Genomic DNA, 288358 nt, shown 5'->3' with positions numbered 1-288358 from the left:
CAGATAATTTAATAACTGAATGATGCAAAGATATAATAATGCATTAAATAATACTATTTAACAATCTAAATGCTTTATTTTGCAGCAGCATTAGCAGCCCTGCAGCAATATCTGAAATATCTGCATTCATAACATGAAAGTTAATTGTGCATTGTTTAAATGTGCAAGAAATCTAGCGAATGCAATGAGACGATTAGCTTATATAGCATATGCATATCAAATATTAAGTAGTATCCAACATTTTAGTGCACATAATGTGCATGTTAGAGGTTAATTTATGCACAAACATGCATGAAAGAAGCGCACTATGTGAACGCACAAAAAGGTGCATGGAAGTTTGTGTCGAGTTAATGCAATAACAACATTAGCTGCGTCAGCTGCAGCAGACTTAACAAAGGGCTCCCATTGAGTATACTATCACTCTGAAAACACTCAATGGGAACAGCATCACACACACACACACACCCATTCAATGCAGAGTCTCTGTGGTGTGCCAACTCACATGCCTATTACATAACAGGGCTCCTACTCCCAGGCCTAACGCCCCTGACAAATCCATGCACGCTTTGCTGCACATGAGCTATTTATACACTGCACCCAAGACAGGGCTGCTCAAAAATACCACTCCAGTCAATTATTCATTGAGAAACATTCCAAAACAGAGCGGGGAGCGGGTTCAGCTGCACCAGAATAGACCATGGGGCTAACAATAAATAAAGTCTGTTAGCATTGCTGCAGCCTGTTTGTCCTCAGAGCTTCAGGATCTGCAGCAGCAGGGCGGGAAATGTGCAGCAGCAGATTTGCCCTCTCATGTGTTGTGCTTGTATTTATAGGAGTCTGTGCATACACTTCAGCTCCTCTGCAACCATCTTGTTCCTTTACAGGATTCTAAAAATAGCAGCAAGCTCGGTGCCTGTGCCATTTTTAGTTCCTGCAATTTAGAGGGAAAAAAACGCAGCAGGGGAAAAAAAAAAGTGCTGTTTCGCAGGATACTATGTGGAAGCACTTTTTTTTTTTGGGATGTGAATGGACACGCTGTTCCATCTTTGTTCCAAGACGCTCCAGGCTCTATCTGCAACACCACGGCCAAATATATACGACTTTAAACAAACTCTTCATCCTACATTTTTATTCAAAGCAAAGTAAATTAATGTGTGGGAATATTCCAGAGTATAAAATCCTCAACAATCATAAATTTTGTTTTTCATCTAAAATCAAGCAGAGCAGCAAAACTCTGAGGTGTGTAAATCTTACTTGTGTTTTGTTCTTTGTGCGTAACTTTTTGCATACCTGCAGATAAAATCTTGTCACTGCACCAAAGGGAGTCAATGCAGTGACAGAATTCAACATTTTTTTAAACTGACTTCTTCGCAAAAGGTGAAATATTCATTTAATCATAAACAGTTGTGCCATGATCTTGACCCTTTTAAAAATCTGTTGAGAGTTGAAGCAGATTTTTTAGGAAGTGTTTTTAACACAAGTTAATTTCTTCAGCTTCCAGAAGTTAAAATCTGATCATGCTGGGGAGGTTTTGATGAGTAATCCTTAAAAACCTTTAATAATTAGTAATAAACTATTCATTAGAGAAGCTGCCTTTAAGAGATGTTCTGATTTACCTTTAAGCTGTTGCTGCAGTTTGCTGTCATGTGTGTCTGCAGTAAAGAAATGTGTGTATTTAGAATAAAAAGAGTAGTACGTTTTAATTTTGGTGTATGGTGGCCAGTGGGTGTCAAGACGATTTGCAAGAGCCACAACACGAATGCAATCGCCACAACTCACACAGAAGTTCAAAGAGGTTAGTTATCCTAACGGACACAACGAAAGATGTAAAAGTAAGGAAATAATTTTCTTTTTGAACTTCACCTATGATAAATAAAGCCTCGTAGGGGTCTCACATTGTAATATCTTTCATAGTACTTATATTTATTTGTTCACCTGGGAAATACATCATCTTATATTTAGCTTTATGAAACAATAACGTTAGCATTAAAGCTATAGTTATCATAAATGACGATAAAAAGAAAACAATCATTTACTGACTTTCACAACTTCTCTATGTTCATTAGGAAAACAGTCCTCTTAAGCATCGTGTTTTGGCTAGGGATGGTTACAGAATTAGGTACTTTTAGGTACCGACCAAATTCTGTCGAAAGTACCGGGTACAGATTCATGTAAAACGAAAAGGTACCATGTTTAGGTACCTAAATGCATCCTTGTGACTGTGAGGGAGTGGAAGAGTAGGTGGAAGGTTAAATATAAGTTGAAAAAATGTATTTTATTAATAAACAAATAGATTTTTTATCACATAAACACAAAAAAGTACAGAAAACTGTTAGTGTTGAGTACTAGTACCAATTGCCATATCGTTTCAAATGTGAAAGGTTCCCATCTCTAGTTTTGGCTGTACTCCCGTTGTGTTGTGCCTTTTGCATTCATGATTTTGCTTTTGCATTTGCATTTGGTTGTAACTTGTGCATTTCAGCTGACACCTACCGGCCACCGTAGCAGTTACTTTTAATTTTTTTTTCTTTCTCAAGTTTTTTTTTTGGGCTTTTATGCCTTTAATGGGATAGTTTAGGGGACAGTGGATACAGCAGGAAACAGGGCAAGAGTGGGGAGTGATGTGCAGGAAAGAGGCCACAGGCTGGACTCGAACCCAGGCAAACCATATGAAGAGCGACCTAACACACTGGGCCATCTGCGCTCTGTAGCAGTGAAATTTAAGGCTGACAGCATCTGTGTCTGCATCTAATAGCGTCATATATGTGTGAATGCAAAGATGTGTAACTGGGGGAAGCATAAACAATAATTTTATATCGTTAATTATCAATTAATATTATTAAATACTAGATCGTATGAATAATATACTATCTAGTGTTTCTGTGTTGAAAATGGACATGGAGGTGTATTTTACGTGAAACAAGAGCAGGTGTAATTAACCCAACATACCACTGATAAAAATGTTTACCTTATTGAATCTTCATTCATTTTGTTGCTTTATAATCTTAGATATAGATATGTTATGTTTTATTGGCATGTGTAAAATCTCTCTATTAGATCGATCATCCACTCTCCAATGATGAGTTGCTCTTAAAAACAGATGAAGCTGAATTTTTGTGCACGTTATGCATTCTTTAAAGATCTGCTTTTCCAAATATTGTGTTTGCTAATGTATAAAATGTTTGTAGCATCAAGAAGTATAAGAGTTGATAAACAGTGATCCAGTAAAACAGGTTGGACAGTGCCACCTTCAGGCCACTTTGAGAATGTTTCCACAAATCTGCAGTTTTGTTTCATGGGGTCAGTTTTTCAGGATTCACAAACAAACAAAAAACATATTGTTTATCGTGCATTGCGATCTCCAGTGTACTTTATGCCAAGCACATCATTTATGTTTCCAAAAGAGACGACAAAGTGACGCAGAGGAAAGAAGTGATGAAATCCACACACTGCCTTTAATACTGTACATTTAATACAGATTTCACTTTGAGTTTGTCGTATAGAAAGCAATGGCAATTCCTTTTTCCTGCCTTAAGTTTTCCATAACTTCCGAAGCAAATGTGATAGCTTATTTCAATTTCTCTCTTTTGTGTTTAAATTACCTTGGAGCAGAATCAAAAAAGTTTGTAGGTCCCATATAAATAGGAATGATACAGAAATAAAAAAAAGTGCAAAAACTTGAGAATTCACATTCATTTGATGAAGCGGAGAAAGTGAGATGTAGATTTTTCAATCACGGCTCGTTTGCCTCCTGAGTTTGGAGGCGAGTATTCGGCCAACTTCAACAAATTGATGTAAAATTTCTTTCCATTCTGAAATTTCCAGTTAAGTCAGGTTAAAACATGGCGCCACCTTCAGGCTCTGATGTGTTATTCTCAACCTCCTTTATCAAAACCTCTCAAAAAAAAATGCTAAAAAACTTTCAAAAATGACAGAAATTTGAGCTTTTCTTCCAATTTGAAAAAAATAATCAGATTTTCAATATATTAGCAATATTTAATTTAAACCCCCCTTCTATTAATTGCAAGTTGAGCAAAAATGAGGCTGAGCTTGGCTGTCATTACTTCTTGATTGTTAAATAACAAGAGGCCCTGCTTTGGAAAGATGAGATTGTGGGTAAAATTATCTACAGTTGTTTTAAAAATCTAAATCTTTGGGGAGCTGACTCTCAAAAACAATAAGCATCCAGACTCTCCTGGATATGAATCTGAAGATCTCATCTTTGCCACGTTTAAGATTCTCGCATTGATTTTTTTAAGCAAGACATCTGTGGTCTCCAGATGAGTGTGTATGTGTGTGTGTGTGTTCTTTTCCTGTGTGTATGCATGGTTGTGGAGTACTTCCAGGATCAAATCAGGGCTGACGGCGTTCCCTCTTGGTGAGCAGGTAACACTGAATGGTTCGTAGACGGTCTTTGGCGGGGGCGAACTCTGGCTGCAGCGTCAAAGTGGACTCGTACCAGCGCATGGCTTTCTCAAACTCCTCCTGAAGTCGAGAAACAGAAAGCACGTCAACAGATGATGATGCTTTAATCAGTCGAGCGGTTATTTATGCAGCGGTTATCACACTGCCACTGAGTCAGAATGATGGCAGGAAATTTGACCTCACCATTGCGATATAGACGTTAGCGAGAGTGAAGTGGTTCACGACAAAGTGTGGGGCGATTTCCACCGCCATCCGGGCGACAGTGAGAGCGTCCTCCCATAGCCGGGCGTTTTGGAAGATGTTGGCCAGGCTGATCAGAGGAACGTCCTGCGCCACAGTTCAGAGATTAAATAAGATCAATGATTTGAGTTGTCGTAACTGCGAACCACACGTCTGACTCACCTTCATCTGATGAGGGGCGTAGTTCAGGGCCTGTCGCAGGCAGTCGATTGCTCTCTTTCCTTGACCTTTGACCCTCCAGTACAGAGCAGCCATGCTGGATAAAACCCAGGACGTCTGGTTCTGTTGGATACACATTAAACATCCTATTAAGTGTAACATCATAGTGTTACAATAGCTGGGTGTTACTACTGATAAATTATGTACAGAGATGGCACTTTTCTCTGTTCATCTCTTTCCTCCAGTGAAACAATGAAGAACAGTAGAAAAAGGCCTCTTTACACACCTTAACCATGTGATATTCTGAAATAGTGACATCTACACTTTAAAACATAACATCGACTTAAAAATAAAAATAAGAGAACCCAACTCATTTTTTATCAAAATGTTATCAACACTCATTTTAAACAAGTAATAGAAATTTGAGACTAAAAAAGTTGAAAAACTTTGTTTTTGAGTTGGGTCAGATAAATTAAGTTATCAGCATCAATTATTCCCTGACTGCTTGGCCGTCTGCACACCATCAACACGTTTTTATTAGATCACGTCACACATGTGCAAATAAGCCCTGATCTGTGGTGATTTATTCATTTCTGGAGTGTTTGTGGGCAAAGTTTCTCTGTAATTAAACTTCACAAAAGTGCTCCTTTACATTTTAGGAAAATGTTTTTTGCAAAGTTATCTTTCTTGTGATGGTGTTTTGTAACCGTGAGTGAGGGTATGAGACCCTGCTGTACATTGAGATGACGTGCGGGGGGCATAGGCTGTCTATGCTCCCCACTCACAGTTACAAAATGCTGTCACAGCAAAAGATAAATCGATCACTAGGTACAAATATAAGAAAATCAAAAGTAGGGTCAACTTATGTTTTACAGTGTAAACAGAAAGCATTCACAAAGTGAAGCTGATTCGCTGGGTCAACAGAGGTTTCATCATTTTGCTAAAAACAAGTGTCTATTCAAATTAATCTGATTTTACATTTGTATGAGTTTGATATGACTTTTCATGATGCACACCAACCTAAATGATCAAATATTCAACCGTCAGTGTTTGGAGTTCTTGCTCTTGTGCCTTCAGGTGTTGATGTTAGTTGAAGCATTCAGAGCCCTTACCTTCTCAAGAACTTTAGCGATGCGTGTCCCAACCTGCTCGAAAGACTGAGGGGAAAACTTATCTTTACCAAGATTCTGCAGGACCTGAGGGTTAGGACAAAAAGAACGAGTGAGACAGTGCAGGAAAAGGCTGAACTGTTATTGTTATTTGGTAAAAGCCATTTATCGTGAATATATCACCATGACTTTTCCCCTCGAGAGCCAACGTGCAGCGAGACTGTAACGCCAATATGTAATAACTCACTTCATTATGTAATAGCATGGCATTTTGTAATAAAATTCTTCCATGCAATATGTTATACACTTTACTGCATTTTGTAATAAGTTCTTGCATACCATGTAACAAACCAAATATGAAACAAATATGAAAGAGCTCAAATTACAGACAAAAATGTCAAAAATGTTGTAACTGTCCCTGGTCCCCCCTACAGCACAAAAAAGGTAAACCTTTTACATTTTCTGTTCATATTCGTTTTCATGTTTTGTCTGATTTCTATCATGTAGAATATATGCACAATATAATCCAGATTCTATGGAGGACCAAAACTGCCAAAATCAAAAATAAATCAAAGTGAAAATAAAAACAAAAAATAAAAAAATATATACATAATTAAATAAATAAATAAAAGTGAAAATAAAAACAAAAAATAAAAAATATATACATGATTAAATAAATAAATAAATAAAAGTAAAAACTAAAATAAATGTGGAAATAAATTTAAATATCAATAAATTAGTAAATAAAACTGGTCTGCTCTAATATTCATTTTATGGGCAGACACTGCCAGCAAGAAATACAGCAGTAAATAATATTAAATAAGGGGGCGGTCCTAAGTGTACCTATTGGTTGGTCCACATGTGAGTGTGAGTGAATTCAGTAACATTTTGATTTAGATTTGACCGATCAAACATGCTAATAGTTCTTAAAATAAATGTGGATTTATGATTCATGCTGGTATGCTTAAAGTCAATGGCGTTCTGACGGTATGTTGTGTTTTTTTTCTTATTAAGACATCCATTTAGGTTGTTCATTACATAACACACCAAGTTTTTACATTTTGTTGATGGAAAGGTGCAACAATTTGTACAACAAATTTTTGTATTAAGTGACGCAATATGCGAGAAACCAACTACATCTTGTGTTAAAGAATTTAATTACAAAATGCGGCATTATTACACAAGGGAAAACATATTACATTATTAAATATTGAGGCATTACATAATGTGGCATTTAATTTTATGTTTATCTTATTTGGCTTTCCTGTCTTTTTAGACTTTTTATTATCTTTTATCTCCTACAAAGTTTAAGTCTGTCCTCTTTTATTCACTTTTTCTGTGTCATCTTTTCATATTTGCTTTCCTGTTTTTTGTTTTTAACTGCCTTTTATTACCTTCTTTCCTTTTTTTTTTTACTGAATGTATGTTTTTAGCTTTTATTTCAGCCTTTATAGTCTCAATACATGTTGCATGGTTCTTGTATTATTTGGTTCCTATGACATTTGCTCTTGCTTTGGTCTTTGTGCCTTGTGTCCTGCTTTCATTTCCCTGTGCTTTGTTGTCTGCATGTTCTTTTGTTGTCAAAGCACTTTAACTTCTGTTTTTAAAGGTGCCCCATAAATAAAGTTATTATCATTTTTATTACATGGACCAACCAGTCTGAGCTTATAAATGCATTACCCCACAGGTCAACCCTCATTCTGTATCTGTTTCTATTCTCCCGAAATGTTAGTCAGCTTCATAAATTTCACACAAGGTTTACAGTAGTGCATTAATTTAAGAAATGACCATTTAAGGCTTAACCTCAGCTTTCAGTGTTTTCTTACAGCCCTGATCAATATTCAGACTGACATTTTTCCTCTTTTTTACACTCCTTCTTTTAATTTAGAGTCTGGTTGTTACGTCAGCGTACCTCTCGCAGCTGGCTCTCCCCGGTGTAGTGGATGGCAGCTCGATTGGCCACCCCAGACAGGTGATCCAAGGTGTGCATACTGGCAGCCAAGTTTGCGTTGCATAAAGGTTCAGCTGCCGGCTCCTGGAGCGGGGTGGCAAAGTCTATGTGCTCTGTAATGCTGGAGGAAAACATGGAGGAAAATATTACAAAAGATTTTTCAAATGATGAAATGATGTGAAACAAAATGTCAACAGGGCAGTGATCTTTTTTTCTTTTTGGTGTTTACTTTTACTCAACATTCAACTGTTAGAAAATAAAAACACACTGTCTGTCTTTAAAGTTTGTGCATCAACTTCCAACTTATTACAGATGATAAAACAAAGAATCCTTACAGCACAAGGATAGTGATTCAGCGATAAATAAATCCTCAACAATGGAGAAATCTCTTTTATGAACTCAAGTCTGTCCCTCTTTGGGATTTCACCTGAACTAACATCTGACCCTGGTCTTGACAGAGACCGTCTTACTCAATGTTCTTGGCAGAAACAGCCAGCCAGGTGCTCGCTACAGTGGTGAGGTCGACTCTTCTTGTCCGCTGGCACTCCTCTGGTCCAGGCCAGCCAAGACTTGTGTAATCCCTCCAGCGACCTGTCCCAAAAACAAAACCATTTCCCGGTGGTTTTTCATGTCATAAAGTATCTCTGTGCGTATTTCCTGTGTTTATGCTGCAGGAAGTAAATAAAACGCAGGCGTTTGTCGTACCTGAGGGGCCAGGTGACGGGATAGTTGGCCCACTTATCTCTAAGACTGAGTGTCCTCCAGGTAGTGAATCCACAATCTGACTGTCGTCAGTACCAGCAAAGCTCTCTGTTTCATCAACCTTTGCTTTCCTGACCCGTTTTACCTGGAAGGTGATCTGACAAACAACAGACACTTTTAGATTCATAAACATCAGACCCACACAGATTCCACAATGTGAGGATCATGACACGGTAGCCTTACCCACTCGGCTCCCTCGTCATCCTCACAGTTCCCAAAGCAAGGCCCACCACCTGCCCGAGCGCCCATGACGCGATCGTTCTTCAGCACCCGGATACCTCTGAGGTCCCCTCGTTTTCCCCCGACGTCCAACGCTCCCTCAAAAGCTCCCATCAGGTCCTCCTTCAGTTGCCACTCCTCCTCGCCTTCCACTCCTCCACTTCCAAAGGGGGAGGCCATTTTAGCCGATCCTGAGGGAGGGGGAGGAGACTGCTGCTGTCCAGCTGCTTCACCTGAACCGTTACTGTCCAGGATCACCTCTGGAGGGCGGCAGACGGGGAAAGAAAAACAGAGAAGAAACGAGGGAGAGGTACATCAGAGGAATGTTGAAATAAATTAGATTTATAAAACAAAACTGTTTGAATTATTCCTTTTTCATATCGTCAAAACTAAAATGGTCTCTTTTAAAGAGGCTGTGAGGAGTTTGACAGTGATCCTGAAAAAGTCTCCCTTCCAGATATCTGCCTGATCATAATCCACACTTTAAAATGAGATTATCAGCACCAATATTACAAGTTACAGGTTATTTGAAATGATAATTCTTAGCCTCTTGATCGTCTCTATGACAACCATAAACTGTAAAAAAAAATGGACGTCCGCTTGCTCGGCTTGAGGTGAGGTCTCCACAAACTGCTCCCCCTGGTGGCTGGCTGCAGTATAGGTTTAAAAATCCATCTCCCCAGTCATTCCAGATGGGCTGTGGTCAAACTTTAAAAAATTAATACACCTGGTAGAAATGTTTCTCACGTCCGATTGTTGTGGTGATTTGAAGATATTATTTGGCTGTCTTGTATTCAAGTCCTCTTTTTTCTGAAAAGTTTCATTTTTATTAGTTATTTGAGGTTAAAAACAAGGTTTTATGTAACGTTTAACGATTATTGACAGCTGCCGTTCTCGTGTATTTTTTTTCGGGGATTGTAAAATATGTCTGGAGGTAGAGTCATGAAGTGATTAGACTCTCGAAAGAAAAAAAAAATCATTATTTTTGTCACCCAGCTCCACTCAGATTCTCCCAGAATACCTCACAGTCTCTACAGCGCAGACTCTGGCTCCAAACTGCTACAATGGTGGCGCCTGAGACGGCGGTATTTTGGCTTCAAAACCGTAAAATGATAAATGGCGGAGCCACGCTGTCCACTCTACATACAGTCTATGATGACAACAGAACGCTAGCTGATGAAGTTTAGTAGTGAGAAGAGAGATCTGTGTTTTTCTCTGCTGAAAATGATTTCTGAGATTAATTTTGTAGTGATGGTGGACACTGGAGCCTAACTGTCAGACAGAAAAAGGACAGAAGAGCAGAAGAAAGAGAAACAGGAGAGAGATAGAGCATAAGCTAAAGGCTAAAAGGGCTAAACTGTTTGTGCTAATGTTGACTCCAACCCACAATCAGCAGTTATTCTGCAGTGGTCTGTTCAAACTTGAGAGTCTATCAATAAAATGAAGAGTGAGGTTATGTTAGCTCTGATTGGTAGATGATAGGGCAGAACGATTTCGGAAAATAATCTAATTGTGATATACCATGCAATTTTATTTATTTTTTTCATTTTTAATTTTTATTTAATATAATTTTTTTTTTTTTGGGGGGGGGGGTAATTTTTGCATTATTTACTAACGCAATTAATGAAATCATTCTATATCATTCTATAGTATGAAGGTCAGGCCTACATGTTTTGATGATGAAATGAAATAGACTGAAGGTTTGTGTACATGAAACTTTTTAAAATTCTATTTTCATATATTGCAGACTCTGCAATTTGTAAATATCACACTGTTACGTTGCAATGTCAGGTGAAATGTGATAAATCGTTCAGCCCTAATAGATGACTGGGAGGACATAAGCAGGACTTACTAACGTTACACACTACAAACACGTCTCACAGGACTGGGCTGTTTGAAGAGCTACTGAACTAACTGACGGTTTGCTTGTTGTCAAGTAACCCCCAATTCACACATGAAGCGTGAGCGCCGTGCAATGCGCCACACACTGCGCCGTAATCAGAAACCACTCTAGTCAATTATTGCATCCACACAACACTTGCTGCGAGTCTATTTTGGCCAGAGTGGAAACAGGAAATCAGACACAAAAACGATAAGAGCATCCAGTCATTTCAAAATAAAGCTCCATGCTCTGGCTCCCGATCTTTACTTTATTAGTCTATACAACACAACACATTTCTATAAGGACAACAACAGAAAGGAGGAGGAAGACATGGACTGAAGGTGCTGAAGTTTTTGGAGGGCCAGGTGAGTTGTACATGTTAATAAATCACCATGCAAGTACGTTGTCATGGGTGGGAACATGGGGCTCTCTTGTGATCTCAGGTATCCAGCTACTTTGGGCGCTACCCTGCGCTGCACGATGCTCCAGAGACACATACAGTGTGAATTGGCATGTGCCCCAAAACCACGGCGCTGCGCTCACGCTTTATGTATGAACTGGGGCCTAGCCTACGGATATGTCGAAAATTTGTTCTAATACAAACACAAATGGTTAAAAGTTACATCTTTACGACAGTGTGCATGAGACTCCAGGCAGTCACATTAAAACAGATCTTCCTCGCAGCATCTTTAAATGTATGTGGTTTGTGTGTCTTCTTACTCTCAAACAGCAGCGAGTCCTCCATGGCTGATATAGCTGGAGCTTCCTGCTTCTCTTCGCTGCCTTCCCACTCCTCCAGCTGTATACCAAGGTCCTCCTCAGTCACGCAGAGGTCACCATCTGGATCAAAGAGCAGGGACTTAATGGGTAACAAATATACTCCTGACAAGACAGATGTATTTCTACGTTCAAAACACAAAACCAATCAGTTATAGATTTGAATAAACTTATTCTGCAAAGATGTGAACAGGTATTCTGCTCTGATGTGGTAGATTTTGATATGAGACTTTAAAAGCAGAGGTTACCCTGGGTATTACTTGAAATGACGGCACTAATCTGAACATTTTTTTGTGAACAGAGCTTCTATCATTACTTTTTCTCCTCAACAGGAGGTGATGCTTTTCAAATTTTCAGCGAAAAACTTTTTTCTATGTGAATAAAAGGAATCAGTGTTTTGGGATAATGTTTCAGAGCACTCCGCTGAATCTTTCTGCAATCTCAGTTCACCTCAAGCTCAGATTTTTCAGCTTGTAAACCCTCACAACCACTGAGCAAAGAGGTGTACGAACAGAAAGGAGATGCAATTTGTTTTATGCTAAATTTAGATAAAAGGGATTAGGTTAAGGTAAGATTTGACACAGAATCAGGAATGCCTTTTCTGTTGCTGCCATGCATGAAACTTTTCCAAATATTTTCTTCCTGATAACAGAAGTTGAAGTTTTGAAGCTTTGAAGATTTTAGCTACTTACAAAGATTCTGAATGAACAAATTTAAGACGTTTTACAGCATTAAAAAGACAAAACAATAAAGTTTCAGTCGTTTTAACTCCACGTAGGATTTGAAATGTGGGAGGAAATGTAACTACCAAAAATATTAACAATGTTTTGTTTTCATATTTCAACCTAAGTGACCTGCCTGAGAGTGGGTGTGTGTTTTAAAAGTGCCTTTTTGACTCCATGTACTCTGTGTGCTTTATGGGAGCAATATTTAGCCTCACAGAGCAAAATATAGACCCTTCTAAATTTGGCTTCGGCTATTTTCTGCTGCCTAAATTATTTAGTGGCCAAATTTCTCCACTTCAAAGCACTTTTCTCTTCACTCCCACTGATATGAATAAAAAGGAAGGCGCTGTTTCTATTCATGCCAGAAGCACGACATACTACCTGTTCCTCACAGGTACTCCTGCGACTTCAAGGGACAATGTGAGCGGTTTTTCAAGGTTTAAGATTAAAAAGGGTGGAAAGAAAACCTGTCTGTGCTCCACACTGAGTGTATTTTAATCCCATGACTAATTTCCAGTGCAACACAGCAAGCGGGTAGAACATTAGCAAAGCCCAAAAAAGAGTTGTGACAAGGGTTTTTCAAATTATTTTCTCCGTACTAAAAACAAAAATAAAACTGGATTCCTTTAATCCATTTTGGAAAATATGAAATAAAAGTTTTGGTTTTTTAATGCTGCATTATACTTACAATACTTATTTTAAAAAGTGAAATAACAACCTCAGACAGTCAAATAACTTCAGAAAGTCATGTCACATCTGCTCTGTCCTGCTTGTTGATTCAGATTCTTTCTTTCTTTCTGTCTCTCTGGGGTGTTGATTCAATATAAGTTCCGATTCTTCAATATTTCTGATTTTTGAGATTTTTAGTTTGCTTTTTTAACACCAGACTATGGGAAAAAGTCGAATGATGATGAGTAAGTGCTTAGCCAGTAAGTGCTTTGAGGGTCTGGTGAAAGCACAAATATGTTCCTTGCAGTTTGCTTATTGCACCAATAGAAGCACAGAGGACGCCATACACCACGTCCTCTACACTGCACTTCCCACCTGGAGGGCCGAAACACTTATGCGAGGATGCTATTTGTTGATTACAGCAGCGCGTTCAACACTATAGTTCCATCTAGGCTCATCAGGAAGCTCCAGGACCTGGGCCTGCCCACAGCCCTGTGTGATCTGATCCTGGACTTCCTGACGGGCCGCCCCCAGGTGGTGAAAGTGGGCAACTGTATGTCCACCTCACTGAGCCTGAGTACCGGAGCACCACCGGGCTGTGTTCTCAGTCCGCTCCTGTACTCTCTGTACACCTATGGCTGTGTGGCCTCTTATCCATCCACCACCATCGTGAAATTTGCAGATGACATGGTGGTGGTGGGGCTGATCACCGGGGATGACCAGATGGCATACAGAGAGGCAGTGGTCAACCTGGGGAAACGCTGTGAGGAGGACTGCCTCCTGATGAACGTCTTGAGTCTTTAACTGTTTTAATTAGTTTTTTAACATACCCGCTTTTATCCCTTATTTTATTATTATGTATTGTGTTTTAAACCACAGAGCAAAGAACCCAACACGTTTTTCACAGTGTATGTACTCGTACATTATCTTGTGACAATTAAGCATCTTGAATCTTGAATATCTACAGACTATATCAGGAGACAGCATTTTCCCCCATAAAGCACATCAGGTGAGTCAGAGAGAAAAAATTCACCCTCTGCTGGAGAAAAGTGTTAACAAAAGATTTATTGACAAAGAACCCCTGATTTGAATATTGTGTAACAAAAAATCCCGATAGATATGTGAATCAATTTTTTCTCCCACCTCTGAAAACACAACATGCCAACTGCTGTGAGTCGTTTTGCAAAAGCCTTTTTAATTTAACTCCAGACATGATGCTTAAGTTTGAAGTCTTTATCTCATTTGTAGTTTCTTTCCATAACTAAATCAAAGTGTACCAAGATAAAGAGTGATATTGAACCTAGAAGGTGTGTCTTGTTCCTTACTTACCTGGGCAGGGTGGTCTGTGTGAGAGGTTATAAAGGAAGGGGTAGAACTGCAGACAGCGCAGCAGAGGCAGGCTGGTGCGACACTGTTCACAGCCAGCGAGGGATGAAAAGGAAGAGGGGGAGGAGAGGGCTGTAACCAGGATGTTCCTGAAAGAGGCCAGGGCACCTGTCACGTTACCCTGGGCCAACTGCACGCTCACCAGGCTGAGCTGGATGCAGGGCTGAGGGAGGGGGAAACCAAACAGGGCCATGTTAGCTCGTACATTACAGGTTTTGTTCAAGGTGTGTCATAAAATCTGTACAATGAACTGAGTGTTTTCAACTCAGTTTGTGTTTTTGTGCCTCTACCTCTGATGCGTTGAGCCCCAGCGCCTGCTCCAGGAGTGCTTCTGCATTGTCTGTTAAGCCGTGGTGTAGCAGCAGGTTGGCAGCGTTGGTGAGGGACAAGTGGCGGTGGGAGGGCGGAGCTGAGCTCAACACTTGGCGCAGACACTGCAGGGCAAGGCTGCCGTTGCCTTTGGCCCGCCAGAATAAAGCTGCTTCATTGTGGAGCAGCCAGCGAGGTACAGTAGCCTGTACACACAGACATGGTTCTTTCAGCTCCGGGACACACAACTGGAAATAAATAATAGCGCTAAAAGGAATAATTTTTCATTTTTCAATCTGAATTGTAGGTACTATGTAGAGATGGGTATCGAATTAGGTACCAACAGAATTCTGTCAAAAGTACTGAGTATCTATTCACTTTAAGTCAAAAGGTACCATGTTCAGGTACCTAAATGTATCCTTGTGACTGGGAGGGAGTGGGAGAGAAGGAGATTTCCCATACTGGACATGAACACAGCATTACAGGGTTTTATACTGAAGAATAAATATATTAAATTAAAAAACATACATTTTATTATTAAACAAATTTATATTTTTTTCCCACATAAACACAAAAAAGTACAGAAAATTGGTACTGTTAAGTACCAATACCTATTGCTAACTTATTGAATTAGTACAAAAACTGGAAATTAAAACACAATATCTTCTATAACACTGCAAAAAACTGAAATCTCATCAAGTGTTTTTGTCTTATTTCCATTAGAAATTGCCTTTTAGACTTGAAAGGAGCCACGTCCAACAGACCAGTCCAGAAAAGTGTCTTATTACAAGTTATTTAAAGACAAAAATGAGGTCTGAATTTCTTGAAACAGGTGTAAAAAATTGCCAATGGAACAAAAGCAAAGTTACTCGTTTTAAGAAATTAATCTAGTTTCAAGCATTGTTTTCTTATTCCATTGGCAGATTTTTTTTACTTGTTTGAAGCAATTCAGACCTCTTTTTTGTCTTTGAATAACTTGAAATAAGACATTTTTCTGGACTAGTCAGGTGAATGTGGCTCATATCAAGTGTAAGAAGACAATTTTTACTTAAAATAAGACAAAAACACTTCATAAGATTTCAGTTTTTTGCAGTCAAATCAATGAAATAAAGTTATGGCTGAATAATTACATCAAGTTTTTAATAGTAAGGAATGTCAGAAAACAAGATAGTTTATCTGAGAACTCAAGCTGTAGCCCTAAAAAGTCTTGATCAAGTTATTGCCAACAAAGTTAATTTGAATTTCATAAAGAAAAAAACATCACTTTTGCCAGATTTGTGTATTTCAAGAACCTGAAAAGTCAGTGTAAGCATTTTTTTCTAATAGAAACAGAGGATAAAGCAGCATTCCTACTTGTTTCATAGCTTGAGCTATTCTGGAGCCAATCTGCTCCAGTGTCCATCCTCCGCTGCGTGACTGCAGAGTCTGTAACACAGAATAAAATCAAAGATTTTAATTCCTCACAGATTCATACATTAAAACAAAGACATGTAAAGTAGTTCTTTTAAATCACACCCACATTTATAATAATAAACAGGCCGGCGTACCTGGGAGGCAAAGGGATCCGGCAGTTCCTTTTCTTCCAGAGGCCAGTCGAGTGAGGCAGGCAGGAGGGCTGGATATGGTTGGGCTACGGGATCACAGTTTGGCACAGCTACTGTCTGAGGAGGACTGCTGCTCTCATAGAGGACAGCTGCTACAGGGCTGCTTTCAAACAACCAGAAAGATTTGATTTAGAAAACTGTACATGTATAAATCTGAAGATAAAGATTCAAATCAAAGTGCTTTGTTGTGAAATGTTTCTCCTCTGTGATCTTGGACTGACCTGAGGCCCTGAGATTCAGGTGTAAGGTAGTAGGTGGGCAGCAGGTGGGACTGGGGAACGTTTGGGTACTCATGGACACAGTCACTCCTCTGAGGCCACAACATGCGCTGTATGTCCTGGAGGCAAACACACACACAGAGACACTAAAGTTACAGCTCATTAAGACCATCATTTTAAGGAAAAAAAAGAAAAATCTGGCATCAAAAATAACTTCAAAGAAAACAGGAAAACTGTTACAGTAATGCCAACATGCCATTTTGCTCAGTTTTATATTCGTCCATCTATTACCAAGAGAAAACAGGTGAGCCAAATTGCTGATGGAGCCTTTTAATCTATTCCGAGAAGAATCTAGTGAATTTGGACTGTAATGAGTAACAGTCTAAATATGTTCATGTGTGAGGGATTTTTTTCTTAAAGTACTTTTGGCTCCCCTACGATTTAAACAAGACATGAAAGCAAAACTTTAGGAAGACGCATAACTTTGTTTGACAGCTGGTGTCAGCTTTGCAGATGAATCATTTCTCTCTTTCAGTTTTTGTTTTGATGGTGTGCTGAACAATGGAGCTTGATTGTAGAAACTGGACTCGTAGTGCTAAGTCTTGCCTGTGTGTAATCCTGCTGACTGCCCCACAGAGCTGCAGCAGGGTCCTGGTCTCCGGACACGGAGGGATGGAGCTGGGGGTTGTTTGCGGTTTGGTTGGCATTGCGCTCTGAAACTAGAGCCACACTGGAAGCAACTGACACCTCCTCGCCAAACTGTGATCAAAGACACAACAAGAAAGAACAGAAACAGAAACTGTTTGTGTGCTTGGATTGATAAATAATCCACTGAAATCTGCACAAGAGAAGCTGAATTTAATGATCCTAAAACTTTCTGACTCTCTTTATTCTTTAGGTTGTAGGAAAACTCATGAATCATTCAGTTTTATATCTCTAGACTTACCTGGACATAGTGGACATGTTCAAAGAGATCACCACGGTGATAGCGCACAGGCAGGTCAAAGGGGCAATAAAGACTGCGCTGCTGCTGACCCAGGCGACACATCTGATGGTTCCCTATAATAAATAATACACACCCAAAAACACACACGCAACCATTCAATTTGAGCTTTTTGTTTTCATACTGATTAAACTCTAGAAGCATCTGAGCAAAGCGTCATACCGAGCTGGGCTTCCTTGGCCATCTGGGTCTCATGGATAATGTTGCGGAGGATCTGCTCTTCCTGCAGTAGCTTGTGTTTGTCCAGGGCCTCCTGCTGGCGAAGGTAGTGGTCGTGCTGCTTCTGGTACTCCTTTAGCTCATTCAGGGTTCGCTGCAGGGATCTGGAAAAACACAGAAGGGTGAGGAACTCAGATACAGGACATTTACAGCCTTGGTATCCACAAACCAATTAGCATCGAATAAAATTCAAAACTGAATGACACTCAATTTTTATCATTTCCACTGAAGGTTAAACTAAATCCCAGAATAACGAGTCTTGATTTGACGGTTGATTTAATATCAATCAGAACATTTGTGAGAAAACTAATATCAACAGACATCTTGAGCTTTTTCCATTAAACCCAGTCCAGCTAGTATCCATGTATGTATGTTCTGTTATGTATGTAAATCCAAGGGTAATCTGAACACAACTCTACAAATAAACTTAAACATTGGACAAGACTGCCTCATGGTACTTTCCCCACTTTTCACTCCATTTTTTTTCACCTTGCCAAAACATCAATCAGTCAATAAAAAAAAAATGCTTGGATTGGCTTGGGGCTGAACAATTAATCAAATTTAAACAGACATTGCAATGTAACAGAGTGCAATTTTCAAACAGAGTCTGCAGTAAAAAAAAAAAAAATTTAAAAGAAGTTTCATGTACACAGACATGGAGGGGACACAGTAACTTGTGCTCCTTCTTCCTTAAAACAAGCAAAAGTCAAAATGCTGTTTTTTCTGGCAAAAATATTACACATCTACAAGGCTTGAAGTTAAATCAATCTGTCAATATTCTTCTGTGACTGTGATAGTTAAATGAAGATATATTATTCGTATCAATTTATGCTTCAATCTATTTCATGTCATCATAACATGTAGGCCTGGCCTTCATACTATAGAATGATATAGAATGGTTTATTAATTGTTTTTAGAAAATAATGCAAAAGATACCCCCCCCAATAAATAAATAAATAAATAAATAAATAATAAAATAAAATAAAATAAAATAAAACATAAAATAAAAAAAAAATAAAAAAATTGCATCCTAAATCACAATCGCAGTATTGGCCCAAATAAATCGCAATTAGATTATTTTCCAAAAACATTCACCCCTAGATTGACTCAAATTGCACTGATAGGTGTGTTTCCATTACACCTAGAACTGAGCAAAACCGAAATATTGCAATAAAAACATAGTAATCGAAACACAAACAATTCGAAAAACTCTAAAATTTTGATAAAAAGTTTTTATGCTCTCATGAGGTGGTTTTTCAGAAGTTTTGATATTGAAGTTTATCACAAAAGTGCAATGGAAATATGTTGTCGTGGCAACGCACCTCCCTCTCCTACTTGTACGTGTCCACTGCAAAACATATGTTAATACTGCAAAATCTCTGCTGTTGGTTGTGTTCAGTGCAGAGGTTTGTGCTCTTAGCCGTCAATAGTGAAGGCATCAGGGCGGCTGTGAGCTGGTCAGAGTCAGAGTGCAGCAGGAGGGAGAGGCGGAGGTGTGCGTGAGGTAGGCCAGGGACGATACTCAATAAATCAATCGTTTAATAATGAGTTTACATGGACACAGAGTGTAATTTGCTTCATCACAAAAGAAATTCTGCACGTTAACTCAGTTTTTTATTCAAGTGCAATTTTTGACTGAGAGCCCAAATTATTCTATTGTTTTTTTTTTTATATTTGAAAGTTATTGATATTCCAATAACATTAGTAATAAATACTAATGAGAAACAAAAGTTTGTTGCATTTGAAAGGGTGTATTGCATTATTATGATAAATATTTTTTTATATTAGTGGTTAACTTAGTTTAAAAATAATATTGTCAATAACATCGTTAATCGTCAAAAAATGTGGGACAATATATCTTCTAGCAAAATTTGTTATTGACCCAGGCCTAGTGTGATGATTTTCATTCATTAATGTTTGTATCCTCCTTACAGTTTGACCAGTGAATAAAAACACTAATGTTCACCAATCGGCATCATCATCAGTGCAGAGTCCGAAGAGATGTAATGTATTATTTAATTCCAGTTGTGCGCAATTGTAGTCGTAACACTGACCAGGCGCAATTGTTTTTATTGAAACTTCAGAAATATTGCTTTGATTTGGAGAAATGTGCAAAGGAAACGAAGCTACAGAGATCCAGATCAGGATAACTCTTATGTAGTAGTGTACTAAATCATGTTTCACAACATTGTGATGCCATGCTTAATGCCTATAATATCATGATTTTGTTTGCAGTAGTAATCCTGTTGAAACAGCCTTTAGGGTCTGCGTGTGTGTGCGCTATCCTACCTGTGCTGGGCTTCCAGGCGCTGCTCCAGCTTCTGCTGACAGAGCACAGCATGTTTCCTCCTCAGGGCCTGTTCGAAGCCTGGCTGGGCTTGCAGCGCCTGCTCGTAGCACAGCACTGAGTGGTTGTATTCCCCAAGCATCTGGTGAGACGGTGACAAAAGAGGAAAAAGACGAAACATTGATACAGTACACTGATTTGTTTCATGGAGAAATCTGTCTGCAACCAAAAAGAGCTCAACAAATTAGTAGAAGTGTTGTGTATAAATGATTTTATTATTATTATTAACAAGATATACTGAAGCCCTTGACAAATCCTGTTAATAATTGGTTGAACACGGCAACACGCTGTACCTTTAAACCATTAATCTTTGAGATAAAACAGTTGCTGACAGCTGAAATCTTGCCTGTTTGTGTTATGGGTAATATGAAGCCTAACTGCAGTGAGATAGTAAGACGCCTTATCAGGACTTCTGCTATCACCTTAGGTACACACGACACTCCCATGAGACACTGCAGCATTAGTAGCACATAAATAATAGCAACAAAAACTCATTCTTGTTCTGAGATACTATTCTTTTTCCTTTCCATCCCAGCCTTGAAAAGCCCTGAGTAAGTGTGTGTGACTGTGTAAATAGTGCAGTGTAACAGTTTCTGTTTGGCTTACGGCGTAAATGTTGCCCAAAGTGTAGTGGCTGGTAAACAGATCTGAGGTAAGGTCCAGGGCAGCGTGGGCAAGAATAGCAGCATCGGCTGAGAAGTGGGCCCGGTGCAGGATGTTGGCCATGTTGACCAGGGCGACATCTTTGTGCTGCCTGCAAATCAAACACACACACAGGCAGAGTATGAGAATGTCCACACCTGTGAGCAGCATTTCAGTAATAAAATAGTCAAGTATTGCCTCCTGATAAGCCTCACGGTACCTTGGGGAGAAATGCAGAGCACGCACCACACAGTCCACCGCCCTCTGAGGCTCATTCTTCATGCGCCAGTAAAATGCTGCCATGTTGTACAGCACCCAGGATGAGGAGTTCTGGAGCACAGAGTTATAAAGGAAGGGAAAGCTGTTAGGTGTTGTTTCCCCAGCATAGTTTGCCTGAATCCTTCCCTCATCAGTCTCGCTCATACCCTGAATATAACTGAGCTGATACTGACAATACAACCCATCACACAACCACCATGATTTTGTAACGCAGACAGAAAGGAAGCCAGATAATTACACATCCACAAAATCCCAACAATGCCCTGCTCCACATGAGAAGATATGCATTTCCCATTTCTACACAGAAGGCTGAATGAAATCTTTTTCTCTCTTCACACATTCAATGCTCGACTTTCATATCAGCAACGAGGGACATGACAGTGTTTCATATTTATACAGCTTATGGTGCAAACTTGTACGAGCAGACCTCACCCTCTGTAACCCCTGATGGATGCGATGGCCCACTTCATCAACGCTACGGCCCAGTTTATGAGACAATGAACCAAAAATGGGATCCTCCTTAGAAAGCAGTGGAGAGGTCAGATTGGCTCTCTCCTGCACACCCTGGAACAGACAGAAGGGATGAGTCACTCAGAAGATATTTACGCTGTCAAACACAAACGGCTACATTTCTGTTGTTTGCATAGTAAGCAGTGAGCTCACTCGGGTTACAAGTGTACAGAGTAAAAAACATGCCGGCCCTCAGAGCGCACAGTGTAAATATTATGTGTCTGTTATCCCTCAGTCTAATCAAAACAAGGAAACCCAATAATCAAAACACAGAAGGAAACATGCCAGGGATGAAACGCTCTGAGTTATTGCTCTGCTGTTTGTCTACATAGCTTTTAAGACATTAAAAGATAACTGCACTGGATGTTTTGAAACATTTCTGAGAATACAGCTTAAGAATAATCAGCTAGTACTGATCAATTTGCTTGACTGATGTGAAGAAATAACATTTTTTATGAGGTTTATGAAACAGAACCAGAATCAAGATTTAAAACAAAGGCCCTGAGATGTCAACAAGATGAAGAAGTGGGAGTTTATACGTTTCAACTTCTTCTTAATCCTTTTTGAACATGCAACTGACAATTTTGTTTGGCTCCTTGGTGTTTTTGTCTGTTTACTTTTGTTTATGCATAAATTTTGTTCTGTTTAAATATTTGCTCATGTTCAAAATAAAAATAAAAAAAGAAAGATCTACACCACTGAAACTGTGAGACTCTTCTGAACGTAATTAGCAACAGAAATTCTGAGTCCTTGGCAGGTTTACTTGAATTATATTGAAACCAGGCATGCACTCAGAGAACCATGGCCCCAATGGGATGTTGTTTATCAAAATGGAGCTGTGGACTCTTCTCCCTATTAAGACTGCATTTTCCATTGAGTACGAGTAAGGATCATGAGTAAGGGTAATTACAATTTTCACCACTACATTTTATCTGCTGCGATACACAAGGCTTCCCTGTCTCCAGCGGAAAACCTGCAGCATCCCTGTCAGAAAACGTTTTTATCTACATATGGCTAAACACATAATAGGATGCACTGAGAACGTTAAAATTTGTTATAAGCTATAGCAGTTTGTTTTTTTCTTTTAAACAGAAAAGATTCTGATGATGAAGTTCCTTTTCATCTCTTCAAAAAAGACTCCTTACTTCTTGTCATTTATAAAAAAAAAATGAAATAAAATCAAGTCACCCTTTACTCACCCTGAGATGCTGGAAAGCATGTATACTATAAGGAAGTTCAAACACTTTTGCACACTCTGGCTTTTCAAGATCTGGAGGCAGAGATGAGCGTGAATCCACATAGTCTTCAGGGCTATGAGGGTAAAAAACAAAACGACATTTTTAGCTGACAATATCATTATTTTCATGAAGAGCTGTGTAGTTTCAGGAGGATGTTTGTTACAGTATGCCTCTTTAGTTTGACCATGCCTGTTTTGCATGCTGCCCTCGACAACAAACACAAACACAGAGGAGGTGAAGTAAGAATTTGCAATGGTAATGATACCGAGGAGGGCGTACCTGATATCTTTGCTTTCCAAGGAAATATAAGTTCCATCATACAAATCCAGGTCTCCCAGGGGTACCTTAGCCATAACACAGTCTGCATCCTCCTTGTAGTGTCTCTGCTCCAGCCCCGTGTCTCTGTCCTCATTTTCCTCTATGTGAATCTTCTGTGCCACTAGCTGCTTCTACTCAAACATAATCAAAGAAGAAGAAGAATTAGTTATAAAATTGACAAGGACAAAGGTTTTTCTCCTAAGCAAAGATGGCTGTAACTGTTTTATAGAAAATTCATCCAGACAGAGAAAATGTACTATTTGCATGTTAAATAGAATGATACCAACAACAACAGATTTTGAGAACACTGATCAGACATAACGTAATGGAATGACAAGCCAAGTGATTAGCATTTGAGAAAAGGATCATGGGATATCCAAAACTGTAGCTCTTAAAGTGATACTCTGGGATGGAACATGTTGGGTCCTATCACAGGGTTTAGGGCAGAAATTACCCCTACAGCAGTGTTTTTGTGCAGCAGAAGCCCAGAGCGCTCGCACCAAACACCCCCTCCCTGCTATCAGCTGGTTTCCTCTGCACTCAGACGGGGCCATATTTTACTTGACCAAAAACACAAATAAACGGACTCCCACTGAAAAAATCTGATATCGGTCTGCACAATTAAAAGGTACCATGTTTAGGTACCTAGATGCATCTTTGAGACTGTGAGGGCATGGATGAAAAGGCAATTTTCCATGGTGGACATGAACACAGCATTTTAAGGTTATATACTGAAGAATAAGTATGTTAAGTTGATTTTTTAAAATATTTTATTATTAAACAAATTGATATTTTTGTACCAATACCGATTTCCAGGTACCGGGCACTGATACCGCATCGTTTCAAATGTGAAAGGTACCCATCCTTAGGCGAGTTTGGATACTCTAATGTTACAGAACTATTCATCTGCTCGTTGAGGGCAGAGAAATCCTCCACGCTCACAGCAGTCTCTCCCAGCTTGCGCATCATGTGTGTCTCTTTCGGGTTGCTTTGCCCAAGCCCAGAAAAGGAGGAGGGTTGGATATTTTGATTTTATTATAAAAACAAAATGTCACAATGTTATTCCTGTCTCCTTTAGTGCCTGTGACAACTGCATGTACATGATTGACTATGCAATTTAGCTGATGGCATCATTTAGCCAGTTTTAACTTCTGGGACAGCCAAAAGTGACGTTCTTTTCCGAGGGCTTGGCATTACTGGCTGCAGACCTTCATCCACAGCTTTGTGGCAGTGTAAAACCAATAGGAACTACTTTGCTAAATGGATGATGGAGAACCATCTTTGATAATGACGTGATGTTTTCATTGATCTGCGTGTGTCACACGTCTGTAAAACTGCTGTTCTGATCAAATGTCGTGGCACATGTAAACACAAGACATAAATAGATCACGTCGTAAATTAACAGTTGACCTGAGATCTTCAATCAGAATGAAAAAAGTCTGCATGTAAACCTGGTAAATGAAAGGTGTCTGAACACAGTGAAAAACAGTTTCTTGTATGTGGAGTGGGGTAGACACACCGCCACATTAGTCTGATTAAAGTAAGTTCACAGTGTTAATCAAAATGATATGCACATACCTCAAGTTTCTTGAGGTAGTTAACACGAGTCTCTTGTCTCATGAATATGACAACATCATGTGGATGCTTCAGATTCAATGGTGAGTCAACCTGAAACAACAGCGTGATATAAATAAACAGCAACATCGAAACATCAATTTTAAGTCTCAGTTAGGTCGAACAGCTCTGATCAGTGAGTGAATACAATGTTTACAGAAGTGCAGTCCTTCAAATTCCTTTATCAGATGTGCAAACTCAGCTGAATCGATTACCACAGCCTGACTCTTTCTCATAAACAGTTTTTTCTCCTCCAAATGTAAGACGCAGATTGGTGGCAGTCGAAACTAGGCAACACATATAATTCTTCTGACACATTAATGAACAATTTCACGAGTGGACTTTTTACATCGGCCTGAAATACTTTGGTCATCTTGACCTCAAACACCTAACAATCACGTCAGTATAAAGGTAGCTAGTGCAGGCTAACAGACTTAGCCAAACAAAACGAATTTTAACGGGAACTTCCCGTGGATTGTAAGATAACTAAAGCTGACAAATGGGTTATGTTTGCTTTAAATAAACAATTAAAAATCATGTACACAAATAGCGATTTAAATGTAACCGTTAGAGCTGAACAATATCCGAAGAGGCTAGCATTAGCAGGTCAATGAGCTAACGTTAACTGTCATACTTGTTGTTGAATCTTTCCATCCTCTGTGACAACCCAATGAGTCGTTGCTCCTCCGGAATCCACAATAAGAAAACAAAGAAGGATAAAAAGCTTCCCCTGAAGTGACGCTTTCCGCGAATAGTTGACACGACAGGGCTCAAACTCAGGACAGATTTTCCTGAGGTCCGCCATTTTTTCTATCTCAGTTTTTTTTTTCCTCTGTGGCGACCGTTACCAGCCTCCGGCCACGAGGCGGCGCTCACATGTGTGCACGAGGCAAATCTCAGCAGGTCACGTTCGGTGACGTTTGAAAAGTAAAACAGGAAATTCTTTGGAAACGAAAAGTTTCAGACGTTTACAAAGCGAAGGTAAGTATAAAACACACATTATCCGCTTTCTCAGTTATTCTGCGGATTTAACACATTCGTTGAGGACTAAGCCGCGCATTCTCTACCTGTTGTTCTGGTCTGTATGTTTCGTTTTATCCTTTTTTAAGCACAGTCAGGTTGCAAAGTTGCAGTTCCGCATAAAGGGGCATGACTTCTTCATCAAGTGACAACAATTAGCAGCTTTATTTACTTTATCAGGGGCGTTACAACTAAGTACTATAAAAATTAACATATTTTCGAGTATTAGTTCAGCAAAGCAGTGATGTTAGGATATTGTTGAGTCATGCTAATTCTTCGAACGAATGACTTGGACGTTAATGCTTTGATACCTTAATTCAGTAACAGTTTTAACTCCGCTTTTTTGATAAAAGCTCGAATTATAAATTTAGTTATCTTTGCAAAAGAAAAGCAATTAAAGCTAAATTATGGCTGCATTTTTATTTTCTATTGTTTGTTACTGTTGCTAGTTTTGTAGTTCCCTTGTAAGTCAGGATATGTACATAATGATTTTACTGAGCCTATTCTATAAATTTTATTGTTTGCCATTTATTTAGTTAATTTAATTTATTTTAATGTTTTTTTAAATCTTATTTAATTATATATATATATATATATATATATATATATATATATATATATATATATATATATATATATATATATATATATATAAAAGTGGCTGTTTCTTTGTTAGAAATCGAAAATGATAATGTAGAAATTGATCACATTGGTGGGGTCTCATTTCTGGGGACATTAGTGTTAATTTTAATCTGTTTTTACCATGGATTAAAACCTCCTTGTGGGAACATTTAGTTTTTTTTTTTTTTCTACGGAGGATTTACCATAACAAAAACAACTACATAGATCTCACAGCAGCATTAACAAAACAGAAAAGAAAAAAAAAGAAGTTAGAAACCCACACAAGTGTGTTTCATTTACCCTACTGATAATACAAAAATGATACAAACATCAAAAGTACCTTAATTCTTAAGACTTGCATTACTTACAAAAATATACAAATAAGTAAAATAAATAGAACTTTATTGATTGGAAACTAATTATGTGAGACAATCCAAAGGTAAAAGAAAATATTTCTTCATTTTTCTTTATTTTATTCAAGAGCAACCTAGACTAGTTTTTATCTGGGGTTGTTGGTCGGACAGCAGTTTGATTACTCTAGCTGTGTTCATTGCCTTTTACGGGTGTTTTAAGGGTTAATGGGTTAATGAGTCAAGGTTAGGTGCCTCTACACCACATTTCAGTTGTAGTTGCTTCCCTTCAGGTTTTTCAGAAGATAACAGGAAGTTAAAATCATTGCTAGTCATAGAGAGGAAGCTTAAGAGTTCAGAGAGCTTGCTGCATGACATGAGTCCTTTAGGTTCCTGTCATTTCCTATGAAAATATATTCCAGTTGAGGATTTTGATGTATTTTGCAAGACTTTGTTTATCCTTTACTTTGAGCTTAGGCGCTGTCAAAACCAGCTGAAATTGTAGAATGCAGATGTGTTTTCCAGTGTGATATCATTACCTCATACCATTTCAAAATGTTGGAAATTCTCATCTTCCTTGACTGGAACTTCCTTTGGTGGTAAACTCCCACTTCCAAAGAGGAAACAATTTAGTCATTAGATTTTATTGAACCATAACCAGCGATATCTCATGTTGTCCTGCTCTTTACAGATGGCGTGCTACGACAGCTGTAAGAGGAGCTTGGAGGAGGACAGCTATGAAGGAGCTGTTGGTGGGGAGCTGTCCAGCTGTGCCCTGGCGATGATGGAGAAGGAACGGGAGTCCCTCCTTAGCCCTTCAGAAAGCCCCGGCACATTCATCAGCAGCAACTCCAGCAGTCTGCAAACTCCTGCTCCACTCCAGGGCTACGATGTGGAATTCGACCCGCCACTAGAGAGTAAATATGAGTGCCCTATCTGCCTCATGGGTTTGAGGAATGCCATTCAAACACCGTGTGGCCATCGTTTCTGCAAGAGCTGCATTGAGAAATCTATTCGGTGAGCTACGGTGGATTCCAACAGATATAACATTGTATTAGACTAGGCCTGCCACGATAACAAATTTTGCTAGACAATAATTTTCCAAAATATTATTGCCTATAAACAATATTATTGTCGATATTATTTTGATTTTTTTCCATTTTTTCATTGATGTAATTATGATAAATGTGATAATAAAGTAAGTACACCATATCAAAAGCAAGAAACTTAAATTTCTTAAGAGTATTTAACTGTAATTAAAAGGTCAGGATCTTTTAAATAAAATAAATTAAACAAAAATATAATAAATTTAACACAAGAAAGAGAAAAAAAAATACAACACAAATGAAATGGACTCTCTTTTAGAAAAAAATACATGTCAATGAAAATATTTAATACTAATCAAAGGCAATAAAACATAGACCTTAGATAAAAGGGAGTTTATACAGTTCCTGAATTGTTTGTAACATGTACTTTTCCCCCGTCAATCCGTACTGTCTGTCAAACATTTTTAACATTTCTGGCTTTCAACTGTATTGAAGGGCTGCATTTCTTTGGCAATGTATCTGTCTTTGAGCGCCACCATTTGGCGCTTTTATTTCTATTTACTTTGCAGACCAAAAGCCTCAGTAAGAGCGGGTTGTCAAAGAACAAGGCTCCCCTGCACCTCCCCTTCTTCTTCCTAGTCGCCACTATTTTCAAACGAATGCGACATATAAGCTCGTTGGTGTTCATGAGCTCACACTTTGTTCATTCTGATAAAAAACAAAATGTTCCCACACTGGGACTGTGGCAGGCGGCTTAAGAACCGTATCTTTGGTGCCATCACTCATATTAGCGTGTGTTTCCTCCTCACCCCTCAGGACGCTCGCTTCAGCTGTCTCCGTGTGTACGCGCGAGCAGCCCCGTCTTCACCCCAAAGATCACATTTTTGACAGATGCTCACTCCGCTTTGAATCCGCTAAATCCGCCATAGAACCTATGCACCCTGATGTTAGGAAAGATAGACGTAGTGAGCCATCTTCTCATTCAGCCTCTTTGGTCGAAAGAGAGGAGGAAAACAAACATGCAGCACGTGTCAGTTTATCGAGGCTGGCAAACTTACCGAGGACGTTTTTATTTATCGTTCGGTTAATCGATTTATTGATTATATTGACAGGCCTATATTGGACACTTAGAAATAAAATAAATAAAGATCACCATCTGTGTCTTTGCTAGAAACATTTTAATGTTTTAGAAATTAAGCTCTGACTTGATCACTGTTAAAAATTCCTCTTCTTCATGCTCCACAGGGACACAGGACAGAGGTGCCCTGTTGACAACGAAATGCTCTCAGAAGACCAGCTGTTTCCTGATAACTTCGCCAAACGGGAGATTCTTTCGCTAACTGTTCGCTGTCCAAATTCTGGCTGTGTGGAGAAAATGGAACTCAGACATTTAGAGGTACGAATTTTAGCGCTAATACAGGGAAATAAAAACATCAGGTTTAAATTTCTGAAATCAGAATTATCTGGAGTTGCATTGGTTTTAAATTATTGGAGTTATTTATTGGATATTTTGCAGGACTATGAGCATCCTAAGAACAACCAACTTAAAAAAAATGAGGAAGAAGTGTTGACATAAATAGAAATTGAGACTTTTGATAATCATGCCTGTCTTGTGACTCTTGTTCATGTTTTGAAGATATTAAATTTGTACATCAGGTATTGATTTAGTTGCTGTTATTGTGTATGATTTGGAGATGAAACCATCTTTTCCTACCACAGAATAAAACAAACCACATTCCCTCTTTGTACCATCTCCCTCCAGAATCATTTGGCAAAGTGTGAGTTTGCCACTGAGTCGTGTCCACAGTGCAAACAGCTGGTGAGAAAGAGCCACCTAGAGGAGCACATGACTACTGAGTGCCAAAGAAGATCCGTGTCCTGTCCAGACTGTGTTGCAAGCTTTCATTATGAGGATAGAGAGGTAATGATGGCTCATTTGTGTAATTGCTTTTTCCACATTAGAAATTGTTGATGGGAAATCTCTGCGGCTGTTAACTTGTTTTGTTTGCTCCTTCAGCTTCATGAACTGCAGTGTCCCTTTGCCAGTGTGAAGTGCGAGTACTGTGAGATGGACTTGATCAGAGACCAGGTGAGTGAAGTAATGAAAAACCATAGATACCTCTTTTTTTAACTGGTTACCTCTTAAATATGGGAAAAGGAATGTCGTGAGTTAGCTTGGTTTCCGTTTCGAGGACCTAAGGAACAGAAATTCGTCTGGTAGCTGAAGATGTGCTGATTCACTTCCTGGTCACCATCAACGTGGAAGTGAACTCATCCCTGCTGCTCACGGCATTTATCTATGTGCATCCCCCTCTTACCCTGACATCTCTTCATTAGTTCATGTCCATAGGCTCCTTGTTGTGTGCATGAATGTTTATTTCTGGCCTGTGTGTGTATATATATATATATATATATATATATATATATATATATATATATATATATATATATATATATATATATATATACAGAAAAAGGGATGTCCCCCTCAAGAATTAATTAAACACGTCTTCCTCTTCTGCTTCCTCTTAACACAGTTGGAAAAGCCGCTTCATGCAACATAGGCTGTACGTGTTTACCTGTTTAAATTTGTAATGTGCGGTCAATCCCCTTTCTATTTATAGATATATACTCACTGGACACTTTATGAGGCACACCTGTCCAACTGCTCGTTAATACAAATTTCTAATCAGCCAATCACATGGTCAAGATGAACAGCTGCAGTTCAAACTGAGCATCAGAATGGGGAAGAAAGGTGATTTAAGGGACTCTGAACATGGCATGGTTGTTGGTCTGAGTGTTTCAGAAACTGCTGATCTACTGGGATTTTAACCCACAACCATCTCTAGGGTTTACAGAGAATGGTCCCAAAAAGAGAAAATATCCAGTGAGCAGCAGTTCTGTGGGACTAAATGCCTTGTTGATGCCAGAGGTCAGAGGAGAATGGACAGACTGGTTGGAGCTGATAGAAAGGCAACAGGAACTCAAATAACCACTGGTTACAACCGAGGTCTGCAGAAGAGCATCTCTGAACACACAACACGTCCAACCTTGAGGCAGATGGGCTACAGCAGCAGAAGACCACACCGGGTGACCCTCCTGTCAGCTAAGAACAGGAAACTGAGGCTACAATTCACACAGCAACACCAAAACTGGACAATAGAAGATTGGAAAAACGTTGCCTGGTCTGATGAGTCTGGATTTCTGCTCCACATTCAGATGGTAGGGTCAGAATTTGGCCTCAACAACATGAAAGCATGGATCCATCCTGCCTTGTATCAACGGTTCAGGCTGCTGCTGCTGGTGTAATGGTGTGGGGGATATTTTCTTGGCTCACTTTGGGCCCCTTAGTACCAACTGAGCATGGTTTAAAGTCCACAGCCTACCTGAGTATTGTTGCTGACCATGTCCATCCCTTTATGAGCACAGTGTACCCATCTTCTGATGGCTACTTCCAGCAGGATAACGCTCCATGTCATAAAGCTGGAATCATCTCAGACTGCTTTCTTCAACATGACAATGAGTTCCCTGTACTCAAATGTCCTCCACAGTCCCCAGATCTCAATCCAATAGAGCACCTTTGGGATGTGGTGGAACGGGAGATTCTCATCATGGATGTTCAGACCACAAATCTGCAGCATTGTGCGTTTTCATACAAAAGTCCACATATTGATCAGCTCTTTTTTATATTTTAACCTAAAAACTAAAGAGCTTCCTTAACCATTTTTTCTTTCTTTTCTTTCCTTTTGTTATTTGAAGCAAGTAAGGGGTCATGAAGTTTTGGACGTACCAGGCAGAAGCATCAATATCTTGTTGAAACACTGTTTTTAAATAATTCAAATCAGTAACTGTGAATGAAGTTGACCCTATGTGTATTTTTGTTTCAGATGGACTCTCATTGTGACACAGATTGCCCAAAAGCACCCATTGCCTGCACCTTCAGCATCTTTGGATGTAAAGAAAGGGTGGGTAGTCATAACCCCAGATTTCTTGTTTCACTCTTGCAGACCTGATGTCACTCAGAGATGTCTTTAATCTTTACAGATGCAGCGCCACAACCTGGCTCAACACATGCAGGAGTTCACACAGATGCACATGCATTGCATGGCAGACTTCCTTCGTGGCCTGACCCTAAACGGTGCCTCGACTAAATCTCTGTGGTCATTGGGACCCTCTGTTTCCCCTGACGATCAAGGAGCGGCTGCATCATCAGTAGTGGCCTGCAGCGGTCCGAGAGTAGGGCCAAGCTGCAGCAGCAATAGCTCCCCAGGTCAGCCCAGCGAGGAGATGCAAAGGATCAGGGACATGGACGGACGGTTGGTGAAGCAGGACCACCAGCTGCGCGAGCTTATCATCTTGAAAGAAACACAGGTGGGTTTTGTCTGAGAGACTTTTTTCAATGATGTGTTCCTGTTGATGAAGTTATGTAAGTAAACGGACCCATCTTTCTCCCAGGCTGGTCAGCTAGCAGAGCTCAGACGACGGGTGGCACAGCTGGAAGATACAGTAAAGGATCTGGAGGCCCAACAGTGTCACGGCATCTTCATCTGGCGCCTGAAAGGTTTCTCCGCCCACCTTCGCTGCCAAGAGGCCGGCCAGGCGGTGGTTGAGCACAGCCCTGGCTTCTACACGGGCCGACCTGGCTACAAGCTGTGCCTGCGCTTACACCTGCAGACCCCCAACACGCCGCGCTGCTCCAACTACATTTCACTGTTTGTCCACACCATGCAAGGAGTTTACGACGGGCAGCTGTCCTGGCCGTTTCAGGGCACCATCCGTCTCGCCATTTTAGACCAGAGCCCCGAGGGTCAGCACCACACAGAGGTGATGGAAACAAAACCAGACCTGCAAGCCTTTCAGAAGCCGACAAGTCATCGCAACCCCAAAGGGTTTGGATACGTCACCTTCATGCACCTCCATCAGCTGAGAGATCATCAGAGAGCCTTCGTTAAAGACGACACTGTACTCATCCGCTGTGAGGTGACGCCGCGGTTCGACAACATGCACCGCGAGGGGGCGGCAGTTCAACCTCGAGGACCTGAGGCCTCGGTGTGAGCGCTCAAGTCAAACTCCTCGACACTGACTTTGCATCAGGACATCAGAACATGAGATCTCACTGCGGTCATTCCCATCAGGAGGAGAAATCACTCATCAGATCCATTTACAAGCTTTCATCTATTTATTTGCAACTTTTAAATGTCGAAAAGATTTCTTTGTGCAGATTATCTATAGAGAAAAATATTAATTTTGAGACAAATATAATCAGCTAAATGGTACTAACTAGCCTTTAAAGTTCAAATTGTTTGAGTTTCGATATTTAATCAGCTTAACGTGATGTTTCAGATACCCACATGCTGCTTGTAGACGGCATATCACTTCGAGTATTGCTGGAGATCGATAAAGAGGACAATCACAGCCACCAGGGCAAAGAGAAAAGTCAAGTCATGTCGTTCAATCCAAGCAAGAGCTGCTTGTTCATCCCGATTTCCGCATAACGCGCTCGATATTTGATGATACGAACATTGAAAGCTATTTCAGAAAATCCAGGAAATACAAAAAAACAACTTGTCAGAGAATTTCTTTATTTGGAAACAAAGCAAATGTTAAAAAATCTCCCTGAGGCCACATCTGAAAAAGGTCAGAAGTTGTAAAGTTTTGTTAACCACCTTCTTCAACATCAAGTTGTGCCTGGAACGTTACAGCTGTGTAGATTTGTCACTAAGCGGCTTCGTTTGCTCTCCACAGAATTAATCACACCTTCACACAAAGTTCCTACTTAATGTGAACTCAACACTTGTTCTAAGAAGCACATGAGGTGTAAATAAACTGTGTTCTGTGTCAGTTCTGTCTCTGTTGCTAACATTGCATCACTGTAAAATCCCTGGCTGTGTTTGTGGTTTCTAACGTGATATATATCAAGGAAGAAACATAAATAACCTTTTTGGGGAAATTACAAAGATTTAGAGCCATATGTCTACTTGCCTAAAGTTATTTATTTATTTTTTTTGTAGAAAATGCGAGAGGTTAAAGGGGACATATCGTGCTTGTTTCTCCTTTTCACTACGCCAGACTAGGATGCCTGTAAAGCATTTCTGCCCTCAGTACAAGTCATTTAGTTCCTTCATTTCCCCACAATAGCGTTCTCAATATCCTCATTTTAGGCCATTCTGAAGATCTCGTTGAAACGCTCAGTTTCGAGAATGACCTCCAGTAACCTCGCAACGTCACAGCCCTTTGTGCTCTGATTGGTCGGTTCTATCAGAGGGGCGGAGGGGGTAGAGCCAGGGGGCGGTTTTTGCAGCATGGCAGTATTTACAAAATCGCCATATTGGATGGAGCAGACCGAGCGAGTTTGCTGTTTGCCAAAACTTCACCGTAAGGCATTGATAGCACTAATAAAATGGCAGAGTGTAGGATACGTCCTTTTGTATTGGACCCCGAGTCAGACCCGGACGGTTCTGCAACTCAGGAGGAAGAAAATCCACCTGGACACAGATCATCTCAGGACGCTTCAGTGTGGTGAGTCAAACAGATACTGTAACATGTATAGTTTATACGTTTATACTCGGCTCTTGGTGGGTGTATCTCTCGGTGGCGGTTGTGTGACTAACTGACATCACAGAGGAGGAGCTGCTTTATCAGATTACTCCAATTAAAAGAAAGGATCCTTGTGTCGTCAAAATCTCGCGGCCAACTGGCAATGACCTATTTTCAGAGGCATTAAATCTCGCTCTAGGATATCAGAAAAAACACAATATCTAATTTTTTGGAAAATTCAGGGGGTGTAAGGTCTTGTTTTCAAATTTATTATATTGTATGTAAGTATTAAACCAGGGATCAGCATGATATGTCCCCTTTACGAGCAGTATTTATAGACGCTATGAGGAGGAACGGTTTTGATGTGACTGCAGCGCCACCTTCGGACCCGGAGTCTCTCACTGGGTTCCTGCAGATCCTTAAAAAGTCTTTAAAAACAAGGTCTTAGATGGCTTTAAAATGTCTTAAAATAATCTTTTAAAGTCTTCAAAATGTCAACACAGGCTAGTATGATTGTAAATATTCCCAAATCTCCAAATAAGTGCAAACATTTATTTTTTTTAAGGTAATTTACCAAGTGACTCTCGTGGTAAGATCACGCAATTACGATAGTTGATGTGTTTTTTTCCCCATTTGTGTTAATTATGAAGTTGGTCTTAAATTTAATTTCAAATGGCATTAAACATGTTGAATTTACAAAATGAACTATGATCTATGGTCTGAGAGGCAGAAATGTAGTGTTGCTATATTTGGGCGCTGGGTCTTAAGAGGGGGAAAAAGGCCATTAAACAAAAAGTAATATGATAATATCATATAATAATCCAAATTTAAAACAAACTGAATCCCTTTTCTACCAATTTTCCCATTAAACTCCCCCAAAATACTCCAGATATCTCCCATATTGTGTCGTATTTAGCTTGTTTCTGTTCCCCCTCTATTCATCGATGTAAGGAAATTTCTTGTTCGCTCCAAATCCCGGATGACCTGATCTGACTTCTCCTTCTTGTTTGGGCTCTTTCTCCTGTGGACTCTGAGGCACGTCGCAGCTGCTGCTCGCTGTGTAGCCTGTGAGAGACACTGACATGTCATGCATTATTAACACCACATCGGATCAAAAACCTGGCAGCATTTAGGGAGTATGAGTGCACTGCAGTGTTAGATATTAATGGGAATCAATAGGAAATCAGTTTTTGTCTTACCTGGAGCTTTTGGAGCATCCCTCCCACACTTTAGCGTGCTTTGAGAGAAACACTCTGCCATCCAGGACAACACGTCTGCACAATATCTGACCTGCAGAGGAAAACACAACAAACCGTCACGCTTCATGGAAGCTAAAGTTTCCTTTTTGACTCATTTACGTCTCTTTCTGTGTTTACCTGACCCTCCACAGATACCAGACGTTTCTCCTGGTCCTTGAACCCACCAACAACCCTCAGCAAGCTCTGCACCCTGTGTAAACAATATGATGCTTTACCGTTTTCCACCACAAGGAGGCAGAAGAGGTCTACACAACAGGTTACAGTAAAACCCTGGAAAGGCAGTGCTCGGTTGTTTCACAGAGCGATGGTTCCCTCTTGTTATAATCAAACTATAAAACACAGAATCAAATATCACAGGACTCCAGAGGACAACATTTACTTGGAGGAGGTGCTCTTCAGTCTCTCCTCACTGCTCTCCCAAAGCTGCCGCTCCAGTTTTGCCAGATAGTTCTCTTTCTGGACCGTCTCCCATGTGATCAGCCTCTGGTCAAGCCCTGCCGGCAGCTCCCTCTCTGACAAAACACACACACACACACACACACACACACACACACACACACAGACACAGAGCACACGCAGGGAGAAGGAAGCAGTCCAATTACCAATTAACCAGCAGGCAATTTCATGGAGCGAGCAGGTGAAGGACAGAGATAAGCTCACAGAGTGTTTTCCAGTATTTCATTCTGTTTTAATTCGGCCACATTCGCTACAGAAACTTTTTTAATATCTGCTTGAAGTAAGGAAGAAGAGCTTAATTGCTTTTTGATGAAAATATGCATTGAATTCTTACCGAGATGCTCTTGCTTGGACTCGGGCCTTTTGATCAGGCTGAGGAGGACCTGGCAGAGGTGGCTGATGATGATGAACGGCGGGGCCAGGGCCGGACGGCTGTGGTACTCCACTATGAGGTTGTATCTCTGAAACTTCCAGAAGATGTCTGTGTTTCCCTGAACCACCTGGAATGTGTAGCTGAAAACAAAAGAAAAGGCTGTAGAGTCAGTCACTTCCTTCACTCACTTTCTCAGACGAGAAAACGTGGAAATCTGAATTTCATGCCTCTCACCTGAACATGGCGATGAGCAGGTTGAGCAGCAGCACGTTGGTGACGAGAAGGTAGATAACCAGCAACAGGATAACCAGCCAGTTGGCGTAGATGTTAGGACATGGCGGCCGGAGGCCCAGGATGATCTCGTCTGAGTCGTTGGTGCAGTTCATGACGGGCATTCGAGCAGCTGTGCTCCGTTTGATGAAAGAACATGAGTTTAGAAAACAACACGTTACATCCAGGCTAACAGGGAGGTCAACGTGGTTAAAATACAAATTTATTCAGCTGATTTGTCTCCATGTGTCAAGGAAAAATATATTAGACCACCTTTGTTTTCATCAATTTCTTGTTAATTTTAATGTCTGGTACCACTAAAGGTATATTACCAGAAGACAACAATCAACCTGACAAAAATTGCAGCTGATTACAGAATATTTGATGTCCTATTTGACCTGCTTTAGCAACAAAACAAAAGAAGTATGTGAAGCCACAAAGCAACCATCTTGGCACTGCTGGAAACTGGCCTGAGCCCAAAAACTAAAGATCTCCAAGACAGCCGTTACCACCAAACTGCTCGGTGGTCGAGGCAGGAAACGTCTTTCTACCCCTTGAGATGACTGTGCACTCATCGTTCCTGTGTCAGAAATCGTGGTCAGACCTCCAGGGACCTTAAAAATGAGTGGGAACTTTTGAGAACTGTGACTTGTTCAGCAAGGACGACTTGAAACCAACTTCTTGAAGCTGGTCTGAAGACACACAGGGCACGGAAGAAGCCCTTCATCAACGAGAGGCAGAAGAAGGCTGGGGTACTCTTTGGCCGCGTTTCCACCAAGCAAAACAGTTCAGTCCGTCTTGGTACGGCGCGTATTTTGTGGCGTTTCCACAGACTTATCCCATGACGGATCCCCAAATAACCAAGACGAGCCGTCCCACTTTTTGGGACCCTTTCGTATGGGTGCCAGACTGAACCGATCCGCTCTCGGAAGGTGAAGCAACACATTGCAGACCGTTGATTGGTCAAAAGAATCGTCACTTAACCCCGACAGCGGCTGCGTTTCTCCTGGTGGCTCACAGACTTCTCTGAAACAAAGCTTGATTGTTTTTTGTATCAAAGAGCTACATGCCAATCACAGAGAGGACGAAATGCAACATGTCTTTATCGTTGCTCTTTGTTTCCTGTGTCGCATTTTCTTCTTTGTTGGATTTATTAGCGTGGTTGCACTGCTATGGCGTCACGCTATCGTTTAACAGCTGTGGCTTTCGGCATCCGGCTTACACCCCGCCTACCATGAGGGGGCACAGTTTTGCTGTGGAAACGCAAACGGGATCAGGCTTAACTGTACCAAACTGTGCCAAACCGTACTGAACCAAACCTGATTGCTTGATGGAAACGCGGTAGGGATCACAAGGATTGGACTGTTGGTGGTTGGGTGAAGGTTCTCTTGAGAGATGGATCCATTTTGGAGTTGATGTCCACTCCAGCCAACTTCCTGGTTAGGAGGAGGCCTGGAGAAGCCTACAAACCAGACTGTCTGACCCCTACAGTAAAACATGGAGGTGGATCGGTGATGATCTGGGGTTGATTTCCAAAATTGCAGAAGCAACAGATCTGTTTGAATTTTTGGGCTGTGACAACAAGAAAACCCTTGAAAATGTCGAAGTATCAGCCCTTAAATTTAACTCTTGGGAGCTTTATCATTGTATTTGTCCAAGCAAAAGCGCCTCAAGTTGTACCAGGCATTAAAATGAACAAGAAATTGAAGGATACAAAGGTGGTATAACAACATTTTTCCCATACAGTTGTAGAAAGTGAAGTACCGTCTATTTCCTCCAGGGGGATCTGGCCAAAAATGTGAAGGTAGGGACGGTACAGAGCTCTGCGAAACACCCAGTCGATCCTGGGGTCATTGGGGTGGAGGAGAGCCTGGGTGGCGACTCCGTAAGCAATGAGCCAAACACTCAGGAAGAAGAGGAAGAAGAAAACATCCTTCATCTGCACAAAAAGGCAAAGATACTTCATGAGTTTCCCTGAAAATCACTTTGGTGATAACCTCAAGGTGTTAGTCTTTTTGTTTCCAATCACCATTCTTTCCACGATGATGATCTTGGGGCCCAGCTGCTTGTTGATGGCGAAGATGTGGATCAGACGCAGAGTGAAAACCATGAAGTCTATCGCCAGGACGGTCCTTCCTGCTTCATAGGTGTCATCCACCATCCTGGATCACAGAGAGACACAAGATGAACTAATGTTGAACTTTATTTAACTCAACAGACAATCAGGCTGCACAGAAAATTTGAGGCCTTGGAATAAAAATACTTCAAATTTAATGGGAAAAAAAAGTTGAATGAAAATAAAAATAAAAAATAAAACTATAATTTTACAATAAAGACACTAAGGTCAGTTAGGGACTTGAAAACTTCATCTCATGGGTGTAAAATTTACCCATCAATGTCACAAGATTTGTTATAAAGCATACTGGTTTGTTATTATATTAGTTTTTGAAATAATATCTGATGGAGTGTCCAGTTTTCTCATAGATTCATTTTTCCATGTCCTTCAAAAATGTTGACGATAAAGGGCAAAAACAGAACAAATTTATATTGTTTCTGGCTCTTCTCCACAAAAAGTGCTTTTTTCATCCACTTCTGCAATTTTGGAAATCAATTTGTGACAAGGTTAAATATTAAATAGAATTTGAAAATGAACCTTTTTTAATTTTATTTTAACTGAAGAATTTAAAGGGACCCAACCATGCTTTGTGCCAATTTATTCCAACCAACTGTTAATCCAAAACAAATGTTGCTCTGGGCAAAATATTATGATTTCTACGGAGGAGGTTTAGGGACACTGAAGAAAAAAATTCATTTTCATTTTTTTTGTTTTAAATTTTTTTTTCTGAAGGAAAAAAAATCAGAATTCTGTGATTAGAGTCAAAATTATTATTATTTATTTTTATTTTATTTATTTATTTTTTTTAATAAATACTTGAGATTAAACTCTGAATTCTGAGAATAAAATAAGTCTGACTGTTTTTCTTAAGAAAATAGTAATTAAACAAAAATGGACTTATAAATATGTTTTTTTTAATTTGCTGTTTTCCTCTACCTTAGATTTTCCTGTTATATTTTCCTTACATGTTTATTCATACATTTTCCAAATACTATATTGATCCCATAGATCTTCAGAGAAAGAAAAAAAGTGTCCAATTTTTTCTAATATTACTCTTTTTCTAAGATTTAAGTCAGAATTTTGAGATTAAATACTGAAAAAAAAGCGACAAAATATTATATACCACTCTAATTCTATTTAAACTGCAGAATGAAAAGGGACACAACCAGGCTTTGTGCATATTTATTCCTACGATGGGGAACCCCCCAAAAATGTTGCTCTGGGCGAAATTTTATGATTTCTATGGAAGAGGTTTAGAGACACTGACGAAGAAAACATCCAACTTGTTTTTTTGATGATTTTTTTATGTGGGGAAAATTCTGAATTCTGAGATTAAATTCTGAATTCTGAGAAAAAATAAGCCAGAGGTCTGACTTTTATTCTTGGAAAAATAGTTATAAAACAAAAATGGACATATGAATATGTTTTTTTAGTGGCTCTAATCCTTCCCTAGATTCCCCAGTTAAATTTCCTTACATGTTATTTGTACATTTTTTATCTATATCAATCCCATTGATTTCCAGAGAAGGAAAAAAAAACAACAAAGTTTTTCTAATATTATTCTTGTTCTGAGATTTAAGACAGAAATCTGAGATTAAATTCTGAAAAAATAGCGACAAAAAATTTTGAACCTCTTTAATTTTATTTGAACTGCAGAATTAAAAGGGGCACAACCAGGCTTTGTGCAAATTTATTCCCACCGATTGTAACACCCCCCCCCCCCCCCCCAAAAAAAAATAAAAAAATAAAATAAAATAAAATAAAAATAAATTAAATAAATAAATAAATAAATAAATAAATAAATAAATAAATAAATAAATAATTAAAAAAAAAGATCCTCTGGGATAAATGAATTCTACTGAAGAGGTTCAGGGACACTGAAGAAAAAAAAATGCCAAAATTGTTTTCTTTTTTGTTTTTTTTTTTTGGTGGAAAATTTTTTTAGAATTCTGAGATTAGAGTAAAAATTCTGAGACTCTGAATTCTGAATCCTGAGAAAAAATAAAAAAAATAAAATAAAAATTATGTTAAATAAATAAATAAAAGTCAATATTTTTTGATTACTATTTTTTTCTTTGAAAAAAGTCAGAATTCTGATTTTCTTTCTTTAAAACAGTAATTTAAAAAAAAATGACATATTTATATAGTCATTTTAGTGTCCCTTATTCTCTTCCATAGATTTCCCTGTGAAGTTTTCCTTACATGTTTGTTTGTACATTTTTCATCCATCATATCAATCTGTACAGCTTCAGAGAAGGTGTATGAGTATTTAAATTGTGATTACTTCAAAGTCATTTTATTAACTCAATCATACCATTGGGGACAGCCTTTATGGTTGAAGCAATTTTGTATTTCACTGGAAATGTTTAAACTTTTTTTCGTTGATGTTTGTCTTGATTCGTCACTGCTGTGTGAGTTACCTGCATGAAACTCCAATAACAAAGAGCGAAATAGCAACCATGTCACACTTGTTCCAGTTGTCCTCAACGTACAGCTTGAACTTCTTCAAGATGCTGATCTCTTCATCTGTGAAGAAGCTCTGTGGATACAACCAAACGCATGCCTCATGAGATTTTAACACTTGTTTCCAGTTTTTGCTGTCGTTTCTTATCCCAACATTCAGTGTGTGCTCAGATCCTCTGTGTTCTCTGGCACCATTCGTCTGTTGGAGGATACGAGACGAGCTACTGCTTCATTTTCCACTCTCAGAATTAAATAAGTCACATTCCTGCTTCATCTTCTTGGAAACACACTTCAACGGAGTAGACTCAAAGACTGAGCGTCTTATATTATTTACTCTCTGAGCATAAAACATCTCTCTAAATATAGAAAGTGTGCCACAACAAATTTGCGGTTTCATGTGTAAATGTTTTCACTCTGAGTGCTTCTAAAAATTAATTCGATATGCTTGAACTGTGTTTCTTTGTTTCCTCTGTGAGCGCTGAGTAATTCTCATACTGGAGCTCCATTTCGGCACACCTGCAGGGCCAGGAGGGAGTGTGTGGTTGGCACACAGCCTTTTCAGAAGCAGCTGCACTGTCCCAAATTCTCAATCCTGTAAAATGTCTGTCACACTCGGTGTATGAGGTTGAGCTGTCTCCTGTGGGTTGAACACAGAACCTGTAAATGCATTGAGAGCCAAGGCCCGGTCCCTGGATGGCATAATTGGTTAGAGAACAACCTGAGGGCAGTGTGCTGCTTTCAGAAAGTGATAGACTGGAGCGTAAGCTTCAACTGTCATGCCACAAAGGTCAACATTACAACCACTTACTTTCAGCTCTAAATCTGGAGCCGACTAAGAGCCCAGAGATTGGTCGACTGCGGGGAAACAGAATCACAGTCGGCAACCTCATTTTGGGGTCACAAACTCCTTCTGCGAGACCGTCTTTCTCAGCGTTTTCTACTTTAAACGGAACATGTTACTCTACGCTGGATGTTCTTTCTTTCCCAGATCGACTTAATTTAATCTAATTTCTCTAATTCAATATTTCTTCTTACCCAGTTTCACTTTTCCAAAGCTAATCTTTTAAGATATTAAAACTTGTTGGAGTGATTTTAGGTCTCGGTAACCTTTGATCTGAACAAAACTAAATTTTGATAAAGTTAATAAAAATTTGATTAAAACCAAAAGTACAAACTGAGAAACCTCTTTCCTAAACCTCTTCACATCTCTTCACTAATTCAAACACACCGTGCCTTGCAGGAACTCATAGTTTACAACAGTCTAACACCAAATCGCACGTTTTTTTTAAATTCAGATTTGCAGTGTTAGCGTGGAAAAAAAAGATAGACAGAAGTGCTTTTATTTTGCTGTTTCTGTGAAGCATTGGTGATGGTGTTTGGCTATGAAATGGTAAAACTGATTCATAAATAAAGCAAGACGTGTCTGGAAACATCAAAAAGTTTAAATTCTTTATAAATCTATTTGAAACATCAATACATTTTTAAATTGTCAGCAGAATGGCAGCTAGATTAAAACACTTCTATACAGAGCAGTGGTCTACCTGTACAGGTGTTTCAGTGGCGGATGCTGATAATTAAAGAGGAGCTGCTGTTTGAAAGTGTGTCCATAAATTCTCGTCTCAGAGTTTTTATTTTTATAGCATTTGTGTATTTTAGGTTTCCTGACAAAAAAAGGTAGGGGAGAATGGGGTTAGTTGTCACACAACTCCCCCCCCCCCCCCCCCCCCCCCAGAGGGCGCTGTCTCTTAAATTGTGGTTTTGAAATTTACAGAATTGGGATCAGAGCTTACCTACATGGTCTCCTCTGGAGTGAGACAGATGATCTGAATACTTGTAAGGACTTTTTCTGTTTGTTTTTTTTTTCTTTTTCTTTTTTTTCTTTGTTAATGTTAGAGTGTAAATATTTAGCCCCACAATATTTTTTTCTGGGCTTTTACACAAGTTTATATATATATATAGGAAAACAACAGTTACCCTTAAAAAGTGCATGGGGACAGCTATTGCTTAGATAGTTGTTAGCAAGCTAACTACTTGCTTGGGGTTGTTAGCTTTGATGCTAGCAAGAAACTTAAGTTGGGGTTGGTTGCCACATTTTTTGGGGGGGTACTTGACATATGAATTGTTATTATATTATATTATATTATATTATATTATATTATATTATATTACATTATATTATATTATATTATATTATATTATATTATATTATATTATATTATATTATATTATATTATATTATATCATATTATATTATATTATATTATATTATATTATATTATATTATATTATATTATATTACATTACATTACATTACATTACATTACATTATATTATATTATATTTTATTTTATTTTATTATATTATATTATATTATATTATATTATATTATATTATATTATATTATATTATATTATATTATATTATATTATATTTCAAAATCAAAGATGTTCATGTTCTTTGCTTGTTTCAGTTTATAAAAAGTGTGAGAACTAACCCTGTTCTCCCCTACTGTTAAATGAATTACTGCTCCTCAAGAAAAGACGCAATGTGTGTCGTAGTTTATTGAAACAAAGTCAGATACTCAGACTCTGCAGAACTACAGGGTTATGGTAAAGATATCAATGAGGCTAAGCTATATGAAACATAACAAGAAATACTGAAGAACCGTCTTGATGTGCTCCAAGCAACTAAAGGCGCCCATTTGGAAGTGTATTAAACTAGTTTTAAAAAATTTGAATATCTCCTCCTCGTCTTGTAACCACACGTACCCATCTGTTCATGTGCCTATGTAATGCATTTTTTTGATTTTATTTATAGACACTCTGTATTGTTGTTTCTCTGCATGTAATAAAAACAAGAATAAACAACAACATAATATTTAACGCTCATAAGAATAACATGTATTTGGCCATCTTTACAGCTTGTGACACGTTGTAAATGAATTTGAATTAATTTGTAAAGTAATGCCAGTTAGGTGGCCTAACTATGGTGGCGTATTCACCAAAAAAAGAAAAAAAAAAGAAAGAAAATTCTCTTGTCAATGCAACATAACCATCTCATAAAAAAAAAGTATTTTTTAAATTTTCCTATTTTTATGAGATACTATCTCACGAAACAGGATTTTTTTTTTTTTTTTTGAATTTCCTTTCTTATGAGATACTTTCTCTCTAAAAGAGGATCTTTATTTTTTTCAAATTTATTTTTTGGATATTACACAGAAAATATATATTTTTGATGTTCCTGTTTTTATGAGAACAGCAATCTGAAAAAGTAAAGGAATTCTTGAAAATTTTTTAACCGCCATCTCGATGAAGAAACATAAAACATGTTACTATTAGCTAAAACACCTTAAAAATAGGCCCTACCTGTACTGACTCTGCACCTCTAATTAGCAACGAAAACATGCAGCAACAATCATGCAGCAAAGCATCATGGGAATTCTTCTTTTTATGAGATCGAATCTCATACAAACAGGAAATTAAAAAAAAAATCATGTGTTTTGAGACAGTTATTTTGTAAAAACAGGAAGTTCGTTTTTTTTTCTGAGTAAATGCAATATGCCACCAGACCACTCAGGCAACTGATTATTAGTTTGTTGCCCAACCGTATGATCCCCCGAACTCTTTGGCTCCTGACTGTCCTTCCTCCTGAATTAAGGCATTAATAGCCCCACTTTAAAAAAATCAAAACTCAAAGGGTGAAACTGCAGTTTCTTGAATTATTAAAACTTAATTATGATGTAAATCACTAAAAATATTCACCCTGTGTAAAGAAGAAGTCACACCTCAGGTTGGTTATGCTGTGAGAGGTTATATGTACATTATGTTCTCATGTTCCTGAGTCTCAGCAGCTCATGTCGCAGCCCGCTGCCTGTAAAATGTATTTGTTGATCGAGCTGCCTCAACACACCTCACATCAGATCATCTATCAGATTAAAAAAGCTGCAAACCCACGGTTTCTAACCTTGTTCTGTGACAAGTGTGCTAAGAACAGGGCCCCCTGCGGCGCCGTCTTCCTTCAGGGCCAGGCATGCAACCCCAGGCTGGGGAACATGCCAGGGCCGCCTGTGGCACAGAGGCTCTTTTTTTAGAAACCTGTGCCATGACTCTGCTCAGCTCGGGGTCTTTCTGAGACAAACATTGAAAGAACAAGCAGAAGGAGCAGCAGCGAAGGCCTGTCTCATCTGGGGCTTTTGTGCCCGAGGGAGGAAGGCTCAGCGGGATCAGTGCAATAAGGGATCATGCTCATCTGACCGGGCTCAGTGGGAGGGAGTCAGGCAGAGAGGTGAAAAGCTCATGAATCCTTAAAACCTCAGGGAGATTGAGCTCGTTGAAGCGATTCACATCACCTCCTACTCAGAGATGTGAGGCTGGACTCTGTCACGCAAACATATTTCATGGAAATGGTAGACTCTCAGAAGAAGAGGTTGAAACCACTCGGCGTGCACGTTTTAAAACAAAAACTGTGATTGGCTACCTGCCGGAGCTCCTCCAGCACCAGGGTGAAGACCCAGAAGTAGAGCATTATTTCAGCAGGTCCAGGTCCGTACGGAGGGGGTCGACGGAAGTCCAGCAGGAGCACGTAGGTGAAGAGGCAGAGGAAGGCGAAGTACATGATGACGTTACCCAGGAAGACGGTGACAGGAGCGCTCCAGAAGCGGCGCCAGCGGCGGAGCAAGAAACGCCACCAGACGGAAGCACAGCTCTGAGCTGCCGGGTCGCCGGGGGTGGAATCTCTGCAAGAAAAGAGCGGAAAGACCCTCGAGTTCTTCCTGGCCTATTTCTCTCTACAGTAATAGAGTTATATATATTTACAGAATATCTAAAGCTTTACAGTACAAATAGGCTATTTCCTTTAGCAAGTTGCCTCGGCACTCAGTCATTTTAAACTAATGCAAAAGTTTTGTTTTCTGGGTCTTCAGGACAATTTTGGTCTCAGCGACAAAAAGAAAAAGAAAAAAAAAAGAAAAAACATTTTATTGATTCATTTTCTAAAACTGCCACAATTAATTTTCTTAAATGTGCTGTGTAATATTACTTCATTTGGTATTTAATGTCTGGACTGTAAAGGGATTCAACTATTGTTCAAATGTTGAGGTTTTGGATATTATGGTTTGGCAAAAATCAAAGATGGCGGCCAATTTTCATCGCTATTTTTAATTGATTTTATTGTTCGCTACAGTGCAGCAGCTATGCTAAGAAAGAAACTGTTTCTTTTTAATCCCTATCTTAGCATAGTGAGTAAGGGAAGGTGTTCGTTGTATTTTATTTACAATATTTTTGTTTAATGCACGTAAAGAAAATTCTGTAATTTTACAAAAACTTCATGCCCTTTAGAATTTTTTTTTTCTATTTCTTTCTAGGTAAATTTTGATAACAAATATATATTTTTTTAAAGGACAACAAAGCATCTCAGCCCCCATAAAGTCCCCCCTGTTAATGGTGGACCAACCACTAACCACATTAATAAAGATTATTAGAAAAATAAATAAAAATAAATAAAGGAAAAAAAAATAAAAAATATATATATAAAAAATAAAAGTATAAAATAAATAAAAATATATGTATATATTTAAAAAATTGAAATAAAATAGAAATAAAAAAATTTAATAAAATAAAATAAATTTAATTTAAACAAAAAAACACCTTTTTAACAAGTTTTACAGACCTATGATTATTTTTTTTTAAATATCTAAAGTTGTGCTCTGATACTGAATACAACATGGCTAACATCGCAGAACAACGCAAAAATTATCAGTTGCTCTTTCTGATCCTAAATCTATACATGCTCATTATGTCTGGATTAGATAATCTGATCAACTGTCAAAACAGTTTCCATATTCCTTAAGGCTGGCGGTGGGTTGTTGGTGTCAACGCCCCCTAGAGGGTGATTTTTGGATCAAATAAAAATGAGAAATAAGCCATACATGGAACCCCACTATTTAAGTGGAAACAGGAATGTTTCCACATATTGTCTTGAAATAAGATGATAAAATGTTGATGATAGACGTATGCTCCTTATATCAAACATACAGGCATGTTTTTATTCATTCCAGGTACATTCAACGTGTTTTTATTATGTTTTGGTTTCAGACTGAAAGCTTCCTCTATGTATTGGCTGCAAGACAAATTCTAGTGAGCTGAAATTAAAATGTAAATCAGTGCAGTTCATCTGGTTTTTATGCTCAAGCTGAATTAGATCTGGATAAAAAGCAGCTGAACTGTCAATGAAGTGTAGAGCGATGGTTTTCTGCATGTGTACGACTGAAATAATGAGGATAGGAAGACAAAGTTAGCCGTTAAGAACTCTAAAATAAAGCCTACAGCTGTGACTTTAAGTCTTGTTTACTGAACTGTTATTTCACAGACTGTTTTCAGACTCACAGAGCGTTGTCGTCATCAGTTAGCAGTAAAGCCTTTTCTGTGTCCAAACTGTCCAGCTCTGCAAACTGCTCACGGCTGCTTCGACCTTCGAGCTCTTCTTCACTGAGAAACACACAGAAGAGAGTGATGCACACACAAAAATAACACACACACATACACATACACAGTTCTGCTTCAAGGCTGACATGAGTGATGGGTGTCAACACACACAAACACACAGCTGATCACCTGAACTTGATGAGGTTGGTCCAGATGAGCGGGGGGCAGAAGAAAGACACCACAAGTTTGGAGATGGCCGTGTCTGTCGTCATGGCGCCCCACCAGATCTTTGTGAGCAGAGCCTGACAGATCAGAGATTTATTTAGATTAATATCAGACAGGACAGGGACAAAGTGATCTGGCTTTTCAATCAGGTTCACCACAAGAGGGCACAACAGGTCTTGGAATATTTTTGCCCTTCAGTTTTGGGATTTTATCCATGAGAGCAGGCGTCTGCAACCTGCGGCTCTGGAGCCTCCTCGTAGTGGCTCCCTCTGACATAAAACACCCCATCAAGATAAATAAAAATATTTTTTTAATCTAATTCATATTTATTTATTATTTATTTTGTTGCACATTTTTACTTTATTATGCAACATCGCTGCATTTTGTGATAAACTTTGCTGAAACTCATTACATATCCTGTTCAAACATTTTATTACAAAATGCAGCGTTATTACATGTTGAAGTGAAAATATATAACATTATTACATATGATACTATTATAAGGTAATGTGGCATTACACCTTTTTACTGTCAAATTTTAAAAAAGTTTTAATAACCTGTAACTAAAATATCAGACTCAGAATCACCTTTATTCACCAAATATCTCAGGAATACAAGAATCTGACTCTGGTTTAACCACATTTTCTCTGTACCATTATTGTAAATACTAAATATTACAAAAAGAAAAATAAATAGAGCTTAAGTAGTAATAAAAAAATAAAATAAAATGATAATAATGATAATAATAATAATAATGAATCACAAAATTAAAAATAATGTTAATTATAATAACAATAAATAACAAAAATAAAAATTATAATTATAACTTTGTACAGAGAATAAAAATAAATTCACAATTATGTTGAAATAAAATAAAAATAAAGATATCCATAATATAAATATTTGTACGATAAAAATATTACAGAAATATTTGATGTGTGGCGAGAAATTAGCAAACAACAAAAAATGTTGAAATTTTGAAAAACCTTTTCATCACAAGCACAAAGCATTTGTTAAAAAGAACCACATTAAAGAGGTAGACCTCTTAGTAGTAGACCTTCATATGTACACTACTATGGAGCTCCTAAAGGGACATGGACAGAAAAAGTCAAAACATTTGTTACTTGTGCGCATGAGAAAGTTTCTCGTGTATTATCAGAGGACTCTGTGTGTCTTAAAATATGTTCAATGATTTGCCCTGGATGTTTTACTTTATACATTACAATCACAGTCGATTCATGTGGGATTAAACACATACGTCCGTGTAATATCAATATTTTATCAGGTCCCAGGAAGACTTATCCTGTGCAAATCCTGTGCATTGGCTATCTGATATCTCATGTGCACGCAGAACAAAACTTTTAATTTTCTCTGCCTATATACCTTTAAGGGGCTCCCTACCCCATATTTTTTTTGTTTGTTTGTTTGTTTGTTAATTTTCAGTAGAAAGTGTCTTTTTAGACTTAATATGAGCCACATTCACCTGACCAGTCCAGAAAAAAATGTTTTATTTCAAGTTATTTAAAGAGGATCTGAATTGTTTTAACTAGGGCTGTCATTTTAACGCGTTAATTAGATTAACCAATTACACCGCAAATTAACTCGTTTTAAAAATTAACGCAGATTAATCTGGATCCCAAACCCGCGGGGCGTTCAAAGACGCACTTATTATCAAATGTCTGGTATTTACAAACCGTTTGTCCTACTTGGAAAAAGTGGTGTTCTCGTCAGATTTTCAAATTTCCGACGGTCCCTGAATGTATCACACCTGACGTCAGCAACATGCTTTAAGGGGGGAAGCGAGAGTGATACAGTCCACGTCTCGTTTATTCACACGTCCTTTTTGAAAATCTGCAGAAAATCAACCGTTTGCTCAATTCTGTAAAAAACAGATAATTCTACACTCTTTACTGCATCAAACAAGCTCTGAATGATCGATATTTGTCCTGTATTTAAATCTAAAGAATTCTTTGAAAATTTGCTTCCATCTTCCTGGTGTCATGTTTCAGCTTGGGGCTGCTCTGCACCAATCAGCAACAGTTTGTGAGTTCAGAGCATTTTAAACTGAAAATACTTCACTTTTCTTTGATCCAAGACTTGAATTAAGTGTTTTGTACATAGTTCCTCACAGTTTTTAGCCTTTAGCCCTGGTTCTCCTGACCTCATAGAAGTATAGAAGCTCATATTGCAGTGAAAATTTAGTCCACATTGAGTAAAAATGTGACAGAAGCAAAAACTGTCCTTAAAATCAAATCAGCTTATCTTAAGTGTAGGACTGTGTAGATTTTGTTAAGGTAGGTTCATGTGTTCCTTATGCCTCAGGGTACCTAAAAATGTGTTGTATATATTCCCACCCTATTTTTTAAAGTCTTTTAATGTCTTTAAATGTAATTTTAATGTCCTGGAATTCAAATTCTTTGTTTTGGGACTTTAAGCAGATATGAGATTAAAATGAGATTAATTAGATTAATTAATTACAAATCCTGTAATTAATTCGATTTTTTTTTTTTAATCGTCTGACAGCACTTGTAACAAGTAAAAAAAAAAATCTGCCAAGGAAACAAGAGAAAATTTTATTGTACTAAGACATTATTCTAGTTTTAAGCAAATTTTTCTTGCTCAATTGGTAGAATTTTTTTACGTCATCATAGGTGTCGCCTGGCCTGGGCATCCGGGGCTTCAGCCTGGGACGTTTTTTATTCAGTGCCGAATAATTCAACTTCAGAACGAACGATGAGCCACTAAAGAAGTTGAAGTTTCCATTTTCATGAACGCAGCACAGGATGACGTCTTTTTGATGCCAAGACCAATCAGAGAGGAGGTGCGTGAAGCATCCATTTTTTATTGGCTAATGTTAACGGCGTGCTGGATTCAGCAAGACATTAATAAAAACTGCACTTGACAGCAACGTGAAAAATCGACATATGGCGTTTTTTTTTGTGAGACGTAGTGTTACTCATTTCAAAGTTTAGCTAACCAGCGGGGCTAGTCTGACTTCTAAGACAATTTTTACTTAAAATAAGACAAAAACACTTGATAAGATTTAAGTTTTTGCAGTGTCCGACTCACCTCACACCAAAAAAATCTTATTTTCCTTCCTCATTAGGACTTTCATATGACACCTTTAACCCTTCCTGCCTCACTCTCCACTCACAGACGTCTTAAGACACCTGATGCTCCGTTAAGGACCCAGTCGTGGTTTTCCAGAAGGAACAGGCCTGTAGTTTCCCTACTCTCCTAACACAGCACACACTCTGAATTTCAATTAACAGGCTCCCATTAAAAGCGGATATATTACTCCAGCCGTGCTTTAAATAAAATATCACCTCACTGTGGAGTTTTCTGCGTGCAAACTTTCCTGCTGACATTGAATACCAATTAACTTTCAATGATGACTTTGTGATGACAAGGACGTCTGCTAGATGTTTAGGCAAAACTGTGCACTGAATTGAATCCAGTGAAGTGACTTTGAAAGAAGTAATGGCTGAAGCATTAAATGGCTGCGGGGTAAATCAGTATTCTCTCACAGACGGCAGCGAAATAAATGTCCCGCTCTCTTAATCAAATTCATAAACTCTGACACTGTTGGGGGAGAGTCGTCGTATTTTACAAAAGCTGCTGGAAAAGGAGAATTGGAGCTAAAGGAGCTTATGAATGTGTCTCCTCGTTACCTGAACTCCATCGTGGGCGAAGAAGGATTTAGCGTCTGCCTCCGTCGCCAGGTTGAGGACGGTGGACTTGCTCCAGCAGTGTGTTCGTCTCACTAACAGCGCGTAAGCTCTGTCCTCGCTGTTGGAGTAGCATTCTCCGAAGACGTCTGTCACAGAGGGAAGAGAAGGTGCACACACTGTCAGAAAACTCTGAGGAACCTGCACATCCAGATCCACATTTCACTCCCTTCCTGTGCCATTTGTTTTGTCTCTTGTCAGAGTCCCTGACTGCACCTCATGCAATGTTTGACCTTTATTTCTCCTGATTGCGCTGTCAGCTTTTGTCGTGGAGCAGCTCCTGTACTCACCAAGGGCAAACTGCTCATACTTGGCCTCCTTCATACTCCTCGCAGACTCAGCCTCAGATTCCAGTCGTGCCATCTCTTTCAGAATCTTACAGCCCGCCAGCGCTGCCGCAACCGCCTCAGGGCCCTGAAGGATTAAAAGAAAGCTGGATCCAAGAAAGAAAGAAAAAGGTCTGACGGAGGGATCTGAGCTTTATTTTGCCTTTTAACAAGAGAAACTGAGATCATCAGGCTACGATTATCCCCACCTGAGAGTCCAACAGCTGTCTCCACAGGCCTGCTTTGTTATTTTTTACCAAGTAAATAACAGTTTTATTTGCATGTGATGAATTATTCAACACCTAGATGTTGTAGTTGTTGAAATGCCTCAAAAAATTGCCAGCAATTAGTTGGAGTGTGATAGGAGGTCCCGGCAATGTGTTATCTATTTCGCATTTTGCCTGCACACTTTATTTGCTGCTCAAAATTTTCCAAAAAGTCGTTTCCTCACCCGCTTCCTTTCAAGAGAAGATTTCACTTCTTTTTCAGAGCACTTTGAAAAATCAACTCTTCTCCTGCTGCGTCGAGATGATTCACAAAGAGCGTCAAGTCTTGGTTTGCTTCACTCTGACTTAACATGACATGATTGAAAGTGTGGATTGATCTAAAAATACGCAGCAGCGATTCTGCTTGTTGATTCCAATTTACCCCAGATTCGCTTGATTAAAGACACGGATTGTCTGTGCTTGTATAATTAACCCCACGCTGAAACACGCAGACTTTTGAGGAAATTATCAAACATGTTCAACCACTCTTTTATCTGCAAATGCAAAATCATACAGGAGCCAGTCGGTGGTTAGCGTAGCTTTGCATAATAACAGGGAACAGGAGAGCAGCTGGTTCAGTAATCTGCAGCAGGGCTGGTGTTAAGCCCCATCCCTTGACCAAAACACTCTTCACTCACGGTCAAAACATTTAAGACCCCACAGGTCAGTCCGGTCCGCAGCAGAAGAGATTCTTGTGTTGATTCGAAGCAAACACTTATGTTTATGCAAAGTTCAATGACTCTTGTGCTGGTGTTCCTGACACAAGTGTCCTCTGCTGGGCTAATCTGGTGGAGAACGCTGCAGGAGCCCACGTTCGTCTCTGTCGAGGCTTTTCCAGGAGTTTGGTGTCAGATTAACGTGCTGAACAAACTGCTTTTCTTCATTTTTCACAGCAAACGTTTGTCATAAGTGAAAGGTTGTTTTTGTCAGAAAACTGGGAGGGGTTAATACTCCAACAACATATCCTCCTGACTACCAGGAAAAAAAAATATTGTCCAATCACAAAGTTTTTAAGATTCCCCAATCTTTGTGAGGTCATTAGAATACTAAATATTTTTTTTTTGAAACAAAAGTTTGTATTTTTCAGATACCATGTGTCTACTACAGAGGACATTGGAACGCCAAAAATGTGAAACTGAACCTTGATGGCAATCAGAAAACAGCAAAAAGAGGATATAAGAACGAGTTTAACTGTCCATTTCCTTTTTGTTTTGCTTGTTTGTGCTTATTTGGTTTAATACTTCAAAACACAGTTCCCCTTCTTGGAAAAACAAAGGAAAACTTTGCACTTTGTGAACATTAAATATGTTTTGCCCTTGCAGCCGGATCTGCGGCATCTTGCTGCATATGTTTTTGTCTCCATTTCTGGGAGATGGATGGCATGTTGGTGTTGTACTCAGCAATCGAAAGGGGCCTTGACACCTGGACAAACCTTCTGCTTTTCTTGGACCTTTCTTACAAAACAAACTGAAGGTGTACTTTGGATTTTTGCTCCACAGTTGGAGCCGACTGGACTTAGATGTGGACTGTTCTACTTCATCTGACATCTGCTTGCCCTGCCTGAGTTTCATCCTCAGAGCTCTCTGAATCATCTTCCTCTGCCTCTGCATCTTGATCTTCATCAGACAACTCAATATCTGAGTTTCTATCAACAACTGCAGTAAAATAATCTCTGCTTCTGAGAATGAGTCCCTTTCTTTCCATTTGAAAAAAACAGAAAAAAATGAAGTAAATAACTACTAATGTACTACAGAGGACAATTTTTTAACACTTAATTACAATGCTAAAATACATTAAAATTATTCAGAGAATGTTTAAATGTGTTGTTAAGAGTCCCATATAAAATATGCCACCAAAATTTCAAGCCAAAATCTGCACATTCAAAAGTTTTAAACACTTACTTTTCCTCTTCCCATAAAATGCACTACCACTGATGGATGCCATTTTCCTTAATGGAAAAGAGAAAGGTACCAAAGCCCCGCCTTTTAACATATGGTATCATTGAAAAGCCCCAAATGTCCTCTGTAGATGGCATGAAGAGTTTATTCAGTAGTGTGAAGTAATTCAAAGATATTCAGGTTAAGAAATGTCCTCCACAGAGGACAAATTTGAACTACTGGTAGTCAGGAGGATATCATCTGTGAGGTAAAACAAACCTGTTTCAGGACAGTCTAGTCAAAGTTTTCATTCCTGATTAGCAGGTAAATTCTGATAAAAGAGTCGACATCGAAGGATCGTTGCTATAAACACTGAGCAGCAAAAATCCTGTTCCCTTATTCCTGTAGTAACTTTTCTGACATCTCTTTTTTAGGGATTGGTGCCTTTCACATTCAAAACAATCGGTATTACCACTCAATGGTACCACATTTCTGTACTTTTGTTTGTGTTTATGTGGTAGATAATAATAACTCAAAAACTAACCAATGGATCTTGATGAAATTTTGAGGAAATGTTCAAAATGGGATAAGGAAGAAGTGATTACATTTTGAAGATGATCCAGATCACCATCTGGATCCAGAACTTTTTTTTAAAGGATTCTTTATCATTATGAGATAGATAACTTATCCATAAGTGGTTGCATTGCTTTGCAAAACAATACAAGACAAGGTCACCATAATTTCTGACAGATGTAAAAGTATGATCCAGATCCTGCCAATATTCTGGATACTAAGATCTGGAATGTGAAACATGTACTGGGTCATCATCATTTTCAACACTGTCAGGAAACAAATTATCGTACAAACCTGCAACTAACACCAAACTGTAGCAGACAGTCTGCTGAAAGGGAGTATAACATTAAAGTAGGACTAATGCAATGCTGTGTTTATGTCCTGCGTGGAATATCCCCTACTCTTCCACTCCCTCTTAGTCACAGGGATGTGTTCAGGAACTTAAACATGATACCATTTGATTTTACATGAATTGGTACTCTGTGCTACAGACAGAATTTAATCAATACCTATAAAAGTACCTGATTTAATACCCATCCCGACTCCTAACAGCTTAAAACCCAAACATCCAGAGGGATCTTGAGAGAGGATACTCACTGATCCAACTTTTTTAAGTCCAGATACCTTCAGCGATACCTTGGCTTTGGCATCTTCCTACATTGATGCAATCATATTCCAGTATCAGCTTTAAAATCTCCTATTATCCATTATATGAGGATAGACAAAGATTCATGACTGGGAAACCTCTCAACTTTACTTTTTTTGACGTCAAATGAACAGATGAGCTATCGATAAATCTGCCAAATGTGCCAATCAGCAACAATATCTAGTTGAGCTTTCTGAGTCTGTATACTAGGATAACTGAATCCCTTATTGTGAGAACTTAATTTTGTAATCTTTTGCCTCTCTGCTCCAGAAAATACTACTTTTACATTTAAGATGAGCAAAGGGATAACGCTATCATTTTTTCCACAGGGGGCGCCAAAAATGATGCAAACTGAAAGTTACTGACTGGAGCTTTAACTCTACAACCTGACAAACCTGACAAATTAAAACTCAACTACTCTGAAAAATAAACACTTGTGCATAAATTAACATGAAGACTATGGAGCGCCACCTGGCGGCCTGAGCCTGGCGGCCTGAGCTCAGGGCAAACTAACCCCCCCAGATGGATTCTATCTATCTATCTATCTATCTATCTATCTATCTATCTATCTATCTATCTATCTATCTATCTATCTATCTATCTATCTATCTATCTATCTATCTATCTATCTATCTATCTATCTGTGTATTTTCAGGTCTTGTAGATAAACACTTTGACGTACGACTAGATATGTATTTGCAAACCAGTCTACACATGTGTGAAAATGCACATATTTGTGGATTTGCATACATGTGGAAAAATAATTTAAAAAAAACAAGAAAAAAACAGGTGAAGCTCCGTAGATGTAAGATTTTTAGACTGATGTATTGGATCGCATTAGGCAGTAAACAGGTGGCTATAATGTAATGGCTGATCATTATGAATCTCTTTGTATTACCACATTGCATCCAGATGCTCAGGTGCAACCAAGAAAAAGAAAGTCCTGCAGTCTGGGAATCAGCTGGAGGCTCACTGTGTGAGAGGACGCCGTCAGCCGACCCAGATTTTTAAGACATGACCGAGACAAGCAGCTGATCGGCCCTCATTCCCCGCAGCACACTGCACAGCAAACGATTCGTGATCAAGATGAATTCAGCCCGACTTTAAAATCAGCCATGTGCCTCAAAAACTGGGTCAGAATCCGCTTCAATTGGCATAGTGTATGTGCAGCCCAAACTGAACATAAGTGGGAGCAGAGCTGTGAGCAGAGGGGCAGAAATGTAGACTGTCCATCATTTTCCCAACACACATCTCAGGCAGGCGCTGGTTAGTTATTCTCATGATGATAATGGTGTTAAAGGGCACATGGTTTAATCTGTATCAACCTGCAGCTCTTTGACTCCTTTGCAGTGGCTCCTTAAAGCTTTAAAAAATATTACTGAAATAAAGAATTTCTATTTTTCTTAGAGAGGGTACTGATGATTAAAGACACTGACACTAAATAAAATCCTGTGTTAACATTTAGTTGAACTAAATCTTCATCCCATCTGTCAATAAAGCCTGCCACCGCTCTACTTCACCTCCTACAACATCAACAGCCCACCAACTTTCCATGCACCTGTGGCTAACCTCAAGTTTTACAGCCCTGGGAAGATAACTACATCTACAAAAAGACTTATCTGGAAGAAAATACTGATTTTAATTCTGTATGGATGGATTCATTTAACTGACAATGTACTGGATTAATATACATGCTTGAAATTGCAAGACATTAGAAAACAACAAAAAGTTACGAGTTCAGCAATATTATCAACATATGTTATCAAATCCAACTATTAATTAAAATTTTTGGAAATTTTAGAATTTTTTAAAATAAATTTTAAAATTGTTTTAAGGGTTTGCGAGTTTTGAAATTTGAAGAATTAAGATTTTTTGTAAAATTTTAAAATGCAAATATACTAAATCTTTGCTAATTTTTAAAATTTCCATTTTTTTATTAGTCCAAATTTTGAAATTTCCCCCCAAAATTAATTTATCAATATTTTTTTGAAATTTTAAAAATTAAGGGTTCTTTTTGGCAAAATTTTAAAATGCAAAAAAAATAAAAATCTTTGCAAATTTTTAAAATTAACAATTTTTCTTTTTTAATTTGTCAACATTTTTGAAATTTCAAAAAGTTAAGGAATTTTTTTTTGTAGAATTTTAAAATGCAAAAAAAAAAAAAATCTGTGCAAATTATTGAAATTTCCAAATTTTCTTAAAAATTTGTCAAATTTTTTGAAATTTTGAAACCCTCACAATTTTTTGAATTTCATTTTTTTTATTTTGAATTAAAAAAAATCTGATTTTTCTTCAGTATTGGCAAATCCATCAAAAAAATATATATATATAAAAATAACAGACGTGAAAAAAAAAAGATTTTTAAAAAGGTATTGTTTAGATAATTGTTCCTTTGTTTAGCATGTTATAAACCTTTTTGTCTTTATTGTGAAGACAGAGTAGATTTTGTGGCTCCTGAATGACTTTAATCCAGGTGAGCTGAGGCTTAATGACTCCTATGAAAGTAAAGGTTGCAGACCCCTGGTCTATATTTAAATGTAACCTAAAAAAAAAAAGCTTCCTTTCACTGCAGAGAACAATAATAATGTGACTTACATGGAGCTTCACTCTAATTCCCAGGACTCTCCTTTGAGTCTCATTGTTTTGGACTCGACGCCTCTTCATTCAAATAAGAAGTGAAATTTTTACATCCCTCTGTACATCATTATTCCTCTGTTCATATGTATGCACATATCACATCGCAGCTTCCTGAGCTTCTGAGAGCCTGCGAGGATAATTATGATGAGGCCTTCATCGTGAATGATGCTTCAAACAATCAAATTACGAACACAGATCTAGCGGCCAGTGTCTGAGTGGTGAAAATGATTTGCAGAGGAGGATGCACGCACGCTGAATGCAATTAGCATAATTTTAGATAACGTTTGGGATAAGACGCTGCGGTGACACATCCGGGTGACTGCCTGTGAGATTACAGTAATTGGTTCTCTTAGTTTGGGAAAGAGCAATAAAGAAATTAAAACATGTTGAAAACAACGAGTAATTACCGTCGACTGGTGTCATTCAGATTGTTCATAGAGAGTCATTACAGGATATATTTCATACATTAACTTCATCTTGAATTTCAAAACGCACATTATCCTACTTCTGGTTGACTTCGATGCCCCATGAGACGCCATTACTGTCATTTGAATAACGCTCTGGTAGATAAGATGGCTTTTCACTTCACCCCAGCTCTTCATTAACAGGCTGTTTGCATTTTCTTTATCTGGAGCAACATTTCCACACAGCAGGACCGACCTGCACCTGCTCTGTGCTGTAACAGCCGCCTCACACACTGCGCTCCCAGACTCCAAACCCTCACAGGATAATTGAAGCTCACTTCAGTTTGCTTTGACCAGCTCCTCCAGCTTCCAGGCACATTTAGACTGCTATTGATCGAACCACAGAGAGCGGGGCTTGTAGGAGCAGGAAGTGAACAGACAAAAGAAGCTGATAAGACTGACCATCGCCCAGAAGTAGTTAGCCATCTGCTGACGGTTCTGCAGGACGGCCCAGAGGAAGAGGTCCCTCCATGGATGTTCGCAGCGCTCCTCCGGCTCAGCCAGGTTCTTCTGTGTGTGGAAGAGCCGGCCTTTGGCGGGCTTCTCCTAAAGCACAGAGACACAGTGTGTGCTATCAACACCCTTATCAATCTGATTCTTTATTGATTCTCTTATCAATTCCTCCTGTGAAAATCTCTGAACAAGAAGTAGCTTTACAGGTTTCCTGGGTCACAACACTAAATTAAGTTTATGAGCAAATGAAAATGGAATTAGTCACTGGATCTGGATATCACTGGGTGTAAATGCACAGAAATAAGTAAAAAACACACATCATGTGACATAAACTGATTTGTAATATGTTATTGACTAAAGTAGGCCATCTAGTGTCACAAAGTGGTTATGGCAGTATTCTAAGTTGTTTGGAACCTTGCCTTAGTTATGAAGCTAGCCATGAGCCTGCACTTCACTTTTCTTTAAAAGTTTAAATTCTATTCTGAAGCCGAAGTTGTACTGATGTTTGCTAACTGCTAGCATATTAATGCAGTTTTCCGTACATGTTAGCATCAAGCTAGCAGTATTTTGTTGATATTGTGTTTGGTAAATAAAGAGATGAACATTTCTTTGTGAGTTCAGTTCTTCAGTAAACTTCGAGCTGAAAATCCTGAATCAGAGTTTTCTTGGGAAACGTTAGCTATCTGTTAAGCTAAGATAGCTGTAGCAGACTAGTCAACGTAAGGTCTGGCAGCTCCGGAATAGTGTAAAGAATTATTAAGGGAATCTTTAAGCAGAAAGGCTAACGATATCGATGGATTAAAATATTTCTTATTGATTCTCAACAGGAACCGGTTTTTGATTCTCATCCCCAGGTAAGACGGCAGAGGTAATTTGTCCTCAGACCAGGAGATACAAACACAGGAAGCTCAAATCAAACAGCCACCAGGGTGCCTCGGATATTGTAGGGAAATAATAAAAGTGTCAGGGCAAGTATGACATTTCTTTATGTTTCTTTTAGCATTTTGTCAAGAAATCAATAAACAGTGGTGGCTGCATTTTTCCTGACTGGAACAAAGTCTGACCTCTTCCCTGGACCTTCCGACCTTCTCAAAGGACATTACTTTAATAAGGATTTTTGTGTCAGGTCTGCAATCACAAAATTGTTCTACAATTTTGGACCTCGATCAGCTCTGAATTCATCACTTTTCTCATCAATTTTTTAACAGTTTTAATTGAGTTTTCAATTACAGCCATCAGTGGTAATGAGGTAATTACTTTAAGATCTTTACTATTTTCAGGATTCTTTTCAGGTCTTAACATTGTTCATGATTTTTTCATCAGTTTTTCACAGTTATCGCTTTTTCTGTGCATTTTTCTAAGGTCATCTCAAATTTTTTTCAGGATTTTGTTTTTCCACATTTGGAGTCTTCAAATTTCCATGATTTTTGGTGATACCATTTTTTTAATAAAGACTTTACAGGTCTGTATTTTATAATTCTGCATGATTTATTTTATTTTATTTTATTTTATTTTTTTTCCTACAGTTCCATCACTTTTGAGTATTTTTTAGGTGATCACTCAGAATTTTCTGTCACGTTATTACAATTTTTTATGTTTATTATTATTATTTTTTATTTTATTTTAATTTCTTTGGTGACACAATTGTTTTTAGAAAGACTTTTACCACAGGTCTTCAATCTACAATTCTGCTTTTTATTTTTTAAATTTTATTATTATTTTGCTTCTGTTTCATCACTTTTGAGGAGATTGCTCTGCTTAGGATTTTAGTGTCAGGTTATTATAATTTTTCATGTTTTTATTTTCAGGTTTGTTGTAATATTTTTTTTTCATGAATTAGGGCTGCAGCTCTGCAGTCATCTTTTTTTTTTTTTTTTGTCCTGTCATCCAGTGTCTTTTTTTTTTTTTTTTTTCGCTCAATCTGCAGATGGTACCTTTCACAATAAAAGCACCATATGTTGTCCGCACTTACATTGGAAGGAAACAATAGTAGTAGAGTAAAAGAAGTAAAATCAGCTTCTTTTGTTCATATCACAGAGAGAAATCTCCAAATAACTGTTTATTGACTCCTAATATTATTGACGGCGTATAACCAGATGGGAGAGACTGTGATGCTGTTAGTGGTGAGATCAAAGTTTTCATTAAAAATGACCTGAGCCTGACCTCAGACCTGTTTGTCTGACAAATAAAGAGTGAAATGTGAAGAATTTACCTTTCATCTCCATCATCTACTTTTGGTATTTCACGAGAAATGTGTTAAACCTTTCCTGATAAAATGATGATTTTCTAAAAACCAAGAAGCCTCATACGACTGCCTCTGACATCCTTTTACATTCAGTTTAATTTCACACCTACACTCCTTCTAAAACCAGCACCTCTCAAAGAAACGATCAAAGGCCACGCTGAGATCATCAAAGAGGTCACATTAGGCCCACGGCCTCTCATTTCAACAGGTATGAACTATCTAATTGCATCTGTCAGGTCTCCAAGATTTTCAAATGACAGTCTGAGATTTTTAGAAATACAAATTACTCTCAGGTCAGAACTAATATTCAAATTTCTGACGGGGAGTCGTGGATAGACGTTTCTAAATTTTAAAGTGTCACAAGTCAAAGAAGGAATTAATGAGAAAGGACAAGTCTGAGTTTGAATTAAACGATCTGAGCTCTGCAGACAAACTTTATTACTCACAGTTGGTATCTTCTGGTAAAAGCCTTTACAGGAGTCGTGCAGGAAGTCTTTCAGCACTTTGGCGACCTCAAACAGGGTGAAGCGAGGTTTTCGCTCCCCCGGTTCAGGCGGGTGGTAAACGGGCAGCCCCGGCGTCCTGGCGGCTCCGAGCAGGAGCTGCTTCTCCTCGTACTTTTTGAGGAGCAGGTTGTGAAGGAGGCTTTTCTCAGACACTGACCAGTACAGCTCCTGAAGGCGTCCGTAGGTGAGGAACTCCCCCAGGTTCACGCCGATGTCCACGAAGAGACGCACAAAGTCGGGTTTGTCGTTAATCAGAGCATCCATCATCACCTCCTCCAGGTCACATGCCTGGAATAAACACGTGTTGGTGTTAAAATGGATCAAATGAGGCTCAGATTTAGCTCAGGTGTTTCAGCAGACTCACTGAGTCAGTCCTGACATATTGGGTGCACATCATTTCCATTCCTCTCCTCACATTACCTGTCTCTTTCACAACCTACTGTCTTTTACTACATCTCAGGGTGATGTAACCGAGCCGGATCCTCTTATAAAACCTGGGATTTTGAGATGAGGCTTCTCTGTCTTCAAAGCTTCACATCCAGAGACTTGAAAAGAAGTTAAAGTTGTGGCTGAGCTTCACTTTCAGAAATAAGTCACTCATTCAGACCAAGTCACTGAAATTTTCTTATTCTTAATTTACTTTTTCACTCTTATTTGTTCAGTTTAGCTCTTTTTTGAAAAGTGTTTTTTGTTTGGAACTTTGCTGGAACATGCTTTAATATCGCTTTTAATTAGGAATGATTTCTGTTCAGCCCTGGATTATTACATTATGATCCCTGTTAATGTCCCCTAAAGGCAACTTGGTTTACAATAGAAGGTTAAATGTACATTCACACCACCCTGACTAAACACAGTAAATGCAGTTAAACCGATACAGCCCACAAGGCCTGAACCAACATATTCACATAGCTCTCCTTTACCTTTGCCTGCCCACTCAGAAGACTCAGAAACAGGAAACCGTCGTAAAACCCTCTAAATATACACTGAAAGACAAAAGCAACTGTTGCCCAAGCTGTTGCTCGAAGAAAGACGGCCAATCTCCATCTGGCACAGAAAGGATACACAACATCAGGGTACAGTGGGGAAAGTAAGTATTGAACATGTCAACTTTTTTCTCATTTATTTCCAATGCTGCAGTTTAAACAAAATTTCTACCAGACATTGATATTAAATCAAATAATCCGCTTTCCATTCTGTTGCTCAGCATCAGAATGGAACTGGTTACAGACTTATATCAAAGCACCTGAATATTCCAGTCAGCACCGTTGGGGCCATTATTCACAAGTGGAAGAAGCACCACCTTACCATCAACAGGCCACGCACAGGAGCTCCTTGAAGATTTCTGACCAGGGAGTCAGAAAGATAGTCAGAAGAGGACTCAACCAGCCAAGGACCACCCTGAAAGTGCTCCAGAAAGACTTGGAGGCAGCAGGTACGATTGTTACAGAGAAAACAATAGGTAATGCACTCCACCGCCATGGCCTCTATGGACGCTCAGCCCACAAGACTCCATTCCTCAAGAAAAGGCATGTTGAAGCTGGTTTAAAGTTTGCTAAACAGCATCTTGACAAGCCTGTAGAATACTGGGAGAATGTTGTCTGGTCAGATGAGACCAAAACTGAACTTTTGGGCTGTCATACTACAGACCATGTTTGGAGGAGAAATGGCTCTGCACATCAGCCAAAAAACACTACACCAACAGTGAAGTTTGGAGGTGGAAGCATCATGGCATGGGGTTGTTTCTCATCTCATGGTGTTGGCAAACTTCATATAACTGACGGAGCAATGAATGGAGCCATGTATGGGGAAATTCTTGATCTGAATCTGCTGCCATCCACCAGGATGATGAAGATGAGACGTGGCTGGACCTTCCAGCAGGACAACCATCCAAAGCACACGGCAAAGTTGACTCTCAAATGGTTTCAGAAAAAGAAAATCAATCTGTTTGAATGGCCTAGTCAATCACCTGACTTCAATCCAACTGAACATTTGATGAAAAAACTAAAGAAGCATCTGGAAGCTGTCATTGCAAACAAAGGCTTCTCCACTAAGTATTAGATGAGTCTCAGTTAGCGTGTTCAATACTTTTTTCCTGTGTTATCGTACTTAATTCACCATAATCATTATTTATGGATCTGAAACATTGGAAATAAATGTGATGAGAAAAAGTTGACACGTTCAATACTTATTTTCCCCACTGTATATAAGAAGCTGCCTCACGCTTGCTTAGTAGTTGATTCCCTGCAGACCTGTCAGCTCACTTTGTTCAAATTTGCTTGCTTTGAATAAAGTTCTTTGACTCAAGCTGTCTGAACTCTCCTCCCTTTTTGGACTCCATTTCTCCTTCTGCTCCATCGAGATAAGCATCAGGGCTTTAGGCAACTAAGTTAGAAAACAGTTAGGAAGGAGGGGAACGCAGGGTCCATCCAGACCGCACCTGCAAGGGACGTCGGGCCCAGAAGCCACCTTGAAGAGAAAGTTACCACAATTCATTGGCGAGCCAGCCGGGAGGCCCAAAGCACCAGAAAAAGTTACTATATGTGACAAACACGTACTCTGTGAAAGATGCAGAGCAGCACAGAGGTGTTGGGATTTTGAATCAAGTGTTAAACAACTTCAAATCCACTAATAGACTCTCATGTCTTTGCATCCCCTTCATATTTCCCCTCCGATGAACCCTGACGTGTTCGTATATCAACGTTTGTAGTGTGACAAACCTCTTATCGAGCCGCTCTGTAATTAGCCTCACCTTCCACTCCACGTCTCCGTTAAATATGTCACTCTTAGCGATGTCCACTCTGTTCCAGGCCACAGCCAGTTTCAATTCATCCATGAAGTCTTGAGCCTCTTGACTTTGGCTCTTACATGCTGATTAATCCACAAAAACGCCCACACACACACACACACAAATAGGAAATGTCAAAAAGGTTCACAAGCCGTAAAGTGTTTAAAATGTCAAGGCTCTGTCTCCCTTTGTGCAGCTGTCAAGCTTCAAACCTGTAATTGTACAGCCTGAGAAAATTGTAAGTGTCTTGATAACATACTTCTCACAAGATACTTTACCCTTGACTAGAGCTTTGAGGATGACCGTATCCAGCTCGGAGCTCTCCTGCTCCGGGTCGTGGACTGTGAGGAGATGCCCGTGATCCAGAATCCTCTGAATCTGATTGGCAGGTTGACAGACAGTTATTTAAAGCTCCTTTCAGAGCAGTAATGAGCTTCTTCTCTGCATCGCTAATGCTTTGTTTACTAAAATTACAATCCCTTAACTGTGAATGTCAGCTTGAAAGTACATCTGACATTAATGGTATCTTTTCTTCCTCCTTCATATTCCTAATTAGGTCAAACACAAATATGAAGATAAGGATGAAATCCCACATTAGCTCCCCTCTCCAGCTTCCCCTGCATGCCCCATTTTTCTGGCAACATCCGAGTCTTGTGACGTGTGTTTATCTGTGTGTGCCTGACGCCACGCTGTGCACATCGCACTCACCAGCTTGACCCAGTTACTGATGTCTGTGCTGTGGTGGGCATTTGGAAAGGTGTCCAGCAGCAGCTCATGAACACTGTCCGTATCCCAGCAGCCTCTATTCATCAGCGTGACGAGGATGTCAGCCACGCCTCCTGAGCCTGCCAGGATCAGCCATGGTGTCGAATTGCCAATGCCTTTGTACATCCTCTGCAGAGAGGGGACGTGGTGTTCAGACTGGCAGGAAAACTCACACACAGTGCATCCTCATTTTCACCAAACAGCTCCTCAGCTGAACACAAACAGAGATTTATAACGATCAGAGCGAGCTGTACTCTATGATCACGGTTACGGCTCTATTTATGTAAACCAATTGGTTTCTGGTTCCCTAGCCAAGCAGATTTGATTTATGAGGAAAGCAAGAATTTGTCTCTCCGTCTGGTTTTGGCCCAAAACTTCAGGAGGTAGCACAACCAAAATTTGTTTCGGAGCATAATTCCCAAACCTGAGCTGCAGCTCGGCGTCAGTTTTTGCACATTCATGTCGCAGGTTTGGAAAGGTCTCTTCGCGGTCACGTCTCTGGAGTTCCTGAGTAACTAACACATCACAGCAGAGTGAAACTTACCTTCAGGATCCTTGGTTCCCCATGGACCAGAAGACACAGAACGGGGATCTCAAAACTGCCTGTGCCTGCGAGCAGCAGAAGGTAAATTTATATGAAAATCTTTGTATCTCAGATTGCCTGAGATCAATACCTCTCTATGGTTTTATCTTACAGCGTTGCATGACGGATGAGTACAACTCTCCCATCAGGTTTTTATACATTACTGAAAATCATCTTCATCACAGGATAAATTTTCCTCTGGGTTAAGATCAAAGTAAAGAGATTTACACATCGCTGATTATTCACAATGTTTTGGAGGCCCTTAGTGAAACTATCCTACGGTTTTACAATTTAACATGTGAATTTGAATTACAGGGACGAAAAAACTAAACCTTTACGCCTAGGGCTCTGAATATTTTCTTTATTTTGCCACCCTATAGAAAGTGTTAGCCCCATGATTCCAAACACAGGCTGTGAGATGTGGACACATGCTCTTTTACAGAATGGAGTCAAAGGAGCTAACTGTAAGACAGAAATAGGACAGAAGAGCAAAAAACAGGAAAAAGATAGAGCACAAGCTTAAGGCTAAAACACGAGCTAAAAGCTAAGACAAGGGCTAGGGGCTAAAACATAAGCTATAGGTTAAATACAAGCCAAAGGCTAAAACATATGCTGAAGTACAAAGCACAAGCTAAAGGCAAAAAAAAAGGCTAAAAGCCAAAACCCACAGAAGAGGATAAAAGCAAGCTAAAGGTAAAAGCACCAACTAAAGGGCTGAAACAAGGCTGAGAGCAAAGAAAATGATAAAGGCTAAAACGGTAGCTAAAGACTAAAAGACGGGCTACAGGATAAAGCAAAAGCTAAAGGCCAAAGCACAAGCTAAAGCTTTAAAAAACAAGCTAAAGGCTCATACACAAGCTAAAAGCTAAGATGAGGGCCAAGGGCTAAAACATAAGCTGAAGGCTCAAACACGAGCTAAAGACTAAAACATATGTTTGAGTACAAAGCACAAGCTAAAGGCAAAAAAACAGGCAAGAGGCCAAAACTGGCGCTAAAGGATAAAACAAAGCTAAGGGAAAAAGCACAAACTACTGGATAAAAAACAGGCTAAAGGCTAATAAGCAAGCTAAAGCATGAACTAAAGGTTAAAACAAGGGCTGAGAGCAAAAGCAAACAATAAAGGCTAAAACGGTAGCTAGAGGCTAAAACACAGGCTACAGGACCAAACAAAAGCTAAAGGCCAAACACAAACTAAAGCTTAAAAAAACAAGCAAAAGGCTCATACACAAGCTAGAAGGTAAGACAAGTGACAAAGGGTTAAAACACGAACTATAAGCTTAAACAAAAGCTAAAGGCTAAAAAACATGAGCCAATGGATGAAACGGCCAAAAGCCAAAACACGAGCTAAAGGCTAAAACATAGGTTATAAGCTGAAAGACAAGTTAAAGGCTAATAGACAAGCTTGAGGCTTACAAAACAAGCCAACGGCAAAAGCACAAGCTAAAGGCAAAATCACAGACTAAAGACTACAAGACAAGCTAAAGGCTAATATCAAGCTAAAGGCTTAAAAAAAAAGCAAAAGGCTAAAACAAAAGCTAAAGGCCAAAACACAGTTGAAGTCTAAAACACAAGCTACAGGCTAAAACACCAACTAAAGGCTAAAACACAGGCTAAGGGCTCAACCAGAGCTACAGGGTTTAACACTGGCTTAAGGCCAAGCACAAGCTAAAGGCTAAAAAACACTCGCCGGGCTGTGAGTAGCGCTAGTCCCAGAGGAGACACTGTATAAACTCTTGCTAGTGTTGTACGTTGCTTTGGACAAAAGCATCTTGTAGAGTTGTGGACTAAATATATCTGGCTACTTAAATTTATACTGTGATTCTCTGCTCACTTATATGACCTTTTTCTGTAATACACGTGAGATGAGAGCTGAAAATCCCAGTCAACATGTGTCTGAATGTGTGATGAGGAGTGGTAAACACTGCAGCTGCTGGATTATGGAAACCAGTCAGTGTGGGAACCAGAGGGGTGGTGATAAAGTCTGGCGGGCGGACTTTAATACATCAAATGCAGAAGGTCTATAGGGACCAAACACCCCTACAGACTCTTGAAGTGCCAGGATGTAGGATCCTGTTTGTGCATTCCTCGGCTGTGTGTTTGTTGTGTGTTCAATAACAGAGTGTAAAAATAGAAATCCTCCTCTGGGACTAATAAAGTACGTCTCCTTCTCCTTCTTTAGGAAGCATCTGCCTGTGATTGACAGGTCTCTATCTGTGTCACATCAACATGGAGAGTTATGTAAAATTGTAGCCACCATGATTTCAGAGTATGGACACTTCTGAGCCAAACTGACAGATTCAAGTCTCCAAAGTGGGATTCACACTCCAGTGGGTGACTTCTTAGCGGCTCTGTCCACATTAATTATACAGTCTGCTTTGAAAACATACACTTTAATAGATGCATGCTATGCATCAGGGTTGCACATTTAGATATAATGATGTTTGTCCAAGTTTTGGTGGATATACACCTCCACTGTTCTCTTTCTACAGTGGAAGGAAACATATTTACTCATGTACTTATGTACAGTTCTGTATGAGGCGCAAATTGTAAATTAGCACAGACTATAAACAACCACAATGTTTCTCCATATTTAGCTGGAAAACAGTATTTTTAATGCAGATTTAGAGAAATACTGGTGAAATAAATTTGTCAAATAATATATATGAATGTTGAAGGTTTTTGCTCAAGATTTAGAAATCTGAACTGAAAATTTAGGAATCTTAAAGCAAATATTTAGAAATCTTTGCTCCGGCTTCCTCCCACAGTCCAAAAACATGCTCACCAGGTTAATTGGTCACTCTAACTTGTCCGTAGGTGTGAGTGTGTGAGTAAATGGTTGTCTGTCTCTATGTGTCAGCCCTGTGATTGGCTGGCGACCAGTCCAGGGTGTACCCCTCCTCTCGCCCAATGACAGCTGGGATAGTCTCCAGCCACCCGTGAGTCTGACCAGGCTAAGTGGTTCAGAAAATGAATAAATGAATGAATGAATGCTTCAAGGTTTAGAATTCTCCACTCAAAACTTAGACATCTTAGTAGAGATTAAGATATTTAGCAAATTTTCAGAAAACTTTGCTCAAGATTTAGACACCTTGACTCAATATTTAAATATCTTAGCTTTAAGGTTAAGAAATCTTAACTTTACTCTTAGAAATCTTAGCAAAGATTAAGAAATTAGGCAAAAATTTAGAATTATTTGCTTAAAGATTAATACATCTTTGCCAAAGATCTAGAAATTTTGGCTAAATATTTGAAAATCTTAGCAAGTATTTATAAATCTTTGCTTTAAGATCTAAAAATCTGAGCAAAGATTTAGAAATCTTGGGGGAAAAAAAATCTTTGCAAATATTTAGAATCTTTGCTTTAAGGTTCAGAAATCTTTACTAAATAAGTATAAACCTTGGCAAAGATTTAGAAATTTAGCAAATGTTTAAAAACTTTGCTCAAGATTTAGAAATCTGAACTGAAAATTAAGGAATCGTGGAAAATGTTTGCTTTGTGTTAAGAAAAATTAATAAAACACTGAGAAATCTTAGCAAAGATTTAGAAAATTTTCTAATATTTAAAATATTTGCTCAAGATTTAGAAATCTTGACTAAGTATTTAAATACCTTAGCAAATATTTAGAAATCTTTGCTAAAGGTTTAGAAATCTTAACTTTTTTTTTTTTTTAATATAAGCTTTTATTTAGAAAGCTTTGCTTTAAGGTTTAAAAATCTTGACTTTATACTAAGAAATCTTAGCAAAGACTAAGAAATTAGGCAAAAATTAGAATTATTTGCTTAAAGATAAATACATCTTTGCCAAAGATCTAGAAATTTTGACTAAATATTTGAAAATCTTAGCAAGTATTTATAAATCTTTGCTTTAAGATCTAAAAATCTGAGCAAAGATTTAGAAATCTTGGGGAAAAAAAATCTTTGCAAATATTTAGAATCTGTGTTTTAAGGTTTAGAAATCTTTACTAAATACTTAGAAACCTTAGCAATGATTTAGAAATTTAGCAAATGTTTAAAAACCTTTGCTCAAGAATTAAAAATCTGAACTAATAAAAACCTTAGAAATGTTTTGCTTTGCATTTAGAAAAATTAATAAAATACTGAGAAATCTTAGCAAAGATTTAGAAAATTTGCTAATATTTAAAATATCTGCTCAAGATTTAGAAATCTTGACTAAATATTTAAGTACCTTAGCAAATATTTAGAAATCTTTGCTAAAGGTTTAGAAATCTTAACTTGTTTTTTTTTTTTTTTTTCAAAAAAATATGAGCTTATATTTAGAAAGCCCTGCTTTGAGGTTTTAAAATCTTGACTTAACACTAAGAAATCTTGGCAAAGATAAAAAAAATGCAAATATTTAAAATTTTTGCTCAAGATTTAGAAATCTTGATTAAATATTTTAATATCTTTGCAAATATTTAGAAATCTTTACTTTAGGATCCAAATATGTAGGCAATTATTCGGAAAACTGCTTAAGATTTAGAAAATCTTAACTGAATATTTAGAAATCTTAGCAAAATTTTAGAAAACGTTTCTTAAAGATTACTGTATTTAAAAAATCTTAGCTTATATATTGAACTCTTTGCTTAAGATCAAATTATCTTTGCAAATATCTGGAAAACTTTGCTTTAGATTTATACATCTGACTTAATATGTAAATATCCCAGCAAATATTTAGAAAACGACTAAATATTTAGAATAAAACTAAATGTTTAGAAACACAGCTAAATAATTAGAAACAGGACATTTATATATGAAATTTAAAACTCTGATAAAACATTTAACATTCATGTATAATATATGACAAATATATTTCTCTAAATATGCATTAAAATGATGTTTTAGAGCTTAATATGGAGAAATGTTGTTATTTGTTGTGTTTGCTACTTAACAATCTGCGCCTTATAGTTTTGAGGCTTTGATTCATCCGTTGGTGATTTAACAGATCATGAAATATGAAGCAGCCCTCTGTGCCTCAAACAGCGCCATGAGGAAAAAAGGCTTTAATAATTCAGCACGGTAACATGATCATTTATAGGATGAGTCTGAATATTTAAATACATGTCACTGTTTATGCTCATGTTCATTATGAAGAAGGAAAAGTGAGTTTATGGCTCCCAAAGGCGAGCTGAAGGGTTTTACCTCCATAACCGGTGCGCTGCAGAGAGATGTGTTTGAGCAGCTTCACCCTCATCTCGCTGGTGGCTCCTGGTCTCTTAGGATCCTCCTCCACCAGCACAAAGTGGGAGTGATTGCTGTCCAGAGAGTAGACCGACCCATGAGGCAGGTCCTGGGGCTGGTACACTGCGGGCTCCTCCAGCTGCAGAGGAGCCAGAGGACGGCAGGAGGAGTACATTACAGCCATGCTCCTCTGCTGTTTTATTAGCTCTATACTCTGCGTTTATGGACACAAACCTTGGCAGACAGGAGCGCCTCTCGGTTGTGGATCATGTTCCAGGGTGCGACGCCAATGGCCACGACACGAACTTTAGACGAGGTGCTGGCCAAGGAGTGATCTCTCACGGCCTGGCCCAGGTGCTTGGTGATGCCAAAACGAAAGCCATTAGTCAAAATCCAGGCCCCTGGGGGACAGAGAGACAGATTCATGTGTGTGTGAGAGTGTGTGTGTGTGTGTGTGTTGCACTTGGTATCTGGAACTAGGGCAACCAGGGAAGTGTCTCAGTGGTATCTATCAAACAGGACCGTTTCACTCTGGATCCCATATAAACAGCCGGCCTGTTGCTTATCCTAAGTAGGTTATTGCCTCGTATAAAGCATTTAGCGTTAGTCATCCGTTGACATTAAAATTCATGAAAATATTTTACTTCTCATGCAATTAAAACATACATAGAAGGAAGTATGAATAATTCATGCCAGTTATTTGGATTCCTTTCATCCAAAGTGAAAAAAATAAAAGAAGCCTTCCTCTTCCCGCCAGCTGGGGGCAGCAGTATCAAAAAGCAGCTTTGCGTTGTAACCTGTGCTCTGTGCAGCCTTCACCAGCCCTTTCCTCAGAGTGTCCCTCAGCCATGGCTTCATCTGCGCCAGCTCGTCTCCTCCCACCAGCGCCACCACCAGGTGTGGCGGAGCCAGGCCCCACTCCTCTGTCAGCATCTGGTAGATCTGCACGGGGTCCGTGTTGCTTTTCACTCTCAGGAACTGCACATGAAGAGAGAAGTTGACATCAGGTGGATTATTATTTCTGTAATGATTGGTGCTCCTTTTTTTGTGGTGTGCCCCAAGGCTCCATACTGGGCCCTTTATTGTTTTCACTTTACATGTTGCCTCTGGGATCTATCACAGCCAGGCATCACCTTTCCATGCTGATCTGCAAATTTATCTTCTTGTGCCCCCGAACAAAAGTGAGGCTCTTCAAACTCTGACTGCACATAAATAGCTTGTCGTTTGAACTATTTATCTCAAGGCGTCAGCTGTTCAAAGGTAATCCAATTGAGTTTTGTTATCGGATTGGATTATATTCTGAAAATGAGTTGTTCAAAAAGGGAAAGAGTTTCAAAATCAGATTAGATCACGAAATACAACCCTAGTCTAATCCCGATCAAGCCTTCAGTTTGTGTTGTTCAGAACTTTTTGGTATGTGGTAAAACTTAAAAGGGCCATTTACACTACAATGGTTTTAGGGTGAAACACAAAAGTATTGTTGCATTTCGGACCCAAGACGCAAACTTCTAAAAACGTCCTGAAGAGTGGAATTTTTTTGAAACGCTGCTGACACCTTTGCCGTGTAAACAGTAAGCCGAGTGGAAACGCTGACGTCACACACTATTTTACAAATACTTGACGTCGCAAACATGCCACCCCTTCACTGGCTTCCTGTTTCTTTTAGAATTGATTATAAATTATTAAATTCTGTTTTTAAAGTCCTTAATGGCTGTGCCCCTCCCTGTCTGTCTGAACTAGTGCGTGTTCTGAACCTCACTGGGGCCTAGGGATGGGAATTGAGAACCAGTTCCAAATGGTTCAATCCACCCACATCGTTGACATTTAATCTAAACGATTCCCTTAATGATTCCTTCCTCTCAGGTGCTTTGAAAAACAATCTCACGAGAGCCAGTCTAGAACAGAGACTTTAGCCCCGTTTCCACCAAGTTTGGTTCGTCTCGGCACAGCACGCATTTTATGGTGTTTCCACTGATTAATCACGGGACAGATCCCCACTTTTTGGGACCCTTCCGTATGGGTGCCAGACTAAACTGATCTGATCCCAGAAGGTGGAGCTACAACACTGTAGTCCATTGAGTGGTTGAAAGAATTGTCAGTTCCGGGACGTGACATGATGTCCGACAACGGCTGTATTTCTCCTGGCGGCACACAGCCTTCTCTGAAACAAAGCTTGATTGTTCTTTGTAGAGACGGACTGATATGAATTTTTGCGGGCCGATACCAAATCCCTTCAAGCTTGAGTTTATTAAACGGCTCCCAGGCTCAGCAGCATGTTTTAAAAAGTTAAATGAAAACTTAAAAAAATAACTAGCTAAAGTTTTCTACAGTAAATAAAGTTTTACAAAATTTCAATGTAACTGCAGTAACTGTAATAACTGCACTGCTGATTGGCTGTTTCCCAAGCCACGGCTCTGCTTGTAACCAATCAGATGGTACTGTGGGTGAGACAGTGCTGGGGACTGAGTAGTGACTGCAGACAGCAGAGCGGCTGCTTCAGAGCCACAACAACGCAGTTTTAAATTTGTTATTGACCGTTGGATTAAAAAAAAGGCTGATGCCGATATGCTTCAAAATGCCAAATATCAGCCGGCCCGGCCGATAATTGGTCTATCTCTAGTTCTTCATAACAAAGAGCCACATGCCAATCATGAAGAAGACACATTTCTGGATGTCTTCCACATTTGCTCTCCGTTAACTGTGTCCTGCTGCTGTGTTATTTAACCGATAAGGCTATCACATCCGGCTTACACGCCGTCTACCAAGAGTGGGCACGGTTTGCTGTGGATTCGCAAACAGGACCTAGCTTAACCAAGCCAACTCGTACCAAACCGTACTGATCGAAACTGGACTGCTTGGTGGAAACAGGGCTTTTGAGGAAAAAAACATGGTGGGCGATACAAAATTTCGGCAAAAATGACCTGAAGCGTGGCTTCATTTTTCTAAGAAAGACACTAGCAACATGCTCAAACATTTGTCACAAGGCACGGCATCAAACATATGGAGTTGTATGTATTCAATGCTCTCTGCCAGTTGTCAGCTGCTGCACGGCCTTCTCAGCACGGCATGGAAGGTACGTATGTCGTACGGAAAATCAATAATGGCATCAATATAGATAAAATCTTATGAATTCCCATCACTAGTAGGGCCTTACGGTCCTCAAACCAGCTCTTGCTGGAAGCCCCCAGAGCAAAGACTAAACACTGGGGTGATTGGGGCCTTCTCGGTTGCTGGGCCCAGACTCTGGAATAAGCTGCCCCTGAAATACACGCCACCACTGACATTGAGCTTTTTAAATCCAGGTTTAAAATCTACTTATTCAGACTGGCTTTTAGTCATTGTGAGATATTTTTGCCGTTATAATTGTATTGTACTGTTATTCAACAAACTTTCTGTTGTTGATTTTAATGGAAAGCACTTTGGTCACCCTGTGTGTTGCAAAGGGCTTGACAAATAAAAAAAAAGATTGATTAATATGTCTTTGAAAGCCTCCAGTTTTTATTAACCTAAAATCACCTTTCCCCTGGTTTTGGTGGGACCAAGGAAGTCGATGTCGCCCACTCTTCCTGCCGCCCAGTGACTCTTCTTCTTCATCCTGCTGGCGAGGCCCCTGGCTACGTTCTCCAGCGTCTCATCCACCGTGGAGCAGCAGGAGCAGCCCAGCAGGACGCTGACGGAGACATGAAGTGAATGGAGATGTGCGTTGCATCAAACAGTTCCTTCCTCTCACACTGGCTCCAGAATAAATGAATAAAAATGAGGGTCCATGCAAAGTGTTAAGGACATCTGTCAAAGATAGCGCAATACCCAAAGATAACGCTGTGAATCTTTGAGGGATTATATATCAGGAGATCTCTTTAAAGGAACACGGCTGGGCTCTGAAAATATCAAATCTGTGGAGGAATATCAGGGAAATGACGTGATTTCATATCTTTACACCTCTTATTGCATGTAGGTGCCCGGAAATTTAGTGATGCTCTCTGCTGGAAGTGTGACCTTTGTGATATTACAATCTGCTGTTGAAGGGGACACTTCTTAGTCATCACCGTCCCTGGGAGATCAGATCAACCATCTTCTCCTGAAATGTTATGAAAGATCCTCGAACTCGAACATCATTTGGTTTTTCTGATTGTTGCAAAAAACATCCTGTCGTTCTGTCCAACTCTTCTCCTGTCGCGCTAAATCTGCTAAACTCTCTAAACATATGAGTGTAAACTCCAAAAACGTAGACATAATCTTACCTAAAAGCATCAACTTAGTGTTTTTTTTTAACCTGCTGCATAAATATAGTTTTTCTCTGTGTTTACTGCCAACAAGTTCACCGTGTTTGTTTTATTTCAGTCGTCATTTTGGTTCCCAAGCTTCTTAAAATGTTCAGATTAACTTTTCAGGAAAGTTGGGGATTTGTGACAGCGACAAACTGAGTTCTGCCAACACACGGCCGTGAATACATCATATAAATAAATAAAATGAAAGTGGCAGTGTTTAAAAAATGCAAAGCTGATTTCCGTCAAAAGCTGATTTACATCTCAACCTTTTGAACTCAAATGTGATCCATGATTATCGTCTGAACTAACCCAGACACTGTGATGTCTCATAATCTGCTGCATCAGGAATCATCTGTGTGATATTTAAAGGAGTATTTAAAGATGCTGTGAGGAGGATCTGTTTTAATTAGACTGCAGCGCCACCTCCTGGCCCGGAGTCTCACACACACTGTCGTAAAATGTGACTTTTAACCAAGCATGTGTTTGTTTAGGGGCAAGTTTTCTTTGTTCAAGTCAACTTTTTACCAGCCACAGCATGACAAGGTAAGGTATTTATCGTTGTATCTGTAGGCTAATGTGACAACAAGCTAACTTTGTCAGTTTGTACCGTAGTTTAGTAGTCGTCCATATGTAGCTCTGCTGACATCCCGATCCTGTGAGACGTGTCTGTAATGTGTAACGTTAGTGAATCCTGGTTATGTCCTACCAGTCATCTACCAATCAGAGCTAACGTAACCTCACTCTTCATTTTATTGATAGACTCTCAAGTTTGAACAGACCACTGCAGAATAACTGCTGACTGTGGGTTGGAGTCAACATTAGCACAAACAGATTAGCCCTTTTAGCCTTTAGCCCTTGTTTGAGTCATTAGCCTGTGTTTAGCCTTTAGCTTGTGTCTTAATCTTGTATTTTAGCTTTAAGCCCTTGTTTTAGCATTTAGCCCTTGTTTTAGTCTTTAGCTCATGTTTGAGCCTTTAGCCTGTATTTAAGTGTTTAGCTGGGGTTTTGGCCTTAAGCCCTTTTTTTAAAGCCTTCTGCTTGTGTCTTTTAGCCTTTAGCTCGTGTTTTAGTCATTCGCCTTTGTTTAAGCCTTACGCCCTGTAAAGCATTTAGCTTGTTTTTTTAGTCTTAAGCTTATATTTTAGCCTTTAGCCCTTGTTTTATTATTTAGCTAGTGTTTAAGCCTATAGCTCTTGTTTTAGTCTTAAGCCTATCTTTGAGCCTTTAGCCTGTATTTTTGTGTTTAGCCGGGGTTTTGGCCCTTAGCCGTTTTTTAGCCTTTTGGTTGTTTTCTTTAGCTCATGATTTACTCATTAGCCTGTATTTTGGCCTTTAGCTTATGTTTAAGTCTTCAGCTTGTGTTTTAGTCTTTTGCTTGTGTCTTTTAGCCTTTAGTTAGTGTTTTAGTCAGTACCATTTATTTTAGCCTTAAGCTTTTGTTTTAGTCTGTAGCTAGTGTTTTAGCCTTTAGCTTATGTTAAAGCCTTTAGCCCTGTTAAGCCTTTAGCTTGAAATTTGGTCTTAAGCATTTGTTTTGGCCTTTAGCCCTTGTTTTATTAATTAGCCAGTGTTTTGGCCTATAGCTCTTGTTTTAGCCCAAGCTGTGTTAAGCCTTTAGCTTGTGTTTCAGTCTTAATCCAGCATTTTAGCCTTTAGCCCTTGTTTAAGCATTTAGCCCTTGTTTTAGTTTTAAGCTCATGTTTGAGCCTTTAGCCTGTATTTTAGTGTTTAGCTGGGGTTTTGGCCTTTAGCCTTTTTTTTAGCCTTTTGGTTGTGTCCTTTAGCTCATGTTTTAGCCATTAGCATTTGTTTTAGGCTGTAGCCTTTGTTTAAGCCTTTAACCTGTGATTTAGCCTTTAGCCTGTGTTTTAGCCTTAAGCCTGTGTTTTAGTCTTCAGCTTGTGTTTTAGCCTTTAGCTTGTGTTTCAGTTGTTAATCTTTGTTTTAGCCTTTAGCGTATATTTCAGCCTTTAGCCCTTGTTTCACTTTCAACTGGTGTTTTAGCCTTTAGAATGTGTTATTATGGTCTTTAGCTTGTGTTTTAGCCTTTAGCTTGTGTTCTAGCAGTTTCCTCCTGTTTTTGCTTTTAGCTTATGGTTTAGCTTTTTGCCTGTGTTTCAGCCTTTAGCTTGTCACAGAGATCATTTTCAGCAGATAAAAAACACAGATCTCTCTTCTCTCTAATAAACTTCATCAGCTGGTGCGGTGTTGTCATGGAGACTTAGACGTGCTGTAAATCAATCTAGTCTTTCTTGACCTGATTGGGACGCTACTAAGTATGAGCTATGACGAATTTCTTCATAACCTATATTTGTGCTGATCATCTCATTTTAAAGTGTGGATAAAGATCGGGCAGATATCTAGAAGGGAGAATTTTTCAGGTTTACTCTGAAACTCCTCACAGCGTCTTTAATGATAGCTCGCGGTCTTTTCTTCCCAGTATTTAGTTTCTGAAAAGAGTTTTTATTTCTCCAGCAGCAAAGAAGTCCTGAACAGCCTTCATGAATAATTCAAACAGAAAGCTATACTTGGAAGTATTTAAGGCTTGTTAGTCCAGTACAAATGTTTGCTTCCTGTAGCACCTCTTCCACTCACCGCCCGCTAATCTCTGCGCTCATCTGACTGCTTGAAAAATGTCTATTTCTGCTGAATCTCACGGAGGCTTCTTAATCTCAAAACCTGAACGGCACTGCAATTTGTCACGGATGAGAGCTTCTGCCAGTCGCTATGATTGTGCTGCATTTATAATTCAATGTGAGGGGACCGGGCCTGTCTGTTTCTATTGTCTCTGACCTCTAAACACACACATACACACACAGATATAAACACACACACACCTGTGCTCCTCTGACCACTCCAGAACGTCCCCACATCGCAGGCATCGAGTCTGCGGCTGCAGTGTGGCCTGTAAACAAACCAACACAGAGATATTAAACCCATTCTCCTCTAAATCTATTATGACGGGCTCACCGCTCTTTCCACTGAGAGGGAAGGTTCTTAGAAATATCTGTGGTCAATGCAAAGTCGGCAGAATTTTCATCCTCGCTTCATATGCAAAGCGCTTCCTGAATGGCGTTTAAAGATGAAAACACAAAAAAGGTTGTCAGTCATATTCAGGAAACCAAGAAAAGTGGGCCACAGAGCTGTGGGAAGCTTTTCAAACGTTAAACGCCTCTGATATCAGGTCACATGACAAATAAAGAGACTCCTGTACTGTAAGCTGTCTCATGAGCTGGTTTGTATGTCATCATTTGAAGAGGAAACATCCACAGTCTGTTTATCTGTGAATAAAATAAATGACAGTGTGCAGAAACAGAGCTTATCCATAATTGATAAGATCGTCCGTTTGCCTGAGTAAACACTGGCTCTCATCACGCCGCCTGATTTGCGTGGGCACTTGAGCTGCCGGTAAAGATGATGGTAACACAGATGCAGCAGGAGTGCAGACTTTATTGGACATTAGAAAGCAGCCTCCCTCAGTGCCCTGACTCAGGGAGGTGTATTAATAGATGTGTGGTGCAATAATTAACGTGCAGACTCTGAGTCGGTGTGTGTTCAGCCGTCTGCTTTAATGTAAGGGAGCAGCTTGTTGTGGCAGCCTGTATTTGACTGCAGGTCTGGGTCTGGGAGGAAAGGACTATTGAGCATGCAAACAAGACACTTTGCATGCAAAGGTAGAGGACAGGACACAAGCTGGGTGTGTGTGTGTGAGTCTTGCACGCACACACACACTCTTCATCCTTCTTGACGTTTGGACAATAAGAGCTGGGATTTCTGGAGCAGAGGAGCTAATGATGTTGAAGTTTTGGATGTGTCAGTAAATGAGTTTGTGTAAACTGGCTCCAGGGACTTTGTTCATCACTTGTTGTGACCTCTGTTTGTATCTTAAGCACGGTTGTTGGAGGAAATAGAAACATTTTGAACGTAACTCTCACAGACTACAAACTCTAATTTAGAAAACAGTGTCAGGAGGACGTGTTTTAAGTTTTCTTTCTTGTGATGCTTTTTCACTCTTTCACTTCCAAACTTACAGGCTGCTCTGCATCATGTGATGAAGGAATGAATGAATATGCATCAAAATTTGAATCACATATGAAATATACAGATGACTTCATTTTTTTTTTACAGCTAAGAAGAGAAACTGACTTAGTTTCTGCTTTATCTTTCAGGGTGACTGTTCTTACAGATGAAGCTATGGCTGTAATAATATCAAGTGTTTTGTCTTTTTTTCAGCAGAAAATGAGAAAAGTTTCTTGTATTAAGTCATTAGTCGAGTTTCAAGCACATTTTCAATCTAATTTCTCTTGTTCCAAGCAATTCAGACCTCGTTTTTGACTTTAAACGACTTGAAACAAAACATGTTTCTGGACTGACCAGTTGAATGTGGCTCATATCAAGTATAATAAGACAGTTTTTACTTAAAATAAGACAAAAACACTTGATAAGATTTCAGTTTTCTGCAGTGCAGCAATAGTGACACTGGATGACTGTACTATATGGCACAATGATGTAAAAATAAGAAAAAAGTAAAACAAAAATAATGAAAAACAATAATCAAATAATTAAAAACAGCAATGATGAAAGTAAATGAAAACAAAATATAATGAAAAAGCAGCAGCAACTTAAAGGACACAAATTACAACTTTCTCATCCTTTAAAAATTCCAAAAAAAGTTTCCAAACTTTAACCAACTGTTTTCTTTTCAGTCTAACAATAAATGTAAGTCTGTTAAATGCTAGATATGTTGCAATGTCCTTCAACCTTAGCTTAACGCCACAAAAAAACTGAAATCTTATCAAGTGTTTTTGTCTTTATTTTCAGTAGAAAATGTCTTTTTGGACTTAATTTGATCAGTCAAGAAAAATGTCTTATTTTAAGTTATTTAAAGACAAAAATGAGGTCTGAATTACTTAAAACAAGTTAACGAAAAATCTACCAATGGGACAAGAGGAAAGTAGCTTGTATCAAGACATTATTCTAGTTTCACGCAATTCAGAGCTTAATTTTGTCTTAGATAACTTAAAACAAGACATTTTTCTGGACTGTCCAGTTTAATGTGGCTTATATTAAGTCTTAAAAAGACATTTTGTACTCAAAATAAGACAAAAACACTTTAGGATTGCTAGTTTTTGCAGTGCAGCCATAGTAACAATGTATTTTTACCATACAACAAAATAATATAATAATGAGGAGAAAGAATAATAGAAAAACAACAATATTATTAATAAAAATAAAAACAGTGATGGGGAATGTAAAGTAAAACAAAATATCACTGAAAAAGTAGCAGCAACTTTAAGGCCTCAAATTACAACTTTCTAATCCTTAAACAATTCAAAAAAGGTTTCCAAACTTTAACCAACTGTTTTCTTGGGTAGACACTGTGTAACTCTTATGTAAGTCTTTCTAAAGCTGAATATTTTGCAATCTCCTTCAACCTTAGCTTCAACACTGCAAAAAAAATGAAATCTTATCAAATGTTTTTGTCTTATTTCAAGTAGAAAATGTCTTTTTAGACTTAATAAGAGCCACATTCACCTGACCAGTCCAGAAAAATGTCTTATTTCAAGTTATTTAAAGACAAAATGAGGTCTGAAATGCTTAAGACAAGCTAAAAAATCTGCCAAACATTGGACATCAGAGAGACGTGCTGATCATGTCAGTACTGGGTTGGTCAGTCGATGACCATATCTAGACGACAGAGCAACGTAGACAATGGGTACAAATTCTGACCTCTAAATCTGACCTTTTTTGGACATTATGACGTTCAGCATTTATATGTCATTTACAGAACAAATCTGGACGTTCAATGAGACGTTCAAAATGGGTCCAAACATTCAGACGTCGTTAGTAGACTTTTTTTAGATATTAATCTGACCTCCATACGACGTCTGAAAAAGACGCAATAAAAACTTTCATTCTGCAACTTCAGGAGTCTTGATTTGGACGTCAAAAATTACATTAAATATATGTTATTTCAACGTCACATTGCGCAGTGGGCAGAGGGCAATTGAGTGTTTTTCCAGAAAAGAGCAAACAGCAATCAATCAATACTGATTGTTTAAAAATGACAACAACATTTTTTGGTATATACACCCAGGATATGAAGTTGAAAAAGTAGAATAATATCGCATATTTTTTGTAAAACACACATTTAAGCATCTTTTCAAATCTAGAAATCAAGTTGTTAAAGAGACGCACTGCGAAAAAATGAAATCTTATCAAGCGTTTTTGTCTTATTTTAAGTAGAAATTGTCTAAATATACTTGATTTGAGCCACATCAACAGGTCAGTCAAGAAAAATGTCTTATTTCAAGTTATTAAGGACAAAAATGAGGTCTGAAATGCCTGAAACAAGTATACAAAACTTGCCAATGGAACGAGAAAAATTGCCCAAAATTTTATTTGAAACTAGAATAATGTCTTCGTACAAGTAACTTTTCTCTTTTCGGGTGAATGTGGCTCAGATTAAGTCTAAAAAGATGATTTCTACTGAAAATAAGACAAAAACACGTAATAAGATTCAGTTTTTGCTGGTGAACAAAGTGTGAACCTTTTTTGTACAAACTCACCAGAGGTGTATCTTGCTTCTCCTGCATGGCTGCATGAACTCTCCTCTCCTCTCCACACCTGTGAGCGCTCACGGATCTCCCTCCACCTGCTCCACCTGCTCCACCAGGAAGTGGCAGGCGAGGTGGGGCTCTCCCAGGTGCTGCTGCTGCTGCACACCTCCACTTTGCATGTTGGTCGGCGGCTGCACTCCTCTCCCATCAGCGCTTTACGACACACTTATTCAAAACAGCTCGACTCATTTTTCCACAAGCAGCTAAAGACTCAAACTTAGCACAAAGTTTATTTCAGCACACAGGAAGACGGATATTCATGAAAGTGTAATTCTTCCTCCGAGCTCCAGCATCGGCTCCTTTAATGTGACAGCTTTTCACTCTTTACTACAAGGTGAAAAGAGGCAGATGTGCCATAAATATCCAAATCATTGCCCGTTGAATTACAGATTATTATTGTGCCTGCTCATAAAGTGTTGGTTTAAGTGTGTCCTTGTAATAGTTATGCTTGGGTTTTCTACTCAGCCGTCTTTATTGCATCAAGAAAATACAGATTATGAGGGCTGTAGCTAGGGGGAGACGTTAAAAACAAAGGAATAAAGAAGGGACTGCAAACAGAGTCATGCTGCATTAATGAGGAAGACGTTTTAAACCTTTCAGTAGCGTGTAGAGACGTGTGCACGGCGCTGCATCACGCTTCCTCCTCTGGAAGGGCACCCAAGATGGTGCTTCATCACAATTTGCTGTCACCAGAGAGCACTTCATCATGTTTTATCTGCCATGAGGAAAGATCCAAATGGGGATGGATACTTTCAGCTGAATTCTCACCTTTTTTTGCATTTCTCACATAAAAGCCCCGTGGAGATGTGAATCCAGTGGAGAGGAGCGAAGGGGGCTTGAAGGTCAGTGAATTGATCTGGTGATGAAAGCAAACGACCACAAAGGCGCCATCACACAAAGGCCCATAACCTCCCGACTCGTCCTGTGGAGCTGCTCAGTGATCAGCAAATCACACACAGTCAAATCCTTTTTTTTCTTCCAATGAAAGTCTTTGACTGACTGAGAGAAATGTACGTCTCATTTGTTGGTCATGGACATCAAACTTTTTGTGTCTTCAGTGATATTTTTACTACTTTTTCTCCTGTGTTTGTCTGGAGATCCTACATGTAACCATGGCTGCATTGTTTACATGTGAAATCAGCTGTTAGCAGCCTGTAGCATGTCAATGCTAACTGGTGCTAGGCCAGATGTTTCCCACAAGGTGAGGAGAAGGAGGTGAGAACGACGTGCTGGTTCTCAGGTGCGAGCTAAGAAGTGACGACATGGACCTGTCCTTCCATCCATCGTTATTGGGAACGTAAGATCTATCTCCAATAAGATGGACAAGCTAGCTGTGCTAACCCAGCAACAGAGGGAATACCAGAAGACAGAGTAGCACCATGCTATTCACAGACATGGCTAACAGAGCTAACAGCAGACACCAAGGCCACATGTGAAGAGCTTCACCTGCTGTGAGCAGACAGGATCCAGGAGACAGAGACTGGACAGACTGCTGAAGAAGCTCAGTCCTGGACCCTGTGGAGGTGGAGGCTGGCTGACTGGACAATGATGGACAAGATGTCAGCATCTATTTTCTTATGGAGCTTTTGGCACTGTCTATACACTTTCTTACTTTTGTTTTCTTGATTGCTGCTGTGACTTCAATTTCAATGTACTTGTTACGATGACAATAAAGTTCTATTTTATTCTAGCACATTTCCAATTTAGTTAGCAACAAGCTAGCGTCAAGTGCTCTATAGCTTTTTGGTAGATGAAGAGCTATATAACATGATGAATGCATGAAAAAGGAATCTCTTGAAAGCAGTGGCGGCTGCTGGTCAGTCAAGGAGGGGAAGCTCATTTTTTTCTGGCCTACATCATAAATTTGTTTATTTATTTAAAGGTAAATTCTACCCTCCGTGTCAGCTTGTTAGCAGCTGGAGCTGCTACATGAGACTACGACAGGCTGTAAGAGTGAGTGACAGGGGGAGAAGCTCCACAGCTGGAGCTGTAGCTGCTTATTGGTGAAAAGAGAGAGAATCTTTAAACACAACGCTCGTCATTTTTAAGAAAAGAAAACTCACTGGGGATCGATGAAGCCTCCAGATCAGTCCAGAACAACTCAGACGATGCTCTGGTGGAGGGTGATACTTCAAGATCGCTGACTGGCTCATTTCACTGTCAATCAAAAAGGGATTCGGCCTCAGACAGATCATCCAATCATCATGCAGAAGCCCAGCGTCCAGGCCAGCCCACTGCCTCATAGACCCCCAGAGACGCTGAGCGTCCGATGGGCGGGACAAAGCCCAGCGTTTATCCAATGACCAGTTTCCACAGTGGAACAACCCACTCTAGGCTTCCCCACTGAAGTCAGAAGACGCTCAGCGTCCGACTTTGTTAAAGCGCTGAGACGCTGTTGGGATGAATGAGAAGGAGGTGGAGCCAGTTACCTGTGATAGGAGCTGATTCTGAACTAAAGATGAAGGAATTCTAGCTCAGATTTTATCAATGAAATGTTCACACATCAGTACATATCAACACTTTTTCTGTATATTATTGTCAGACACTTTAGGTAACTCCAGCAAACACTGTATTTTATTTAATCTCTGCCAACATAACACCATCTACTCTTACTTCTACTTCTTCTTTCAGTAACAGGTAATGCCGAAGCCACCTCAGGGTAATGTGGAGCAATCTGTCCATGTACTGTAATACAATTTTAAATAAATCAAAAACACGCACTTTCAACTTCATTTCCCAAAACAACTGACGGAAAGAGAACCATAATAGAAGGAGGTGACTGTAAATCCCTGGCAACAACAAGCTTTGTTTTCTTAATTTGCTTTTCTTTCGTCTTTTTGCATGTGCTTTCTGAAGTTGCAGCGCCGTGAGCTTTCAGGGCCACCGTACACTTCTCATGTGCAGTTCATCAAATTGGTTTAATTAAACAAAAGTAATAAAACAATTTACATATAGCAGATGAATTAATTCAGGAGTTTAAAAAAAACGGCACATTTCTACAACCCTAACCTTCAGGGAAAACTCTGGAAATAAAGCAATTAAAAGTATGACAGCACTTTTTAATTACTGCAGTCTTGACCTATATGTAACTTAAACTTAATGACAGATCCTCATTTGAACTACTTCTCATTTTGGAGCCTACACTTTCTTTCAATCAGCTTCTTGGCAGGGAGATGCTGGTCTCGAGGGCCTGCAGGCAGAGACGCTTGTAGTTGCAGCAAAAACACAAATCCCTGGAGGCAAACCAAAAAAAAAAAAAAGAGTCAACAGAGATGTAGTGACAGCAGCGCGGTGAGTTTGAGTTTATCTTCTGCTCACAGTTTGCAAATATGTAAATAGACAACATGCATGGATAAAGCGTGGGATGAGCTCGCGCTGCGTGGTCTGGTCTCTGTAGTTCGTTGGCCTGAAAATCAAACCGGCTCCACGCAGACAGCAGCTTTATTAAGACTCTTTTTAAGAGATGATTATGACACAATGGGAGGGGAAAGATGCTATTAAGTTAAGTGCTGCGACCCTCTGTAATTATTAAGTGCAATAATTATTTTTCTTTAACAGTGCAATTATGACTTCACTTCATCTCAGCCCTTAACGCCCAGCACTCCTCACCCACTTTATTACTTCTGGTTTCTTGACTGTTTTATTGGTTCAGTGTTTATTTTTCAGAGGATACACTCAGTGTTGTTTTACTTTATATATTCTCAGCGGTGTGTTTTTGACGTCTGGGAAAAACAAAGGATTATTTTACAATGCTTAACAACTTTATTAGACCACATGTCATAAAGATATAAACACAATCCAGCATCACAAAGTGCTTAAGCTAGGACTCAGTCTTTCTCAGTGAGCTCCATAAGCTTCATTTTGAACAGTTGTGAGGAGTGCTTAAATTTGAGGCTGTACGCTGGAAGCCAGAAATTAATCTTAATCAATCATAAGTGTCTCCCTCCTAGATCGTAATCCTCCCTTTAAATTGAGATTATTAGCACCAATATAGGTTATTCCTAAATGCTACTTCTTAGCTTCCCGATCAAGTTGAGCAGGACCAGACTGATGTACAGCACGTCAAAGTCTCTGTGACAACACCACGCCAGCTGATGAAGTTTAGTAGAGAGAAGAGAGATCTGTGTTTTTCTCCGCTGAAAATGATTTCTGTGATTGATTTTGTAGTGATGGTGGACACTGGAGCCTAACTGTCAGACAGAAAAAAGGACAGAAGAGCTGAAGAAAGAGAAACAGGAGAGAGATAGAGCACAAGCTAAAGGCTAAGACACACGTTAGAGGCTAAAACACAAGTTTAAGGCTAAATCACAGGCTAAAGGCCAAAACAAGGGCTAAAATCCACTGGATGATCTCTAGTCTCCAACAGGAGCTAAAGGCTAACATACAAGCTTAAGACTAAAAAAATGTGCTAAAGGCAAAAACAAGTGCAAGCCAAATACAGAAAGAACAAGGACTGAAGGCCAAAGACTCAAATGAAGGTTTGAGGTTAAAACATGAGCTAAAGGCTAAAACAAGGGCTAAAGGCTATAGCACAAGCATAAGGCTAAAACACAACCTAAGGAATAAAACCAGGGCTAAAGCTACAGACTTAAAAAAAGGGCTAAGGGCTTAAACACACAAGCTAAAGGCTTAAACAGGGGCTAGAGGCTAATTTTCAGGCTTAAGGCTAAAACACAGCTAAAGACAACAAAATGAGCTAAAGCGTAAAACACACAAGCCAAATGCTACAACTTGAGTCTGAGGCTAAAACATATGAGCTAAAGGCTACAACATGAGCTAAAGGCTAAAACACATAAGCTAAAAACTACAAAATTAGCTAAGGTCTAAAACACACAAGCTAAATGCTACAACTTGAGTCTGAGGCTAAAACATGAGCCAAAGACCTAAACACAAGATAAAAGCTAAAACACAACAGCTAAAGGCTAAAACCAGGGCTAAATGCTGCATCATGAGCTTGAGACTAAAAATAAACTACAGACTAAAACAAGGGCTAAGGGCTTGAACACACAGCCAAAAGGCTCAAACAAGGGCTAGTGGCCAATTCACGGGCTTAAACATGAGCTAATTCACAGGCTTAGGGCTAAAACACATGAGCTAAAGGCTAAAACACAAGCTTAAGACCTAAACACTAGCTGAGGCTAAAACACGAGCTAAAGGCCACAACACGAGCTACAGGCTAAAACAGGGGCTGAAGGCTATAACACTAGCTAAAAGCTAAAACACAAGCAAAAGGATAAAACTAGGGCTATAGGCTACAACATGAGCTTAAGGCTAAAACATGAGCTACAGACTAAAACAAGGGTTAAAGGCTCAAACACACAAGTGCCTAAGGCTAAAACAAGGGCTAGAGGCTAATTCCCAGGCTTTTGGCTAAAACAAGGGCTTCAGACTACAAAATAAGCTAAAGTCTAAAACACACAAGCTAAAGGCTACAACCTAAGCCTGAGGCTAACACACATTAGCTTAAGGCTAAAACACAAGCTATAGGCCCAAAAACGAGCTTAAGGCTAAAACACACCAGCTAAAGGCTACATCATGAGGTTGAGGCTATAACATGAGCTAAAGACAAAAACAGGGGCTTAAGTCTAAAATACACAAGTCAAAGGCTAAACCATGAGCTCAAGGCTAATTCACAGGCTTCAGGCTAAAACAAAGCTTAAGACTACAAAATGAGCTTAATTCTAAAAGACACAAGCTTAAGGCTACAACTTTAGCTGGAGGCTTAAACACACGAGCTAAAAGCTAAAACACAAGCTTAAGGTTAAAACACACCAGCTAAAGGCTAAAACAAGGGCTAATGGCTATAACACAAGCTAAAAGATAAAACACAAGCAAAAGGATAAAACCCGGGCTAAAGTCTACAACATGAGCATGAGGCTAAAACATGAGCTAAAGACTAAAACACATGAGCTAAAGACTAGAACGCATGAGCAAAAGGCTAAAACCGTTAGCTAAAGGCTAAAACACAAGTTAAAATAAGAGCTAAAATAAGTGCTAAAGGCTTAAACACACAAGATAAAGGCTAAAACAAGGGCTAATGGCTAATTCAAAGGCTTAAGGCTAAAACAACTGGTAGCACACAAGGTAAAGGCTACAACCTGAGCTAAAGGCTAAAAGGGCTAAACTGTTTGTGCTAATGTTGACTCCAACCCACAGTCAGCAGTTATTCTGCAGTGGTCTGTTCAAACTTGAGAGTCTATCAATAAAATGAAGAGTGAGGTTACATTAGCTCTGATTGGTGAGGTTGGAGTTGGTAGATGAGCTCTGGTAGGACAGAACCAGGGAGCTGAATATAGCTGGCTACTAAACTATGGTCAACCTGACAAAGTTTGCTTATTGTCACTATTCAAACCATATTTCCTTCTAACTGATAATAAAGTCCCTTACAGACTCCTTTCTGCAGCCCGAGCTCTGATCCAGACTCAGGCCCTTCACTGTGTGTCATCTCCCTCCTCTCTTAATCCTCCATCTCTTCACATTTCTCACTTTGCTCTCAGAGAAAATCAGACAAGAGAAAAAAAACGATTAAGCTGAAAAGCAGGAAGAAATCTGAAGAGCAACACCTTCAAAAGTGCGATGTAAATGCGGAAGCAGATTGCTCTCAGACAACCAAAGTCTCCATAGAAACTAGACAGCAGAGGATGTTTTTCCAACAGTGTCTGGACACCGTGTCACTGTGTCTCTGCAGCTAGAAGCCCACGCATTTCTTTCTTTCTGACCTTTTTTTACAATAATGTTTGAGCAAGAAAGAAACTGCATGGTGAAAGTGGGAGCAAACAGCATCCATTTGGAGTTAATGGTGTTTTGAGGTCGAATAATGACCCCAGGAGGAGGGAGGATCCACATTTGCGTAAAGGCACGTTCTGTGTCAAAAAACTCGGGCCGTGAACGCATCAGTTTTTTTTTTGTTGTTGTTGTTTGACAAAGAGCTCAAACACAATGTGTCCCCAAAGGAACCAGAGTCTTTCATCCTCAGCAGTCTTCAAGGCACAATGACTGCATTTAGTGCATTACGCCCCCTCCTGAGCGCCTCCAATTCACAGATCTGCAGCCAATCAGCAGCCGCTCCTCATTGTGTACAAACAGAGCAGCGTGCGCGCTGCAGCCTTTAAAAATCCCCCTGAAGCTTCCTGCAGACCAGAGCCCACACTACAGGGAGAGAGCAAAGACTTCCCTCTCCAAAACTCCACAACTTTCTCCAAGATGAATCCCATCCAGCGCAGAGAGTCCGTCTGCAGGAACCTGTTTGGCTCAGTGGACCACGAGCAGCTGCGCAGGGACTTAACGCAGAGACTGAGGGAGATCACGGAGCAGGACAGCCGCCGCTGGAACTTCAACTTCCAGACTGACACGCCGATGTGTGGCAGGTTTCAGTGGGAGGAAATCCCCTCAGACTGCGCCGCGGCTGTCTACCAGGAGCCTGCACAGCTGAAGGAGAAAGCTGCCTGCTCCCTGAACGCAGAGGAGGATGACAGGTTGAGCGAGGGGAGCGCAGAGACGGATCAGGAGAACTGCTCCAGCATCTCCAACATGCGCAAGCGTCCCGCAGAGGTGACGCCGGTGCGGAGGAAGAGGACGCACGCAAAGTCGGCGGTGAAACCCAGAAACAACACAAAAATCACAGGTAAAGAAGAACTCCAGCAGCTCAGACTGTGTCTGTTTGCTTCTTTAATGAGTTATCACACACAAACAGTGAGCTAACCTCTGCGCTCTTCTTGCTTTTTGCAGATTTCTTCTCCAAAAGAAGGAGGTCCACAGAAACAAAGAGCGTCCTGACTCCTTTCCTCACAACTTCCAGTGAAGCAGCTGTGTGCAAAACAATCAGATGAGCCAGCTCAGGAAAAACGGACTATTAATGTTTCTGCACACTTTGAAGGGACTGAGCCAAAGACTTCTACCTGCACCAAAGATTTTATTTCATTTTATCCTATTTTATTTTATTTTGTTGCCATTTTAAAAACCACTCAGCGATATTTATTTTATTTAAGACGTTTTATTTAATTTTTCTGCAGTTGTTTGTGCATTTTTTCCTTTTATGTTGTCAGTGTTTTTATTTTTGTTTCTATCTTTTTTGTATTTCTTATGGAGCTTCTTCTGAAAAGCACTATGTTATGTTTACAAGATGCAGACCCAGCAGCTTGTGGATGTACTAAAATGAGCCAATAAACCTATTTTTGTTTGCTAACTGTGGTGCCTGTTGAGTTTTTTATTTCATTTTCCGCAAAAAATAAATAAATAAATAAATAAATAAATAAATAAATAAATTAATTAATTAATTAATTAATAAATTAAAAAATAAAATAAAATAAATAAATGAAGAAATAAATAAATTGATTAATAAATTAATTAATAAATTAATAAAAAATAAAATAAAAAAATAAATAAAAAAGGAAAAATAATCAAAATTAATTTCCTGATATGGAGATAAATTTGGACTAATCAGATTAATTTTCCTTTAGCATTCCCAGAATCTTCACTTGTGTTTCCTGCTTTAATCAAAAACCATAAATCGCTCAGAAAACTTTCATCTCTTCTCCATCTGCCGCCTCACAAACTCAAACTTGGCCCTGCAGCTGACTGGATCAGCAGGCTTTTCTGGATGCAAACACTGAGACACAAACAAATTCTGTTTATGTACAACGACGCGTCACTCCTGCAGTTTGCCTGCAGCAAAAAACCCGTGCAGTCAACACAGACTGAAAGACTCTAATCCCACTCTGGCAGCCTCGGCTGAACCCTGTGACAGTTACTTCTAAAAATGTTGGTTTTACATTCTGCATTCTCGCTGCGGTTTGAAGAATTACAAGAAACAAAGCTCCAACCTTCATTTCACGAAGGACGAAACCGACTGGCGTAAAAACAGACCCTGAGTGGTATGATTGTGGACATGTTCTGAGCAGGATATCAAATAGTACTGTTCCAGTTTTACTGCAGCTTTGTGGGAAAACTAATCTTTCCTTTTATGCCGACTTTGTGCTGGTCACAGACAAGTAAACTAATTAAAAATGTTCCCTCATAAGAAGCAGAAAAATGATTCGTAACTGGCAAACAGAAAAGATAAATGTTTCAGTGTAATTGCATTTTCTGTGTTGCTTTATAAGATGTTGGGTAATCATAAGCGCGGCACTCTCAGGCTTAAAATTACTCTCCTTATTATGAACTGCCAAATTAGCCCATTAGAGAGGCCAAATCCCTCTGAAAGCGTGTTCACCCCCGCCGAGCAGAGTGTGAGCTCCAAAGGATTTCTCCTGACCATCTGGACGCAGAGCAGGACAATGGCCACGACGCAGAGTGTGCCATTTACTTCACCTGCAAATCAGGCTTTTGGAGATCCACGACCCCCCAGGTCCTTCCTCGACTCCTCTCCTTTCACTGCATCTCTTTCAGAGTCAAAGGAAGCTTTTATAACTGACATGTGCCCAGCTAATCCAACCAGTGTTTATTCTCCCTTTGGCCAGAGCGTTCAAACACGGAGAGAAAAAGCTCACGTTGTATTTACATTTTTAAACATCTCATTATTTCCAAGGACGACAAATGTTAAGTGTGTTATTCTCACATGAGGAACAGATGATGTTCTATTGTGCTCTAATGGGTTTTTGTCTGAATTAACAGTCAAACAATCAATAATCAAACAATCCCTCAGGTCCAGGCGGTCCCACGAGTCCCCAATTAACACACCCCCAAGCAAATGAAGCAACTTTCATGATGTGCAGTACAAGCTGATCAGAACATCATCAGGAGGAGAACGCTGCCGCAGCACTGCTGTGTCTGAAAGTGAAGCTACTGATGCTTTGTGAGCCAATAATGTACGTTTACGCTCTCAGAGGAGCACAGGCTTTGAGTTAATGAGGTGAATTTATAAATCGTAAGGTCAAATAGGGTCTAAACGTACTCAGCGTAACTCAAACTTTGTTATAGAGAAGGTTTAAAACAATTGAAGTTGACCAAAGTGCTGTACAGATTAAAAGCAGCACGAATAACAAGTTACAAAACAGAAACCAGAGCAAATAGAAAAGTTTTTCACCCAAAATGCAAAAACGCTGGGGGACTGTAAGTGCTGTAGTAAACATGCCAGGCCTGTAGACGGCGCTATAACTGTCTTGTGTCACCAAGCGGCTTTTGGTAGTTGGGCCATAGACTGTATAAAACAAGGACGTAGTCTCCCCGACGTCACCCGTCTGTTTCTGAAACAGATTTTGAAGCAGATTGGCTACCGAGGCCATATTGGAAGAGGCAAGGGTTTTCGAGGACAGCTGAAGGGTAATTGGTCGAGCTTGCGATCTCAATATCTTCTGAACGGCCGAGTCAGAAAATAATTCACCCCCAGTGTGTGGAGATAGTAAAATTAGCAACTCAGACAGGAGATGTATCTTTTTTAATTTCTGCTCTGAAAACAGCTTTTTTTTGGCTTGGTGTGTCTGTGACTTCCGGTACTTCTGGAGTCAGCCTCAAGTGAACACTGGAGAAACAGCAGATTTTAGCACTTCAGCATTGTCTTATATTCTAACCCCCATTTCCCACATAAAGCGCTGACATCGTGCCTTGCAGAGCCACACACAACGCCATACTTAGAAACCACTCTAGTCAATCATTGCATTAGCATGCGCCGCGATCACCAACGGCTGAGCGTGGCTGTTTCGCTGTGAGTCTATTTTGGTCGGAGTGCGCTGCAGAAAAGTATCAATCTCTGCAAAGCAGATCGTTCCAAACAGGAAATCAGACACAAAAACGATTAGAGTATCCGATCGTTTCAAAATAAAGCTCCATATTCTGGCTCCAGATCGTAAATCTCATCCTTGTTTACTAAAACTTCGTCACTGACACATGGCCAGAAGTCATCAGCACGTCAGATACAGAGGAAAACCGAGCTTTTGGGCAAGGAGAGTTAATCTCTGGGGTGAAAAATGTCATCATTTTAGACGACACAACACATTCTTCATTCCTATAAGGACACCAACAGAAAGGAGAAGGCATGGACTGAAGGAGCTGAAGTTTTGGGAGGACCTGATGAGCTTAACAAGCTTATTACTTACCATGAAAGTTCGTTGTCATGGGTGGATTCCTGCAGAAACATATGGTCCTCCTGTGATCTTGGGGATCCAGCTGTTTTGGGCGCTCCACACCGCAAAAACTGAAATCTTATCAAGTGTTTTTGTCTTATTTTCAGAAGAAAATTCCTTTTTAGACTCAATATGAGCCAAAATCACATGACCAATCCAGAAAAATGTCTTGTTTTTAGTTATTTAAGGACAAAAATGAGGTTTGAATTGCTCGTAACCAGTAAAAACAATCTGCCAATGAAACAAGAGAAAAGTTACTTGTATTGAGACATTGTTCTAGTCTCTTTTTTCTTGTTCCATTGGCAGATTTTTTTACTGGTTACAAGCGATTCAAACCTCATTTTTGTACTCGGATAACTTGAAACAAGACCTTTTTCTGGATTGATAAGTTGAATGTGGCTCATATCGAGTATGATAAGACAATTTCTACTTAAAAAAAGACAAAAACACTTGATAAGATTTCATTTTTTTGCAGTGCAGAGACTCATCCAGTGTGAATTGGCGCGTCCGAAAACCGCAGTACGGCGCTCACGCTTTATGTGTGAACTGAAGGTTAGACTGAAGGTTGCCGCCTGTGCAGAAGTGCAGCAACAAATGCACACTTTGCTGAAAGACAGTCAGCAGATTCAAAAGTTTGTGTTTTAGGTCAGTTTTCATGTAAACAAGCAGCCGAAATGCAACAATACTTTTGCGTTTCACCCCAAAACCACTGTGTTAATGACCTTTTAGCTTTGTACATGGTTTTTGGGGGTGATCAGAAGCAGCTGACCGGTCGATCTCAGTGTCCTGGCAGGGATATGGGGACAAAACTTTATATAACATGATGGCACAGCAAATCGTCTGTCAGCTGTGTGTGAATCAGGGGGAAGACACAGTCTGGTCTTTAAAATCCTCTTCGTCAAACAGCTGCTGGGTCCACCAATCCAAAAACTCAAAGGTCTCGTAGGGGGGCGGCAGAAGCTGTTCAGCTTGCAGGGACCCAGCTCGAGAGCAGAAGAGCTGCTGGTTCAAGTGCAGCACACACTTAAGTGCAGCAGTTGGAAGTGTTTCCTTCCTGGGCTCTGCTCCGGCATGGAGGAGCTGCACCAAACTGCTCCGGGCACCTGAATGTGTACAGGGAGTTTCTCACCTGTGGTGCGTTTTCATGGGATCTGGTCTTTCTGGCCTACTTGTTCTGAGGCAGAGTGAATAAATTATATATACCCTCGAGGGCTGATAAAGTACAGTTTCTCCTTCAGCGCAGGAAAAGGGTAAAACATGTGACTCAGTTTTCCCAGATCACAACGTGACATCATGTCGTACTCATGTGTTTTTTTTTTTTGTCTGTAACCCAAATATATAATATATACACAGTGTGAGCGGCCGTCGGCAGTTCTGATGCTTTTCCTGCCAATAAATGAAACTGTTTGTATATCTATTTTTCTGTGTGTATAAACTGATGATTTTTTGTATGTTTTTAGTTTCACGGTGTAAAATAAAGAAAATTTAGCGCCAGTCGAACTCTGGCGCTGTGTCACTGATGCCGAGGTCAGCTACACATGGTTTACCTTTTACATAGAGCTGTAAAGAAACAAAGGAGTTTTGACCAAAGTAGAATACAAAAAAAAATCCCCAAAAAGAGAAAAAAATTAAAGACTATGGAATAAAAAAAATCCCCAAAAAGAGAAAAAAAATAAAGACTATAGAATCAAAAAAAGAAAAAAAAGAGAAAAAAATTATGGACTATAGAAAAAAAAATCCCCAAAAAGAGAAAAAATTTAAAGACTATTGAAAAAAAAAATCCCCAAAAAGAGAAAAAATTTAAAGACTATTGAAAAAAAAAAATCCCCCAAAAAGAGAAAAAAAATTAAGACTATAGAATTAAAAAAAAATCCCCCAAAAGATAAAAAAAATTTAAGACTATAGAATTTTAAAAAAATTCCCCCCAAAAAGAAAAAAAAATAAAAACTACAGAATAAAAAAAATCCCCAAAAAGAGAAAAATTAAGGACTAAAGAAAAAAAAATCAAAAAGAAGAAAAAAAAAAGAAAAATAAAAAAAACCTGCCGGTTCACATGTGCACATTTCTCCCTGATTATACCCAATGTTTTTTAAAAGCTAATTAAAGTTTGATTTTCATTTTAATTAACAAAGTTAAGCTGAAAAATAAAACCTGATCCAATTAGATTAATCAGACATCTAAACACACATTATTTAAAAAAAATCACTAAAAATTAAAATGAGTAATCACACTGTGGATTTGTTTTGTTTGTCTTCTTTCTGTAAGAAAAGTAATAATGAAAAGTTCAAAGGCTGGCCACCTTTTTTTTGTATTATGCTTATTTAATTTTTTGGGAGAGAAGGAGCAGATATAATAAGATGTTTTCTTTTTTCTGCTTTGATGCATTTGTTTGAGATTTTTTTTTATTACAATTTTTTCCATTTAATGTATATTTTAATGAAAGTATGAATCAAAATTAAGACAAACTAAATCCCATTATCATAATCACAGCAGTTCAACAGCTGCCTGGTGTAAACTGGCTTCTATTGGAATCAGACTTTTAAGAAAGAAACATTTAGAGTTGTACATTCTCTGTTCAGAACAAAAAAATAAAAAAATATCAGAAAAAAAAAAAATATAAAAGAGGAGGGAAAAACTGAATGACTTGTTGTGGATGGGGGAAGGGGTCATGAGGAAAAGCCTGATCAGACGTCAACAAACACCTGCCACGCCCCCTGACTTTGGCTGCGTATAAACTTTCTATCACAGCACCTGACACACAAAGCCAATTAGCTTTCTCTTATTTTATACAACTTGTTTTACTGTATCACTGGACTCTTTATGACTGTTATTCTCATTACTGCCTTCCTCTCCAATACCCAAACAACCACTACCTAAACCTGCACCACCCCCTGTAATGACCCCCTTCCTCCACCCGCCCCCTGCCAGCACAAAGGCCATTCGCCCTCAGCACACTTTAAGAGGGTGGGGCTCTTTGTTGTGGAAACCAGAGGCAGATGGTCACTTGGGCCTTTCTCCACAGGAGCACTTGTGTGAAGGAATGCCTGGACAGCCCATTGATGGCCAGCAGGAGAAAGGTCACCATCTGCTCCTCAAAGGTCACACAGTGTTTAGCCGCGCTTGTGGCTATTTCCATAAGTCAGTGGTGACATGGCACACCCCCCATCCAAAGAGTTATTTAGGAAACAATCCTTTGATGGATCTGTAAAACCTGAAAGGGATTCAATCATTTGCTTGATAGTGGAAAGAAAAACTGAAAAAAAAAAAAAAAATTAAGAGTACAAATAAAACTTTTTGCTCATTTTTAAACTTCGCCGGCAAACACTCAGCTCACAACTTCCCCCTCAGGCTCCAGACACAATTCACAGATACTTAGAAACAATTACCAAAAACTTTTATTACTGGAAAAATCTTCTAAACATTAACAAAAAAGTGAAATCGAGTAAAAACAGTGAACATATTATTTGATTCAACTTTTCAAGTGAAGTATGGAAATGCTTGTCCTTTCACAGTTTTCAATCAGGGGCAAATGACTTAACATTGATGGTGTAAGATTTCAAGTACGTTACTCAAAAGGCACTTACCGTGATGAAACTCGTGAGGTTATAATATCAGAGCAGAAACATCAGTGAATGTGTTTCAAATGAAATGAAATGAAATGAATACTTGTGATGAATGCTGTGGAGCTGGTGAAGCATTCAGCATTGATCTAGCTGTATTAGTAATACTACATAAGGCAACTTAGAGTGAAATCTCAACACTGGCTCTACAACACTCCATGGTGAGATATTTCAAATCATATCCCAGGACACATTAATCTAATGTTTAAAGACACTTTCTACCAACAGACTTTGTTTTTTTGCTCGTTTAAACCTCATTAAAAAAAAAAGTGTTGTAAATGCGCTGAGTCTGTGGCTCTCAGCGCTGCAACTAAAGAAAAAACATGCAAAAGGACACTTAAGGAGGACACTTTAAAGTGATGCACATGTCCGGACACGCTTGTTTTTGACCCAGATTTTCAGTCACAGCTCTTTTATGGTTCTCTTTCCATCAGGTGTGTTGGAAAAAGAGATAAAACATGTGTTTTTGATTTATTTAACATTGTTAGAGCACGGGTTTGCAACCTTTGCTTTCATATGAGCCTTTAAACCTCAGCTCACCTGAATTAAAGTTTATCAGGAGTCTACTTAATTGTCATATTAAAGGCAAAAAAAGTGTGGAAAACTGTAAACATAGAAAAAAAAATCTAGTGAATAATTATTTAAAAATATGTTTTTGTGTTTATAAATTTGTACATGTGATTTCTTAGTTTAAAAAAATACTAAAAAAAATTGTAATAAATTTCATGAATTTGCAAAATTAAAGACATTTTAAAAAAGTTTAAAATTAAAAAAAAAAACTTCCAAATTTGCAAAATTAAAAAGGGAAATTTAAAGAATATGCAAAAATATAGATAAAATTCTAAAATTTGCCAAATTTATAAATTTGCAAAATTGTTGCTTCAACAGTTTTGCTACATCTGAAAAAATTCAAAAATTTGCACCATTTTTTTCCAAAAAGGAATTATTTTTTCTAATTTACAAAAAATGTCAAAAAATTGAAATTTAAAATAATTAAAGAATGCTAAATTGCAAGATGTGATAAATATTTAGTTCAACAAAATTTTTACCTGTGATTCTTTTTAGTGTCAATGTAATTACTGAACACACTGATTAAGAAAAAAAAATTATGTTATATTTAATTTTAATATATGAGGAATCACTGCAACAAAGTCAAAGAGCTGCATGAGGCTCCAGAGCCGCAGGTTGAAGACCCTTCTATTATAGTGTATGAAATAGAGCGTGTTGTCAAAATGATGAAGCTGTTTTCTTAATTTGCTTGTGTTTTGTCTTTTTGCATGTGTTTTCTTAAGTTGCAATGCTGTGAAATTCCCCTGGAGTCAAAGCTTAGGAAGAAACTAAGCATCAGGGATAGACCGCTTATCGGCATTTTGAGGCATGTCAGTGTAGCCTTTTTTAAAATCCGACAGCTGATAAAAAAAATCAATTCGAAACTTGGTTATTTTGTCTCTGATGCAGCCACGCCTCTCTGTCTCCAGCGTTGTCCCACCCACAGCACCACCTGAATGGTTACTAACAGAGCCATGGCTCGGATAACAACCAATCAGCAGTGAAAGCTGTGCATGCACAGTCCCAGTTTTTTTAAACTTTCATTAAACTTAACATAACACATTCCTGAGCCTGGGAGCTGAATGAACATAAGCTTAAAGGCATTTTAACAAAGTTACATGTTGGACTTTGTATTATTCAAAATCTTCACTTCAACTACACCCTAAAAAAAATGTGTATCTCTACTCAGCATTGTCAAAACTTGATTAAGTCACTGTATCAGATTTGTTTAAAGTGTAACAGTAATACATCAGTCATTTAAAAGTATCTCATTTAACATAAAAATGGCACAAAAAGGTTTAAAATACAAACAAGTTAATAAGCTCTTGGATCTTGTGGTGGCTAGTTTTAGCCACAAAGATACAAGTATGTTAGCTTCTAATGTTTAAGGTATAAATGTAGTTAGAACTCAGCAATGATCAGGAAAGTTGGGAGATATTGTAGCATCTTTAACCTGCTGTTGTGTGTGGGAATATAGTATTTAACTGACTGTATGCTGCTGTCAGGGTCAGCTCTTATGAAACAGATCTGAATCTTAATGAGGTTTTTTACCTGGTTGAATAATTGATTCCACATAAGTTCTTTTTATCCTTGAAGCAGTGCAAAAATAGATGATAGTTAAAGCTTGGAGATTAGTAAAAGAGTTTAAATGTTCTTATAATGGGCTGAATCTCTTGTTAGTATTTATCTTGTTAGATGAATAAGAATATACCTCAAAAGGAACAATTATCAAGATGTTTAAAAACTCATGGACTCATGTAGATTATATTTGATTAAAGGATATGTGATGTTTGGATTTACACAGTGTTAATAGGTCATCTAATTGCCAAAATTGGATACGACCTTAGACAAAAACACCATGACCTGAGTCTAACTTTAGATCCAGGTAGGCTACGTTGAGCATTGCACCACTAAGCTAAGTTTTCCTGGACAAGCTCAGATTAGCCTTTTATAAAAATTGTTCTTGATTTAATTTCTTAGTTAGCTCAGAAATAATGGATAAGTTGTGGCTTTTACAGCCCTGTTTACTCGACAACGTTTCACCTGAAAACAACAAAAATCTGTGTTGAACCAGAAACGCTGAGGGACTGAAAATGTAGTTTACATTCCAGGCCTGTAGTTGGCGATATAACTGTAGAGACACATCGCTCCACAGACCAGAGGAAGTTTAGCCAGCAGCTAATAAACAAAACAGGATAAGTGCAGAAGTGGTGTTTTTTAAAAGTTTCTGTTTCAGGTTGGCTGAAATGTTGTTTCTGTAAAAACTAGAGGCCAAAACACAACAATAGTTTTACATTTCAGGGACGTAAACAGGGCTTTATGGCTGAAATACACCAGATACGTCTGCAGTGCGTCTCTGCTTCACCATGGCAACGGATCAGGTTAACAGTTGGGTTTTCACCAAGCAGTCCGGTTCAGTTCAGAACGGTTTGGTATGGTTAAGCCTGATCCCATTTCCACAACAAACTGTGCCCCCTTGTGGTAGGCATTATGTAAGCTGGATGCTAAAAGCTGCATCTGTTAAAAAATAACATGACGCCGTAGCAGCACGACACAGTTTACCCCGCAAATAAATCCAACGAAGAAGAAAAACGCAACACGGTGAACAAAGAGCAACGATGGAAGACATGCAGCAATTTGTCTTCTTTGTGATCAGTGTGGCTGTTTGATACCAAGTGCAATACTGTTACTGTTGAACTTGCACGGTAAGTGATGATTCTTTAAACCAATCAACGGTCTGCAGTGTTGTAGCTCCAACTTCCGAGATCGGCTCAGTTTAGTGGGACGGCTCGTCTTGGTTATTTGGGGATCTGTCCCAGGATCAGTCAGTGGAAACCCCGTTAAATGCGTGCCCTGCCGAGATGAACCGAATTGAACCACACGGTGGAAACGGGGCTAATGTGTCAGCTCACACTGGATCCGTTCTGTTGCAGTCCATCTGTGTGGCTAGTCTGCTGTGTAGCAGGTAATACACAGCCATCCTGTGTGCCGTAAAATCAGCGTAGGGAAGATTCAACAGGACAGGAAGTCATGACCAGAAACTACCTAAAAACATCCAGAGACTTTCAAAATAAAACAAACGAGATTCATGTCAGAATCAGTTTGTATTTATCTTGACTTTGACCAGAAAGGGACATATTGAGCGGAGCCAGCCCAGCAGTCAACAAGTTTGAGGTTTTACAGCCCAACATGAATGAAGAGAGACTCATCAATGAAGTGGGAAAAGCAGGAACTCCTTGGTCGATGTGAGTTGACAAATGCAGTCAAGACGCAACAAAGCTGAGTTGGACTGCAGACGTATCTGGTGTATTTGAGGCGTAAAGCAGAGATGATTTAGTTCAATCAATAGACCAAACTCAAGGTGTGATGTCACATCTTATCATTGGCTATCGTTAAAATGATGTAATAACGGGCAGTAACACACAGTATATGAGTGTCAGAACCATAGACCGTAAAAAAAAGGACGTCATCTCACTCGGCTCAGAGTGAGGTCACCACAAAAACTGCTCCCCCTGGTGGCTGGCTGCAGTATAGGTCAAAAAATCCATCTCCCCAGTCATTCCAGATGGGCTGTGGTCAAACTTTAAAAAATGTATACTCCTCATAGAAATGTTTCTCACGTCTGATTGTTGTGGTGATTTGGAGATATCATTTGGCTGTCTTGTATTCAAGTCCTCTTTTTTTCTGGAAAGTTTTGTTTTCATTAGTTATACGAGGTTAAAAATGAGGTTTTACGTCATGTTTAACAATGATTGACAGCTGACGTTCTCGTGTATTTTTTGGGGGGATTGTAAAATATGTCGGGAGGTAGAGTCAAGAAGTGATTAGACTCTCCAAAGAAAAAAAATTATTATTTATGTCGCCTGGCTCCACTCAGATTCTCCCAGAATCCCTCACAATCTCTACTGCGCAGACTATGGCTTCAAAACTCTACAATGGTAAATGGTGGAGCCACGCTGTGAATGTTCTTGTTTACCGGTCAAACTGTCGGTTAATGAGGAGGTGAGGGAGGTGTGTTGTTATGACAATGTGACATGGTTTTGCAAAAAAGGTGTTTCTATCTCACTTTTGTTTTAAACTTCAATATTAAAACTTCTGAAATTTGAGAGGTTTTTCAAAATGTTGGTGTTTCTATCACTATTTTTTTGTCACAATATTTTGGTTGTTCTGGATGAAATATAAACGCAGCTTATGACTTACTCTCTGGAACGCAGCAGTAAGACATGATGAAGGTTTCTGAGCTGGTAACAAGATGAAATATGATCTATTGACAAAGTTTCAGACCATGAACCGTTCTGCTGTGAGGTGATGTTACTTGTTGGTTTCAACAGTCCGTATCCTGACTTTCTCTGGCGTTGATGCTGAAGTGAGGACACCGAGCCAGCCTCTGAGGAGGAGGAGGGTGAAGGTTTATGGAGAAAGCTGGTCGTAGCTTGGCAGACTGTCCTGACTCGGGAGAACATCCCCAGCCGGTCTCGGTTGTGGTCTTTGTCTGCCTCCAGTTTCTGCCTCTCTCTGGTCCAACAGGATGGAGAGGGACTCCAGGACGCGGCTCATGGTCTGGTCCAAACAGGCCATCTATTTAAGGTGAAACAGAAAATACTGAAGAAAACCCAAACAGCTACTCTGGTTTTTAATTAGATTCAACACATGAGCATTTATTATCATTCACACTGAATACCGTGGATGGAGAGGCTGCAAAGAGGCGGCTGTTAAAGTGACATCCGTAATGCACCTGTAATCTAATTCACTTGTGTTCGTCAAAGGCATTATGATAATAATAATAATTAACCTGTGCCACATTATTTTCTGCTGCGTTGAGCAGAAAACACAATTTAATTTCAGGGACATAACTGCGATTAACAAGCTTTAAGGAAAGAAAAAATGACTGGCCTTTGAGGTCACATCTGAAAAAACATTTCTGTTTTTTATTCAAACCAGAAAAATGAAAATCTCATAACGATGTGGAGATTAAATCAGACTGATGGTGGGGTACAGTGTGTTCACAGAAGTTTCAGCATCTTTTGTTTTCCTTGTTATGTCTAAGGGATCTGATCCTGGCATCAGGGAGATGGTGAAGAAACCATAAAATTATTTGTTCATTACAACGATGGAGGAAATTAATCAACAAAATGTGCAAAATATACAGCCAAGGGAAAAAAAAATTGGACCACCTTTGCCTTTAAGTTTATTGTTGATTTTAATGCCTGGTATCACTAAAGATATATTACCTGAAGAATTTAATGAACATAACAAAAAATGAATCTGATCACATCATGTTTTTTGCTGGTCTGAAGTCACACAGGGTGAAGAAAGAAGCCCTTCATCAACGAGAGACAGAAGAAGACCCGGGTACTCTTTGCTAGGGATCACAGGATTGGACTGTTGGTGGTTGGGTGAAGTTTCTCTTCAGGGATGGATCCAGTTTGGAGTTGATGTCCACTCCAGCCAACTTCCTGGTTAGGAGGAGACCTGGAGAAGCCTAAAAACCAGACTGTCTGATCTACAGTGAAACATGGACGTGGATTGGTGATGATCTGGGGTTGTTTCAGTCTTGCGAATGAACCAGGTCACGTACAGGTCTACTCTTGAAACCAGTCTTCTTTCTACAGTTGGAAATTCTTTCTTGACTCACATGACTGGATTTCCCAACAAGACACTGTTCCTTACCACATGTCAAGCTCAGTTAAAGCCTGGATGTAGAACTTGAACATTGGGACCATGTCTTGGCTAGATCAATCACCAGATCTTAATCCAATTAAAAACCTAAGGAACATCATCAAACTCTAAATGAAGAACCACAAGCCCAAAAACAAAGAAGACCTGACAAAGCTGGTGGAGAACACACCAAGACGCACAGCTGCAGTCATCAAAACAATGGTTATGCAATCAAGTACTGACTCCTGTGTGGTTTTCAAAGTGGGGGCCACCAGGAGGCACCGAGGGCCATGGATGATTAGAAGGAAGGGAAAAAATAGAGTCTAAGGGGCCGTCTACGCGACAACAGTTTGAGGGTGAAATGCAAAAGTTTTCTTCTGTTTCGGCCTCGTGTTTACAGAGAAACCGCATTTTTGCCAACCTAACTGCAAACTTTTGAAAACGGCCTCAAAAGTAGAATCTCTCTGAAACGCTGCTGACACTGTTGCCGTGTAAACAATAAGCTGACATTTCCAGTGGAAAAGCTGACGTCACACTCTGAACAAGCCCATCCAACAGTCCAACAGTATCGTTGTTACAATTGTGATCTACTGTGTTGAGCTTGTGCTGCTCAATCTGCTGAATCTGTGACTGTCTTTAACAAAATGAGCATCTGTTGCTCCACTTCTGCTCTTAGCATTCACCAACACACCAGATGATCGGCTCAACTCTACTTCAGTGGAGATCTAACAAAAGCTGCTTCTGGACAAGACAGTTATAGTGCCACCTACAGGCCTGGCATGCTTACTACAGCATTTCTGTGTAAATACAGATTTTTTTCTCTGCATTTTAGCGTTTCCAGATGAAACGTTGTCGTGTAAACGTGGCCACATATTTTTCCTGAATATACAAGTAAAGTGCCATAATTGTTGGATTCTCCAGTTTCTGATTTTACCTGACCGCACTTTGTGTGACAGCTGCAATTTCAACTTGATGATGTCATGATCTGTGTCGACCTGGTGGGTTGAACCTCTTTTCAAGTTATTTAAAAAACTAAACCAAACTTTGAGGCTCTCCTCCTGTCTAACCGCTGGCTACTAAGAAAAAGGAGTTTCCCACCTTGGCTGACAGGGCCCTGAAATCCCTTCTCCCTTTACAACAGTCTACTTCTCTGAGTCTGGAGCTTGTTTTTTCATACAGACAGTCCTTGAGTTATGAATGAATTCCATTCTTACGACGCGTTGCAACTCGAAATTCCGCATAAGACGGATTTTTACCCTAAATCTCTAAATAACTTTCCAGATACATGTATTATACTTTTTATTCATGTGAAATGATGTGAAAAAGGTGAGGATACTGAGAAAATTATGGAGCACAAACACAACCGACACTATGACACGACTCGAGACAAAGTGGACGATGCTGATGACCACGTAGCTGTGTATTCATACGGGTCAAAAACTAGTACTTGCCGTGAGCAGCGTAACTTTTAAACCTTCTCTATTTTCCTACGTATGAACATTTATTGGAAAATGTAAGTCGAGGACCACATTCCTGTTCTGAACAAATTCAACAAGTATTGAAAAGTGAATAAAAGTTAGAAAAAACATTCTTAAAGTTGACATTTCTTTACATATTTTGAAGCACAGTCTGTTGGTTTCCAAATGCTGTTTAGGGGACTTGGCATAGTGACGTTTGGGGACCCTGTTTTTTCTGTGGCTTAAACAAAGAGCAAACAAACATAGAAAGCCTAAAAGCTATTAATATAAGAACTTTAGTGATTTGGGTTAGTATCAAGAAAACCACAGAAAGTGTCGAGGTATCAGCCCTTAAATTAAACTCTTATGAGCGTTTTTATAGTTGTTAACTTTATATTTGTCCAAACAAATGTACCAAAAGTTGTACCAGGCAATAAAATGAACAAGGAACTCTCACCTTGTCTTCTATCCGGTGGAGTCTGGATCCGATGGAGTTGTTGCCTTTGTCTCTGCTCCGCTCTTCAGTGGGAGGGAGCAGTGGAGCAATAAAGGAGTAAAAAAAGAAGATTTAAGGTGGTTTAATGCATAGATACTGTAATCCACTGTGAGGGAGCAGGGGAGGAGATGGATTACCTGAGCTCGTCTGGAACAAACTTATCTTTCCCAGAGACTGGTCCAGTCTGAGAGAAACAACAGAGAGCTGGAGTCAGACAAATCAAACCTCCGAGCGTCTCCTTACTCCTCACTCCTCCTGGTAATGAAGCGCTGTGCTGTTATTCACTTTACCTCCGCTGCAGCTCCTTGATTCGCACCATGAGGCTGAGGTGACCCTGGGAGTATTGCTCGATCACGTCTCGCACGTCGTACGGCTTGCGAGCTTGCTGGATGTGGAGGAAGATAAGTGAGTGTGTACAGTTTGTAAGACATCAAACCTTTTACTCATCCTTACGTGTTTGAGCTTTGCTTAGCAGAAACGTTTCTCACAGAGCACAATAATTCTCCTGAGAGGCTTTTTGTTTTTTGGTTTCATAGCTTCCAATTATCTCTGCTGCTGAGCTTGGTGTGGGTTGACACTGAATATTTATTATGTGTAAACACTGCCTGCTATTTATTTAATTCCATAACAATTTTATGTCAGCAGACAAGTGGAAATGAAAAAACAGAGAAGAAAAGGTTTAAGAGGACTAGTTAGGGTAAGATAATAAATCAGAGGTGACTGGTGCTGATGCTGAGATGCTCAGCAGGAAACTGCTGCAGCTCTCCACTGGATCATTTAATCATAACACTTTATTCAGATGTAATCCCAGGGACAGTGAATACCTCTATTGATTTATTGTTTTACTGAAGAGTCACTGAAGAGGACGTATTAATCCCAAAGATGGGGCCATCGTATTAGATATGATGACTCTACCTCTCTGCAGGATGACTGCTTCTTTAACACCGTACTGAACGACTCACTGTGAGTATCTGCTGAGAAAAACTGATCAAAGAGTTTTTTTTTTAAATCATAGTGCTCCTCACCACCTTGTCTGACACAGAGCCAGAAACAGTCATGACGTCTGTTAGACATAACTGTATGAAAACAGGCTTGTTGAAAAAGAGGTTTGCTTTTTTAGGTCATGTTAGAGTAAAGGTCTTTGCACACTGAGTCTTTATTTTACGTCTGAAATTGATGCACATTTAAAAAGAAATGTTATGAACACATTTACCTCTTCACTTTTGTCTGTCATTATTATTTTGGGAACAGGTTCACTGCAAAAAACAAAAATCTTATCAAGTGTTTTCGTCTTAATTTCAGTAAAACTGTCTTATTATACTCAATATGAGCCACATTCACCTGACCAGTTCAGAAAAATGTCTTATTTCAAGTTATTTAAAGACAAAAATGAGGTCTGATTTGCTTGTACCATAGACTGTAAAAAAGAAAAAAAAGAACGTCATCTTGCTCTGCTGCTCCCCCTGGTGGCTGGCTGCAGTATACGCCAAAAAATCCATCTCCCCAGTCATTCCAGATGGGCTGTGGTCAAACTTTAAAAAATTAATACTCCTGGTAGAAATGTTTCTCACGTCTGATTGTTGTGGTGATTTGAAGATATAATTTGGCTGTCTTGTGTTCAGGTCCTCTTTTTTCTGAAAAGTTTCATTTTCATTAGTTATAAGAGGTTAAAAACAAGGTTTTACGTCATGTTTAATGATGATTGACAGCTGACGTTCCACTGTATTTTTCTCAGGGATTGTAAAATATGTCAGGCGGTAGCGTCAGGAAGAGATTAGACTCTCGAAAGAAAAAAAAAAAAATCATTTTGTCACCCAGCTCCACCCAGATTTTCCCAGAATCCGATCAGAAAGTGCTTGTTACAAGTAAAAAAAAACCTGCCAATGGAAGAAGAGAAATTAGCTTAAAACTAGAATAATGTCTTAATACAAGTAAATTTTCTCTTCTTCCACTGGCAGATTTTTTTTTTAATGTCTTAAAGACCTCATTTTTGTCTTTGAATAACTTAAAAAAAGACATTTTTCTGGACTGATCAGGTGAATGAGGCTTATATTAAGTCTAAAAAGACATTTTCTACTGAAAATAAGACAAAAACACTTGATAAGATTTTTTTTTTTTCCAGTGTTTGAATTTATTTTTGCATCTTTTCGCATCTGCCTAGCTTGTTTCTAAGGTAGTTTGACCACTCAGAGACACTGTAGGCTACTTGCAACATCACATTTTCCCATTTTTAGACACATTTTCTGTTAATATGTGCCTGTGTCTGTGTGTTGATGTGTGTGTGTGCATACGCATACCTCAAACATACCAATAGCTGCTGCTCAGGATCAATTGCTCAATCTCTTTATGATGCTTCCAGTTTTCTCGTAATGTGAATTTTCACAATTAATAGAAGAAAAAATTGGATTGGATTCAGTGTGCATGATGTCTCATTTTTGGGATCTCGGATCTAACAAAATCCAAAAATAAAGGACTCAGAGTGCAAAGGCTTAAAGCCACTTAAAATCCATTAAAGAGGAGGTTAGGTGCTCTTTCTAAAGTCTTTATTCTGTCCCTATGGTTCCTCCATAGTAGCTTTATATGTTTTAGAGGGTAAATGTCCCTATTTACTCACACTAGTGTTTCAGAAAACCCTTATATCAGTCTCTGTTTGACAGATTTTATTTCAGCCGCTGTATTTTTAAGACTCCCTGCTCCACAAACCCCCTTCTCTCTGATTGGTCAGTCCTCTGGAGGCCTGTGATGTTCGTTTAAAACAGGTTTAAGGGATTTTTACTATGTTGGAAATCTGCACATGCTTAATACCAACATCCAGGATATCTGTGATTAAAATATCGGCAAGTATGATACCCCCTCTTTAAAGTTATACCCCCTCTTTAAATCTTTAAAGTAGAGAGAAAAAGAGACATCCATGAAATGTGCCAAACTCACCTGAAATTTCGTCTTTGCCACAAAGTACCGCATTTTCTGTATGACGCGGATTGCTTTCCGGTGTGACTCAGTCAGTCTGTGTGAGAGAAGTTTATAAGATTTTATTTAAGGGAGAAACATCGACATCAGATGAAGCAAAGAGTTAAAATACTGAAACATCTGGATGAACCTTTGGAGCTTGACTCGTGTTTTGTTTTTCATTTGTGAATCAGGTTTTTCACAGACGAAAAAAAAACTATGAGAAACAAAAGGACGGCTGTCACGGCCTTCACAGCTGAGCGCTATCAGTTTGGTGGAGACTGCTCAGCGCCGCACACTTTCAGGATTATTTTTCAGTCGACATCAAAAGCCTCTCCCTCCTGACTTCTCCCCCTTTGAATGTGATCAAGGTGAGCTGCTCTGAGAACAAAGGATGGATGATTTCAGGGCCTGTGTGTGTGTGTGTTTTTCTCTCCAAATCATCAATAAAAAACCAGGAGTAATCGCGGTGCATTTAGCCTCCATTATTATGTTGCAGGAAATATTAAGGAGCTATTACTCATCAGGGGTCATTAGCATAGAGAGGCGGCGAATGAGTCGGCGTGGGGGAGAGTGGCGAGCTTTTTGTCCAACCAGAACAAGGTCAGCGTGTGTCCTATTATGGCGGAGGTCCAGTTATCACATCGAGCTTTCATAACTCGGTGTTAAATTAGCGCTTTATTAAGAAATGTAAATACTCTATCAGCTATTACCAAAACCCATTTACAGACACTAATGGTGAGGACGGAGCAGAGGAGCATTAAGAGGTAAGAGGAGGACACAGCTCTAGTCAACCTTAATGACAAAATGACAGATTATATCTTAAAGTTTAATAAAGAGGAGGCTTGAACGCTGATATAAAAAATATTGACTTATATGAACAGATATCTGCACGTAAACCTGTAATCTGCTTTGTTTTTGAGTCATAATATCCTCTTTACCTCAACCTGAGCTTCATAATAACTTTCTCAAAATATGAAACACTTATTAAGACATTTTGACGTAGAATAACACAAAAGTACGCCGGGTAAGATCATATTTTTTGCAGCATATGAGGAAAAGTTCATAGTCTGAGTGGAATTGAGCAATCCCTTTGAGTGGTCTTTGGTTGGAGCAGGAAAACCATAAATCTTGGGAGGAAAAACAGGCTGAAAGTATCGACCCGGCTGCAGCAGAGGAAGAAAACAGCTCCTTTTTGGATGATTTATATTTTCATACGCGTTCAGAAGTGGAATAAAGTATTCACATACAATTTCTGTTGAGAGATATAAACTGTAGACAACCTCTCCAAGATCAAACTCTATTATTTGGAGACACAAGTCAGACTTTAAAGCAAGGCTGGTGAAAGATGGGAATAATTTGCCGGGAAACTAATTTTAGAGAAAGCTAGAAGAGGATGGATGACACTGTTACTCATCAAACCTACCTTTAAGAGTGTTTGAATCATTTTTGATCCATTACTTTGAAATCACTGCTTTTAAATTTCACAAAACTGGGAAAAATGTTCAAACACTGCATTTACACCAGCTTAAAACTTCTACCAACTCTCTAAAGCAGAGCTCTTCAACAGGGGGTCCATGGAGTGACATTTTTTGTTAATGAGGAAAATTTTCATTTTTTCAAACTTTCTGAGAAGGTCAAAAATGTTGTCTTTCAGTCAGAAATTCAGGCATTCAGCAACACAGCAGCTCTTAATCTCACATCTGCTTTAGGTCCCCAAATAAAGAGTTTGAATCCTAGGACATTACAAATTTGTAGTGCATGACGAATCAAATGAATACGTGAAGAAGAAAAGATTTGTAAATCCACATTTATTTCAAAATGTCTGTGTTCGCTGCCTTGGACGTCTTTAGACGTCAGTTCAATTGCAACTGTTTATTGCGTCTACAGAAAGTAAGTTGTGCTTTTTTCAGTGTGGGGAGGTGGGGTCTGGTGGAGCTTGTCAATCAAAATCCTGCTCGTAAACTACTGTGGGTGAGAGCGGTGTGCTCTTTGGATGAGAGCTCAGCATGGATATGAGGAGAAGATGTGAGATGACAGAGGCAAAGCGAGACGCTGACAGTCAGAAAAGTTCAGGCAGCTCACGTTCCAACGGAGGATGTGTCGCCGTAGTTCAGAGAGAAAGAGCGGCGCCATCGTGAGAAAAGACGACGGAGATCATGGAGAGGATCAAAGGATGTAGCGCCTGAGACAAACACGATCAAAAAAGAGTTTGTTTTGTCTGTTTTTGGATCAAAAACAGGGAGAGAGGCATGAAAGAAGAGAGTCCACTCTTTTTAAGTAGTTTTGGTGTTTACATAGTCAGAGAAAACAAGATTATTTGGAAGAGGCTTGGAGTAGAGCTGCTGCTCCTCCACATTGAGAGGAGCCAGATGAGGTGGTTTGGGCATCTGGCGAGGATGCCTCCTGGACGCCTTCCTGGGTGGTGTTTTGGGCATGTCCAACTGGGAGGAGACCCTGGGGCAGACCCAGGACACGGTGGAGAGATTCTATCTCTCAACTGGCCTGGGAATGCCTCGGTATCCCCCCAGAAGAGCTGGTGAAAGTGGCCGGGGACAGGAGCAACTAATTTTTGTGATAGTACTGCTGCCCCCGCGACCCTGACCCAGATAATTCTTCTGGCTTACAAAACATTGTCAAGAACGGCTCTTGCCTACCTGGGGTCCCTCATCGGGGTCTACACTCCTTCTGGTCCTCTACGCTCTGCTTGTGAAAGACGCCTGGTGCTCCCAGCCCAGCGCGGCTCCAAATCTCTAGCCAGACTCTTCTCCTCTGTTGATCCCAAATGGTGAATGAGTTACCTAACTCTATACGATCCACAGAGTCCCTTTCTACTTTAAGAGATGTCTGAAGACTCATCTGTTCAGGGAACACTTAGGCCCTTAATCTGAGCCTTCTCCTCTTTGTCCTCAGGGGGAGAATGAGTCAGGAGGTCTCAGACTCAGTCCTTAGTCAATATTAAGCTCTGATCATTGTATTTTGTTGAAGATTGAACAATATGGTTGCAGTGGCTAATTGTGGTTAGTTATTGCTACATTAGTCAATATGGGAAAAAAATATTGCACTTAATGGCAGCACCTGTTGCCAAATAACTTTAGCACTTTGTCGTACACTTAGGTCTAAATTCTTGCTTGTGTTGTACGTCACTTTGCACAAAAGCGTCTTCTAAATGAAACTGTCCAACTGTAGAAATTTTCTGACTTTGAGAAGCCCCCTGTGAAACTTGCATGAAAGCCGCTGTGAGGATATTTGAAAAACTTTCTTGCAGCGTAAACGTTTCTGTCTTTCTTCTCTTGTTGAAACTGAGATGTCAGAGTCTGTTGAGTGTAATTAACACGCTCTTTACCAAAGCTATCATTGAGAGAACCACACCTTTAAATAACATGATGTGACATGAATTATCATCTCTGCGAGTTTTAACAACTGAACCGAGCTCCTAATGATCAGACAAACTCAGAAAGGGTGAGAAACCGTGCTGTTGGAGCTGTTGGAGGTGTTGGAGGTGTTGGGTGATAATTAACCATGTTGTTACGCCACACATCTGCTGCATGTTTCTTAGCATGAGCGCATTTATCACAAGGTATCCCGCTTTTGCCACTAAGACTTTGTTTCACTCTTCATGAAGCGTCTCATTCCTTAAGTTGAAAAACAAGGGTCTGACACTTTCAGCTCGATCTGTGAACTGAGGAAAAACCACTTCCTTCATTTTAAACACAATTGTTCTTCAATCTAAAAAAAAACTGTCACAGTTTATGACTCATTGTTGGCCTTTGTTCAAAGAATCCATCTTTCTCTGCTTTCTTCTTCCCTCGATTGCCGCGACTGTTTCATGAGATGAAAACAAAGAGTTCAAACGAAAACCTGCTTCAAGACGGCTGAAAAACTTTCACCCCCCACCCTCCTAAACTGCTGCAATCCCAGCCCTTTAAGTTCCCCTCTAACAGCCGTGTCTCCTCAGCTTCTAAATGTGTCATTTTGTTTGTTTGTGACAAACATTTGGCAGTTTTGTAAACACTCTCAATTATCTTCAATTTTCCAAAAACTGTGATGTCAATACCGCGGCAGATGGTGGAATATAAAATCTGTGAGTCCATGCCGCAACGATCACCTCGCTGAGCCTTTCTCTCCTGCTCCAGGAAATGTGTAAATGAAAATTCAATCAATTTAACTCAAAAGCAAAAAAATCCTGAGAATTTCATCAACCTTTCAGAAGAACGTTGAAGCTTTTAAACCGTGTGTTCAGCCATCGTGGGTAAAATAAGTGATACTTTCTCCTAATGGTTCAATTTAGCGTGGGATTTGATGTGGCATTTCTGGACGAGAACAGCTGGTGACGTATTTTGGAGTCAGCAGAGCACAGAGTGATCTTTGCCAACAATGCTGCAGCATGCGATTCCCACTCTGCATCATTACCTCAGCGTTTAGAAAGCCAGTCCCACGGGTCACAACTGTCGCTCCATTTGTTTCACTTACTGCACACTTACATTAAACTGCAGTTACTTAACACTCATTTCCTCATATCAGTCTCAGTCTCATGCTGTGCAAGTGTCAGGACGCACAGCCTCTCCCGCCTAACGCAGAGTCATCGCACAGCAGAGTCAGAAAGAGCTCTGAGGTATAAATTGTGCAAAGGTTAATTATAACAAGTGAAGAAAACAGATGCAAATGCTCTCATTAAAAGCAGCGACACCAAACGCAGCCTCATCATGACGGAGGGGGACTCACTGTGACACCGAGGCAGCAGGAGCCAGCTGATTGTACCGCTCTGGTTCCAGCTCCAGGTCGTCGGGGAAGCTGCCGTTCCTCTGGAGGGGGCCCGGAGAGGGGACGTCTAGGAGGCCGTGGGTTTTTCTCGCTGCAGATTCACACAAAATACACACATTACACCTCATCTGATGGAGCACCGCGGGCGTTACGTGATCCTTCTGGAGGAGTTTTCACTGCTTCTGTTCGGAGTCTGGTTGAACAGCTTTGGACTCAGATCAGGTTCAGCTCAGAGGTTTTCTGTTTTACTGTAATAACTCCACAGCTACCTACAGCTGACTTAGCCAAAACTCTCTCTGTGATTCCAGCAGGATTAAAGATGATTAATTACAACTATTGGAAAAACACCAACTGCTTTAATATAGACAGCTTTGGCAGACATCACTCTGTTATATGTGCTGATATATTATAGCTTTAAACCAAGGGTCTTCACCCTGTGGCTCTTTTAATCTTTTACAGTAACTACTTGTAGCTTTACAAAATATATGACTAAAAAAAGGAATTTTGATTTTCTTTGAGATGTTATTGATGAAAACAGAGACACTAAATAAGATCATGTGTTAACATTTTGTCAAACTCAATTTGTATTACATCTTACATTGAAGCCACTACTGCTCAGGTTTTCTTATTAACTTCTTTCAATTTTTTTTCAGATAAATAAAAAAAAAATTTTTTCATTTTTTGTTTTACTTTTGTAACTGTTGATTTTTTTTCATAATTTTACCTTTTTTTATGATCTTTTTCAAAAATTTTTTGTAAATTTTGTAAATTTCATTTTTTATTTTTATTTTTTGCAAATTAATTGATAATAGAAATACTACATCACATGCAATTGTGTTTAAATTCATGATATAAAAAAATTATAATATAATTGAAATAAAGAATATTAATTTTCTTTCAAAAGTTAGTGATGAAGACAGAGACACTAAATTAAATCATGTGTTAACATTTTGTCAAACTCAATATTTTTTAATTTTTTTAAATCAGTAAATGTTTATATTTTTCTAGGTAATTTTTCTTTGTAATTTGTCTTTATCATTTTTCTTTAATTTAAGTTCATTTTTATGATCTTTTTCACATATTTTTGTAATTTTTACAAATTTGGGAAATTAAGTTTTTTTTTTTTAATTTTTGCAAATTTATTAAAAACAAAAATACTAAGATGTCACTTGCAATTTTGTTTGAAGTTATATGAAATTATATGATTGAAATAAAGAATTTAATTTTTCTTTCAGGGGTTATTGATGAAGACAGACACTAAATTAAATCATGGGTTAACGATTTGTCGAAATCAATTTGCATTATATCTTGCAATGAAGCTACTACTGGATAGGTTTTCTTTAAAAAAAAATCATATTTTTGCAAGTCAATAAAAAAAAAATTGTAATGTTTGCAATTTTTTTGCCATTTCTTTTTTTTTTTTTCAAAATTTTCGCAAATGTTTTTTCTTTTATTTATTTTGATAATTTTTCTTTAATTTTTTTTTAAAATCAATTTTATGATCTTTTCCACATTTTTGGTAATTCTTGCAAATTTCTCTTTTTTTTCAAAATTTTTGCAATTTTTAAAAATAAAAATACTAGGACATCACATGACAATTTTGTTAAAATTTTACTGGACATATCAATTCCATTTGAATATTTCCTGTTTTTTTTGTGGAGTCATCACCGACTTTAGCTCTATCTTTGTTCCTGTTGCTCATGCAGTTGCCCAGCAACCCCACAATATTTAGGAGCCGTTTACCTGACAGCAGTTTTAGGATGAAACCCAAAACTAGTGTTGTGTTTTGGCCTCTTCTTACATGGTGTTTTAGCTGACCTCAACTTCTGAAAACAGCCTCCAGAGTGGAAATTTTCTGAAACACCTCAGCCATCATTGCCGCGTACACAGTTGTAGTTTTTAGTAGAAATGCTGATTTCACGCTCCATCCAACAGTTCACGTTAGCGTTTACGAGAGGCCTTAAGCTCTCACCAAAACTTTTGTTCGACATTATTTTTCCCAGAACAAGTTTGATTCTTTTTGCGTATTTTTGCACCCAGCTGGATCATCAGAGACACCATAGGCTACTTGCAACATCACAGTCTCACTTTTTTGGACACATTTTCTGTATTTTTGGGTGAAGTTTACATGATGAATGTGTAGCCATGTGTCTGTGCATCATTACCTCGAACACACTGAAAGCTGCTGCACAGGATCAATTGGTCGATGATTCAAGTTTTTTGTACTGAAAATTTTTTGTAATCAATAGATAATAAATGCATCAGATTAAGTGCGCCTTAAGGGTGTCTTTGCATGTTGTTTTTTCCAGATTACAGATCAAAAAAAGTGTTCAAATAAGACAGACCCAGTATGCAAAGACCTTAACTGTTGCTGTTACTAACGCAGTTGCAGCATCCCTGCTACATTCACACTCCCTGCTTAGCTGTTAGCGCTGAGGCTAACTGATGGAGATGCTCAAACTATTCATTTTCTTATTTATTGTGTATTAGAACAGCTGTAATAACAGCTTTTCCCCTTTGATTATGAGTGTTTCTTGTTCTGATGAGCAGGGACACTCATCAACATATTGCAGCTGTAATGAAGGACTAAATCAATACCAATCATTACAATCCAATGAAGGAAACTGCTCTCTTTTAATCTTAATGGTGTGTATCCACTAATACCCAGAAAGAAATTAGAGCGATTAAGCCTACATCTCACATTAGGGGAGCTGAGCTCGATACTCAGATGGAGGAAGTGGTTGACATTAGAGCATCCTAACCCAGCTCCTGTGGATCCTGCTCGTTTTGGGGGACGATTTTTCACCTCCAGAGTATCATGACCTCATTTGATAATTGAAGAAATCTGTGATTGTTCTGTTTGGGATCAGAGAACGGCTCTTTTCATAAAGAAGACCTGAGTTCACACACATTCATCTGAAGAAAGCTGGAAATGTCACCTATCAGTAGTCACACAAAAACATCTGAAACCAGAGAAAAGGTTTGACGGCTTTGAGAATTCTGGGGTTATTCAGGGTTTTTGACTTTTAATTAAACACATCATAGTTTTGTCGGCAGCATATATTGAAAACGAGGATCTATAAAAGCAAAGAAGAGCTGCATAACTAATAAGATTATCATTTTGTAAGAATCCCCTTCCATCTTCCCACACTACCCCATCCCGCCCAGAGCGACTCGTGTCTTCACTGCCGCGCTGCTTGTCTCACTCAGACGAGATCCGTGTTCAACACAGAGACGACCAAAACAACATCGTCCTCGTGAGAAACCTCACTGCAGGGTCAGATGACGCCTGTCAGTGTGTGAGGGAAACGCAAAAACCCCTAAAAACAGGAGGAGGGTTTTAATATCAGTCACCGAGAATGACGCAGAATCACTCGGGTACGGGTGTCAGTCTGATTCAGAATAAGACGAGGAAGTCATGAATGGAGCAGCAGATCTGGGACACGGAGAGCTTCCCTGTTTCCAGGAGTAGAGCTGTCGCGCAGCGTGGAAACCTGTTAACTACCTGGATCCACTAATTGTAATGTTTTGAAACTGCAGCCGCCAGAGGAGTGTGATGCAACCGATCCGAGCGTTGATTTGTGAAGTGTGAAAGTAGAAGAAAAACGGTGTGAAGTGCTCTTTATGGACTTTGAATGAAAATGGATGTAATTGGTGCTGTCAATCCCAACAGATGTGATGTAACCAGTCTGGAGACGCTGACACATACATCCTTAAAAACAGAGACTCGTTGTCCTCTGAGTGTGTTTGCATAACGCTCCACACACAAGGATTAATGAATGATGTGTTTAAAAACATCTATATTTCAGGTACACATCAGATTCACAGACTGCATAATGATTTCATCTATTATCTCTGGGTTTACCTGCACGGCTGTCAGTCAATCACGAAGCTGACACATAAAGTCGAACAACTCTGAACCCACAGACGGTTGAAAACATCCTGTTCCCAGTGATGCCTCCTGTTGTTTTCAGAATACTTGATGTAGCTGGCCCCCGGCCACTCAAACAAGCAGACGAATTCGACAGGTGCAGTTTCCTTTATTTATTGGCACCGTGAAACTGGATAAATACAAGAGACGTTCATTACAACCTTAAAATCGCTCGTTTACAAAATATAAATACTTTGTTACACAATTCATTTACTTGAAACACACACACACACACCGTCTGTTAGAAATACAGACACAGTTAAAATGCACTTTGCATTACTCGCATCACAACATTATCGACCGTATTACAATACAAAACAAAACAACCCACGTACCTCACTCTGCCGACCAGGGGGGCTAATAACTCTGAGGCAACCTGGATTTCTCTGGTGGGAGCGTAAACATGCTACCAAAGGAAAACAAATAATAAACAACCCGCCAAACTTCAAAGAACGAACGAACGAACGAACGAATGAATGAATGAATGAAAGCAAACGAAAGACACTGTGACATACCATGCTGTGCTGTTCCAAGGAAGAAGCTCAAACGACAACACAGGAGTGCGTCGCTTAAGTACTTCCCCGACAGCACAGCTTCCGGTCGGAAACAAAAAAAAAGAACTCCATGACGGAAAACACAATCAAAAATAATATACTAACGACGTTACAAAAAAGGGCAGCCAGTTACACTCCCACCAAAGTATGTGACAATGAGCAAACCTTTGCGAATCAAACATAATTTCTAGGCCATCAATAACCTCTGACCTTTCACATTTTTCCAGTAATCCACACCAATAAAACCTGTCTGATGCAAGCAGCAATCAATTCTTTTCAAGGAGAAGCACTAGTTTCTGAACTGGCCGTTCAACAATTGAGGGTTTTGAGCCACAGTCTTTTCTCTTTAACTTCCGCTCACCCACTTGAACCTTGACACGTCTCACTAGACCATCAGTCCCTTTCACAGTCTCGACCACTCGCCCCAGGCGCCACTCATTCCTTGGAAGTGTGTCCTCCTTGAGGATAACTACATCATCCACCTGCAAATTGCGACGTGGTACATGCCACTTCTGTCTCACTGCAGCATTCAGGAGGTACTCTTTCTTCCATCGGCTCCAGAATTGCTCGACCAGGTATTGTACCCGTCGCCACCGTTTTGCAGAGTACACATCTTCCCTCACAAACTTCCCAGGTGGTGGTAGGGCCGTCTTAGACTTCATGAGAATGAGGTGATTGGGAGTCAAAGGCTCCAGTGACTTGGGATCGTTGATACTATCCACACACAGTGGTCGGCTATTCACGATAGCCATGGCTTCATAAAACAGGGTCCTAAGTGAGGAATCATCCAATCGACCTGCGCTCTGAGCAATTGTGACATTCAATACGCTGCGAACAGTTCGAATTTGTCTCTCCCAGATGCCGCCAGCATGACTTGCAGAAGGAGCGTTAAAAATGAATTCACATTGCTTATCTGCCAGGAAGGTCTCTATCATGTCAACATCACACTGCCTCAGAGCTTCTTTAAATTCATTTTTAGCTCCCATGAAGTTGGTGCCCTGATCACAATAGAGCTGACATACTGTTCCCCTGAGACTGATGAGGCACCTTAGAGCATTAATGAATGCATCCGTAGTCATGTCTTCCAGCATTTCGATATGGATTGCTCGGGAGGACAGGCAGGTGAAGATGAGTCCATATCTTTTATACTCTTTACGACCTCTTTTGACCACAAAGGGGCCGAAGCAGTCCATGCCACAAAATGTGAAAGGGGCTGAAGCTTCACAGCGCTCTGGAGGAAGTGCTGACATTCTCTGCTCCTCGACCGGTCGTCTAAGTCTCCGACATTGCACACATTTGTGTATCAACTTGGCGACCGCCTTGCTCCCACCAATAACCCAAAATCCATTGGCTCGGACTTCCATTAAGGTTTGACCCCGTCCCTGGTGACAGATTTGGGCATGGTAATGAGACAATATTAAGTTGGTTACATGACTGTCTTTGGGGAGAATAATGGGGTGCTTCAGTTCTGGACTGAGAGTTGACGCATTCAGCCTTCCACCAATGCGGATAAGACCTTCCATCCAAGTGGCATCGAGACAATACAGAGGGCTTGAGCTAGAGAGACTACCTCCTTGAACACTCTCTTGCAGTACTTTTAACTCTTGGGGGAAAGCTTGCTGCTGGACAAGTTTACAGATCACCTCAGCAGCTCTTTTACGCTCTTCCACAGTCACCAGATTCCCTCTTTTCTTTGTCTTTAACCTCAAAATCCTTGCCACAGTCTTGACGAGCCTTGTCCAGGTGGAAAATCGATTCAAACGACTCAAGACCTCCTGCTGCTCATTACTTTGGATCGCATATACTTGAGCTGACTTTATCTCAGGATCGCCTACAAACAACTCACTAGGGGGAGGCAGTACTGTAATAACCTCTCGCTCCCATAGAAATTGAGGCCCTGAGAACCAGTTGGATGAGGTGATGTCCGAGATAGAAAGCCCTCTAGAGGCATGGTCTGCAGGGTTTTGGGCTGAATCAACAAAGTGCCACTGACTTGGATCTGTACTCTCCCTTATCAGCTGAACACGATTGGCCACAAACACGTGAAACCGGCGTGCTTCATTGTTGATATAAGCCAACACCACCTGTGAGTCTGTCCAAAAGAATTCCTCATTGATTTTCATCTCCAGCTCTGATCTTAACATGACACTCATCCTAGCAGCAGTGACAGCAGCTGCAAGTTCCAACCTTGGAATACTGGTGATCTTTGTAGGTGCCACCCTCGCCTTAGCCATCACCAAACAGCAATGAATCTCATTCTTGTCATTCACGTATCTGATGTAGGAACATGAGCCATAACCAATGTTACTAGCATCCGAAAAGTGGTGCAGTTCAACTCTGACAATGACGCCAAAATTGCAAGGGTGGTAGCATCGAGGAATGGTGATTTCCTTCAGCCGCTCGAGGCCATCCTTCCACTCCTCCCACTGAGCGTGCAAAAACTCAGGAACTGGGTCGTCCCATCCTGTGCTCCTTCGACACATTTCCTGCAGGATGCACTTCCCACTTAAGGTGAACGGAGCCACAAACCCAAGGGGGTCATAAAGGGAGGCGACAACTGAGAGTAGCCCACGACGAGTTGGAGGGTGATCTTTTGTGCTGATGCTGAAGCCAAAGGTATCATTAGCCACGGACCACTGAATACCCAGAATGTGCCCTTCTGTTGTTGCATTGGGGTTAAAGCCGAGGGCATCGGCATTGACTGCTCTTTCAGTGGGTGCTAAACTGGAGACAACCTCCTCCTGGTTCGATTTGAATTTATGCAGATGAAGACCTGCGCTTGCACAGAGCTCCTGAGCTTCAACAATCAGTTGTTTTGCTTCTTTGATTGTCGGGACGCTTGTCAGCCCATCATCCACATAAAAGTTCCTCTCGATGAAGGCGGCTGCGGTAGGAAAGTGTGTCTTCTGCTGTTGAGCTAGATACTTGAGGCCAAAATTAGCACACCCAGGGGAGGAGCTAGCCCCAAAAAGGTGGACAGTCATCCTGTACTCCCTTGGTTCTGTTTCCAGCTGTCCACCCTCCCACCAGAGAAATCTTAGGTAATTGCGAGCTTCAGGTGTTACATGAAATTGGTGGAACATTTTTTCCAGGTCGCAAACAACTGCCACGGACTCCTTCCTGAACCGGCACAGTACTCCCACCAATGGGTTGATCAGGTCTGGGCCTGTCAGTAGCGTGTCATTTAATGAGACTCCTCGGAACTTTGCAGAACAATCGAATACCACTCGCAATTTTTCCGGCTTCCTGGGGTGATACACGCCGTGATGTGGGATGTACCACACAGTCTCATTATCAGCTGGTGGGGCTGGCTCAGCATCACCTCTTTGAAATATCTCCTCCATAAAGGCCAAGTAGTGTTCATAATACTGCCTATTCGCCTTTAACTTTCTTTTCAAATGTTGTAGGCGCGCAGTGGCCAACCTCTTGTTATTTGGCAAACATGGTGGTTTGCTGCCTTTAAAGGGGAGGGGCATTACATAATGCCCGTCTTCATTCTGCTTAATGGTGTTACTCAGCAGGTGTATAAAATGAACATCATCTTGGGAAACCAACTTGTCTCCATGGTTCCTCTCATTAAAGTCAGACTCCAAAATTTTTAACACATCAGCGGCAGGTGGTAGCGGCACTTCCTTCACCGAAACTCGATGAACATGGCTTTGGTTTCCTTGTCTGTCAAGATGAGGGTTTGCAGAGCCAATAATGCTCCAGCCTAGCACTGTTCTCTGAGCGAAAGGTTCACTCTCTCCCCCTGTTATGACTTCCAAAGGAGCCAGAGCTGAGGGACAATCATAACCAATCAATAAGCCCACCTCACAATCCTGGAGGGGTGGTAATTCATGTTTTAGATGTTTCAGATGTGGCCAGTGAAGTGCTGTACTCCTAGTGGGAATATGAGATTTGTCCACTGGGATAAAATCTCGTGTATAGGCATTCTGTATGCAGACTTCACGGTTGGAGCTGAATCCCCTTACTTGTAGACCTCGGACTGACTTACTTGTAATCATGGTGTTGACGGCCGTCATTGTACTCAGTTTGAGCTGTACTGACTGAGTGCTGATGTCTAACGCTGCAGCTAACTCTTCCAAAATAAACGTTGTGTCACTCTGTGTATCCAATAAGGCATAGGTGAGAATCTCACGATGGGGTTCTGCTGTTGATGACACAAACACAGGGACGATGCTTGAAGTAGCACAGGTATGTTGCGTTAATGCATGGGCCATTACTTTATGAATTTCCGTGTCTTTGGATTCTGACGTAGCAGTGAGCTTGTCATTCGCTCCCCTTGAATGTTCGTCCTTAGCGATGTGTAAACAGGTTGGATGGCGTCTGCTACATATATTACAGGTGTGTCGCCACTTGCAGTCTTTAGTGATATGCCCCTTTCTCAAACATCCAAAACAAAGATGGTTTTCATGAATGAAGGCCCTCTTCTCTTCCATAGTCTTATCGTTGAAGAATGGACATTTAACAACACCATGTGTCTCATTTTTACAAACCAGACAAGGTGGTTTGGGTCGCATATTGTCTGCAGTAATGGAAGGTTTCTTTGGTTGAACACTGGTTTTAAATGACTTTGCTTTCTTTGGTGGCTTTTCTTCTGTAGCCTTAAGATTGATCAGAAGGGGTGATGCAATAGGATTACAGGCTATGCGGGCCTCCTTTTGCATAAACTCCGCAAAATGAACAAAACTTGGGTAATCTCCAGACTTATCCAGTTCTTCCACCACCCTGCGGTTCCAACTACGCACCAGCCATTCAGGTAATTTCTTAAGGAGTTTATGGTTTTCTTCGCAATCATTTAAAATTGCTAGCCCTTTAACATGAGGCATAGCCTCTACACATCCTTGAAGAAAATCAGCAAAGTCTCTTAATGCTATGGGGTCGCTGGCGGCTATCCTGGGCCATTTTGCGAGCCTGTCTCTGAAAGCCCTTTGTACCACAAACGGACTTCCATAGCGATCCTGAAGTGTTGCCCAAGCCCCATTATATGCGTCCTCTGTGTTCCGATAAAAGAAACCTTCAACAGCTTTGCGTGCCTCCCCAGCGAGGTAACTCTTGAGATAAAACATCTTTTCACTGATCGGGAGGGGCTTTTCTCCAATAAGGGCCATGAAGGAGATCTTCCAATCAATAAACTTCAACGGCTCACCAGTAAATATTGTTGGCTCTGGGACTGGAAGCCGGCTGGAGGTGAGCGAACTCGTAATTGCTTGTACAAGACTGGCTTCCTCTTGAACTTTCAGTGGGTCAGACAATACAAGACCAGGCCGAAAAGGTGTGGCTTGGGGATTGAGAACACATTTATACTCTGTGTTTTGACTGTTATGCAGAAACTTAGATTCAGATTCCTCTTCGCATCCCTCAAGTAGATCATAGCTGTTATAAACCTTTACCCGAGCTTCTGCTATTTTGACTTCATTATCCATTTGCAACTGTTGCAGTTTTGTTTCTTCCTCTTCCATTTTCAACTTTGCCTCAGCCTCCTTCTGTTTGAACTCTACCAACATTTGTGTTTCTCTTAGTTTCCATTCACTCTTCAGTTTATCAAGTTTGACTTGTTGAGCATGTAATACTTGCAGGGACTTTGCTTGCTGTAGCTTAGCAGCGAGATCTGCCTCGGCGTCTGCACGTTTGCTTGAGGATCTGGAAGTGGTGCTCAAAACCTCACCCAATTCTTGTGGTGACTCTGACATTACAGTTTCAGTTTTTGTTCTGCCAAAGATGGAACCATACTCCTCCTTGTTTAACACCATCCTCACTCTTTCCTTTTCCAGTCGATCGTTGAATGTTGTGTCCGTGCTCTCCTGTCGCTTGTTGATGAGCTCCAGTACATCTTTGGTTATAGTAATGCATGCATCCATCTTCTTTGTAATCTCTGGAGATTTAATGAGGTTGCGCAAAAACCACTCATAACATTCAGAGACTGCGGAGTGAGTGGACTGTATGACACGTTTGGTTTCTTCCAGATCCTCAGATGAGCAGCACGTCTTTAGCTTGGATCTTACTTCCTTTGCTGCTGTTTTCCATAATTCATAAGCCTTGTTGAAAGCCTTTTCATTTTTCTTGGCTTGATTTCCCTGCAACTCTTTGCCCTTTTCTGTCAGGGTTCGCTCACGTGAACTGGACCTAGTGGGTCTTGTCTCTGGAGATTTTGTCGCTTCATTTACAACTGATGGCATTGTGTTAAAGGTGTATCTGTTTTACTTTCAAATCTTGGAGTGTTTGTGTCAGATCTCAAAATTGAGAAGGATGGCTATTTTAATCCTAATTTATAGGCTGCGTTACCACCCACATCAGACATCAATACTTAAAAGGCACACCAAGTTAATAAACAGAACAGCCCCATAAACACAAATATCAACAACTTGAAACCAGGACAACAGTTTCACCCTTAGAGTTGCCCTAAATTCAGCCTTTGTGTTTGCATTGATTTTTTTTTTTTTTTTTTTTTAAATTGCACACTTCACACTGTTTAACACATATTTAAGGCTATACATATGTTTAAAGGATGATTCAAAGTCCACATAAAATCCATGTACCAAAAAACGCACAGCCTCAAGGCAATTAAAGTCCGTATTGCCAAACTTTATTTATAAGTGCATGTGTGTTTGTGCTGAACCTCTGCTTCCGAACGTCTCCCACTGCTGCCTGCGTCGCTGAATCTTACGCCGTCAGTGGCCGCGAGAACGCGCGGGCACCAGCGTCGTGGTCTGAAGAGGGAGCGGTGAGTTTCACTGTAGCTGGCCCCCGGCCACTCAAACAAGCAGACGAATTCGACAGGTGCAGTTTCCTTTATTTATTGGCACCGTGAAACTGGATAAATACAAGAGACGTTCATTACAACCTTAAAATCGCTCGTTTACAAAATATAAATACTTTGTTACACAATTCATTTACTTGAAACACACACACACACACCGTCTGTTAGAAATACAGACACAGTTAAAATGCACTTTGCATTACTCGCATCACAACATTATCGACCGTATTACAATACAAAACAAAACAACCCACGTACCTCACTCTGCCGACCAGGGGGGCTAATAACTCTGAGGCAACCTGGATTTCTCTGGTGGGAGCGTAAACATGCTACCAAAGGAAAACAAATAATAAACAACCCGCCAAACTTCAAAGAACGAACGAACGAACGAACGAATGAATGAATGAATGAAAGCAAACGAAAGACACTGTGACATACCATGCTGTGCTGTTCCAAGGAAGAAGCTCAAACGACAACACAGGAGTGCGTCGCTTAAGTACTTCCCCGACAGCACAGCTTCCGGTCGGAAACAAAAAAAAAGAACTCCATGACGGAAAACACAATCAAAAATAATATACTAACGACGTTACAAAAAAGGGCAGCCAGTTACACTTGATGTAAAGCCCAAAGATTAAGGCTGGCATTTTGGAGAAACTGACTGTGGAGACCTTTTTATGAACGTAGAAACATAAACAGGCCTTACTGCAATCTATCCCCTGTCAATCAAAGCCTCTAATTATGCCAAATGTTACACAACTCCTTGATGAATCCCAAGTGAATTGTTAAAAGTTATTGCTTTCAAGAGGGAAATGTCTAAACTTCCTTGATAAGGCTGGGAATCGATTTGATTAAAATTGTGATTCTTGGATATTTCCAATTTGTGCATTTTACAACCAGAAGAGACAAGATTTACTGGTATTTCTGTCTTATCACTTCACTTCTATCTCACAGACTGTATAACGTGAGTGTTGTTGTATTGTAGTTGTAATGCCAACACATTCGACTAGATGGTGGCCACCCACGTTGACAAACAGCATCAGCGCCATGCATTGTGGGAAACAGTATGTCAGGTAGGCTGGTCTGTTGCAGATTGAGAAATTTTCTTGGATCAGTAGGACATCCAGGGATTTGTGTAGTAGGCGGTTTGGAAAACAACCATGCAAATTTTGCAGATCTTTTGTTGTTCACTGAAATAGTGCATTACAATCAGCATTACAGGGTGTTATCGCCCTCTACTGTTAAGGAGTGAGGCTAGATGACATGAAGCCTCCACAACATCACCCGTCTGTTACTGAAACAGTGAAATAAAGCCAATCTGTGGATGCAGCCACATTAGCTATGACACCGGCAGTCATGTGACCTGAGCTGTGCCTCTGATTGAACAATCAAACGATCCTAATAACTTCTAAACCGCTGAGTTAGAAAAAAGTTCTCTCACCGTACAGTGTGGGCTGATAGTGAAACCAGCATCTCAGTCCCAAGCTGTTTTATGAACCAGGCTGTAAATGTGCTTTTTAATGCTGTTAAAATCCATTTTTTAAAGCTGGGTGTGTACTATGTAACTGGTCTTTCTGCAGCCAGGCTCAAGCAGATTCTCAATGAACAGCGACTTTTGGCACTTCCACATAGGCATCATTTTTCTAACTGGATGTTGCCCCTTTGCACTTAGGCCACACAAAATCCCTTTCAAAATAAAAGTAAAGGACTTTTTCCTCTTAATTCATTTTTAGCCCAGGCAAAGGCCCATGACTCACTGAAGACAGGTCTGCCACCCTTTTAGGGTCAATGTTCACAAGTTGAGAATTACAGCTTTATAAAACCGCACAGATCTAGATCTGGAAATGTTTTTGAAAAGCATCTTAAAGTAATGTTTGCTTTATAAGGATTGATGTATTGATTGATGACTTTGGCTCAGATGTTGGGGCTGAAGAATTCAAGTTATGAGACACAAACCACTTTTAATTTCAGACTTAAAACAGAATTAGTCTTTTAAAGCTGCTGTAAGGAACTTTGTGTCGTGTTTGGCGCCCCCTCTGGCAAAATGTGTTTTCCTTCTTTCTTGTGATTATTGCATTCTATTTTTTTTTAAATCTTTCTTTTACAAATATATCCCTCAATCATAATCTTTGTCTTGATGACAAATGTGTTAAACCTCTGGTACTGGATTTCTTTGTCCGAGTAGTTTCAGATATCAACAGCCGTGACAGAAAAATTAACTCTGTTGCTGACTGACTTGTTTTTATCAGTTCGTCATCAGGAGGCATGGGTATCAACTCTGGTCTGTTTTTAAACAGCCAGCAAGAGATTCATCACAGGAGAGTTTTCACTTCCTCATGAGCTTCATTTCTCACCTCTAGAGGTCACTGCTTATATTAACCGCTGCACCACTACATGTCCAAACTCAGCTTAACTCTTCCCTTGACCCATGTGATGTACTTTCTGTAGCAGCAAAGCAAATCAACGACACGCAAATGATCACATAATTTACCTGCAGGCTGTAAGTTCAGCTGCTGGGATGACAAAGACGACCAGGACTGTTGGAGCTCTGAAAAAGGGAAGAGAAAAGACACATTATGACAACCACCAGGAAAAAGTAGGACAACAACAACAACAATGTTAGTCAAAAACCACGGTGCAGTTTCAGAACTTGTCATTCGTGTTGTTAGAGAAACCAGACTGTTAAAATGGACAGTCAGTGATGTGGACAAGTGCAGGACGTGGACACTAACAGCAGCTCACCACATCCTCCCAGAGTCCGGGCTCCGGCTAACGCTGGGACACAAACAAACCACGGACAGAAAGGGAAACAGACAAGAAACGGAAAAGAGAGGCTGTTAAGACACAACAAGGAAACAAAGAAGTTTGAAAGTGATATTTCCAAAGATTCACAACACGAGAGACAAAGATTCTGCTTCCCCCAGGCGTGTTTTCTGTATCATCAGTTTCCAGCCTTCTGAGGAGAGTTAGACTTCGGGAGTAAAGATATTTCCATGCGTGATTCAGACACCCATGAATAAAGGAGGCCTCATCAGTTTCAGTGCCTGTTAATGCAAAGTCTGTGACCAAACTTCTCCTGCCTGAGCTGCACAAGCTGTTGAAGCCGTTCCACGCCATCGGCTGAAAGCCTCTCTGTGGTCAATGATGATACAGGAGCTGGGGACTCTGACATTTAGCTTTAAATTGTGTTGCAGACCTTTTCCTGAGTTTCCTTATAGAGCCAGGCTCAACTGCATTATATACATGCTGCTCTGTGGTGGTTTATTTTTCTATTTTGATAAATTTCTTTAGAGTCTTCACGTCATTATTTACGACTCCTACCTTAAAATTAATTGTAATAATTTTGTATCTCAATCAGTGTAATGCCTTCCTTATATAATATAGTTTTGGATCATTTTCTTCACGTTTCCACATATTTATAAGTTGCTGTACAGAAACTCCACATACTAATGCATCTTTTAAGGTACAGTCTGCAGGATTTTCCCAAAAAACAAAATGTCAACTTTTACAGTTTGATCCTGCACAATCGTCTCCTATGAGCCTCTGTACATGTGTGTCAGTGCCAACCGGCTACCTCCAGTCTAAGAATATGAGACAATGCTGAAGTGCTAAAATCTGCTGTTTCTCCAGTGTCCACTTGAGGCTGGCTCCAGAAATACAGCGTGTCACATACACACCAAGCCAAAAAAAGCTGTTTTAAAAGCAGAAATTAACCTATTTACAGCCTGGTTCAAAAAACGTCTCCTGTCTGTGTCACTAAGTTTATTATTGGCACACACTGTATGGAGGTGAATTTTTTTCTAACTCGGCCATTCAGAGGATATTAGCATCACAAGCTCGCCCAATCAGAGGCACAGCTGAGGGTCACATGACAGGCGCCCTACGGCTGTACACGTAGCCCTTGCCACTACCAATATAGTCGATGTGCTACATTGTTCTTTTCAGAAACAGACGGGTGACGTCGGGGAGACTATGTCCATGTTTTTTACAGTCTATGGTCAGTGTCTGTGTCTGCCTCAACCCTCTCCTCGGCCTGGACTTTGATGTTTTGGTTGTTTAAGGACGTTTCTGGGCGGAGAGTGAGTATTGTGTAACAGTTCTATTGTCAGTACTTTTGTGCAGGTACTTTTTTCTAAAAATCTTATTGTTTTATTGCATCTTTTTAATTTTACTCTGCTTTTTAATTGAATTTTGATTGTTTTCTTTTAACTTGTTCTGTCTGTAAAGCCCTTTGAATTGCCTTGCTGAAATGTGCTTTATAAATAAACTTGCCTTGCCTTGCTGTACCAAGGCAGTGTCGAGTGCTACTGCTAGGTGGTGCTGTGACAAACACATATGTTTAGAGTAGGGGTGCACCAATCTCAATTTTCTCGCCAATCACTAGGGTTGCCAACTTTGAGGCATAGAAATACGGGACACTCTCTCATAGGCTGAACCTGTGGCTGCCTACCTGTCAAGTGAGTGGTCCTACTGCCCGTAGTGTACAGCTGGCCATGCAGGCAAGCAGCCAGACACACAATGCATGGCACACAGAGAGAAAAAATATATGCATCTTACCTTTACCTATGCGGCCGGGACAAACAACGTCCCGGACGGGATGCGCCTCTTTTGGCCCAAATACGGGACGTCCCGCCTAATACGGGACAGTTGGTAACCCTACCCATCACCGATCACTGATCTTTAAAAAGCCTGACCAGCCAATTCCAAATCGGGGCCGATACTGCTTGTTATTTTTTTAATTTTTTTTTATACCTGACAGCATATACCTTCAATGTTCCAATCTTATTTTATTGAAAATCATTGAATAATACCTGTGAAACAATAAAATCTTTAACTTAAACAACCAATAAAGTGTCCTGAGTTTTAGGTCTCAGAGCAAAAAGCAACAATGGCTGGCTGTCACACCTTCCTGGAGGTATATAAGATCAGTTTCATATGCAAGGATGGGCCGATCACTGATCCCCCAAAATTAAGGCAATCAGCACTGAGGGATTGGTGCATGTCTAGTTCAGAGACTGCGGTCCTGACCAACCAGGTGGAGCGCTTCCAGCACTGACCTGTGGTGAAGGTGTTGACATCTGTATAACTTTTCATGTAAGAAGAGTGAATTTAGTGCCGTGGAGACCTGGCGACATGGTCTAAGTTTAGATTTTGCAATAAAAATCGTCGTATGGAAAGTCACTCTTGGGCCTTTTTCTGTTTTACGTTGAGCAGCTATGCTGGAATTAGCCTCTAGCTCCATGCACCAGCACCAACAACGTTGCAGTGAGACGTTGCAGTGGTTACCTCAGTCACTCTGTGAATGGCTTTACTGTTGACAATAACAAGTGGGTGAAGCTATCCTGAGCAGCTACGATAGCGGATGTAGCATGGAGAAGGAAAAGCACAACCAAACTGAAAGGAATCGCAGATAAAACTTTTTCCTAAATGAGGGTGAAGCTTGGCTCGACTCTCAGAAACTTGGAGAGCAGCACAGGAGTTAGCTTTCTGCTAACTGGGTATGTGTCAGATACCTGTGATTAGCTTGCGCTAACATGCCAAGTCAGGTGCATGGCTCTTGAGTCTCTTCTTAATAAAAACGCGACACTACAGGTGGTTGCTGGGCTATTGAGTGTGTTCAAGTAGCTTTGGTTGGAGGCTGTGGGTGTGTGCTGCTGCTGGCACTGAGCCAAGGGGGAGGAGCCCAGTTTGAATGTTGTGTTTATAAACAAGAAATAGAAATTCCTGCAGACTCTACCTTGTGTTGTGTTAAGTTTATTTCTTTCTTAAACACTTTTTGATTCATGTTGTGTGTGGTTTCCTCTCCTTAGTCCAGGCTGCTGACTGTATTTTAATCATTTCTTTCTCAGTACGACCTGAAAAGGCTCTGTCACTGCCGTCTGTGAATCCATTCAGCACAGTAACTTCAGTTGACATCTTCATAAGCAGCCTAGCTCCAAACCCACCAGCACAGTGTTTTCAGTCATCGCAATTACACAGCAGATGGCAATGTGGCAGTCAAATTAAACGATTCACACTTTAAAGTAGCACAGAATAAATGTAACATGTGCGGTACGACCTGTAGAGTTTATTTCGCCGAAAACTCAGAGACACTGAGTCTCATCGAACATGAAGCAAACAGACGTCCATAAATCTTTAAAACTGGGCAAATTAAATTCTGCTGTTCCTCTGAAAACTGAGAGCGGAGCAGAACCACTTCCAGTTACATGTGGGGGGCAGCGCTGCAGTCACGCATCCAGGCAGCTCTTCAGTTAGCCAGCTGGTGTTAAAGAAAAAGGTTATATAACTGAGCACAACAAAGGGAACGATCCAATTAGTGGTTCACATAATATGGACACGCTAAAAGTATCCATATTTATCTTTTTGGAGAGGACTGTAAACAGACTGCACCCACTTTCTCACTGTTTTGTTCATCTACGTGCATCCATTAATGCCCTCCACGCAGCAGTGATGATAAAAAATAATGACTCATAAATCTTTTCAAAAGCTCGGGTTCACAGATAAATGTTAAATGCTAAAAAAGAGGAAAAAATAGAGAGGCGCAATCAAGGGTAAAATGAATAAACATGAAATATGAAATGAAATAAATAAATTCAGCATCTCAAAGATAGAATTGAATAAATAGAGCTCTCAACTCTGGAAAGTTTTCTTTTTAATGAAAACAGCTCTATCATTTTATTCAAAACGGGGAAAAAAGCAGGAAGTGAAAAATAAGAGCCTGTTGGTGCTGCCACAAAAAACCCATCTCTTTATTGTCCCACTGTCCTCTCGCTAACATCTCTGACTGACAAACGCATCTCCTGCCATTTCCAAAAAATAACTTTGTTTGAGTGTTTTTGTTGAATTAACTGGCAGTATTGAATGGTGTTGATGTTTGAGGCTGTGCTTTGCTGTGCTAATGCTAACAATACTGCGTTGACACTCCCAGGCTTATGATGCTAGCAAGCAAAAGTTCAACAAAAGATGTGAAATTCAAGAGAAGTTTAATGAGAGAGATGTGTTATTCCATCATCCAGGTAAAGGGAGCAACATGCTACATAAGCTAATTAGCATCTAATTAGCATGATTTTTTTTTCATGATTTCCTAAATGTAACCATGGATGCATTTATACATGTTGGATCAGCTGTTTGCAGCCTGCAGCATGTCAATGCTAACTGGTGCTAGGCCAGATGTTTCCCACAAGGTTAGGAGAAGGAGGTGAGGACGACGTGCTGGTTCTCAGGTGTGAGCGAAGAAGTGACGACATGGACCTGTCCTTCCATCCATCGTTTTTGGAAACGTAACATCTATCTCCAGTAAGATGGACGAGCTAGCTGTGCTAACCCAGCAACAGAGGGAATACCAGAAGGCAGAGTAGCATCATGCTATTCACAGACATGGCTAACAGAGCTAACACCAGACACCAAGGCCACATTGGAAGAGCTTCACCTGCTATGAGCAGACAGGATCCAGGAGACAGAGACTGAACAGACTGCTGAAGAAGCTCAGTCCTGGACCCTGTGGAGGTGGAGGCTGGCTGACTGGACAATGATGGACAAGCTGTCAGCATCTATTTTCTTATGGACCTTTTTGCACTTTCTTTTGTTTTCTTGATTGCTTCTGTGACTCCTAAATTTCTTTCTTTTTTGCCTTTTCTATCTCTGACGTTGAAGTGGTGTCTGTCAACTCCATCCTGAAAACGCCAATTTGAACCTCACAGACCGCTCGACACTCGTTCATATTAAATCTGCAGCTCCTGTCCTGTGTCTGGCTGAGTGATCAAGGTCAGATAGACCTGCCAACTCTCCCGATTTAGGAGGGATTCTCCTGCTTTTTAAACTTGTCTCTTGCTCCATTCCCGACTTGTAATTTCTCCAGATTAACCCCTTATTTTAAAATCTGGTCCAGTCATCTCTGATAATTTTTCAAGTCAAAAGTCAGCTACCTGTGTCTTACATTCAAACCAGGAAAAGCATCCTCCCCTCTCCCTGGAGTTGGTTTGATCCAAAGACGCTGCATGAGATCCTCTCTGACTTCAGGTTACACAGACACACACAGGTAGCTGTGTGAGATTTGTTGCTGTTAATTTAATAATCCTGGGACAATAACAGAAGTTTAGAAAGATTCACTACTTGTTACTACATTGCAGAGCCAACAGCAGCCAGATCAGCTTCTGCTCCATCACAGCGCAGCGTCTGACAGGTCTCTATTCAAGTCACGTGTTCACTCTCTCTGACTTTGCTCTGCTGCGTCTGAGCTGATGATCCCTCAGGTTTTCCTCTTGAGGTAAAATATAAGACTAAAGCGGTGAGTTGGAGCCAATGTGCAGGAAAAAAAAACTTTGTCTACATCAAGACTTGTGGTTTCAATCTCTGCGAGCACCTAACCAAACGACACACATCGACTAAACTCTCTGCCAGGAGCCTGTTTATGATGGAGCCACTCCATCCACACAGCCGAGGCCCAGGGCTTGATTTTAAATCACTGCCAGCTCTACAATCTGTAAAGACGCTCTGAACAGACTGATTGTAAAGAATACTGTTGAGGACATGCTGCCAATATCAACCAGTGAGTGCTGCTTTCAGAGAACTAATCAGGAAGACACTGATGAGGAGAGAGACAGGGTGCATTAGTCAGAGTGCTGAGGCAGAAAGAAGTGATGATGACTTTCTTTACCCAGTATTTAGCCAACACTGATCTCTGAAGTCAACAGGATGCATCCTGGGACTATGAGCGCATATTTTGATTCATTAGATCAGGGGTCTACAACCTGTACTTTCAGAGGAGCCGTTTTCTTTTTCAGCTCACCTGGATTAAAGTCATTCAGGAGCCACAAAATGTACTTTATCCACTATGGACTGTAAAGTGTATTAAATCAATACATTTTTAATATAAAGCAAATAATTATAGAGGTTTTTGAACTTATGCAATAGTAAACATGATGTCTCTCCATTTATTTTCAAAATATTTGCAGAAATAAAAAAAAATACAAACTGCAAAAAAAAAAATTGAATCTTGAAAAAAATGAAAAGATTGCAAAAATTTATGAAAAATTATAAAAATTGACAAAATATAAAAATAAAGAAAACATTTGCATTTAAAAAATATATATATATATATATATATTTTTTATCAAACTTGCAAACATTCAAAAAAATGTATTCATTTACAAAAATTTCAAACTATTTTTTACAGAAAATCTGAGCCATGGCAGGTTTTATTGCAAGATGTCATGCAAATTGAGTATGACAAATATGCACGATTTATGCAAAAATAAAATATCGAGATTTGAATAAAAATTGCAAAAAACATTTTAAAAATTGAAATCTTAAAAAATATGCACAAATTCCGAAATTTACAAAAACACTTATGGCAAAATATTTTAAAAATGAGATTTCAACAAATTGGGAAAAATTCCAGATTTTTGCAAGGTAAGAAATTTAAAAAAATCTTTGAAATCTGAAAAAACTCATAATATTCTTTTTTTTTTAAGGTTTCCAAAAAAAATTAAAATATTCCAAAAATCTTTGCAATTTTAGAAAATTTGCAAAGATGTTTTCAAAATTGAAATCTTAGAAAAAAATTGTAAAAATTCTTAAATTTACAACAACTTTGCAAAAAGGTTTTTTTAAATAATAATATTTCAACAAATTGCAAAAATTTCAAGATTTTTGCTACCTCAAAAATTTGCAAAATATTAACTTATCATTGAAATCTTAAAAGACATGCACAAATTCTGAAATTTCAACAATTATGCAAAGCTTTTTGTTAAAAAATAGGATTTCGAAAAATTGCAAAAATTCCAAAAGATTTTTGCAATGTTTAAAAAAATGCAAAATAAAAAAAAAAAGCAAAATATTTGAAATAATACTTGAAATTGGTGACATACATTGACAACACCAGTCATCTCATTATTTTTATTGTCTGGTTAATTCTCACCACATACTAACCATAGATATGAAGCTGGTTTGTTGTCAGTTAAATGAATCCATTCACACAGAATTAGAATCTGTATTTTCTTCCAGGTAAGTGTTATTGTAGATTTAGATATCTTCCCAGGGCTGTAAAACTTGAGGTCAGCCACAGGTGCAAAAAATAAAAATTCTTTATTTTTTAATAATATTTTTTAAAGCTACAAGGAGCCACTGCAAAGAAGTCAAAGAGTCACATGAGGCTCCAGAGCCACAGGTTGAATACCCTTGCATTACATGTAGAGATGTTGAGCTGAATAAAGAGGGAGAAATACGTCAGAGCTTCTCCAAACTCAGATAATCCCCTGGGAACCATGACCCATTTCATGAATTAGCCTGTTTCTTACACCCACTTTAACGACCTCATTTGTGTTTTCCCAGTCACCTCACGCTCTCATTTGCCTCACACCTGTCCACCAATCTCTCATTAGCTGCTCTGCATCTTTTCCAGCCTCTCCTCCTCAGATTTTTGCCAGATCCTTTTCTCAATCCTTCGCCCAGACTGCAGACGTTTCCACATTTCTGAAAGCCCACAGAGTCTGGCAGAGGAAACTTCCACAGAAATGTGAACTTCATGTTTAAACTTTTATTACTAAGGATTGTGGGGGGGAACAGTGGTATGCTGGAACAGTAGCCTCAACACTGTCTGCTCCTCGCAGCCTTCTCATTTCTGACACAGCTTGGGAAGTACGTGTGTGATTACCCGGATATTAAATCCTAAGTAGGAAACACTTTTCAATGATCTGGGCGTCCCCGACGACTCCATTAGCAGTTCAAGGATCTTTAAACCCCTCAGATTACAAGGTATCCTGGGCCAAACAAACCCTGGCCAAGATCCTGGATCAGATTCCTGCTCTCATTGTCAGAGGGGGTGAATCAGGGACACGCTGGCTGACGAACGCTTGTCGTCTGAGCTGAGCTTTACTTGTTCAGCATTCGTTTATTTTCCCTTTCTTCCCGTTCCTGATCACACGCTGCTTCTGCCTGCTTTGCCCTTGCCTGCTTTGTTGCTGACTGATAGCCTTTTGCCAAACTCTGCCTTGAACTTTTAACCATGTAAATGACTGATTGCTTTCAACCGGCTGGGAGTCCTGCTTTTGAGCCCGCTTCTCTGTGTGCAGAACCGTGACAGCATTGAAGGCAGAGACATTTGCAAAATGAAAGTCGAGCGAGATTCTGTGGAGGAAAAAATCCAAAATGAATTGATGGAGAAATGTGGAATTGCACAACTGTCAGGCTGCCTTAAATGAAAGTGGAAGGATACAAAGGATAGGGTCTGAATTGCCTCTGTGTATATCACTCTCAGCCCTCCTGTATTGATTCGGCAGCAGCGAATGTTGTGTGGAGTTTTCTGAGTTCAGTGCACCACTGGAGTCTATGCTCATCAATGCAACCTCACGTTTTATCTCTGCGATGTGCTCATCCATCTTTAATGGTCCATCTTTAATGTTTGGACTTTGTCCTTTCCGCCTCATGTGGTCCAAAGCCCTAAACGGATGCTTAAATCAAACATTTTCTTTCTACCGTATCATTGCTCGATGTGTGGTTTGCAGCCACAGCAGCGTCAGACATTATCGTTTCAAACTTACAGTGTGTGAATCTTGAGTGACAATTACAGCATTTATTGTTACAGCTTCTTTAATGAAGCCATTTGATTGCCTCAGGAGCTAGCAGGTTTAGCTTGATGAAAAGACTCGTTCGGTTTTGGAAACACTTAATAAACATGCCATACAATGAGTTTTGTTTTTACCTATACCTGTGTTGTACACATCCGAGCTCAGCTCCCTCCCTCCATCGATCCCAGACTCGTACGTGATGCTGGGAACACCGGGAGAATTCAGAAAATCGTTGTCCTTGTCAGTGCCCTTCAGGATTCTTTTGATCTTCACCTGTCCAGGAAATGCAGAAACATCTCAGCTTAAAAAATTCTTCTGTTGAGACAGTTTTGTATTTATTAAACGTCTTAGTAAAGTGTAGATTTAAGGAGTTTGGCGACAGACTTCAGACCAAAAAGCCTCAGATGATAAAAAAACAACACATAAATGGTCTCTGCACGTCTTCCTAGATGAGTATTTTTTTCTAAATAAATGAGTATTTTATTTCTGTGAAATTCTCCAATACAGAATATGAATTATGTGCGATCACTTAACAAAAAAAAAAGAAATAAAATAAAATTATTAACAAAATAGAATAAAATAAAAGTGTATATGCATGCTTGCATGGGACAATTTTTCCACAAAAAACAAAACAAAACAACAACTCTATTCTTATGTGCAATCACTTGAGAAAAACAAATAAAATTATAAAATAAAATAAAATTAAACCAAATTAAATTAAATTAAATCAAATAGATAAAATGAAAGTGTAAATGCATGCTTACATGGGACATTTTCCCACAAAAAATTAATAAATCAAAAGATAACAAACTCTAAAAATTTGTGCAATCACTTTACAAAAAAAAAAAAAAAAAAAAAAGAATATAAAAAATAAAATAAAATAGAATAAAATGAAATAAAAATGTGTATGCATGCTTGCAGGGGACATTTTATAATAATAAAATAAAATCAAAAAATAACAAACTCTAAAATTATGTGTGATCACTTTACAAAAAAATAAATAAATATAAAATAAAAAAAATAAAAAAAATAAAATTAAATAAAATTAAAATGTATATGCATGTTTGCACGGGACACCCCCCCCCAAAAAAAAAAAAAAAAAAGAAAGAAAATAGAATAAATAAATAAATAATTAAATCAAAAATAAATCAAAAAATAATTAACTCTTTAATTATGCGCAATTACTTTACAAATAAGATAAAATTAAATTAAATTAAATAAAATGAAATTGTATATGCATTCTTACATGGGACTTTTTCCCACAAAAAACATAAAAAACAAACAAAAAAAAAAAAATCTGTAACCAAAAAATAAAATTACCCAGAATATCAGTGACACAAAAAAGGAAAAAATAAAAAACCACAACAAAATGTACTCTTTATTGTTCTTTTTATTTTACATTTAGTTTTTTCATTGTAACCCTTTATCATTTTACTTTTCAATGTTGTTTTGAAACTTTAAACCATCAAGTGATTTAAACCATCATCACTAAGCCTGTTTCATAATTGAACTCCAAAAAAATGAAACACCGCTGTATTTAACATTAGCTCCCATTTTAACTATTTCAAAGAGCACATGAATACCACAGTGTGTTCGGGTCATAAAATGAAAATATTCTGAGATTAAAGTCAAAAGTTGTCTTTAATCAGTGGGAAAGTAACAAAAAAGGCTTGAAATCAAAATTCAGCTTTAGAATTATCAAAGCAACATGTTAGATATTTGTTTAAATGTGTATTTTGCTTTTCTGTTCTGTTTCTGTGTCTTAGTATTTTATATGACATTAAAGAATAAGTCCCATTAAACTGTCAAATGGTGTAACCACGAAAACATGACAGGTATTAAACAATTCACCTTCCTTGATTTTATGTAAGTGAACTGATGAAATAAGATATGTGTTACGAAATATTTCAAAGTATATTTAGAATATTTAATTTCTAAACTTGGTAATATAGTTTTTGTTGTAGTGAGTTACACAAACGTCACCAAACCCGTTACATCCCTGGTGTAAAGCCACTTACTCAACCAAATCCTCTCTGACTTCTGCTGCCGAGCCGTTATTATCTCAGAGTATTTCTCTTCTCCTCTGACTCACTTTTCTAATGTCCCTAACACGCTGCACTATTTATGTGTTCCTTATTGAATAGGACATGGAGGCCCAGATATGTTGATTTCTGGGGACTGTTTGAATGAGGCTGTTGGGTCTGAAGTCGGACACATGATGGAGGTTTTCCAGAGACCTGAAGCTTTTATCATCTTCACTGCAAAAAACTGGAATCTTATTAAGTGTTTTTTTCTTGTTTTTAGTAAAAAAAAATGTCTTTTTAGACTTGATATGGGCCACATTCACCTGACCAGTCCAGAAAAATGTAGTTTTTTTAAAGTAATTTAAAGACAAAAATGAGGTCTGAATTGCTGTAACAAGGAAAAAAAATCTGCCAATGGGGAAACAGAAATGTGCTCGGCACAATTAGAATAATATCTTAATACAAGCACATTTCTGACGGCTTTGTTCACTTGTAAACTTGTAGAGGATCCTTTTATTTATCCTCCCTTCATAAGCATGGTAAATATTTCTGAACCACTGCAGATAAGTTGGATTTTATTATGAAAAAAAAGTCATTTCCATGTCTTTTTGTTGTCAGTTGCATCTCCGAGCAATGAGCAATGGTTCGACTGAACGTCTCGCTGCAGGACTGGATGAAACTGTGGCAGTCAAACTTATATAATGATTTGTTTTTTCATACTTCCTGTGGCTTTAAAGTCTTAAAGTTTTCCGAGGAGGCGCTGAAAGTCTTTGGGGAACCCTCCTGGCGTGTAAACATTATGTACTTTATTACTCAGGGCACTGCAATGAACTTAAGTAGCAGAAATACTGAATAATCAATATTAATATCATCCTGCTGCTGACGGGCGTCTGGGCTGCATCTCTTTACTTTCCTACATTTCCATCAGGATCCACGGATGGATTATTAAGACATTTTTAATTAAAGAAACATAAGGAGGCAATAAAGTTCCTTTTCTTTTGTCAGCAGCAGATTTTATTTATGAGCCGGAAACAAACTGACCTCTGCAGAGGTTTAACTGAAGGACAAGCTTAAATCCAGCCGACTGTTTTTAAAGTCTCCATGAAGTTAAATCAATACTTTCTTTAAATAAGAATAAGGAGCATTACAATCTTCATGAGGGTTCGTGGTGTTGCAGTCCTGTTGCTTCACACAAACAGCATTTCTTTCACCCTGGTTTCCACGATAATGCATCAACTGAACACAAGTCTTTTGAGTGATTACTAACCGATTTCTTGGGCTTGGGTGTGGACAGAGAGGAGGAGGGGGTGTTGGATTTCTTCTTCAAAAACATCTTGAATGTTGCAGAATCAGAGTTCTCCACAGCAAAACACCTCCACGCCGTCTGGAGGGGCATGAAGAAAGCAATATATTGGTCGGACAGGACAAATTTCACGCTGCCTCGTCTGCCATGCAAGTCAGAAAGTAAGTGTTACATGAAAGGATGGTCTCAGTAATAAGGCCGGGGCTGGCAGACAGTTCAGTCCCCCGGCTGCGTTGGGGGGCTGTGTTTGTGTATTTTTATGGACGGATACCTGAATGAGACAGGCAGCTGCAGGGATCTGTCGATTGAAGTGTTTTTGTCTCTGCTTCTGCTGCACCTTCAGGGCGAAGCCGGAGCCCAGGATTCCCTGTGAGGAGCGGCACGGCAGAGTTACTGCTCATTAATTCAGTTTTAACGACACACTCAGAGGCAGCGCAGACAGAAATAAACACAAAGTCAAGAAAAAATGATGGAATAATCTGCTGTTTAATGCTCAGACATTAAGCTCTATTACTCAGCTTGTTAATTAACTCACATTAATACCTTCAACAGAACAACGCCAGTCTTTTCTCAGGTTTTATTCAGATAAGTTTAATGTGAGGGGATTCTTGTTTTTCACTCTGTTCCCTTTAAACTAAAACTGAATGATTGACAGCGGTTTATTCATGCCACTGCTGTTTTAAATTAAATGTTATTCAGTAATTATAAAGTAAAATTTAGGATGTCTAAAAGCAACAATGTCAAATACAGAATCAGGTACGGTGGCCCAGAGAGCTCACAGCGCTGCAAGTTTAGAAAAACAACACATGAGAAAAACATGCTGCAAATATACTGCAACACAACAGAAGTGTTTCCAGAGGACGCTTAAAAGTGATGCACATGTCTCGACATGCTTGTTGCTGATGCAGATTTTCAGTCACAGCTCTATTGTGTTGGAAAATGAGGTTAAAAGTGTTTTTGATTGAAAATCTGCACATGCTAGGACATGTGCACCACTTTTAAGTGTCCTCTGGAAACACTTCCTGTTGTGTCGTGTTGTGGTCTTTGCAGCGTGTTTTCTCAATGCAGTGCCCGTGCTGTCAAATTGATGAAGATGCTTACTTAATTTGCTTGTGCTGTGTCTTTTTGCAAGTGTTTCCTGAAGCTGCAGCGCTGTGACCTCTCAGGGCCACCGTCATCAGACATCACAGATTGTGAAGTACGCAAGTCTAACCCAGGTTACATTTTGCTATTTCCTTGCAAAGATGAATGCACAGTAAGGTTTAGTTATTATAAATTGCCAGTGGTTTATTTGATTTCTCTATGTTTCAGAGTAGTAGCATCAACCAATCACATCCCTGGATTCCGTGTCAACCAGGAAATGTGTGTATAAGACGTTGCATTTCATAACCCAAGGCACTCAACTCCAGACCAAGAAGTCTGAGTAGCTAGAAAGCATGTCTGTTGCTTTGTGAGTTAAAGTTAACATATTGATTGGTAAGCTAATGCTAACAAAAATGTTTCAAATGGTACTGATGTTTTATTTAATCTAACTGTTACTTATTTCAATCATTCATTAACTTGTTTTATTTACTTGTTAATTTATTTTCCTTATGAGTATTTGCGTTTCGGCCTCATCTCTCTGCAGGCCTGTGTTTTTGGGTTTCCTTTCCTTCTGGTGTGAAGAGATGGCGAGCTGAAAAGACGAACTGAAATAGGAGTTTACCTCTATATAAACAACTACACACAAACAAGACTCTATTCTGAAAAGAGACTTCATTTTCTGGCCTTTGGGAAAGCAAAATACTGAAATTTTATCAAGTGTTTTTGTCTTATTTTAAGTAAAAATTGACTTGTTATACTCGATATGAGTCACATTCAACCCATCAGTCCAGAAAAGCGTCTTGTTTTGAGTTAAAAACAAAACTGAGGTCTGAAAAATGTGCTTAAAACCAGAATAATGTCTTAAAACAAGTAACTTTTCTCTTGTTCCATGGGCACATTTTTTTGTACCTGTTAAAGCAATTCAGACCTCATTTTTATCTTTAAATAACTTGAAATAAGGTCTTTTTTGAACTGGTCAGGTGAATGTGGCTCATATAGAGTCTAAAAAGACATTTTCCACTGAAAATAAGACAAAAACACTTGAAAAGACTTCAGTTTTGTCCAGTGTGGACTATCATATCTCCGAAGGAGAAAACGAAACGTGTCTTTGAATGTAATGGACTTTGAATTCTGTGGACAATTATAATTATAGATTACGTGAGAGAACTGATTTTGATTTTTTTGTTAATTACTGGTTTTGATTTGCAGATACATTTCTGTTTTTATTTTCTATTATTATTTTTTCTTTATTATTTATTATTATTTATTTATTATTATTATTATTATTATTATTATTATTATTATTATTATTTATTAATTTTTCCTTTTTTAAAAACCTTAGTAACTGTCTGTTGTGCCTCATCAAGTATTGCCACCTACTTCATTTCTCTCTTTTGAGTCTCCTGATTAGGGATGGGTACTGACAGAATTGTATCAAAGTACCGGGTATCATGTAAAATCAAAAGGTACCATGTTTAGGTACCTAAACGTATCCTTGTGACTGTGAGGGAGTGGAAGAGTAGGCTATTTTCCATGCTGGACATGAACACAGCATTTCAAGGTTATATATTGAAGTATTTATCTGTTAAATTGTAAAAAATATATATTTTATTATTGAACAAATTGATATTTTTTACCACAGAAACACAAAAAAAGTACAAAAAATTGGTACTGTTGAGTACCGGTACCGATTGCCAGGTACCGGGCATCGGTACCGTATCGTTTCAAATGTGAAAGGTTCCCATCCCTACTTCTGATTTCCTTAGCCTTCTCTTCTTATGTTATCCTTATATTTATGCTAAGAGTAAACCTTGAAAGTAAATATTTATGTGACATGAAGAAACTGTTCTCACTTGGCAAATAAAGCTAAGATACAGACAGGAAATAAGCACCCAGATCCCTTTTTTTTATCACAAACCTGGAAACAGATCTGTGGTGTAACGATAGGATTTCATATCTATTGCCAAGCACGGCTCTCAATGCACAAGATTATGAAAGAACATAAAAACTCTCAGAGCACTTTCTTTTCTGATCTACAACTCTTTGAATCTTTGCTGTGACGGCGTAATCAAGCCAGAGCCAACTCTGATATTTATATTTGTGGATCAAACATGAATCATAGATACACTTCAGCTGAAATCAGCCACTCTATGTTTTATTTGAAAGCACTTAAAGACCTCCCTAATTAAGAATTCATATCAGCTGGAGTTTATCTGAAAGAAGCAGGGCCAGGTTTAAACCACTTCTCCACAAAGAGGTTTTTAAATTTGTCCTTTTAGCAGCAAACAATGGGAAACATTCAGTTTTAAACACAGTTAGCATCAGTGTGAGCACATCAGCCTTAAAGACGTCCTGGTTCACACATTTTTCTCCACTTACTGCAGGCAGAGCAAAGAAGGAAATGGCAAAGATGGAGAAACAGGATGCGATGGTCTTTCCGATCCAGGTTACTGGAATTATGTCTCCGTATCCAATCGTAGTCACTGTCACCTTTTTGAAATAATGACAAGAAGACAAATACATTTTTCTCCACTTACTGCAGGCAGAGCAAAGAAGGAAATGGCAAAGATGGAGAAACAGGATGCGATGGTCTTTCCGAGCCAGGTTATTGGAACTAGGTCTCCATATCCTATCGTGGTCACTGTCACCTTTTTAAAATAATGACAAGAAGAGAAACACATCTGTCAGACAAACAAGCTCAGTTAGAGTTTAAACCTAACACTGCTGTTGGTAGTCGTCAGACATATGTTGTTCATTTTTGATTGAGACTCATTGCTGCAGGAGGAAATATTAACTGCACAAAATATTTATTTCCATTAGTCACACAGTTGTGGATGTGAGATTTGATTTGATCTGAAACTATCTGGAACACTCCAGCCTGCTGGCAGCTGTCTGTGTGCACAGCTGTGCTTCCAGTGAATGCTAACCTTAGCATGCTAACAAACTCACAACGACAAGACCAGTGTAACACATGGTATGTTCACAACATGTCAGAATTAACCTGAAAATAGTAGACTGGATGTAGATCTGTTGATCTATGTGGGTCCAAATGGCTCATCATGTTGTGTGTCCGAACTGTAATGCAACAATCCACCTCTAGCTGGTGCTGTAGCTTAACTGTGACTGCCATAATGCTCCATTACTTACTTACTTATTTATACTACCAATCACTAGTTTCCTTACTTTTATGCTTGGTTTAGTTGTATGTAGGCAGTATGTAACAGATTGATGTATAAAGCGAAGTCATGCGGATTGTCATCTGAAAGGAAACCAATAGTTGGTGCTGCTAGCTCTGCTAACGTTAGCCACACCAACAAACCAGTTTAGCCCCTTTTCCACCAAGCCATCCAGTTTAGATCAGTTCGGTTTGGTACTGGTCGCATCAGTAAAGCCTGCTCCTGTTTGTTTCCACAGCCAACCATGCCCCCTTGTGGTAGGCAGCGTGTAAGCTGGATGCCGATAGCAGCGCCAGTTAGAACGAAGAAGAAAAACGCAACATGTTAAACAAAAGCCCTGTTTCCACCAAGCGGTCAGTTCGGTTCGTCATGCATTTTGAGGCGTTTCCACTGACTAACCCCGGGACAGATCCTCAAATAACCAGGATGAGATGTCCCACTTTTTGGGACCCTTCCGTTGGGGTGCCAGACTGAACTAATCTGATCCCAGAAGGTGGAGCTACAACACTGCAGTCTGTTGATTGGTGGAAAGAATCGTCACTTCCTGTTTGACAGCGGCTGCTGAAACAAAGCTTGATTGTTCTTTGTATCAAAGAGCCACATGACAATCACAAAGAAGATGAGTCCCTGGATGTCTCCCATAGTTGATGTTTGTTTACTGTGTCACGTTTTTCTTCATTGGATTAATTAGCGGGGTACACTGTGTCGCTCTGCTATGGTTTCATGCTATTATTGAACTCAGTGGTCCCCAGCCTTTTTTGCGCCATGGACTGGTTGAATGTCAGACAATAATTTTACACACTGGCTATTCTTCTGTCTCCTCACTGGCTCTTTTGCCCTTCCTAAAAACAAATTCCAAAGACCTTTGTTTTTTGCTCATTTTGCTAGCTTGGGGTTTTGGGGTCAAGAATGAGTCACAGAGAGATATGCATCTACTGATGCAGCTATCAGCAGCCGGCTTACACGCCACCTACCACAAGGGGGCAGAGTTGGCTGCGGAAATGGAAACAGGACCAGGCTTACCTGAGCCAACCCGTACCAAATCGTACCGATCTAAACCAGACTTCTTGGGGGAAACTAAAAAGCAGCGATGGAAGACATCCAGCATTTTTTTTTTTTGTGATCTGCATCAGTTCAATCAGTGGTCCCCAAGCACTGTCCCGTGGGTCAAGTGGTGAATAAAAAATACTCAACTTACATTATTTCAGTTTGATTTATTATCTGATTCTAAACAATGTTTTATTTGAAAAAAGACCAGATTCTCTTGATAAAAACCCGTCTATGACTCATTCTTGACTCCAAAACCCCAAGCTAGCAAAATGAGCAAAAAACAAAGATCTTTGGAAATATTCTTTTAGGAAGGGCAAAAAAGCCAGTGAGGAGACAGAATAATAGCCAGTGTGTAAAATTATTGTCTGACATTCAACTGAGGACCACTGAGTTCAATAATAGCATAAAACCATAGCTGAGCGACACGGTGTACCCAGCTAATTAATCCAAAGAAAAACGTGACACAGTAAACAAAAATCAACTATAAGAGACATCCAGCGACTCATCTTCTTTGTGTTTGTCATGTGGCTCTTTAATACAAAGAACACTCAATCTTTGTTTCAGAGAAGGCTGTGTGCCACCAGGAGAAATGCAGCCACTGCCCCACAGGAAGTGGCGATTCCTTTAGACCAATCCACAGACTGCAGTGTTGTAGCTCCACCTTTGGGGATAGGGTCGGTTCAGTTTCGCACCCCAACAGAAGGGTCCCAAAAAGTGGGACAGTACAGGTTAGTTATTTGGGGATCTGTCCCTGGATTAGTCAGTGGAAATGCCAAAAAATGGTTTTAGACATCATGATCCTGTTTTGTCATGTTATTGTACTCAAATTTCTAAGTTTTTTTCTTCTTGTAGATTAGTTGGTTGGTTAAAATTTAAATTTTTCTTCAGGACATTTCACTCAAACCCAAAAGATTGGACATCATGGTGTCATAGGAGGACAAGTCAGCAGACCACCAAAGTACATCAGCTGGGCTTCATCATAAACGTCATGTAGAAATGTAACAGTAATCCATCCAGCTGTTATTCCAGCCGAGAGCAAATGATGGATTGACTGACCAGCTCTGCGCGCCCTGGAGGGCTAACGGGCAGAGTGAAAAGACTTCAGAAAAACAGATTTAAATGGAAGTGTTAAGAAGAAACAGCTGGTGTGTTATGGGCTAGTGCAAGGCGCCAATCTCATGTTCCTCTTAGATCACATTTCCCAGAAGCAGACCTAACGCCTGAGCACCTCTCCTCCGGTCAAAGCACCAGCAGCACCAGTTTATTCAGAGGGACCCCAGAGGGCACCTCAGAGAGCTGCTGATCGATTCCTGCTCCTGAACTTCAGCGAGTGTCATCACACACTGCTGTGCTTTCTTCTTCTGTGGTTGCTTCAGAAAGTTAAAGCATCTTCCAGCTGACAAACCTGAGAGGAATTCACCCTGGACAAACAGGCCGTTGACATCAGGGCAGACTTCGACTCCCCCAGGAACTAAACCCCAGCTGGATCCCACTCAGCTCCTGGAGTCCAGGAGTCGAAGTGTCCTTGGGCGACACTCTGAAACCCAAGTTGTTCCCTGAAGGCACAACCATCGGTGTGTGAATGAGATTAAATTAGTTCCTGACGGGCGGTCTGGCACTAAGGATAGCTGACTCTGCCATCAGTGTGTGAGTGTGTGAGTGTGTGTGAGAGGGTGAATGTAGGAGTGTTAACAGAGATCTGGATGGTTGGAAGACAGACCATTTCCACATATTATTTACTGTTTAATCTCTTCATTGGTGTTAATCAGACTTCCCTCTCACGCTTACAGTTAATCAAAACCGCAGCTGCTCATCTTTTAACAGGAGCACGAAAACAGGAACACATCACCCTGATTTTGGCGTCCCTCCCTAGGCTCTCTCTTCATTTTAAAATTTATTTTTTGCTTTTAAATCTTTAAATGGATCAATAAACACTCTTTTGCTTTTAATTCAGCATTACAGTTACGTGTTCTCTGTTCTTTTATGTCTTTTATGGTCTTATCCTCTTTGTTTTTATGGCTCTTATTTGTTTCTATGTGTTGTTTTATTTTATTTGTTTTATTGATGTTCTTATTTGATTTTTTTTACTGTGCAGCACTTTAGTAAAGTTGACTTTTTTAAATTTAAATAAAGAGGATTGGATTGGATTTTTAAGAAATGAAAGTTATTTATTTATTTGTTTATTTATTTATTTATTTATTTTATTTATTTATTTATTTTTTCATTTATTACATGTATTACTTTTATAATAATAATAATAATTATTATTATTTATAATAATAATAATAATAAAATAATAACAACAACAATAATAATAATAATAATAATAATAATAATAATAATAATAATAATAATAATGATAATTTTAATAATAATAATAATAATAATAATAATAAAAATAATAATAATAAAAATTATTATTATTATTATTATTATAATTTATTAGTTTATTGTCAGGGACCATGCAAAACAAAGAAAACTGTTAGCCAGATTTAGCTATAGAGCTAATTTTCATCAAGATGTAAAAACCATAAAGAGTAAATAATGAAACATGTCTACTAGCATTAAAAATAATACAAATTCAACAACAATTCATCACTAAAAACAAGACATTTAAACTGACATTTCATTATTTTCAGTTGATGCATTTGTAGGATTAAATCAGCGATCACATGATTGTTTTTCCTTGAGCCATAATTTCAGCTACTTTAAAGATGCTGTGAGGAGCATCTGTTTTGATTGCACTCCATCGCCACCTTGTGGTCTGAAGTCTCCGCACACTGTCGTGAATTACTTTTAGCGAGTCGTATGTTTTTTTTTAAAACTAAATGGAGATCAGATAGAAACAAATTTTCTTTGTTCAAGTCAACATTTTACTGGATACAACGCGCTGAGGTAAGGTTTAAATCAGTACAGTTATGTAGTGATATGGTTTGAAACATTACACCAAGCAAACGTTGTAGTAGCCGGCTTTATGTTAGCCTAGTGCTCCAGCCTATCTGTAGGCTAACGTGACAACAGGCTAACACTTTCAGTTTGTAAGTAGGTTACTAGTCGTCTATATTTATCACAGCTGACAGCCCGGTGCTCTGAGACGTGTATGTAATGTGTAACGTTAGTGAATCCTGGTTATGTCCTGCCAGTTATCTACCAATCAGAGCTAACGTAACCTCACTCTTCATTTTATTGATAGACTCTCAAGTTTGAACAGACCACTGCAGAATAACATTAGCACAAAGAATTTTAGCCCTTTTAGCCTTTAGCTCGTGCTCTATCTTTCCCCTCTTCCCATCTTTCTCCTGCTCGTCTGTCCTTTTTCTGTCTGACAGTTAGGCTCCAGTGTCCACCATCACTACAAAATTAATCACAGAAATTGTTTTCAGCAGAGAAAAACACAGATCTCTCTTCTCTCTTTGAAACTTTGTCAGCAGACATCTCCTGCTAGAAAAAGTCATTGAGTGCATGTTTGGTTTAGCAGCGCCCAAAGGTAACTGATGCCAGACATGTCTGAAATGTAAAAGAGAAGTGACACTATAAATACGTTCTCCCTGTAAGTGTGTGTTCTGTCAAACATATATAATATATACCTTTTTAAACATTTACATATGATCTAAACAGCAGAGACAGCTGTCAGATCAGCTTCTGTTGAGCCAGCCAAGCGTTGCCTCTTTACTGTAGCACATGAATCTGTCTTCAATCCCTGACTCTGACTTTTGTTTTTATATGCAGAAAATTTCTCAAACCCCAAGTGTTGAAGAGTAGACCCTGACCCCCTTAAAACTCAGGGTAAATAATGTGTAAATATTGTAGGTAAGCACACATATATATGAGGGGAGTTGTAATAACTGCTGTGTGTGTGTGTGTCTGTGTGTGTATTGTTTTTAATATCAGTCCCAGAAGTTCCCCAGAAGCAGTGTGGGTGGTGACTTATTGTCTGAAAATAAAATTCCATCCCGTACTCTCCACACTACATGCTTTTTTTCTGTTTGTATTAGCGGCCCACTGGATGTGCCCAAGGGTTTTCACACTACTCCTACAGTAACAACAGTAGTACAGATAAAACAGCGTTTATATTTGACCTTTCACTTTAAAAAAAAACAGCTTGTAAAGAGTCCGTGTTTGCTGCAAAATCAGACTTAAGGCACGACAGAGTAGTCAGTAGAAACAATATTTAGAAGGTGAGTCATTACATTTCCTATCATAGTGGTAACATGAAAGCTCTGTGTCTGATCGAATGGAGACATTAAGTGATTAACATATATCATATCTCTCTTGAATCCGACATGATCATGACTGATTTGATTCCAACATCATTATGAGGTAGGGCTGGGGGATTTATCGAAAAATATTCAAAACAAACATTTAGAGTTTCTTACCTACTTAAAACTGCAGAGGTTGGTTATTTTGCCTCAATTCTCTCTCTGCTAATACACCATCCATACGTTTACATGCAGCCTAAGAAATTGGACTATGAGCTACAACATTGGGCTGTTAACATGCATGTAAACAGGTTAATCAGACTGAGAACGGACTGAGCAAAGTAACACATGTAGATAATGTGATTGTTGACAGCAGTCGGATTCAGCAGGACTCTGGAGGTCTCTGACCAGGAGCGTCATGGAGGAAAACTCAAACACCCAGCTGACTTGGGCCCAAAAGGAATGCCATGTCAGATATTTGGACCATAGACTGTATATAGAGTGGACAGCATGACTCCACTGTTCACACACAGGGATGTGAGAAAGATTTCTACCAGGTGTATTAATTTTTTAAAGTTTGACCACAGCCCATCTGGAATGACTGGGGAGACAGATTTGACCTATACTACAGCCAGTCATTAGAGGGGGCAGTTTTTGTGGAGACCTCACATCGAACTAAGCAAAATGACAGGCCTGATTACCCGATTACAGTCTTGAGAGATATATATATATATATATATATATATATATATAAATATATCTCAGTGGCAAATGCTGGTCAGTCAAGGAGGGGCCTACATCATAAATTTCATTATTTATTTAAACATAAATTCTACCCTCCATTCCTTGTCAAGAAAATGATCTGTGACCCTGTCGTACCAACCAGGTGTGTTTCTCAAGGGATTTTACCAGTGTTCTCTCAAAGGCCAGCAGAGCTAGACTGCTTAAACGGCCCTGGCCCATTGTGTTGCTGGTGTAAGACTTGAGCTGCTTTGAACAGGAGAAGCTCCTCTCTACAGAGGATGCTCCGGTGGAGGGTTATACTTCAAGATCTCTGACTGGCTCATTTTACTATCAATCAAAAAGGGATTGGGCCTTAGACAGATCATCCAATCATCATGCAGAAGCCCAGCGTCCAGGCCAGCCCACTGCCTCATAGACCCCCAGAGACGCTGGGGGCATCCGTTGGGTGGGACAAAGCCCGGCGTTTATCCAATGACCGTCCAGTTTCCACAGTGGAACAACCCACTCTACGCTTCCCCGCTGAAGTCAGAAGACGCTCAGCGTCCGACTGTGTTAAAGCGCTGAGACGCTGCGGCGGGGATGAATGAGAAGGAGGTGGAGCCAGTTACCTGTGATAGGAGCTGATTCTGAACCAAAGATGAAGGAATTCTAGCTCAGATTTAGTCAATGAAATGTAAACACAGCAGAACATATCACTTATATCACTTTTTGGGGATATTTTAGGGGAAGCTGAGCTTCCCTTGCAGTCTTAGAGCAATTGCCATATATATATATATATATATATATATATATATATATATATATATATATATATATATATATATATATATATATATATATATATATATATATATATATATATATTCATTATTTTCTATTACAACTATGATATTCCAAACAAATAGGAAAAATAACAGCTCAGTATTTTTGTTATGTGGTGGTAAAGACTCAGACTGCCCCAACAACTGGGAGTGCGATGTATCCGAGTAGAAGTACCAGATCAGGACTCGGTATTGACAGATACTTAAGATTAAAGGACTTGGAATCAGGGGCAAAAAAACAGTTTAAAAAACTAATATTTTCTACAGTCTATGGTTTGGACACACTTTGGCTACGATAACGATGGCGTGGATCAAAAAGTAGTGAAGTACTTTTTTCACAAGGTGAAAAGTATTTCATATATTGACACTGCAGGGTTAAAATGATTTATTTTCCTACTCTATTGTTTCAACAACAAAAAAATGAATTTTTCATCTGTGCATTCTCATTCAAGTTGTTAGTTTTAAAACCAGAGAAACATTTACTGAATAAACTGAGCTGAAGGTGGGATAATCGTGCGTTCACTGAAAATCGAGGTAGAAGGTCTAATAACTGGAATTTGATTGTTACCACAACCGCCCAGCCCTAACATGAGACACACACACAGACGTAGAAAGACTTAGACTCTCTTTAAACCACTTACCACTCCCCACCACAGGGAATCAGCATAATTACTAAACATGGAATGTTCTTCCTCTCGCTCCACCAGGTAGACGAAGTACGAGGCGAAGATCAGACTCAGAAATCCGATGTATAAGGTCGTGATCAGCTCCTGAAATACACACAAACAAGAGCAAGACTTATTTCTAAAGCAGTAACATCAAGGAGGTTATTTCGGTGTATAACCAGAACGTAATGAGGGGGGTTACAGAATATCTGTGAGTCTGTCTCTGCTCTGTCTTATGTAAGAGCGCAATCTCTATTCATAGTCACATGAGTGAACTGCTGCGTGGCCCGTAATGTGACATATGGATGTGAATATTCATGCAAAATATGCTGTGAGTGTGATGACAGAAATTTCTTGGTGTTTTGCCGTCTCTGCAAGAATTTAAGCTAAAACCAGATTCACACTTGCTTGTATCACTTCCGAAACAATTATCATATTAAAGGGTGAGGCTTCATTTATTCCATTTTTCATAAGTTTCTGGAAACTTCCTGTTGAGACTAAAGTGAGAACTTTTAATCTGTCCGGAGACTTTCTGACTCCTCAGGCCTGTGCTCACTCTCAGAGGAAAATCTTTCATCATGGATCACACATGAAATAAGAATTCTGCAAAACTGATGTCACAAATACTTCCTGCTCTTTAATCTGTCTTCACAAATATTAACTTTGCCTTATTTAGTCATGGTCACACATCTATGCTCTTGAATTGGTGAATGAAACACACGCCTCCGATGGATAAACTCAGTCACATTTCCACTTTGCACCAAGTTCAACTTGTTTTCCACTATTACAAGTAGAGTCACGTCTTTAACCACTGAGAGTGTGTGGTTGACCTCGCTTGGCACCGTTCACATTCAGGAAAACAAGGTACAAATTTAGCCCCAGCGGGTGCCGGTCTACCCCCTGTATCTGCTGATGTGTTATTGTGTCCTCACTCTCATATGGGCAGCACTCTCAGGTTTTCTACTCCACAATCCCACCACCTCTACACTGCCAGATTCACTTTTGGCATTTTGTGAAGAATTTCTTCCTCTGAATTTTTCCAGGAAACTTTTCACCTTGGTTAAAAATCTGGCTGGATTTTTGGCCTTGATGCTTTCTGATGTCTGTTTTTCATAAGATTAGAAGGCTTGCTCTGTGCTGATACTGTTAGCATGTATGACAGAAGTTGAACTATGCAGTTTTTGATTGGATATTGAGTTAAGGTTGTTATAAATGACAGCATATGTGCATCTCAAAACAGCACTGTGAAAACTGAAATCAAAGTAAGTGATTTTGTCTTAGTGTCCTCACACTTAGGGAAAGGAAACTATTGCATTTAATACGTCTCTTTCTTATTATTCTGTCTGCGCTTTGAACCCTAATTTGACCCCCTAAACTTGCTAAAAAATCACCAAATCAGCACACACCTCAGATTTGCCCAAAAAGTTGATATCTAATATAAAAATTGACCAAAATGTGCTCTCTAGCGCCACCTAGGCCCACTAAAACAGCTCTCAATGGCTGTAGGAATGTGGTAGAAAGATCTAACTAATTTCAAAATGTTTGTCTCATTGAGATGCACAAATTATATGCAGACACCCCTGACTTATCTCAAACAGGAAGCTGGCAATTTGCCTTTCAAATTAAGATTTGGCCATATTCTTGGGCCTCAAACAAAATGGATCTTCTCCCAGGCCATAAATGGTATCAGCTTGAAATTTGCTCAGATGACAGAGTGGGCCCTGCTTTACAAAAGCTCTGTAGGAGTTTGTAGTTTCTTAAACGGTTTTCGAATGACGAGCCCTCAAAGTTGGTAAAACTCAAAGAAGCCCTTCCAGTAACCTCATTTAGAATGAATGGGTGAGGAGGATCCAGCTCTGCAGCAGTTAGGCCTCTACAAAAAAAAAGTAAAAGTGGTACAGCTCTTGAAAATGACATAAATGGAATCCTGACAAAATTTACTACAAAAATATCTGATTTTTACAGAGATTTGGCCAAAAAGTTGATATCTAATATAAAAATTGACCAAAATGTGCTCTCTAGCGCCAACTAGGCCCACTCAAACTGCTCTCAATGACAGTAGGAATGTGTTAGAAAGATCTAACTAATGTCAAAATGTTCGTCTCATTGAGATGCACAAATTATATGCAGACACCCCTGACTTATCTCAAACAGGAAGCTGGCAATTTGCCTTTCATATTAAAATTTGGCCATATTCTTGGGCCTCAAACAAAATGGATCTTCTCCCAGGCCATAAATGGTATCAGCTTGAAATTTGCTCAGATGACAGAGTGGGCCCTGCTTTACAAAAGCTCTGTAGGAGTTTGTAGTTTCTTAAACGGTTTTCGAATGACGAGCTCTCAAAGTTGGTAAAACTCAAAGAAGCCCTTTTAGCAACCCCCATTAAAATGAATGGGAGAGGAGGATCCAGCTCCACACAAGCTGCGGCAGTTAGGCGTCTACACAAAAAGTAAAAGTGGTACAGCTTTAAAACTGACATAGATGGATTCCTGACAAAATTTACTACAAAAGTATTTTGTTTTTTACAGAGATTTGATCAAAATTGTGGCATCTATGAGGAGACGTTTTAAAACTTCAGTCAGTGTCACTCCTGAGAGGGCAGCAGTTGGTGATGATGTCACAAGGATTGAGAGTTCCGTGCAGCTGGTCATGTGACTCACTGAAGGCGGGAAAATGGAATGAGTAATACACACATTATGAAAGAATGAAACCTTGACAGTGGAGGTGAAACTGGTAACTTATGCTGCTTACAGCTTTAATTTTGGTAGAAATTGTTTAATTAAAGTTAATGGAAGCTGCATTCACCTGGAAAGTCCTGAAAACCGTTTTATAAGAATATATTAAAAAATAAAAATGATGCCTGAAATGTGAAGAAGAGGTAATACCTGTCTTGTTTACTAAACTAAGAATAATGTCTGAACACCAGATTCCTCTTTGCAGATATTTTTAATGCCTTTCCAAGCAAGTCACATGTCTTTATTTTAACATGTAGACATACAACTTTTTCTGGACTTGTCAGGTGAATTCTGCTCAAAATATAAGACATGAACACATATTTTGACTTCATTTTCCACTGAATGGCAAACATCCTGCAGACGAGGTATTGGTAGAAAGCATGAAGCCTGGTTGGTTGAATTCCATCACCCCTGGCTTAGAAAAAAATATTTCATAATTAGGATTCTGCTAAACTGCAAAAATATTCTCGTTCAGATCCTAGTGACCTCTGCGGAATAAATTTATTTTTCTGACTCTCATTTCAGAGAGTTTGAAACGGGGCAAAATGACTTCTCATGTCTGGTTATGACGAACAAAAGCACAGAGGGCAATCACAGACATGACTTGTTTACATATTAATATTAATGCCACAGGGTGGGTGTCAGTGAAGACAATTTGCAAATTATCAAAAAGCACTTCTTTCTTCAATTTTACATGGAGAAGGTTCTCAGTGTGTCAGTATTTAACAGTGAAAAGACACATGATGAGTTTCTTTGTGAAAAATAACATTTTACTGTGAAATTACAGTAAATTCTTGGTGAAACTGCTGCAAGTTATTTACGGTAAATTCAAACTATCCTAAGTTAATTTAACTGAATTTACTGCAAATTGCATACATTTAAAAACACAGTATATTGGTAGCAGCAGTTTCACTACCCTTACAAAAGAAAAACATATTGCAGCATATTGGAAAATATCATGTCGTATATTAGGTAATATATTCCCATATATGAGATTTAGTATTTATATTTTCCATTATATATTGCAATATATGGAAAGCGGCAATCATTTGGATATTTTGCAATATATTGCAATATATTTCATGAATATATAATATATTGTTTATGTGCCCTCAATATATGATTCCATGTATATCAAATATGTAATATATTGGAAAAATAATATATTACAATATATTACAATACATTTAAAAAAATAAATTGGTACACATATTTTTCTTTCGTAAGGGTAGTTTCTTCACTGTATTGAAAAGATACAGAAACGTATTGTTGTATTGTCAAAATGTGTGATGTAACGTTATCAGTGTATTACTAGTAAAATTCAAACCAATTAACTTCCATGTAAAAATTTTCGAAACATATAATAAAAAATAAAACTATATAAAAAAACAACAACAACAACAGAAGGACTCGGGCGTATTACACCAAACACTCTTTTTTTACATACTCTATAACTGTAGGAATCAAAGAAATGATAACATCACATTAGACCCTGGATTATTCAAATAAAATCTCCTAATTAAACTTAATTCACCATTAATCAAATGTGTTGATTAACTTGTTAAAATAACACAGCTAAAATACATTAAGTCACAGGGGATCAGGGGAAATATTGAGCATTGAACTTGTTTTTCTTCCATTTGGTGATTTTTTATGCTCCAATTTGTCTAAAACTGTCTCCACTTTTCCTCAGGGGAAACTTGTTTCATCAAAATAATCCATCTTTCTTCATGGATTATTAATCACACAGATTCAAACATGACAGGGGGATTCATTTTCTGTGCTTTATTGTAACTAAAACACAAAAACAAAAGTTTCATTTTCAGACGCATTAGTTAAGTCCTCACCTTTGGGTGTTAACTCAGAAACTCATTGGTCTTTAAAAGGTAGTTTCTGCAGGATTATACTAAAGAAACGCCAATTTTTACAGGAATAATCCTGCTCAGTCGTCTCCTATGGGCTGATGTACATGTGTGTCAGTGTCCGTGTCTGCCTCAACCCCCTCCTCTGCCTGGATGCTGGTGTTCTGTTTTTTTTTCAGGACTTTCTGGGTGGAGAGTGAGGGTGGTTACATCAGCCAATCACAGCACGCCCAGTAAACAAATGGCTTTGTGTGTTGATGATAGCAAGTGGAAGCTAATCAGAGAAGCTACTGTAACAGTTGAGAATATGAAATGTCCCTTAAACAAGGTGTATGTTGTGTCGCCTATAGGGGATACCATAACAGGTGTAATGTGGTCATACTTCTGCACCCTCATCAGGATCCTAGCGGCGCTGTTTTTGGATATATTGAAGTTTTTGTAGGCTCTTGTTAGGAGTCCTGATGAGGAGTGCGTTGCAGTATTCGAGACTTAAGGAGACAAAGGCATGGACACATTTTTCAGCAGCGACAAAGTAAAGGACGGAGTTTTGCAATGTGTCTTATGTTGCGTACCCACCGAAAGCGTTGAGAGCGAATGTATTTGAGGATCAAGTGAAATCGCGTCGTGCTAGATGCTCAAGTTTTGACGCTGGTACGTTGCACGAAAAGTCCGCCATCATCATTTCATCGTCGAACATGGCTCCAATCACCACCATCGCTGCTCTGTACCAAGGTTAAAATAGTTCTGGATTATAGTTTAGTTTTAGTTAGTTTTGACATTTTTTTCCATTGCAGTTTAGTTTCAATTAGTTTTGGAGCGGGCATTCTAGTTTTTATATAGTTTTAATTTTTGCAACAAGGCTTAGTTTTAGTTTAGTTTTAGTTTAGTTTTAGTTTAGTTTAAATTTTGTCATACCTAATTAACCAGGCGCAGGATTCAAAAAGGTCAAAAGTATTTTGTAATACTGTTTATTTTCCAGTCCAACATAGTGCTCACTGCTCAGTCAATGCTGATATTGAACTGTTGGCTGCTGCCTTAAACATAAGAAATAATATAAACTTAGTATAAAAAATATAAACATAAATCATATAAAATAATGTTAACATGAATTAAATAAAAATAATAAAATCATAAATTATGTAAAACAATAAAATATGAGCTTTAATAATTAGAAACTTGGACTCTGTAACAATAAAGTCAGACTCACATAAAATTAAACTATTTCAGATGCTCTGATTCATTTCTCCACTATGTTTTGTCATAGCACAGCGCACAGCCAGTCAGTGCAGTAAACAAGCTCGTCCCAGTCCGTCGCTATGATGCTGCTGTCCGGCACTGACAACTGCCGAAAACTGTCGTAAAATTGGTTGGGAAAACGTGTCGGATTAATTTAAATCCTAAAGGCTGTTAATATTGTCAGAAACTATAACAAAGGACATTTTGTCTTTTATTTTAGGTAGTTTCAGTTAGTTGTGTGATCACAAGATACAGTTTTAGTTTACTTATCGTTTTTATTTTATTTTCTAGTTTCTATTAGTTTGAGTTAACTGCATTGTATTTTAAATTTTAGTTTTCCTTTTTAGATTCGTTTTAGTTAACTACTATAACCTTGCTCTGTACCTGCTGTAAAGAAGTCAGCTGTGGGCTAGGCACCGACATCGCTACTGGATGCATGCTACCCTATGGAGACAGTGTGAGCTCAGTGAGTTCCACCGTCTCTTGCAGGAGCTGCGTCTGGACGACGGCCGGTTCCAGCGGTACTTCAGGCTGACTGAAGTAGTGACTTTCTAGTGCTGTCAGGCGATTAAAAGAGTAATCTAATTAATTACAGGATTTGTAATTAATTAATCTAATTAATCACATTTTAATCTCATATCTGCTTAAGGTCCCAAAATAAAGAATTGGAATTCCAGGACATTAAAATTACATTAAAAGACATTAAAAAGCATTTAAAAATAAGGTGGATATATATACAACACATTTTTAGGTACCCTGAGGCATAAGAAACACATGAAAAAAGTTTTATGGTTCTATCTTTACAAAATCTACACAGTCCTGCACCTAAGATAAGCTGATTTGATTTTTAGGACGGTTTTTGCTTCTGTCACAATTTTTACTCGATGTGGACCCAATTTTCACTGCAATATGAACTTCTATACTTCTATGAGGTCAGGAGAACCAGGGCTAAAGGCTAAAAACTGTGAGGAACTATGTACAAAACACTTTTTTCAAGTTTTGGATCAAAGAAAAGTGAAGTATTCTCAGTTTAACATGCTCTGAACACACAAACTGTTGCTCATTGGTGCAGAGCAGCCCCAAGCTGAAACATGACACCAGGAAGATGGAAGCCAATTTTCAAAGAATTCTTTAGATTTAAATACTAGACATTTATCGATCATTCAGGGCTTGTTTGATGAAGTAAAAAGTGGAGAATTATCTGTTTTTTTACAGAATTGAGCAAACGGTTGATTTTCTGTAGATTTTCAAAAAGGACGTGTGAATGAACGAGATGTGGACAGCAGTCCCCTTAACAGCGCTCTCTCTTCCCCCTGGTTCAAAGCATGTGTCTGACGTCAGGTGTGATACATTCAGGGACCGTCGGAAATTTGAAAATCTGACGAGAATACCTCTTTTTCCATGTAGGACAAACGGTTTGTAAACGCCAGACATTTGAAAATAAGTGCGTCTTTGAACGCCCCGCGGGTTTGGGATCCAGATTAATCTGCGTTAATTTTCATAACGCGTTAAAATGACAGCCCTACTAACAAGTAATGAAAATTCCTGTAGACCCTAACTTTAATACTATGTTGAAATATTCTACTTCTACATTCCTGCATTCGACTGGGACCCAAATTTCTTCAACGCTGTGAATTAAACACAGCTCGAAGCACTGTGTTCAAAAATACCCACTCAGCTCTTAAAAATTGAAGAATGAAATAACTGTCTCCCTGTTGAACTGTTCCTGTTCTTGTTGTTTTAACTGTCTCTATAATTGTTTTTAAAGACCATATGCTAAACTCATCGGGGAGCAGCCTTTGTTGAATTGTGCTGAAAGCAAACAAGAACATTATTCATGTTGGGATGTGTTGTTTTCAGTAAACATCATCAGAACAAACACCCACTCTGTAACGTCGCATCATTAATCCTACAAACTGACACTTTCACTATCACTTCCTTTAGCCTTAAATAAATCAAGTCTCATTTGGAGACAATGTGATGATACTCCTGTTTGTCCTTGGCTAAAATTAGACTGGATGTTTACAGACTCTCTGATGATGATTTGGTGTCAGAAACGTTGAGTGAGTACATCAATTAAAACCAGACTTTCCTTTATTTACAGGGTTTGAGTTTTATTATCGAAACATTTATTCCTTCGCTGACAGCTGATGTAAATGACTCCAATATTAGCTCGATGCTTTATGCAGCTACAAAAAGAAGCATAAGTGCATCTGAGTTTAAAATATTCGCAGAAATGAGCTCTGATCACTGGGGGGACATGGATTGAATTCGGATGAATGCTAATCATTATAAATCCGTTTGAAAGCTCGACAGCTGATCTCTCCTGGTGTGTATCAAATATTTATGGAGCATCTTACTGCAGATTGAATGAGGAACTGTCTGCGGTTTGCTTTGCTCAGGAGGTCTAATTGGGCTGGGCTGTAATCCTGTTGGAGTGTGGTTGGAAGACTTCTCAGCAGTGGATCTCTCCCACTGAATGTCTTCTCTTCTCTTACCTAATTGTGTGATTTAGACTGTGTTTAGCCACTCAGAGTGTCAGAGCACCCACTGCACTGGTGTGGACTGAATTCCTAATGAGTGAAACTCTCATTCCTGTCTTGGCCCAAAACTGTCACTCTCAAATTTTTAGAGCAGAAGCAGAAGATAAATGCAAAAAGGAAAGAAATCAATCTGGGGAAAGTTCACCTCTCCTGACGTATCTCAAACCTGTTACACCCCGCACTGATGCTCAGTTTCTGATTGGTGGAACTTCTCCTACTGCGACTCTACACCTTCATCTGGACATCATCTCATCACCACTTTGTCTATGATGACTCGGAGCTCATCCGTTCCTTCTGGTCTACCTGTCACCGCTCTCATAATCACCATCTATCTGCTCAGACTGCTGACTGCAGCGTGCTAGCTTACCAGGCTAAGTTGGCTAGCCACAAACCTGCTAACTTGGATTTTTAACACCCGCTGCTCGCTGTTCACTGATTGTAAGTTTGATTTCTTGTGTTTAACTGAGACGTGGCAGCAACCTAATGACTTTTCTCAATTCAACCAAATCGTCCTGCAAGGGTTTGTTTACTTACAACAAGAAACAGAAAGTATCATCTGTTACCGTACCTCCCTGCATCTCGTTTGGATCCATCTCCCAACAAATTAATGGGACCACTCCCACAGTTTGTACCACCATCTATTGGCCTCTCAAGGCCAACTCTGACTTCCTCTGCATTTTGACTGTCTTATGTTCCTTAACCCCTATTATTCTCTGTAGTTTTAATACATGTATGGCTCAGGGGTCTGCAACCTTTACTTTCATAGGAGCCATTTTACCTCAGCTCACCTGGATTAAAGTCATTCCAGAGCCACAAAATCTACTTTATCTTCACAATAAAGACTATGAAGTGTATGAAATTGTAAACATAGCTAAAACATTGTGAATAATTATTTAAACATTAGGTTTTTGGAATTTAAGAAAATTGTACGTGTGATGTCTTAGTTTTTTTTTTTTTTTAAATAAGTTTGCAAACATTAAAAAAAAAAAATCAAAATTCCAAAAAATATGCAGAAATTTAAAAAATTGGGAATCAGAAAAAAAAAATCTCCAAAATTTACTTTTATTAATTTTTCAAAAATTTGCAAATAAAATGAATTTAAATGTAAAATTAAAAAATTAAAAAAGAAATTGAAAGTTTGATTATGTTACAAAAATGTTATTACTTTTTAAAAGAATACCTGAATGTGTAACATATATCGATAAAATAAGTCAACTCTTTATTTTTGTTGTTTGCTAATGTTTTGCCACATAAAAAGTATGCTTATTAAGCAGGCAGGTTGTCAATTAAATGAATCCATCCACACAGAATTATTATTATTTTTTTCTTCCAGATTTGTCTTTTTGGAGATTTGGTTTCTTCACAACAAAAACTGTAGGTTGTAAAAATTTTATACATAGTTAAAACTAGTGAAAAGTTATCTAAAAAATATGTTTTTTGGAATTTATAAAAGGATACAGCTGATGCCTTGTTTTGTTTGTAAATTTGCAATAATTGCAAATAAATCAATAAAATTTTAAAAAATTGCAAATGTTAACAATTTAAAAAAATGCGAAAAAATGTGGAAAAAATGAAGAAATATTAATTTTCAAACATTTAAATAAATTTGAAAAAAAAGGTCAAATTTTAAAATAATTCTGAAATAAAAAATGAAATTGAATAAATCTGCAAAAATACAAAATCTTTGAAAGAATACTTAAACAGTTTTTTTTTTAGTTCTTTATTTCAAATATATTTAAAACTACAAGGAGCCACTGCAAAGGAGTCAAAGAGCCGCATGATGCTCCAGAGCTGCAGGTTGAACACCCTTGGGATTTTACATCCTGCCTTGATAGTTTTGGACTTAAACATTTAATTTACTTTCCTACTTTTAGCATACCTATCGTTCCACCTCCTTCAGATCACAACACAAGTTTTATGAAAGCTTGAACATCGAACTGCGACTCAGCTACAGGGCGCATGCAACACCTTCAGCTAACACCTTGAATACAGCTGAGGAGTGCAAATGACTTGAAAATGACAGCTTTAAATGCATTCAGCTGCATCTTCCTGGAGTCGCTAGCAGAGGTTTAGCAGATATAGATGCTGCTGTGACCGGGCAAACACATTCAGGAGACGTATGCTTCCAATCCGCCAGCAAGGAGCAACTGTGCAAATTGTGTTTACAGGCCACAAGCACTCGACTGCTGCTCAGTGTGTATTTAGATGCAGTTGCAACACGAAGACTGGCTGCTGATTGGAGTAAATGAAACTCCTCTGACTTTAAAAACTCCAGCTGCTCACACAGAAAAGCTGCTGCTCTGTGTGTTTGTGTGGGGGAACGGCTGAATCATGACTTAAGGAAAACAGCAGAAAATCACCGCAGAACAAACATCCTAATACGTGCACACCGGCGTCCAGCTGGTTAATGGCTGTTTGACCTCCACTGTAATGCCCGCCGTGTGATCGCAGACGATTCTCTCCCTGTGAAGGAGTGCGAGGGTTTAGCATATCAGTGCTTCAAAGCCTCATAAAGTAGTCTAAAGTGCAGAGAGGACAAAAAAAGGGCAAACTCTCAGAGAAAAGCCATCTTCACCTGACACGTTTAAGTCTGAGAAGCCTTTAAAGCCCAATCAGGACTAAGTGTAACTCTGCCCCTGCCAATGTCAATCTCACTCTGTCACACATCACACGCTCAGGATCCCAGCGCCGCTTTCATTCAAGCGTTTGTGTGAAACTGACTGGTGTGAGGCAGAAATGAACAATTCATCCTCTGAATGCTCACTTAATTTTCTACGACCATATTACTCCAAAACACCTCATTTTGTTTCTGTGTGTAGCTTGTGTGTAACATCAACAGCACACCAACTTTCCATGCACCTGTGGCTAACCTCAAGTTTTACAGCCCTGAGAAGATAACTACATCTACAAAAAGACTCATCTGGAAGAAAATACTGATTTTAATTCTGTGTGGATGGATTCATTTCACTGACAATGAACCGGCTTAATATACATGGTTAATATGTGGTGAGACATTAGCGCCAAACAAAATATGATGGGTTCATTAATATTATCAATATATGTGAAACATTCAGGTTAACTTTCAAAAAGTATTAAAACTTTGGCAAATTAATTTAATTCACAATTTTTCTTTCAGGATGCAAAATTTTGAAATTTCAAAAAGTTTGAAATTTAGCAAGTGTGTGAAAATATAAATTTTCTTTTTCTGTTACAAATTTTTTAAATTTCATTTTTTTGTACATTTTTTAAATTTTTGAGAATGTCTATGATCATTTTTTTCATTTATTTGAAATTAATTTTTTTTTTTTTTTTTTGCAAATTTGTTAAAACAAAAAACTGAGACATCCCATGTACAATTCGGTCAAATTAAAGAAAATATATAGTTTTGTTTGTTCTGTAAATTTTGTACATTTTTGCATTTGTTTAAGATCAAAGCTTATTTAATTTTTCAAAATTTATTTTTTCTTTTTCTGAAACTATTGCAAATTTTTAAAACTTCATTTTTTTAATTATCGCCAATTTATTTAAAAAAAAAAAAAACTAAGACATCTCATGGACAATTTTCTTGAATTCAAAAAACTTCTCGTTTCATTTATTTTGTAAATTTGGTAAATTTTTGCTTTTTTTAAGATAAAAAATTTTCAATTTTTGAAATATATTTTCTTTTTTTATTTTTGCAAATGTTAAATTTCTTCTTTTTAAATTTTTGAAAATTAATTAAAAACAAAAAAATAAGACATCTAATGCACAATTTTCTTAAATTCAAAAAACTTCTTGTTTATTTAAGTATTCAGTAGATTTTAACTATGTTTACAAATTTTTTACACTTAATCATCTTTGTTGTGGAGATTATGTGGACTTTGTGGCTCCTGAATGACTTTAATCCAGGTGAGCCGAGGCAAAATGGTTCCTTTTATGGTAAAAGTTGGAGACCTCTGATTATGACTAACAGAAATGGGTTATGAGTTCAATATAAAACTACAGTATAGTATCAAACTACTAACCAGTTTTATCATTCATTTTACAATACTAAACCATACTATTCTGATATATTTTATACATCAATTTATGAAGAGAAAAATAGGCGAAACATGTAGAAATAATATATCTTCATCAATGGACAAATCAGGCTCAGCTGTTAGTCTGCTAATGAATCTGTTTTTTATGGTTGGTTTGACAGAAAGGGAACTTTACTCCACTGAAAAACAAAAGTAACTATGACTTTGCCTTTTTCTGACTGAATCCAATTTTCCTCTATGACTACGGGTTTCATCAATCAACCTTTGGAGTTCCCAGATCACTCGTAGGATGTTCTGCGCCTGCAGCGAGACCTGGTACCATAACGTTTGTAAAAGCTAACATGACCTCTCAGTATTCATGGGGAAAGTTTCCTGTTTTTTCAGCTCTCCGTCTGAAGTCGTTCTCTGTCTTCACCTGATTTCACGCTGAGTGATGCTCCACAACTGGCTGGGAGGAGTCTCTGAGGGAAAGGCTCCATTATCACCCTGCGCTGACAGTCCCTCTTTTTACTGCTGAGGTCAACGGCTGCTCATGACCAGCTTCAGCCAAGAGCAATATGGTCATCATCCAAGGCCGCTACAAGAAAGCACAGCAGGCGGCGCCGGCTGAGCAACAGCCCAGACGCTCTGTTCACCTTCATCACTCTCTGTTTTTACACAGACATGGAAGAGAATTACAGCGGCCAGTGGGGATAATCTGAGCCACCCCTGTGTCTCCGCTGAAAGAGACTCTGGAGGGGCTGCAGAGCGGTATATGACCCTAACAAAACGGCACAGCGGCTCTTTTCTTCTGTCTCTGCAGTGTTTTCCTCCTACTGTAAAAAACATGCCCACGTGTGGGCTGCACCATGTCGACAGAAAGAATACGACATCACAACGAGACGCCATGAATCCCCAGACAGATGACCTGCAGCTTGTTAATAATTATAATTATCAGAGGCCTAGATAGCCTTGGGGCCAGTATGTGATGTGTTTTTAGAAAGCTGTGAATGTATACCTGCCGATGGAGGTAGACAACAGAGCCCAGGAGACGCCAGGTTCCCCCCTGACGATCCACATGGAGCATTCGCAGGATCTGCAGGAAGCGAATCCCCCTGGAAAACAACAAAACAACAAAACAATGTTGCTGACAGCAGATGCAGACAAAATGCATTCAGGTATTTATGAAAAGGTACACAAGAGAAGCAAACGCATAAACACATCTGAATGTTCCTCCCTTAGTGAAATCAAAAACAGGCTGTAACTTTAGATTTCACATTTTACACCATAGTGCATGTGCAGCATTTTTCCATCAATGAAAACTTTTTTCATCCAAGGTGAACGGGACAATGACACACAGGAGATACCTTGGTGAATAGCACACAAACAGAAGAAAAATGACGAAACAGAAATGTGGAAAGATGCAAGAGAACAGCGAGAGAAAGATATCTGAAGGACAGGGCCGACGACACAGAGCAGGAAAACATAATAATCCATTTAGGTACAGTCCTTTCTCCTCTTAAAGACCATTAACCCATCGCTTGGTGACGTCAGGCGCAGAGTGGAAAGCTCGAGTATCATCTCGTCTTACTGTCCTACTTTGTAAATTAATTTGAAAACTACCCAAAACAAGATCTGAGCCCTTGAACATTTCGCCTCTTGTGAGTTGACGTTTACTTTCTAAAATCCTGAATATGAAAAAAAAGAAAAACACTCACACAATCAAAATAATAATAATTTTTTGTCTATGACTTGTTTGTTAGCCCACATGTTTATATGTCTATTCCCACATAGGGTTATCCAGCCAATGACACATCACTTCAGCTCTGGACTGGGGTCTGTCTTCTGTCAGCAGATGAATTGTTTGATTTCCTGCTTTGGGATTTGGACTTGTATCCCTGGTCATTAGGAACTTTACGTGCTAAGGTGGTTGTGGTAGTGAGCATGGACTGGGCGTAGTATCCTTGATGTCCCCCATCTCTTTCTAATAAAAAGCTTTTAAGCCTATTGTCATCTGCAGACGTATTGGAAACGCGGACTCTGAGCCTGGCTTTGAGCCTCCTCTCTAACAGCTCCATGGCGTCGTCCGTCAGGCAGGTGAGCCGTGTTACTGATTGGGCAAACATTTGTTTATTTTTGCTGTTAAAATCTGCTTTTTTGACTTGGTGTGTATGTGGTTTACTGTATTTCTGAAGCCAGCCCCGAGTGGCCACTTGATGAACTGCAGTTTTTCTACCCCTCAGCTTCAACTTGAGATAGTCAGAGATTGTTAGTTGGTTGAAACAGTCTGGAGACACCGATTAACAGGGTCTGTTATTCAACCACCAGAAATGGCAAAAGTACCTGGATTTCTTACCTAAGCTGAGGTAAAATATTATGTAAAAAACACGACTTGAGAAAAAGTAAAAAGTACATATCCAAATATCTACTCAAGTAAAAGTAAAAAAGTACAGGCTCTTAAATGTACCCAAAAGTACTTTTAAAGACATTAGTGGTGTAACAGGTGTGGGCAGAGAAGTGGCAGACATGCTCAGACACACGCCACATGCTTGTATGCGTGTGCACACAATATGTATAAATATATATATCATAGACTGTATAAAACATGGACGTAGTCTCCCTGATGTCACCCGTCTGTTCCTGAAACAGAAAATGAAGCAGATCGGCTGTAGCGGCCGTATTGGTAGTGGCAAGGGCTTCATGTACAGCCATAGGGCGCCTGCCGGTCACGTGACCCTGAGCTGTGCCTCTGATTGGGCGAGCTCGGCTCTGCTAAGTTACAAAAAAATCCATCCCTCGTACAGCGTGTGCTGATAGTAAAATCAGCGACTCAGACAGGAGACGTTTTTAGGGCCAGGCAGTAAATAGGTTAAATTCTGATTTGAAAACAGCTTTTTTCATTCAGTGGAATAAATACGTCTAAATTACAAAGTGCTTAAAAATTCTACTCAAGTACAGTAACAGAGTATTTGTAACTCGTTACTTGCCATCTCTGTCAACCAAAACACTAAAGTCTGCCGAATCGGCATTGATGAAGTATTCAGCTTTAAAACAACTATTTAACCTGTGCATGTGTCTCTTTTCCCAATCTCATCTGTGTTTTTTGATACTAAAGACAACTAGTTGATAAATTATCAAATGATTTTTTAACTTACAATCCTCTAAGACAGGGGCCTTCTTTTCAGACTAAGGACCCCCTAATATATATATATATATATATATATATATATATATATATATATATATATATATATATATATATATATATATATATATTCTTTCTGCATTTTCAGTTGAATTAGAATATGAAGATGTGATGAGTGAACCAGTGTGCAGTTTGAGAGAGCTGCTGTGTTGCTGAATGTGTTCATTTCTGACTAAATGATAACATCTCTAACCTCTGTGTGTCCAAAGACAATAACGTCAGTAGCAACCTCTGATGCAAAAATATGAGACAATGCTGAAGTGCTTAAATCTGCTGTTTCTTTAGTGTCCTCCTGAGGATGGCTTGGCTAAAATAAGTATTCGAAGTCACAAACACACCGAGACCAAAATAAGCAGTTTTCACAGTAGAAATACACACATTTACAGCCTAATCACTAATTTCACTTCCAGCACACACTGTATGGTGCTGAATTTTTTTTTCTACCTCGGCAGTTTAGAGGATGGTAAGATTGCGAGCTCACCCAATCAGAGGCACAGCTCAGCTCACCTGACTGACGGGCACCCTAAAAGTGTATTCGAAACCCCCCACTTCCAATATGGCTGTGATAGCCGATCTGCTTCAAAAATCCATTTCAGTAACAGACAGGTGACGTTGGCGAGACTACGTCCATTAATTACTTGAAAATATAAAATATATAATAATATAAATATAATAAATACCCTGAACTCCAAACTGAGACTTCCTAGCTTCCTAACTTTCATAGATAAATAGTCAAAGTCTGCCAGGGACTGACTTCAAACTTATTCTACGAGTCCATTTTAAAGCCAGCTCTCTTTTTCTCTGACTCCAGTAAAGATGCTCATATATTTCTACAACATTTACCAAAATCTTTTCATCTGCAAAGTATCTAAATGTCACCTTGAGTAAAGAATATGTGCAGTATTTTAAACTCTGGGGGACTCAAAAAAAATTGCCACTGTCCACTCCATAAGCACGGGTATTCATCTGCTGCTAGGCTCTCCTCATTTTCACTCTCAGGCTTTCATGGGGAAATAAAGCAGCCTTGCCTGTGACTCTACTTCAGCCTCCTCAGTGTAAGGAAGGTGTTAGGACCTGGATTGCAGTTTGCTAATTCATCTGAAAGGTGTTGAGCAGGTATCTAAGGTCAGGGCTCAGAGCGTGTCAGGTGAGCTCTTCGGTAAGACGAGGAAACATTCGAGGACCGAGCTTTGTGCAGGAGAGGATTCTTGTTTTGAAATAGTTGGCAAGGAATAAAACCAGTGTTGTCTAAAATAATGTGGTGATGTGGTGCTGCCTACCCAAACCATAAAAACAGGCAGTAACACCCCCACACACTCTCTGTGATGGTGTTACACACTCTGTGTTTCTCACCTTACAGCAGAGGTGGCGAAGACCTGACCTTTGGAGCCCACTGACAGCACGATGATTGAGGCAACAACCACGATCAGATCTGTACAAACACACACAGGAAGAAAACACATCACGCAGATGTTCACTTTAAGGATATGAAGCAGAGAAAGCTGCTTCTCGTTACCAGCTTGGAAACGTCAAAATAAATAGTGCAGATATTAAAAAGTGGGAGGCTGCTGCTTTATTTGGATATTAACGCTGGTTTTCATCTCTTTTTCTATTGAGGTTAGAAGGTTTCCAAATATTATTGAATGCAAATATTAATTCCTGCATATTCAGAAGAAAAAAACAGAAATCTAACAGAGGAATCCAGTCTTAACAATGATTAGCTAAAGGTAGAAAAACACGGCAGTGACGGTTTAATTTCATGCTGAATTTGTCTGAGATTTTTCATTTCGGGGTGAAGCTCAGGATATATCACAGATATTGTTTAAATAATGTGAGTGGGTGGAGAGAAGAGGTCTGTTTGTCTGCGTGCATACAGAAATTCAGCGTGTGTGTGTGTGTGTGTGTGAGTGTGCCCACCTATTATAGAAATTGGCTTCCTGGCAAAGCGCAGCCGACCCCAGAAGCCAACATATTTACTGCGGCAGCCTGCTGACCAGAGGCGGACAAGGTACTCCACGCCAAAAAACACCACGAGGAAGATCTCCTGTTAGAGGGAAGAGGAGCAGACAAATGAGGGAAGAAGAACAGGTGCAGAAAAAAAACAAAACAACAACCCTCAGATGCTTGTGCAGATTTTTTTTTACAGCGATAACACCCAAACATCTGCTCAGACACGAGCAAGGTCTGTGTTAAAGTGATATTGTTGAATTATAGCAGCACTACTCTCACATTTTCATAAGTGCTAAACCTGTCAGAGCAATTCATTAAGGATTATTGATTTGTTCTCATCAAGGGCTCCGTTTTTCATCGTTTAATTCATTCACATGTGAACCACCTGAAACAGTTTGAAAGTATTTGGAGTCGTCTGCCCTCTTGGCGTTTAGAATCACAGGTTTCATTTTAAATTGATTTACTGAATAATTTTCTTTTTTTTTTAACTCAAGCAATTAGTTTTAAAGTTACTAAAGTAACAAGGTTAAGTGTGATCAGCAGACCTGCCAAAGCCTGTCTGAAAGACACTGATTCACAGCTGAAGAGGTTCATTCAGGTGTTTTTGTCTCATTAACCAAGTCAATACCAGCTAGCTGAAGAAGAAAACACATTGAAACCTTCCAGTTATCAACTTCAAGGGCCAAACAAAAACTGGTGTGGAAATCCTTAAAAAGGACTAGTTTGAATGGTGATGCTAACGAAGAGACTCGTGCATTTTAACAGATAGAGTAAAAGATAAACGCTAAAACTTCACAGGAAATGTACACAAAGATAAAACTAGCTTTATGTTTAAGGATTTAACCCTTTATGACCTAACATACCAAGTCTGGCTGAGCATATATTTACATTTTTACATGCTATAGTGTCACTTCTTGCATAAAACTTTTGCCATACATCAGTACAACTCATATATCCACATTTTGACAAAATGTATAGACTTTTGTCCAGACTCACTGAATGAATTGCTAAAAAGTCCAATAAACCATAAAAATTAAATTTTTTTTACTTAGTTTCCATAAATGTCATGATGATGTGAACAGCTGTGGTCTAGATCATAATATTTTTGTTGTTATGCTTTATACTGGATTATACAGCACTGTGAAACATGTTAAACATGTTAAAAACACAATATAAAAAGCTTAAACCCCCCCCCAAACAAAGTAGGCAACCTTTTCCATGACTTGTGCCACTTAAAAACACACCCATGCCCAAAGTACCAAGATTTACTTCTTTAAAAAATCATTGACGGTTGATAGAAAAAACTCTTTGAATGGTTTTCCATGATTAGTTATGCAGTGAGAAATACTACAACTTCCTTCGCTTGCCTGGTTTTTAACAAAACAGAAAGTTTTGAATGTGTTGTTTTGTTTCACAAACTTTGCTAACGCTGTTTTGTCACTAAATAAATGTGATTGCGAGCTAGCAGAGTGACGTCCCAAGAGATTTGCGGTGACGCATTTACAAGACACATTTGCACACTTGTAATGTCAATTCTTTAAATGTATTATTTAAAGTTATTAGTTAATTTTTTTTACACAAGAACAGTTATGCTGTGCTCAGTTTCTTGTTAAATTTTAAATAGACTACAGAACAATAGTTTTATTTTCTGTTTTATTTATTTATTTTGTCCTCTGTCTCATTGTAATTACTCTCTCCGTGCCAACATAAATAGCCTCGTGTGCCAGCTCTGGCACCTGTGCCCTCGGTTGCCTACCCCTGCTCTAAAAGGTTTGATAACACCCAACCAACTTAATTGGATTGTTTGAATTGGTAACACTTAAATGAATTAAGTTCTTTGAAACTGAGTTTATAAGTGGAGCACAGAATGCCAGCAGGCCCTCTGGTCCGTGCTGTGGAGCACAGACAGCTAGCCAGCCCATCAATGCTGTGGAGCATGACACAGACTTGACCCATGCACAAAACATCAGTGTTCAGTGAGGTCTTATACTCACTGCATTTTCTCTCCACCCCTTTTCTTCTACTTTTAGGTTTTGCAAAGTATTGAGTTGAAACAACCAAGAATTTTGAGCTGGATTGACACAAACGTTGATTTTGGGAACAATATAATTATGAAGTACATTCGACTTAGTCAATTGTGTTAATTAAACGTATTAACTTACTTTCAAAGGACTTCATTTAATTAGGTGTTACCAACTGAAAAAATTCAATTAAGTGGTACTTTTTTCTTTTTTCAGTGTAGTAAGTCATGAAAAACAGTCCAGACCTGAAACAAGCTGACCTCGGCAGTCATACAGTCCGGACTCAAACATTTCTATTTCATTCCAGTTACTCTGCCCTCTAGTGGGGGCAAACTTATTTACTCAATTCTAATTATTTAAATCCCATTGTGTTTGATCAAATAAAGTATTTTAACTAATTTTACTCTTTTCTTTCCAGATGTTACTTTTATTATTGTCACATTCCAGGTCTTGACGCTGCTTCCTTCCTCAAGCAATATTTCACTCTGTAAAGCAAGCTGGTGTCGTGCTAATGGGAAGCTATGCTAACACCTCTTGGTCCCAGTGTCTGTACAAAGTCTAACTAATTAACTGCTATGTGCAGCTCCATATTTATCCCATCAAACCCTCACATTTTTCATCCCTTGTGTTTTGTTTCCATTTTCACTTCTTATAACAATGACTGACAGGAGCTGTAACAGCATGTGGCTAACGCTAAACATGCGTCTCACACAATCAGAGCTTCTCAATTAAAGCTTCTCCGTTTCATTTCCACACAAGTTCCCTGCAGAACTCCTCCAGGACGGATAGATTCAAAAAATCAATTACAGCGCACAATTACACCAACATGTGGAAATAAATGAACTTGTGTGAATGAGAACGCAATTACCTCCACACGTCTCTTAATCATTGGCAAGCATTTGGAAATGAAGCTGTCTGAGAGTGAATCAATAGCCTTTCATGGGTTTTTAATGGTGACACCGTCTTTTCGCTGTGAACGATGGGAGGAACACAGCGGGGGGATTCGGGCAGAAAATGTGTAGCATGTTGTACAGCAGGAGACATTTTCAGCCTGGGTTTAACGGAGGTGTTTGTCTTCATCAGCAACAGAGATTAAAACGTCGGTGAATGGGAAACAGCGTGTTGTTGGAGATGAAAATTGGATTAATAAAACGTCAAACTGCTTTTTTGGATGGGAATACACAGGCGTTGTGTTTCATTAATTTATTCAGAGAGGATTTGTTCTTCGTGGAGGAAAAAACAAATGACCAATCCAAAATTTCAGCCCATTAACAAAACAGTAAAAGATACAAAAGCACACCACGGGGGAGAATCACAAGTTTTGGCTGAGCTTGAAAAGATTATTCTGACCTCAAACACGCTGTTGGCTCTAACGCTCAGCTGCCGACTGAGTCCAGAGCTGACTGAATGAAACTAAAGCAGAGGACGGTGTGAACGCGTCGAGGTACTCTGGAGCAATCGAAAGAGTGAAGATTGAGTTTAGATTGTATTGTCAACTACAGTTTCCACAATCATGAATCATCTGTCGCATTCGACTTTTGAGGGAGCGCTGAAGAGAAATCCTTCTTCAGAAAAATAGAAAGTTCAAGGAAAAGCAGAGTGACGTGTGAGGAAATTCCACTCATGAAGAAAAATGTGACGGGCTGGAGGAATCCACTTGGTGTTGAGGGAATGAGGCCAAGGACAGAGAAAACTAAACAAGATTACAAAAACAATCTGAAGGTAGAGTCTGCAGGGTTTCCCATAAAAAAATTAAATTTAGTACGTAGAGTGTCATCTCATGTCATGCTGCAATAAAAAGCAGGATAATTGTTCTCTCCTTGTGTTTCTACTGCCTGACCGTCTTTAACACCTGGATTCACACGTCCTGACTTATCTTTCACACATGCACCTTTTAGACTGTTAGTGTGAAATCTGCTGTTTCACCTCTTGTCTTTGTGAGGAAAAGAGTCCTGGATTAGTCAAACATTAAGGTGTCTTTTCTGGGTCACTGTCCCTTCGATGTGATAAGTAAAGGTCCAGGTCTCACCAGGTATCAGGTGTTTTGTCACTAGCTGGGTAACTTCCATCAACAGCACATCTATCCCATGGGGTTCCTCAGGGTTCAGTTCTGGGTCCTGCTTCCTTTTTTTCATTCACATGCTCTCCCTTGGTGGTTCCATTCATTATTATGTCAGTTATCATGGCTGATGACAGATGACACGCAACTTCACAACACATTTAACCCCGAAAAAGCCTGACCCATCAAAAAGTTGCCAGAACATTCTTTCTTTCTTTTTTAAAACGAAGATGTTTATCAACCCTTTTAACAAAATCCACAAAAATATTGCATCATGTTTATCAACCCTTTTAACAAAATCCAATGCTTTAAGAAAAATGTAAATAAATGTGTATTCTTTTAAAGCAAGAAATACTTATTTTAAATAAATTTAAGAACAATTCCTATTATTCTTACTGCATCTTCTCTAAAATTAGAAAATATTTTCCTAAAAAAAAAAAAGGTGAGATACTTTTTTTTTTTTTCAAACATTAACATGCATCATGTTGATGAAACAGAGGTATTTGAAACTCATACATCCAATAAAATTTGTTTGGCACTATATAGGGATGGGTACCTTTCACATTTGAAACAATACAGAACCAGTACCCCGTACCTGGCAATTGGTACTGGTACTCAATGGTACCAAATTTTGGTACTGTTTTGTGTTTTTGTGGTAAAAAAAAAAATCAATTTCTTTAAAAACAAAATATATGTTATTTTTCAATTTAACATATTTGTTCTTCAGTGTATAAACGTGCAATGCTGTGTTCATGTCCAGCATTGAAAATTACTCCTTCAGTCACAAGGATGCATTTAGGTACCTAAACATGGAACCTTTTGATTTTTTCGTGAAACGATACTTTTAACAGAATTTGGTCAGTACCCATAAAAGCACTTAACTTGGAATCTATCCCTAGCACTATAGGCTTTAAAGGTAGAGTCTACAGGACTTTCCTAAAGAAAAACAATCCTGCTCAATCGTCTCCTCTCGGCCTCTATACATCTGTGTCAGTGTCTGTGTCTGCCTCAACCCCCTCCTCTGCCTGGATGTTGGTATTTTGGTTGTTTGGGGATGTTTCTTGGTGGAGAGTAAGTGCATTTAAATCAGCCGATCATAGTGTGCCCCGTGCACAAGAGACTTAATGTTGATAATAGCGAGTGGAAGAAGCTAATCAGAGCAGCTATGATAGCCGATGTAGCACTGAGGAAGAAAAACAACCAAAGTTAAACAAAATACCAAACAGATAAATCTTTTTCCTAAACAAGGGCGAAGCTTGGTTTGACTTTCAGGAACTTGAAGAGCAGCACAGGACAAAGTGACGTAAGTTAGCTTTCTGCCAACCAGGTATGTGTCAAGTACCCATGGTTAGCTTGTACTAACATGCTAAGTCAGGTGCACGGCTCTTGAGTCTCTTCTTCGTACAAAATGCGATGCTGCTAGGTGGTTGCTGGGCTAGTGAGTGTGTTCATATCATGAAATATCATGGAGGTAGATAACTACAGCAGCTCATCAGCGAGGAGTTTGTTTTGTTTTTGTTTTTTTAGTTTTTATGTGCAAGTTAAAGTTTAATTTCTCACTTATTCTCCACTGAGGTTTACAGTTAAACTGTGGTTAGTGTTAGTATTGGAAGTTTACTGACCAAAGATTTAAGATCGCTTCAATAACGTTGGTCAGTTTGAATATATCTCATTTCATTTTGGTTTACAAAGTTAGAAAAACCTGCAGTTAATACCGGTGTCAGATTAGATCAGTATCAGTATCGACTCTCACCAAAGTCCAGGTTTCTGTCAAGAAGAAGAAGAAGTGAGTGTCTAAAGTAAGCCAAGAAAACGTGTGAAGACGCAAACACAGCAAATGGTAAATTTAGGCAAACATACCTGAGCAGAGTTAAAAATCTGTGTGTGTGGCTGCAACGTGGGAGGCAGAAAGAGTGTGTTAGTGACAGTGTAGGAGTTTAAATACCTGCAGCACACAGGGCCCAGGTGTCCTGAAATCCACTAATTAGAGAGCTGCAAAGGAAGCTCATGTTAGACACACCCCCTGGATGACTCTGGTGGAGTTAATCTCCAATCGTCTGCATTTTTGTTTAGTTTGGTTCAGTTACGTTTGCTGTTTAATTGATCGGGATCGTGCACAGCTGTTCAGCCAGAATAAGCTACATACTGTACGCTCATCTGTGGTCAGTGGGCAGGAAAATCCAGATCCAGAGTAATTATCCCTGGACCTGTTTGTGCTGTTAATCTGATTTTTCCAAATGAATAAATACACAACACATTAGGCAACATGGAGGCTTCATTATGGATATTTTTAGCGTTTAATAACTACAGTGATACATTTTTCACTTTGTCTTTTAAACACCTGGTTGGAAATGAAACGTTATGAAAGAAAAGAATGAAGAACCACGCCTGAGTCTCACCACCTCTTCATCACACATCCCTCAGCCATCCAATCCTCTCCTCTGTGCTTCCTCACCTCCATCTTACTCATTACCCGAACCACAAGGGGGACACTAAAACCAGGATACCTCATCTTGTCATCACCCCCACACTGAGTCTCACTCCCCGCGCTCCTCTACACAACATTTTTCTGCACTTCTATCTATCGATCCTCATTTGACCCTCGCTTTGTCAACCCGGCTCTCGGCTCTCATTTCGTCCCACCTTCATTCTCCACTTCCCATCACTGCTCTGCCTCCAGCCTCATTCTACATTTCCCATAAACTCATTTGCATCTTTAAATGACTTCATGGCGGTTAGAGCCTCTCGCACACACACAGCGTTCGTGAACACCTCCGACATTGTCTGCAGGTGTTAATACATCAGAGAGTGTTAAAGTGCACTTTAATGTCACATTCTTCCTGGAGCCCTTAAGTAGAAAGTTTCTGTCAAGGCAGGGGAGGGTGGTGTGTGAATGCAGAGAGATGGAGACTGAATATTTAAATCACAGTTTGTGGAATTGGTGGACAAGAGTGACTATTAAAGTGACATGTCTCTGTCATTAATATTTGATTGTATTGTGTAAATATCCCTCTATAATAAAAAGTAATAAATCATCAAGACTTTTCCATACTGGTAACGTGTTTCATGGTAGTCAATAATAATAATAATAATAATAATAATAATAATAATAATAATAATAATAATAATAATAAAATATATAAGGAAGTAAATATGATTTACCAAATTACCAGGGTTAGAAATGATTGGATCTTTTTGGGATGGGAGGAACAAAAAAATAAAATAAGATAAAAATTCTGTTGTTGTTTTTTTGCCACCCAACATTTCATTTCTTTTAATAGTCTTTTAAAGACACACTTTTATAGATGTGCTTTTACTTATTTTTAGTAAGTAAGTAATTTTTATTTTTTATTAATTTATTATTTGATTTTTTAATTTTAATTTTTTTTTCTTGGAAAGTATAATGGGCAGTATTTTAAATTCTTTGTCCTTTTTTAAAAAAAAATGTTTTAATATTGTAATGTTTTTATTTTTACGAATGTTTTCCTTCCTTTAATTTTTGGTAGGTCTTAGTCTTTTTTCCATATTTTTCCTCACATTTCTCCCTTACCTCTCTTTTACTTCTCCTTTTATATTTTGTTTACTGGTTGTTTTTATGACGTAAAACATAAAGTGTATTATTATTATTATTTTGTCAATTTTAGAGACTTTAATACCAGATTGGTCGTCATTTTAAAGGTAGGGTCTGCAGGAATTTTCATTACCTGTTAGTAAACACAACATTCAAACTGGGCTCCTCCTCTTGGGCTCAGTGCCAGCGGCAGCACACACCCACAGCCTCTAACTGAAGCTTTGTGAGCACACTCACTAGCCCAGCAACCACCTGTAGCATCACGATATAAAGCACTCTGTAACTCTGTTTTGAAAAGTACTATAGAAATAAAGTTTATTATTATTACTATTTTATCAATTTGAGAAAGTTAGATATTAAATTATTTGTCATTATAAAGGTAGGGTTAACAGGAATTTTAGTTACTTGTTAGCACATACAAAATTTGAAGTGGCTCCTCCTCTTTGGCTCAGTGCCAGCGGCAGCACACACCCACTGCCTCTGACTGAAGCTACGTGAACACCTTCACTAGCCCAGAAACCACCTGTAGCATCATGTTTCTCCATGGGAGAGACTTGAGAGCTGTGCTCCTGACTTAGCATGTTAGCACAGGCTAATCATGGGTACTTGACACATACCTGGTCAGCCGAAAGCTCATGTCGCTGTTTGCCCTGTGTTGCTCTCCAAGTTGCGGAAAGTCGGGCCAAGCTTCGCCCTCATTTAGGAAAAAGCTTTGTTTGGCGTTTGGTTTCATTTTTCTTTTTTTCTTCCTCTGTGCTATGTCCACTATCGTAGCTGCTCTAAATAGCTTCCACTCGCGACCATGGACACACAGAATCAAGTGCGCACTTTGTGATTGGCTGGTTAATCATTTTTACTCTCCACCAAGAAACATGCCCATACAACCAAAACATCAACATCCAGGCAGAGGAAGGGGTTGAGGCAGACACAGACACTGACACACGTGTGTAGTGGCACAGAGAAAAGATAAAAGTTGACTTTTTATTTTCTAAGGGAAATCCTGCAGACTCTATCTTTAAAGCCCATAAGTACCAAACATGTCACTCCTTTTCTAACATGCCAAAATTGTTTAAATTTTGGGGTGAGTTCTTTTTCTTGCTTCTGTTTTATTTTCCCTGGTTGTTTTGTTTTGGTTTACTTTTTTTGTATTTCTTTCTCTATTATTATTTATTTTTTGTGTTTTCATTTGTTTTTTTCCTTGTTGATTTTCTTTTTTTTTTTTTTTTCTTATTGTATTATGTTCACGCTCGAAATAAAGCATTCATTCATTCATCCATTCAGATTATATTGGACACATGAGTTTCTATCACATCAACATGATAGTTTCCTTAATGAATAAAGGATCTTCACATTTTTTCAGGAAAATCTTTGCTAATTTTAGAGAAGTTATGGTAAGAATAACACGAATTGTTCCTCATTTATTGAGAATAAGTATTTTCTGCATTAAAAGAATACACATTGATTAACATTTTTACTGAAGTAAAATAGAACTTTCTGGCAACTTTTTGATGGCTCAGGCTTTCAGGGTTTAATGTTTTTTTTCCTTTTTTTTCCTTTTTCCTTTTTTCTTTCTTTTCTTTTTTTTTTTTTAAAGAAGAATGAAATTTTAAAGGACATGTTTGCCTGCGGCTGTTTTGTTTTGAAAGTAGGGGCAGATACAATAAAAGTTTTTCTTCTTTCTGCTCCTTTTCATTCAGTTTTGGGATCTTCTATTTTTTTCTTGTATCGATTATTATTCATAATAAGAACAAAATAAATAAATAAATAAATTAATTAATAATAAGATAAATAGAATAAATAATAATGTGTTGTAAAGATGTGTGCCATCTGCATAGCCATGATACCTAACATTATTATGAATGGAACTACAAAGGAGGAGCATGTGAATGGAAAAAGGGAGCAGGACCCAGAACTGAACCCTGAGGAACCCCATGGGATGGATGTGCTGTTGATGGAAGTTACCCAGCTAGTAACAAAACACCTGATACCAGGTAAGACCTGAAACATTTTCAAAGCCTTTTTGCTTATCACACTTTGGATGGTCGGTCAGTAGAAACACAAGGAGAGAGAAATTATTCTGCTTTTTACTGCAGCATGACATGAGATGACACTCTACTTGCTAAAAGTTCAAAGGATCCGAAACGCTCAGACCTCAAGAGAACCAGGATCCTTTGGGCAAAGCGCCGAGCCTCTGGCCCAGCACACCACCACTCCAAACCCTGTCCGCCACTGCTGCATCTCAGAGCAGGAGAAGCGAGTGGTCTGTGTTAACCTTGAATGTGCAGGAAGAAAAGAAAGACAACAAAGAAGCTGTTTCTGTGATGGAGGAGGAGGGAATGAAAGAGGAGCAGGGTCAGAGCAAATCTCTAAAGCAGCGAGCACAAAGTACAAAACAGGCCCTTTGGGAACGAAGGCTGCGGAAGATGAATGTTGGAGATTTTTGAGGGTTTAGAAGCATAGCAAATATTAATTATTCATTATCTGTGAGGAGAAGAATAAGGAGATTAAATATCCATGGGGGGTGGGCTCGGAGATGGGGCGCAAATTATATATTTGAAAATATTTGTGTGTTTATTCATGTTTTAATCACATGTCTGACTCATACGGGTGAATTTGAGGCCTTAAATCTACACGAATCCAATAATGAACTCGTAGGATTTGCCATTCTGCTCTGCCAGCTCCTGACACACCACCACCGTGGCATCCTATTATCCTTGACCAAGGTGAACCAGTCACATGCAGCACGCTTCAATCCTCCTCTATCAGAAACCCTCAGGTCCTTTTCATCCTTTTTCTGCTGGTTTCACTTTTATTTGAGCTTGAGTGACTCACCCAGCACCCAAAGAGTTCCTGCACTCAGCAGCCGATGTCTTGGGGTTAAGTTTATCCCATTTACTATTGATTTCAAAGGAGAAGTCTTCGACCTCTAAGGCCAGCGGGGCAGCCTGAAAAAGTTTGCAGAAAAAAAGTCTTTGTTCCTCGGCTAAAGAGTCCCTAAATTGTTTTTTTGTGAGGCAGCGGGTAAGTCAATAAACTGATGAAATTGCTTTTCAAGTAACAGAAACCGTGGAGTGATATTTGTTGTATTAGCAGATTGCTCAGAATCACAACGCTGACTGTCTCAGAACGTAATCAATCAAAAAACATATAGAAACGAGGTTAACATCTTTGTTTACTCCTCGATTGATTCAGCGCTTTATTAAACACGCTTACTCAGTGAACAGCAGGTGCCATCCGAAGGAACAGCACAATGACTCAACGTCTATTTGCTGCATTGTTTTATGAGCATCATCATTTATTTAAATGAGTTGTCCGACATAGGACGGGAACAAAACTCCTCCTGTAACTACTTCATATATCAGAATCAGGCCTGCGTGCAGATGTGAGCCAACAACAGAGAGGAACAGAGAGAAACTGAGCAGATGGTGAGAGTCAAAGGAGAAGATGGGATCAGGAGAAAAGGCTGCGGGCTGTATCAACAAACACAAACAGAGCTGTTATTAAAAAAACAAGGTGGATCCTGCTCTCCAGATTCACTCTCTTTCAAATCTCCATCGCTGGACTCGTATCTGTCAGACACATGTGGGTCACGGGCCGCTGATCAGCATCATTAGAGACACACTGCGCTGGTGTTTTCTGTAAACAAACACTGTGATCATTTCATGGTTTAAGGCTGCGTTCTTTATCTTCCCTCACAAGATACTGATAACGAGTGTGTAATTACGAGGAGAGTTAGGGATTCAGATGCTATGACCACTTTTCTTTGATAAAGTGTGTTTGGAGAGAACAAGGAACTTAACATGCAGGGAAACAAGTCGTATTCTCTGCAAACGTGCAAAACTAATCTGAGACGTATCGGATTTGGTGTCAAAGCAAATTTTCTCTCCTTGTTAAAACTCTCTCTCATTGTTGCTCCGATCAATGTCTGAATTCATTTCTCTCCGTCTTTGTGTTTGATGCCTCATGAGATCAGGGGGAGCAAATTCATCAAAATTGAAAATATCACAGAGATCTTCATCTGTTTGCTGGATTCAACGTTTGAGACACTTCTTGTTAGACAAACTGAAAACTCGGTGTATCAGGGCCTGGACGCGCAGTCAGTCATTAAACAAACAGGACCATTAGACCTGATTAAGTCTTCAATGTGATGAGTCATCAGATAAATCGCAAATAACTGCCAATTCAATCCTTCCCATCAAAGATGACCTTAAAACACAAACTATGGCACTTCAGGGCTGCAACGACGAATCAATAAAAGTCGATTAATAAAAAAAGTCAACAGCGTTTTTTCCATAATCGGTGCTCTGTGCTGCATCATTACTGTATTAGTTTCTCTTCAGTTTCTTTGTCTTCTTCCTTTTTGTCCGATTATATAGCGGTTAGCAACTATCTAAGGTGCATTACTGCCACCTGCTGGACTGGAGTGTAGATTATCTGGGCTGTGGGGCTGTATGGGTTACATGTAAACAGATCAGCTTAGCGAAGGAGCGGCTGAGTAGGTGAGGGAAACGAGTAAATACGGGAATAATGGCAGAGCCAGAGAAGCCGTTCGTCCAGAAACTTCAAGAGTTTGGGAGTATCTCTTAATTCCCGAGGGAAAATTCAGGAGGAGTCACAGCATCAATCAAGAAAACAAAAGTAAGAAAGTGTAATGAAAGTGCTAAAAGCTCCATAAGAAAATAGATGCTGACAGCTTGTCCATCATTGTCCAGTCAGCCAGCCTCCACCTCCACAGGGTCCAGGACTGAGCTTCTTCAGCAGTCTGTCCAGTCTCTGTCTCCTGGATCCTGTCTGCTCACAGCAGGTGAAGCTCTTCACATGTGGCGTTGGTGTCTGGTTTTAGCTCCGTTAGCCATGTCTGTGAATAACATGATGCTACTCTGCCTTCTGGTATTCCCTCTGTTGCTAGGTTAGTACAGCTAGCTCGTCCATTTTATTGGAGATATATCTTGCGTTCCCAATAACGATGGATGGAAGGACAGGTCCATGTCGTCACTTCTTAGCTCACACCTGAGAACCAGCACGTCATCCTCACCTCCTTCTCCTCACCTTGTGGGGAAACATCTGGCCTAGCACCAGTTAGCATTGACATGCTACAGGCCGCTAACAGCTGATTTCACATGTAAACAATGCAGCCATGGTTACATGTAGGATCTCTAGACAAACACAGGAGCAAAAGTAGTAAAAATATCACTGAAGACAAAACCAGTTTGGTGTCCATGACCAACAAATGAGCCATACGAAGAAATGATCCACTCCAAAGAATACTTCCAGTCATCATTGCATCAAAAGGGTTTCACAGGTAAGGACATTGGTGCTTGTAAGACAGCGTCCCAATCAAACATTTATCCAATTATCAAGAACTTCAAGGAGAGTGGTTCAGTTTCAGTGAAGAAGGCTTGTGGACATGAATACAGGCTCTGGTCTTTGAAACTATGTCACAAAACTGCAAATAAATTCAGAGATGCCGTCTGGACCGACTCTCATGTGGGCATTTGTTGGAGGAAAACTTTTGAACTCTGATTTAAAAATTCACAACAACAGAGCATCAGCTCAGTAGCTCTGACCTTTGAGGGAAAACAGACCCAGGACTTAAAAGAGTGCAGAGCTATTTGGTCATTGATGTCACCTTATTTAACTTTTCAAAACCTTTTCCCTGCAGACCTCAAACGGCTCCACACAAAGATGCACCGCGCAGCCACAGAGTGCACAGAGATGCAGATTGGAGCGAGGGAAGTTGATAAAAACACGTTGGATTTAATGATTTAAAGAGCTGGGAAAAACTTTTGAACATGTTCGTGAGCAAACTTGTAAGCCCCGTACCCAATCCTCACAGCATCAACTTTCCAGACTTTCTGAGCTCAGTCAGAGATCATTTCTTGTCTGCCCTGAGGCCTGTACCTCGCCTTCGGCTCCGATGACCAACCCAACAAAAAGAGATCATGCTCAGCTGTCCTGTGAAGCTGGCTGTCTGGGAAAGTCGAACGGTTTTTTCTGAGTGTGTTAAAATAAACGAGACATTTTCTTTATTTTGTATAATTAATCGACTGAAGCTGATAAGAGCTGACGAGCCTCAGCCAAAACAAAGTTCATTTGGAGAAATGAGCTGCAAGTGTGGAAGAGATCCATTTTTAAAAACACACGAAAAGTCAGAGACACCAAACACGCTCCAAATACTCCAAAAAACTCTTCAGATGAAGCTTGGAAATTAGAGTGCTGCGAGCCAAAAGGGGAGGCAAACCTTTCACTTTGGAAACAATGCTCGGTACATGACAATCGGTATCAGTACTCAACGGTACCAATTTCTGCTTCTTTTGTGTGTTTATGTGGTAATAAATATTAATTTCTTTAATAATAAAATCTCAAAGTGTTTCAGTTTAACACATTTATTTCCCAGTGTATAAACTTGCAATGCTGCGTTCATGTCCAGCATGGAAAACCGCCTACTCTTACACTCCCTGACAGTCACAAGGATGCATTTAGGTACCTAAACATGGAACATTTGATCCGATCTGAATTTGTACTTGATACTACAGATGGAGTTCAGTCAGTATCTATAAAAGTACCTAATTCAGTCCCATCCCCACACATATCCGAACTAAAACGGTCAATATTTATCTGTTTATATAACGTGTTCAAGTATGTGTTAAAGGCCCTGTGTGGAGTTTATTTGTGATACTGAAACAGTTCGATCCATGCTCTCCAACTCTTTCTCACTCTATCTAGAAAAAGCCCAACAAAATAACTTAAAAGAAAAAAAAGGTGATAATCAGTGCCTCAACTGGTTATTTCTGATGCAGCCCCTTTTATGGCAAGTAGTCTGAAAGACCTGTAGATGACACAGTCTGCAAGGTTCAGGAGTGAGCAGCAAGATCTGTCCTTCCTGAAGCAAAAGATTTCTTGGATTTATTTTGTAGTAATGTTGGACACTAGAGCTGGACTGTCTGATAGTAAAAGGACAGAAGAGCAGAAGAAAGATAAACAGGAGAGAGACAGAGCACGAGCTAAAGGTTGAAAGGGTTAAACTGACCCACAGTCAGCAGTTATTCTGCAGTGGTTTGTTCAAACTTGAGAGTCTATCAATAAAATGAAGAGTGAGGTTACGTTAGCTCTGCTTGGTGAGGTTGGAGTTGGTAGATGAGCTCTGGTAGGACAGGGCTGTGAGGAACCCTAACCTCCTGACCACCAGTAGTTCCAAATGTGAAGGGGTGGGGCTTTGGTACCTTTCTCTTTTTCATTAAGGAAAATGGCATCCATCAGTGGAAGTGCAATTTATGGGAAGAGGAAAAGTAAGTGTATAAAACTTTTTAATAAGCAAATTTTCACTTGAAATTTTGGTGGCATATTTTATATGGAACTCTTAACAACACATTTGAACATTGTCTGAATAATTTTTACTGTATTTTAGCATTGTAATATACTAGTGATATACATAATATCTGAAATATAAAAAACTTTTTTTCAAAAAAAAAAAATGTGTTCAGTATTCTCATAACCTCACAAAGATTAGGGAATCTTAAAATCTTTGTGATTGGACAATATTTTTTTCCTGGTAGTCAGGAGGCTACAAGCCCTGTTTCCACCAAGTGGTTCAGTTCAGTTTGTCTCAGTGCGGCACGCATTTTGTTACATTTCCATATTCTAATCCCAGGACAGATCCCCAGATAACCAAGATGTACCGTCCCACTTTTGGGACTCTTCTGTTGGGGTGCCAAACTGAACCGATCCAACCCCAGAAGGTGGAGCTACAACACTGCAGTCCATTGATTGGTCGAAAGAATGGTCACTTCCTGTGTGACAGTGGCTGCTGTATTCCTCCTGGTGGCTCACAGCCCTCTCTGAAACAAAGGCTGATTGTTCTTAGTTTCAAAGAGCTACATGGAAATCACAAAGAAGATGAATTTCTGGATGTCTTCTGTTATTGCTCTTTGTTCCCTTGGTCTCTTCTTCATTGGATTTTTAGCGGAGTACACTGTGTCGTGCTGCTATGGCGTCGTGCTTTATGTAACTGATGCGGCTATCTGCGTATGGCTTAGGGGGCACAGTTGGCTGTGGAAATGCAAATAGGATCAGACTCAGCTGAACCAAACTGTATGGGTTTGTTGTCATGCTTCAGAAAGCGCTACCCAACTATAAATAAATACATTACTTTGTCACATTGCATTCAGCAAGAAGTTGTTTTTAAAAAGAAAAGTAGAGTTAAAAATATGATCTGATCTCTATTAGTTTACTTCAAAATAAGGGTTAGCCTAGCCTATCTCATGGGAAACAGACTTGTTATCCAGGAAAAGCAACAGATTCACTGCCACCAACACCGAACGGATTGTCCTTGCAGAGCTCTTAAATCGAAATACCACAGCTGCCTTAAAAAAATTAGAATTACTTTGAACATAAAGTTACTGCAGAGTATCGAACGGCTACAATACTGCTCTTACAATCCACAGCTGGATCTGTGACGGTGTCTGACCCTCAGGGAGAGGCACTGAAAGGTTTGATGGCCAGCAGCCGACAACAGAAAGGGGTTTCAATATGAAGAAAACTACATTAAGAGAAAGAATGAAACATATATAAAGTGAACTAAAAGACAAAATGTAGGAAAAACATCCAGAAAAAAAGAAAGAAAGACCACAATGCCTTAAATAATAAGAGCTCCATCAGACTTTGATAATAAAACAGGCCTGACTCAGATGGTTTTTTTGGGGATGTTTACAAAGGCTTAGTAATCTCCTTACAGCAGCCCAGACTGTGTAAAATAAATAATATATAGAGTATCTGAATGCAACAACATGATGATAAAAGCTGTTTATATTTCATATTACATAAAGCAGTGAGCGTGCTGCTTTTGTATCTTTGGAGAGAAACGAGATCCGGGCTGCAGAGCTCCGCTCGGTCTCCGCTGCACAAATCTCTCAATGAATGAAAAAACAAACATAAAGGAAAAGTCTGGACTCTGACTCGCACTCCTCCCCTCAGTCAGCTCACCGTGACCTTTAAGATCAAGGATGCTGATTGGTCAGAGGGTGATGTGTACCAGCTGGTGTTATCTTTGTGTAATCCTAGCCCTCTGTGCAGTGAAAGTTACTCCTGTCAGGAGTGTGCCGACTCCCCTTTGACTGAAAACCTCTGAAATGACCTCACCAACCACCAATCCTGCAGGCCTTAAGGCTCTGAAGCCTCCCGTTCCTCCACAGCGAGACCTCCATGAGTCTGACTCTGCTCCGCTGTGCGTTACGATCCTCCAACAGGGACCGGAAACTCCCAGTGGGATGTTTGGGTTGTAATCTAAATCCTCTCATCATCTCTGATCCACTTGGACAATGATACAAATAAGAGGCAAAACAATGCTTTTACTGTTAATCCCTTTTCAATTTCATCAAATGCAACACTCACCACCCAGAAGAGCGTCTCGTAAGCCAGCTCATGGTACTCATGGATGGTGGACAAAACGCTGAGGATCAGACAGGCCAGAACGATAAGGAACCTGGAGGAGAGAAAAAAAGAAAAGGATATGATTTATTTAAATGCCGACGTCAGCTATTCCCTTTTTTGACAAATCAGGAGCAAGTCTGACCTGATTGGTCCACCAGAGCAGATACCCCCGCACTCTCTCCCCACCCACTCCCCTCTCCATCGCTGCTCTATTTTTGGCTGTAAACAGCCACATAGATCCATGCTCAAGCTTCCCATCTCGGAAGAAGACAGACTAAGTGTCTAGAGTTCATTTATCAGGAAATGTTCCAGCTACACTCAGTAAAACTGTGTATGTGTGTGCTAGTCACTTCACGGCCGACTGCTTTTCCAACTTTGGACAGTCCAACAGAGGGCTAGCCAATAGACTGGTCCTGAATCCAGGCGCATTACCAACCATCCTCCAACCATCCTGGGACCCTGGAAATGTGAGTATTTTAAATGCTGTGTGCTGTGGAGCAGATGGAAGAGCTTTTCCTCAGTGTCCCCCCTGTCTCTGTGTTAGCTTCAGGATGCTAACTTTAGCTGCAGTTAGCCTGTTGTTTTAGCCTGTAATGTTACGGTAAACGAGCTTCGCTGTTTTCTAAACATTGTGCACTCAGAGCTCGTGGCGCCGCTCTCAGTGACGTGGAAGAGCGGGGCGGTATCAGCGGTGGCTCATTTACATATGAAGGCCACGCCCACTAAATGAGAGCGTTCTGAACAGAGGGGCTATGAGAGCCTGGAAACAATGCTGCTGTGCTTGATTTATTGGCTTTTTGGACCAAAACATGTTACTACCATTTCATGAAGACATCAATGATCCAGATTAAACTGCAGAAAAGGAGCAGGATATGGGAGCTTTAATATTGCACCTTTCAGAGAGAAGAACCACAAAGTGCTTCACAGGAAAAATATAAAACTTCGATCATAACAGCAAAAGAAAAGAACAAAAACACATTAAAAATGTCAATCAATAAAAGACACAGACAGAATCATCAAACATTGATTTGTAAAGGGGGAGTCAAAGGCCTGCTTAAATAAATGTGTCTTTAAAAGCTTTTTAAGAATGATGACCACAGAGACAGCTGAACAAATATTTACAGGAACATCGTTTCACAAAGTTCGAGCCACCACTTTCTCAGTCACACAGTCTCCTTTAGTCTCTAGATGGCTTGAGGAAAAACCAGCAAGCCCTGGTCAGAAGACCTGGGCTAACAGGTCTTAGACCCGTTAATGTTAATATTTTATTAACAGAAACCTAGCATCAAGACAAGATAAGGAGTAACTTCATCTGAACACACCATGAGCAATATACTCAGGAGCCTAACCATGGAGAGCGCTGAACACAAAGACAAGAATATTGAAATGAATCCTTAAATTGACTAAAAGACGATGTAGGGAGGCTAAAACTGGCGTAAAGTGAGTCGTCCAGCTGGACTTGGTCTCAAGTCTTGCAGCGGCTTTCTGGACCAACTGAAAACGGTGGAGGGAGGACTTACTGTAAGAGTTGAATAACAATTTTCCAGATGGAATAAAACAAAGTCATGAATGATCATTTCCAGTGAGTCATCCAGTCCTTAAGGGCACTGATTGTTGTAGACTGTTATAAATACCTCGGTATATTGATTGATGACTCGTGAATTTTAGACCACATGTACTGGGTCTTGTAAAAAAAATGGAGGCTAAAGCTGGGTTTTTATTTCAAAAACAAGTTGTGTTTTTCTTTGAATGTAAAAAAGCGTCTCATTCCTGCCACCTTTTTACCTGTTGGAGATTATGGAAATGTTTTGTCCATGCATGCCTCTACACAGTGTCCCCATATGGTCCATGCTGCCTAACATGTCTCCTTAAGGTTCATCACTGTTAGCAGAGTATGCTACAGCGGCTCAGCGTCGTGAACAAAAAGTGATAACAATAATCAAGCACTAGATAAAGAAGGAAAAAGATCAACCGAGCCTCCATGCTCTCATCTTGCAGCTACCCGACAGTTACGGGTGCACGCCATTTATTAAACACGCCAACATAAACAATCATTGTTTCTTCCGCTTCTTCTTCTTCTGCCCACTTTTTTGGACCGCTACTCGTCCTACAAACTTCCACCGATTTTCACCGTTCAAACTTCAAAACGTGCGTCTCATTTAGGACAAGGGGGCTATGACTTTTCAGAAACTTTTCACAAATACTTTCAGAGATATTCAGGTTTTTCACAATTTTGGTCCCATAGAGAATGAATCGTAATTTTCAAAATTTGCTCCTTTCAGCACATTTTCCAGCCTGTTTAAAACTCTTCACATTCAGTCATACATTCAGCTACAAATTCCATTCCAACTTGAAAATATTCAGCTATCTTTTGGCTTCATTCAGTGGTTTTCATAGTCTTCCTAGTTCAGTTAGTCGCTCCAAACTCAACTCAAATAATCAAACAAAACAAAAATAGATTTCCCATGATAAACACAAAAACATAAATAACCAACAACATGTAATAATTGAGAACATCTACTCAACAAGTACAAACTGTAAACCTCTGACTCATCATTGAGAGTTGTCCTCTCAGGTTGGATGGTCCGCTTTGGCGACCTGGAGGCTCACACACAGGTACAGCTTCATCTATAAGGCATTTCTTGTTCTGCTTCCCCTGAATTTATGTGTTTTTATCATGCAGAAAAGTACCAGATAGTACTCTCTGCATTCTCAGGACCTCCTTATGCTCTCTGTCCCAAACGCTTGGACAGAAATTGGGAAAAGGCCTTTGGGGACACTGCACCCTCAGCTTCGGACCTGCTGCAGAACGACTTAAAGCTCAAGGAGCTGGTTCCTTTAATGTTTTTAGATCTGAAATGAAAGATATGGAGGCTGGTTTTATGAGATGTCAGAGTTTTAGCTCGGCTGTTTGAACAATTGATTCCTAAAATGTGATTTTAATCCATTATCTTGTATTTTGTTGACTTTGCTTTGTCTTTTTTTGTGCTTCCTGTCTGTAACTTTGTGTTTCTACTTGTCTTGGCTAGGTCTTCCTTCAAAAAGAGGTTTTTAATCTCAATGGGACCAGCCTGGTTAATTAAAGATTAAATTTGCTGATAATGTGGCTCGAGAGCAGCAAATAAAACGGGCTGAAAACAGAACCCTGAGGAACGCCACCTGACATGTATGGACCAAGGGTTACCAAAAACTCCTGCACTGGGGTCATTTTCTACCTTTCATGTTTATCAGTCAAACACATTTTGAAACCGTCCAGTTTGATAATGGTTTTCAACCAGCTCTCCCTCATTTCGCTCCAAAATCAAAGCTTAACGAGCTCGACCAGTAATCAGCCGTCGAGCCCCGCAGACACGTGTCAGCGTTCCACCTCATATTTATGTCAACATCTCCGACTTTGATTCAAACACCAAAAACCTCAGACATCTTTGGAGTCTGGTTGGAGTCTGGGTGTCAGAAGAGGGGAAAAAAAAATCAAACCAGCATCGCATCACTTTATATTTCTGTCATGAAAAGCATCTGAGTGAATTTGAGCAAACATTCAAGGACAGCTCTCAGGAGGAAATTCTGTGAACCTTTTACACTCCACCCTGTGAATGCAAAGTGCATGACTAACTTTCTGAATAATGAGCGCGCAGGTTTGTGCAAACATACACTCAGAGACCACACCAGGTATCAAAGAGGAAACACGACGAGAATCAAGCAGCATTTATATAATCAAAAAGGTCATAAAGTGTAGCAACAACAGACGTCTGCAACTCTTCTCCAGACTTTAAAGACAGTTTTGTTTCATCTTAAACTCTGATGTAGCCTTGAGATTTTGACAGAAGAGAAACTCTTGATCATAAATCTTACATGAAAAGACAGAGATGATTGGAGAGATGTCTTTGTTTCCCTCTTTGAATAAAAAAGGAGCTTGTTTTCTGCATTTAGTGCATGAATAAGCAAGATAAATTTCAGGGATCACTTCTCACAGCTGTTCGTTCAATCCAGAAGCAGAAATCTGATTTAATTGGTAAAGAAGGAATCTATGATGATGATTTTCAAACTCACGATACGCCAACCCAGACGTCCTCTGTCCCCGTTTGTTATTGTGCTATCACTCCCATCAGCATTAAGTCGGAGCAATGTTTCAGCCCATTTCATTATGTTTGTCTGTTAGCAGAACATCTGAGTAAATTAAGAATGAATGTGCATTAGACTTGTGGAAAGCTTGGCATTGTGGAAAGGACAAACTCATTAACTTTTCATTTCCGCCGGCGAGTGGCGTCGCGGTGAAGGGCAGAACTTCTGAATGAAGTCACGTAAAGAATGACCGAGTTCATTTACTGAACAAATTCAGATAGAAAAACAAACTTTCACCACTGATCCAATCAGAAAGAAACATGAAGGCTGTGAAAGCTTGTTCCATTTTAGATTGAACTGTGCCGACGTTATTTGACGAGGTTGGAGTCAGGAGAGGAGTTCTTCCTCTGTGGAGCTGATTTATTCCATTACTTTATCACCTTTGATGAAAGTTTGAGTTATCTGTGATGGAAAATACACAAACACTTTATACCTGGTCTCATGTGACAAGAATTAGACGACGTCATCATTTGCCTTGAAAAAATCAAAGAAGTTGATCTACAGAAGAAAAGAAGATTTTTTTTCAGAGATCAGGGAAAAACTCATCTTCAATTTGTTCAGAATGCAGGACAAGGAATAATTAGAGATAACGTGATGTTTTCAGGTAAGAATAGTCATAAAACATCATGGAAAACAAACAATCCTGATGAAATTAAGATTTTGATCCTGCCAGAAAGAAAATCTTCACAACACGCACGTGCAGACGTGAGGGTGGAGGGTGCTTGAGCACCTGCCTCTTTGCCCCTCGATGCCTAAAGTGCCCTTTTGTCAAATTGATGTTTTTGGGGGTTTTCTTTTTAAGTTTGCATGAGAAAATCTGGCTGTGTTGTACAAAAATAATTTAATATTAAATTAAATTAAAATAATTTAGATTTAGCTTGCTCGGTCACAGGATCCACGACCTGACCTGACTTGACGTGCCCTGAGCTAAGCGCTGACGGAATCAATGAGTAGGTTTTTGCAGCAGTAGCATTTAAAAAAATAAAATAAAATAAAAAAAGTTAAAGCACTTTTAAAAAGTTCAATCAACACATTTACATTTTTCAGCGGTTAAGCCAAAAGAATGCTTTTAGTTTTATTTCTGTGCTTTAGTTTGTGTGTATGTTCACACAGTTTCTTTTTCATTTTATAAAAAAGTGCATGTTGACATTTTTCAGTGGTTGAGCCAGAGATTTGGTTTTATTCACATTTCTGCACTTCGTTTTGTGTAAGATTCATAGAAAAAGATGAAACATATTTATTTTTCAGATTATTATTTATACCAGGCCTCTTTGCAGTGCTTTGTTCCTTTCTCTGATTTTATTAAAGGAAAGCAGTGATAATATTATTACACGTCTACGAGGCTTGAAGTTAAATCAATAAGTCAATATCCTGCTGTGAATGTTATAACTAAACAAAGACGCGCCATTTGTATCATTTCATCTTACTTTGTCATAGCATGCAGGTCTGGCCTACAGGAAGAATTGTTTTTATGTTACAGCATCCTTTGTTGTGTTGGTCATACTGTAGAACAGTTTATTGCTTGTATTTAGTCAATAATGTCGAAGATAAACAACCATTTTTGACTGAAAGATAACGTCATTGGCCTCGGTGTATCATTGATGTGTGTCCAAAGACAATAACAAAGAGAAACTGAAACATTTGGAAATAACTGTTTAAATTTTCTAAAAAATTACTAATCAACCAAAAATGTCACAGACCTCTGATCTAGACTATCAAGATAAAATGGTATGAGTCTGTGTCTGGTTAAACAAGCAGCATAGGGCGTTAACATGCACGCAAGGCCGATGGCTAGAGGTGCTAGCTCTGCTAACTTTAGCCTCAACCGCAATCTCTGTAATCCTGTTCTCACTCATGTTACATAAACTGAGCCCTGTTTGCACTGATTTTGGTGTTGTTGTTTTTTTTGTTTATTTTTTTTTCTGACCATCATATTGGAATATAAATACATTGGCAAATTGGACACCCCCCCCCCAAAATAAATAAATAAATAAATAAATAAATAAAATAATAATATTAAAATAAAATAAAATAAACAAAAATAAACAAAAATAAATAAATAAAAATAAAAATGAGTGAAACAAAAACAACATTTTATCTATTTTTATTTATTTTTGAATTTTCTGTTTTTAAGAGAAACAGAAAATATTTTTGTTAATATATCAAAAATACATATATATATATATATATATATATATATTTTAAATTTTCTTCAGGAATCTGGAAAGTAAAGGAATTTGCAAAGAAGACAATCTAATAACAAAACCATCATTACTTCTGAAAGACACAAGTATCTCCCAATATTTCAAACCATGAGAGAAATAACACTAAATAAGGTTTAACAGGTAAGACGTGTTTCTTAATCAAGATGATGATTAGAGATATCTAGATATTTCTTTACTTTTCAGATTCTTGTTTTAATTAGATAGTATCTCATAAAAACAGGAAATTAAAAAATAAATATTTTATGTTTTTATGAGGTACTATCTCATTAAACAGGATCTTTTTCCTTTTTTCTTTTTTCCCCCTTTTTTCTTTTTTCATTTTTTCTTTTTTCCTTTTTTTCTTTTTTCCCTTTTTTTCTTTTTTTCCTTATTTTCCTCTTTTTCTTTTTTTTCCCTTTTTTCCTTTTTTTTTTCTTTTTTTTCTTCTTTTTTTTTCTTGGTAAATGCAATATTAGGGCTGAACAATTAATCGATTTTAAACCGACATCGCAATGTGATAGGATGCAATTTTCAAATCGCAAAGGCTGCAATTAAAAAACAAAAAAAGGAAGTATGGTAACTTGTACTTGTCCTCCCTTAAAACCAGCAAAAGTCAAAATGCTGTTTTTTTCTGGCAAAAAATACCCTCTGTGAGCTACAAAGATCCATCCAGTATAATGACTGTGGCTGGCAGAGCCATACCCCTTAATCACTTTGTTTTGTTTGGTTTGTTACTCTCACTGACAACGGGAGGTCAGTAAATTTTTCCAGTGTTCCTTTTTCTTTTCATTCAAGAAATGCAAAAAAGACTTGTTTAAATGTCAACAGTTTCTTTTGTCGTGTTAGTCATACTATAAAATGACTTAAAACTTGTGTTTAGTGAACAATGCAGAAGATAAATGTCATCCCCCAAAAATCGTATGCCAAATCACAAGCGCAATATTAGTCTGAAAAAATCGCAATAAGATCATTTTCCAAAATCGTTTAGCCCTATGCAATACACCACTGTAAATCAGCTAGTTAGTAAAAAAAAGAAAGTCACAAGGTGGAAATATGTCACTTCAACATCTCCAAACCCTCACAAGAAAATACGTCTCAGTGTCAACGTTTGGCAGACTGAGCTGTGCTGGTGGAAGTGTTTGCTCCGTGTATTCCCAGAGTTTTAGTCCTTTACTCTGAATGAATCACTGTCCTGACTCGTCTTGTCTATATGAACACACTGGATGGAAACTTTGTGGAGGGAGATCTAGTTTCCAGTCAGTGTTTGCACCAGGGAGACCCTTATCACCACATGCTAAGCCTGAGTTTATTGAACACCAGCCAGGAATTCATAAACCCCCCTTCAAATCAACTCACACACACATACACACACATACACACGGGCTTAAACGTGCACACCACACGTCAACACAGATAAAAGGCGGAGGGAGAGGAGAGGCCGTCTGAGGGAAGATGGACCGGTTTGTAACTCGGCTAACAAAGCAGCATTTCCTGTGTGAGAGAAGTGAACAGGCCGACAATACAACACAGCAAAACGTCTCCGTGTGGCGTCTGAGCCCTTATCGAAACGACTTCAGCAGAAAATAAAAAAGAAAAGCAGGGCACAACCAAAACATGTTTACAAGCCAGTGTGGAGCCTAATATGTGAAATCTTCTGTTCCAAAATGAAAGGGGGAGTTAAAAAGAAGATCAAAGAAAGAAAAATGCACATCAAACTTTCCAGAGCAAACACTCTGCTGTGCTAATGGTTGTAATTTGTCAGTGAAGCTCTGCTCAGACGACTCCAGAGCGTTGGAGATGCCAGTAAACATACACACTCAGTATTCAGCGCGCACGCCGCAGCTTCACTTTTAATCCATCTGAGACGATCTGACTCGTCTGTCCTTCCATCCTAACTGCACCATCATATTTCACTGCCTTTACCTCCTGTGGGCTCGCTGCAGCAGCAGCACATGAAATACCACGCTGGCTCATCTACAGAGGCAGCGCTGAACCCTGAACAAAGCGCTGCTCCGATCTATTATTGATGGACACGTCCTCTTGTAGTCTGATTGGCGGTTGTGTGCGCAGCGTGTGGAGACAAAACAGGCGACAGAGTGGGAGTTAAAAGTGACACTGCTGACCATGTCAGTGCCTCTTACCGTCAAACCCTCTGTTTGGAATAACAAACACTGCTTCACCTGAGAGTGATAACACCAAGCAGTGGAGAGGTGGAGCTGGATGGTCGGTGACAGCTGCTGCACCCTCTGAAGTCTCATCGAAATAAGACCGTTGGTTCACTAAAAACTGAAATCTTATCAAGTGTTTTTGTCTTATTTTTAGTAGAAATTGTCTAATCATATTTAAAATGAGCCACATTCAACTGACTAGGTCCAGAAAAATGTCTTGTTTCAAGTTATCTAAAGACAAAAATTAGGTCTGAATTGCTGTAACAAGAAAAAAAAAATCTGCCAATGGAACAAAAGAAATTTGCAAGACAATTTGCTCGTTATAACTTGTTACAAGCAATACAGACTCCAATTTTTGTCTTTAAATAACTTAAAATGTGACATTTTTCTGGACTGGTCAGGTTAATGTAGCTCAGATTAAGTCTAAAAAGACATTTTCTAATGAAAATAAGAAAAAACACTTGATAAGATTTCAGTTTTTTGCGGTGTCCCTTTCATTGTTTTTAGGACGCGTACAGCAGTAGTGATTGCTTAAAGACTGCAAGGGAAGCTCAGCTTCCCCTAAAATGTCCCTAAAAAAGTGTTGATATGTTCTGCTGTGTGAACATTTCATTGATAAAATCTGAGCTAGAATTCCTTCATCTTTAGTTCAGAATCAGCTCCTATCACAGGTAACTGGCTCCACCTCCTTCTCATTCATCCCCGCAGCGTCTCAGCGCTTTAACACAGTCGGACGCTGAGCGTCTTCTGACTTCAGCGGGGAAGCGTAGAGTGGGTTGTTCCACTGTGGAAACTGGACGGTCATTGGACAAACGCTGGGCTTTGTCCCGCCCATCGGACGCTCAGCGTCTCTGGGGGTCTATGAGACAGTGGGCTGGCCTGGACGCTGGGCTTCTGCATGATGATTGGATGATCTGTCTGAGGCCGAATCCCTTTTTGATTGACAGTGAAATGAGCCAATCAGAGATCTTGAAGTATAATCCTCCACCGGAGCATCTTCTCAGTTTTACAGTCAGTTGTTCTGGACTGATCCTGAGGCTTTATTGATCCCCAGTGAGTTTACCTTTCTTAAAAACGACGAGCGTTGTGTTTAAAGATTCTCTCTCTTTTCACCAATAAGCAGCTACAGCTACAGCTGTGGAGCTTCTCCCCCTGTCACTCACACTTACAGCCTGTTGTAGTCTCACCTAGCAGCTCCAGCTGCGAGCAAGCTGACACGGAGGGGAGAATTTACGTTTCAATAAATAAATAAATTTATGATGTAGGCCAGAAAAAAAGGAGCTTCCCCTCCTTGACTGACCAGCAGCCGCCACTGGCATAGAGGTCAGGTGACTTTGAAAAGGCTCGCTCGGCGAGCCACCAGCTTCATCAGGATACAGCAGTTTGTGTACTCTTTAGACCAGGGACAAAGACTATGATGAACCTTTTTCACAGACCTAAAACGAATAAAAACTAGGGCTGTCACTTCAACGCGTTAATTAGAGCATCTTGAACGATCTTTCAGGACCCAAATAATCTTGTTTTCTCTGACTATGTAAACACCAAAACTACCTAAGAAGAGTGGACTCTCTTCTTTTATGTCTTGCTTCCCGTTTTTGATCCAAAAAACAGACAAAACACACTTCTTTTGATGGCGTTCTGCTCTTTCTCTCTGAACTACCGCGACACATCCTCAGTTGGAGCGTGAGCTGCCTGAACTTTTCTGACTTGCAGCGTCTTGCTATGTCTCTGTCGTCTCACATCTTCTCCTCATATCCATGCTGAGCTCTCGTCCAAAGAGAGCACCGCTCTCACCCACGGTAGTTTACGAGCAGGATTTTGATTATTAAGCTAATCTTCTGCTTTATGTGTATTTATCTGATTAGTCATGCACTACAACTTTGTAATGTCCTAGAATTCAGATTTTTTATTTGGGGACCTTAGGCAGATATGAGATTAAAATGTGATTAATTAGATTAATTAATTATGAATTAATTAATTGCAAATTGCCTGCAACATGATGGACCAGTCATGAAGACAGACTGCAGATGCAGCTGGAGTGTTTCAACGTCCACGCAGAGATAGATGAAAACAAAAGAGAGAATGAGGCTACCAATGTGCACATGTTGCTATGTTTCCTTAAAAAAATCTGCTGCCACTGATTCTGCTGTTAACCTGGCTGTTTCACCTGAGGCGTAAAGTAGCAACATCAACGTGGAGAACTGATCAAATTATCTTTGTTTGGATGTTTTTACACGGAATTAACATGTTTAAGTTTATATCTTTGACAATAATGGATGAAATATGCAGCTGTTTTTTGACTTTGGAAGGCATTTCACGACCCCGACTGTGGGAACAAACAGTACACACAAACACAGGAGCTGACGAACATGAGCACGTGCACAAACACACAGACAGGGGTTGATCTGATAAGGCCTGAGGTCACTGTACTGATCCAGTTCTGGGTCAGTGATAACACAGAGCTTGTTTCTAACTGTTTTCTCCACCTCAGCTGTTTAAAAACCAGGTCCTGAAGTGACCTCAGAGGACCTGCTGGTTACACATCCCAACATCACGCTCTGACTTCAAACACCTGCTGCATTCTGGATTCATGCAAGAAAACCCAAATCTTTCAGGGGTTTCATTTCTTGTTATCCCATTAAACAGATAAAACTTACCCTGCAGACGACAAATCCTGAACTGCTTTAAATTACACACATCATGTTCTTAAATCGTTTGCTGAAGCTCTTTTAGTTAATCTTTAGTTCTTTTATTTGTAAATATAAGCGTACTATTCTATTCCTATTATATTACATTTCATTTCTCTTCGCTCTCTTTACATACCTTTTTATTTTATTATATTTTTCTTTTATTTATTTATTTATTTATTTATTTATTTATTTAGAAATTTATTTAGAAATTTATTTAATTTTGCATACACATTACACTTTTCTTAAACTTGTTTAACTTCTACCCGTATTTGAAGTACACTGAAACATTTGGTCTAGCGGCTGGTATTGTTGACATTTTAACATTTTCTTAATTAACTGTTTTTTTTTTATTTAAGTTTTTTTATTCACATTGATATCCTTGTTGGGATATTTTTATTTATTTATTTATTTATGTATGTGTGTATGTATGTATGTATTTATTTATTTATGTATTTATTTATTTATTTATTTACTGTTTATTCATTTATTTATTGGAAATTATATAATCTAACCTTATGTATACTTCTATTTATTTTTATTTATTTTTCTATATTACTAATTCTTAATTTCTTTTATTTATTTATTTATCTTATTATTATTATTATTATTATTATTATTATTATTATTATTATTATTATTATTATTATTATTATTATTATTATTATTATTCACTTAAATATGAACTGCTTTTTTATATAGACACAATCTTCCTAAAATGAATCGCTAAAGCTACTTTTATTTGACCTTGAAATCTTTCATTTGTAAATTTAAGAATATTACCACTCTGTCTAACCAATCAGAGGCTGCGCTTTCCTCTAGTTTGAAAATGTAACATCGCAGCCATCATGACAGATTTTCACTTGCAGAGAAAGTGGGAACCACTCCTTGAAACAACAACGTCACATTTGTTAAAATGACTCTGCGACATTTTTTTTTTTTTTTTAGGTTTGCTAGATAAAGACCATTTAACATGAAGTTCATCGGATCACTTTAACTTGGCTTAAAAATGAGTTTGTGCTGCATGAACTGAAGCTATCGCACCTTGTTGCAGCAGTTGATCTTTGCTCCTTGTCTCCATCTCCTCACTTTATCTGTTTCTCTTCAGCCGTCCTTTCAATACAGACAAAACTGCTAAAAAAAACCGTTGAAGAGTATAGTTGGCACAGCCAGAGCTTTTTAACTTTGTCAGAGAAAACTGTTCAAGGCTTCAAAGCATTGAAGAGATTTCACGCAGTGACCTCTAACCTCTCCCCTGCTGACGGTTTAACGACAGGAAGTGACTGTCCGCTCCTCTGTCGTAACAGTGTATTTCTGTGGTCGCTAACAGTGGAGGCCATTCTTCTGGTTTCCGTAGAAACACTGTCTCCATTCATCCTTCAGGGTCGCTGAGAGTTTCTCAAAGTCATTTCAAACACGCTGCAAAAATTAAAAAACAGAGACGAGAAGCAAGTGGATTGATGGTTTCAGCGAGTCAGAGCACAGCTTGTCTTCCTGTTTGGAGCCTCTGTGTCTCTGTGTCTGATCTTTACATGCAGGAATCTGTTAACAGCTTCAAACTGGATTGTAAACAGATGAGTGATGGGATCTGGACATGTTATGTCTTCATGTTTTGCCTCTTTTACTCTGCACAGTTTGTTTCCTCGCTGAAATGCAGTTGGATGAAACCACTCAGATATGTTAGGAACACACAGGCTGCTTCTGAAAAAGCTGTAAGCCGACACTTTGTCTACTACGGAGTTAAAAGCTCAGAGATATAATGTGGTCAACAATAAGTGACCTTGCCTCTGCGCTCCATTACCAATCCTATCTCCTGTGTTTTACACCGAGAGCAGAGGCAGAGCTCCAGCTGATAAAATATAAAGCAGGACACAAACAGATCCAGTCAGAAGTTGTTGCTCAAATTGAAAAGAAAAAGAGTGCATGGGCTCACAAAATTGTTTGTTATAAAGCGAAATATGGTGTGAATTGACTTCCTCCAGACTGATGCTGTTTGACAGAACATAGAGTTCAGTTTAATGGAGCCCGCTCTGATTTGAGTTTGCTCTAAACTCTCCTGATCGACTCATTTATAAGCAGCATGTGGGATGGATCCATGCTGCTCTGCACCAAAACACCCCATTTACTCTTAGACTGTAGCGCAGACACCCAGGGAGAGCCGAGGTACACTTTACTTATGCATCACGCTGATTGAATCGCCTGCTCTTTTCCACAGGGCTGAACAGTCGCTTCCTTTAACCCCCGTCTCCGTTAGCAACTCACATCTCTACACACAAACACAGGAGCTGACAAACATGAGCACATGCACAAACACACAGACAGGGGTTGATCTGATAAGGCCTGAGGTCACTGTACTGATCCAGTTCTGGGTCAGTGATAACACAGAGCTTGTTTCTAACTGTTTTCTCCACCTCAGCTGTTTAAAAACCAGGTCCTGAAGTGACCTGAGAGGACCTGCTGGTTACACATCCCAACATCACGCTCTGACTTCAAACACCTGCTGCACTTTGGGTCCACTTGTTCAAAATATTCACAGTATCTGCAAAGAAGCACAAAATCTTTATGGGTTTTGTTTCTTGTTATCCCGTTAAACAGACAACACTTATCCTGAACTGCTTTAAATTAAACACATAATGTTTTTTAAATGTTTTGCTGAAGCTCTTTTAGTTAATCTTTAGTTCTTTTATTTGTGAATATAAGCGTACTATTCTATTCCTATTTTATTAAATTTTATTTCTCCAACCACAGACACTGAACTGCTTTAAAAAACAATGTTCTTTAAATAAATCACTTAAGCTCTTTTATCTGGCCTTGAGATCTTGCATTTGTAAACAAAAGCATACTACTGTAATTTATTTTATTTCATGTATTTTCTCCTTACATCGTCCCTCTTTACATCCTTTTTCATTTTTGTTAAAATATTTACAATTATCATTATCTTTATTATTATTAATATTATTATTCTATAAATTACTCTATTGCATACACATTACACATTTCTTTTCTTAATCATGTTAAACTTGTTCCCATATTAAAAGTGCATTAAAACATTTGCCCTAGCAGCTGGTATGGTTAGAAAGTTTGTTGTTTCATTGATTTTTTTATTTATTTACATATTTTTTTACTCATCTTGATTTTTTTTTATCTTTCTCTGTTTTTATTTCTCTATTTAAAACATATAATCTTACTTGAATTATAAATTTATTCATTTTTATTTTTAAATACCATATAATTATTATTATTATTATTATTATTATTATTATTATTATTATTATTATTATTATCATTATTATATTTATTATTATTATCAAGTTTTATTGCCAAGAAAATAATGAAATGCAGATAGAATTTAGACAAAGATAAAAAAAATAAACAAATATGAAGAAACCTTTAAAAAAATATTTTATTAATGTAAATGACAAACTAAAATAGGAATAAAAAAATAGAAATATTTACAGAAAAATAAAGTAATAATAATTATAATGAGAAACAGAGGATGCAAGGTGCAACTGAAGCTGTGCAATAATAATAATAATAATAATAATAATAATAAGAATAAGAATAATAAGAATAAGAATAAGAATAAGAATAAAAAATAAGAATAATTATAATAAAAATAATAAAGAATAATGAAAACATTCATAATTATAATATTTAATTATTTTTATTATTATTATGATTATTATTATTATTATGAATATTATTATTATTATTATTATTATTATTATTATTATTATTTTTATTATTATTATTATTATTATTATTTTTATTATTATTATTATTATTATTATTATTATTATTATTATTATTATTATTATTATTGTATGTGTAAGTTTATGTATGTTTTTTTTATTATTATGATTATTGCTCTTATGATTCCTTTCTTTTAACCCCTGTTTTTTTTAAATTCACTTTTCTTATCCCTTATTATTTAATTATTTTTTAATCTATCTTTTATCTGTCTATTTATTTGTTTATTTATTTATTTATTTATTGTGTGTTTTGGTTGGTTTTTAATGAATTAACCTTTGTTATCCTTATTGTGACCTTCTCTTTTAATTTTGTCATCTATACGATTTGCCAGTGCCAGGATGCACATATTCACTGTAACAAATGGAAGAAAATTTGTTGTTTAAGGGCCACATATTGAATAAAGAAACGTGTCATCACAGACATGGTGACAGATTTTGTTTTGCAGACTCAGCGTTGGGAACATGCAGCCATTTTTAGGACTCTCACTGAGCAGTTACATTAAATCCCTGCTCTATATTTACATGATCTCCAATCTCTGGGGGCAGATTTCAGGAATCAGATGCAGACATTATCTCATAACTGTTTACTCTGTGCTGTGTCTGACTCACCTGCTCCTTTTGTCTGAGCTCTGCATGAATGACTAACCCTACACGAGAAACTTGAGTACTCTCTACTTGGCAGAGACGTTATTCTTCTAAATAAATAACTCAAGGTTTCTTTATGTTTGTTTCCAAAGCTTTAATTTGGCAGATTTTTTATCAGTGTTGAATTAAACCACTTGAACACGAGCTGTGTCTAACTTTGGAGTCAGGGCTACGCTTCACGATGTGGCGCAACCTCCCAGCTCTTTACAGCAGAAAACACAAAGACTGGTAGAAACGTGGAAGTTATGACTCTGGGATGCAGAATCCTTATGTTTGAATGAAAATTCATGCTGAGTGAGGAAACATACCAGGCATTTTGCCTGAACTCTGAATGTGAACCAAATGCTGCAGGACCACCGGGGACTCGCTGGAGCAGAGCGGCCAACAGCTCGAGCCAGACGAGCACAACAGGACGAGGGCTGAGATCAGACAGGAACTCAACGTGGTGCAAGGTTTTTGGACTGCAAACCATAGGCTGTCTAAAATATGGGCGTGGCCTCCACGATGTCACCCGTCTGTTCCTGATACAGTGAGATGAAGCCGATCGGCAGACACAGCCACATTGGATATGACGCTTTGAGCTTCTTTTCTAACAGCAATAAGGCACCATAAGTCATGTGACCTGAGCTGTGTCTCAGACTGGACGATGAGACCATCCTAATATCTTCTAAACTGTTGAGTTAGAAGAAAATCTACTCTTTTTGGAGGATCGGATAACATTGGACAGATCACCACACTGAAAAACATGACGTATTTTGGACAAACCATCTTGAAGGATCTCCATGAGGGGGCCTCTAAAATCCAGAGTCTTACAACCAGAGCTGTGCTACAATAAAGCAGACTGGCATAGCTCAGGAGACGACCACAACAGCTTCACTTAGCTGCTAAAACTCTGCAGTTCAGCTCACGTCTGACAATCCCTCCTCTCTTGTTGTCCCTACATTCCACAACCCTCCCCCAAACTCTTTTCTTTCCTTTCTTTACTTCAATGCACACAGACCTCAAAAAGGGATCACCATGGTACCAAGGATCCCCAGTAAGCTTCTCCGAACCAGCAAACAGCATAAAGATCAACACACTCTGAATCACATCCTGCTGAAGGTGTAGTCCCTCTAGACCAAGGGTCTTCAACCTGCGGCTCTAAGAGTTTTTATTTTTCTTCCAGAGGGTATTGATGATTAAAGACACTGATACTAAATAAAATCCTGCGTTAACATTTATTTGAACTAAATCTTCATCCCATCTGTCAATAAAGCCTGCCACCGCTCTACTTCACCTCCTACAACATCAACAGCCCACCAACTTTCCATGCACCTGTGGCTAACCTCAAGTTTTACAGCCCTGGGAAGATAACTACATCTACAAAAAGACTCATCTGGAAGAAAATACTGATTTTAATTCATTTAACTGACAATGTGCTGGATTAATATAGATGCTTGATATGTGGTGACACATTAGCAAACAAAAACAAACCAAAAAGAAAGTAAAAGTTAGTCGAGCTACATTTTCAATAGGTCATAATATTTGGGCATTTTTTATCATATAAAAAAAAATTGCAAATTTATTCAATTTAATTTCTTTTTTTTTTTTTTATTAAAAGTTGTCAAAGACTTGTCATATTATTGAACCTTTTTGATTATTTTTCAATTTTTTTTTAATTAACAATTTCTGAAATATTTTTATTTTTATTATTCTTGATATTTTTTAATTTCTGATTTTTTTTCCTTCCAAAAATCTTGATTAATTATTTTTTTTTAATTTAATTTTTTTTTTTTTTCAAATTGGCTAAAAGATGGCATATTTTAATTTATTTATTTTATTTTAATTTTTCAAATTTTACAAAATTCAATTTTGTTTATTTTTTTCACATTTTTAATTTTTAAATTGTTTCATTTTTTTATTTCAAAAAAAGCTGAATTTAGTAAAAAAAAAATAAAAAATGTTTTTTTTTTAATTTTACAATTTCTGCAAATACTTTAAAAATAAAAACCAACACATCATCCGTACAATTTCATCTATTCCCCCTTTTTTGTTTTTGTTGATAATATTTAACTAGTTTTAACTATGTATGAAATTTTTTGAATTTTATTATCTTTATTGTGAAGAAAAAGTAGAATTTTTCACTTCTGAATGACTTTAATCCAGGTGAGCTGAGGTAAAATGGTTCCTGTGAAGGTGAAGGTTGCAGACCCCTGGTGTAGTGAAAGTTGGGGACACAAGTCTCCACTAGACTCATTTGTCCCAATTTACCCTCGAAATACTCCTAAAAAAACACACATGACTGGGACAGTGAGACTCACAGCCACCTCTTGTGAAACATGTTAGTTTGTTTTTCTCTAAAGACTTTCTGCTGCTGCCTGGTGTTGTGTCATGCAGCTGGAGTTTTCCTGGAATCAGCGTGTCGTGTGGCCTTTACGAGGGAGCTTCTAATCTTTCCGGTTTGTACCTGACGTGCACACAGATGATATAATACTTCAAAGATTCCCCTTCTCTCCGAGTCGCCACCAGCGTCCCTGCTTGCGTGTATGGTGCTGTTATCCTTGGTAATGCTTTAACCTATTTGAGTTGCACTGTGTTGGCTCATGCTCCCTTTGAGTCACACAGACTCTAACCTGCTCCGACAGGCTGCATTCCCCTGCGTCCCCCTCCGACACCGCGGGGTCATGGGGTGGCAGTGCCAGACAGGGCCGCTGCCTCCTGCACAGCTCACACATGCTGCCAAGTTTAGCTGCCTGCTATCAGTGGCAGCAAGTGGGGACAGGCAGCAGGCATGGAGGATCATGTCCTACATTCCTGAAGCTCTGCAGGAGCGCTCAGACTGGATCTACTGGGCTGACAAAGGTTACTCTGCGAGGAGAAAACAGTGAAATGCATCTCTTGGCCTCACGTCAGCAGTGTTAAGAGAAATATTTATCATCAGTTACATTTGATTTGTCAGAAGAAGTGACAGTGAAGCAAAGCGACAGAGCTGTCACATCAGATCCAGCGGGTGAACCTCAGCGTGACATCTTCATGATCTGGTGGATTTAGCAGATGTGTGCTCCCAACACTGAAGACCAGCACTCATCCCTGTCGTTAATAACCAGTTAATTTTCTTTAAATTCATTAACTTTGAAGATGACACAAATCTAGTTTGTTTGGGTAAAAATTAAAAGAAACTCTTGACTGACACTAGAAGTGAGCTAGAAAGTCTCAAAACTTGGTTTGTTAATAAGTTATCTCTTTATATTAAAAAAAGAAAAAAAAAAGCTAAATTTTTTGGGAATAAAAATAAAATAAGTGAGGATATAACAAGTAAGATTCATAATGTTTGCATTGAAAAGCTTTCCAAACCAAGTTTCTTGGGTTGTGATTGACAATAAGTTTCCATGGAAACAACAAATTGATGATATAAAAGGGTAAAAGCTCAAAGTCAGTGGGAATTCTGTAAAAATCTAGATGAGTTTCAAATTATTAGCCATTAAAAAATAATTTGTTATCCACTTATTGTTCCCTACATGTCCTACTGTGTAGAAAAGTGGAGAAAACAAATTATATATATATAATTTTTTATATATATATATATATATATATATATATATATATATATATATATATATATATATATATATATATATATATATATATATATATATATATATATATATATATATAATTATTTAATTATAATATATTATTTAATATAAATAATAATAATATACAATAAAATACAATAATAATATTATATAATTATACAATTATAATTCTTATTTTGTTTATTTTTTATTTAAAAAAATACAAATAAACAAATAAATAAATAAATACAATAATTATAATCATAATTGTATAATTATATAATAATATAATTATACAATTATTATTATCATTATTATTATTATTATTATTATTATTATTATTTTAGTTATTTAGCAAACAAAAAAGAGCCGTATGCCTAGTCATCATAAATTTACACATTATAAAACTTTCTGACTTGAGTTATGATAAAATACTGCTGATAATGTTAACAGCAAAATTAAACTCACTTCCAGGTTCTGGGCAAAAGTGTTAGCAAATTTTCTGTTAAAGCTAAAAAACTAGAAAAGATGTGTTTCTGTTGTTGGTGTTAAACTATGGGATGATGCAAACTTAAAAACCTTTAGTTTATATTATATTTTTTAGGAAAAAATGGTTCGTTAAGTTATTTTTGAAAATTATAAGTTTCTAAGTGGTCTTGAAAAAGTCTTCCTTCTTAATAAATGCCTGTTAGTAGCTTCCTGATCAGGTCTAGCAGGACCAGATTGATTTACAGCCCATCTAAGTTTACTTTAGACATGAGAGATCTGTGTTTGTCTCTGCTGAAAACGATTTCTGTGATTAATTTTGTAGTGATGGTGGACACTGGAGCCTAACTGTCAGGCAGAAAAAGGACAGAAGAGCAGAAGAAAGATAAACAGGAGAGAGATAGAGCACGAGCTAAAGGCTAAAGAGCTAAACTGTTTGTGTTGATGTTCATTCCAACCCACAGTCAGCAGTTATTCTGCAGTGGTCTGTTCAAACTTGAGAGTCTATCAATAAAATGAAGAGTGAGGTTACTTAACGTTACACATTACAGACACTGGGCTGCCGATAGCACTACATATAGCCAGCTACTACAATGTCACATTTCAAACTTTGACGCTACTTAACACCTCACTAAAAGTAATTTACAACAGTGTGCGGAAACTCCAGGCCAGAAGGTGGCACTGCAGTCTAATTAAATCAGATCCTCATAGCGTCTTTGAGGTTGTTGATTTCTTGCACCTCTGTTATTTGTGACAAATTATGTATAACGCTGAATAAATCTTACAACCTAAAGTTTCCGTTCGAAGCCTCTCATACTTAAACACTTCCAGTCGACTTGTTTTTAAAGTTGTTGTTTGAGTCACTCTGTATGCTAAACAGAAACTCTACAGTGCTCCTACTCTCAGACTGTTCAGGCAAATTAAACCTTCAATAGAGCTGAGGAAAACAATCTCCCAAATGAAAGATATGTATAATATTCCTTTAGTGCTCCCAGGAGGCCTTGTTTTGTCAGTGATTCTCTTCCCTGTGATAAATTATGTGGTGTTTTTTTTTAATCTGCTATGGCTACACTTAAATATCTGTGTAATATTCCTGCAGGGACCCGGGTTGTGCTGTGATATCTGTGCAGCATCTTTCTCAAATTCACAGGATTAACAGTTCTTTGTAGTAAGGGCTTCCAAGGCTCTGCATGCGCAATTAACTCCCTGTTTAATTATCATCTTGGAGTTGCAATTATATCCTTGAATACCCAATGGATGCGGATGATTAGGAAAATAAAAAACACTCACACTGTGAAGTGATACACGAAACATTTCCAGCCAGACGGCCTTTCCAGGAAGTTATACACGCGTCCTTGGACGTAGGCGTAGGTGAGAGCAGGTCGCGCCCCGGTGCTGTACACAGACATCCGCACAGACATGCGAGGATGGGAGACGTAGGGGTGCAGGTGAATGTGGGGCACCTCCGTGGGGGTGTTGCCTTCCTCAGACATTTTGTCTCTTTGAAAAAACGCGTCGTCGCCCGCAGGTGTTCCTGGATCAGACGCGCCAAACGTGGTCTCCGACAGCTCCAAATCCGGTGGTCTCCTTCCACGTGTCCCGGCTGAGGACCTCTGCCTGCTCTCCTGGTAGAAGCCGGAATTAGCCATCGCGCCCTCCTCGTTTTCTTCTGTTGCGTGGTGAACTTTTTCACACTTCCTTCTTCTCGATAACTCAGAGAAAGGAACAAATGTTCGCCCGTGTGCGCTCACCTTCTGCTGCGCGCCTCACCGCACCAGGGCGCATCAAAGAGGAACATAAACTGAGTTACTGCTGCTCTGAATCACTGGGATGGTGTTCCTTTAACACAACTTTACAGCTCTCTGGGTTGTTGAGGATATGGCCAGCCCCAGCCCTGAATGAATATCCCCCACCTCTGTCAGAGCACTTATCAGCCTGGAGAGCTGCGGGCGCCAGGCGGTGCGCAGTGAGTCGCCAGCTGTCCAGACATTTTACTGTTTGGCAAAAACTGCATGGAGGCAATCTGGAACTGATGAACTCCATCCTCAAATATGCGCTGAGAAACACAGAGCCGTTGTCTTTGCCAGCTGCTACAGGATTCAGAGTAGATGCAGAGACAAACCTGTCATTGACAGTGCTGTGCAGTAAACAAAAACAACTGATGGGAAAGAGAAAAAAAGTGAAATTCATGAAAGTATAATTTGATTATGTACTGTGACTGGTGGGTGTCAAACAGTTTGCAAAGGCCACATAAGGATTCAATGGCAAATGCAAAGCTACAACAGGAATGCAAGAGCAAAAAAACACAAATGCAAAAGTGAGAAATTCAATGCAAAAATGACAAAAAAGGAATGCAAAAGCTTCATTGATAATGTGAAAGCCACAAAACGAAATGCAAAAGCTACAACAGGAATGCAAACTCGTCTACCAGTATAAAAAAAAGGAAAAAGCACAAATGTAAAAGTGAAAACACAAACACAAATGACAACACGAGTGCCAAAGCTACAACAGAAATGCAAGAGCAAAAAACCCGAATGAAAAATTTAAAAACAAGAATATTAAGAGCAAAAATCACAAATGCAAAAGCTCCAAAACGAAGTGCAAGCGCTACAAAACTAAATACAAAAGCCAAAACATCAATACAAAGCATAAAACACAAATGCAAAAGCTTCAACTCAAATGCAAAAAAAATGATTGCAAAAGCTACAAACGAATACAAGAGCAAAACCACGAATCCAAAAGGGACAACAATCATGCAAAAGTGAGAATAAAACACAAAAATGACAAAAAGGAATGCCAAAGTGTCACCATAAATGTAACGGCCACAAAACTCTTAAGGAAAGCTACAACAGTAATGCAAAAGCCAAATGAAAATACAAAGAGCAAAAAAAGACCAATGCAAAAGCCACAACACAATAGTAAAAGCAACAAAATAAATGAAAAAGAGAAAAAAAGAATGCAAAAGCCCTAAAACTAAGTGCAAAAGCCACAACTCTAATACAAAATCCAAATTATAAATATAAAGAGCAAATACTCAAATGCAAAAGCCAAAACATGAATGCAAAAGCAACAAAACTAATGCAAAAGTGACAAAACAAATGCAACCCCCCCAAACTAAGTACAAAAGCCACAACCTGATTGCAAAAGCCAAACCTTAAATACAAAGAGCAAAAAAGACCAATGCAAAAGCCATAACCTGAATGCAAAAGCAACAACATCATAAAAAAGTGACAAAAAGAATGCAAAAGCCCTCAAACTAAGAGCAAAAGCCACAACTCTAATGCAAAATCCAAATCATAAATACAATGAGCAAAACACTCAAATGCAAAAGCCCCAAAACTAAGTGCAAAAGCTAGAACTCTAATTCAAAAGCCAAAGCATAAATACAAAGAGCAAAATACACAAATGCAAAAGCCACAACCTGAATGTAAAAGTGACAAAACAAATGCAAAAGCTCCCAAACTATGTACAAAAGCTTCAACCTGAATGCAAAAGCCAAACCATAAATACAAAGAGCAAAAAACACAATTGCAAAAGCAACAACAAGAATTCAAAATCAACAATACAAATAAAAGAGCAAAAAAAGAATGCAAAAGCTACAGCACAATAGCAAAAACAAATGCAAAAACCAAAATACAAAATGCAAAAGTGACAACTGAATGGAAGTGCAGCCACAGCAGAAATTGAAGAGGTCAGTTATCCCAATGGATACAGAAAAGTTATAAAGGTAAGTAACTGATTATTTTTACTTTTTAAACTTTATTTATGATAAATAAAGCTTCATAGGTGTTTCACCTCAAAATATCCTTCATAGTACTTATATTTCTACATTTCCCTGAAAAATAAATCAGTATCAGTCTGAGATCATTCATTCATCTTTTAATTTCTAAAGATCCAAATTGTCTATTAACCGACATGAAGCAGAAAATTAGCTGACATGGGAACATGAACGTGCCCTTGAAAAACCTTTGGACATTTCACCACATGTGTTTTTGCTTAAAGTGAGAGTTTCAGTGTGAAATCTGTGGGGGTTTACTTCCCTTTTCCATCGAAACAATGAGTTATGTGTTTGCTAACTGTCCTACGAGGAATTAAAGGGTAAAATGTCAACAAGCTGCATTTAAAGGAACAACGAGTTTGATACGACTCTCCAGAGCATGCAACACAGAGCGGTATTGTACACATTTCCTGTGATTTCCCGTCTGAGGGAAGAGGTTAAAGGTCATAACGTGGAAGATCTGGAATGTTTTGAGGCAAGTTGTCTAAATCTGTTGTTTACAGCCAATGAAACACTGAACAGTTATAGGGATCCATTACACACCATGGTTGTTATCGATGCAAATGAATAGAGAACAGATTTTTGTCCTTTTTCTGTCTGACAGTTAAGCTCCAGTGTCCACCATCACTACAAAATTAATCACAGAAATCAGCAGAGAAAAACACAGATCTCTCTTCTCTCAACTAAACTTTGTCAGCTGGCGCGGTGTTGTCATAGAGACTTAATCGTGTCGTGAATCAATTGGTCCTGCTTGGTCCATCTTACAGAGTAGCATCTGAAAATAACCTACACTGATGCTGGTAATCTCATTTCAAAGTGTGGATTAGGATCTGGCATATATCTATGAAAAAAGTGAGACTTTTTCAAAATGACTTTGAAACTCCTCACAGAAACTTTAAGAAGAAAACCTGTTCTCCATTTACTTGCATTGACAACAAGTACTGGCTTTAAGGGTCATGTCCTTGAGACAGTGGAGGATGGAGCCCTTTCAACATCTGGCCTCAGCACATTCCACAGATTTCATGCATTGACCCTTAAACTCTTTCCTCATACAGGAAATGACTTCTATGTGACTGTTACTTCTGCTTCAGAGTCAACAAGTTTCGGGGAAGTCATAGCAAACTCAGGGGCTGTGTCCCAATCCAGAGGGTGCAGCTGGATTTGAGAACTGATTACGACACAGCGGTGCATTGAAGGCTGTCCCATTTTAAAGGCTCCTCGGTGAATCCTTCATGGCTTCACTTAACCCAAGATCTATGAACGCCAAAGATGATGGACATGGCCAAACTCCAGAAGGAGTCCCGTTTTATCCAGATGTGAAAGATTTCTGGCAACAACTATGTGATTGTATTTCTAAAACATCAAAGAATATTTTGTTTTACTGTGTAAAAAATATGTTGTTTGGGCTCTTTTCAAGTAATATACTGAGGAAAAACAGTTATTTATAAATCTTATAATCAAATAAAAAGATGTTCAACAATGTAGATTCTCTGGGGGAAATAAAATACTTTTTTTTGTTTTATATTAAATGTGTGTGTGTGTATATATATATATATATATATATATATATATATATATATATATATATATATATATATATATATATATATATATATATTTTACAAGTATTTCAAAAAAGACATTAAATCATTTCAGCAGATTTTATTTATTTATTTATTTATTTTTAACCATCCCCCAGCACTTGTTCAGATGTTGAAAATTTACATTTTTGCCTTACTCACATGTAAATGGTGGTTCTATACTCTATAAAAATAAAAAATAAAAAAAATAAAAATAATAATAATAATAATAATAATAATAATAATAATAATAATAATAATAATAATAATAATAATAATAATAATGATAGTGATACTAAAAATAAAATAAATAATAATAACAATAATGATGATAATAATAAAAAATAAAATAATAATTATTATGATAATAATTATAATTATAAAAAGAAATAAAATGATAATTATGATAATAATGTTACTAATAACAATAATGATAATACTACTACTACTACTAATAATAATAATAATAACAATAATAATAATAATAATAATAATAATTATTATTATTATTATTATTATAATAAAAAGAAATAAAATAATAATAATGATAATAATAATACTAATATAAAAATGATGATAATAATAATAATAATAATAATAATAATAATAATTATTATTATTATAACAATAATAATGACACAAAAAAGAGAAAAAAAAGAAAAACATCCTGTTTTACATGTAAAGTTTTGGTTTACGTGTGTTTGAAAAGTAATGTAAGCCTGACAGGTGAGGGCGACGCTGTGTGAAGTCTAGGGTGAAAAACAGGAAATGCTTCGTAGACCAGACCGTCTCAATTTAATTCAGCCTTTGCGGTCTATACTGGCTACAAAGTCGGGGTCCTCCGAAGGTCACAGCCTGAATTGAGACACAGCCAGCGTTTTATTTCACGCAGCATATTAAGATTTAACACTTCAGCTCCTGGTTTGACTCCACACAGCCCCTTCAATGTCAGGGTGACTGAGCATATATAGGTTTTTACATCAGCTTACTACTTCATGTGCAGGTGGCTTTGAGCAGCATTTAACCACCTCAGGGAGTCTGGGGTCTCTAGACTCTGGAACCATTATTTCGGGGGGACACGCACTAAAAAGTTTGAGAACTGCTGCTCTAAATTTTGTTCTCAGACCTGTGTGCTGAATTGACCTGTGAAAAGCTCAGCCTTACCAACACCGATCTTTTCTGTCCCAGCTAAAAATAATGAAAGAAAAGTAAATAAATAAATTAATAAAGCTTCACCGTGGCTCATGTTTCTGTTGTGACATGCTGCAGCTGCAGTGATACAGCACATGCCCTGAAAACTGCTCCTCTGCCACATGTGTGATTTATTACAGTTTGAAAGTAAAGCCGTCAGCTCAGGTGTTAGTGTAATCCAGAGAAACTGTGTGGACACATGCAGCTGAGTTTGACAAGGTTACCCCGTGGATTGTTTCTGCTCTGACCTTGGCTCAGCGAGTCCAAGGAGGAGGAAAACAAGTTCACTGCAGCAGGCTTTAATAAGAGAGGAGAGGCATCCTCCTGTTGACAGGATCTGTTGCCAGGTAGATATTAAACACAACTCTCACTGCTCCTTCCTGTTCACTTCAACACGCTGCAGTTTGGTTATTAACACAGGGAGAGAAGGGGGCACTTATCTTCAAGGTCACCCACCCTGACGTTTGAGAAAATGAAATGAAATGTTGGATTTTACAGATTGATCTAAACCGAGGGTCTGCAACCTTTACTTTCATAGGAGCCACTTTACCTCAGCTCAGCTGGATTAAAGTCATCCAGGAGCCACAAAATCGACTTGATCTTCACGATAAAGACAATGAAGTGTAAAAAAAACTTTACATAAAACATATATATAAAATCTAGTGATGAATTATCTGAAACAGAAGTTGTTCAAATTAATAAAATTGTACATGTGGTGTCTTAGTTTCTTAATTTTATAAATTTGCAAAAAAATGAAATAAAATAAAATAAAAAATGGAAATATCAGAAAAACTCAGAAGTTGCAAAATTAAAAAAAAGACAAAAATTGGGTTAAAAAATTATATATTTTTTTTAATTAAGTAAATTTGCAGAAAAATGAAATTTCAGAAATTTGCAAAACATTTTAAAAAATTAAATTGGGAAAAAATGTCAAATTCATCTTTTTTTTATTTTCTAAAAAAAATGCAAGAATTTTATAATAAAGCGAAAGTTCACAATTATGAATTAAAATTTCCAAGAAGAATCGAAATTTCATAAATTTGCACATTTTTAGATAATATATATTTAAGCACATTTTCAAAAAATTACATTTTAAAATTTTGCAAATATGTTTAACAATTTTGAATTCATACAAATTTTCAAGAATCTAAATTTTATAGATATGAACATTTACAAAAAAATATTTATGTAAATTAAAAAATATATATATTCTAAGAATTTGCAAAACAAAAAAAAATCATTTTTTAAAACTTTTTTTTATTTTTGAAAAAATCGCAAAAAACGAAATTTTAAAAAATTGAAATATAAAAAATCTGCAAAACTGTCAAAAGAATTTTGAACTTTTCAAAATTTGGAAAAGATGATAATATTATAAACATTTGAAGTTATAAAATTGTACAAAGTTACGTGATGATATACATCCATTCACACATAATTAAAATTTGTCGTTTTGCAGGCTTTTTTGACAGATGTGATGAAGATTTAGTTCAGCAAAATGTTAATGCACAATTTTTTTTTATTTCCAGTGTCTTTAATCTTCAATACTCTCTGAAAAAAAAAAAAAAAGAAAAATCTTCATTTCAATACATATTTACTAATGGCGCATGAGGCTCCACAGCCCCAGGTTGCAGACCTTTGATCTCAATACAGAATAAATCAACCAGACCTCCACTAAATACATTACCAACCATCATCATAGCTGATTCATAGGTTAATGAATTGTTTTGTAAATTCAAACCAACATTCACTGCAACGGATGCTCTCAAAAGGAAATGTCTAAGGGTATATCAGCCAGAACAGGCAGTATACATCCACTCCACTATTTCACTCCTCTCCCATCACTTCACCTGTAACATTACTGTTGCATCATTGTTACTCATTCTCCTGAGAGCGAATAATATAACGCATTTCAACCCATGTCCAACAAGCAATTCAGAAGGTTCCCACAAGAGGAAAAAAAAAACTATTGAAGTTGATGCCAGAGGGCAGCCAGGAGCTTTCAGAGTCTGGTTTCATTCATAGCAACAACGCTGGAGAAATGTGGAGGTTCAGATCCTCCTGTGAGGGCATGAACGTCATTAACTGCTGTTTACCCAGGTTGATCCAGATGAGATTAAGGGATTCTTCTCCCAATGTCTGCCGACACCCCAGCAACAAGGGATAATTTAGTTTGCAGGCAGGAACAAACAACAACATTTCATAGTAATTAACTGATGAAATGGAAACCAGAGGGGAAAGAAAGGCAGAGACGGCACAAGCACAGCATCCTGAAATCACAGCTGGAGCACCAAGAGTCTCCAAAAGATTCATCGCTCCTGTCACACGCGCTTTGAGCTCATACTCTGTTACATAAGGTTGAAATGTTTCTGCATGGTACCTCCAAGACAGCCTCTCCAAACAGACTCTGTCCAAGCGTTCAGGCCAGTCAGTTAAAATTAGTCACGGTATCTCAGCTCGATTGTCCTCCATATTTATGAGAAACATAAACACATAAAGGGACTGTGAAGCTCTCCCTGGATGCTCGTGTAAACAAATTATCAGTGGCTAAGCCTATTCATGTGAAGACATGGCTGATCACGCCGAGACATGAACGTGTAAAGATGGATGAGCGTCTCCTTATTTGGGCTATAACCCAATTAATAATGATGAAATGTCTTCAGCGTGTGCTCCACTGAGCTGAGGATGCTGGAGTCACTGTGGCCCACTTCAGCTGCATCTTTTGAAGTCTGTGCTTCCAGACCAAATATGACAAGGCTGTCCCCGTCCAAAGGCCCATTTGAATTCAGCCCCAGAAATGGGTCCCACTTATGCCTGGACGGGGAGGACACAATGGGTGTATCTGTGAGAGGGTGAAATAGAAAAGGAGGACTATGTCTGCACAGCTTTGGCTCTCCGTTACTTGGGAAGCAGGGGCTGCAATATGGGTGGGCCTAGAGGACCCAGGGCCACCCTAAACTTTTCTCTTATTTTCTAATTATTGTTATTTTTTAAATTGCTTTAGAAGGAGCATTGTCAAATGTTGTCACTTCATGTTCTGTCTTTGTAATATGAGTCATATTTGCCACATTTAAAGCCTGTAGGACACTGACCATGAGCTGGTGGCCCGCAAGCTGAATCCGGCCCTCCAACCCATCAAATCCGACCCACGATTTGATCCAGGATTTGTGGGGATCAAAGAGGAAGTATGATGTGGTCCACATTATTAAAGGAACTGAAAACAGCGACAAATGAGACTCTTAACTATCAGTAATCTCCACCATTTATGACTCTATTTAGGCTACAATCTAAAATGAGAATAGACTCAATTCACTGTTTATATATATATATATATATATATATATATATATATATATATATATATATATATATATATATATATATATATATATATATATATATATATATATATTTATATATACACACACACACACACACACATATCTATATCAAACAAATTTGACACTTTACAAATAAAAAAAAAAAAAGTTTAACTAATTTTTTTAAAGGAATTTAAAAAAAATGAAATTTCAAGAATTTTCAAAACATTAAAAAAAACTTCAAATATCAAGTTCAAAATAATTGTTTTTGAAATATTCAAAAAATTGCATAAAATTAAAAAAAAATTGTAAATCCAAACTTTTCAGAATTTTTAAAAAGATAGGGAAATTTATAATTTGGAAAAAAAATAAAACAAAAAAAATAAGTATGCCTGAATCATTTTAATCCATCCACACAAAACTAAAACCTGTATTTTCTTCCAGATTTGTCTTTTTGTAGGTTATCTTCCCTGTGCTGTTAAACTAGAGGTATATATATATATATATATATATATATATATATATATATAGATATATAGTGATCAAACTTAAAATCTGATCCCAATGTTTGATTTCTGTGTTTTTCTACATTTTAAACCGTTTTACTTTTATATAAACTGCAGTAAATTGGAAATAACTCCAGACTTTGAAAGTGCAAAGCAATGCTGAAAAATTGGCAAAATTATTTAAAATAAATAAATACAGTTTGTTTCTGTTGGGTTCGTCTGCAATGATCTGGGTCAGAGAACGTTCAGCCAATGAGGACGAGAAGCTTTTGTGATGCATGATGAGTACGGTTCTCTATTTATCAAGGCTTTACCATCAAAACTCTATCGAAGTAGAGAACCACTATTATTTTTATTATCCACGATCAGCCAAGTGGTGCACTTAATGCTGACACTCAGAAAACACAAAGGCACATACGTATGTAACTAGTTTTTTCTATACTCCTGTAGAAACTCTGCAGTGAGGGATGGTGACCTTGGATGAAGGAGACCTGTTCCTATATTGGTAAAAAAAGCCTTGTTCAAGTCTTTTATTCACTCTACACTCTGTACCTCAGAGGCAGTATGATGTTCTCCCATGTTGTAAATGTGGATATAATAAATTAAAAAAGCAGGATGTTCAGACCAAACGTGGACATATTTGAAACCATGATGTGTTTGTGTGCTGTAAACTGCTTAAAATGCTCTCTGCTAAAAGATAGCATACATTCTTCACATAATGAGGTCATCACATAAAGGTCTCCTAAATTGGAGGACGGGCCTCAAACACCAAGGTCTGCCCGGGACAGGCCTACAGAGGGCTGTCCAATCAGAAGGAACAGCGTTTGTGGGGCAGGGAGCCTTAGGGCTGTATTATTCTTTATTACCACAAGTGAGTGCATCTGGCTTTTATACTTTTTAATACTCCAGAGTCCATTCCCAAACTGCAGGGGGCGATGTATTCAGGAACACATGCCTACCACAGTACTAAACTAAAGTAGAAGAAGTTGATTACACTGTTTATTTTATTTTTTATTTTTTCACCAATTCCTCTTCTCTGCCGAGTTTGGAATTGCATATCAAACAGTTAACTCAAGGTGATCTCTGTGTGATGATTTATCTTAATGCCAATACTTTTTATCTGCTGACACTTGGAGCTCTGGTTTGTTTGCACGTCTCTGTAAAAGTTAGAAATTTTCAGAGGTGCACTATGCAGAAATTTTCCACTTGAAAAGACCATGCAACAGAGCTAGGCTGCTAAAATGACGTCATCCGTTAGCACATAGCCATGCGGACCTTGCGGACTCGTCAACAATAATCCAAGGTTTAAAGAGACAACAGCTGAAACAAAGCGTTTCAGACAGAGACTGACTGGGGTTGCTGAAACACAAGCACGGGAAAATGATTTTTTGTTATCATAAAAATATATATCTTTAAAGATTTGAGCCATGTAAAACTACGACAGGGGTACCAGAGAGACTGTATGACGCCTAAACAAATCATAAATTCAGTTTAACACTCTCTATTCACACTGTAAATCATTTTCCTCTTATAGCAGGCTCAGAGTAGGGGGCTGTTAGTACCATTTTAAACTACCTGTATTCCAAGTTTAAAGTGCTGCAAATTAAGAATATCTATCATTGATTTAATAACTTTTTTATCTTACTTAAACAAAAAGATAAGGACTGTCTATAAAGATTGTGGCCATATTTTAAAGGATAATGTTTCCTTTGAGACCAAAGGCTAAAGCTACCTCATTACTTATCACAAGGCAGCAGGTATTTTATTCTATTTATATTTTATTTTATTTTTTTATTTTATTTTATTTTTTTATTTTATTTTATTTTATTTTCATTTGATTTTAATTTTATTATTTTTTCAGTTTTATTTCATTCTGTTTTATTTTATTTTGATTTTTATTTCAAGTCAATTTTATTGTATTTTAATTTGATTTTTTTTTTTCATTTTGATTTTGTTCTGTTTTATTTTATTTTTATTTTATTTAAATTCAATTTTAATTGTAATTTTAATTTTATTATGTTTTATTTTATTTGCATTATGAATTACAAATAGTTACGTTGGCATACAAAAAAATGCAGAAAGTACTGGAGAGGTGAAAAAAACCCCAAGGTGGGCTTATCCAAGATACCTCCCCAAATAGAATCATAAAATAAGAATATAAGAAGAAAAAGAAACAAAATTTAGTAAAATGAAGTAAACTCAAAATAACTCAACAACAAACAAACAATAAGTAAATGAATTAATTAATAATGAGAACAATCAGTTGCTCAGCCAAAAAAGGGCAAAACATGGAAACGGTTGGTGGCCATGAGCTGCAGATGTTTCCTAATGTAGTTACAACCCTAAAACACTGGAACCACCAGTGGTGTCCATGGTGAGGTGGTGACTGTTTAAATGTGACAACAACTAATTTAATTCTCCTAATTACACTGTACCTGTGCTGTATCCAGCCCAGGTGTTTTTCCCTGATATAAAACGACTGGTCTGAACACGGAAAGCACTCTTTGATTTATACAACCTTTACTAAATGATTTAAGACGCCACGTACCAAAAGCTAGGACTCTTCACAGTCTTCCAATCTTATCTGTCTGCAACAATGCAGGAGAACGGGCTCTGTGTGTGAGAGTAATCCCCTTTGGTAATGTTGTCAACAACAGAAACACACAGTAAACAAGAGAAATCAGCCGTTAGGGAATAAGCACAGAAAGCAGTAAAGTCTCAGTAATTAGCAAACGTTGGAACTCAAACAAGCAGAATAAACCAGTCGCCGGGTTTACTGCATCTCTGTCCATGGAGATGATTACTGAACGTGACAGGATGATAGTAGCCTGATACATCACCAAGATACGAAACAGAACAAACCCAGTGTTTGCGATCCAACAGGACAGGACAGCATCAAAAGAGCAAATCTTGATGTTTTCTGACAATAAGTTCCAGGTTGAAACCTCCTGAAAGCTCCAGAAACAGGAACAGCTTGTTGCTAAATAATAAAGGACGAGGGGACATGCTGAGTCGCGTTGTGTAATGATAAGGAGAGGAGGAGCTTTGGGGGTTTTTAGACTTCCATCTGCACAAGGCGACGTGCCCAAAATCTGCATCGGATTCTGCAGAGAGCGGAGAAAACTAGACAGAGGGAACTTATTGTCAATCACACCCAACCTCCATCATCAGAGCCTGGGTTAAAAAGTTTGACAGCAGCAGAATTAGTCAGTTCATATACTCATGTACGGATGTGCCCCGAGTAAAGAAACCAAAACCCAAAACCGTTCAGCTCTGAATCCATTATTTGTGCTCTACTGATACGATACTAATCTAACATATGGCTCCGAACATTCCCTAAGAATGAAGACAGAAGGGCGGCAAGAGCCATGACATCACTGGAGTAATGAGCAAGGCTCGGCCTGGGGTTGTACACCCCGCCTCCCCCCCCACTTTCCAGCTAAAACCACTAAGTCACCGACACAAGGGTCTTAACTGGCTGCTCAACTTCACCTCCTACAACATCAACAGCCAACCAACTTTCCATGCACCTGTGGCTAACCTCAAGTTTTACAGCCCTGGGAAGATAACTACATCTACAAAAAGACTCATCTGGAAGAAAATACTGATTTTAATTCTGTGTGGATGGATTCATTTAATGCCAACGTGCTGGATAATTATGCATGATTGATATGTGGCAGAACATTAGCAAACAACAAAAAAAGTTAGTCAAGGCACATTTTCAATATGTCATCATATTAAATATTCTTTAAAAGAAACCTGAAGCTTTTGCCATTTCTTAAAATTTCAATTTTTGGAGGGGAATTTCAAAGTTGTTCGGAAACTTGGAATACCTTTTCTTTTTTTTTTCTTTTTTTTTAATCGTTTTTTAAATTTTATTTTGGAAATTAGGAATTTCTTAATTTTTTAACATTTTTAATCATTTTTTAAATTCCTGATATATATAATTTTTCAAATTAAAAAAAAATATATATATATTTTTATTTTTTTTCACATTCTTGATGTTTTGGCATATTATTCAATTTCTAATATTTTAAGATTTTTTTTCAAGTTTTTGAAAATAATCTTTTTTTTTTTTTTAATTCACATTCTTGATATTGTGGCATTTTATGAATTTTCTTTAATTTTGATTTTTTTTTATATTTTTTTCTAAATGTATATATATATATATATATATATATATATATATATATATATATATATATATATATATATATATATATATATATATATATATATATACACATATATATATTTATATATATATATATATATATATATATATTTTTATATATATATATATATGTATATATATATATATATATATATATATATGTATATATATATATATATATATATATATATATATATATATATATATATATATATATATATATATATATATATATATATATATATATATATTTTTTACATTCTTGATATTTTTGACATTAAATTTCTGGTATTTTTTTTTTTTCAAATTTTTAAAAAATTTATATTTTCTAAAATATAATTTTCACATTCTAAATAATTCTTTTTAAGTTAAGTAGTTTTTTTATTTCTGACTTTTGAAATTTTAAATTTTTTAAAATTTATATATTTTTAAATTGTTTACATTTGTGATATTTTTTGTTTTTTTGCATTTTTTTTAAAATTTCTTTAATTGTTGAACTTATGCAATTTTAGTTTTTACATTATCTATTTATTTATGTATTTCTAATTTTTCTAATTTTTCTATTTTTTTCTAAACTAAAAAAAAAAAAAACAAGACATCACTTGTACATTTTCATGAACTCCAAAGAACGTCTGGTTTAGATATTTATTCACTAGTTTAAACTATGCATTAAGTTTTTTTTACACCCTATAGTCTTTGTTGTAAAGATAAAGTAGATTGTGTGGCTCCTGTATGACTTTAATCCAGGTGAGCTGAGGAAAAATGCCTCCTCTGAAGGTAAAGGTTGCAGACCCCTGGTCAGTACTATGATGTGAAATCAGGTAAAGTTCCTTTGCAGAAGTTCATTTTCAGAAGAGATTAATTTCGAAGTGGCCACAGAGCCTGCAAACCTGATTTCTCCTGGCAGCTTCTGCCAGAGCTTAATAAGGAGCAGAGGATTGTGTTTGTGTAATTACTGGTTTGGAGCTGTCAGGGTTGGTTTGGGTTATCGAAGGTGAAACAAAGCAACACAAGCACAAGCACATCAGCAAGGTCCAATAGGTTGGACCAGTAGTGGGGTGAAAAACATCACTAAAATTTGATTAAACATACCGTTTCTGTGGAGTGGTCGCAAACTCTGCAGACTTATCCAGAGGAATTCATTTAAAAGTTACATCTTTAAAGTGTAAGTGAGGTTAAGGAAACAAATTATTAGGTGTGAAAACTTAACAAACATGAGCCTAACAAAGCAGGAGCATGCTGCTTATGTAGTCCCTTCAATTACCACACAGGTCTGCACCAAAACAGGGAGGACCGACTCCTCAATCCTCCTGAGGTAAAGCGCTTCAAATCACATTCTTTTTCAACATTATCTCAGTTATTTCAGGTAATAATCAAAACCAAACAAGTGCTTTCTGTAAGTTAACTAAAGGATGGATATTTCAGCAAAAAATGACATAATTTAGAAAAGTAAATCCCCTTCATTTGGTATGACCCAGTAAAGTCAGCGGTGACATCATCAACACCTTAAAATACAGGAAGTTTCTTGGGAGCACATGGGATCCAAACCTCTAAACAAATAAGGAAGTAAGGAAAGGAATGAAGGAACAATCATACCGCGTCTGTGAAGTCAGACAGGTCGGTCGACTCGTACAGACAGAAAATGAAACATTCACAGAAATGAAAACAGATGAAAGCTGTGTGTTTTGTTTACAGGATGATGATGAAAGTGTTTCCAGATGAGAGACAGAGATCTGTAATCAGACTCTGAGCTGATCTGGAGGTTTGGTTTTTGTCCACTCCGTCTTGTTTGAATTAATCTCAGAGCTCTCCCCTCCACCTGTGGCGTGTCTGACACAAACGCACCCCGTGCCCGCCCTGCAGGTGATGATTGCTCTCAGGTTTTATGTAAATGAGGCTGTCAGCTCTGAGCGGTCGATGTGGAGGAACTCTCTTCAGCCGGTGTCGGTGACTAAGCTGCTTTACAGTGATGGTTCAGGTGACAAGTCTCCCATATTTCCCTGCAGAGATCTGCTGCCTTTTAAACCAGGTTTTTATTTTTTCAAGTGAAAACATTTTTATTGTCTGGGTTCAGCTCTGTAAGTTTGAGTATTTCATTATAAGTGTTTTCTTGTTACTTCACATGAGTTTTCATACCTCCTGTTTTTACAGGGATCAGAGGAGACGATGATAGGTGGAACATGACAGCAGCTCAGAGATGATTCATGATGCACTGGACTCAGCTCAGCTGGTCTCGATGCTTGCTGAGTGTCTTTAAAGGTAAACTTAAGACTTTAAATCCGGCCTTTACTAGAAAATAAATTCTTTTTAGCCCCAGACTGGTTTATTACCACTATAAATGCAATAATTTTTACAACATTGTTATTAATTAAATTAAATTAAATTACATTAAATTAAATTAAATCAAGTAAAATTATTTAATTTAATTTAATTTAATTTAATTTAATTTAATTTAATTTAATTTAATTTAATATTTTATTTATTCTATTCATTTTTACTTCCCTTTCAAATTGTTTTAATAATTTCAATTTTGTTTTTTATTTTTGTGGGAATTTTGATTTTTTTTTTTAGTACTTGAATACATTTTTTTTATTCCAATGATAGGAAATTATTTGTAATAAGTCCTGGCTGGGTAATTACCACAGTAGTTTCAATGATTTTTTGAAACAGTGTTTTTTTAATTTAATTTTATTTAATTTAATTTAATTTAATTTAATTTAATTTAATTTAATTTAATTTAATTTAATTTAATTTAATTTAATTTAATTTTTAATGTAAATTTTTTCTTTTTTAATCATTTTATTATTTGAAATTTTTCTCTATTTTTCAATTCTTTTTATCTAATTTTGTTTTGTTTTCATGACTTTAATCCTTTTTACTTTTAATATATTTTATTAAGACCTAGATAATTTTATTGTTATTATTATTTTTAACTTATTTCAATAATTTATTTGTCTTGTTTTGTTTTTTGTTATCTTTTTAGTTTACTGATCTCATGATATTTATCAGTTCTTATCAAAGTGATGTCATTGCACCAAGTTTATATTTAGAATAGAATAGAATAGAATAGAATAGAATAGAATAGAATAGAATAGAATATTCTTGATTGATCCCCCATGGGCAATTTTTTCTTGTCACAGCATCTCACAGACAAAGTGCAAAAATGCAAAAAATAACAATAAAAATAGAGTAATAATAATAACAAGAAGAATATTATATTAGAAATGATAAGGAATATACAAAAGTAGAAAAAAAAAGTATTTACAGCTTGAATCAACAATGAACAATGAGTACTGAGAAGAAGTGCAAAAAGGTTTGAATGTTTTGAATGCTGACCATCATTTTTTAACGATTTTAGATTCACTTTTAATTATTTAATTTGACTCCTCCTTCCCTGCTGTTATTCGTTGTCTCTGTCCTCATCAGGAACACTGTGCGCTGTCTGTCTGAATGTGTGAGAGAGGTGATCTATGAACAGAGAGGAGTTTGGTGCATTCGGTGGAAACCCTGGTTAAAAAGTTGTCTGTGGCTCATTCTGAGGTAAGACCCAGTTAACGCTGAGCTGCTCTTAGCCCTGAGGAGGAAGAGAAGAAGTCTCACTTATTTTGTCACAGCTACATGCCAGTTGTCTTTCTGAAACACTTTTTTTTTGTGAGCACAAAGTCTCAGTAATTTGTTTTGTTCCAGCAGAATGGCAGTCCAATTACTTGTCCGTACACACAGCAGGTGAACTTTACTTGGAAACTGTCTGCTGCATTATATTTAAGAAGACTGGAGACTGCCAGATGCTGCTGTTGTAAATAATTGTTTGCTTGCAAACTGTCACAACTTTTCCCACATTAACTGTCCCTGAAGCTTTGCTCACTGAGGTAAAACTTTGTGTCTGTGGCCTGTGATGGTCAGTCTGAGAAACAACCAGCGCTCGGGGGACGAAGAATGGAGGCCTTAGTTTTATTTATAACTAAACCAGGAACAGATGCCTCAAAAAGGAGATCTAATGGCCACATGTGGTCGGCATCAGGAGCAGCAGTTCTTCTTTTTCTTTGTAAATGACAGACTCACTTTGATCTGATAAAATTTGTGGTGGTGGCACACTTTGTAAATTAGTGAACTGTTACCAAACTTTGAAACACAGCAAATCTTCATGAAGTGAGAAATTTGATTTAAGGTTACATGTGGAATTCAGACTGATGTTGATTTAAGGCAAGGCAAGTTTGTTTATGTAGCACATTTTCAGTTTTTACAGAGATTAATAAAAAACATAATTAAAGAGAACCATTAAAAAGCAACAATAAAAATAAAATATAATAAAACAAACAAACAACAAAAAAAAAAGATCAGCGGTATGCAGGAGCCAGGTTAATGGGCCAAAACGGCCTGAAATTTAATGGAGGTATACCCCACCATTACAGGCGCTAACGGCAGGATTACAGCGACTCTTCAGGTGTTTAAAGGTGCGCACACTGCGTTACAATTTGAGATGAATTTGGATCGTCAGCGATGAAAGTTCTTTGCTTTTATACATTCTGCTAACAGCTGTTTGTGTATTCTTGTAATGAAATCTCCATTTCTTCCTCTGAAAAATGTTTTTCTTGATCGTCTCTCAGTCACACTGTTCTTGCTCTCCAGGTTTATTGCTGTTCGAGTGGTAGACGTGCGCCATTTGAGTTTGTTTGACTGGGTTTTCCACAAGGTTCCCATGAACTATGACGTAATCTGCACCAGTGTACTGGTGTAATTAGTTAACAGGACGATGATTTGCAGTCGTGCATGCGGCTAACACTGCAGCCAAAGGGACGTTCCATAATGTAATGATCCTGTTTGTTTTTTTAATTAATTTTTTTTTTTTTTTTTATTTTATTTTTGTTGTTGTTTATTCATTTTTTATAATTGTCTTATTTTATTTTATTTTTTCAATTTTCTTTTGTTATGTTTTTTTTTTCATTTTTTTAAATTTTTTTTTTTAGATAATTTTTGTATTTTTTATTTTTTTTTAATCTTTTTTAAATTTCCTGTTTGTTTAAAGACTGGACGTGCATGTGGGCCTTGGTCTGGCTCTGCTCATCGTGTCCTTTAGTCATCATAGTCAAGATAAATACAGACTGATTTTTACAGTTTGTTTTATTTTGAAAGTCACTGGGGGTTTTTAGGTAGTTCCCAACTTCCTGTCAAAACTTCCTGTCTTTTTCGATCTCCTTTGCGCTGAATTTATTATTTTTGAGTTCAATAAGTCGTAAACTTGTAACTTAAAAACTCGAAAATTCCTGTTTTTTATCTAGAAAATTTTGTGGTTAATTTTTTGAATTTGTTATTTTTACTTTTTTTAAGTGGCCCCAATATAGCGTCATACTGTACATGTGATGCTAAGGTTTTTTTTAATTTTTTTTTAAATTGAAAATGTTTATTTTTTAAAATAATTTCATTTTTTTAATTATTATTTTATTTGATATTCAAAAGTTTTTTTAAAAAATTTTACCAAAAAAATTGCAAAGAAAAATAAATAAAATTAAATTTCAACAAATTGCAAAACTTGAATAAGGTTTTGAAATTTCAAAAAAAGCTTGCCAAAAGTTTGACATTTTAAAAATAATTGCAAAGATAAAAAAAAATAATTTTCTCCAAAAATTTGAAACCTTTCCATCAAAAATAGGACGGCTGTGTATTACCTGTGACATGACGGACCAGCCAAACAGACTGGAGCCCCACAAGGACCAGTGCTGGGTCCTAAATTGTTTGTATTGTATATTAATGACATTTGTAATGTGTCAAAATTGTTTAACTTTATTAAATTACTGATGATAGAAACTTTTTTGTTCTGGTAAAAACCTTGGTCATCTTCAGGATCCAGTGTTGATAAATTATCCTTAAATGTTAAGAAAACAAAATAGAAAAAAATAACACGAAGAAAAAAGTTATGATAAATGATATGGAGATTAAATAAGTTTATTGGAATAAATTTTTAGGCGTTATCATAGATTCCAAATTGTGTTGTAAACCTCATGTAGGTTTTGTTAAAACCACAATATCAAAATCACTCGCTTTACTATTTAAACTAAAGGCATTCTCAATTTAAAGCCATTACATGTGCTTTACAGTTCCTTCATCCTTCCATACATCACCTACTGTTTGAGCTTTTCAGTCCTATTTTGTTATTTGTTATGATGATGGGGATATTCTAAAAAATATAATAGTATAAGAGAAAGCCCATTTAGTGGATCTTCAGTCAGTTGTGACTCATCTCTCTGGTTTCCTGCCGGGGTGTAATCCAGAAACCGTTGAGGTCACCGCAGTAACTCTGAGCCACTGCCCAGTCACATTTCCATCACAGAAGTATTCGTTTAGAAAAAGGTGAACAGTCGCCACGAGGGGAAATTCCCTGGTTAGCAGCAGCAACAGGAAGCTTTTCTCTTTTGTTAGAAACAATAAAACACACCATCCATTTACCCATGATTCATCTGTGCATTATTGTTTCATCTCATCCAACAAGGCCAGAGATCGTGTCTGAGATCACTTTCTGTGATAGCTCTGGATTATTGCCTGACTCTTTCACACCTGCACTCTGACTGAAACATCCAGAAAAAAGGAGAGTCACACATTTATGTTTTGTTCTGTAGAGAAAAGAAAAACACAATCCCTGGTATCATGGTTTCACAGCTCTTCATCTCCTCGTGTGTGTCCCCCGTCCTAACACGTCCACAGAAAACACTTCAGATCTGACATCCACTCTGTCCCGACCACCGCGAGCCGGCCGCTGCATACCTTTAACAGGTTTTGAATTAGTGCGTAATGTGCTGTTAGGAGGAGGACCAGCTGTGTGTGAACGCAGGCTCAGGGGAAACACAGCGAGGCTGACGGGTGGACAGGTGGGAAATGTCAGCGTCTGAGAAAGAGACGTAAACACAAACACAAAGCGAGGCAGGGGATGTGAGCAGCGCAGGAGCAGCTGTGTCCAACACAAAACTTGTAACTGAATTATGGGGACTAAAGAGATTAGCGTTACCTCCGGCACTCTGTGTGCATAAAGACGTTTGGCATGCCTGTGTGTGCTGTGGGCAGTTTGAAACATTTGTTTTTCTTTATGCTGAGGCTCTGGAGCTCACAGAGAGCTCAATGTTAAAGCAGCGCTATGAAGTGAATGATCAGCCTCTTCAAATAACCTGAAACTCATCTAAATTTTAATCAGTTTCTCATTCTTTGATTGGTAAAATGTGAAACTTTGGCTCCATCAGGTCTCTGAGAGCAGCTCTTTCTGTGGTTTTACAGGTGAAGGTGATGAATGCACAGAAACAACATCACAGGAAGAGGTAGAGCTGTACAGACACTCAGCAGGAAGTCAAAGCCTCTGGAGGACATGTTTTCATTTTTATAGTTCTTACATATTCTCTATACATGCTTTTTGGTCATTACTGTAAATTTTAGTGTAGGAGACTCACATTTTTAACTTTTAATCACCCAAAGTTCTCTCTGCTTGAATTGGTTCCCGTGACATCATACATTAACTTACTGTTCTGATAGTTCAGGGCTCTCCAAAACTAGCCTTCTCTGGGCTAAAACCAGTATTAGTATCTCCTTATTGCTGAGACCAACTCGAAAGTACAGTCTGATGGAGCTGTCAATTCAGTCCATCTTGCAGTGAAATACATAACAACCTACACATTCAAAGCCACATATATATCTTTGAGAAATCAAAATTTACTTGTCTATAAAGTTGTGAAATTGCAACTTTATATACTTGTAAGTTTTTCAGTTCAATAAGTCGTAAACTTGTAACTTAAAAACTCAAAAATTCCTGTTTTTTATCTAGAAAATTTGTGGTTAATTTTTTGAATTTGTTATTTTCATTTTTTTTAAGTGGCCTCAATATAGCGTCATACTGTACATGTGATGCTTATTTTATTTTATTTTATTTTTTTAAATTGAAAATATTTATTTTTTAAATAATTTCATTTTTTTTAATTATTATTTTTTTTTGATATTCAATTTTTTTTTTTTAATTTTACCAAAAAAAATTGCAAAGAAAAATAAATAAAATGAAATTTCAACAAATTGCAAAACTTGAATAAGGTTTTGAAATTTCAAAAAAAGCTTGCAAAAAGTGTGACATTCTAAAAATAATTGCAAAGATAAAAAAAAATAAAAAAAAAAAGATTAATTTTCTCCAAAAAATTGAAACCTTTTTAAATACAAAAAAAAGTTCCAAAAAAATTAAAAATTTGCAAAGAAAATCACAATAAAAATTACAAAATATACATATACGTATTTAGAAAAATACTTGAATTTGATAACACATATTGATTAAATCACACAACTGATCATTTTTGGTTGTTTGCTTATGTTTAGCTACATATCAAGCATGTATATTAAGCTGACATGTTGTTAGTTAAATGAATCCATCCACACAGAATTAAAATCAGTATTTTCTTCCAGATTAGTCTTTTTGTAGATGTAGTTCTCTTCCCAGGGCTGTAAAACTTGTGGTTAGCCACAGGTGCATGGAAAGTTGGTGGGCTGTTGATGTTGTAGGAGGTGAAGTAGAGCGGTGGCAGGCTTTATTGACAGATGGGATGAAGATTTAGTTCAACTAAATGTTAACGCAGGATTTTATCTAGTGTCAGTGTCTTTAATCATCATAAACACCCTCTGTAAGAAAAATAAAAAATCCTTATTTCAATGATGTTTTTTTAAAGCTACGAGGAGCCACTGTGAAGGAGTCAAAGAGCTGCAGGTTGACGACCTTTGGTCTAGTTCACGGTAATTGTTGGGCTGTTTCTGTCTGTAAAGATTAAGTCGGAGGAAACCTTGCTGTTCATCAGAGGTTGAGAGGGCAAATGAAAACAGTATGCTCAAAGGTTTTTCAATCACAGGTCTGTGTCCAGTTTAAAGAAGACATTCAATACGCTCTATGTGCTCAGTGATCTTCAATGATGCAAGACTGAAAAACACCTCCAGCTCGTCTGTTATAAACTGTTCCTGGGCTGTTGGAAACAGGAAGTAGAAAATGTGTTTTTATTAACGTCAGTTAACATGTGGACCCAGACTGAGACTGACAGTGTGTCTGCTGTCAATAAACTGATGAAGAACACAATAGTCTACTTAATCTAAGACCCTTTCCTGACTGAGCTGTAACATTTTAAACAGGCTGAATTTAAGATTCTGCTCTTGAAATCAAACCGATAAGCAGCCTGTTTCTATTCTTCAGCTGGAGATTAAGTGATGTTCAGACCAAAGCTCAGGCAGACACGTCGTCTCATCCAGTTAGCCCGCTTTGTCTCACAGAGCAGATTACCATATTCCTCATCCAGCGCTCTAAAATGCAGAAAAGAGAGCCGCTCCTGTTTGAAACACTAACTCTGGCTTGTTGTGTTGGCCGTGCTCCCTGATAGCCCCCTCAGGCACAGATTTTAGCACTTAACACTACTCTGTGCTACAGGTTATTTTTGAATCAGTTTCCTTGTCACTCAAATGCCAGGAGTTAAGTGTGATTGCTGTTGTAGTGTCCTCGGGGTGCCGCGGCTCCTCACGTTGGCCTGAGCTCCGCAGCCTGCAGAGGAGCAGCCGGGGTTTGTGATGCTCTCAGTTCGTGTCAGGAGAGAAACTGAAGCTGTGGAGGTAAACGTCTGAAGCTGGTTCCTGTATGACTGAGACACAGATGTCTACTTTTTATCATCAACAAATCTCAATAAAGAGATTTTGCTCTCCTGTCACCAAAGCCTCTAACTGCACCGTTATTTCTACAATACGTCTCAGTTAAAACACCTTAAGTGGCTCCAACTGCTTATTATGCTCCTATTTTTGGAAGAAGCATTTACCAGACAGCTTATTTTGCTCAGTCCCATGTGTACCATACTGCTGTTGTAAAATCTCATTAGAGGACAAAATATGTTTGAATCTTCAGCTGCAAAAGTCTCAAACAAGTGCAGTTTAAGGAACACATTTAGCCATTTAAACTCTGACTTTGAAAATCTGAGGAATTTTCCAAATGATGGTTTTCAAAAAGTAGTGAAAACTGTAATTTATAAACTTCTTCGCCAGAAGTCCTGAATTTTAAGCCACTGACATCATTTCATTTTTCAGACTGCTTTATTGATCCCTGAGGGGAAATTACATTTCAGATTCATCCCTTCCAAGAAACATAAAAAGACAGCGACATAAAAAACATGCACATACTTACCTCCCTTCTCCCTTTCAAAGCAAAAACCAAATCATAAAGTGAGTCTTTCATAGTCCCTAATCCCTCGTCTCTCTTTCCCCCCAGCTGTTTTGTTGACTTTTTTGCAAATGACAAACATTTGTAAAGGATACTGGTATAAAGGGCTGCAACTAACAACTATTTTGGTAATAGATTACTCTGACGATTAATTGATTAATCGATTAATCGATTAGAACGATTAGATCGAAATTAATCGCAAAAAAAAAAGGTGAGAATGTATAATAGTAAAATTTACAATTTTGTTTATAAAGTTAGCATTTTCAAAACGGGAAGTCAACGAAATTTCAGATCGTGTCGGACCCACAATGATGGGGCGGTGATGCTGTCTGGGATGATGACTGTATCGACTGACTGAAACGCTAAAAAAGAAGAGAAGCTTTTATCTTAAACTTTTTTTTGCAGCCATTAAATTAAAAGTGTTATACAAAAAACATATATATTTATTTATATATTTTTTTGGTGGACTGGATCAGTGGTTCCCAACCCGAGCCTTTTTGTCATACCATGAGTGCATGACAAAAAGGATGAATGATGATTCTCCAAAAGTTGAACGTTACACAACTGATTATTAGATGAATATCATTTTATTTTATCTCCTTAATTTGAAAATCCAAGTCCAGTCCTGTCATTTTTCAAAAAAAAAAAATAATTTTGATTTTTATTAAACATAAAAAAATAATATGTTGATGTAAAAACAAATAAGTAATATAGATAAAGAAACACTAAATTCAAAAATAATCAGCCCGCTTTTGTTAAATCTCTTGTACCTTCATTTTGTTTATTTTTTCAAAAAAAAATTTCAGCTTTGCTCATATTTATACACAGATTTCAGTTAATAAATCATAGTCACAACTTAACAAGGAAGTATTTACAGTTCGGCAAACACACAAAAATTTAAAATCAAAATTAACTCTTGTAACTTGTGACAAAAATTAAATAAAATGAATTGATAAAAAATGATAGATAAAAAATGATAGATAAATGAATAAATAATTAAGATGAAAAATAAAATAAATTAATAAAAAATTAAGATAAAAATGAAATAAATTAATAAATAATTAAGATTAAAAATAATAAATAAATAAATAAATAATTTAGATAACAAATAAAATAAATTAAGAAGTGATTAAGATAAAAAATAAATTAAGAAGTTATCAAGATAAAAAAATATTTAATAAATTAAGGAATAATTAAGATAAAAAATAAAATGAATTAAGAGATAATCAAGAAAAAAAATAAGTTGAGAAATAATTAAGAAAAAAAAAATAGCCGATATAAATTCAAAAATAATTAAGATTAAAATTTTTAGTTCTTTTGAATATGTCCCCTTCAAACTTAAAAATCAGGAACAAACAGCAACATTGAAAAAAAAAGTAAAGAAAAAATCTACTCTAGCAGTTTAACTTTTTTTTTTTTAACTTTTTCATTAGTCATCCAAGCTTTAATCAGAAACTTGAACTTGCTTACCTTTTATTAGCAGCTGAGCATCTGTTTTCATTTTGATGCGGCTCTTCCACTGGTTATTGTTTCCTTGGGGAAACTAGTCGTCGTGCACATGTACCATTTTATTGGTGGGCATATCTCAGTATGTCAAAGTTGGAAATAAATTAATGATAAATTACTATCATTTATGTGTTACCTTTAGGGGCTGTTGGAGCTTTGTGGTCGTGTAATATATCAACTATTTGCTGATTCTGTTTGACAGTCTCTGAATCGTACATACTTCCCCTCAGCTAACCTTGAATTTTCTCATTAATTCTTCCTTCTTGACTTAAAATCCCAAAGATTCCCTCACACATTTAAAGTTTGTGAAAGAAAAGATCAATAGCTGGATTTCATAGGAGGCTATGGTTCAGGAATTACAATGGATTATATCATATATGACTCGCAGCGAAGCTCAGGAGAGCCGGGTATTCACAGAGCTGCAGTATTCCTCTTCTGTTGTCATTGATCGGCTCGACTGTAAAACGGGTTCCCAGCAGTAATGATGATAGCTCACAGCTGCAGAACACTGTCATTCCCCTTTCCTCACACACGCTCTATATTTAGCCTGGGCCTTGTGCTCTGAAATACAGTTTTTTCAGTCTGAATCCTGGATAAATGTTGTGTAAGACACGGAGGAAGGAATATAACAGGCTGGAAGGCGGCACTTAACCGTATCTTTGTATTTATCCAATCTAAGACTGCTGCATCACATTCCTCGCTTCTTGATCCACAGCTGGTGTCTGTCCACCCTCTTATCTCACAGCTCTAGTGTCGACTGGGATAAAATGCATAAAATTATGTGTGTTTCCATCAGGATAACAATCTAAACATGATTGCAATACTTACAGTACGACAACATGATCAACGCTGTGTTATGCGATGAGTCATAGCCAATTACAGAGCGCTGTCTGGGGAAATAAGACGCAGCACAGGCTCAGATCAGTGCAGTTCACAAGCCGATGACAAAGAAAGCTGCACGAAAGATGCAGTCGCTCATCGGTCCAAGCATTAACAGCGATCAGTCAAATATTAAATCAAATCTGCAGCTAACAAGCAGTTATTATCAGGGATATCACCAGCGTTGGATTACCTGCTTTCAGGAGGAGTTCAGAGTAATGTGATTAAAAAGACATGAAAACATCAGTCAGCGTGCGCTAAGGACACAAATAATCTTATTATTAGCAGCTTTCCAGGGCTGTTGAATGCTCCGGTGCTGGATTTAATCATCAGTGTGTTGGTCAAGGCCTGAATAAGTCCACTACCGGGGCCTGGAAGGGACAAAAGTGAAGGTTTGCATGTGGCTGAGCGTTAGGAGAAGTCTCGCTCTGCACAGTTGAAAGAGTTGTTACTGAAATGAACCAATTTACGAGCCGTTATACGACAGCGTTCTGATTCAGCTTGTCAGAGTAGCGTGTTCTCATGTCACATGTAATTTTGCACATGACTGCAGCTTAAATTATCTTGTATGCTGTTTCTCAGTAAGTACATGAGAGGGTTTTGGGCTGTTTGATCAGAAAGTCGAGAGTAATCAGCGTCATTGGAGGTGACTTGTTGTGTTAGCTCTGAGTAAATATGTGATTACATTTAGCTAATGCTACAATAACACAACACTCTGTTTTATCATGTTCTCAGGCTACAAGACTTTTCAGCCACAGTAACAACAGATCAAGTCCTAACTAATATTATGTACTAATTTTTTTATGAATTCATACAAAGACATATTGAAAAACCTGTCTTTTTGTGTGTGTGTGTGTGTGTGTGTGTGTGTGTGTGTGTGTTTTGTGGGGAAAACATTTTGATTTCCAATAAAGCGAAATACAAGACAATATAATGTCTATCCTAATACAATATCAGTGATGAGGTAACTTGTACAGTTTTCCTTTTCATCCTGCTCCCCCACCCCAAGAAAAAAAGGGAAAAGAAAAGAAAAGAAATGAACAAAATGCAAATAAAATATGGGGGAAAAAAATAAGTAATCCAATTGGATAGAAAGAAATAGGATAAAAATAAAAATTTTAAAAAAGTTATTTTCTTTTTATCAACTTGAAAAGTCAGATTTTTTTGTATTTGTGGGGAAAACAATTTTATTTCCAATAAAACAAAATACAAGACAACAGAAATGTCTATCCTCATACAGTATCTGTAATGAGATAACTTGTACAGTTTTCCTTTTTAACCCACGTCCTTGCCCACCCCAACCCCCACCCCTTAAAAAAAACAAAGAAAAAAAAGGAAAAGAAAAGAAAAAAGAAAGAGTAATAAAAGAAATGAAAAGAAGCAAAAAAAAATGCAAATAAAATATGGGGAAAAATAGAAATCCAAGAGGATAAAAAAAATATATATCCTTTTGAAAAATCAGTTTTTGAAAATATATAAAAGTTTATTTACAGCCTGTTAAATCAGGCCAAAAATGAATCCAAAACACACAAAAGTGACAAAAAATATGGGTGCAAATCACACATATCAGCTTTTATCTATATACATTGATTTATACATAAATCATCATAATATTACCCTGGAGGGTGCATTCCAACACCAGAGGCACGTAAGAAATATTTAGTTTCAAGCAAATCTGATCACTCAGTCTCTGGTATTACAACATGGTGGAGCTGCAAAGGAGTTGTCAACGACTTGAATCTGTGCTCGATTAGTTTTCCTCACTGGATTTTAAAACTGAATCTGAATTTTGGGAAATTTAAATTGAACTTTGTTGAATTTTCCAGTAGGTTAAATACTCTTTCAAAGCAAATAAATTCAGTTTCTAACCACTTAATTCAATTTCAGATCATACTTTTCAGATTCAACATGATCATTCTGGTAAGCGAATCTCAGTCCGTACTTATGAATTAAACAGATACGATAGATTTGAATTTTAAAAACCTACCAAACAAAGAGAAAAGGAAAAAAAATGAATAAAACTACAAGACAAATTATTTTCCGATGACAGGATTTATGTCATTATTAAAGTATGTGCGCATTTAGGCAACAGAAGCAGCATTTTACTCCATTTATTCAGACAAGTTTTCATTTTTTAAACATCAAACTAAAACTGTCAGCAGAATGAAAATATCTGGTTCTTCTGTGTTTAATTTCCAGAGTTAGGAGTGACCGTGCTAACTGCTAACTGCTAACTCCTGAGCTGAACTGTCAGTGATTGTCAGCTGAGGGTCACACTTTACACTGAAACTACAGTGACGGCAGATATCCTGAATTCAGTTCCTACTTTCTGTATTTCATGCAAAAGTTGGTTTTTGGGCCGAAGTCATGAGAATCTTTTAGCATCCATGCTAACACCCTCACACTTGACCAACCGTTAAAGCATAAAGCAAATCCATTTTTTACAAGATGGTATCTCATAAAAACAGGAGGATTTTTTTTTTCAAATTATCATTTTCAAGTGAATGCAACCCTTCACGAGTTATATATCTTGAATACTAATTCATTTTTGAAAATGTATAAAAACAACAAGCTCTCATCAATGTAAGTTTTAGAATTCAGCATTTGAACACCATAATCTATGAGAGAGAATTCAGAGTCAGGTTTGGTATTTCTTGGACAAAAGAATTATAGAGAAGTTCAGAAGTACCAAACCTTATTCCCTGGTGAGGTTTATTAAGAGTTTAAGGCCACGGCAGAGCAGGGCAGGAAACAGCAGAAAATCCAGGAAGTGAAGTGATCCTGAGACGAAAGGAGACCCAGAATAAGAATCAGAGCCAGAGGACACAAAATCCAAGGTTTACCAAGACAACCAGCCGGCTTTAGCACAGTACCACATAAAAAAATGAACACCACGGCAAGGACAGGATGGATTATCTTGTGTATCTTGAGTTTCTTAGTTATTTTTTGCGATTGCATTTCTTGTGTTAATCTGAGTTAGTCTTGTCTTGTGTTTTCTGTGTTTCTTCTTTAAGTCTTTGGTTCTTGTTCCTTGAAGTTTCGGTTTGGCTCTTGTCATGTGTAGGTCTTTTTGTTGTGTTTAGTGTTTCTGTTTTTTGAAATTCACTTGTCTCTTTTTTTTAGTTTTCTTGTGTTGGTTTAGTTCTCCTTGTGTTTCCCTCCTGTTTAAATGCACTTCAGGTGTTTCACCTGTGTTTGATTGCTCCCCTTTCTGTACAGTCTCTGTGTTTCCTGAGTTCTGGGTCAGTTCACTGTTTGCTGTCATGCTGTGTGTGTTTCCTGTCTCTGTGTTTGCTGTCTTACAGAGCTTCCTTGTTCTTCTTGGTGAGTTTCCCGAGAGTTTGGTTTTGGTTGTCTTTTGTGACTTTTGAATTTTTTGATTCCTTTTGTTTTGTTCTCTGACTTTTTAATTTAGCTTTTATGGGTGCTGTCAGGCGATTAAAGAATTAATGTAATTAATTACAGGATTTGTAATTAATTAATCTAATTAATCACATTTTAATCTCATATCTGCTTAAGGTCCCCAAATAAAGAATCTGAATTCTGGGAAATTAGAAAATTGTAGTGCATGACTTATCAAGTGAATACACAAAGAAAAGAAGATTTGTAAATCCACATTTTTTTATTTTATTATCACAGTGTGAATTGGACAATCTTTACCACCTTCAAACTGGTTACCTTATAGATTAATGACATTTGTAATGTTTCAGATGCTCTAAAACTTGTTTAATTTGTCGATGACACAAACATGTTCTGCTCGGGTCACGATCTGGGTCAGTTCATTGTTTGCTGTCACGCTGTGTGTATCCTGCCGCTGTGTTTGTCGTCTTCCAGCGCTTCCTTGTGCTTCTTGTTTTTCTGTGACTTTTTCTAGAGTTTAGTTTATGTTGTCTTTTGTAAGAGTTTTGTTTTTTTGTTTTGTTCTCTGACTTTTTATTTAGTTTTTATTGGTGCTAAAGAATTAATCAAATTAATTACAGGATTTGTAATTAATTAATCTACTTAATCGCATTTTAATCTCACATCTGCTTAAGGTCCCCAAATAAAGAATCTGAATTCTGGGACATTAGAAAATTGTAGTGCATGACTTATCAAGTGAATACACAAAGAAAAGAAGATTTGTAAATCCACATTTTTTTAAATCAATGATGTTTTTCAGCAGGGGGAGGCGGGGGAGGCGGGGTCTGGCGGAGCAATCAAAATCCTGCTCGCAAACTACTGTGGGTGAGAGCGGTGTAGTCTTTGGATGAGAGCTCAGCATGGATAAGAGGAGAAGATGTGAGATGACATAGGCAAAGCAGTCAGAAAAGTTCACGCAGCTCACACTCCAACTGAGGATGTGTCACGAGCGGCTCCATCGTGAGAAAAGACGACGGAGATCATGAAGAGGATCAAAGGTTGGAGCGCAAACGCGATCAAAAAAAGTTTGTTTGTCTGTTTTGTTTGGATCAAAAACAGGAAGAGATTTCCGCCATGTTTGGTGGTGTTGAGCTCACACTGCTTTTCCTGCAGTCTCGGCATGAAAAGCATTTTGCAAACAGTGGGATAAAGCCTGTAGTGCCTGTTTTATCAACCAGCTGTGATGCCACTCTACAGCTAAACCACTTGAGATAAGAAAGGACAAGCTTTTCACTTCCCATTAAGCCCCTCTTTAATCAAGCTGTGTTGGGAATGACTTGCATCAGCCTGGAAATGAAGTCATAATATCAAATTACTGTTTTAATTTTGTATTAGCGTGTGTGTTTGCTTGGTCAGAGGAAAAACAGTTGGTGTGCGAAATCCCAAAGATGCAATAAATCGCTCGTATCTGTTGAGTGGGGCTCAGCCTGGCGAGTTAAGTGAGGGGCGATCCTGTGATGGGATTTTTCTGGAAACAATACCGCCGAGTTCCCAGAAATGAGGATGGCGTTATTATGGCTCAGGGTTTCGTTTTAATTTTCTGGCGGCGATGCGCTTCGGTCCCACTTATGCGACTCTGGTTTTGCTTCCCCCAGATTGCTGAGGTCAAGAAGGATATCAAATAAATATTCAATGAGATGCAAGAGATTCAAGTCATCTGCGAGAAGTGAGATATTTCCTCCAGAATATGTTTGCCGACATCTCGTCCACTCTCAGCGTGACACAGATTTGATTTGGCTGGGCTGTTTGCAAAGCTGAAAATGAGGGAAACAATGCCTCAACCGCTTGGCAGGGATATTTGTAAGACTCTGCGCCTCAGCTCTGTGTAAGCCCAGTCAACACGCTCAGCACTCTGAGATGTGCATTGTGCATTTTTTTTGTCTCGTCTTGTGCTACGGAGCAGAAGCAGTCCCTTCCTATCCTGACATCACCCGGCGCTGCCCTGTCTGGGATGGGAGATGAGCAACTGCAGGGAAGAAAAGTGAGAATCAGAGGGAAGAGGCGCGGGATGACAACAAAGGAATGGGACCGTGATGTATAATGAATAGTGTAAAATGGAAGAAAAAAAATGAACCGGGTGTTCTTTAAAGGGAGAAGACAGCGAGAGGGCTGCAGAAGCGATTGTTTGTGTGAGATAGCTACAGGCAGAAAGTGAGGAGAGTGTTGCAGCTCTGAGCGCAGAGACGTGGACTCACAAGCAGAGGCAGAGCGGTTGAGAGCAATCAATCATTTACTTGGTGAGAGTTCAAAGCAGAGTTTGGCAACAAGCAATCAGTCAGCGAGGGCGAGCTGAGCAGGCAAGGGGGCAGGACAGGAAGACGGCTGAAGGCTGGAAAGCTAAAACTGGGTAGTACTTTAGACCAGCAAGCAAACGGCTGAGGAGAGGGGCTGATGTTTTCAGGGGATATATTTAGGGAGGATTGGCGGGAACTCGCAAGGGGCAACCTCAGGGCAAAATGACTAATAAAGAAGCCTTTGTGACAATAACAGTACGCGGGTCTGACTGAAAGAGACTGACTCACTGTGTTTCCATTTTCATTCCAAACAGCCATGGCAATTGGATCAAGAATTTGAGGGGATCACAGGCCAAATCTTGACAAAAAACCCCAATAGCTACGCTGTAAGTGTCGCTCAAAACAGCAGCTTGGTGTGTGTCCCAGTGTGTAAATAAAGGAGCTCGTCACTCCTCCACGTAATCTCATTCGGCCGACTTCCAAACCTGAGTTTTGAGATGGTGAAGACATCAGGTTGTGCACATCCCTGACAAATGAGGCTCCATAAACAGACTTGAGACAATAAAAACAGACAACAAAGAAATTATCTACCAAACATGACTGTCCTTACATTTGTGTTTGGTCATTCTGATGCTTGTGTAGAACCAAACTTCAAATTTTAGCAAGTATTACTGGTAAGTTTGTACAGGAGGTGCAAAACGGCAAATCTTTGATGGCAACTTCATGACAAAAAAAAACACTGACCTCAAACCTGCTGGTCTTTCATTGTGAAACTTAAGGGTTCTGAACTGAAACTAAGGCCCTGTCTACACAACAACGTTTCATCCAAAAACTCTAAAATGCAGTGAAAATACAGCAACAGTGTTGGCAGTGTTAAGAAAATATCCACTCTGGAGGCAGTTTTCAAGAGTTTGTGTTTTAGGTCAACTAAAACGCTGTTTCTGAGTAAACCAGAGGCAGAAACACTGCAAAACAGTTTGATATGGATCATTGATGTCTTAATGAAATGGTAGTAACATGTTTTGGTCCAAAAAGCCAATAAATCAAGCACAGCAGCATTGTTTCCAGGCTCTCATAGCCTCTCTGTTCAGAATGCTCTGATTTAGTGGGCGTGGCCTTCATATGTAAATGAGCCACCGCTGATACCGCCTCGCTCTTCCACGTCACTGAGAGCGGCGCCACGAGCTCCGAGTGCACAATGTTTAGAAAACAGAGAAGCTCGTTTACCGTAACATTACAGGCTAAAACAACAGGCTAACAGCAGCTAAAGTTAGCATCCTGAAGCTAACACAGAGACAGGGGGGACACTGAGGAAAAGCTCTTCCATCTGCTCCACAGCACACAGCATTTAAAATACTCACATTTCCAGGGTCCCAGGTTTGTTGGAGGATGGTTGGTAATGCGCCTGGATTCAGGACCAGTCTATTGGCTAGCCCTCTGTTGGACTGTCCAAAGTTGGAAAAGCAGTCGGCCGTGAAGTGACTAGCACACACATGCTCAGTTTTACTGAGTGTAGCTGGAACATTTCCTGATAAATGAACTCTAGACACTTAGTCTGTCTTCTTCTGAGATGGGAAGCTTGAGCATGGAACTATGAGGCTGTTTACAGCCAAAAACGGAGCAGTGATGGCTCTTCAACTTTGGCATTCCCCTCCCCGCTGCTGGAGAGAAATCTCTCCAGCAGCGGGGAGGGGAGTGGGCGGGGTTATGTTTTAACTTAAACAACTAATAAAATGTCCTGAGTTTCAGGTCTCAGAGCAAAAAGCAACAATGGCTGGCTGTCAGAGGTATGTAAGATCAGTTTCATATGTAAGGATGAGCCGATCGCTGATCCCCTTGAATTAAGGAAATCGTCTACACAAGACTGTTTTTTATTGGGTTTGAGTCAAAGACAGAGTTTGATAAAGACGATATGGATCATCTGCTCTACGTACAGTGGATACAAGGGAAGAAAGAGCTGTCTGGGCATGTTTGGAAAGTATGAAATGCAAAGGGTGAACACTGTGTCGATGGTTCATCTGAGACTAAGGAGGGATTCACACCTACCTCATTAGGTCCGGACTTCAGACTTTTTTGTGTGAACAACAATGTAAGGTGTGAAACCGTCCCTAGACCCTGGTCTGGACCAGCCAGACCTTGGTGCAACCAAAATAGGTGGTCCCGGTCTGAACAGGTCTGGATCATGCCCAGTGGGAAAGCATTATTTTGAAAGGTCCCGACCTTCGTACCATTGACTGGAAATTACGACACGAACTACCGGGAAAAAGAGTGAGAAAAGAGAAGAGTATCTGGTCAGATGACTTTATAAGAAGCCAACTTGAAAAAGTTCACAAAAATACTGAAACTTTTCAATTGTTTCAAGCATTTTGAGCAGCTCCCCTGTTATCGTTGTTGAGTCTGCATCACCTACCAACCACGAGCCAGAGCTAGCGACCGACGATGTGTCGTTTTCTACTGAAATCAACTTGTAACTTGGTGAGTAGTTCTTCTTGTCCACTACGGTTGTAGTAGACATCTATCCATCCCTCTATGCTACTTTACAGACTTTCAGGTGTGAAAACACCCTTAGCGTCTTGGGAGCGTAGATCTGTAGCTGCTGAACAGTGGATTAGACTCAGTGGACACGGAGGTTAACAGAAACCACAGGGATTACTGTGAAGTATACGTCAACCTTCAGCTTCTTATTATCTTAGGTAAGTACAGTACAGATGGTATAGTTCCTGGAGTATGATTAAAAAAGAAGGTGTTCGCAGGAAGTCAATTTGGAAAAGCCCTCGAGCTTGATTGAACTCTCCAGGGAGACGAAACACTGAAGGAACATTAACTGAAACCATACCCAGGATTATGCAGCTGGTGTTGGCTCTTAAACCATATCCCTAGCTCCTCCATCCAGCTTCAAAGGCATGTTTCAGTTTCAGGCTTATATCTGTGTTTCATTTAATGAAATTACACATCCCAGTGGATTAAACCAGTTTACCAGAAGGCAGGAAATTTACATCTCACACAGTCTGTTCCTGCTTTCATGTTATGTGCTGCATTTCACCAGAACAACATGGAGCAACTGAAAAATGGTCAAAGGCTTGTTTTTCAGACTTCTCTTTGTCTGACTTAGCTACATGCTGGCCTTAAGTTATCACAGTGTGAATTGGACAATCTTTACCACCTTCAAACTGGTTACCTTATAGATTAATGATATTTGTAATGTTTCAGATGCTCTAAAATTTGTATTCTGCTCGGGTCACGATCTGGGTCAGTTCATTGTTAGCTGTCATGCTGTGTGTGTATCCTGTAGCTGTGTTTGTCGTCTTCCAGAGCTTCCTCATGCTTCTTGGTTTTCTGTGACTTTTTCTAGAGTTTAGTTTATGTTGTCTTTTGTTAGAGTTTTGAATTCTTTTTGTTTTGTTCTGCGACTTATTTCGTTTTTATTAGTGCTGTCAGGCGATCAAAAAAATTAATCTAATTAATTACAGGATTTGTAATTAATTATGTAATTAATCGCATTTTAATCTCATATCTGCTTAAGGTCCCCAAATAAAGAATCAGATTTCTAGGACATTAGAAAATTATAGTGCATGACCAATCAAATGTATACACAAAGAAGAGAAGATTTTAAATCCACATTTTTTAAATTCGATGATGTTTTTCAGCGGGGGAGGCGGGGTCTGGTGGAACTTGTCAATCAAAATCCTGCTCGTATACTACTGTGGGTGAGAGCGGTGTGCTCTTTGGGTGAGAGTATTTACTGACAATTGTTTACTTTTACTCAAACACATTTTCAACATAAATATCAGTACTTTCTACTCCTTAAATTTCCCCAAGAGGCTCGTTACTTTATATATAAAGCCTGGGCCTTTATATATTTTTTGTTTCTTGGCACCGGAACATCAGTGTCAGAGCAGGTCTGCCCACACATGTTACACCAATCACTTTAGAGCAGCTGCAGGAAATGGACAACACAGTCAAGGGAGCAGCACCCATGGCCTTATTTAAAAGAGCTTTTTGAGTTTGTTGTGCAAACTAAAACTCCAGGAAGTGGCGTTCAAGAACAGTCCATCAAGTACGTTAGGACACCACGCAGGTAGTGTTTGTTCTAACAATAACATTGCTGAAGTAGACCCCATATTAATTATACTGTTTACAGTCTGTTAATCGTGTAATAGGAATACCTTTTAGTTTTAAAAGTACTTTTGAGTACATTCCAGAGCCTGTACTTTTTACTTTTACACGAGTAGATATTTGGATCAGAACTTTTTACTTTTATTCAAGCCGTTTTTTCACATAGGTATTTTACTTCTACTCAAGTAAGGACTCCAGGTACTTTTGCCATCTCTGTCCAAGGGAGGAAAAATATAATTTAAGGGTATTGTTTTATTCTCAAAATGTGACAGAGAGTCTTTTGTTTCTTTTTTTTATTTATGAAATCTTCTTTTTATTTTCATTTTTTCTATTATATTATAAGTTTTTGGTGTATTTTGCCTATCATTAGTTTTATTGTTATTTTTTAAAATCATTTGGAAGTAAATTAAATGTAAGGTAAAGGAGTGTGATTAGTTAAGTTTCGATTTCCTCTCACTTCTTTCTGAACATGCAAATGACAACTTTATTTGGCTCATTGGTTGTTGTTGTTGTTTTTTTTTTGTCTTTTTTACTTTTGTTTATGCATTTATTTTGTTATGTTTAAATATTTGCACATGTTCAAAAGAAAAAGAAAAAATAAATAAATAAAACAACATATGTTTTCAATAAAACAACTTGCATTCAAATCTTGTCTTTTGTCTCCTTATTAAATATCTGATAATCATCTGTGGTCTTTGCCCTTTATTTCACTATTAGAGAAAAACTTTGCCTTATTTATCCTTTAAAGGAGTTGGAGAAGCATTAGCATAGTGAACTCTGCAGTGCCAGTGATTTTTATCAAAAGATAACATCTGCTGTAAAATCAAGTTTTAACTTTTTGCTCATTTTAGAAGAGGACGTCTGAGTCTTTGAAGTATTTCCTTTGCATCTGTCTCTCACGCTCTCCGGCTCCATAGATCATATACATCACATCCATACATTAGACTCAAGTAGTGCTTAACTGGGTCGTTGGTAGCCTGGAACTCTCTTTAGTGAATCTACATTTTCTGAACTGCTCTGCACCACTTCACAAGATGTCCCGAATCTGCAGACGTGTAGTGCCCTTTCAAAAATGCCATTATGTCTACATAATGAAGGGTCTGGAGCTAAGATTCGTGTAACCCACCGTACTGAGGATTAAAAGCAGTCTTTGTCAGCTGTCAGTAGCTATTTAAGAAACCATTCACAGTTCCTTTTGGAAAATGCTGCCTCAGAGTTGAAAAGGTCAGTCAATGGAAATTAAAATTTCTTGCCCGAGAATGTGTGGGTAGAGGCTTAACATTTTAATTTGTTATGTCCTTTTTGTTCTTGTTCTTAAAGTACAATCTGAATAAAAACAAAGCAAGAGCATTTATTATAAAGAATAGATTTCCTGTGCATTGAAGTGAGCTTATTTTACCGAGGAACAGCATCAAACAGCGATGTCATCTAGCAAACGCATCCCTTCACCACGTTATTCACGTCTTAGGTTTTTCAAGGCTTTTTACTCTCACTGTGCTTCCTCACCGTAAGCAGTTCACAGGTTACTCCTGCGTAAAACGCCCAATTCAAAGCAAATGACTGTCACCGTGAACCTTGGGTCAGACTAACACATTCAGTGACTTTATAAGATGTATTTTAGATTCTCTTCTGGTTAAATGTCTTCTGAAGGATTTCAGAGAGAGGACAGGAAAATGTGAAAAATGTAGCAAGGACTAACTTTATGTAACACGTCTTTGATTTTATTTAGTGATTTATGTGATACCTCACTTGAACTCTGTTATTTCTTACATAAAGCCACAGCACAAGAACACAAAGTAGTACACTCATAAACTCAAGTACAACTACTTCTGCTTTAATACAAAAACTACTTATACTCCAACAAGTGTCAATACGTTTTTATTTATGTGGCAAAAAATTGCAACAAGTGTCATCTCAAGATTCTTTAAAAAAACATTTTAAAATCTTCAATTAAACACAAGGCACTTGTTATCAGCTTCACATTTATGTTCCTCTAGTAAGCTACACAATTTACCATAACGGCCAAACTGTTTGTTCCATGTGAAGAAATTGAGGCTGCTTTCTTGTATGTATGAAAGGTGCTTTTTAAACAAAGCTAGACTCAGTTTCCTTTATGATTACTGCTAATGCTAATAATGATAATAGGAAGAATAATATTATTAAAGCTTCTGTGAGGAGGATCTGTTTTAATTGGACTGCAGCGCCACCTTCTAGCCCGGTGCTACAATGTATCCGTAGGCTAACGTAACAACAAGCTAACTGTCAGTTCGTACAGTAGTTTAGTAAGACAAGGCAAGGCAAGTTTATTTCTGTAGCACATTTCAGCAAGGCAATTCAAAGTGTTTTACAGGTAGAACAAATTATAGAAAACAATTAAAATTCAATTAAAAATGAGATTAATTAAAAAGATACAATAAAACAAAACAACAAAAAACAAACAAACCAACAAACAAAAGATTAAAATATATTTTAAAACAGATTTTAAAACAGATTTTAAGATAAAAACAGATTTAAAGATAAAACTTGCAGTGCAAAATTAAAGACAAGATATTAAAATGATATTAAAATGATTTGTTAAAATGCTCTAATAAAAGGCAGCTGTAAAAAGGTGGGTCTTCAACCTGGATTTAAATGAGCTCAGAGTTTCAGCAGACCTGATATTTTCTGGCAGCTTGTTCCAGATATTTTGAGCATAGAAGCTGAATGCTGACTCTCCATGTTTAGTTCTGACTCTGGGGACTGAGAGCAGACCTGATCCAGAAGACCTAAGTGGTCTTGGTGGTTCTTAGGGGATCAGAAGATCATTGATGTATTCTGGCCCTAGTCCATTCAAAGCTTTGTAAACCAACAGGAGTGTTTTAAACTCTATCCTCTTACAAACAGGAAGCCAGTGTAAAGACCTCAGAACTGGAGCGTTCTGAACCAGCAGCAGCTGTCAGACTGATTTTTTAGGGAGACCTGTAAAGACGCTGTTACAGTAATCAAGCCTACTGAAGATAAAAGCATGGACCAGTTTTTCCAAGTCTTTAGTAGCTGTCTATAGGCAGTGCTAACAGCCCAGTGCTCTAAGACGTCTCTGTAATGTGTAACGTTAGTGAATCCTGGTTATGTCCTGCCTGTCATCTACCAATCAGAGCTAACGTAACCTCACTCTTCATTTCAGTGATAGACTCTCAAGTTTGAACAGACCACTGCAGAATAACTGCTGAATGGAACCAACATTTCCCGTGAACACATAACCCCCATTCTTCAATATCTCCACTGGCTTCCTGTCCGGTACCGTATCCAGTTTAAAATCCTCCTTCTTAGCCTCAAAGCACTCCACAACCAGACCCCTCCATACCTTACTGACATGCTCCACCCCTACACCCCTTCCTGCACCCTCAGTTCTTCAGTTACAAACCTCCTCACCGTCCCTCGGACCAAGCACCAAACCTGGGGGGATAAAGCCTTCTCCTCTCTTTGGAGCTCACTCCCACAATGCCTCTGTGATATTGCTGACCCCACTGCCTTCAAAACAAAACTTAAAACTCACCTATTTCGCAAAGCTTTTAACTTAAACTAACAAACCCCTGTCCTGACCTTTCTTTTTCTCTGCACCTTTGAATTGTTTTGCCACATCTTCTTTTTCTATACGTTTTTTTTTTTTTTACTCTTATTTCATTATTTGTATCTTTTTTAAAACTTGCTCTTTATACTGCTTTTACCTTGTAAAGTGTCTTTGAGTTTTTGAAAAGCGCTCTATAAATAAAATGTATTATTATTATTAGCACCAACAGTTTAGCCCTTTTAGCTTGTGCTCCTGTTTCTCTTTCTTCTGCTCTTCATTTCGGAAATAACCTTTATTAGAGTTGATAATCTCATTTTAAAGTGTGGATTACGACCAGGCATATATCTGGAAGGGAGAGTTTTTCAAGATAACTTTATGACTCCTCACAGCCCATTCAGCACAATCTTAAATAAATAAATAAATGAATAAATAAATAAATTAAAAAATTGTGTTTTTTTCAAAAAATGTTATTGAAATATTCTTTCATTTTGTTCATTTTTTCTAAATTTGATCAAATTTTAGAACTTTTTAAAACTTAATTATATGTATATTTTTTTTGTCTTTCTTTGACGAACATATTGAATTCCTGACAGTAGAAGACAACTGTGGATATCATTTACTACAGCTGTTTGTAAAAGCAGAGACCGTACCATGTAATTTTCATTGTCCCTTTCACATAAACCATACAAATACACTACACCCCAGTTTGCATGTCATATATTTTCCAAGTTAACCTGAATGCACCACAATCTGACAGCACCATCTGCTCACGCGGTAGATGCTCCGCCCATCGTTTAAATTATTTTCAGCTGCGTCACAGCACGTGCGCGTTTGAACGAGCCGCGGTAAACACCTGAGGATGCTGAGTGAGCTGCTTCAGACTCACAGTGGAGGATTTAGGATTTCTAACTTGTACCAAGCTACAACCGTTGGGAATTATACTCTCTCTTTTTTGGACTAAGCGAAACCAAAGTGGACTTTCCTGAGATTCTGCTCCGAACAGGTAAGTTTGCTGTGTTAATTACTAATGCGGTTTTCTGTGTGGAGGATTTTGAGTTTGCTTCTGGCATTGCTGATCATGTCTGCTGTGTTGTCTACGCTTGTGTTGACTTCTGTGAGGACTGGTGTCTTTACTTTGGCTTCGTTTCTGTGGTTGTTGTTAATGTAGTATAATGATAGCTCAGTCATCTTTTTTTATAGAGGGACCATTTGTTTAGCAGCAACGGAGGATGCGCGCGCAACTTGAGTGCAGAAGCACAGCAGAGTATAATTTATCAACCAAGGGGCAGTTTACCTCCAAGAAAACACACTTTTAAACGTAATGTCATCACTTATACAGATTATAAATGGCTCCCAGGTTTGTGAAATAGCAGTGAGTGAACAGATACAGGAGGACAAACGTTTTTTGGAGGAGAAATCCAGCGTGTACCCTAAATATGTTCGGGGAAAAATCATAGGAAATTGGTGAAAATTGTATCTTTCTAGGACGATTTGTATCCGCCAGAAGGAGCAGGAAGCAGATGATGTCATGTGACAGGAACCACTTGGAAAATATTTCTCGTAAACTCATTAACCAAAATCTTTGTCTAAGTTGTCTACTAGCAATTAAGTGGAAAAAGTAACATCAGTAACGTTGAGATTTTTTATTGTGAGTAGAAAATGACAGAGGCTGTTTTCCAAACTGCCTGCTACACTAACAGTGCCTCCTATTTTGGCCAAAATTTAGTATGTAGTAGTCAATATACAAAACGTGCATAATCTGCAGCATGCCAAAAATCCCCAGATGTCCTACTGATCCAGGAAAAAAGGTTTCTGTGAATTACCGCCATCTACTGTAATGAGTTGGCATTACAACTACAATACAACAGTTACGTTCTAACGTTACGGTCTTATTATACGGTAAATCTTGTCACTTCTAGATGTGAAGAGGTGTTTACTTCTACAAATCCATTAAAGCCCATATAAAAGACTAATTTACCTTTTTTTTTTTTTTTTTTTTTTTACAATACGTGGATTGTATGGAAACGTTTTTTTCCATAAGCTGTAAAAAATAGAAAGTCAATCCTTTCCAATTTTTTTTTGTCAAACAATAAAACTTTTATTGTAAGATAAAAAAATCAAATATGCTGATTCTGTTGTGATATGATTAACAAAATAACTAAATGCTGAGATCAAAATATTACACAAACAATTTTGACACAATCTTTTATTATTTTAAGTTTTTCCATTTTTAAAACCAGGAAAGAAAATCGTGGTTTTTCTGTTTATCTGTTATTTGTTTTTCCGTTTTGGTTTTAAAACAGAAAAACAAAAAAACAAGTCAGTTTTTTTGTTTTTTTGATTTTGTTTTGAAACAGAATAACGAAAGAACGAACCATACACGGATTACCCATAGTTTATTTTGTACATTTTTAATAACGGTAAAAAAATGAAAATAAATCACAAGCTGTAGCTCTGCCTTTAAAACTGAGAACCAGAGTAGTATACTATAAAACAGACCCAACAGAACAGTCATACTACATACTACATACTACATGCAAAAGCAGTAGGTAGTACACATATTATGTAATAAGCAGTTTGGAAAACAGCCACTGATATAGTTCGGCAACAATTGTTGCTGGTTGGGCAAAACAGATACCTTCGGCTGAGTTAGCATGGTTGCTATTAACTCCAAAACACCGGTTGCTTCCATCCAGACTTGACCGACGTTGCCTCTGTTGTATAGTATTGTTTCTGAGAGCTGACCACAGAACAACCGTACATTTTGGTGCCGCTAACAGGCAAAAAAATAAAACGGTAACTTGTCTGAATGAATGTAGCTAAACGCTGCTTCTGTGTTCAAAATGTGTGCGCATCTGTATGATGATGTAGACTGATGATCCCTCTATAACACCTGCTAATTAATGGACGTAAACTTGTTCCCCTCATCTGAAGTCCATACACACTAAATACTTTTATCATGACATACATTAGAAACCCCATCTCCTCCACACACTTCAGCTGATGGTGTAGAAAAACTTTCACTGATGTATTCCAGACAGCTAGCTTTACAGCTCATCATATCATAATTACATCTTTGCAGCTGAGCTCCTGTTCTCACCCTGCTGCTTCGCTCCGCTGCACTTTTTGTCAACCTAAAGCTCATATCCATGTACTGATGGTCATCTGCTGCTTATCACCGCTGCATTACATTCCACATGAAGAGGCTCTGCGCTTGCTAAGCTATGGATCGTGGTGATTTTTGATATGCTTAAGATATCTCTTGCAAAGCTGGGGTGTTTGAGTCTGCTCGCTGCATATCTGCTGGATTTCAGGCCTTAGATTGATCCATCTCTCTTCGCTAGATAGTAGTATTTTCCCAGAAATGGCTGGACGTGGTTTGTTTATCATTATCACGTCCCAGTCGAGGCTGTGCTGAGCCCGGTGTTTACTTGTGGCTGTAGTGACAACGTCAGACGAGATGCCAGATATCAACTCTACTTATTCTGTATTCACTCAACAGTTCAGTTCTGTGAGCTGGCTGACAGAGTGAGAGCTGAGTTATGGCCAGTCAGAGTTTCACACTGACAGAGGAGGCTTGTTCAAGGCTGTGCCATCTCAACTGCATCAGAACTTCTAAAACTGTTTTCACTCACACTCACAAGAATCAAAAATCAGACAAAATCTGAGCTTAGAAAAACAAGTTCTGCTTGAATCAGGACAAGATGGACTCATTTGGGGGATTTGCAGGGCAGATATTTCTTGTCAAAACAACACGTTGAAAGAACACGTCTATAAACCTGAGATCATTGTTTCTTTTCTTACCTGTTAAATTTGCCTTCATCAGAGTTTTTCAAAACTGCTACTGTCAGAAAACCCATAGCATTGATAGATTAAATTAGTCAACAATTAAAGTGGTGCAATACTAAGGAAAAACATAACCAATCAACAAAGTCAATAAATAAACATTATCTAACATTCAAGATACAAAGTGTTAGTTGTTGTGTGAACAGGAAGAAAGCATGTTTTTGTTTACAGTGGAATACTTCCTTTGCTACCAACAATGAATGCTGATTAATAAAAGACAAATAAAATCAGTAAATAAAGGCAGAAAGACACTTGTTAACATATTTAACCTGATTAATCTCAGGTTTGCTGTGGATATTATCATGTTTCATTTTGCATATAGGAATGAAGGGAGTATTTTTGCACTTACGTGTTTATGAAACACTTTTAACAGTACATATTAACAAAAACCTCTGTCTGCTTTGTTAAAACTGTGTCCTTGACAGTATCAATGGATCTGGAGTTTGATGCAATTCACTTGGCAATTTGTGTCAATTTGTCTGAGGTAGACTCACTGATACCCTGATGCTCCATGGGAGTGGTTTGGCGCAAGCTAGGCAACGAGTTAGCTGAAGTGCTAGCAGAAAAGGAAACTCCTTCCTGCAGAGTGTGCATCATACTTCATGTTGGTCAATTATTCTGTAATTTTTTATTTATTTTTTATCTTTTGTACTGCAACATGTCAGGGATTTGAAGTCATTCTGTGCAGCAGATGAGTTGAGATAAAATATTTAATTAGATTGATCATAATTATGGGATTAATCTAAGGATGTTCGATACCACTTCTTTTCAGAGCACTACCAGTGCGGGTACTCCCTCTTGAGTACTCATCGACACCGAGTGCCAATAAAACTAGAACGTTTGATACATGAAATCTCAATTATCAGTGACAGATCATTTTGATCAAAGACAGTCTGACATTAAGTCCGAAATAAAACCCAAACAACTCTCTCTGAGTTAAAGATTTGTTTTTAATGAATTAATAAAAGTGCAAAATAAAATCAACAAGTCTCAGAGTTTTAGTAATTTTTTAAAAATATACTGAAGAGCAAAATAAAACAGTTAAACTGTTAACTCTCCCTTGTTTATACAAGTTGTTTGAACGGGACCTGATGCACTTTTGCCGTGGTGTCAAACCACAGCATATAGCGCCAACTACTGGCAAGGAGGACTAACTCAACATAAGATTTTTTTCCTTAAGTATCAGCTGCCTTCATGAGTACTGATATCTTGGAAAATGGCTGGTACTGGATTAATACCTAGATTAATCTGATTTATTGGGTTAATTTTGACAGCCATAATAATAATAACACTAATGATAATAATAGCACTAATGATCTTAATAATAATAATAATAATAATAATAATAATAATAATAGTAATAATAATAATAATAATAATGAAAGCTAAATGTTAAATAATCAATGGTAACTTTAAGTTTGGTAAAATGATTGAAGCAGTCAAGTAGTAAAAAGATAATGATGATGATGATGATAAATAAAAATACAATGAAATAATAAAAAAGAAGAAATGGGGTAAAAAGCCCCTAGCTAACCAAAATCTGGCACTGAATTGAGCTAAAACGGCTCCACCAGTTCCTTTTCCGTGGTTATCATAACTGTGTCTGTTCAGAACCTCATGAACAATGAAAACTGATGTAATCTGAACCTAAAATATGCACAGAAAAGCAGCTATGAGCAATAAAGGATCTGCTTTAAAACCTGGACTGCGTTATTCATTGTTTTTTTTTACAACAACCAGCGACTGGTTGAGTTTGATTTTTGATGAACAGTGAAGGAATCCTGCTCCTTAAAATGAGCTGAGACTAAGAGGAAAAAGAGATAAAAACTTCCCTTAAGTACATCAGTGGCAGCTCCTAGATTAACATCAGAGAAAGTAACTCTTGGAGTGGCTTTAGCAGCTAAATGAGTTTTGCTGGTTTCAATCAGCTGATCTGTTTGTTTGGGGAAGAAGGAGACCTTCAGGGATAATTTGGCTCCTCTCAGATTTCTTATGAATGCTGTGAACTCTGGTGTCAGTGGAGACGTCTTTGTACAGTCTGACACCTGCCAACTGCAGCTCTGTGTTCCTCTGTGTCGAGTTATCTGGTCTTAAAAACAAAAGTGCAGATGTTTGACTCACAGTGTGTGCGTTTTCTCTGAGCCTCCTCGACTCGTGATGTGAGTCATCGTCTATCAGAAGCTCGTCCTGGTCGAAAACGTGTCTTCCTTTTAGTATTTCAGGTTGATGTTGACCATGTTGGATTGCTTTGACGTGTTCTGCCTTTGAAAGATGCCTCTCAGGAAGATTGCCTGAAAGACTGTACTAATAAGCGAACATCCACAGTCGGACAGAGACAGGAAATGGAGGTTTTAGCTGGTCTGAGTGGGCTGATTGTCTGGCTGAGTGTCTGCCTTGTACAGATGCCAGGAGTCATGTCTGTACAGGGCTCTACATGAACTTTTCACTGGCAGCACTGGTGCCACCAACTGAGAAAGTTGGTCGCAACAGCACATGATTAAGTTCCACCCTCTTTGAAAATGATTTTTTTTTTTATTTGTTATTTTATTTCATTTCGTTTTATTTTAATTATTTTATTTTATTTCATTTCATTTTATTGTAATTATTTTATTTTATTACTTTTTGTATTTTATTTTATTTCATTTCATTTTATTGTAATTATTTTATTTTATTACTTTTTGTATTTTATTTTATTTCATTTCATTCAATTGTAATTATTTTATTTTATTTTTTTATTTTATTTTATTTCATTTCATTGAATTGTAATTATTTTATTTTTTTATTTTATTTTATTTTATTTTATTTCATTTCATTTTATTGTAATTATTTTATTTTATTATTTTTTATTTTATTTCATTTTATTGTAATAATTATTATTATTATCATTTTATTATTTTATTTTATTTCATTTCATTTTATTGTCATAATTATTATTATTATCATTTTATTATTCATTTTTTAAAAATTATTTATTTATTATTTTTTTCTTTTTTTAGGGGGGTAGTTTACAGTAATTGTTATATTTTTGATGAGTTGAGCAGTATTATCATTAATGTCATCAAATTCAAGTTTTCATTTAAAGTTTTTCTTTTTTGCAAATTTATTAAATTCTATTTTTAGTTTTGCAATTTTTGAAACTACAATTTTCATTTTTCAAACTTAAAATTTATTTCAAATTTTTTAAAAATTTATAAGAAACATGAAATACCTAAGACATCACATGTACTATTTAAAAAAAAAGAAGATGGTTTTCCACTAGATTTTAACTATGCATATAATTTCAAACACTTTTTTTTGTCTTTATTATGAAGATAAAGTAGATTTTGTGGCTTCTGAATGACTTCAGTCCAGGTCAGCTGAGGCAAAATGGCTCCGACTGTATTCAATATGTGACATGCATATTAGGGCTGCACGATTATCGCAATCGCAATCGCAATTGCAATGTCAGCACACGCAATTACGTAATCGCAAAAGAGGATATCGCAATCGCAATCGCAATGTCAGCACATGCAATTCAGATTTTTCTCCATGATAACCAAGCAAGCCTGTAGACTCATCATGACACAACTTTTTTTATTAAATCGCAAGCACAATCGCAATCGCAATATTGTCTACCTAATCGCAAATCGCACCTTTTCCCCAAATCGTGCAGCTCTAATGCACATGCACCGTGTGTGTATGACTAACTAAGACTGACTCAAAGACGAAGACTGAAAGAGGGCGACTTAAAACCACCGTGTCTGATCCTGTACCTGTAGCAGAGTAAGCATTAAAACACAAGCTGTTTATGTTTGTACGCATGCTTTGTTGATACGCCTGCCGTCCCTGTCTGACAGATTTCAGTTAAACTAATTGGTCATTCGGTGATCCATCAATGAAGTAATTACTGTAATTAAAATTGCATGCAAGCAGCCATTAAACAAGAAGTTAATTATTGAAGGGGCTGCGTAGTAAAAGTTTCCACTGTCAGTGATCTGAGTGTGCAGCGTTAATTGATTTGGTCAAGCTCACTTTGCTTTGGATGTAAACACAGAAACTCTTCCATTTATCACACATGTTGAAATTAATTCAGTAGAGTAAAATAAAATCGGATTTGATTCTATTTTTGTGTTTTACCAGAGGGATCACAAGAGTCCAAACCGCTGTGTAAAGTAGAAACATGTGTTTGCAGTGTGTGAAAGAGACAGTTTGTTTACTCGAGGCTGCAGCTTTTTTCGACATCTACTCCTCGCTTTTTCTCCACATCGAGAATTCTGTTAGAAGAACACTTTGGTGGCAAACATCCAATAGTCTAAATATGTTTTCAAAAGAGTGAAGAGACACATTAGTTTTGAAGTGGCCCTTTGAGTTGTCTGTGCTGAGAGGATGAGAGGAGGTTTGACTGATTGATTTTATTTATGGGTTATCAGACAGTATGAAAAACAAAGAAGAAAACAGACAAGAACAAGACTTTTAAGATTGAAACTAAGACAACACAGTCCTTACAAAAACAAACACTACAGTCAGTGGAAAAAATTAATAAATAACTTCTCAAATAAGAACGACCAAAGAGGAGATGACAATTTAAATTTCAGGATGGAAATTAATGCATGATGAGCCTGGAGTCTAACTTTGGTCCACATTCACTTTAAGTAGTTCAGTCTCTGGCCTTGATGATATTAATTATTAGTTGTCAAGAAGACCGATAACTGATATTTGGAGCCAATATTCATTTGCAGTAACAATTGGAAATATTGGCGTCAAAACAAAAAATACAAATTCTAACACTTAACATTTTTAAACACCTTTAAGCACATGTTTATAAACCAGCTCCCATGCTCAACATGTCTTAGGAAATCGAATAAAAGCTTTAAAAAACTGTGACACAGATGTTAATAAAATTTCAGTAGCGTCTGCAGCCTTAACACAGCTTTCCCTGCTGATTGGCTATTATCTTAGCCATGGCTCTGCGTGTTAGCCAATCAGGTGGTACTGTGGGTGGGACTTGGGATGGGTACCGAATTAGGTAATTTTATTAGAACCAACCAAATTCTGTCAAAAGTACAGGGAACTGATTCATGTAAAATCAAACAGTACTATGTTTAGGTACCTAAATGCACCATTGTTACTTTGAGGGAGTTGAAGAGTAGGTAATTTTCCATTCTGCACATGGACAAAGCATTGCAAGTTTATATGTAGAGAAATAAATTTATTAAATTAAAAAAATGCGTGCTTTGTTATTAAACAAATTGATATTTTTAACCACATAAACACAGAAAAGTACTGAAAATGGTACCATTGAGTCCTCTTAGCAGCATCTGTACCGTATCTTTCAAATGTGAGAGGTACCCAACCCTAGGTGGGACAATACTGGAGACAGAGTAGTGACAGCAGACAGAGAGGCATGGCTACATGAGAGACAAAACAACTCTGCTTTAAATAGTTTCTTAAAAGCTGTCAGATAAAAATAAAATGTTGCTGCCAATATGCCCCAAAAATGGTGAATGTCAGTGCCAGTTATCTGCAATTTGAGCTTGATAAATGAAATGCTTTGATAATTGCTCCATCCCTCATTTGGAGCATCGTCATCTCAGAAGTCATTAGCCGTGTTTCCACCAAGCAGACCTGTTCAGTTTGTCTCAGTGCGGCACGCATTTTGTGGCGTTTCCACTGACTAATCACGGGACAGATCCCCAAATAACCGAGACGAGCCGTCCCACTTTTTGGGACCCTTTCGTATGGGTGCCAGACTGAACAGATCCGCTCTCGGAAGGTGGAGCTTCAACACTGCAGACTGTTGATTGGTCAAAAGAATCATCACTTACCCCGACAGTGGCTGTATTTCTCCTGGTGGCTCACAGACTTCTCTGAAACAAAGCTTGATTGTTCTTAATATCAAAGAGCTACATGCCAATCACAGAGAGGACAAAATGCTGCATGTCTTCATCTGTGCTCTTTGTTTACTGTGTCGCGTTTTTCTTCTTCGTTGGATTTATTAGCGGGGTAAACTGTCACGCTGCTACGGCGTCACGCTATTGTTTAACAGCTGCGGCTTTGGCACCCAGCTTACACGCCGCCTACCAAACCCAGAGTTTGCTGTGGAAATGCAAATGGGATTAGGTTTAACTGTACCAAACCGTGCCAAACTGTACTGAACCGAACCGGACTGCTTGGTGGAAACACGGCTATATAGAGCAGTGGTTCTCAAATGGGGGTATGTGTACCCCAGAAGGTATGCCAGGGCACTCAAAGGGGTACGCAAGATTCAAAAATGTATATTCGAACAAATAGCAACCAAGAAAAAATCCTTTGACACTATTTATTCAATCAATGTTTGAATTTCTTACAAGTTTAATTCCATAAATACTACAGCGCTGTGTTTTACGTTCTTTTTTTCCAACCAAGCTTTGGGCTTGATAGGGGGTACTTTGCTGAAAAATAACATTTCATAGGGGCACATCACTAAAAAAGGATTGAGAACCACTGATATAGAGTAGGATAGTTGAAGACAACACAGTTTTGCATATGATCTAGCTTCGATCAGTTGGTCAGTCTTCATTTATATTGCACCAAAACACAAAAGATATTATTTCAAGACGTTTCTCAGGTCTAGATAGGGATCGGTACCTTTCACATTTGAAATGATACAGTACCATTGCCGGTACCTGGCAAGCGGTATCATTTTTTTTTTATAACCAATTTTCGATGCTTTTTGCATTTATGTGGTAAAAAATATACATTTTTTAATAAATTTATTTATTTTTTTCAATTTAACATATTTATTCTTCAATATAACCTTATAATGCCGTGTTTATGTCCAGTATGGAAAATAGCCTACTCTTCCACTCCCTCACAGTCATTAGACCTCCTAATGCTATTTAATTTAATTTTATTAACAGAGACTCAAAATGAAGACAAGATAAGAAGTCTCATCTCATCTTAAGCCATCACAAGTACATCCCTTTGCAGCATTTAGCAAGTTACATTAATGTGGAACAGCTTCCCTTTAACAGGCAGAAACCTCGGGCAGAACCAGACTCATGTTGGACAGACATCTGCCTAGGCTGTGCTGGAATTTGAGACAGAGGAACAGAGACAGAGACATGGTCACAGATGGAGTCCATAGATTTTTGTTCCACTTTAAACCTTCTACTTTCATTCCCACATTCAGTTTTCATTACCACACAATCAAAAGGGAAGTTATTATGTTGAAAACTTTGCCAAAGAGGATTGGTTTGTAGCAGAAACCTGCAATCCAAAACTGCCCCCCTATTTGTTAGAGTGCAAGGAATGAGAGGCACAGGGAAAGGAGTAAAAAAAAGAATCTTAAAGAGACAGCGCAGGCATTATGAGGAATACAACATAATGATAACACTTTCCTCTGGCAGTTTGCCTCTTAGTGCGGCTGTCAAACCTCTGCACCAAGCTGAACAGACATAATCCAAACACACTTAAGCAGTGATGGCATGAGAGGTTCCTAACAGCATGGTCAGAGAGGCTTGTTGGGCTGAGGATCTGGAGTTTCCTGGCACACTCAAGCCTTGTTAAGACTACCAGCTTCAGTCCATTTCTACAGATTGTCAGTTCAGTAAAACGGAGCAGCAAGAAGTGGCACAAAAATGACGTGTGTGCGTGTGCGTGTGGAAGCATGCATGATGTTATTAGCATCATATCAGTGTCAGCAGATTTGAATGTTCCTGCCAATGCATACGGCTAACACATTGACACATCAATTACGCAGGTGTAATGACAGTTTATGCATGCTGACAACATGCTGGCTGTATGGAGGCATGTTGAAGAGCTGGAGACAGACAGGGAGCAAAACAGCTTTTTGTAATGCTGGTGAGGAACAGAGGGATGAGGGGGTGAAAGGGAATAATTTGCCTGGATGAATTTAATTGTGCATTTCAAAAAACATCCTGATCAGCACAATTTCAGAGCTCCTGAAAAGTAAGAATGAGAACGTGTCTGCAGGGATAACCAGAATGTGAGTGAATCCATTGCTCTCAGTATCCAGCCTTAAAGCTGGGTGAATTGCTTTGGAGCAATTTTTTAAAACAAATAGACCATTAAGATATAAGTAACAGGTAAGTTGAAGCATAGAAGAGGCTTGTTGTAGATTTCAATGAAAAGAAGAAGAAGAAAATGCTGGCAAAAATCCCAAACCATGCATTTCTAGACATTTACGGAACTGATAAAAGCCCCGTTCTGAAGTGCTTTGGAAGTGAATTTATCTTGACTTTCCTAATGGGTCCCAGTCCAGTCTCTCCAGCAGCTGAAATTGCATTTCAAAGTTTGTGCCACTTCCAACATCACGCACATCATCATCAAGCACCGAGTGAACTAAGTGCGTCAGAGCTGCTGCAGCCAAACGTCTTTCTTCCTTGCAGAGTCCGTGTGGTGCAGACGAGAATCCTACTCTGCAATCTTTAAGTCTTTCACAATGAAAATCTGATACACAAAGTCAGATTTGAGAAACAACTTTGTTTTTCAGCTCAGTAGTAGGGCTGCTCATTGTATCGTTTCAGTGTTGTCATGGCAATATGTGCTTGCACAATATTCATATTGCAAGTTTATGGGATATATGCAATATGTTATGCTTGTTCTGGAAATGTCTTAAAAATTGCTTTTAATTGATTCATATCTCTGGCAAAACATTAAAGTCTATAAAAATAGGGCTGGGTATTTCTAAGAATCTCACTATTCAAATTTCAATTCTTTAGGTTGTGATTCAATTGGATATTAAATCAAATGCTTCAGTTTTCATGCCCATATGAACATATATGATATGTCGCCTCACGTTTTGGAGCAATAAAACAACCCAAATGTCAGACTTGCCAGGAGGATTTGCTGAATCAATATTAAAGTGGGAGAGGAAATATTGTGATGCATTGATTCATCAGTATTTTTACCCAGTCCCACCTCAAAAAAAAAGGAAATCGCAGATGGACAAATTTGTGAGCCACCTTGCAGCTGCTCTTATTTAATAAATGTCCCTGTAGTATTACAGTAATGACCGGAATATAGGACAGTTATAAGACGACCCTCCTCTCATCAAGACCAATCTATAGAAAAAGACTGATAACCAAAATTTAATTTGTCTAAAGAAATATTTTTTATTAAAATTATAAGAACAGCTTTCACATAATAGTTAGATACTGTTAATACAATCACTAAGATCTATGTTTCAACCATAGACTGTATACAGAGTGGACAGCATGGCTCCGCCATTTATCATTGTACGGTTTTGAAGCCAAAATCCCCCGTCACAGGCGCAGCCAGAGTCTGGGCAGTAGAGACTGTGAGGGATTCTGGGAGAATGTGAGTCGAGCCGGGTGACAAAAATAATAATAATTTTTTTTCTTTCAAGAATCTTATCACTTCTTGACTCTGCCTCACGACACAATTTACGATCCCTGAAAAAAATGTACAAGAACGGCGGCTGTCCATCATTGTTAAACATGACGTAAAGCCTCGTTTTTAACCTCATATAACTAATGAAAATGAAACTTTTCAGAAAAATGAGGACTCGGATACAAGACAGCCAAATGATATCTTCAAATCACCACAACAATCAGACGTGAGATACATTTTTACCAGGTGTATTAATTTTTTAAAGTTTGACCACAGCCCATCTGGAATGACTGGAGAGATGGATTTTTTTGACCACACTGCAGCCAGCCACCAGGGGGAGCAGTTTTTGTGGCGACCTTACTTGGAAACCATTTTTTTTTTTACAGTCTATGGTTGGAAATGCAATTCTAATGATAGCATGGCCATGCCTTCATTACAATTCTCATTAAACTCACAAACTCTTGGTAACGACAGCTTTTAGGACCACAATGAGCCTTTCTTTCACAGTTCTCATTTTTTAGACATTATTTATGGATGCGCAATCTTCTGACATAACTCAAAAACTTTTGGTCCACTTTATTTTGAACAACCAGCAAGCCTCTCTACTGGTGCGTCTGCTGTTATATTGGTTTGATGATGGTTGTGTTCTTTATTTTGTGGTTTTTAACTCACAACAAACCTATTTTTGATCCCAGATTTATGACCCATTTCTGAACGATCCTTAGTGCCTGTTTTCAGTAGGGATGGGTACCTTTCACATTTGAAACGATAAGGTAACATTTCCTGGTACTTGGCAATCGGTATCGGTGCTCAACTGTTCCAATTTTCGGTACTTTTTGTGTTTATGTGATGAATAATATCAATTTGTGGGATAATACAATCTCAGACTTTTTCAATTTGACATATTTTTTCTTCAATATATAACTTTGCAATGCTGTGTTCATGACCAGCAGGTGCACCTAGGTACCTAAACATGGTGCCTTTTGATTTTCGATGAATCGGTACCTGGTACTCTCGACAGAATTCGGTCAGTATCTATAAAAGTACCTGATTCGGTACCTATCCCTAGTTTTCGGCTCGTCTTTTCTCTCTCATTAAATTCCATTGTGTTTGTGAAGCTTCATGTGGAGAAATCTGAGCCGCTGCAGCGTCCAATCAGAGAGTGATATTCCATGTGGGGGCGTGTCTGTCAGTGAAAAGACTTCCTATAAGCCAGCTCTTGTGTTTCCCGATCATAGCTCCTCTGATCAGTCTCCTCCATCCTGTCTCCTCCGAGCACAATTACCCTTTCACAATAGCGACTCAGAAAGTACTTCAGACGCTGCGGAGGAGAGAGGAGTCTGCAGTTTATCGCTTTGAGATAGACCCTAGGTCTGATCTCCTGTGGCTGCGTTTCTGCTATGACTGACTGATCACTGCAGCCACCGTGAGGTCACTGGCTTTACAAAAACCTGGTTGTGTAGCAATCCCAGTCAACTATCAGCATGTGTCAATGCTTAGACCCCGATTATAAGACGAACTTCCTTTTTTAACATTATTTTCAATAAATAAAACCTCTTATCTTTGTGTCAATATGGAATTTGGTCGTGGAGGAAAACTTAAAAGATTGGACCTCCATGCAGAAACACGAGATTAAAAAGTTGGACCTAATGTGAAAAGAATCACTTGTAGGAAATCTTCTAGATCGATATCAAAAATTAAGAGATATCAACATGATCAAAACTCTTTCACAGAGGCAGAGAGAGTATGTTTTTTATTTCAGGGAGACTTTAGTTGAACAGAGTGAAGCAGTACACTGCAGAAAATAACGCATTATCATTTTTTTCCAATATTGTGCAGCTGTACTCTGCAGGGATAGATTCCCTATAGAGTGACAGCGCCAGTGAAATTATTACATTTGAGAAAAGTTGAGGCTTTTTTTGAGAGCACACCAACATGTGAATCCAACGTCAGTGAAACGTATGAATATAAACAGGAACCACCAAATAAAATCATATGTTTGGGCACTTCCTGTTGTGTTGCTGGTCAGTGTCCACACCTGAGACTCTCACACATGATGACTGTGCTGCAGCTCCTCTGAGCTGGCTTCAGTTTTCACGGTGCCTTGAAGTAAGATGTGAGGGTTATATACAGTAGGAGATGAAAAATGTGACAGGGACGGGACTGAAGAACCCACAGACCCCCACCCAACCCACCTCCACCCCCCAGCACAGCTCACCCATGTCTGACAGCCAGGCAGGAGCATAATGTGGCTTAAAATACTCTGGGCTCTGTTTTCTTTTCTGTTGCTGTGCTCATCCTGCCAGGTTCACAGTGACACCACTGTAACCTCGGGAACAATGTTGTCCTTCCTGTTTGCAGCGTTGTCACACGGAGAAATGGTAGAATTAGTACAAAGCTACCATGGGGTTGTCATATCATGGTAAAAATATTTCTCCAGGATGAAATACAAAGCCATGTGTGGAATAACAGCAGTTTGTTTTGGATGGAAAAAAAAACTCTGACACTTGCATGATGTGTTTTCCCTTGTTTACAGTCATTACTGTTTCAGTTAGCAATGGAAATAAGTAGAAAAAAGCCTCAATTGTATTAAAGTTTAAATTGTGATCATTTTTACAATGTTTTCATGGCTTCATGAATAACAGGGTGAGACTTGAGTTAAAAAAATTGAGCTGAAAGAATAAGTCACATAAACGAAACGTTGATAGTAAGAAATAGAGCTGAAACGATTCCTCAAATGATTCGAGGTACTCGATTACAAAACTACTCGAGTAATTTTCTCCGCCTCGAGGAATCGTTTAATTTTAACAAAGATCAAAGAGTGGTATTTCAAATAGAGCTGAGGCCATGTTAAGAGAGTTTTCAGACCCCTCCAGCTACCTCTTATACAATATAGCAACTAGCAACAAATCTCGCTTCTTTTGGGTCATTCTACGAAACGGTGCCATTTGGGTCTGCAACATTTGATGAGATGTACAAGACACAAAAAATGTGTCAAAGTGTGTTTACAAATTTTGGAGCTACCAAAAAAGAAAAAAAACTGCTCATTAACTAAACAAAAATGTATTTTATCCGATTACTCGATTAATCGATGGGATTTTCAGTAGAATACTCGGATACTAGAATATTCGATAGCTGCAGCCCTAGTAAGAAATCAAACTAACTGTTTTTTCTTAATTGATTTCTCCTTTTGAGAAAAATGCAAATTCTTTATTTTCCTTGTTTTCAGGGCTACAACAATTGTGAACACTACGTACCTTTGCTTTGCTCAGCAACACTCTAACAAAATGTATGAGGGTAATTTCGTCTGTATGATTGTCAGATCGCCTGTTGCCCGCCTGCCTTGTTGCTGCAATTTTGAGTGTTTAATGTTTGATTGAAGCTGATAACTGTTGCTTTTTATTATACAGCAACTTTTGCCAAGACAGAGAGGAGACACAGGGAGATATTAAATAAATGGCCGATGTGCTGCAATTCAATCATTTTTGTTGGAGCCCGATAAGTAACGATGACCTGCAATGTAATAAAAAAAAAAATGTAATAAAACTCACAATGCAATAAGTTTTTTGGTCAGATATTACATTTTGGGTTTTATTACTTTTTCTTTTCTTTTAAGCTCAGCTTAAGTCAATGTTACAAATCAAGCTCTAACAGTTGCAAATACACAAAACATGATTTTGCTCTGGACCAATCACAGGGCTTGTGGTCCGCATTGTTTTGACCCATTGTTCCTAAGTCAAGAAACACATGATTCAATTGGTTTTTGGTTCTTTGGGTTACCATTTGATTCAATACTGATTTGATTTGATATTGATTTAAATGCTTCGATGTCAGTTCAGTAAGAAGAAAAAAATACACACAAAAAAATCAGTTTCTGTTGATAGTTTCTGTTTATTTGACCCCCAAACATGCCCAAAAAGTCACAAGAATTGGGACACACCTCAACCAAAAAAATCTGATATGATGCCAGACTTGACCCCCAACATCCCATAATTTTCTCTCTAGTGCCACCTAGGCACACTAAAACGGCTCTAATGGGCAGTAGGAGTGTTGTAGAGAGATCAAACCAACGTCAAAATGTTTGCCTTATTGAAGGCCTGAATAATTAATTGAAGTAAAATGGACATTGCAATGCAAGAAAATGCAGTTTTCAAATCCCAAAAGCTGCGATTAAAAAAAAGAGTTTATTAATAATATTTTTTATGTTATTTTTCATACTAGGCCTGTTGCTCTGCAGTGCTTTGACCCTTTCTCTGATTTTATTCCAGGGCCTTCTAGAAAAATTATCTCCTCTGGCACCATATTCGTTATCGGCTTGAAATTCACTCAGATGACAGAGTGGACCCAGCTTTACAAAACGTGTGCAGGAAGTTGTTACTCAAACAGTTTTCCAATGACTAGCTCTCAAAGTCATTGAACTTCTAAGAAGCCGTCTCAGCTCTCCCAATTAGAATGAATGGGAGAAGATTAGAGATGTCCCGATATTACATTTTCACTTCCGATACGATACCGATACTGCAGCATTGAGTATTGGCCGATACCGATATTAATCCAATACGATATCATGATTAAACATGCATACTTTTATTACTTATTTTGTAGTATGTTTGTCATGTTAGAAAAGGCTTGATTAAGTGATATTATTCAAACAAAGAACAGTAGTCAGCAACAGTAGGTATGAGGAAAAACTGACCCATTTATTATTAACCAATGGGTAACAGAAATTTTAACATTTAACATAAAAAACACTAGTAATTGAATAAAATAAAGAATAAATTAGAAGACCCAGAAAATAACCTAAATAAATCAAATAAAAACAGCAGAAGCGGAGTCTGGAATGGACTACATCGGAGTGCTTATATCGGAGATTTTAGATGCATTCAGATACGATACTGATATTGTTTTTTTTTGCCGATATCATCTCTAGAGAAGATGGTTTGGGCCTCTGGACAAAAAAGTAAAAGCGGTACAGCTTTAGAAATGACATGGACAGATTCCTGACAAAATTTCCTGCAAAAATATCTCACTTTTACATAGATTTGGTCCAAATTGTGGCATCCATGAGGAGTTGTTTGTAAAACTTCTGTCAATTTCACTCCTCACTCTGCAGCAGTTGGTGATGATGTCACACTCTGATAAGGAGTTCCGTGCAGCTGGTCATGTGACTCAATGAAGGCGGGAAAATGCTGTGTGTAGCACACAGATATTATAAAGGGATGAAACCTTGAAGGTAAACATGAAGATAAAACCATGATAATGATTGTGCCATTAAGAAAAAAAAGTCACATTTCTGACATGTAGCCCACCGTCACATCAGGACTGAGGCTGTGTGCGAAATGGCAGACTAACGTACTACATACTACATGGTCGTTGTGTATATATTGTATACTACATACTATAAGTATGATTAGAGTGCCAACTGTTTTTACTGTAGTATACTACTCAGTTTCCCATGATGCATTTTAAAACCTCCGACGACAAAAATTGGAAGCACACATAAGTCTATGGAAGCACACCAGGCTATCAAATATCTCTGTTGATTCGCCACATTTGAAAGTTTTAAGAACATTTGAGGCGAGAAAGTCATCACGTAGAAAACCAAAATGTGGTCATTTGGGCCACAAAACGCACGGATACAAATTTAATTTCGACATTTCGGACATTCTGTTAAGAGCGCCAATATGCTATCGAAGAAACTCCCGGTCGGGTCCAAAACAAGAGCCCAATTTACAAAAGCGTTAAAGAACTTAAAGGAGACAGTAAAAGATGCTTTTACTTTAAAAACGGGAAGTTCACTAGAGGCTGTTTTTTAGCTAACACCGGTTTCAAAACGAATTCATCTCTCTTCAAAAAATTAAAAAATGTTTACTGCTGGCAGACACCGAAGACGATCCGTCCGTCGCCTCAGGCACTTTATTTCTACGTACTTACGTTTAGGTTTCCCTGTAGAGCTAAGTCCATTTTAGTCGCTTCTCATCTTCTCATCTCATTCTGTATTTACGTTTATAAATGTGGGGCTCGCAATGCATAATGGGCGTGTCAGTGCGAGTAGTATGCCCACCTCCCATACTTACAGTTTTTTCCAATATAGTATACATCCGGGTATTTCTCGCGCACACAATCTTTTCATACTATTTAATGTGAACGCACTACGTACTATTTTTGACGTCACACTTAGTATGAGTAGTACGTTAGTATGCCATTTCAGACACAGCCTGAGAGTTTCTAGGACTCCAGGCGTCATGAGGTTTAATAAACAAAAAAAAAATGAATGAACGTTTTAACCCTTTGAAGACCATTTTATTAATTTTAACACCCATTAGACTGCAGCACAGCGGGAATTGTAGCCCAGAGGGAGAGCATGTGCATCAAACTCTTCTGAATCAGGGACTCTTGATGCAAATGCTGCCTCTCCAAGATTTGAACAACAGCGCGCTTTGATTTTTCAATTATATCTACATGCTGTAATACTGTGTGTATTAAAAGAGCATCTGTTCAGTGAGAGGATGAGACGTCAGATCCCTTAAGACTTGGTGTGTTGTCTCAGACTGAAAGCAGAATTCTGCTGTGTACATTACAAGGTTGTAGCCAGGCGCATTAGGTATTCAAAACTGCGCACTCATAATTAAAATGACATGACACCATATACAATTTTAATTTAAATTCTGTTGTAATCCACGTGGGATTTGGTTGTGAAGTTGGGGCTTTTGGAAACGATGCCATGTCGATGGTAAAATATTGATTAGTTACCATCAATCTACATCATCCTCTCTGTGTTCCTGTCTCCTGAATGTGTATAACTCATCTGCATGTTGTGCAGCGGAGTGTAACCGCTCTGCTCGCTCTGACAGATTATGATCTACTGTTATATTGTGATGAAAAGAGCAATGCTTAGATTTAGAGTTGGTGTCGTGCTGCAGGGCTGACACAGTGGCTGTTCAGCATTTTCCCTGCAGTCATTCCTCTTTTATCTCTGCAGAAACAGGACAAATTCATTAGAGCTGTTGCCTGTGCTGTGCTTTCTCCAGGACTCCTCTTCACAGCTCTGATAATGAGTGTGAACAACAGGAGTGATACAGAGGACTGTGAGACAGACTCAGTGCTTCCTGTCGCTGCTGGTGGAGGGAAAGTCATTGGGTCATCAAATTCACTTGCATTATTCTTTGAGCATGATTTAATGTGTGTTTCTGGTCCATCTTGCAGACATTTCTGAGTTTTCTCAGCTTGACCAGGGCTGTTAGAGAAAGGCCGGCGGGTCACCGTTTGATAGACTTCTTCCTTTCTGCAATTTGGAAAAGAAATATTCTTCTGCTTCTCACAACAGATCAGTGATAGTGGGGCGGACAGACAGGAAGCACAAAACAGACATCAGATTCTGAAATCAGACACAAAGATTGCAGGTTTTTAATATTTTACTTGTTTTGAAATGTTCCAAAGAAACCAGAAAAATAAGTCTGTGCGCACACACACTTGCATGTCCAACTGATACTAAACAAAACCTTATTGCGCCATTTCTTATTTTGCCTTCAAATATTCTAATAAAATCTACAGGCTTGTACCTGATTGTGGTGCACAGGCCTGCTGTGTGCTTTAATGTCTTTAAAGGGGACATATCATGCTGATCCCTGATTTAATACTTACATATAATATAATAAATTTGAAAAAAAGACCTTTCACCCTCTGAATTTTCAAAAAATTAGATATTATATTTTCTCTGATATCCTAGAACGAGACTTGATGCCTCTGAAAATAGGTCATTGCCATTTGGCCGCAAGATTTTGACCGTCGTGACGACACGAGGATCCTTTCTTTTCTTTTTTGAGTAATCTGATAAAGCAGCTCCTCCTCTGTGATGTCAGTTAGTCACACAACCTCCACCGAGGGATACACCCACCAAGAGCCGAGTATAAATACAGCTCCCTACCAGCTCTGGCTGACTTGACTGAGTGCTGGATGCAGGGACTCTGCTCTGCTGAGCAGCTCGGCTTTACATGGTGAATTAGCAGTTAAAACACTGTAGTTTTAGCAGACGTGGTAATACTTGTGAGACTGTGATATTTGCATGCTTGTTCTGACATACACTGTGAACCTGGACCACAATAATGCTGCGGTAATAACATAGTGAGGAACTGATGGTAGAGGCGATCTTTAGACTTCACTTTCAGCATGATGGATAAAACAGACAGAGAAAAGTGAAGGAGCAGGATGGAGCCCTGTTATAGAAATAGTTTATTGGTGAAGTCTGCCTATATTTCCACGTATAAACTATACATGTTACAGTACCGCTTTGACTCACCACACTGAAGCCTCCTGAGCTGCAGAACCGCCCGGGTCTGACTCGGGGTCCAATACAAAAGGACGTATCCTACACTCTGCCATTTTATTAGTGCTATCAATGCCTTGCGGTGAAGTTTTGGCAAACAGAAAACTCGCTCGGTCTGCACCATTCAATGTGGCGATTTTGTAAATACTGCCATGCTGCAAAAACCACCCCCTGGCTCTACCCCCTCCGCCCCTCTGATAGAACTGACCAATCAGAGCACAAAGGGCTGTGACGTTGCGAGGTTACTGGAGGTCATTCTCCAAACGGAGCGTTTCAACGAGATCTTCAGAATGGCCTAAAATGAGGATATTGAGAACGCTAGTGTGGGGCAATGAAGAAACTAAATGACTTGTACTGAGGGCAGAAATGCTTTACAGGCATCCTAGTCTGGCATAGTGAAAAGGAGAAACAAGCATGATATGTCCCCTTTAAGTTTGTTTTAAAAAGTACTAAAACTCAGACAGCTATTTGTGTTATTAGCAGTTTTTTTTTAAATTCAGAATTAATATGAGCCTCATTCACCTGACCAATCCAGAAAAAATGTCTTGTTTCAAGTTAATAAAAGACAAAAATGAGGTCTGAATTGCTTGTAAAAAGTTAAAAAATCTGCCAATGGAACAAGAGAAAAGTTACTTGTATTAACACATTATCCTAGTCTTAAAAAAAGATTCTAGCATTTTTTTCTTGTTTCATTGGCAGATTGTTTTTTTTACCTGTTTCAAGCAATTCAGACCTCATTTTGTCTTTGACTAAATTGAAACAAGACAATTTTCTGGACTGACCAGTTAAATGTGGCTCATATCAAGCATAATAAGACAATTTTTACTTAAAATAGGACAAAAACACTTGATCAGATTTTTGTTTGCTGTCAAACAGGTCTGGTTTATTTGGCAGCTTGGTTGTGCGGCAGTAGTGATCACCAGCACCAAGAAGACGTGCGACTGTTAGGTGGTGCTGGTGGCATCTGTCTTGATTCTTATGCTGGTGTTTCTGTGACGCAGCAGCGTGTCCTGTTTGTTTTAGATTTTAGAGTCAGGTTTCATTTCTGCAGTTTTCTTTGTTTCTGGATCTCACATCACAGCTGCCGCCCATGTTTCTTCTTCTTTTGCTGTTTATTTCCATCAACATTCTTTTTCTCCTGTTAGGGAAAATGATCAGCAAACAGAAGATGTGCAATTCCTACAAAAGTTTTTGAATAGAAGTCCAGAGTGTTCTGAAGCTTTGTTTGTTGGTAAACATTCAAGTATTTCATAGTTTAAATAAGTATTAACTTTAGTAATTGCATGCACTCATTTTTTGCCCTTTACCCAAAATATTACCAGTCTTATCCCACATTAGGACATGCAGGTTAATATTTAACACTGGTATCTGACTGGTATCAGTCAACACCCAAAGCCCAGGTATTGGTATTGGTATCAGAACCAGAAAAGTTGGATCAGTGCATCCTTAGAAAACACCACTGCCTGGCAGGAATACAAGAGATACAACGGAACAACCAGGCAACGGTGGAAACTATGAAATATCTGGATGTTTAATGAGAGAATATTCCTAGTAGATATTCATTAAAATTTTGGCCCGCCCCTATAATGTAGAGTTATTAAAAAAAAAAAAAAAACGTCAAGTGATTCTGCCAGAGTCCGTCTTCTTTGCAACTGTGTCAACAGCAAGTGTTGAAATCCTAAACTTGGGATGGAGTCGTCTATGGCGTTACTTGTTCTTTTCAGAAATAATGCAGATTTGGATTTCGTCTAATCAGAATTTAAAAATCAAGTCCAGTTACCTTTTGGATTAGCTTAGATTATGTTTAAATCATGCTTATTTACCTTTGCTTCTAGCTGCTTTGCTTTGGTTGAAATGAACCTGAATAGGTCTGAAAATGATAAAATGTCTCGGTCTGTAAAATTGATTGAATATGAAGAAAGCATTTGGTCATAATTATCTCTTTATTAACCAAAATAATGCAGGACAGCATCGTCGTCCAACGTTGAAATATTTACACCATCCCTTGACAGAATTTGCACCAGATGTTGAGCAGCTCCGTCAAATTGAGAAAACATGGCAATCTAGGCGACGACTAGCTAATAATCTCGCTGTTCTTCTGTTTGGTTGGACTGTTGTTTGTTTACTCGGAGCTTTCCAGATGGTGTTGTCTGTTTGCTGTCTGCCGTCTGTCTGACGCCGGGTGGATACAGAACGACTTGGGACATTTCTGGAGGCACAAAGTGGCAAAATCACGGTTTTATCTCAATGATAGTTTCCCCTCGTCGATCGGAGCCAATATTATATATAAAAACCAAATTGGCCTGCTTCATTACGGCAGCAGTTGTGTTGAAATTTCTCCAAAATTGGCGTTGTGATTGAATACAGTACGCTCTCAAGAGAAGCAGAGATAATTCAAAGTAGATCTCTCATTTGTTTCCACCCTCCCACGCTGAAGCATTTCGATTTCCAACCAGCTCCTGCTTTCATATTCCTGTCTTGTCTCGTCTGTTGTTATGAGGCGCTCCGTTCTCTTCTTTCTTGTTAGACTTATGTCTGAATCTGAGCATTGATGAGGAGCTCCTCAAAAAATTAGCAGCACACTCTGAACAATCTGTGACCAATTTGTTCCAATCTATGGAGGAGTTTTTCAGCATTTTGCCGTCTCGAGCAGACACTCTGTTGCATCCTGATTCACTTAACCTGTTAGGTGCAGCATTGCATGCAGAAATGTCTAATTTTAGGCCCAGGAAGAAAGTTTTTCAGCCTTATAACCTGTGGAAAGCTGTTTGAGTGTAAAACTGATATTAGAGATATCTACCATGGATCTGCTCTACATGTACTTAACAACTTGACATGGCAGACGGACAGTTTCATTTATCCGCCTTGGAAATATTTCACTGGTCCATCTGGGTAGCAGCTCTCCAGATTTGATTTCAGAGGCAGGACCTTCAAAAAAATCAGCAGCTGGTGATTGGACGACCGTTCTGATTGACACACTCACTACAGACCAATCCACATCAAGCCACGGTGTGACGTAGCTTATGTGCGCCACTGCTAAGAAACAATAGACGAACAACTACAGGAACATGAGAAACAGCTGTGATAAAGGCGTTAGACGACTGCTGATAATTTTGTAACGTTAACTTAAGAATCAAAGGAACGCTGACAAGTATAAAAGTCTGCTGACATCAAGTCTGCTCATCACTTCTGCTGCTCCCGCATGTTGGTAAGACGCAAGGTTGGTAGACTTCACTAGTAAGAAAAAGGTGTCACGAGTAGTAGACCAAAAAATGTTCACTAGTAGTACTGTTAAGTCTTATACGCTAATCAGTGGGTGGGAAAAATAAACATTTCAGGCTTCCCATTGGCTTTGGAAAATGTAACAACCAATCAGGGTGCTTAAATTTTTTTTATAATCCCTCCTACTTAATTTACATTAGATCTACTAGTACCATTGACTAGGAAAAACTCAGAGCTGTACTAGTACTACTAGTAACACAGAATTGTTTACGAGTGAACAACTAGTAAGGTGATCATAGAGCTGAACAATATGGGCGAAAAGCAATGTTTCAAAATTTTTTGGCTATATCATGATACATGATACATATGTATATATGCTGTCAGAGGTCTTGGCTTTTGACTGATTTCTTTTACTGTCTTATTTCTCTTATTTCACTATTATGACTTTAATGATTTTAATTTTATTTTATTTATTTCTATTTCTATTTATGTTATTTTAAGTCTTGTGCATTTTGTTACTTTTATATAGAATAGAATAGAATAGAATAGAAAATACTTTATTTATCCCCGAGGGGAAATTCAGGAGTCACCGCAGCATTTAAGAAAACAAAAGTAAGAAAGAGTATAGAAAGTGCAAAAAGGTCCACAAGAAAATAGATGACGACTTCCCGTCCACCACTCGTCCACCACTCTCCAGCCCAGCCAGTCTCCACCTCCACAGGGTCCAGGACTGAGCCTCCCCAGCAGCCTGTTCAGTCTCTGTCTCCTGGATCCTGTCTGCTCACAGCAGGCGAAGCTCCTCCGATGTGTCGCTGGCGTCCGATGTCAGCTCCGTCAGCCACGTCCGTGAACAGCACGATGCCGCTGGGTTAGCACGGCTAGCTCGTCCATCCCCCGGGGCTGGATCCCACGTTCCCAACAACGATGGATGGAAGGACAGGTCCACGTTGTCATCTCCCAGCTCACACCCGAGAACCGGCACGTCGTCCTCACCTCCTCCTCCTCAGCTCGAGGGAAATCATCAAGCCCTACACCAGTTAGCATTGGCATGCTACAGGCTGCTAACAGCTGAGTTCGCATGTAAACAATGCAGCCATGGTTACATGTAGGATCTCCAGACAAACACAGGAGAAAAGTAGTCAAAAATATCGCCGAAGCCACAAAAAGTTTGGTGTCCGTGACCGACAATGAACCATACAAAGTGATGATCCACTCCAAATACAAAGATTACGAAAAAGAGACGAAAAAAATGACAAGAAACAGACAAAGACGAGAGAGCTGCTGCAACAGGCAGCTACTTGGGTAGCGCCTAGCAACGGAAAAAAAAAAATATATATATATATTATCCAAACCCTCACATTTCCAGTTATTTTATCATTACTGCCTGTCTTGATCTTTTAGTTTTTGGCTCCAGTGTTTCCTTATGGGGGCCCTCCACACTGGGAGTTGTGTCTGGTCTGCCCACGGGGATGTTGTCCTGGAGATTTCTCAGACCTGGAGGACTGGAGTGGGCTCTGCACCAGTTGTGGAGTCTGCCCAGGCTGTGGTGTCTGTCTGGTCTCTGTGGCAGCACTCCCTGTGGCTGCAAACTACGGTGCCTCTCGGTGTGGATGGCCACCCATGGGTGGCTTCTCCTCTTCTGGATCCTCAGTGCCATGCCATGTTACCTCTCTATTTAGTGTGAGTGCGAGTGTGGGAGTGTTTGGGTGTGTGTGTAGGGGGGGGTCGGGTCTATATGTGGGGGTGGGAGGAACGGGCTTTCATTTGTTATTGTTTTCTGTTTTGTTATTTTATTTCATCTTGTGAAGCACTTTGAGTTGCATTTTAATATGTATGGAAAGTGCCATTTGAATAAAGTTGATTTGACTTGATTTGATATCTTGATATTCTGATTTCTCTAAAAACGTTGGTTTACTAGTTTACCAGTAAATATCTCACTAGTAGAACTAGGAGACTTTTGTAGTCTCCTAGTTCTACTAGTATTACTAGTAAAGCCAAAAGAGTCACTAGTAGTACCAGTAGGCCTCATGCAAATGAAGTGGGAGGGATTATAAACAGATACAGCACTCTGATTGGTTGTTATATTTTCAAAAGCCAATGGGAAGACTGAATTTCCCCCCACCCCCTTTATTAGCATATAAGGCTTACAAGTAGTACTAGTGAACATTTTCAAGTCTACTGGCAGTACTCGTAGAATAAAAACAGTCTAATAGTGCCACTATAGGGTGTCCAGGCTCCTTTAAAAGTCTTAAATTTATGCATCTAAATTTAAGGCTTTAAAGTGTTTTCACATCTGGATCGTTTGGGGCAGTTGTTCCGAACCAGTGAGCAGTTCCCCCAAAACCCTGGTTCGTTTGGGCATAAGTAAACACACCAAAGCATGGGACAACACATGCGGGTCAAGATCGCCAAAAATAGGTGGTCTCGGCTTCCATTTGAGCCTTGTAGCGGCTCCTGTGCAGTGAGGACATAAATGCCTCAGCAACTGGCACAACTGACTGATAACTGTGGCTCACAATGTCAGTGATGGGGGCAGTAATGAGCTAGGTGGATAACTGTTCAGACAAACCAGTAGAAGAAAAATGAGTAGGAAACTCACCAGGGAGCAGTGAAGAAATAAAGTGCCTTAACGCAGTCGGGACTCTTGAAAACTACATATGTTGATTATATAGAGCACACTGGTACATGAGCCAGATGAAACACCATAACGCTAACGAGCCACACGCATTGTAGGTGCTCCATGACTGTTCCTTCCTGTGGAAAGCAGGTAAAACATGAATGAATGAATGCAGATAAAGAAACTCCCAGCTTTCCTGGAATGATTTCTGACCAATGAGAAAAAAAAAAAACGATTGCACATGACATTTGTTTACAACTTTGGACCGCAAGAAACTTTTGCCTCAGGAACATTTACGAACTAAGTGACAACCTCGACAATTGTATCATTTTTTCCCCTGAATTGGAACAAAGCAAACAAGCCACAGGTGTGAATACATCCTAAATCCATTAAAATGTCTCACACACGTGAATCAGAGGTCTTACATTTTTTCGGAGCAGCAGTAGGTAATGTTATATTTTTTTCTATGTAGGCTGCAGTCAGAGCTTTTATTTGCTCTGTGTACCGACGGGGCTCTTATTGTGGTAACCAGCATTGGCATGCACTTCCTGTCACGTCCGTACTTTTAGTTTTGGCTCTGATTGTGCAATTTATTTGCTCGACCCACAAAAGAAGTACCAGAGAATAGCTTAATGTTAAAGTTTTATCACGTACAGGCAGAGGAGACAGTCATCGAGCCAGACACACTCAAAAAAGCTAATATGCCATGAAACTTGTTTTAGCCAGCCCTCAATCTGAATTATGTCTATTTGGAGTCCAATACAGCAGGATCCCTTGATCAACCCCTATATTTACAGCATTTTCAGCCTTAAATTTCATACAAGATGGCATGAAAAAGCTTTTAAAGTCTTAAATTTGGTCTTCTAGTGGTACTAGACGACACTTTTTGCTTTACTAGCAGTCTTCATGTGCAATAGTCAACCAAAACTGAGCACATGTAAAGCTAAACTATGGTAGATATCTTCATTATAATCAAGCTAAAGACACGTGTATGTTTTGTTCATAATTTCCCGCCACATTCCTTCATATCCTCCATCCTGGAAACTTGCCCCAGCGTGGACTCCATGAATATATCCAGCTCACTAACCATCTGAAAGAGAGATTTGTCATGCCAGTCATCTCCTCCACTCCTCAATCATCACTTACTTCTTTCCAGCACGACACTATCGTCTTGCTTTTGGCTGTCAGAAGAGGAACCCGTCACTGTCCTCGGCTGCTGCAGCCGCTCTGCTCCAGGGCTGGATGAATTATGCATTCAGAGATTCCCTTCTGCACATGCTTATTTGTGTTTTTGTTGGCTTTGCGTGTCTCGCCTCCAATCTGCATGCTCATGGATTTATCTGGTGACTCTTTCCTGGAAGTTGTTGTTGCTTGCAGAGCTGCTTGCTGACAGCATGTTGCTGTATTATTCTGTAAAACAGAAACCGTACAGCAGGAAATCCCAGCAGGGTGAAGGTGGGGGCTGAAACGTATGGGGACAAAGTCACTCACCTCAGCTTGTGTCAGGCTGTGTGGACTTATGAAACTCTCTGATCTGATATTTAAGGTGCTGCCTCTTGTTGGGATACAGAGAGAATAATCCTCAAACCTGTCTATCTTTTCTTTTATTGAAAAGAAAAAGGGAGTGTGCCTTGTCTTGAAGAAGTCCAGCTTTCCTCTCCACATTTGGCGAGAGCAGTGAGAGGTTCCTGAACTCTGGATAATTGGAGGCTTTGTCCTCAAAGGTGAGCCTGACATGTACGTGACATTTCTTGACGGACCCAACAGCACCTTGAGCCGAGACACATCACAGAGCCATTGTAAGCATGGCCAGCACACAGGGCTGTGACACGTTTACTGAGCAGCTCGCCGGCTGTAGCAGCTTCAAATAGAAGCTGATGAAAGGCTGTGAATAATAATTATCCTCCTCATTAATTTTCTGTTTTGTTTTGTTGTAATTCAGCCCTGAAATCACAGAATCAAATTATAATAATTTACTAAGAGGTCAAATACTAGTCCAAAATTTAGTCAGTGTTTCCTAAAACCAGGTGACAGCTTGAAATTTCTGTTTTTCTTACATTTGGTCCAAAGCTCAGAGATTTTTAAATTACTGTCACCAAGATTAACAGCATGGAGATTTTTGTGGCGATACCAAAACTGTTTATTTTTTTTATTTCAAATATGTAATTTAAACACTTTTGAGGTTAAAAAGCTCTACCCTCAAACTAATCATACTCACTGGACTAACATCAGAAACTGAGGTGAAACCAAACAGTTATCGCCAATTTTGAGAAATGAAAATGTGGAAGGTGCAAAAAAAACTACAGTTCCTCAAGTGTCAGTTTGAAACCACACATACATCCATTCATAAAGTCAGTTTTATTGCAAAGTAAACATGTCACAACCTCAATTATGGATTTACAATTACAAGTTTTGTAGTAGGGATGTGACGACTATCTAGTTTTATAATTAACTGTGATTTAAAATGTCAGTTATTTTTTTGCTACATCGCGTTTCTGTCCTTATTCGCTAAAACGGAAATCGTGCTGAACAAAAACAGAGTAAGATACCAGACAGACATTGAACAGAAAATACTTTATTTATCCCTGAGAGGAAATTCAGGAGAAGTCACAGCAACAGTCAAGAAAACAAAAGTAAGAAAGTGTATAATAAGTGCAAAAAGGTCCATAAGAAAATAGATGCTGACAGCTTGTCCATCATTGTCCAGTCAGCCAGTCTCCACCTCCACAGGGTCCAGGACTGAGTTTCTTCAGCAGTCTGTTCAGTCGCTGTCTCCTGGATCCTGTATCCTAGCATGATGCTTCTCTGCCTTCTGGTATTCCCTCTGTTGCTGGGTTAGCACAGCTAGCTCGTCCATCTTGTTGGAGATAGACCTTATGTTCCCAATTACGATGAATGGAAGGACAGGTCCATGTCGTCACTTCTTAGCTCACACCTGAGAACCAGCACGTCGTCCTCACCTTGTGGGGAAACATCTGGCCTAGCACCAGTTAGCATCGACATGCTACAGGCTGCTAACAGCTGATTTCACATGTAAACAGTGCAGCCATGGTAACATGTAGGATCTCCAGACAAACACAGGAGAAAAAGTAGTAAAAATATCACTGAAGACTCTAAAAGTTTGGTGTCCATGACCAACAAATGAACCATACAAAGTAATGATCCACTCCAAATACAAAGAAGATGAAAAGAGATAAAAAAATAACAAGAACTAAGAAGACAGAGCTGCTGCAATAGGTAGCCATAACCAACAGGGTGGCGCTTAGCAACTCACTTCACATGGCTAGCTAGCATACTCCTAAATAAAGTATTTCCTATCCTGTTCTGTTATATTCTATTCTAAAATCAGCTATTTTTTTCCCAATACTCCATTAGCCAGTTCAATGATAGGAAATTTATTTGTTTATTGTTTCATGGACAGTTCCCTTTAATTACTCATACTGTAAAAGAGGCAGATGTAGCCTTGATGGCTAATTTTCAGCTGCAGTCTCAGCCAGTTGTCAAATAGACAGCCTAAAATGTAATCATCAAGTTTTAAAATACAATAAAATACAAAAAAAATACAGCACATTTGTGGTCATAACAGGCCTAAAATAAAAAAGAAAAGACATACAACATATCACACAAAATTAGAGCAGACACAAACAAAGCACATCAAAGCAACTCATGCATAAAAGACAAGACTTAAACGACAATGGGTGAAGAATATATGTATTCGTCCATATAGATCTATAATTCATAGAATCTACATCTCTTAATGCCCTGGAAGGTGAAATCTTGAGAAGATTTAAACGGCAGTCTCTTATTTCAGCTTGGAAATCTTATTAAGTAACTGCTTTATCTAATAACTTCCATCTCTTTATCCCAGCAGCAAAGTGCTCGTGCCGTATCATTGTTAACTCAGACGTCTCTGTCCTGAAGAGACCTGGGATCATATCTGACAGACTGAGATGGTTTGTGCACACTCGAGTGTGTAAGTGTGTTCAGTTAACAGCCCTTTTTAGTATTTGTGTCTTAATGGTGGCCTTGAACAAAAGTTCACCTAATGCATTTAGTATTTTATTTTAACAGAGTGTGAAAGCCGAGCAGCTCATTATTCCTCATTAGATGCGGTTATTTTAAGTGCATTATCATACATTCAGAACATTAACAGTGACCTGCCTGATACAATATTTGATTTTCTAATGAGATGGACCTTTTAGTATCAGTAGCAGTGAGAAGTGAGGTGCTCATTATATTCCTCACATGGAAGATAAATCTTCTCCTTCTTTTTACCATAGAGACACTCGACTAATGATAAAATGTAATGAAAATGGCAGAGCTGCTTTTATGTATATCCTCAGTGCAGACCGTCAGAGAGCATCCATCTCAGTGCTCATTCCCGTGCAGCGGCGCCTCTGAATAATGGCTTTAGAGTCACGTTAATGTGTTCTCTGACCTATTGTATGTCACACTTCACACGTGCTCTTCAGCTCAAAAAATATTCACCACAAGACGCACTGACCCCTATCTCTGATGGTCCACCCTGCTTTTCACGACACAGAGGAGTCATAATCTCACTTAACCTTCACACTAAACATTAATCAGTTTAATGGTTTTATTGTGCTATTGTATTATATGACATAAAATAACAGGTGGCTGTGTGAGGACTCTGTTTGGTGCTGATTGTTTTTTCTTGGTTTTTCCACGATACAGACACCAACTGTTGTAAAGATGTGACTCTTGCAAAGGCGTGGGTTTGTTTTCAAGAAAATAAATGGAGAGCAGATTTTTTCAGCACTAGTTTTCTTTGTTCAAGACAACTTATGGCAGGCTGCAAAGTGATTGGGTAACATATTTATTTGTATTTAAAGTCCCTGTGAAGAGTTTGACAATGATCTTGAAAAATTCTCCCTTCTAGATATCTGCCTGAACATAGTCCACACTTTAGAGTCAAATTATCAGCACCAATATCGCTGGTTACAGGTTATTTTAAATTGCTACTTCCTAGCTTCCAGCTCAGGTCGACCAAGACCAGATTGAGCTACGGCATGTCTAAGTCTCTGTGACAACACCACGCCAGCTGATGAGGTTTAGTAGAGAGAAGAGAGATCTGTGTTTTTCTCTGCTGAAAACAATTTCTGTGATTAATTTTGTAGTGATGGTGGACACTGGAGCCTAACTGTCAGACAGAAAAAGGACAGAAGAGCAAAGAAAGAAAAACAGGAGAGAGATAGAGCACGAGCTAAAGGCTTGTGCTCTATCAATGGATAAAATCCTCTAAAGAAGCTAGAGTCTAAAACATGGGCTAAAGGCTAAAACACGATCCAAAGACAGACAAAAAACAAGGGCTAAAGGCTAAAACAAGGGCTAAAGGCTATAACACGAGATAAAATAGGGCTTAAGGCTTAAACACACAAGATAAAGGCTAAAACAAGGGCTTAAGGCTAATTCACAGGCTAGAGGCTTAAACAACGGCTAGAGACTACAAAATGAGCTAAAGTCTATAAGACAAAAGCTAAAGACTACGACATGAGCTTGAGGCTAAAACACATGAGCTAAAGGCTGCAACATGAGCCCAAGGCTAAAAAAAAAGGGCTAAAGGCTTCAACAAGAGCTTAACGCTACAATATAAGCTAAAGACTAAAACAAGGGCTAAAGGCTAAATCATGAGTTAAAATAAGAGCTAAAACATAGGCTTAAGGCTAAAATAAAGGCTAGAGGCTACAAAATGAGCTAAAGTCTAAAACACACAAGCTAAAGGCTACAACATGAGCTTTAGCCCCTAAATTATGAGCTAAAGGCTAAAACACACATGATAAATGATAAAACACAAGCCATAAGCCATAATAACTTAAATACATGCTAACCTAAAACACGAGTCAATCTGTTCATGCTAATGTTGCCTCCAACAGTCAGCAGTTATTCTGCAGTGGTCTGTTCAAACTTGAGAGTCTATCAATAAAATGAAGAATGAGGTCACGTTAGCTCTGATTGGAAGATGACTGGCAGAACAGAACCAAGATTCACTAACGCTACACGTTACTGACATGTCTTAGAGCACCAGGCTGTTAGCTGAGCTAAATATAAACAGCTACTAAACTACGGTACAAACTGACAGTGTTTACATGTTGTCACGTTAGCCTACAGATACGTTGGCGCACCGGGCTGCCGATAGCACTACATGTAGCTGGCTACTACAACGTTTGCTTGATGTCACATTTCAAACCGTAGCGCTACGTATCTGTTCTGATAAATACCTTACCTCAGCGCATTGTATCCAGTAAAAAAAGTGACTTGAACAAATAAATTTGTTTTGATCCAATCTTCAATTAAAGGGCAACTCCGGTTTTTTGACACCTGGACCTTATTCATAGGTGTGTTCATGCTCATATACTCACTCAGACAAACATTGTGCAGCTCGGAGTCCTTCAGAAGTTATTTAGATCCAGCTGATTTTAGCCGCACATAGCGGGGGCCACGGCAAGGGAGCTTCAGCGCGGGACATAATCTCTGCAAAATCGCTCATTTCAGCTATATTTTTTCATCCATCGCTATCCATCGTTATCACAAACAAACACACTCCTCTTCTGTTGCCATAGGTGAACACTGTCCACAGGCGCACCACCAGTTCGCATTGAGTCGTGGACGTGCTCCGGTTTGTTGTTCTCGAGCCAGCTCTTCCTCTCTCTCCCTCTGCATCCTTCTTTCATGGAGCTCCTCGTCCGTGTACTCAGGCTCAAACAGGACAACCATCAAACTCGAAGTCGTAGTCTGAAGACGGTAGACGAGCTGACTTCATGATAACACTGGCGATGGATGAAAAAATATAGCCGAAATGAGCGATTTTGCAGAGATTATGTCTCGCGCTGAAGCTCCCTTGCCGTGGCCCCCGCTAAGTGTGGCTAAAATCAGCTGGATCTAAATAACTTCTGAAGGACACCGAGCTGCAAGATGTTTGTCTGAGTGAGTATATGAGCATGCACACACCTATAAATAAGGTCCAGGTGTCAAAAAACCGGAGTTGCCCTTTAATTCCTAAACAAACATACGCCTCACTAAAAGTCATCTACGACAGTGTGCAGAGACTTAGGGCCACAAGGTGGCGAGGGAGTGCATTTAAAACAGATGCTCTTCATAGTATCTTTAAGTAGGGCTGTGGTTTGAAACATGACAACAATAAAACTTGGTAAACTCAGTTTGTAGTTTAGTGTCCAGAAGGTGAGCGGACTATCTGTCACAGCCCTGTAGGGATGGGTACCAAATTAGGTACTTTTATAGGTACTGACCGAATTCTGTCTCTACTAACAAGTACTGATTCACTTAAAATAAAAGGTACCATGTTTAGGTACCTAAACGCATCCTTGTGACGGTGAGGGAGTTTAAGGAGTGGGCGATTTTCCATGCTGGACATGAACACAGCATTGCAAAGTTATATAGTGAGAAATAGATATGATGAATTGAAAAACTTTGAGACTTTATAATCAGACAAATTTATATTTATTACCACATTAACACAAAAAAAGAACACAAATTGTTACTGTTGAGCACCGATACAAATTGCCAGGTACTGGGCTTCGGTACTGTATCCTTTCAAATGTGAATGGTACCCATCCCTACAGCCTGGTGCTCTAAGACGTGTCTGTAATGTGTAACGTTAGTGAATCCTGGTTATGTCCTGCCAGTCATCTACCAATCAGAGCTAACGTAACCTCACTCTTCATTTTATTGATAGACTCTCAAGTTTGAACAGACCACTGCAGAATAACTGCTGACTGTGGGTTGGAGTCAACATTAGCACAAACAGTTTAGCCCTTTTAGCCTTTAGCTCGTGCTCTATCTCTCTCCTGTTTCTCTTTCTTCTGCTCTTCTGTCCTTTTTCTGTCTGACAGTTAGGCTCCAGTGTCCACCATCACTACAAAATTAAACACAGAAATCATTTTCAGCAGAGAAAAACACAGATTTCTCTTCTCTCTGCTAAACTTGGTGTTGTCATGGAGAGCTGGGAAGCTAGGAAGAAGCATTTAGCAACATCTAGGAGGGAGACTTTTTGAAGATCACTCTGCAACTCCTCACAGGGACTCTAACATGCAAATAAATGTTTATTAGTATTCTGAGCAAGGTCAGTTTGTTTTCCGTTCATGTGTTGGTGATGAAGTTACTCTGTGCCGTCTGTTCATAAACTGTTATAAATGGAAAGTTTGTTTTGGCATCAGTTGTTTTTCATTCGATTGCTTGAACTGATGCCTGTGCTGTTTTTTATTGATGCCAGCGGCTGCAACAGTCTTCATATTTTCACTGTCATTACCAGAGCAGTGTCTGAAAAGGCACTTCAGTACTCTCTTAAAGCTGCGCTGTGCTCTGGCTAAACATAAGTCAAGGGGTAAAGGGCATTCAGGGAGTACTTCCAGGCACAGATTAATAAACATTGGATGCACTGCTCAGTATTAACTTGCGGGACCATGATGAACACTAAATAAACTGCACCTCCATTGTTCAGAGCACTGAAAGGAGGTGTCGCCGCTGCAAAAACTCATTGATTTTCTAAAATGTCAGAAATGAGTAAGCTCTATCAGACTCTGGCCACCCAGGCAATACTTGTTATTCTTCAATTTTCAGTGCAATCTGTATTGTTTCGAAGCCCATTGTGCCATGAGATGCCAAAATCATTCACATTCACAGTCAGCTGTGGTGTTTGCCTCTTGAGTAAAACATAAAGGTCAAAGACTTCAGTGGTGCTGAAGCTTTGAGAGTGGAGTTTCATGTAGCTGGTGTCTTCATCAGTCACGAGCCACATTAGCAGGCGCTTTCTACATTCTCTGATTTCTGTTTCCATTAAAACACTCGTCTTTATGTCAGACGGAGTGTTTACAGGCTGAGGTTAAGTGCAGTTTTTTGACAGTCTCTACATCAGCTCACAATTTGCACTAGGCACCGAAATCAACAGGAATCAACAACTTGTGGAAATGTACAACAGCTCTCGTACGGTTCCCGCCCTGGATCAAGGTCTGTGGTAAGATAAGACGCACAGAGAACTCATTCCCCCTGATAAAGCCCAGATGGTAGTGAATATAAAATCACTTTGACATAACAGCTTTTGTGCGAGAACATCTGTCAAACCGCCCTAACACGGCTCCATCTCCAAATGTGGAAGAGAAAATAACAAATCCTGCTTTCTAACAGGGCGAGGCTGCGATGGAGAGTTATCTGCAGCCTCTGCCTATAAGTCTCTGGGCTTTTTATTAAGGCTTTGGCATGAGGCAGTAGGCTAATTAAGCAAATTCATTGAATTAATGGTCTCTCCCTAACCTCCAGATTTCTAGACGGGGCCTGGCTGCTTTAGAAAGCTGTTAGTGCCAGCACGAAATGCCGCAGAGAGCAAAGAGTCAATATGATAAATCTGCACTCACGCTTCTAAATTCTTATTTGCAGACAATGCACACAAAGGATTTATTCAGCGGAATAATCATTAGAACTTCAACCAGACTCTGCAGTATGAAAATTAATGATGACTGACAGCAGTTTTTTTCCAGGTTCATATTTCAGTTTCTGTTTTCATGGAAATAGACCCTGAGTGTATTGTTAGTACTGAGGGCAAAGGGATGAAAGACTATTCCACTACAAACATTTTTCTCTCTGCACGAAAATCCACGTGCCCTGCAAACTCCATTTCTTTTTGGCAAAGATTTAACGTCCCCACAGCTTTTAGAAAAGATATCCATATTCCAGCTGCAGCATTTCCTCTCACCTCCAAGCACCACGCAGCGCTTATGTGCCCAAAGAATATCTCTCCAATCACAAAGATTATCTCAACCATTCGTCCTGTGTTTCAGTATCATGAAAACTTTCTGTGTAACCGTTGGAAATTATATTCAACTCAGCAACATGCGTTTGTCTTCATTTTTAACTGTTTTACTCTCATATAACATGCAGTAAATTGGAAATAACTCTATGGTCTCTAATTCTGTAGACCAGGCACAAGCCCAGGCGCACCTGCCCTGCGCCGGCCTTCGCCGCGCGAACAGGGTGTGACCGGCTCACTTTGCAAGTTTCCTGCAGTGCCAAGAGAGGCGCAGTCAAGGCGCAGAGCTGCGCGTCCACGCCTCCCTCTGCGCAAATGGCAGAGAGGGAGGAGAAAAGCCGTGAGTGGGTTTAACACAGCCGAGTGCTGTTTTCACTGATCAAATGAGCGCCTCTCCTCGCCTTTAAATGCCCTGCGGCCGAGGCGCAGCGTCTGATTGGTCTGACTGATCCCCAGCACAGCGGAAAGTGCGATGGTAGCTGAGACGGTCAGAGCCGCTGTCCTTGCAGCAGGAGAATGGACAGTGGGGCACATTGGAGGACACGAAGCACGTCACCGTGTGGGCCAGCTCCCGGGACAGATGTAATCTGTTCCTTTGTCATTAATAGGAGAACAAAATGAAGAGACAGTTACACAGCTGGCTTATCCATTCAGAATACTTTTGATCCACCTGCACTCCTGGTTTGTTGCCAAATAGCAGAACCTTTGGTGATATACTGTATACTCTCCCAGTGTCTCTGCCTCATCCTCCTTACAATAATGTAATCTGTAATGTTTTTCTCTTTTTTCTTCGTCTTTTCTCTCCCTCTTTTCTTTGAATTAAATGAAATGAGAGAACCAGATATATACTCAGTATCAGATGTTAAGGCTGTTTATTGTTTAATTGTAAGATGTGCATCAAACTTCCAGCTGCCGTCAGGTTAACTTTCCATTATGTCAAACGGCTTTAATCTGACATCAGATGTGACGGGACAGTTAATATAGATATAAATGTATATGCTGGTTCAGACAGTTACATTAAATAGTGATTGCTGTGATTGTTTATTGCATTAAAATGTGCCTGACACTCTGGAAACCTGCCTCTGAGGCTTTGATGACATGTGAGCACATGTGCGCCTGTCACCAAATTACAGCTGCGGAGAGTGCGCTCCGCTTTGCGCTGAGGATAGACCAGGTTGGAGCTGGTGAGCTTTCAGCGCACTTTTTTGGCATGAAATTGTCACTGCGCCAACGTGAATCTGCTGACACCTCCCTCTGGCGCGCCGTCACACCCATCTCTGCGCAGACGGTCTACCAATTTGTCAAATTGGCAGCGCATGGTGGTGCGCCGCACGAAATTAGCACTGCACAGGGTGCGCCAGGCTTGCGCCCCCTGCGCTGCGCCACGAAATTAGAGCCCTAGATGATAAAAGTTTGAAGTGTTCCAGAGAAATGGAGCAAATGGACCCTATCTTATAGGCAAAACAAGCAAAAAGGTCCAAGCATTTGAGGCTGAGGTGTTTAAGGGTTAAAACTCCTCCCTTAAGCTTTTCACAGACTGATACAGAGAGGAAAATAAACAAATTTAAAGAATAGAAGCAGTGAGCAAAATGAACAAATAATAATAATAATAACCCTGACATTAAAGGAACTAAAATAAGACAAACAGGATGGAAGGACACACGACGGCCTGTCTTTACAAATCCTTTTGAAACGGCCCAAAGGTCACCCTCCAGTAATAATCTGTTGACCTTAAAGTTTTGTGGTTTACTCAGCCTTAAAGAACCCAGAATTATTTTCTTCTCTTTTTAATTCATTTCTTTATATTAAAATTGTCCAAAGATGTAAAAGGACATGATGTTGGGAGATCTACAGGATGGATTTAAATTTCAAAGCTAAATGTAAATTTTCCCTTGAAGGAAAGCGACGAAGCGCTGCATCAAAACAAACAGTCCGCTGAGGTACTTAAAACTTTCAAATGTTTTAATCTCGCTTCTTTTTAATCCTATTTACACGTTTTCTCTGTATACCGACTCCCACATCCCAAACATCTTGTTTCCCTTCTCATGTCTCACTCAGATTGGCCTGCTGAACTTTCACTGCCCTCACATATTAAATCCAAATGTGACACAATGGAGCTATTAGCTCAGCTGTCAACTTTTCAACTGTACAAATACATATTTGTTTATTTTATGAGGTGAAATATATCATTAATGTTAAGCAATCATTTTTGAATCCTGAGGACTGTTTTTTAAAGGGGGTGATCCTGAAATAGTCTCACTTTTAGTTATGATCCACAGTTAAAAACAACAGTATCAGAGCCAAAATCCGCTGTTTCTAAACAATGTTTCTGAGTATCTGTGGTTGAGTCTGGCACGCAAAACAAAAAGTACCTTTGATGACGCTACACTGGCTGGCAAAGTTTATCAGTCAGAAGAATGATCCATCCTTTTTCCCAAATAAAACGATTTCTTGGATTAGTTTTGTAGTGATGTTGGACACTGGAGCTGAACAGTTTAAAGCAGAAGACAAATAAACAGAAGAGTGACAGAGCACAGGCCAAAATACAGGTAAACTGTTTGTGCTAATGTTGACCCACATGTCAGCAGTTATTCTGCAGTGGTCTGTTCAAACTTGAGTCTATCAATAAAATTAAGAGTGAGGTTACGTTAGCTCTGCTTGGTGAGGTTGGAGTTGGTAGATGAGCTCTGGTAGGGCAGAACCAGGATTCACTAACGTTACACGTTACAGACACGTCTCAGAGCACCGGGCTGTGAGGAGAGAGAAATATAGCAGCTGCTAAACTACGCTACAAACTGACAAAGTTAGCTTGTTGTCATGTTTCTAACCGTAGCTCTACCTAACTGTTGATAATTACCTTACCTCGTTGTGCTGTCAAAAGTTGTTATAAACAATAGAGCCGGACGATTAATTGAATTTTAATCTTGATTCATATTTTGGTTACTCACAATCATAAAAATGTTATAATCAAAGAAAAACGATTAATGTGCTTGCACTGTGAATGCACCTGTGTTGTGTGCGCAGCCGCAGCAAGCGTTTGTGGATCAGCAACATGTAAATAAAGCTGTTTACAAACATGGCAGAAAGGGCCTTTAGTTGGCAAGAAAGGTAGGACTATTTCAGTCATCTGGAAGCATTTTGGCTTCAAGTCAGACATCCAGCAGAAGGACATTACTTGCAAAATTTGTTACGCTGTTGTGTCCACTTAAAGATCAGCCAAAAAGTGGTCAATGACCAATTTTAAGCCCCAAAAGAGCCGAAAAAGTGCTAGCTTGTCAGCTTCAGCCAGCGCCACAACGACAATACAGGCTTCCATTAATATCAGTCTTTACAGTACCACTCCAGATCTCACCAGCTCCCAGAGACATCCAGAGATAATGGAGGCTGTTAAATTTATGCTAGCAAAGGACATGTGCCCCATCAGTACCGTTAGCAGCCCAGGATTCCAGAAACAACTTTATTTTTGATTGTTCTTTCAATTTGTAGTTTGATAAATATTCAAGTTTTGAAATAATGAATAATTATGATTATTCATTATTTCAATGCTTCAAAAGTACTGGGTACCAATTTTTCATGCAGTACAGCATTACAGCATTACAAGGTTATATAGTGAAGAATAAATGTGTTACATGGATAAAAATGTATATTTTATTCTTAAACAAATTGATATTTTTTACCGCATAAACACAAAAAAGCACTGAAAATTGGTACCGTTCAATACCGATTGCCAGGTACCAGGCATTGGTACCGTATTGTTTCAAATGTGAAAGGTTGACATCCCATCCCTGAGCAGGCATGTCCAAATTTTTGACTTTTTGAAAATGACCAATAGCCTGAACCTGCTACTGGCACTTTTTATTAACCCAAAAAATAAAGTTTAAATTGAGGCTTCATTAAATCTTAAAATAAATAAATAAATAAATAGATAAAATAATAATAATGATAATAATTCAGTCACTAAGTGTGGTCAAACACTCTTGTGTGGGTGTCACAGAATGATGTACAGAGCTCTAGCTTTATACATGCTCAGTTTAAATGTAGTTTAGTGAGATGTAACTAGATAGACTTTGGTTTTGCTGTAGACATAATTTAAGACATGGTTAATTTCAGTGCCATAATTAATACATGGTGAGATGAAAGCTGGGGGCTGTATGAAAATAGACCTCGGGCAACGACTGGCCCTGGGCCTCATTTAGGACATGCCTGCAGCACAAGAACAATCCTTATCGTTTTCACTTTAACAATGTATTACAATCATCACCTACCCCTCTCCTCTCACTGCTCTGTGATACCATGATGAGTGGAATCTAGCATGCTAAGTTTTTCTTGTTTTCTATACAGGTTCCGGGGCTGACAGCCTTAAACCCAGTAACATGAATACTTTGTAAATGACATTTAAATGAGTACCTCTTAAATTCACAGCACCTCAGTTTGTCAGATCTTCAAAGGGGTTAAAAAATGTTGATGAATAATGTTTTAAAATAAATCAGTGATGCTGCAGCCTCAGATCCTGAGGCCAGGAGTTTGAGAGCCAAGGGACCCTGGACTGTAAGAGCGGTTTGACCTTTAGTCGTGAGCCAGGACTTATGAGGAGCTTGCAGATTTGTGTTGGACGGTATAAAGCTTCACTGACTGTTAATATTCCTGCTTGATAAATATTTACACCAGCATTGTCCCCTGTGCCAAGTTACTTTTAAAGTTAATGCAGCAGACAATATCCAGCATGCCAAATGCTCAGCTGAGTTTGTGAAAAATTGAACTCGAAGACTGAAACTAAACGTTGTTGATCCAACGGGGGCTGTTTCTTTGCTTTAAGGAAGTGAGGATGGAGAAAGTGTAGAATGAAGAGTGTTATTAGTGCTTTTATTCCTCAGAGTAAGCTGAATTTAATGTTATGGGCGTCTGTTTCTGAGAGCATCAGTGTTGTTTTGTAGTTATTTGTTTGTCAGGCTGGGAAGTATGCTTTGATCAGCGAGTATCAGAGTTGTGTTAATGTAGTTTTTGTGCTTTAAACTTTTCTTTGTTTGAATCTGTGAAATGTTTAGCTTGAAGTTAAGTTTAAAAAATCCAAATTCAAGACCTTTTCAATCACTTTTTTTCTCATACAACACATTAAACTAGGGATGGGAATTAAAAAACGGTCCCGGTACCTAACATCGCCTAGCTCATACAGTAGACAAAATGAACGATTTCATTCACTGACTTTGATTCTTTGAAAAAAAATCGCATCATTCTCTGGATACACAAACGATAAGAGGTGCACTTGCCCTCTGACATCACACTTTTTCCACGTAACATCAAGCAATCATCTCAGTTCCCTCCACTGATTAGGCCTAATACAACAACTGCAGCCAAACGAGCTGCAGGTTCTGTGGCCAGAGGAGGTTACCTTAGCAACGTGTCACAACGAGCGACATTAAATAGTCCCCTCAGCCGCTTCTTGTTTAAAATGAATGATTTTAACGGTACAAAAACAACATTAACGTGGTAATAATTGATTAAATATTTATTTCTTTCATATGTGACCATGGTATAAGCTTCGCATTGGACAGTTCATGCCTCCGCGTCGTCCATTAATTTCTGATAATGGACATCTCGTCGGACATTATCCCTTACATATAATATTTGTATCAATTCATGCTTCAATCTATGTCATTTCAGCACAAAGTGTAGGCCTGGCCTTCAAACTATAGAATGATAGAGAATGATTTATTAATTGCTTTTAGTGAATAATGCAAAAGATACCCCCCCCCCCCCAAAAAAAAAAAAAAAAAAAAATGAAATAAAAAAAATAACAAATAAATTGCATGCTAAATCGCAATCACAATATTGGTCCAAAGAAATCGCAATTAGATTATTTTCCAAAATCGTTCAGCCCCACTTTATCAAACCAAGGTTGACTTTTTGCAAAGTTTGCTTGCAAAGAGTACACATCCGACCTATTAAAACGCTCGTTGTTGACAAGTCCACACCATAACATTCAACATTGATTGTGTTTGTGTCCCAGCACCTGGTTCTTTACGACAAAAGACATAAAAACTACAAAAAGACATCGTTTGGAGGAGAATAGCTGCCGAGATTGAATTTGATGACTTCAAATTTTTCGCAATTTCATGCCTCAAAATTCTCACAGGCAAATGAAAGAAAAGTTTGTTGCAGGCTCACGTTTGGCTTCATAACTATGGCAAGGTTCCAAACAGCTTGAAATACTGCAATAACCACTTCAAGACACTAGATGGCCTACTCGAGTCAATAATGTATTAAAAAACAGTACATCAACATCATATGACGTGCAATTTTTGCTTATTTTTATGTATTAATCTCCAGATCTAGGGACCAGTTTCATATTCATCAACTCAACAGTCACAGAAAACCTATAAAGCTACTTTTTGTACAGAGAAAATTCACAGGAGGAATTGATGAGAGAATTGATAAAGAATCGGATAAAAGCATTGGTATC

The 288358-nt window shown here is 38.5% G+C and overlaps 5 protein-coding genes across 7 annotated transcripts; 2 read left to right on the top strand and 3 right to left on the bottom strand.

Annotated features, from left to right (window-relative positions):
* Positions 1–3435: 3435 nt before the first annotated feature.
* Positions 3436–25495, bottom strand: ttc17 (tetratricopeptide repeat domain 17). Its single transcript, XM_074665687.1, has 25 exons — positions 25240–25495; positions 24570–24659; positions 22953–23122; positions 22635–22746; positions 21358–21489; positions 20867–20976; positions 20611–20758; positions 19947–20086; positions 17601–17761; positions 17382–17494; positions 17042–17194; positions 16439–16554; positions 16161–16317; positions 15967–16038; positions 14595–14819; positions 14248–14467; positions 11468–11587; positions 8830–9125; positions 8590–8743; positions 8355–8475; positions 7846–8005; positions 5937–6020; positions 4828–4947; positions 4609–4752; positions 3436–4485 (listed from the first exon to the last, which is right to left on the bottom strand). Exons 1-25 carry the CDS (start codon positions 25408–25410, stop codon positions 4354–4356), a joined length of 3621 nt encoding a protein of 1206 aa, XP_074521788.1. The 5' UTR covers positions 25411–25495; the 3' UTR covers positions 3436–4353.
* A 9-nt stretch (positions 25496–25504) lies between these two features.
* traf6 (TNF receptor-associated factor 6) lies at positions 25505–33464 on the top strand. The gene is made up of 8 exons (XM_074665688.1): positions 25505–25586; positions 27288–27613; positions 28888–29038; positions 29405–29563; positions 29660–29731; positions 31530–31607; positions 31687–32013; positions 32098–33464. The coding sequence occupies exons 2-8, from the start codon at positions 27288–27290 to the stop codon at positions 32695–32697; spliced, it is 1713 nt and encodes a 570-aa protein (XP_074521789.1). The 5' UTR covers positions 25505–25586; the 3' UTR covers positions 32698–33464.
* Positions 33465–33656: 192 nt separating this feature from the next.
* Positions 33657–81688, bottom strand: trpm5 (transient receptor potential cation channel, subfamily M, member 5). 2 transcript variants are annotated; one of them, XM_074665685.1, is made up of 26 exons: positions 81632–81688; positions 77900–77967; positions 74311–74464; positions 71592–71772; positions 71029–71195; positions 70756–70933; positions 65579–65643; positions 64978–65163; positions 64548–64647; positions 64234–64352; positions 61425–61772; positions 58683–58826; positions 51782–51905; positions 51435–51580; positions 47728–47840; positions 47500–47601; positions 45593–45851; positions 41074–41192; positions 38567–38699; positions 38302–38476; positions 36502–36670; positions 36229–36407; positions 35818–35950; positions 35556–35628; positions 35379–35469; positions 33657–35256 (listed from the first exon to the last, which is right to left on the bottom strand). In XM_074665685.1, the coding sequence occupies exons 1-26, from the start codon at positions 81656–81658 to the stop codon at positions 35114–35116; spliced, it is 3696 nt and encodes a 1231-aa protein (XP_074521786.1). In that variant the 5' UTR covers positions 81659–81688; the 3' UTR covers positions 33657–35113. The 2 variants fall into 2 exon arrangements, with proteins under 2 accessions (XP_074521786.1, XP_074521787.1); XM_074665686.1 differs by having other exon boundaries at positions 33657–35244.
* Positions 81689–88619: 6931 nt separating this feature from the next.
* On the top strand, positions 88620–89837 carry cdkn1ca (cyclin dependent kinase inhibitor 1Ca). Its single transcript, XM_074666695.1, has 2 exons — positions 88620–89306; positions 89411–89837. The coding sequence occupies exons 1-2, from the start codon at positions 88886–88888 to the stop codon at positions 89509–89511; spliced, it is 522 nt and encodes a 173-aa protein (XP_074522796.1). The 5' UTR covers positions 88620–88885; the 3' UTR covers positions 89512–89837.
* Positions 89838–97387: 7550 nt separating this feature from the next.
* Positions 97388–206183, bottom strand: kcnq1.1 (potassium voltage-gated channel, KQT-like subfamily, member 1.1). 2 transcript variants are annotated; one of them, XM_074667029.1, is made up of 17 exons: positions 205630–206183; positions 184683–184773; positions 167609–167735; positions 167045–167123; positions 163505–163601; positions 150089–150217; positions 141995–142105; positions 138646–138741; positions 138339–138455; positions 135182–135320; positions 125972–126028; positions 112197–112326; positions 107454–107529; positions 104813–104907; positions 104660–104706; positions 104484–104545; positions 97388–101489 (listed from the first exon to the last, which is right to left on the bottom strand). In XM_074667029.1, exons 1-17 carry the CDS (start codon positions 205986–205988, stop codon positions 101322–101324), a joined length of 1980 nt encoding a protein of 659 aa, XP_074523130.1. In that variant the 5' UTR covers positions 205989–206183; the 3' UTR covers positions 97388–101321. The 2 variants fall into 2 exon arrangements, with proteins under 2 accessions (XP_074523130.1, XP_074523131.1); XM_074667030.1 differs by having other exon boundaries at positions 135188–135320.
* Positions 206184–288358: the final 82175 nt, after the last annotated feature.

This window comes from Halichoeres trimaculatus, unplaced genomic scaffold (assembly GCF_033239565.1).
Source record: "Halichoeres trimaculatus isolate MK-OKI-2021-1 unplaced genomic scaffold, fHalTri1.1 fHalTri1_scaffold_3, whole genome shotgun sequence".
In the NCBI taxonomy this organism is placed as follows: domain Eukaryota; kingdom Metazoa; phylum Chordata; class Actinopteri; order Labriformes; family Labridae; genus Halichoeres; species Halichoeres trimaculatus.
The sequence above is the reverse complement of the archived record's forward strand: the minus strand, read 5'-3'. Positions and strand labels throughout refer to the sequence as shown.

Coding starts and splice junctions, on each gene's coding strand:
- ttc17 (XM_074665687.1), bottom strand. CDS start 25,410: ATGGCGGACCTCAGGAAAATCTGTCCTGAGTTTGAGCCCTGTCGTGTC. Junction 21,490..22,634: donor ATGCTTTCCAGCATCTCAGG/GTGAGTAAAGGG, acceptor TGTCTGTTCCAG/GGTGTGCAGGAGAGAGCCAA. Junction 16,555..17,041: donor GTCAGCAGGATTACACACAG/GCAAGACTTAGC, acceptor GTTTGCCTCCAG/GACATACAGCGCATGTTGTG.
- traf6 (XM_074665688.1), top strand. CDS start 27,288: ATGGCGTGCTACGACAGCTGTAAGAGGAGCTTGGAGGAGGACAGCTAT. Junction 27,614..28,887: donor TGCATTGAGAAATCTATTCG/GTGAGCTACGGT, acceptor CATGCTCCACAG/GGACACAGGACAGAGGTGCC. Junction 29,564..29,659: donor TTCATTATGAGGATAGAGAG/GTAATGATGGCT, acceptor TTGCTCCTTCAG/CTTCATGAACTGCAGTGTCC.
- trpm5 (XM_074665685.1), bottom strand. CDS start 81,658: ATGCAGGAGAAGCAAGATACACCTCTG. Junction 71,773..74,310: donor CCACCAAAACCAGGGGAAAG/GTGATTTTAGGT, acceptor CTTCATGTGCAG/TTCCTGAGAGTGAAAAGCAA. Junction 38,700..41,073: donor GTTATTGGAGTTTCATGCAG/GTAACTCACACA, acceptor TCTGTGATCCAG/GATGGTGGATGACACCTATG.
- cdkn1ca (XM_074666695.1), top strand. CDS start 88,886: ATGAATCCCATCCAGCGCAGAGAGTCCGTCTGCAGGAACCTGTTTGGC. Junction 89,307..89,410: donor AAACAACACAAAAATCACAG/GTAAAGAAGAAC, acceptor TGCTTTTTGCAG/ATTTCTTCTCCAAAAGAAGG.
- kcnq1.1 (XM_074667029.1), bottom strand. CDS start 205,988: ATGGCTAATTCCGGCTTCTACCAGGAGAGCAGGCAGAGGTCCTCAGCC. Junction 167,736..184,682: donor ACGAGACGCTCTTCTGGGTG/GTGAGTGTTGCA, acceptor TCCCTCTAACAG/GAGATCTTCCTCGTGGTGTT. Junction 101,490..104,483: donor TCCACCGGATAGAAGACAAG/GTGAGAGTTCCT, acceptor CACCTTAAATAG/ATGGCCTGTTTGGACCAGAC.